Genomic DNA, 205249 nt, shown 5'->3' on the forward strand with positions numbered 1-205249 from the left:
CCCCCCCCCCCCAAACCCAGTTGAACGAAAATTCCCAAAAATCTGATAACTCATAAACTGGGATATGTAATAGTGAACACTCATGCTATTGACACAGGAAGGAAGAAAATTAAAACAGTTTTAACAATTAAACTTTGTTTTTAATTATTTACAATAGAACTGTTAGTTACAACATAACTTTTCTTGCTTTCATATCCGCAAAGTTTTGGATCACGTGGTCGAAATCAAGAGTTTTTGCAAGTTTCGACTCTATGCTTAACAGTCCCAAATCAGATAATCGTTGTTGACCCATAGTAGATCTTAAACAATTCTTAATTCGGCTCAAAACACTAAATGATCTCTCGGCCTGAGCAACGGATACTGGTAGGCAACAGAATATGCGAAGAGCAATGCACACATTGGGGAAAAGATTTGTCACATTAAGGGACACGAGCTTGTTCAAAAGTTTTGCTGGTTTCAGCGACGTATCTGAGATGTTTGATTTACTAACAGTTTTCAAGTAAATCATTTCATCAACTAGATCCCTGCTTACATCTGAATTGTACTCTTCGGCGAATCTTACACAACTTTCTGAGATCGTATTCTCGTCCATTTCGTTATACTTTCGTTATAAAAATGAAAATTTCATTTCGATTTCTCTCAGTGCTGTGAACCTCGTTTTCAGGTTGGCCACCAAAACATCAATTATTGTGTAAAAAACTTCTGTTTTGAAGCGTTCTTCCGGGGATAAATTTAACATTACATCTTCTGTAGCTGTTTCATCGTGAAAAGTCTTCCTTTTTCTCGCACGGGAAGTGGAGAGTTCCGGTTCGATACCATAAGCATTTGCAACATGTTTGCATTCAGACAAAATCTTGTCCCAGTTATTTCTTGCATATTGCCTTTTCCAAATGCATAATATTCCTTATAATAATTTCATAATTAAAACCGCAAGCAAATTCAATCTCTTGTAAAATATTTTAATAAAAGGAATTTTTTTAAATTTGCTAACGGCCGGGCCCGGGCCCCCTTGGGCCCCGGACCCCGGGGATTTTGCCCCCCCTGCCCCCCCCTCTGGTCGGGCCTGTTACTGGACTGGGACCCGCGGGGAGGAAGACGGAGACAAAGACCTGCTGTGAGATGGAAAACTCACATAGGAAATGCTATGAAGACGAAAACGGCAAACTTATAATGGGAAAAAGCCAAGAAGAAGAAAGTAATTCAGATTAATACTTTGTTCTTGGAAAAATAATCATTTTTAGTGAAATTATAATTATTCGTAACAAACAAACAATAATATTGGGTTATATTCGCGGTCAGACGGACAGACAGTCTAGGTCAAATTTCTCACCTTTAGTAGGTACCATCCTTGGATTATAAGCTTTCATTTCACACCTCATTTGTCATTCTACCTGGTATAATGACGGAGGATTTGAGTTCACGGACAGAGAGACAGACGGACGAACGGACGGACAGACGGACGTGGATAATTCAACGTTTTCACATTTTTTCAAAATTGGTGCAAACAATATTAATTCGTACTCGATTTTATTCGTAAGTGTATCTTTTCTTTTAATTTTTGGAGAAAACCTAATCCTTTTATTTATTATTTTTTATATTATTTAATTATAGAAGAATATATTGATTTATAGCATGTATCAATATCATCATTCGATGTATCATATGATACTTATATCGATGTATAATTATTTTTTTGCCGTCCCTGTTGTGACCCCATTCCCCATGTGCCATTTGGGAATTCCCCGCTTGTAAAAGTCCTTACATGTTTGCTAAATTACTACGTTAAAATAAAAATGTATACCATTTTTATTCAGTTGCAATGTTTTTTTATAAATATACGAAACACATGTTTTTTTTTGTTTTAAACGTTTTTTTCTTGTTTTAAACATGTTTTATTTTGTTTTTAAATTTTATGTTTTAAACAAATAAAACATGTTTAAAACACGTGTTTTTTTATTTTAAACGTTTTTTTTTGTTTTAAACATGCGTTTTTTTATTTTAAATTTTATGTTTTAAACAAATAAACTGTAGAAAAAGCACTGTTTAAATCATATTTTCTTAAACATAATATTAATAACTTTGATTTTAACTTTTCTTTAACCTAATAGATAAGAAAACCAATTGCAATTAGGAGCTATTGCCTGGGGAACTCCAGACTATTTACTATTTATAAATTATCATTGCAAGTTTGCTATTGTAATAACGCCTACTGTAGGTAACTTATTTTGTAGTGTTGAGTGTTTTTTTAAACATGCAAATGGCAAATTTTTGTACATGATACGAAGGAGCTTCAAGGAGCGTATGGAAATGGCTTTGACCCCGGTTAATTTTTTGGCAAATTTGCTTGATAAGCGCTTTAGTGGAAATACACCTAATATCCATCTATTATAAATTATCATCCAGGAGCATTGCCAATTATTATTAATTACCAGATCGTGTACCGTTTAAACCATATACCTACGTTTTCTAAACATTTAATTTAGAATGTTATACCAAAGACATGGTGGCGTTCTATGAAAAATATAAATACTACAGCATTGGAACTTGCTCAACAGCTCCACACAGCTTATAATGCATTGTCAGCCAACATTGAAAGACTCTTCTCCTCAACATACGGTTTACCATTCCAAACTACGTAATCGACTAGGCAATGTCAAAGCTAGTAAGTTAGTTTTAATTTTTAAAGAGCTTAATTGCATCAGTGATGACGTGATATCAGATTGATCATTTTAGATTACAAGATTACTATGAGACTGGACAGTTTTGAGAAATTTATTAACTCTTGTATGCAAAATGGTTTAAGTTTTTCAATCTTTGTTAAGTTTCGGTTATTAATAAATAAATAATATGTTAAATAGTATGTTAAAAAGTTTGAATAATGTATTTGAGAATTTTTTTCATATTTATTTATTATTTTAACCCGGGAGCAGTCACGCCGTTAGAAAAATCTCACATTTTATTCTTTTCCGTGATAAATCAATGAAAAATTTTGCAACATAAATTTCCACTTGTAAGTGTCTCGAAAAAGATTGTAGTAAGGCGTGGGATTTTTTTTTTAATTTTTTTTAATTTTTTTTCTGGAATTTATGGGTTTGGTGAGAACCAATTAGCTTTAAAATTGTTAGAAATAGACATTTTTAACATAACAAGTAAATAAAAATAATATAAAATAGAAATTTGTTTTAAATTCGTATTTAAATTCATATTGTTAGATTTTTTCTCTACGCGCGAATACTTACACGACAGAAGTGAGCGCGACTGCTCCCGGGTTAATAAAGAAAATGAAAAATAAACGCTTGTTTAATTTAAACGTGTTTCTAACTGTTTTAAAGAAAAACTGTTTTAAACATATACACATGTTTAAAACATGTTTAAAACATGTTTAAAACATGTTGAAAACCTTTGTTTAAAACAAAATGTTTAAAACGAAACAACTCTGGATTAGAGAGCGCAACCAGCACTCTTATCGACGATTTCACCTCTTGTTAGAGGCTCTTCAGAGAATGCATAGGTTGCTTTCTCTAATCCAGTAAATTTTTCGACATATATTAGTTCCACACTGCAACTGACGTGAATGGATTAGGTGACTAGCGTCATCTGGCAATTGAAGAGAGAATTCAATTGCCAGATGACGCTAGTCACCTAATCCATTCACGTCAGTTGCAGTGTGGGACTAGTATATGTCGAAAAATTTACTGGATTAGAGAAAGCAACCTATGCATTCTCTGAAGAGCCTCTAACAAGAGGCGAAATCGTCGATAAGAGTGCTGGTTGCGATCTCTAATCTAAGTAAAAATTAAGACATTTTTGGCTTCGCATTGCAACTGAATAAAAATGGTATACATTTTTATTTTATAGTAGTATTACTCCGTGGAGTAACTAGGTGCATTTTCCGTTGGAACTTTACCAAGCTGCAGACGGGGGTTGTGAATTGTTGTTGTTGTTTGTTTGGGTTTATATGACTGCGGACACTAAATCCATTCGCCAATTTTACTATTTTTTATTTTATTAGTCATTTTTTCGTATCTTATCCTAAAACTAATACTAATATAATAAACAATTCTACTAATAAATAATTATTTTTGTATTTTTTTTTAATAATTTTTTATATATATATATATATATATATTTTTATTAATTTTTTTCCAAATGATGTTCTCAGAGTTCCACAGCAAAAACTGCAACATTCTTCTTTAGCCCTCTACTTCATTCGAAAGCTATTTTACTATGGACTGTCCAAGTTCGTCATTCATTTTTATCTACATATTTTTTTTTATATTTTTTTAATTATTATATTTTTTTTCTATTTTTTTTTATATATCTTTTTTTATATTTTTTCTTTCTTTTTTTTTTATTATTTTTTTATTTTTTTTTATTTTTATTTTATTATTTTTTTTTATATTTCTTTTCTTTTTTTTTTCTTTTCTTTTCTTTTCTTTTTCTTTTAACATATAACAATTTACAAGAAATACTTACTCTATATTTTACAATTACAATTTAAGCTTAATATCTAAAATATGTTTATACAATAGTCGGTATACCAACTCATTATTTTCTAATGTTAATAAATAATTTAAATTAATGGGATGGTGGACATCAGTCAAAGAATACAGTGAATTTAAAAACATATTAACTTTATTAGAGATAAGAGAACAGGTCAAAATTTTGTGTTGTAGATTGCCAACTGTCCACAAATACATTGTGGACTATCAGCTATATTAATTTTAAATAAATATGATGGAGTAAGACAGTGGTCAAATCTCATTCTGCATATGGTTCTTATCATATCTTTTGTCGACTCCATTTTAGAAAACCAAGGTTTATCCGTTATATAGTTTCTGATTGATCTGTAGTGGTTTCCTGTATTTACGTTTTCATCAATATACCTTTCTTTCCATTCTTTCTTAATCTCTTTGAATAAATTTGATTCAATATCTTTTGGCGTACAAAGATAATGGGTTAATACTCCTTGTGTCACCGCGTTTTTAGCAAATTCATCTACCATTTCATTTCCAGTTATTCCACAGTGGCTTTTAACCCATGCCAACTTAACAGACTTTCCTTGTTGCTGAAGTTCTTTAATTTTATTTATGATATATAATTCAATGTAGTTCACTTTTGATTTAGGATTTATAGCACTAGTTTTACTTAGAGAACTTTTACTGTCACTATAAATTGTGAATTGCATAGTGTAGAATTCCTTCCCTTTTGTCTTCGCTGCAGCATCCATTTGGCTTGCAAATTGTAGAAGCCTTGGAGGTGTCACTAGTCCTGTCGCCAGGGGGGTACAACGGCCTCCTGTATTCAGATGGACTTACCCAAGTTTTTTTATGTATTTTGACCCGTAGAACACGAATTTTTTGGGTAACAGTTGATCCGGATGTCGATAAGATTGTTATAAACAAAGAAGTTGAGGAATTACATAACAGCGATTTCTCGCAAAACAAAACATGTTTTTGTATTTTTTGGGCCATTCTTACCAAAAAGTGTTCCTACAAATTTTTTCGTAGGATGCATAGGTTTCGAGATAAACGCGGTGGAACTTTCAAAAAATCGAAAAATTGCAATTTTTGTACCCGAATAACTTTTGATTAAAAAATAAAATAGCAATTCTGCTTACCGCATTTGAAAGTTCAAGTCAAAGTATATCGGTTTTAGTTATTTGCATTGCTAAAAAGTTATTATTTTATTGTTAAACAAAAGTATAAACACCTAGTGCTGGAGTGATGTTTTCAATGATTTCTCATTTAAAATCGAACGAGTAAGTAGAGTAGGTACAAGTGCAAGCGAGGCTATTTCTACGTAGCATGCATGTAAACGCATGTATTAGGCACGGGAAACACTATGTGTTTATAGCTTTTTTTAGCAATAAACACATAAATTTTTAGCAATGTATATATTCGAAACCGATAGAATTTGACTTGAACTTTCAAATGCGGTAAGCAGAATTGCTATTTTATTTTTTAATCAAAAGTTATTCGGGTTCAAAAATTGCAATTTTTCGATTTTTTGAAAGTTCAACCGCGTTTATCTCGACAACTATGCATCCTACGAAAAAACTTGTAGGAACATTTTTTGGTTAGAATGACCCAAAAAATACAAAAACATGTTTTGTTTTGCGAGAAATCGCTGTTATGTAATTCCTCAACTTCTTTGTTTATAACAATCTTATCGACATCCGGATCAACTGTTACCCAAAAAATTCGTGTTCTACGGGCCAAAATACATAATAAAAACTTGGGTAAGTCCATCTGAATACAGGAGGCCGTTGTACCCCCCCTGGCGACAGGACTACACCAGGGAAATATACCAATAAGTTTTCAATTTAAAAATCTTTTAGTAGTATTTTTAATATTTTTCAATATTATTAATGTTGCTATTAGGATTGAAAAACTTAATCTTACTACGTGAGTCTTTATTATATCAGGGTAAATTAGTTTGGCCTAGGCCAAACTAGTTTGGCCTGAATTGTGTGTATTTATATCAGGATAAACTAGTTTGGCCTAGGCCAAACTAGTTTGTCCTGAAATCGGGTTTGGCCGGTAACATGATATATTATGTTTTAGAGTTTTAGTGTAGGTAAAGTGTTTTAGTCTAAGCAAATTATTTATAATTTTAAACTTGTGCATTTGTATGTCAATGACTAAGGTAAATTATATACGCAAAATTATCATTTTATTTTTATTTTCTCTAAACATACTGTGTATAAACCGTTTTTTTTATATTTCTAGCGTCATAACTGAGTCTACAAAAAATGCAACTTGTTAAAATATACAGCACCAGGTAGTAAATGATCTACTTATATTATAGAAATTAGCATAGTTTACACGTAATTTGTGTGTAAATAGATTATTAATAACTATCCATCCTCGTTGGAGTCGGGGGTCAGGCCAACAAACAACGCTACACACGTCCCGACGCGATAGATCTTGGACCCGAAAGTCCAAAGGACCGTCTCCAAGGTCCCGCCAGTTGGAATGTCACGACCACCTAACTAAATCGGTCACTGTGTTATTGTACAACAAGCCTACACACACTCCAACCGTCAGACCCAACGTTGTCAGATCCGACAGTCGGGTGGTCAGGTCGGGACGTGTGTAGGCCTTTTAAGATATCCATAAAGAACTTCCGTTGGAATAAATTTTAAGACGTAGAAATGGAACTTACTAAACATTATTAGAAACATTATACAGGATCACATAAAAGTTACTGCTTTCTGAATTAGGTAGGTAAATAGTTTTTTCCACCTACCTCTACCGAAAGTATACTTTTCCGGACCTGATTGTTGCAAAGTTGTACTTTTCCTCCCTAGGGAGGAAAATATTTTTCTTTCCTAGGGAGGAAAAGTAAAAGTGACGTCATGGTATTTCATTCATGAAATATAACTTATTGACGCCCTGTACAATATCTATTTTCTATTACGTAAGTATCTATATACATTTTAACATTTATTTATAAAACACCCTGTATTTTGCAGAATGGTAAAAAACAGTAAATTGTTATTTTGATTTAAAAATGTTTACATTAATATTTTGACATATTTGACAGTTGACAGTTATATTGTACCTACTTGTTAGTTTTAGTTTTAATAATTTTGTTGGTTAGTTACATAAATAAATTATTTCTGTAAAAATGAAAAAATGACTTGTTATTTGAGGAAGGTGGAAAAATCATATGTATAACATGGGAGTAAAGTGCCTTTTCCTCCCTTGAATGTTTGAATGAAGTAAACTTCATTCTCGGGAGGAAAAGTAGCACTTTCCTCCCTTGTTATACAAACATCTATTTCCAAGCGGATGCGAAGAGACTTTCTTGACTAAAAGAACAATTATGATTTACCCGCAAGTAATATTTTAAATACGAAATAGCTATTTGTATAACAAGGGAGGAAAGTGCTACTTTTCCTCCCGAGAATGAAGTTTACTGCCCGACGCGTAGCGGAGGGCAGTAATCATTCAAGGGAGGAAAAGGCACTTTACTCCCATGTTATACATATGGTTTTTCCACCTTCCCCAAGTAACAAGTCATTTTTTCATTTTTACTTAATTTATTTATGTAACTAACCAACAAAATTTATTAGAACTAAAACTAACAAGTAGGTACAATATAACTGTCAACTGTCAAATATAAGTCAAATTATTAAAGTAAACATTTTTAAATCAAAATAACAATTTACTGTTTTTTACCATTCTGCAAAATACAGGGTGTTTTATAAATAAACTTTAAAATGTATAGATACTTACGTAATAGAAAATAGATATTGTACAGGGCGTCAATAAGTTATATTTCATGAATGAAATACCATGACGTCACTTTTACTTTTCCTCCCTAGGGAGGAAAAATATTTTCCTCCCTAGGGAGGAAAAGTACAACTTTGCTCCCTACAATCAGGTCCGGAAAAGTATACTTTCGGTAGAGGTAGGTGAAAAAAATATATATTGTCCTTTTCATGAGCATTTTTCAGTGCGTAACAAATGATTGGAAAAAGGGTAAGTCCGTGATAATACACATTAATGACATTTATTCTAACATGACATTTTAGTTAAATCTGACAGTTGTCACATTTTATTTTCAATTTGGAATAAAAACAAATCAAATGTGTTTCTTGCATTTATAAAATGGTATTTTCTTTGATTTGTATAAGTAGTCTTATAAATTATACAGATTATATTTGTAATATTATTATCTAATTAAAAAAATATTTTTTTATTATGGCGCCATCTATCGACAACTAGAATAACTAGAATAAATGTTGTAAATGTCTGTAATCACGGACGTGCCTTTTTTTGTCACATACCATTTAATGCGTTAGAAAGAAATCGAAAAACTGTGACGCACTGAAAGATGATCATGAGAAAAGAATAGGTTAATGCCGATTCGATATGCGGTCTACCATCCAATATGCGGTCTACCGCAGAGTAGCTAATTCGTTATGAGGTCTATCACAGAGTAGTTATTTCGATATGCGGCCACCACTAAATAATGTTAATGCATTCAGTAAATTTTGCATCTCCTCGTATATTATACAGTATGGTGCAAATGAAAGGAATAAATTAGTTATTTCGTAAACCGATTACATTAGGGAAAATCACGAAACAGGTCGATTTTTGTTTTTAAATTATGATATTTTGGCATACATATCATACTAGTGCCGTCATCCATCTGGGCGTGATGACGTAATCGATGATTTGTTTAAATGAGAATGGGGGTCGAGTAATAGCTCATTTGAAAGGAATTCTCTATTTAGTAATATAAACATTTACACAATTATTTGTACAGGGAGTCCAAAAAATTTTTTTTTTAATTATATTATTTGACAAAAAAAAAGAAGAATGTATGTAGTTTATTTAATTCAAAATACATTTTACTGTTGCCCAGAAACAGAAAAAAATGTTTATTTCAAAAATAAACATTGCTTTTCGATTAAATTCAATGTTCAAGCCAGCTCCCGCCAGCCAGCTGCCTCTTAGGAAGTTTGAACATTTAATTTAAGCGAAAAGCAATGTTTATTTGTGATATAAACATTTTTTTTTACTGATTTCTAACAGCAATAAAATGTATTTTGAATTAAATAAATTATATAAATTCTTCTTTTTTTGTCAAATAATTTAAATTAAAAAAATTTTTGGGCACCCTGTATAAACAATTATGTAAATGTTTATATTAATAAATAGAGAATTGAATGATCTTTCAAATGAGCAAGCACACGATAACTATTCTCATTTAAAAAAATCATCGATTACTTCCTCACGCCCATATGGATGACGTCACTAGTATGACATTGATGTTTGTGAAATGGTTGCGTGAAAAACTTCTTCCCGGATTAAGTGAGCCCAGCGTAATTATTTTAGACAATGCGCCTTATCACTCAGAAATACTAAACAAAAGTCCAACAAAACCAAAAATCTTTGTGGTGGATCAGGTTATTGAAAGTTGCGGACATCAAGTTTTACGTCTTCCACCATACCACTGCCAGTTTAATCCCATCGAATATATATGGGGAACAGCAAAACAATATTACGACAACCATATTGGGCCTAATGGTTATACTGACGAAGCGGTTTGGGAAACTTGGCGAGAAGCACTTTCAATTACAACTCCAGAAGTATGGAGGAACTGTATATCCAAGTGCGAAAAATTAATTGAGGATTGGTGGATTCGTGAAAATAAAATTAACGAAATAAGCCCAATCATAATAATAATTAAACTATAAAATATACATAAATAACATAGAAAAAATGCGATCTGATAAAAGAATAAAACAAGCTAAAATTAATTTACAATGTCATATAGATGCTTTTTACACGCGTCAATTGCCTTTAATTTAAAAACTTCCAACTTATTGAAGACTGCATTGCGGCCGCTTTAATATATCACTTAAATTGATTGTGACTTTATATAAAACCATTTTAGAGATTAAATTAAAACATCAGCAATACAGCAACGTTTAGCCTTCTACCTTTTATAAGTTATAATTTCTTTTATTTTTATTATATTGATATTCATGTGACAATTATTAATATTAGGTATATTGATTTTTTGCTACGGGTAATGAACTGTTATAAAGAATCATGAAATTATATCGTTTAGGCTTCTGAGGCTATACAAACACCTAAAATTTAAAACTATTTGATTTCTGTAAGAACCTCCTCAAATAAAAAATGACTGCGCCCATGTGTAAATAATAGTCAAACTACAGCGGACCAGTCAATTCGTTCATTTCTTTCTTAATCCGTGACCGGTATAAGCCTACCGAATAGACAGTATGTACATTTTGAACACCTTTAACAATTAAAATCGTTATTTACATGCACTGCATGCAGTGGCGTAACTAGTCTGACCTGCGCCCCAATGCAAGTATTCCTCGTGCGCCCCTATTCCCAGACTTATTCTCCACCCCCCTCCCCAACCTCCAACACTATCAATACTTTATCCATTTGCGGATAAAGTATTCTGGGAAAGTTTTATTTTGTTATATAAGTTGATGCCATGCTTGTGGAATGTAAATAGTAAAGAATATTCTAACAGGCAACTGCGAAACAACGAAGATGAATAATTAGTGGAAAAGTGCCAAAAATTTTTATTTTTTGCTTTTTATTATTCATAGAACAGTGGAAAACAGTTAAATACACAACGCGGGAACCAGTACAACTGTGAGATTTGTCCGTGAATGTGTAGTAACAACGGATCTGTCCGTCGGACATATCCGCCGGACAAATACGCATGTGAATAGGGCCCTTTAGCTACGTAGGACGGATACAGACGTAGGACGGATAGAATTTTTAAAATGATCTTAAATTGACTCCCAGTGAAAAACTCCTGACATCGTGAGCTCCAAAAACTCTTCTGAAGATCAGTTAAGTAGAAAGAGTTATAAACGAAAGGGTTTTGCAACGTTTGAATAAAAAGTTGTGAAGTAGTGAACACGGTTAAAAGGCTAAAATTGGAATACTTTGATCGTATAATGCGTCACCCAGAAAACTATGACATACTTCACCTTGTCATTCAAGGTAAAATAATGGGAAAAGGAAGTGTGGGCCACCGTACAGCCAATTGTTTGGGAAAACTAGCACTGAACTATTTCGTGCGGCTGTAAATAAGACAATGATTGTTAATATGCTACGCAACATGAGAGCCAACGATCGACATGCGGTCTCGGCATCTTAAGAAGAAAAACTCCTATTGTGTTAAACCTACTTAGAGATACTTAGTAATATAACAAATGCTATATATTAAGTACATACCATTTAAGGAATACATCGATGATACTATAATTTTAACATGTCATTATAAAACAAATTAATTCTATCACAATGTGAGAAAGTTGAAAAGTAAATTAAGCTCTTCCAGCATTTTTCATCACTAAGAAAGATTATACAAAGAAATATAACAGTAATTTTAAAGTTAATTATTAAAAAGTTACTATTCAAAAATTAATTGAAAGTAAAATTAAGGGGCTATCCTAGTGTAAAAGTACGAAATTCACATACTTTTTTTTAATTTCTAAAATAAAAAGAACTGTACCAATTGTTTTGAAAATTTGCATGAGCATTGCACCGTGAAAATAAAAACATAGCTCCACTGCTGCAGTGATTGGGACTAATAGAGACCCTGAAACATGAAATTTCAAAGTTATTATTGAAATATAAGTTATTTTCTATACCATAAACTAGGGGTATTTGATCGGATAAAAAATGTCAATTTAGCGGTTTCTCAAACTGCAAATGTTTTAGCTAACTTTAAAAAATTTTCAACACTTCGTCATTTTCCCAAATTTTAATATTTTTCAAAAATCATAGTTGATGGTAAAGGAAATCTGTTGTGACTGAACGGAAGTGAGTGAACGGAATCAAATACCACGAATATTTTTTTACATTTTTTATTTTCGGGAAGCTACAGGTATTTTTCCAGAATATCAGTTTTTTGCGTCCCCCTAAGGCCTGCGCCCCAATGCACCGCATTGGTTGCATTGGCGTTACTTACGCCACTGACTGCATGTCTTACATAGATGAGGGGGTGGGGATGTCTTATTGAAATTTAGTACATATAGGTTTTACCAACCTATAATGATGTTCCCGTGAGAGTATAACTTTGTTGATTTTGGAGGTTTTTCAGTATTATTGCCGGAAAAGATTACAGGCATCTTCTACCACTATCTTGCCCAGCGAAATTTTACCAATACAAGACTGTATTGTATCTATGAACCAACTTTCCCGTACTATTTATGCATTTATTCAGATTCAGACTTTACCTCGTTAGAAGACGTATGTTGGGTTGCATACTTAACAGTGCTCGATATTAAGCTCTATAGTCCATTCACTAATGGAACGCTCATGGTAAAATATTGCAAAACCTCCAAATTTTTAACAACCCCTTTTATTATGGAACTTGGCACACACATAGCGGTAGGGGAGCAAAGTATGCTAAATTTGCAGTCACTCGAGCGTTATGGGTACCTATTGGGGTTGTGATTATTAGGTCCTAAAACCAAAAAAAGTTAAGTAAAATTTTTCATATTAGTGGGGACTTTCCATTTTTTAATTTAATTTTCCATTTCCAACAATCGTTTTTTCCGATTATATTGTCATCTATCCATAATTCGAAAAAATGTCTCGAATATAAGTTGCTTATTTTTACGTAAAGAATCCAAATATGTAATAAAAATTTGGGGGTCCCATTTAAGATTTTAAAGTCCCCATTAAGATTTTAAAGGTGGGAGTCCCCACCCCACCTTCGTGGGAGGGTCGTGTTTGGTACCATTAGATAGATTTTTCAAAAACATTTTGAAAGTGTATTTTGCAGTTTTTCGATCTAATGTCCATTTTGCGAAATATCGCGGGGTTTGTATTTAAAATTTTAAATTTACCTCCACTCCTCTCCGTAGGGTGTCATGATTAGTACCATTCGATAGATTTTTGAAAAATATTAAAGAGTATTGTTTTAGTTTTTCGATCTGTTGTTCATTTCGCGAAATATTCGCTTTTTTTGTGAAACTTTTTGACTTTACCTTATCTTAATCTGACAATTTCGAGTTTTTCTAAGGATAGATTTTTTCGGACCCCCTTAACGAACTCCCCTGTGTTAAGAGCCAATATATGGTAGAGGTACATCTGCAGGGTACCAGGTATCTCCCCATATGATAATCTGACGCGCTCGAGTAACTGCCAAAATCCCCGCTTGGGCTCCCCTACTGTAATAATAATACTCAGGTATTTATTAAATATTATATAAGATTTACAATCTCCACGTTACATGTTTATATTCTAACGTTCTAACCTATATCTAACTTCATTGTGCCAAGTCACGCCTCTACTTCTTTATCATGGCCTATTACTACATCTCCCCTTTTCTTTTTTTTTTTACAAAACAGTTAATTTTAATCGAACAAAACTATGCTAATACAAAATACAATCAGAGTAAACTATACTAATATAAAATATAATCAGAATTCTTAGCAGGCTGTGTGATAGTACGTGATGGTCTCAAGCTCATGTCAGTATCACACTCTACTGAACTGCTAGAACTCTGAGCCTTACTACAACTAATTAGGTGTATCATAATTATTGTCATCACTTAAATTCTGAGTTTGCCTAATATCATGATCAAATTTTGACTTACGTAAGTGATAGAGTGATAGCTGTTTCTTCATAAGATGTTTTTACCATTATCAATTAAATAAGACCTTGGAGCCTCATGTTTATTGACAATAACAGCCGGACTCCATTGATTATTATTGTCCTTGTATACCACATTTTCACCTTGCTTATATTCGGGCCTATTTCTTGTCTGCCTATCATAATATTCCTTATAAGTATTATTTCTTTCTTCTAATTTTGACTTAACTTCTTTGATATTATCATGTTGCTTTTCAACAAATGGTAATTTAGTTTTAAGTTTTCTGCCAAATAAAAGTTCAGCTGGTGACCTCTTGAGATCAGTAATAGGAGTATTACGATAGTGTATGGTGTCTCTTTTAGCTTATATAAATAAATACAATTACATGTTATGTCTGCTTCAATGTTTTACATTGGTTGTATTTTACTTCTTGTTTTGGCTAATAGTCTAAGAGCTAGTGAACCCGCCGACTAACGGTCGTCCTGTAAGGCTAGAAATTTGTCTAGTGATAATTCATAGCACACCAAGGCTAAAAACCATCACCTGGCGGGCTTCAGCCGTGCACGTGTATCTACCAGGTGAATCGAAAAGTGCAAATTTAGGGGGTAAAATAAACTTTCTCCTGTAAAGTTTAAATTTAAGTATGTGTTTGAGTAAGTCATTTAGAAGAAATGTGTACAATGACAGGCGATTCTGAAGAGCATAAGACCTTGCCAGGCGAGGGGACAGATTAGAGGTTTCTCCTAAAATTATCTTTTTTGCATCGAACAAAGATTTTTTAGGTTTTTTGAATCATTCCAAACAGAAAAGGTCTTTAGTGACTTTTCTCTTAGGTTGATAGTTTTTGTTATATAAGCGATTAAAAATTTTGAAAATTGCGAAATCGGCCATTTTCAGTGGCGTACGGTGACATTTTCGGAAGAGGAAGCGATTCAATAAGGGTTTAACAAATATTTTCTTACGAGGGTCGAGATCAAAATATATACCTACTTAATAGGTGTATACCTAATGTATTACCTGTTAACTTATATCGACTAAAAACAAGAACTACAAAAAATTAGGTATAGTGTTTAACCCAGTCTGAGAGACATGCACACGCCTTGAGAATGAGATTCGGGTGATACAAATTCATTGAGGCAAGGAGGATTTACTCTTATAAGCGGGCGTCACTCCATCCTGCCCCAATGCTTCATACTATCCACTTCCCCTCCGATAGCACTCTGATGCGCTATATGGGCTCTCTATCAGCAAAGTGCTTATTATGTGGGAGTCCTGGATACAAGGACTCACAAACGAAATTCTACCCCGATCAATGCAGGTTAGTGACTCTGGTGACTTAGTATATCGTATATCTAGTGAGTTATCATCGATCTGTACTGCTTGCTCAGGGTCGAGTCCCTGCTCCAGGCTTGGTTTCTTTAAACTTAAAAAGAAGAGTTCTATTCAAAATTGTTTTTATATTCCGATTTCGAATCACCTTCCATAACACATAACTTTCAACAATATAACACTTATTTACTTATACTTGAGTCCTATTCTCTTATCAACCAATGCAAATTTTTTGTCGATAACATCGTCGTAAAATTTTGGATTTTCTGATAATTGTTTAATAAATGCACTCTTTTTCAATGGATAATAGGGCTAACTTGGAAAGTCTGTCTTCACTTGTAAAATTTATTGTAAAACTTTTGATGCGTTGTAATACTGAAAAACTTCGTTCAACTGATGCACTTGTAGCTGGGATAGTTAGTACCTACTACTTAACTCACACAACTTGCCCACTTCACACAGAGACTGATTTAAACCAGTAGTATTCAAAAAATTCAACCGATTCCTAAGTATTTCTTTATCACTAATTTCAGGTGTTTTATAAATGGCATTTAACTGAGAATGCAAAGCTAGATTATCAAAAAAAATCATAATTTAATCGTACTGAATTAAATAGGTACATACCTCTGTGGGAGAATTTAATGAATTATAATTAGACATATTAAAATTACATAATTCTACATATTTTATTTTATTTCTTTAAAATTTTCAAAGTGATAATTCATTTGTTGTAGAATATTATCAAAAATTTCGATGTATAATCGTCCTTCGCCGACAATATCAATCATCATTATTTTTCTTTTAGGTTCGAAGCCCATATTTTCAGCTTTATCCCAAATATTTTTAAACAGCTCATTTTTTTAATCATCATAAGTCATCAAATTGTCATACAAAATGCAATGTCACTTGACTTTGTCTGTAAAATGTCGTAGGTACTATAAAATATCAGTAAAAGGAAAAATCTCAAAATGTCAAATAAAATATTAGTAAAAATATTAAGCAAAAAATTGAAATCGAGCCATTTGTACCTAAATACCTACCCCTTATAGCAGCAGTAACAGACTCCGCATCTCGTTTTCGAATCGGAAGCGGTCGGACGAGCGCTTCCAGGTGTATCAAAATTCGCGTGAAAGGAACATGACTAGCGAGTGAGGTTATTAAACCCTGACCAATTTTTGAACGGGACAAATGCATGACAAGCAGCGATTTTGAGATGCGCTTCCGTCAGGACCGGACTGAATCGTTGAATTGTGTGCTTATTTGAGACCGTTCGTATGCGATCAAATTTTAATAATGTTTCAATGCCTATTAGTTACATAATAGATTACTTAGATTAGGGAAACATTGTTGATAATTAAATACTAATTAATAATATATGTATTTTCTTATATGGAAGTATAGGGAAGCGGTGCTTTCCCCGCTTCCATGGACCGCACGCCTCTGGCCATTTTTATCTCTAAATCGGACATTTAACTAAAAATTTCAATGTTGCCAAGGTAGGTAGATATTCTTTAAACATTGATTGATGAAATCCCGAAGAGGTTTTTGCAATACAATATCGAAAACCCCTTTGTTTTTTAATTGCTAATCAAGCAGGCACGACACTGTAGTATAAATGAGGACGTTTGAGTTTGCATAAATTCGTTATCTCGAGAATGGGCAAATTTGAAGAGAAATCCTCAGACAGGTCGATCTTTATTTTTAAATTAGGACTTTTTGGCATATATATATATATATATATATATATATATATATATATATATATATATATATATATATATATAATAGTGACGTCATCCATCTAGGCGTGATGACGTAATCGATGATTTTTTTAAATGAGAGTAGGGGTTGTGTTATTGCTCATTTGAAAGGTTATTTAATTCTCTATTCAGTAATATAAACCTTAACATAATTATTTATACAGGGTGTACAAACAATTTTTTTCTTCGTTTTGTCTAAATTAATTAAAAAAAAAATTTTTTTTGTACCCCCTGTATAAATAATTATGTTAATGTCTATATTACTGAATAGAAAATTAAATAACCTTTCAAATGAGCTATCACACAATCCCTACTCTCATCACGTCATGGATGACGTCACTAGTATTATATATATGCCAAAAAGTCCTAATTTAAGAATAAAAATCGACCTGTCTGAGGATTTCTCTTTAAATTTACCCTTTCTCGAGATAATGAATTTATGCAAACTCAAACGTCCTCTCTTATACTACAGTGTCGCGCCCGCTTGATTAGCAATTAAAAAACAAAGGGATTTTCGATATTGTATTGCAAAAAACTCTTCGGGATTTCATCAATCAATATTTTTAAAGAATATCTACCTACCTTGGCAACATTGAAATTTTTAGTTAAATGTCCGATTTAGGGTTAAAAATGGCCGATTTCGCAATTTTCAAAATTTTTATTCGCTTGTATAACAAAAACTGTTAACTTAAGAGAAAAATCACCAAAGACCTTTTCTGTTTGGAATGATTCAAAAAACCCAAAAAAACTTTGTTCGATGCAAAAAAATAATAATTTTAGGAAAAACCCATAATCTTTCCCCTCGCCTGGCAAGGTCTTATGCTCTTCAGAATCGCGTCATTGTACACATTTCTTCTAAATGACTTACTCAAACACATACTTAAATTTAAACTTTACAGGAGAAAGTTTATTTTACCCCCTAAATTTGCACTTTTCGATTCACCTGGTAGATACACGTGCACGGCTGATGCCTGCCAGGTCATGGTTTTTAGCCTTGGTGTGCTATGAATTATCACTAGATAAATTTCTAGAATTACAGGACGACCGTTAGTCGGAGGGTTCACTAGCTCTTAGACTATAAACAATATTTAGTGTGTGACTTAATATTATACAGATAAATAATTAATATTTAAAAATGTATAAACATTCTCAATTTCTTTGCAACACGAAAATGCAGCAGCTGCATAATACGATAATACTATGGTCAAATCTGAGAGTGCAGGAAGAGTTTATACCGGTTTCGGGGGTTGTTTCCCCACATCAGTAGTCCCATATCCTCCTCTGTCAGATTTTTCCACATACCACACTTTGGGCCTTTCCGAATTGCAAAGAAAGAAATGTCACGGATGAACTAGGGCCATCTACCGAAAAACAAAGTAAGTTATCAATCGAAGTAGCACAGAAAACGACAATAAATATCGTCTCCATACCATCAGATTGACAACAGGTGGAATACTTTCTTTGGTTACACCTCCTGAGATTTTCAAAATTTATAAATCATACAGGATGACGAGGAAATTAAGATGAGAGAATTTTAAATAATTCACAACTCATCTGCTCAGCGTGGTAAAAGCTCCAACAAGAAAGATTCCCTAAATACTCAAACAAAAGAGTAAATGAATTAAAAATGTATAATTATTCTCAATTTCTTTGCAACACGGAAATGCAGCAGCTGCATAATACTATGGTCAAATCTGAGAGTGCAGGAAGAGTCTACACCGGTTTCGGGGGTTGTTTCCCCCTCATCAGTAGTCCCATAACCTCCTCTCTCAGATTCTTCCACATACCACACTTTGGGCCTTTCCGAATTGCAAAGAAAGAAATGTCACGGCCATCTACTGAAAAACAAAGTAAGTTATCAATCGAAGTAGCACAAAAAACTACAATAAATATCGTCTCCATACCACCAGATTGACAACAGGTGGAATATTTTCTTTGGTTACACCTCCTCAGATTTTCAAAATTTATAAATCATACAGGATGCCGAGGAAATTAAGATGAGAGAATTTTAAATAATTCACAACTCATCTGCTCAGCGTGGTAAAAGCTCCAACAAGAAAGATTCCTTAATACTCAAACAAGAGAGTAAATGAATTAAAAATGTATAAACATTCTCAATTTCTTTGCAACACGAAAATGCAGCAACTGCATAATACTATGGTCAAACTTGTATTGATAACTTACTTTGTTTTTCGGTAGATGGCCCTAGTTCATCCGTGACGTTTCTTTCTTTGCAATTCGGAAAGCCCCAAAGTGTGGTATGTGGAAGAATCTGAGAGAGGAGGATATGGGACTACTGATGAGGAGGAAACAACCCCCGAAACCGGTATAGACTCTTCCTGCACTCTCATATTTGATTATAGTATTATGCAGCTGCTGCATTTTCGTGTTGCAAAGAAATTGAGCATGTTTATATATTTTTAATTAACTTACTCTTTTGTTTGAGTATTAAGGAATCCTTTTTGTTGAAGCTTTTGCCACGCTGAGCAGATGAGTTGTGAATTATTTTAAAATTCTCTCATCTTAATTTCCTCGACATACTGTATGATTTATAAATTTTGAAAATCTCAGGAGGTGTAACCAAAGAAACTATTCCACCTGTTATGTTGTCAATCTGGTGGTATGGGAACGATATTTATTGTCGTTTTCTGTGCTACTTCCATTGATAACTTACTTTGTTTTAATTAATATTTAATTTACAAAAAGAAAAAAATAAATAAAGATGTGTAGGTTAAATAAAGCCATGTTTGTACTAAATACTATTGATTATTATTTGTTGAAATGCCAAGAAATGTTTTTGGATGGTAGTCTTTTTTACGACACCTACCGTTCTTATACCAAAAAATTAATAGTTTTTATGTGGGGCCGTGTATTTGATTTTTTTGTATTTCCTTTTGTCAAAATAAGTACAGTCGGAAAAATGAAAGAATACCCATGAACGATCACATCATCACATATTTTGTATTTGCTGTGTTTTTTTCATAAATAACAAACGAGAGAGATAGATTATTAATAATCTGAATAATATGTGATTGATATGATCGTTCATGGGTATTCTTTCATTTTTCCGACTGTATATGTACTTATATCCTTATAAAAAATTTTTTATTAAAATAAGTTTACTCTTTCTACATAACGGTTTTGTTTTAGGTAATTGCTGATATACAAAGTGCTATTAACAAAAAGAAAGAAAAAATAAGGAAGTTGGATTTGCCTCTCCATCCTTTTATTATTGTATAGAAGCCAGTGGTTTAAGAGTGGAGAAATTCTCTGCTTGGATCTTCCACAAATAATACACAATAAATAACTTTTTATTAAGTTCACGTTAAATCAATTATTTATCAAATACATTATATATCAATAATATTTAATCAATAACTCAACAACTCAACATATTCCCGATGCAATGTCAAATATTTAAAATTGTCACTGATTGTCAGTGTCTGACTGTGGTTATTGTTCTCTGGTCTGACTGACAATATAATATGCTGACAATATTCGGCTGAGTGCGTTGTAAGACAAAGATAGATTTGGAAAATATTACCACGGCATTATGTTTATTTTTTTCGAATCCTGAAAAAACCAATAAATATTTTTGAAAAATTTAAACGCAGAATGAAAGACTAAATTATTACCGAGGGCCGAAAGTCCCTTAGAATAAATAAAAAGTTTATTTTGAATGATATATTTGAAATTAAAAATCACACTAAATTTTCTCTTAGTTTTTCACCCCTGTAACTTATTAAAATAAACATTATAGAAGTTCTCAGGGACTTTCGGCCCTCGCTAATAACGTGATCTTTCATTCTGCGTTTACATTTTTCAAAAATACTTATTAGTTTTCTCAGGATTCGAAAAAAATGAATCCCCATTTGAATAGCATTGCAGCCGAAAATACGTACCGATCCTCTTCGTATGTAATATCACTTTATTTTTAAGAAATGTAACTTAATTATTCTAAGTATACAATTATATCTGCGAAATATATTTCTTAACATTAAATACATTAATTAATAATGGTAAGATAACAATATTCCTTACTGAGAAATATTGTTGCTCAGAAAGAAGAGTTTTGTAATGCCAAGAAAATATATTCTTATGACAAGTATAATTTCTTGCAGTTTGCAGTTTGCAAGAAAGTGATAGTTCAATCATGTTTAAGATATATTTCTTTGGGTATATTAAAATTTATTTGAAATATTTTAGAAAATTATATCTTACATACAAAGCTATATTTCTTAGGCAATATGCCAAGTCGATCTTTCTTAAATATTAATAAAGTTTCTTTATGTCAAGAATTTTTTTCTCTCGGTGTAACTACTATCACATCTTCAAGAAGTTGTTTCTTGCCAGTTTTATTCTACATTTAACCTCTTGTCCTTGGTCTAAGGTTTCATGTATCCAACATCCTAGGTACTTAAATTTTTCACTGATTCAATGAGATTGTTGTTGACTAGTTATTAAGGCCATATAGTCATCCTTCTCGCACTACTTTGGTTAACAGAATTTGTAGTTCTTCTTCACTGCCAGCAATCAGTACTGTATCATCGTGTAACGACGAAATTTACCATGTAGGAATAATGGAAAGTAGAATTTGACAAGATGTTGATATGTCATAAGGGGATGTAACGTGTTACATAATTTGAAGAACAAGTCCTCGGTTGCTCAGAATCGGAAGAGATATGGGGTAGTTCTTAACGGGATGTTATTAATACTCTCTTATTAGCTTAGAAATATAAAAAATAGAAAAATCAAATAAGAATATCAAATAAAAGGAAATAAAATATTAGGCGCCACTGGTTTCTTACCTGGTTTACATAAGGACTTACCTTATGTGTCTCTACTCAGAAAATTCTTTGTTGTACTCAAGGAACAAGAGAGAAGGAAAAGGCAATAATAAAATAATAATGCGATGAACCAAACAATATTTATTAAAACAAAATTAAAAAGATCTGTGATCTCTCGCGATTTTACATAAACATATCATGTTTAGCAAAAAGAAAATGAAAAGTTTACATAAAAAAAATACCTTGTACATCATAGTCCTGTATCTTCTTGGTTGGTTTAAGTCCAAGGCACAGTTCATTTCACTAAATGTCAATTTACAAATGAATAGATACATTAAAAGTACATCAGGTTACCCCCATAGTTTCTAGAGAAATTCAGCATTAAATGTATTTCTTAAAACAAATCGGCACTGCTCGAACAAAAATATTGAAGAACTCATTAGTCCTTCCGAATATTAAACGGGATTAAAAAAATATATAAAAGCAACTCCATGCTTTAACTGCATTGTCAGAAACTGCTAACAAAAATATTCTAATTCCTGCCTGCATCCGAAAAGATTATATACCGGCATTGGTATAAGATATCGCGTTCGCCTAAAAACAGCGAAGAACGCGGTGGTCTGACGAGTTGCTTAGACCATAATGGAACCAGGACTGCTTTATCCATTAGGCAATATAGGCAGTTGCCTAGGGCATCACAATATGAGAGGGCGGCAAAAATACTGTACAAAAAATATTTTATATAAAAATTATGGATCTGGGTTCTGTCATTAAAGAGTATGAAGCTCTTTCAAATTACTTTACCGCAAGGGAGCCAAAACATTGTGCCCAAATAAAACATATAAAGAAATAAGAAAGAGAAAGAGGAAAAATTCAATTTGACGAGGGGGCCGATGATGATCTAAACTTTTCAGCTAGTGATTAAAATGAAAATCCACACATTATATATTATAATCGACACTCTGATAAGAGACCTGAATAGACTTTTGGAATCTTATCGACTTATTTATCAACGTTTTCGTGTTATTAACAGATTTGCCAAAATTAAGCAATGAATTATTAAAGAAGCTGAAAATCTTTTACAAAATAAAGACGACCAAGATACATAATTCATGCATGAATGCATCCACTTAAAAGATCATTTGGATACCAGAATAAAATCACCAATTGATATAGTTTAATATTTAAAGAGGAGTTAGTGCAGTCACTAAAGGTGGGTATGAGCTATTACATCCGATTTCGTTGAATGTCCATCGATTTGCATGAAAATTGGTGAGTGGTTAGAGGATATCTCAAGGAACAAAGGTGACATGGTGTCAACTTGCGCTTTTACCCTGGGCTGGATGCCGCCTCTTCTGGGAGTGAAAATTATTTTATTAAAAATATCACCAGAATTCGATAGAAGGGCAAATTCTAAACAAAATTTGTTACATAAAGTTAATAAAATAAATCAAATCTTGTTCAGTTATGTCTTTAACCGATTTTTCATAAATAACTCAAAAACTACAAGATTTTACAAAAAGGTTATTATTACCAAAATTAAAGCTAATAAAAAATGAAATAAAGTCCTTACTGAAAAAACCTTTTAATGTTAACTAAAAGTGAGTTATAGGTAATTGAATGTATATTTTTTTTGGTGAGTACCCAAATCTAAGTATTCAAGCTTTTTTTTATTAATGACTTTGGCAGAGCCAATTAGCCAGACTATTTGTGTTTTTTTGTATGGTATTACAATAACAATTTTAAGTTAATATCTAAGCCTACTTATTATCTAAATTTACAGTGTTATAATATATTAATGGATACATTTTTCAATTTTGTGTGATATTTTTACAATTTTATAATTTTATTATCTAAGCCTATTTAAAATTTAAATTTACAGGACGTTACATATTCGTAAAGACATTGTAACGTCTGCTTATTTTTTGGAAAAAGAATTTCGTTTAAATTGACAGGTAAAGGACAATTGAGATCAATTAACTTTTCATACATTACTTTAATATTTTGTCTGTAGAGTCCACACTCCAATATGAGGTGCTGTAGATCTCCCATTCCACCACAGGCGCAATATGGGTTATCACTGATACCTATGCTGTGTTTGTATGCTGGGGTTAGTGCGTGATTTGACCTCATTCTGTTTATTGTTTTTATAAATAGCCTATTTGATTCTTGTTTAAACCATCTCTCATTGGGAATTAGTGGCAGGCAATTTCTAAAATTTATTCCCGTTGTACTTTGGTTATATACACGTTGCCAATTTTGTTTGCAATGGTTTTTACTGATATTATCTATATCGGTTATTGGTAGAAGTATGTTGCTTATGTTTCGTTTGGTTAAAGCTGCAGATTTAGCTAATTTGTCGACTTCTTCATTTCCTAATATTCCAGAATGTCCTTTCACCCAACAAATAATAATTGAACTGCCCGAGGAAGTAATATCATAATATAGACTCTTAATGTCTATCTCAATGTGGTTTAGATTTTTTGTCGATTGTATTCAAGCTTAAATAACGGGAAAATGATGGGAATATGGGAACATAACCGTATTAAACATTTGTCAAAGTACTTAGAAATATCTATAATCAAATGAACCCCCGAACAAGTTCATAGCATTAAAATTTATGCACCAAATATTTTTCAAATTTTTTCTTGTTAAAATTTTTCCAAAAAAGTTATTGTTTTTTTTAAATAACTCCGTCAATTTTTACGATATTAGATTTGCCTAAACACCATTTGAAAGTTAATTTTATTGGCTATTAAACCACGTTGAATTTAATCTTTTAAACCACTTAATTTTTTTAATAAAAGGTTAAATGACCTCGGTTTCATGGTTCTCGCAGCAAAATTTAAGCTTTAAACGTTTCTATATCGGTTTTTTTACCCTATAGAAATAGTAAAAAGTTAAAATATTTTATACAGAGAAAACTAAAATTTGGTTATACATATATCACTTTTTACGTATATTGAGTATTTTTGGAGTTATTATCAAAAGAAAATGAAAATTACGACAATTTTAAAAATTTGGTTTTTTTAAATTAGGTATATCTTTTTTTTAATATGCATTCTAAACCGGTCAAAATTGTTAAAATCATTACTTATGCTAATATAAAGAAATTCTTCTAAAGATTACTATAAATTTTAATTTTTGTGGAAATGGCGTATGTGCTCATTTGATAGGTAGGGGAGAATGGGGGAATGGGAACCACTTAAGTATATTCTTTAATAAAAAATAAATTTTAGGGTATATAAAAAATCGGTCCAGGCTAAGAGCTACTTTAAAATGTTAATTATCCTTCGCTATTATTATTGCGTAAATTTATTTAGTTATGTTAAAGTTATTATGAAATTACTAAATATAGTGAATGGCTCCAATTGCCCCAATAGGTCGGGTAATAAGAACCACAATTTATTTTAAGTTTTATCTGTATTAAATTTTTAATTTTCATAACAAAAATAGTAATACATTGTTTTTAACTCATTTTGTTTAAACAAAAGTCACAGAGATAATCTTTAGCTGTGTCAACCCCCGAACAATCTGCATGTACCCATCGACCACAAGCTGTACAGCGATACCACAGTTCTGCCACTTTTCCCAGAATCATAGCAGATCAAACATAAATCTGTTTCATCTTCATTATCCGAGTTATCATCACAAAGGTCTTTATCACTGACATTTTCTTCATCCGATGAGTCCCATCTGATGAGTCTTCATAATGGTTCCCATTACCCGTTTTGTTTAGAAAATTTTAACCTATGAAAAAAATTACCAAAACCAGGTGATTAAAAAAACAAATCACATGCAATTATTCTTTAGGTAGTTAAGTTTAGTTTGCATAAAATAGTTTTTAAGAAAAACATGTTGGGACTAACTTACCGTGAATTTTGTAAACCACGTGTATTATAACAATTACTGCAAAAAGTCTACTATGCTCACACAACATTCAAACAACACTGAATAAATATCTGCAACGATGTCGCTGCATCTCTCATTGTCGGTAACGTGTCGCCAGTGTCAGCAAGTATTTAAAAGCGCGTAATTTAAATAAAACTGGGTGGCTCTCATTACCCGATGGCTCCCATTCCCCCATTCTCCCCTACTCCGAAATACTTTGACAAGTGTTTAGTAGGTATATTTTATAAAATGCATCTTTTTCCGTTATTTAAGCTAGAATATGCACTTAGATTTGAGTACTCGTCGAAAAAAATATACATCCAATTACCCATAACTCACATTGAATTAACATTAGTTTAGTTATTTAAGTGAGAGGAGTGTATTCACCTTTTTATTATCTTCAACTTTAATAGTAATAACTTTTTTGTAAAAGCTTATAGTTATTGAGTTCTACGTGAAAAACAGCTTTAAAACATGCATTTTTTTACGAAAAAATAAAATCTTTGATCTTTAATAACTCAAAAAGTATTGATTTATATTAATAACTTTATACAACAAATTTTGCTTAGAATTTGTTTCTCTATCGATTGATGGTATTATTTAAAAAATAATAATTTTCATCCCCGAGAAGGGGTGGCATTCACCACCACGATAAAAGCGCAAGTTGGCATCATGCCACCTTTGTTCCTTGAGGTATCCTCTAACTACTCACCAATTTTCATAAAAATTGATGGAGGTTCAACAATACCGGAGGTGAAAACCTTCAGTGACTGCACTAAGTGGATTGAAAGATATGAATTTTCCCTAATTCTGACATTGCTTTGCACATTTACTTGTGCATCTCAGTTGCCAACGTGTCCGCTGAAAGGTCATTTTCGAAAATGTCAAGAATTAAAAATAATTTCCCGTCAAGTATGACGCAAGAATGTGTTAACAGTTTGTCGATTCTGTCAAGAAAAAAAATTTTTTTTGAAAAGTCTTTTTTGAAAATAAATCTCTGATGTGATTGAACTGGTATGACCATTTTTTCTGTTATAGATATGTAAACATCGTATTTTAAATCCATTTTAAGTGTTTTTGCAAATTTCTGCAATTTTTTCTCGCAAAAATGGTACATGTTTGAAGGGCGGCTACTAGAGAATTGCCTAGGGCGTCAATTGACCTAAACGCGGCCCTGAATGGAACAAACACTTTATGATATCTCCAACACAAAGACTTCTGTAATAAAATTGCACAATAACTTCACCTTAGACAAACTAAACTGGAACTTCAACCTTTCAGGTACTGCAACCCTGCAGACCTGCCGAGGCTAACTCAACTTCAACTCTTGGCGGCTCAAACTAGACTGACTTTCTCGATCTCCTCAAACTCAATCCTTAAAAATTCAACGCCCTTCCAAAAAATCATTCGATCTTCCCATCAATAATCTCAACGACCAATATTACAGACTTAAGACACTTCCCTAATTAGAATCTTGACAAATAAGAAGTCACTTAGACATATTTTTAGCCACACCCTCTAAACTCGCAAATCCTCTTTTCTACGCCATCGATATTTCCCAGTCAATCAAAGATTTACCAACTCATGGGTTTAGCGTCACCTTGGACAGAACTTTTCCCATGATAATAGCTGAATCGGCTCAAATAACATCTGGCCTCGCTGAACACTCTCAGAGCTCTTATCGTTATAAGATGAACATTTCCCACAGTCTCAAAGTCGGTAGCGGCAGTAATCTGAGCTTAATGAGTACCACTTATCAACAAAAATTCAGACTCTCGTCTCGAAAAATCATTAAATCTCTTTGAATTAAAACTGCTATTCTCAGTATAGTAAACAACTCGAGGTACTTATCTACGCCAAATCCCTGAGAAAAGTTAGATAAACAACACAATATCCGATGATCGATCCAATATTATGAGAAACGAAAAAGAATCACAGATGATCCAATTCCACGCAATACCCGGTACAATTTCTGAAACGGATTTGTGCATATAGGGTGGAACAAAAATTATATTAGGGTTTCGAAAACGTTAGTGGCTTTCGTACCCGTTACAATCGGCTTACCCGATGTTGTTCACGATTTTTCCATTGACTTTTATTCCTTCTTGGGCTTCATCTAGTTGAATAATAATGGTGATAGTATACAACCTTGTCTAACTTCTCTTTGGATGTTTATGGTTTCAGTATCACCCATTTCGGTTCTAACAGAGGCGTTTTGGTTCCAGTAGAGTTCAGTACCGGCGTGTTAAACGAAGATTTTGGGTGCGGCCTTCATTAGCAACTCGAGCAAAATATAGTGGTACAGCTCTTTTAGGTGATATGGAAAGAGATTACACAACCTATCGACAGGAGATATTAAATGTGATGGTAGTTTTAAAAACTTCTTAAGAATGAAAAGTTCTGGTTTTGAATTTCTCATAAATAAAATCGGCCATAAAATAGGCAGGAAGATTAGCAGTTACGATAAGATTCTTAGCAAGTGGAGATTCCTACCAAAGTAGCTGCTCGCGTACTCCGACGGTTGCTGCACGTGTACTATGCCAGAGAAATGTTCCAATAACATGTTTTTCAGTGTAGATCAGTGGCGGTGCGGTTTTACAACAATGTTTTATAACTTCCTTTGATGTTTACCGATATCTGTTGGATAACACAAAACATGCTATATAACCAGAAAAATGTTAAAATCACACTGTGTTTTAAAACTTTTTTATTTAAAATTCTGTAACAAGTTATAAAACTTTGTTATTTCACATGTTTTGTTACATAGTCTGGACCCGGCTTAAGATGGATATCTGCTAGGTTAGGTAGTATATAAAATGACGTCATACGTAGGAGATGCCGTCATAGCAGCAGCAGCTTGTGTAATTTTGTGCAGGTGACACCGGAGTGTTAAACGAAGATTTTGAGTGCGGCCTGCATTAGCAACTCGCGAAATATCCAACAGAGAATTCAAATTAACAACCATACCTTTGAGCAAGTCAAGGAATTCACATATCTTGGATCGCTAGTAAACTCAATAAACACGACAAGCGACGGGATAAAAAGACGCATAGCAATAGCAAACAGAACTGTTCACGGTCTCCAGAAACATTTTTTTTTTTTTAAATAAAAATATAAAACGTGCAGTAAAGTTCAATATACAGTGCTAGTCAAAAGTCCGTACCCCCCCTCGTATCTTTTGAACGGTTATACCTATAATAGTGAAATTTGGAGGGAGGAAATAAACGGACGTAAGCTTCTTAACTAGTCATGACAGGTGACGTAATAGTGACAGATGACGTTACAGAGCCACTGTGACCGATAATTTTAAATGGGACCTTATGACAAGTGATACCTTGTTTGAAAGGTATTGAAAATGCCTATTCATTCATACTAATTTCGTTTGAGTTTAAGCTAATTTTAATGAATAAATTAAATAAATATAAACTTGTAGTTTCGCATTTAATTAATTAAAATTCAAAATTCCGCCTATATTACTTGTCAAAAAGGTTCACGTTGACGTAAAAACTACTAGAGAATTAAAAAACGTCAACTTTTTTGACAAAAAAAAACCATAGGCGGACATTTGAATTTTTATTAATTAAATGCGAAACTACAATATTATATTTATTTACTTTATTCACCAAAATCAAAATCAACTTAAACCAAAAAAAATAGTATGACTGAATAAGTATTTTAAATACCTTTCAAACGAGGTATCACTTGCCATAAGGTCCCATTTAAAATTATCGGTCACAGTGGCTCTGTAACGTCATCTGTCACTATTACGTCACCTGTCATAACTAGTTAAGAAGCTTAAGTCCGTTTATTTCCTCCCTCCAAATTTCACTATTATGGGTATAACCGTTCAAAAGATACGAGGGGGGGGGTACGGACTTTTGACTAGCACTGTATACCTACAAGACCTTAATAAGACCGGTTTTGATATATGGGGATGGGGCTGAAACGTGGACTTTATCTCAAAATGATGAAAGACTTGTTGGTTTTTTTGAGAGAAAAATTCTTAGAAAGATTTTTGGGGCCATAAATGAAAATGGGCTATGGCGTCAAAGATACAACTTTGAACTGTATCAGTTATACACCGATCCAGATATTGTGGAATTCGTTAAAGTGCAGAGACTTAGATTGCTAGGATACCAGAGTACGAATACACCAAGAAATTAACATTTTCAAAACCAGAGGGCACAAGAAACAGAGGACGACCACAAAGAAGATGGATTGATGATGTGGAACAAGACCTAAAGATTCTAGGGGTCAGAAGATGGAAGGAAGTTGCGATGAATCGACAGGAGTGTCGACTTCTTTGCGAGCAGGCCAAGATCCACAACAAATAATTGTCGAGTCACTTATGATGATGATGTTTTATCTTCAATAATAATTAATAATTTAATAACATGACGTATTAATGATATTGTTCATCGTTCTGTATCCACTGTAGTCTTTAGCGTTTGTATTTCAGCTATCATGAATTTTCAAATGTAGTGTAAAACAAAGTGATAATGAGTTCGTGTTGACGTCTCCACTTTATAACAATATATTATAGCAAATGGGCAATATCCGTAATTGAACATGAAAACACTTCGAAAAAAGCTGTAGGGTCCGTTAACTTCTAAGTTTCCATAATTTATCTGACTTTTTATCTTTATCTGGAGGTCTGATGCGCCGTTGTAAGCGAAATGAAGAACAACATGGCACGCCCCCTTTTGCGCGATCGATCTCACGATCCTACAAATATGGACAGTCACCACGATCATGTCTGTCTCGTGAAATTTTAACCCTTGCGGTGTTGTTTCTATGCCATCCCATCCCTTCATTATGTTTTCCTTTTTATTTAAAGAAGAATCCACCGCTGAGTGGATTCCGACTTTGGAGTTTTAAAATGGTGAGTAGAATTTGTAATGCACGTAGATTGAAAAAAAAGTAATTACTTCTTGACATACATTTCAAGGGTTAAACATATACGGCGTGTTTTTATGGGTACTTTCAACCCTCACTAGTGAATATGAAGTAGAATTTTGGGATTTCAAATGCAATTAATTCATATACTTTAAACTTTATGCGTTATAATTTGTAGGCCAAATATTAGTGTAGGTAAATTATATTTTTATTGCTGGGAATGTATGTAACATTTAAGGTTGTGAATTATTAATAATCGTGGTTTTGAAAATGAGAAAATTTTCCTGACTAGATAGATTCTTCTTATTTAAACCATACTAAAAGCAACTATACCATCAAAATCGTTGAATAACGGCGTAATAAGTTGCTTTATCATTTTGTTGTTTATGTCAAAATAATTATTATTTCCTTCAGGTAATTATTTAATTTTCTCTCGGAATCTGGTTTTGTACATAATAATATGTACGAATACAATAAAAGTAATAGGTATTGTATGTACCTAAGTAACGCATAAGCACCAGGTATTTGCAAGAAATAATCTATTGGCTCCAATTAGGTAAGTGCCTAAGTTCTAACTCATTTTTCTAGTTAGGTTTGCATCAGGGAGAAAAATATACAGGGTGTTTCTAAATAAGTATGACAAACTTTTAGGTGTCCAATTCTACATGAAAAAATAATGACTGTTTGCTCGATAAACATATGTCCGCAAATGCTTCGTTTCCGAGATACGGGGTGTTGAAATTTTTCTTTCAAAATGCCCATTTATTTATTGCTCTAAGACCGGTTGAGGTATAAAAAAGAACTTTGGTGGGGTTTAAGACGTAGTTATTGCAACAAATAAGAATCTTGTATTCGCGTAATGGTCTGAATTTTTTTTTAAAGACAAAAATAGTACGCCATTGAGATATTTTAAATTAAAAATTATTTATGAATTCCTGGTTTAATTTATGATAAAATAGCTCTGTTGTCTTAGTTCACGGGCGTCATTTGATAGGGGGCAGGGGGCATTTGCCCCCCCTGACCCTGAAAATTACTGAGATTTACAAAAAATAGATCAATTTTGTATTATGTTTGCACATAAATGTATAGTATATATAATGCTTGCCCCCCCTATCAAAATTCCAAATGACGCTCCTGTCTTAGTTTCATATGGTGCACCGTTTTTATGTAAAAAATAAAACATTTTAACGCTTACAAAGTATTTGAAATAAGTTTCTATGCATATGGAAACTACCTCGAATACTTTGTAAGCGTTAAGATGTATTATTTTTTTGTATAACAAAGGCGCCTCATATCAAAAAAAGGCAAGATGTATTTTGTCACAAATTTTACGAGGAATTCATCAATTATTTTTAATTTGACATATGTGGCGTATTATTTTTTTCTTAAAAAAATTCAGACCATTACCCGTACGCGCGCCAATGATAAATCTAAAATTCTTGTGTCACCAGTGAAGGAGGTCATTTTGAACATTTGTTGTAGCTTTGCGCCTAATTGAAATTTTATTAGGGTTATTTTCTGTTATTGTTCTCGTTTAGTATTAATTTTATTATTGTATTAGATAGTTCTTGATAATGCATTAATGAAATGAAAAATATGCGCTAAGATTTTTTATTTATTGCATAAAAACAGTGCATCATATGAAAATAAGACAAGAGAGGTTTTTTATCATAAAATAACCGTGTAATTGAAAAATAATTTTTAATTTGAAATATCTCAGTGGCGTACTATTTTTTTCTTAAAAAAAATCAGACCATTACCCGTATGCGCGTCAATGATGAATACCAAATTCTTATTTGTATGTCAAAAAATACGCAATAACTACCTCTTAAACCCTACCAAATCTCATTTTCATAGCTTAATTGGTGTTAGATTAATAAATAAATTGGCACTTGGAAAAAAAATTTCAACACCCCGTATCTCGGAAACGAAGCATTTGCGGACATATGTTTATTTATAGAGCAAACAGTCATTATTTGTTTATGTAGAATTAATCCTTAAAGTTTGTCATACTTATTTAGAAACACCCTGTATATTATAGGTATATCTGTAAGTTCACGTATTTGTGGCTCCATCTGTCATAGTTCTCCAATTATCCCTCACCAGGCTGCTATCTTGCATAGAGAGATCCACTTATTTTTTCCTTCATGTTTATGGAGCTGTTCTCCTTTTCTTTCTTTATTTTTAAATATATAATATTTGGTATTTTGCCATCGCTAATCTCCCATCCTCATTTTATTTATTTATGCGCACAACAAGGCGTTAAGACCTTTAAGGCATTAACCGTAAAGGCATTAACATCTGAAATTTCTATACCTTATTTCCTCCTCTCGAAGGTTGGTGATCCAAATGGCAATTGTAGCTTTGAAAACTGCTACACGAAAGATTTATGCGGATGAGCGGTCAACCAGCTCGTCAGATCTTTCAGCCAGGTCATTTTCGTCTTTAAGGGAATTCCAATTGTCAGAATTTCGATAATATTTTTATGGTTAACGCAGTCACATGCTCTTCGATAATCAATAAAACATGAATTTTAGTAATTATTTTTTTTTGCGAAGTTAGTGACATTTTGACAGACTAGACCTAGCTGGAAATTACTATACAACCAATCCATGTACTCATAGAAAATATTAAGAGTAAACAAACAACGAAACAACAATATAGTCCAGGGTAATAAGGTTTTTCCATGACACTTCAACAGCCAGGGTACTGAAGCGTTTTTTCGACAGGTAATACCTATAAGAACAAATTGTAACTATTTCCTGCGTAGGATCTGGCGGCGATTTTTATTTATAAACAATTTAGTGTCAAAAAACGGTGGTTTTTCCTTTTTTTGCAAATTAATGGAAACCAGTAAGACTTATGGTTTTCTTAGTAGAAACATCTTCGAGAGAATGGAAAAAGCTTTAAAATGGCTTATTACAAAGTTTAATACACTCATTTATTGTTAATATAATTGCGAAAAATGGTCGAAATTTCAAAAAAAATTAATTTTACAATAACTATTATAAAAATAAGTATAGAGCTTTGAAATTTTTGTCAAATGAGGGTTCTTTGGTGCCTAATATTTGACAAAATTTTCAAAGCGATTCATTCAATTGTTTAAATTTTATTCAAACTGTTAATCTCAGAGAGCTTTTTTTTTGCAATAACGTAAGTCAGAAAAAAATAATGGTAGAACCATTCTAAAGGTGTCAAATGAAAGAGCATGAGCTAAACTTTCAAATTGGTTTAAATAAAGTGAATAAAAAATGCATTTATTAGTAATAAATAATTATGCAAAAGTATGTTAAATTTTTCCTTATACACTTTTTATTTTTTATATAATAAATTATATATATTTATTACAATTTTTCATCAATTATCATATAAATAACATTACTTGGTAGGTATGTACCTAAAAAACGGTAAAAAATAGATTTTTTTGACAAAAGTTATTTAAAAAGTTTGAGGGATTCAAAAAAAGAAAAATTGACGATACTTTTGCGTAAATATTTATTACTAATAAATGCATTTTTATTCACTTTTTTTAAACTAATTTAAAAGTTTAGGTCATGCTCTTTCATTTGACACCTTTAGAATGGTTCTAACATTATGTTTTTCTGACTTATTGCAAGAAAAGCTCTCTGGGATAAACAATTTGAATAAAATTTAAACAATTGAATGAATCGCTTTGAAATTTTTGTCATATGTTAAGCACCAAAGAACCCTAATTTGTCAAAAATATCAAAGCTCTATACTTATTTTTACAATAGTTATTGTGAAATTTTTTTTGAAATTTTGACCTTTTTTCACAATTATATTAACAATAAATGAGTGTATTAAACTTTGTAATACGCCATTTTAAATCTTTTTCCATTCTCTCGAAGATATCTGTACTAAGAAAACCATAATTCTTAGATACTGTTTTCCATTAATTTGAAAAAAAAAATGGAAAAATGCCGTTTTTTGACACTATTTTGTTTATAAATAAAAATGGCCGACAGATCCTACGCAGGAAATAGTTACAATTTACAGGTATTACCTGTCGAAAAAATGCGTCAGTACCCTGGTTGCTAAAGTGTCACGAACAGGGTATATTTTTGTCTTATTACCCTGGCCTAATAATACTAATATCTAATACTCTAAACAGCGCCAGCGCCAATAAAAAAATTATTTACTGGTACTTATACAGTACGTAAATCGTATAGCTGGACATAGGGAATATACATTGAGATAATAGGGATTTTCATCGATTGTCATTTGTTTCGAGCCTCTGCCATTTGTATAGTCTGCGTATAATACCGGGTGTCCACTTATATTTTCCCCCATTTTAACTGCCTATAACTTCTAAACGGCTCAAGATAGAAATATGCGGTTTTCGCTGAAATGTTTTATTTTAGTAAAAGTTTTGTCTGAATGTACTGAATTTTTTGTATCGCTTTTAAATACGAAAATGAAAATGGCGGATTTTTGAAAAAAACGTTGTTGACTTTTTTTTTTAATGGAACACCAAGTATATTTTTTTGTAAATTGAAAGAAAATTCATTCATCTATCCAGCGATGTAAAGTTTTTCAAAATCGGTTGTCAAATCACTGAGTAATTAATTTTTAAAATGAGAGGTGCAACGTGGATATCACATACCTAAATAACATAATAAGCAAATTGATATTATGTTATGTGAATTCCACATTGCATCTCTCATTTTAAAAATTAATTGCTCAGTCATTTGACAACCGATTTTAAAAATAATTATATCGCTGGATAGGTAAATGACCGTTTTTTCAAGTTTTTAGGTAAATGACCATTTTTTATATCGCTTTTAAATAAAAAATGGCGGATTTAAAAAAAACGTTGTTGACTTTTTTTATTAAAACACTCAGTATATTTTTTCGTAACTTGAAAAAAAACGGTCATTTACCTATCCAGCGATATAAATTTTTTTAAAATCGGTTGTCAAATGACTGAGCAATTAATTTTTAAAATGAGAGATGCAATGTGGAAATCACATAACATAATATAAATTTGCTTCGTTATGATATTTAGGTATGTGATATCCACGTTGCACCTCTCATTTTAAAAATTAATTATTCAGTGATTTGACAACCGATTTTGAAAAACTTTATATCGCTGAATAGGTGAATGACGTTTCTTTCAATTTACAAAAAAATATACTGGGTGTTCCATTAAAAAAAAGTCAACAACGTTTTTTTCAAAAATCCGCCATTTTTATTTTCGTATTTGAAAGCGATATAAAAAATTCAATCCTTTCAGACAAAACTTTTACTAAAATAAAACATTTCAGCGAAAACCGTATATTTCTATCTTAAGCCGTTTAGAAGTTATAGGCAGTTAAAATGGGGGAAAATATAAGTGGACAACCGGTATTAATATACACGGATTATATGATATTTGACAGAAGCTCGAAACAAATGAATGTGAATGAAAAGCCCTACTGTGGCAACTATGCTAGTTGAAGCTTCTGTTCGAGTAGGTACAAGTTTTGGTGCAATGTAGTCCAGAGAAATAAGGTTTTTCTCGTGACACATCCCCCTCCAGGCCGAAACCAAATTTTTTGAGTAGTATGGACATCTATATTATTAACCTATATGTTTCCTGCAGCCGATTTTGATGATATACATAGTTATAAACAAATGAAGATCGAAAAATGGTAAATTATCGCTTTTTTCGTCTATTAATAAAAAGTTAAGAAATTTAAACAAATTTGAGAGTAAGAAACTCATAAATCGTATAAAAAACTTCAATATGGCATTCGCTGAATATGTCCAACCTTATTGGTTGCTTAAAAAATTGCAAAATAAATCATAAATATTGAGTTTTTATAAATATTCGTAACTTAGGTAAAAATTAACCTATAATCTTCTTATTAAACGGAATGCCGAGACTTCTTGTATTTAAATTATATTTTAAATTTCAAAGCAATTGGTCAAATAATTTAAAAGTTATTTAATTTATTTTTCCCAAATTAATTTTTTTTGCAACACTATAAGTCAGAAAATTATGAGGTTACAATAATACTTCGGACAGTTTATGAAAGAAGAACATTTATACTATTACCTTAATTAAAAATAAATAACAAAAAATAATTTTAAACAGTGTAAAATTATTTTGCAAAAACATGTCCATTTTTTGCTTACTTATAAACAATTAGAATAACTTTTTAACCGTTACCCGTAGAAAAATTATTTTTTCATATTTAGAAAGACTGAATTTTTATACACATTTAGAAAGAAAAACAACTGTTCTAGGACATTTAGGGACAAAGTTAGCCCCCCCATTTTTTTTAATTCACATGTTTTTGCAAAATTATTTTGCAATATCTATAATTATTTTTTGTCATTTTTTTTAAATTAAATTAATACTGTAAATTTTCTTCTTTCATAAACTATCCAAAATATTACTGTAACTTCATCATTTTCTGACTTACAGTGTTGCAAAAAAAATTAATTTTGGATAAACAAATTAAATAACTTTTAAAATAAGAAGGTTCTAAGTTAATTTTTACATAAGTTATGAATATTTATAAAAACTCAAAATTTATGATTTATTTGCCAATTTTCTAAGTAACCAATAAGGATAGACATACTCAGCGAACGCCATATTGAAGTTTTTTATACGGTTTATGAGTTTATTACTCTCAAATTTGTTTAAAATGCCCAATTTTTTAGTAAGAGACGAGAAAAGCGAAAATTTACCGTTTTTTGATCTTCATTTGTTTATAACTATGTATATCATCAAAAGCGGCTGCAGGAAACATATAGGTTATTATTATAGATGACCATGTTACTCGAAAAATTTGGTTTCAGCCTGGAGGGGGATGTGTCACCAACACGATATTTTTTTTCCTTATTTCTCTGAACTAATGGAGCTGTAGGACGAATATAATCAGTCAGTTTGGAAGACACGCTGCACTGTCCATAAATAAATCAAAAACAAAGGTTATAATTCACGAGTTAATAGTTTTACTTTAATTTTTAAAATTATTTACAAACTAATTTCAAAATTAAACAGACACAGTTTTCCCATTCCCTCAGGCCAAAAATATTTAGTTACTACATTGTCATGTTTTGACGTTTATTTGTATTTGTATCATCCGAAATGAATTGTCAATTTTGAGGTTAATGCCCCTTAATGCTAACAACTAACAACCATATTGTCACCGAGAGAGCGCAGTTGCCATAATTGTCTTAATGTATACTCCCCATGTCCAGCCGAACAATTTACGTACTGTATGTTAAATTATAACAACTGAAATTATATACAGTGATGAATGCGCTAATAACCGGCAAAATAGCGCAAAAGATGGAAAACATAATACATTGCGAAACAAAAAGGGATGAAATTAGTGGAGATGGAAATGATCGTAGTCCATTCTTTCACGGTTTTTGCTCTAAATTTTAAAGAACCGCTTGGATTGACATGAAATTTGGCATACGTATAGCTTACATGTCAAAGAAAAAAAGTGATATTGTGCCGATGTGTGCTTTTGTCCTGGGGGTGACTTTCACCCCCTCTTTGGGGTGAAAAAATATATGTCCAAAATAAGTCCGGAAATGGGTAAACTGACTAATTTTAAGTAACTTTTGTTCTATAGAGCTTTTTCGCCAAGTCAACCCTTTTCGAGTTATTTGCGAGTGAATATGTTCATTTTTCAACAAAATAACCACATTTTTAGACGGTTTTTCGCAAATATCTCAAAAAGTAAGTATTTTGTCAAAAAAAACGTTCTTAGCAAAAATATAGTTTATAAAAAAGTAAAAGAAAAAACGGTGTACGCGTTAGGTCTCTGGATCTCGTAGAACCAGAGTTATAGCCAATGAAAAATAGATTCATATTCACCAAATTTCAAATAGAATATTTCGACGTGAAATATCCAAAAAATTAAGCACTTTTTGGGAAAAACCTATTATAACTTTTTCAAAGTTTTTTAAAAAGCTTTATTTCTCTTTTTACAAAAAGTTTCTAGCATTAAATTTAAGCAAGTTACCCTCAAAATAAAGTTGGTCCCTTTTGTTTTTGCAAAAAAAAAATCGGGAAGATCACCCCCTAATTAGCAACTTAAATGGAATTAATCGTTACCGCTCCACAAATTATTTTACTTATGTTGTGTTTATATGATCTGTAAGTTTTATCGATTCAAAGTGCTTATTTTTGAAAAAATTTGGTTTCAAAGTAAAATTTTTAAAAATTTAAATTTTGAAAAATATGCCTTTTTTCAAAATAACTTAAAAATTGTTAGAGATACCAAAAATCTCGAAAAACAAAAAAGTCAGATTTGCTTTTCTGAATATCATGTATATTTTGTTTTTCTGTTAGACAAAAATTGATTAAGATTTGGTGTTTCTAAATTTGCATACATTCGTGATCAGCGACTCGTTCAACACCTTTTAACTACAGCCCTTTCAATAATAAGGACTTTGAACCGATGAAACTTACAGATCATGTAAAAAATATATACACGAGTCAAGAAACGTGAAGTCGTAACGATTAAGTTTATTTAAGATACTAATTAGTGGGTGATTTTCTCGATTTTTTTACCAAAAGCAAAAGGGACTAACTTTATTTTGAGCGTAACTTGTTTAATTTTGATGCTAGAAATTTTTTTATAAAACAAAAATGAAGCTTTTTTTAAACACTTTAAATAAGTTGTATTGAGTTTTCCCCGAAATGTGCTTCATTTTTGGTTATTTCACGTTAAAGTATTCCATTTGGAATTTGACGAATATGAACCTATTTTTCATTAGCTATAACTCTGCTTCTACTAGGTGTAGAGACGTGATATATACGCCATTTTTTAAAAAATTTTACAGGCTATATTTTTGCTGAGAATATTTTTTCGACAAAATACTTACTATTTGAGTTATTTGCGAAAAACCGTCTAAAAGCGTGGTTATTTTGTTGAAAAAATGAACATATTCACTGGCAAATAACTCGAAAAGTAGTGAATTAATGAAAAAACTCTATAGAATAAAAGTTACTTAAAATTAGCCAGTTTATCCATTTCCTGACTTTCTTTAGACGAATATTTTTTCACCCCCAAGAGGAGGTGAAAACCACCCCCAGGGCAAAAGCACATATTGGCACAATATAACTTTTTTTTTACTTGTTAGCTATGTGTATGCCAAATTTCATGTCAATCCAAGCGGTTCTTTAAAATTTAGAGATTTTGCAATATTTTACCGTTAAAGAACGGACTATCGTTATAAACGTATAAATTAACATTACATTACATAGTTTTCCATCTTTAGACGTATCAGAGGAGTATGACAACTGTCACTGTGACAGTAGAATTTTACAAAATAATCCTGTCACAGACGTCTAAAGGTGGGAAATAATGTAATGTAACGTTAATTTATACGTTTATAACGATCATTTCCACCTCCACTAGTTTTATCTCTTTTTGTTTCGCATGTATTATGTTTTCCATCTTTTGCGCTATTTTGCCGGATATTAGCGCGCTCATCACTGTATTTTGAAAATACGGAAAATTTTATGAGTTTAATATACACTCCCACACTATTTTCAATCATTCTTCTTTTTTTTAATGAAAGCGAAAGCTTATTTGAGCTGTTAGTAACGTGAGGTAGGAATTTTTGTGTTGTAATGTTTCATACTCCGAATCTGCCAAAATGTGTCTGAGTTGAGCGAAAGAAGTTTAAACAAGTGTAGCTTTTACTTTCGTTGTCTGCAATTAATTTAAGTACATACTTCGATATTGATATTGTCTGAACCGGTGGCTTTTCCGTTTATCTGAGCTTTTACTGCACGAATAACTTCTCTGGTTATTTCTGGACCTCTTTTATTTATTCGATAATCTGTGGTTGGTGGAGAACACGGTCTATCGTGGTCTAAAAGTGTGTAATTGACAGTAAATGTATTCTTTCCATCTCTCCCATTTGTATTTGTCTTTTGTACCTATAATTATTTCGTTATTATTATTTCTTAATATTGTTTCTTGTCTCTTTCCTTGTCTACCTGGCATTTCTTTCACTTTTTTATGGACATTAGATGTCGCATCTTTCCTGAGGTTGTTCGATTTCTAGGAATTCTGTTGACATCCAGTTTTATTTTACTTATCTGCACCTTTTTGTAATGATTATATTGATTCGTTTGTATTCTATTGGGTTTGTTTTATGTTTTCGTCTTACGTCCACGAGGTCCATGATCTCTTGCGTTATCCATTCTTTCTTTCTGTTGTTTTTCGTGATCCCGATGTCTTCTTCTTCTATTTTTTTTTTCGTTTTGTCATTTCTTGCATGGTCCAGTAAAGTTAAATTGCAACACATCTCCAGTACACCATTATTATGGCTGAGACAGGTTTTTGTGACATATTCGTATCTACAACCCACGTTTCCGACCCATAGGTACGTCACTACTGGCTGAATCAAAGCCTGATAAAATATATTTTTTTATTATTTACAAGTATTTTATAATCTGTTGAATGTCAACAATAAACAAAAGTAATGACAAATGTTGAATGGGTTGAATGAAAGTAATGACAATGACTAAGGACAAAAAAGATTTTACCCACTGGTAAAATCAAAGTACAATGTTTATAAAGTTGTATAGGAAATAATTACATGTTATAATTATTAACTAATTAGTTCACAAGTTTATTCTAAATGGCAAGTTCAGTGGTCTGAACCTCTTTAACCTACGCTGTTCTTAGGAATTGTCTAGGAGGTTAAGTGCAAACTGGTTTTCATGATCCTCGAACTTGGCAATGTATGCAGCGCTACATCTTTTGATGACTTCCTGTACCATATCCATTTTAAGGTCTCGATGAATAATTCTGTTGTTGATTTACCAAGGTGCATGAGTGATGGTTGGGAGGATTTTTGATTGGAAGCGATGGATGATTTGGAGTGACAGGTTCTCCATAGTTCCAACCCATATGTCCAGATTGGCGTAAGTATTGCCTTATAGAGAAGCAATTTGTTATCCAGAGATAGTCTTGATGATAGGCCCATTAACCAACAGGTACATAGTTCTGAATTGGAGACCTAGTTGCTTTCTCTTGGTCCAGATATGTTTCCTCCATGTATGACTTCTGTCCAAATGAATACCAAGATATTTTACCTCGTTGGCTGATGATAATTGATGATTATTTAAAGTTACAGGAGGACAGGTTCATCTTCGTGTTGTAAATGTGACATGAATAGATTTTCCTTCGTTGACTTTAATTTTCCATTCCAAAAACCAATCTTGAATTCTGGTTGAAGGAGATGCGAGGCATAAATAGGGTCAGTATGTGAGGCTAGGATTGCAGTATCGTCGGAAAACGTTCCTAGCATCATTTCTTGTGTAGGTGGTCTGTCCTCTAGTGGTTCCTGAAGAGTTGAAGGTATATCTGCGGTAAACAAGAGATACCGGGCAGGTCCCAGTACGCTATCCTGTGGTAGGCCAGCTTTGATAGAACAGAGTTGAAAAAGATATACTTATTTCTTGAAGATTGAATGTAGTTCTATTTGTTCTTTCAAAGTTGTTCTAAAAAAATAGGGACTGACATTATGTTCATTATAAGTCACTTAATTTTTGAGCTGGATACTTTTTTTTATTTCTGGTGATATATATTTTCAAATACTTTAAATTAGTTTGAACAAGTTATCCTCGAAAAATGCATAGTTTTCCCATCTTTTGACTTTGAAACTACAATATTTAGCATTTGACGAAGCAGAGTTAACATAATATGTTAATTATATTATAATAAAGTATAGCTCGATTACTGTTGATCATAAAGAAACATAAAACGGTTTTGTTTATTTTTTTAAAAGGTACATTTTTGTTAAGTAGAGTTGTTTTGATTAAACGAAAACTTTTTCAGTTATTAGCAGAAAACTTATTAAAAACTTTGATTTTTTCGATATAAAACTAACACTTTCGATAGCGAATAAATCGAAAACTATTCATTTTATAAAAAAAAAATGTATAGAACGTTTTTTGCTTAAAATGAATGTTTGTACCAACTTTTTCGGTCAAAATATAATAAAAAGTTTCCACCCCCACATGGGGTGGCAACCATCCCCATGGTAAAAGCGCCTTTCGGCATTATATAGATTTTGATCCTTGGACTATCCACTAATTATTCTCAAATTTTCAAGCAAATCGATCCATTCTGCAAAAATTGCGAGGTTTTGTCCTATTTTAAGCTTTATTACTTGGACTATTATGTATTATTTTATACACTGGTTATACCTGCTTCTTTCACAGCTTTTTTTCTTTATAATTTCTGGAAAGGGACCAACTCAAATGCTTTACGAAGATCTACAAAAGTCGCATGTAGCTCCATTCCTCTTGCCCATCCCTCGTCCCGTCCCATTATAAAAAATTACACAAATCAGCTCATATGATTTTACGCTTGCATGTTTAATTAATTCGGTAGGTAAATCACCTGGTCCTGAAGCTTTACTATTTTTTATTTAAATTTTGTCTATTTTTTACTGCTATTAAGAAACATGATACATTATTATTATTAATATACGAAAGAATTAGTGTTGACGTACTATCTAAGGATGATAACTGAAACATTGGACTGACTAGTTACTCAGTTTAGTCAAACCTGAAATCAATGACAAGATTAACTAGAACAAGATAAAAAGAAGTGGCAAAATGATTTCAGTGGTGTGATAAAATAATCTCATCCTTCTGTGTATTAACTTCTTCATTATCTTCAGAGTTTGACTTTAAATGTTGATGCTAAATAGAATTAAAAACACATTTGAAACACTATTTGTATTATAAATTTAACTTTATTTATAACAGTAATTATCTTATGCGCCAATTTTGTTTTAACATAATGGTTAGAACATCTGAGCAACTTTCATTGGTTTATATCTTGATTATGTCTACAAAGAATCTTTTCATTAGCTATATTGTTGATAACTTAAAGAATATTCCTTAAAATACGTAATAATTAAGTTTTTTATATAACCCCCCGAATAAAAATCTACAATTCGGGGGGCTGCTGTAGTTTTCCGAATTGTCTTCATATTCTTCAGCCGCTTGTCTCTCTAGATCTTGAAAAACATTCTCATCGGAGTTGTTATACTGCTCCAGAGCTTGTCTTTCTAGTTCATCAGATTGACTTTTAGATACGGGCACACTACAGTCTGGAAGAGAGTCGTCTAAAACTAAATTTATTATTTTTGATACCAATTCGTCTGTGTCTTTGTACACTTCACCAAGTGAACAATCCGAATCGGTCGCCGTTGGCATAGAATATATTTTGTTCAGTCTTTTGTCTTCTCTAGTAAAACTGCATTTTAACAAAGCTATTTTATTTTTTCGTAAATAGTACTTTCTCTTCGATCTGGATTTGTATATCCCACTTTTTGTTTTTTGAATACTTGTTGTATACTTACAAGAAAAATACTGAGACTGAGCATGCGAACAATTCGAATTAAGGATATTTCTATCCATACTTACAGGAACTGATCTATGAAGATATATAGGGTTGTAAACGGGTTGCACATAAGTTTGTTGTAAAGTATTGTGGACAAACATATAAAAAGGGGGAAACTGGTAACTGTTAGGATTATAGTTCGGCCGATAACGAATTGGTTGGGAAAATGTACAAAATGTATGTTGTGGTACAGCATTCACTTGGGAAACATTTTCGTTTTGAAAACTGGAAACACCATCTATGCTAGTAGATGACCCAGCTAGTGCACTACAACTAGGGAAAAATTTAGAAATATTATTGTTTTTAAATGTATCTTCAGAATGTACTTTTCTTTTGCAAAAGTTAATAGTACTTCCTAATTTTTCCATTGTATTTTCACTAGAATCAGAGAAACTTCTTCCTAATAGTGGTAACGGATTTTGTTGAGTTGAAGGAATTTTATTTGAAGAAAATCCTTGCAAAACAGCTGAATACAATCTTCTATTTTGCATTGAGTCCACATCGGCTTCAAAGACTGTATCACCTCCAACTTCTTCTTTAAGGGAATTTAAATGTATATTACTTTCTCCATTAACGTCATGTTTTAGCCATCCATAATAATCTTCTTTTAATTCACTATCGATATCGTCACATTCAGAAACGTAAAATCGACCTGCTGGTGATTTATAAACCAAGACAGATCTTTGATCACAAAACGACCGGAGACTCCTAAACATAATCATTTTCGAATTCAAAGATTCAACATCCCACAATTTTTTTGTACTATCTTTAGTTATTTGAAGTTTAAGAAAATATTCTGCTAAAGAATTACATTTCATAAAGGGTAATTCAAAAGTAGTTAAATATTTAAGCCTATTCGTCTTTTGGATTTCACTATCTTTTGGATCTGGAGTTTTGTAAAAATCAGTGTAATACTTAAAATACTCATCTACTTCTTTTAACATCCATGGCTCCTTTGACACTTCACTGCTAAAATCATATTCATAACTTGTTTTCTTAAAATCATCTAATCTATATGACAATTCTCTAGAATCATGGTATTCGTAGTCTGAATACTTGGCTAATTTACTGTTAGGAATACATTCTTTTACTGTCCTAGGCCTTAATCCTACATAATTTGGTTCTGTTAGAGCTGTTTCTCTTAACAGAAGATTCATGCTGGCTTCTTGATAACAACTAAGTCCATTACTCCAAGTATTGTCGGCGCAGTAAACAACATTTTCATGAGCTATTTTGAGGAGCTCCCGTACACTCATTAAAAATAGAAATTTTTAAATACGAACCGTGTCAGGTTGAACTGTCAAAATATTGTTGACATTATGTTTTCAAAGGTTGTGACAATTAGCTACCTTGGAAGAAGACCGTCAAATTAGGAAGGTAATCTTTCAACAATGTTTTCTTAACCCTACTTTATTTGAAAACTGTCTAAAGAAAAATTTCAATAACAACACATGGTTTGTATACAATATGGTGATGTAGGAAAATATCCAGTAACAATCATTGACTCTAGATTATGGTTAAAATTCGGGACACGATACATTAAAATTTCCTTCCTAAGTCACTTCAAATATACCAGTTGAGCCCGTGCATGTTTGCTGCACAAAAATGCACAGGTAGCAGGTTTGCTGAGTAGAAAGTTTTCGTATTTTCGATTCAATTTTAAATAAACCATTGGAGAGTTGAATATCAATCACAACACCTCCCAATTGAAAGCGTTTTAAAATATCAGCATTGAAAACGGATGTTGTTTACTATAACTTGATCCCAAACTCCATGTAAGTTTTGATATTCCTTTGTAGAACAACAGTTTGCTTTTCAGATTCAATCTAAATTTTGGTCTAACCAGCAAGTAAAGTTGTCTGAGTTTATGATACAGTTGCTTTCACTAAGAGAATAAGTGTTTTCTCTATGTGAGAAGTCAGCAGAAATATAATCTCATGTATTTTTCTTCATTTTACTTTCGCATCAGAAGCACGTAACTTTATCCACCCAGAACCAACTAGACAAGATGAATCCTACATGAAAAAGGCAAAAGAAACACAGTAGAATATACTGAAATCAATAAAACAATTAGAAAAAACATGAAAGAAACCCAGAGAAAAAAAGTAAGTATTAGTAAGAGAAATAAAGTAAAATTTATTATAGTTGCATGTTTGGCCAAAGATGTTTCTCAGTTTTAAATCCATCAGTGAACCATATAAGTCCCCATTAATATTTGGGACTTTTGTTCTCTAGATGGTATAATTGTGTTAATCTTCTTAGTGAAAATTAGTTCTGGTGTCATCATATCTGAGTTCGTCATAAAGATAGATTCTTCAAATAATAGTCCCAATTTGTGTGGGGTATTCAATACATAATTTGTCGTCCAAGCATAAAGGCTGCCGCCGAAATATATAATTCCAGCGGAGGGAGACCTGCGATCAGGGCCTCCGCTACCATATGTGCAAAGTGTGTAATGCACACGGGCGCCATCCTTTAGGGGCGCCAAAACCCGGGGTCAAAAATTGCAAAAAAACAAACAAAAAAAAAACAAAATTATGCAGTTACTGACGATTCCCATTTGCGAGAACATGTCAGAAGTCAGGCATTTTAATTTATTTTGTTATGATTTTATTCTGTTTGTTTCATATTGATATTTTAGTCTACAAAAATAATAGTCCATTTACTCACGGTTTTTGCTGTTAATTTTAAAGAACCGCTTATATTGACATGAAATTTGTCATACACATAGCTAACAAGAAAATAAGTGATATTGTGCCGATGTGTGCTTTTGCCCTGGTGGTAAAAGGGGTATTCTCAGGCGAATACGCCCGAGAATTCCTGGGAGTATTCTTGGCGGTGAAAAAATGTACGTTCAAAATAAGTCCGGAATTGGATAAACTGACTGATTCTAAGCAACTTTTGTTCTATAGAGATTTAGTCAATATTTTCGAGATATTTGCGAGTAAATAATATGTTACTTTTTCAACAAAAAACCCCGTTTTTAGATGTTTTCTCGCAAATAACTCAAAAACTAATTATTTTATCGAAAAAAATACTCTTAGCCAAATATAGCTTTCAAAAAAGTGAAAAGAATAATTTATATAAATATGAAGTCTGCAAACCCAGAGGAAGCAGAGTTGTAGCTAATAAAACGTAGGTTCTTATTCGTCAAATTCTAAATCGAATATTTCAACGTGAAATAACCAAAGAATTAGGTATTTTTCGGGGAAAACTCATTACAACTTCTTTAAAGTATTTAAAGTTTCTAGCAACAAGGACACGCAGCAAGCATCCTTTTTTTTGAAAAAAAAAAAATCGTAAAAATCACACTTTAATTAGCATTCTAAATGAAATTAATCGTTACCGCTTTACCATTTACTTTCTATTTATTGTTTATATGATCTGTAAGTTTCATCAGATTAAAGTGCTCATTTTTGAAAAAAATTGGTTTTAAAGTGATTTTTTTTAATCTTGAAAAAATTCCTTTTTTACAAATAACTTAAAAATTAATACCAAAAATCTCAAGCAGTAAAAAATTTAAGTTTTGTGTGTCAATGTTTTGGATTTTTTTGTTTTCCCGTAAGACAAAAATTGGTGAAGATATATGAATTTGCATACATTCGTAATTAGTGACTCGTTCAAGCCATTTTAACTACAGCATTTTCAAAAATAAGCACTTTCAATCGATGAAACTTCAGATCATATTATAAATAATACATATTGCAAGTAAAGTATCTTGTAGTGAAGCGGTAATGACTAATTTCATTTGGGATGCTAATTAGGTGGTGATTTTCACGATTTTTTTACCAAAAAGAGTGCCAACGTTATTCTGAGCGTAATTTACTTAATTTTGATAACTAAAAAAAAATAAAAATATAGGTTCTTTTAACACATTGCTTGCGGATGTCTGATCCTAAGACTTACACTCTGAACGGACAAAAAACACATATTAAAAATGTGTATAATCAATGGCATACATGCGCGCGCCGTCCGCCCAGTGGTGAAGGCATCATGTGGCTACATGTCATAAGGAACGTGAAACACTTTAAAAAAGTTATAATGAGTTTTCCCTCATAAGTGCTTGATTTTTTGATTATTTCACGTTGAAATATTCGATTTGGAATTTGAAGTATAAGAACTTCCTTTTCATTAGCTACAACTCTGCTTATACTGGGTCTGCAGTCTTCATATATAGACTTACTCCATTTTTTCACTTATTTATAAGCTATATTTTTTTCGATAAAATACTTTTTTATTTATTTGCGAAAATCCGTCTAAAAACGTGTTTTTTTTGTTGAAAAATGAACATTTTTACTCACAAATAACTTGAAAAGTATTGACTTAGTGAAAAACCTTATAGAACAAAAGCTGTTTAGTCATTTTATCCAATTCCGGACTTTTGTGAAAGGATGTTTTTCACCCCCGAGAAGGGGTGAAACTCACATTCAGGGCAAAAGCACACATCGGCACAATATCACTTTATTCTTTGACATGGTAGCTATGTGTATGCCAAACGTTATGTCAATCCAACCGGTTCTTTAAAATTCGGAGGTTTTACAATATTTTACCTTGAGGAATGGACTATAAATATGACTTCTAAAGTTTAGTTTTTTGGTTTGTTTCAAGCACCTACCTACATTAAAAAAAATAAAAAAAACATGATCCAAAATGCCTTAAGGGGCGCCAAAATCCCTTTTTGCACACAGGCGCCAGTAACCCTTACGGGGGCCCTGCCTGCGATAGCCTTTCCTGTACTATCCAAGGCTCGTGTTATATTCAAAATCGCTTGTCTTTGTAGGGTGATAAAAGAAGTCACACAAGAATGCAAAGCCGTCTTTCTCCACTAAAGGTGACTAAAGTACTGAACCATAAGTAACTGTCGGTTGTATCACTGATGTGTATATCCAATCCACTAGATTACCTTTGGTTTCAATCCCCAGATTTCACCTACAAGCCGTCTGCAGTTTCAGAAGAGGTTATCCCTACTGGTTATATTGATAATAATATGGATGGTTCAATCGAGTTTGGAATCCAGGGTTGCCCCGAGATACTTAATACCATTGGTCCTTTCCAGTATATCCCCGAATAATTTCAACTCACTCAGTCCAGTATGTTTCCTCGTATTTGTAAAGACCACCAATTTAGTTTTGAAACTGTTCACGGAGATATTCGCTTTCAGACAACAGTTCTCTATATAATGAAGTGCATATCGCATCTAATCCGCTACAGTGCTGGGAAATTTTCCCCTAGTCACTATTACAATATCGTCTGAAAAACCCTGGACCCAGATTCCTTGAAGGCACCCCTTAGTTGCCCTCAGATTTATGACACTTTCTTACTTATCTGTGCATATTATTCTGCTCTGAAGCATCTGAATAATCCACTTACATGTTGTGTTGTTGATTTCTTTTCTCGCTCCACAAATATAAAGTAAATAGCTTAATGGAGAGCTCAAAAGCTTGGGAAGCATGGAAAAACTAGGAACTTTAGACATAATATCCATGAAAGGGTAAAATAGCACCGTAATACAGCGGTATGAAATTCTAAGATTGATAATCAGGGAAAGATAAGAGGAGGGGTATATGAAGGAGAAGAGTGTCATGGTTGAAACATTTAAGCGACTGGTTTCTTCTTCTTTACGTGCCATCTCCGTGACGAAGGTTGGCAATCATCATTGCTATTCTCACTTTCGACACTACAGCCCGAAAGAGTTCAGTTGAGCGGCATCCAAACCATTCTCTGAGATTTCTCAGCCAGGACATTTTTCTCCTTCCTTGAATCTTTCCCTGCATAATTAATTTTAGGAGTTCATATCTGTCACCACGTGTTATATGACCCAAGTATTGAAGTTTTCTTATTTTGATGGAATCCAGTATCTCCCTGCTGTTCTGTATTCTCCTTAGTACTTCCTCATTGGTTATTCTGTCTGTCCAGGAGATTCTCAGCATTCTTTGACTGGTTTAAATGCAGTTAATTCAATAGAATTTTTTAGAGCAGCGTTAAATAGAGTAAAGATAGTGATGATGATATCCAACCTCCCACTGGGAGACTAGTCCTGTCGCCAGGGGGTACAACGGCCTCCTTTATTCAGATGGACTTACTTAAGTTTTTTAATGTATTTTGACCCGTAGAACACGAATTTTTTGGTTAACTGTTGATCCGGATGTCGATAAGATTGTTATAAACAAAGAACTTGAGGAATTACATAACAGCGATTTTTCGCAAAACAAAACGATATTTTGTATTTTTTGGGTCATTCTAAGCAAAAAATGTTCTTACATGTTTTTTCGTAGGATGCACAGTTTTCGAGATAAACGCGGTTGAACTTCCAAAAAATTGAAAAATTGCAATGTGTGAACCCGAATAACTATTGATTAAAAAATAAAATAGCAATTCTGCTTACCGCATTTGAAAGTTTAAGCCAAATCATACCGATTTGAATTATTTGCATTGCTAAAAATAAATGTTTTTATTGTTAAACAAAGCTATAAACACATATAATAGTGTTTGAATAATGTTTCCAATGCTTTTCTCATTTAAAATCGAACGAGTAGGCGCGCCTACAAACAGGCAATTTCTACGTAGCATGCGTTAAAACGCCTTAAAACACTATTTGTTTATAGCTGTGTTTGACAACAAAAAAAAAATAATTTTTAGCCGATCTAATTTGGCTTGAACTTTCAAATGCGGTAAGCAGAAGTTCAACCGCGTTTATCTCGAAAAACTATGTATCCTACGAAAAAACTTCTAAGAACATTTTTTGCTTAGAATAACCCAAAAATACAAACTAGACGGCACTTAAAGAAGAAAACTTTTTCTATTTATTTATTTTTTTAAATGTTAGTAAAGTGTTTTGATGTTTTTTGTCCTTTGTCAATATATTGTTAAATTTTGCTCCAAGCAAAAACAGAATACCGTCCGCATAATTGACTATAATATTTTAAAAATACGGAATTATACACTAAAGCCACTAAATACAACAAAGAAACTGCTAACAAAATATACCGATGATATACAATAGAGAAGTCAATATAGAACGAAAACATGCATTGTTTCGGAAAAATTCAAACAAGCTTATATTTTTCTAAAACTTTTTTGTTACTTTATTGTACATGTTAAAGTAAAAAGTTCTACCGTTGTTCTACTTACAGATTTTGCCGCTAATTGTTTATTTAAAAGTGTTTAAACAATAATAATTGTTTTGTATAAATAATTTTAAAAATATCGTTGAATTCATCATTTTACTTTTATCAAATATGTTTTTATTTTATTTTTGATATTGAATTTTTGATGTTAAATCCGAATATGGCATTACAATTTGAAAATTCTTATACAGAAGCTTTTATAGGTACAGTATGTCTGCGTAGCTACTAGGAAAAATATAGAAAAATTTTTTTATTATCAATTCTACGAAAAAAAGTTTTTCTTCATAAAATGCTTTTCATAGTCTAAAATCTAAAACTCAGTCACCAGATATCAAATTTAATACGAGGTATGTCAAAAATATGAATTTCGTTAAAGAGTAAAGTACCTTTATATTCCAGAATATCAAAAATTGTTATTATGAAAAGTTGTTTGGCATTAAAAACTATGTTTTCATGTACAATTACATCCTTCTAATTGAAAAAATTTTTTTCTTAATAACAATTTTCGATATTGTGAAATATAAAGGTACTTTACTCTTGAGTGAAATTTATATTTTTTGACATACCTCTTATACAATTAATAAAATTTGATATCTGATGGTTGAATCCTAAATTCTATACGATTCAGAGTATTTTATAAAACAACTTTTTTCGTAAAACTGATAATAAAAAAGTTATCAATAGGTTCCAAGTTATGCAGACATACTGTATAAGAGCTCAAAAAATGTTTTGTTGAACATTTATTATTGTTGAAGCTTCTTATTAAATGTATTTTCGGTAAGTTTTACAGAAAACAGTTTTGATCACTTTGTATAAACATTTTTTTAGCTGGTAATTTTCGGTTTTTGTATTACATTGTTACATCTTTCTTAATTTTCTCAAAAAGAAATTGTTAATTTCATTTCTAAAGTAAAATAATTACGTGCATTTCAAAGATTACATCCTAAGCTTTAAAAAAACACCTCTATACTCTATACAATTGTAGCAAATCTGTCTAAACTTGGGTAATACCGTCTTAAATTGATAGTACCTAATTCTGTAAAACTACCTACGAAGTTTTTAAAGATTACATTTTTTGAGACGTCGTGTCATTGTAATTAAACTTTTGAAATTTTTTTTAATGAAACACCGTCTAGCAAGATATCTGAAAGGTAATTTGTGTAAATTTAAGAGTTTTATAGGTAAAATTGTATTAGTTACCCATTTTTAAATCATTTTTAAACAAAATTCATGTAAGTCCAGTCTCACTTTCCGCCCACACCGTACTTTAGCCAATAAGTTTTATTTCTTTTATTATAACCATAAGATAGTTTAATTGTTCTTCTTTCATGTCCCATTTGTAAAATTTTATTTGATCCATTAGTTAAAGAATTATATTTAAAAAATATTTACAGTGCGCCAATGTGTGTGAGAAGGCTGAATTTAGCGTTACACTTAAATAAAAAAATGATAGAAGCTATAGATTTAATTTTAGAAAAATCTTTATACATATGTATAAGGTTTTTTGGAAAAATTTTTCTGAATTTTTCAATGATCAAGTCAGTTTTTTCTAAGATTTATATTTTCGGAGTTATTTAAAAAAAACAACTAATTTCGCAGTTCATTTATTTAACACTTAGAGTGCCATGGTGGATATTACGTAACCATGATTTTCAAGAAAAAAGTATCCCCAGTAGCCGTGCACATGCGTTATGCACCAGCTTAAAATTTATGTTTAGCCATGGTGGGTAACGGAAATGCACCAAACCACTGACTAATACATATGAAGAGATTTATAAAGCATATTATACAAAAAAGGTAATAAAGTTGGTTTCTGTGTTGCACGCAATGATAAGTCCCTACAAATGGCCAAACTTCTTTTCAGCAAAACAAATAAATATTTATATTTTTTATTAAGAAAGGAAAATTATGTGTAAATAAGAACCTAAAACTAGTTTTTAGAAACAAAATTATGTTTTAGAAAAAAACAGTCAAAGCAAAAATATGCCTCGCAGGACTGGCACCGATATTTAGTGTTTTACTTTGTTTTATTCTTCGCATGTTTGTTGAATTCTATTACTGTTTTGGGTTTTTCAAATCGTCTTCTTCGTCTTTGGATTGTAATCATATCCGGAATGTATTTAGTATTTATCAGTAGGACATCTCTCTAATCCTTCCACTTCTCGACAAATATTCCTGTATTGTTCTCTTGCATTATTAGTTGGCCTATCTGTAACTTGGTTGTTATAACTATATCAGGATTGTTTTTTCTGTTTTTGAGTAATGTACCCAAGAGAAATGTTTGTTTTTCTAGAAGAGCATGAGCAAGCTCAACACTTGAGTAATAATTGTCCATACAAATTGTTCGTCCAGCATTCAGCAAATCTGCACTTAGTTCTAGGACTGTTTGTGAAGGTACTGTAAAATCATGATCCCCATCATCTTTGCCACAGTATATTTTAGTGATATATAGGTAGCCACCATCGAGACATACTTTGAACAATTTGACTTGTGGTTGTGACACTTGTTTTTTATGTGTTGTTTGAATTTCAAGAGCCCCTTGAATGACACCAAAGTTTCACCTATGTAGATGAATTCTCCAGGGACAACTTGAACTTGAAACGATTGGTTGAGTTTTTCTAATAGCTCACTTACCTCACTCACTACTTTTAAAAGCAAACCGATTGGTTTCATTTACAAAAAAAAAATAACTAGCTTGTCCCAAATTAAAAGTTTATAGAAATAATACGGCGACTTGTCATAGTTGTCATACAAGAATATTGCCAAACATATTTTTTTCAACAAAGGTTGCCTATGGTAGGGAGGAAAGTATGCTAAATGTGCAGTCACTCGAGCGTTATGGGGACCTATTGGGTTGTGAAGACTAGGTCCTAAAACCAAAAAAAGTTAAGTAAAGTTTTCCATTTTAGTGGGGACTTTCCATTTTTAATTTAATTTTCCATTTCCAACAATCGTTTTTTTTAGATTATAGCGTCATCTATCCATAATTCGAAAAAAAGTCTCGAATAAAAGTTACTTATTTTTACGTAAGGAATCCAAATCTGTAATAAAAAATGGGGGCTGCCATATAAGATTTTAGAGTAACCCTACATCCCACGTCTGTGGGGGTCGTAGTCTGGGCTGATTATCGGAGAATAGGCCATTTTTGGGAAAAGTTATTTACCAGCAATTTTATTGCTGGAATCGAATTATAAGATCCTATATATTAATAATATAGGTATGCAAAGTCCTCAGATAGTGTGCTACTTTTTTTATAAACAAAATGGCGCCCGAAAATCGTGTTTTTTTCAATTATTGCTCTAGAACTTCGAAGATTTTAACTTTACAACAAAAACACTCAAATAAAAATTCACCGTGATTAAATTCTGCATAGAGACGTGTTTTTCCCAATCTGCTCCGACGAAAATTTTCTTCGGAAAATGCGGGTTTTCCCAACAAAATCTTTAATTTTCAAATAAAGTTTTAGATAAGTAATTATTTACCAATAATTAAATAATTTGGTGACTTAAAAGCTTTCTTGGTTTAGATTATAATTCCAGAAGCTGGTGAAAATTAAACGAATATTTTAGCAACAATTCAATTGTTAATTAATAATTTACGGTCGCAATAATAACCAAAATAATTATGATGCACTGATCAAACTTTGAAATCTTATAAACATGAGATGCCTATTTAACATTTTGTCAACAAAATATAAATTTTTTATTTTTTTGCATAATCTTTAAATGTTAAAAAAAATAGTTATAAACAAATTAACGTTTCTCAGAAAGTTTTTATTATATTATAATTTTAAAAAATAGCTAAAATGCGCATTTCAAATATCTTGAAAATGAATGCTTTAAAACGTTTTTGCAACCATTTGCAAAAAAGTTATGAAACAGCAAAATAAACATACTATTACTACGGTGTTATTAATTTTTTTTAATTCTTTCAAAGCGTAGAAGTGAGTTTAAAGTACAAGCTAATTATTTATAAAACAATATCGATTATCAGCTTAATGGTTTTATTTTAATTAAAGATTATAAATATATTTTTTTGTAATTTACACGCGCGAAAGTAGAATAATACAGTACCGTAGCTACCCGCCCACATACACAACTCGCGCGAGTTTAAGCGTGTCAGTCGCTTCGAGTGAACATTTTATCTCCGGCTCTGTATCAAGCCTACTTTCGCGCTAAAAATTACAAGAAAAAGTATTTTTAATCTTTGATTAAAATATAACCATTCCACTAATTTTTGACATTCTTTGTGAGTAATTAGATTGTACCATAGACTCACTTTTAAGCTTTGAAACAATTAAAACAAATTATAAACAATGGAGCTATCGTATATTTATTTTGCTGTTTCCTAACTTTTTTGCAAATGGTTGGAAAATTTTTTTAAAGCATTCATTTTCAAGACCTATGAAATACGCATTTTAAGTATTTTTTAAAATTAGAATATAATAAACAATTTCTAAGAAATGTTAATTTGTTTATAACAATTTTTTTTAAACATTTAAAGATTATGCAAAAAAATGAAAAATTTATATTTTGTCGACAAAATATTAAATAGGCATCACACCTTTATAATATTTCTAAGTTTGATCAATGTCTCATGATTATTTTGGTTGTTATTGCGACTGTAAATTGTTAATTAACAATTGAATTGTTGCTAAAATATTCGTTTCATTTTAACCGGCTTCTGAATTTATAATCTATACCAAGAAAGCTTTTATTTCACCAAGCTATATAATTATTGATAAATAATTACTGGCCCAAAAAATTTATTTGAATATTCCAGATTTTGTTGGGAAAACCCACGTTTTCCGAGGAAAATTTTCGTCGGAGCAAATCGGGAAAAACATGCCTCTATGTAGAATTAAATTGGGGTGAATTTTTATTTGAGTATTTTTGGTATAAAGTTAAAATCTTCGGAGTTATAGAGCAATAATTGAAAAAAATACGATTTGTCGGCGCCATTTTGTTTATAAAAAAAGTAGCACACTATCTGTGGACTTTGCATACCTATATTAATAATATATAAGATCGTATAATTCGATTAAAGCAATGAAATTGCTGGTAAATAACCTTTCTTTGTACTTTACTAATTAGACCAACGTATTATAACTATTTTTTTTTTCAAAATTTAAAGATTATGCAAAAAAAAAGAAAAATTTATATTTTGTCGATAAAATATTAAACAAGCATCTCATCTTTATAATCTTTATAAGTTTGATCAATGTATCATGATTATTTTGGTTATTATTGCGATCGTAAATTGTTAATTAACAATTGAATTGTTGCTAAAATATTCGTTTAATTTTCACCGGCTTCTGGAATTACAATCTATACCAAGAAATCTTTAATGTCACTAAGTTATTTAATTATTGATTAATAATTACTTACCTAAAACTTTATTTGAAAATTATAGTTTTTGTTAGGAAAACCCGCATTTCCGAGGAAAATTTTCGTCGGAGCAAATCGTGAAAAACATATCTCTATGCAGAATTTAATTGCGGTGAATTTTTATTTGGGTGTTTTTGTTGTAAAGTTAAAATGTTCGGAGTTATAGAGCAATAATTGAAAAAAATACGATTTGTCGGCGCCATTTTGTTTATAAAAAAAGTAGCACACTATCTGCGGACTTTGCATACCTATATTATTAATATATAGGATCTTATAATTCGATTCCAGCAATAAAATTGCTGGTAAATAACTTTTCCATGAATTTTGCTAATTAGCCCAGAGTATCGTGTTTGGTGCCATTCGGTAGATTTTTCAAAAATATTGAATAAGTGTATTTTTCAGTTTTTCGATCTGATGTTCATTTCGTGAAATATCGCGGGATTCGTATTTAAAATTTTAAATTTACCCCCCACCCCTCACCGTGGGAAGTCGTGTTTGGTATAATTCGATAGATTTTAGAAAAATATTGAGCACGTATTTTTTAGTTTTTTGATCATTCTTCGCTTTTTTTCTTGTGAAATTTTGGGTCTCACCCATTTCCTTACGCCCCGCAGACAGATTTTTTAAATATGCACGGTTTTGCATGTACTTAACTTTTGAGTTTTTCTAAGGATAGATTTTTTTTCGCCCCCCCTCCTTAACGAACTACCCTGCATTAAGAACCAATATATGGTAGAGGTACATTTTCAAGGTACAAAGTTTCTCCCCATGTAATAATCTGACGCGCTCGAGTAACTGCAAAAATCCCCGCTTGGGCTCCCCTACCACTATATGTGTTCATAGACATTATAAAAACCAACATTTAGGAATAAAAAAATGTGGCCCCTGGGGCTTGATGTTTGTTTGTACATGGTGGCACTCTATGTGTTAATAAAATATAAAGCACCCACTTCTAGAGTAGAACTTTTTGATCTGATGTTTATTAATCAAGTTTATTTCTTAATCAAATTACAAAAAGTCCTATCTTGTTTGATTTTTTCGGAAGTCAAAATCTCTATTGACTCCCCTAATTACGCCAGGGAAATAAGGCAAAATATACGATGTTCGGGACACTTGAACAGCCAGGTTGCAAATGGGTTTTTTGGGTACTATATACCTAATACATTATAAATACAAAAATGCCCGTCACAGTTTGGACGATAAATTTAGTTATTAACAAATAGGGGTCAAAAATGTGAGATTTTTCGTTTAAATCGCTACAGGTAAAAATAGGGTATTTAAATATCTTATTTATAATATTTTTCTTTTATTAGATGAGCCAAGGTTTAAAATAGCACTTTTTGATTTTTGGTTCGATCATTTGTTGCTTCGGATATTGCAAAATAAAACTAAAATTTCGAAAATAAAAAATTTGCTATAACTTTTGCGAAAATGAATTTAAGACTTTCATATTGCATGAAAAGTTGAGGAGTCAAACAGTCCACATAATGCATAAAAATTTTTAAGACGATTCGTCAGTTAGTTTAAATTTTATTCAATTTGTTTATCCCAAAGAGCTTTTTTCGCAATGTTATTGTTCAGAAAATAATAATGATATGGCAATTATGTGAAAACAACATGAACGAAGAATAGTCATATTTTCAACGCTTTTAAAAAATCATTAAAAAGTCATTTTTATCACTCCGAAAACATTTTACTAAAATAGAGTCATTTTTGGCTTATAAACAATTTGAATAAATTTGTTAATATTAACTCCAGGCTAAAACTACAATGGGATTTAAAAGACTGGTATTTTTATACGAATTTTCAAAGAAAAACTTTTCGCCTAGGTTAATTACGGTCAGTTAGCCACTGTTTTTATTTATTTGACGGCTACTTTGTTTATAACAACTAAGCAACCTAACTACAGCCATTTTGAACTTGAAGGTATATAGTTTATGTGCAAATGTTTGAGTAAACTTTGAACCTCAACAGAATGGTTAATAAAGTTTTAAAAATGGCGTCCTAACGGAATGGATTCGTGGTCGGTGGAGGGGAATGGTTAAAATCCGTGCACTCAAAAATGAAACTGATTACTGATTCTTCAAACATATGCTGCGATTAATATCTCCGGAGCTTGTTGATAGATTTTGATCATAATTTTTTAAATTTGTATATACTCGTAATCTTATAGAGTACGTTATGTACACACATCCCCACCTAACATTACAAAATGTTAGGGGGAACTCCGCTTATCACTCAGGAATATGAAAAATAGATTACGACCGATTCTAAGACCTACCGAATATATGTACATATATAATTTCATAAAAATCAGTCAAGCGGTCTCGGAGGAGTATGGAAACTAGCACTGTGACAGGAGAATTTTATATAAGTAAGTATATAGCAGATGGCTATTATCAAATAGGGGTTGGTGATAGAAGAGTAAAAATTAAGGGTTGGATATATTTTTTAATTCTACATCACAAGCGCGGCTCCTCCTTAGGGTCAATTGGTCAATGACCCCCCTAAAATAATCTCATAAAAATACCAATTTTATTAAAAATATCTTTTATCTAAAACTTCACTCTGAAATATAAAATTCTCTCTCAGCAGTCTGCATTGGCAAAACAAATATAATAGATATAATAACGTCGCGCCTCGCGCTATACACAAGCCCGTGGCTGGGCCGTATTTTAAATTGTCTATATACAGTTCTTATGGCTTATGGACAAATGCATGTAAAATAGAAAAGAGACGGCAGATAGCAATTTCGTGGGCGAGAGTGGGAGTGACCTTTCCGTCGTATACCTCTAGTAGAGTCGACGGCCTCACGTTTAGTTAGTTACCGTCTGCTGACCGCACTTCACGGCAGGTCTATATCGATCGCGGCGTATTTGCGTAATTTATTTTGTTTTGTTGGATTTTTTTGTGATTGTAACAAAAACAAGATAAGTGTTGTTGACGAAATAATTGCCTTAAAATCTGCTGGAACACTAAATTATGAACGGCGGCTTGAGAAAAAAGAAAGTGGTCGACCAAAACCAAACATGAATTTAAAACAAACAACAAAGGATAGGGGTAAGGACATTCAAAGATATTTTAAAGAATCAATGTACAATTTGTGTGATTGGATTTGTGGCTGCAGTGTGAGAAATGCATTTTTTTGCTATCCGTGTTTACTGTTTTCGAATGACGCTGTATGGGCGAAAAATGGAGTAACTGACATTAAGCATTTAAAAGTGAAAATTACAAAACATGCCTCTTCAACTACTCATATAAATTCATCAATGAGTTACGCAAGTTTAGGACGTGTTAACATAAGACAGCAACTTGATAGTGTATATCGTAAATCTGTGCATGACTTTAATGAATTGGTATCTAAAAATAGGTATATTTTAAACAAACTAATCGACTGTGTAAAATTTTGTGGAGTTTTCGAAATTGCATTGCGCGGTCATGACGAAAGTGACAGCTCCAATAATCGTGGAATTTTTCTGGGCCTTATCGATTTTGTTTCTGAACTGGATTTAATGTTTAAAGAACACATTGAAAAAAGTACAGTATTTAAAGGAACATCGAAAACAATTCAGAACGATATTTTAGAATCAATGTTAGCCATTGTGCATACTCATATCATGAAGGAGATTGGCCAGACAAATTTTGTGGCCATTCAAGTAGATGAGACCACAGACAGCTCCAATAAAACGCAGATGATTATCATATTGCGATATGTATTAACTGGTATTGTACATGAAAGATTTTGGAAATTTGTTAACCCCCTAGGTACTACAGCACAACATTTAACTAATGTAATATTGGAAGAACTTCAATTATTAAAAATTAATGAAGCACCTGAAAAATTGATTGCCCAAAGTTACGATGGTGCATCAGTCATGAGCGGTAAACTGGGAGGAGTACAAACAAAAATTAAAGAAATATACCCAAATGCACACTTCATTCACTGCTATGCCCATCAATTTAATCTTATCCTCCAAAAAGCGGCGAGTCAACACAAACCGATAAAAATATTTTTTGCAAATTTACACGGATTTTCGTCCTTTTTCGGCCGATCTCCAAAACGTACGATGGTTCTGGATAGAGTGGTTAAAGTAAGGCTACCTAAAGCTGCGCCTACTCGATGGGCTTTCAATACAAAATGTGTTGAAATTGTATACACTTATAAAGATGATTTAAAATCTTGCTTAGAGGAAATTATTGATGAGGAGCAAGATGGTAACAATATAAATCAAGCAACTGGTTTAAAAAGACATTTGGAAGATGAGCATTTTTTATTTTGGTTAAATTTTTTCCATAAAATAATGCCCCATGTTGATATATTGTTTAAACAATTGCAAATGCGAGACATTGATGTTATATCTGTCAAAAATTGTATCCTGTCTTTTAACAACAATATCCAAATAATTAGAAATACTATTTTGGAATCAGAAGTACCAAGCACATCAACAGCAAAAAAAAGAAAAACTACTGCAGAGGATCCAAAGCGACGAACTGCACTTGAAATTTGTGATATTATTATATCTGAAATAAATCACAGGTTTAGTTTCAATGATCATCTCATGATTTCACAGTTATTCTACATAGAGAAATTTGAAGCATACACTACCAACTTTCCGCAAAATATTTTAAAAATGGTGACGGCTAATTATCCCACAGTGAATATTTCCAAACTAAAATCGGAACTTGAAGTCTTATATTGTCGTGAGGATTTTCGCAATAGTGCTGGTGCAGTAGCCATACTTCAGCTTTTTATTAACATGAATTTGTCTGAAACATTTTCTGAAGCAGTGAAGTTATTAAATATTTTGTGCACACTCCCTATGACAACCGTGGAAAGTGAGAGATGTTTTTCTACTTTAAAAAGAGTAAAAACATTCCTGCGTAATACGATGGGACAACCTAGACTTAGTGCCTTGTCTATGCTGAGCATCGAGAAAACGCTTGTCAAGAGCATTCCAAATTTCAATGAGAAGGTCATAGACTATTTTGCAGAACTAAAGGATAGAAGAATTGACTTAAAATATTTAAAGTAAGTTTCGTTTTAATAAATTTACAATTTATTATACTATAAATATTCCTATCTATATATCAGTCAATAACCTGTTCATACCATTTTTCCTATATTTTTTAAAAGATTTACTCTAAAAAAAGACAAATTTAATTTTCGGAAAACTAGGGTAAATAGTATTGAGTTTTATCTAAGTCTGTATTTTTTATCTAAAATATAAATGCTAAAAGATCTTTTAAATACTTTAAAAAATCAACAGTTTGAAGTTTTCAAACCAAAATGACCCCCCTGAAGATTGACCCACGAGCCGCCGCTGCTACATCATATAAAATAAAGGTAGATAATTTTGTCCAAAAAAATAAAAAAAATGTCAGGGGGGCAACCCGCCTTATAACTTATGGGTATAAAAAATAGATTAAAACCTATTCTCCGTCCCATAGGATATACATGTAAAATTTCATAAAAATCGGCCAAGCCGTTTCGGAGTAGTATGATAACGTACCTAACACTGTTACAGGAGAATTTGATGTGTATATAGAAGTAACTGTGAATTAAATAATAAAAGTGGCTAACTTTGACCCTAATTAACCTAGGCAAAAAGTTTTTTCTGAAAATTCGTGTAAAAATACCAGCTTTTAAAATCCTAAATTAGATTTACTCTATAGTCAATATTAATAAAGCTATTCAAATTGTTTATAAGCCAAAAATGACTCTATTTTACTAAACTGTTTTCGGAGTGATAAAAACGACTTTTTGATGATTTTTTTCAATTCTTTGAAAACACGACTATTTTTCTTGCACGTGGTTTCCACAGAATTGCTATATCATTATTATTTTCTGAACAATAACATTGCGAAGAAAAGCTATTTGCGGTAAACAATTTGAATAAAATTTAAACTAATTGACGAATCGTCTTAAAAATTTTTTGTGCATTATAAGGAATATTTGACTCAACTTTTCATGCAAAATGAAAGTCTTAAAGCCATTTTCGCAAAAGTTAGAGCACATTTTTTATTTTTGAAATATTAGTCTTATTTTGCAATTTCCGAAGCAAAAAATTATCGGACCAAAATTCAAAAAGTGCCATTTTAAACCTGGGCTCATCTACTAAAAGAACAATATTATAAGTGAGATATTTAATTACCCTCTTTTTACCTGTAGCGATTTAAAAGAACAAACTGTCATGTTTGACCCTTATTTGTTAATAACTAAGTTTCTCGTCCGATCTGTGACGGGCATTTTTGTATTTATAATGTATTAGGTATATAGTACCCAAAAAATCCATTTGCAACCTGACTGCTCAAGTGTCTCGACAAAAACCTTATTTCTCTGGACTAAATATCTATAAAAGTGATTCATTTTAATACATTTTACGTCTGTAATCTCGATCAATCCGCAATATAGTGTTATTACTATGCTTGCACATTCGCAGGTTTATGGGTTTATCTTTGTCGACTACCCAATTCCATGCAATTAGGTAATGAAATATTGATAGTGTTGAGTGCATTCAAATTTTGCTGGTGTAATACACATAAAACCCGAATCCGCTAGAATGTTTATTTTGTGTATTAAAAGCATATGGAAAATATCCAATAATTCCGTTTGTAATCAGATGTAGTGCGAACTAAATTGAAACAAAAATGAAAAATTCAAAATTAAATCATAGTGTAGGACACAGAGGTTGAACCTCGCAAAATAGACATAAATCCGGTTTTATTATTTTTTTTCTGGTATATCAAGGGATGCTTATTATGAGACTAACTTTTTCTTAAAAAAATTCTCCAAGAACTCCCATTTTCATCCCTTTTAAGGGGGTAATTTGGGGTTTTTGCGAAGCGTAGCACTTCCTGTACATTTTGCAAAAAATTTTCTTAATAGAAATATGAAGAGGACTGTATTTCCTACAATTTATTTCCCGGCAGCATATCTCTATCATCCACCATTTAGCGGGGGTGGCGGCCTAAAGGCGACAAGTTTTTAAAAAAGATGTTTTAAAAAAAATTTCCCTTTTTTTATTTTTATAATGGCTTTGGCTTAGCCAATTAGCCAGACTATTTGTTTTTTGTATGGTAATACAATAACAATTAATTTAATTATCTAAGCCTACTTATAATCTAAATTTACTGTGTGTTATATTCATGGTTACATTTTTCAATTTTGTGTAATATATTTACAATTTTTAATCTTATTACATAAGTCTATTTAAAATTTAAATTTACAGGACTTTACATATTTGTAAAGACATTTTAACGTCTGCTTATTGTTTGAAAAAATAATTTCATTTAAATTAATAGGTAAAAGACAATTTAGATCAACTAACTTTTCATATTTTCAACTAACTTTTTCACATTATTTTAATATTTTGTCTGTACTGTCCACACTCCAATATGAGGTGCTGTAGGTCTCCAACTCTACCACAGGCGCAATATGGGTTATCACTGATACATTTCATATGATGCTGTATTTGTATGCTGGGGTTAGTGCGTGATTTGATCTTATTCTATTTAGTCCAGAAAGCCACTGCGCATCCGTAGGAAAAACATTCCGATTCGGATTTTTTGCACAATCTTACTCAAAAAGGACCCCTTTTAACAAATTTGCATGTTGCCAGGACCAAAAGTGGGTCAAAAATTTTTTAAACGTTTTTTTTTTTGTTTTTTCCTAAAATTATTTTTTTTAGATTTTTTGGATCATTCCAAACAGAAAAGGTCTTTAGTGACATTTCTCTAAACTCTAAAGTTAATAGTTTTTGACATATAAGCGATTAAAAATTGAAAAATCGCGAAATCGGCCATTTTTAACCCTCAAAAACTATGTGAAAAACTGAAAATTTGAATATTGCCAAGGTAGGTAGATATTCTGTAAACATCGATTGATGAAATTCCGAAGAGTTTTGCAATACAATATTCAAAACTCCTTTGTTTTTTAATTGCTAATCAAGCGTGCGCGACACTATTTTCCACCGACAGTATGGTGCAAATGAAAGGAATAAATTCGTTATTTCGTAAACCGGCGACTTTAAGGAAAAATCCCGAAACAGGTCGATTTTTATTTTTAAGTTATATTCTGGCATATATGGTATACTAGTGACGTCATCCATCTGGGCGTGATAACGTAATCGATGATTTTTTTTAAATGAGAATTGGAGTCGTGTGCTAGGTCATTTGAAAGGTTCTTCAATTCTCTATTCAGTTATATAAACATTTATCTAATTATTTATACAGGGTGTCCTTCTACTTCTTTTTTTGTCAAATTTGTTAAAAAGGGTCCTTTTTGAGTAAGATTGTGCAAAAAATCCGAATCGGAATATTTTTCCTAGCGGATGCGCAGTGGCTTTCTGGACTAATTTAATGTTTTTATAAATAACCTGTTGGACTCATGTTTAAACCATCTCTCATTAATTATGTAGTGGTTGGCAATTTCTTAAATTTATTTCCGTTGTACTTTGGTTGTACGAACGTTGCCAATTTTTTTTGCAATTATTTTTACTGATATTATCTTTATCGGTTACTGGTAGAAGTATGTTGTTTATGTTTCGTTTGGTTAAAGCTACAGATTTAGCTAATTTGTCGACTTCTTCATTTCCTAATATTCCAGAATGTCCTCTAACCCAACAAATAATAATTGAACTGCCCGAGGAAGTAATATCATAATATAGACTCTTAATTTCTATCTCAATGTGGTTTAGGTTTTTTGTCGATTGGATAGAAGTGAGTTTGTCCACAATGCTTCTACAGTCGGTGAAAATGATAAAACTGTCCATACCAACAGAGGCTATATTATATTTTAACGCACGTAATAAAGCTGAGAATTCGGCAGTATATATTGAAGCTTCATTAGGCAATCGCAATCGGTATGATTCTTTGTATTCAGAATTTCAGTGATATATTGCACATCCGGTTTTATTTTGAATTTTGGAGCCGTCAGTAAAAATACATTGAAACATAGGCCACCTGTCTTTAATTATTTTGTTGATGATAATACTGCCTGGAAGGTTTGAATCCATGTAATATGTTTGTATTACCTTGGAAAAGAGAGTTTCATGAGGTTTAGTGTAAATTGGAGGTATTTTATTTTTGTACATTTTGTCTTCATACATTGTCAATTTCCTGTAGCTTTCAACGTATATGAGGGTTTTTTTTAGTACACCAATATTTGTGGCTTAAATCTAATATATTCAAGTTACGAATAGTTCTTAAGTAAATAACGTTTTTTGAGATAGCCCTAGCTACAAACTTACCTGTACAAAACTGTCTACGGAGAGTAAGTGGTGGTTCCTTAGCTTCAATTTCAATAATAGTGATAGGAGTAGATTTTAAGTAACCAAGACAGAGTCTCAAACATTGATTCCTTTGGATTTCAAATTTATTAAAATATCCTGTTGACGCAGACCCATATAAATGACAACTACTATAGTCGAAAGTTGCTCGAATCATTGACTGTAATGGGAATCAAGAAGAAACCCTGTGACAATTAATCACAAATAAGTGACTGATTTTTTGGTATAGGTTTCAGTTAAGGGCAATTGTCCATTTTTTAATTACAGAGTGTTACATTTTAAAAAATCCCTTTTTATACCATCTGATCCTCTTATGCTGCAGTAAAAAAAAACTTTCCGCAATTTACCCATGTACTGGTGTTATTTACAAATTTGTATAATGCACCCCCATTTTTCCCCGGGCCCGGAACCACCCCAAAAAAGGAGCATTAATAAAGAAAGTGATTTTCTTGGAATCTTTCACACACCATGCCCTTTATTAAAACGCTTCATATACCATTTTGTGCACGTTCCTATTACCCATGTATAGTCTGTTCGCTAAACTCAGACGCAACTGGCTAGATATTTTAGTCGGTAATTTTTTTGTTTTTTGTCAATTTTGCAAAAATTGGCAAAATTACTGACTATTTAGTAATTAATAACTATTTAGTAATTAATTTTTGTCAATTTTACTAAAATTGGCAAAATTACCGACTAAAATATCTGGCCAGTTGCGTCTGAGTTTAGCGAACAGACTATATGAACACCAAAAGCGATTTCTTGGTACAACTCCTGTAGCCAAAAAAATAAAATAAAACTAGGGGTTAAAAAAAATGTTTTTGCTTTTTGACCCATACGGGCATATGCTCCATCAATAGGGTGTTTCATAAATATTATGTACATGTTTATTGCAACATCCCTGCGGAAACTACCCCTATCCCTGAAAATAAGTTTGACAAGCATGTTTTTACGATTTTCTCATTACCTATGCATTTTTAAGGCATTTTTTTCGTATAAGCAACCGTTACGGCACAGTGGCGCCGTAAACCTCAGAAATGATTTGGCGGGCTCCAGTTTTTGTTTTTTTTTTCGTCACCTGTTTATTTTATTGATAAAGTACTTATGGCAAATAAAATAACACAATCTCAGCTACAAATTATGACCCATGCATATTTTACTTTCTTTGCACTCTAAAGCCACAGTGGTGGCCCAAAATCAATTTTTGCATATTTTCTTTATTAATTCTATTTTTTTTGGGTGGTTCCGGGGAAAATATGGGGGTGCATTATACAAATTTGTAAATAACACTTGTACATGGGTAATCGCTGAGTTTTTTAAGGTTGCATAAGCGGTTGAGATGGTATAAAAGGGGTTTTTTAAATGTAACATCCTGTATTTAAAATATGGACAATTGCCCTTAAGAGCACACAGTAGCGCGTCATCAATATAACTTCGGGAGATAGAATTATAAAGAGCAACCTAAAATTATAAAATCTAATAGACCTGGATGCCGCGTACCAAAAAAATGTTGATTAATAGCAAGCTGAAAATTTGTTAATAGCTTAACGGTGTCTAGTCGGACAAACTTTGATGTATGGGAACACTGGAACAGGGGAAGTTTTAATTGTGGAACAGGTTAAAAATTTGAAACGTCAGACTACGAAAACGTTCAATGTATTTTGTCGGACAGAACTTATAATTGATTTGTTACCATTTCATTAAACTCTCATGCAAAAATCAGACTTGTGTTTATCACCAACTGAGTATTTTAATGAGTGGAACACGAGGAACATGTCAAATGACAGGAATCATGTTGGTTAGTAATAGAAGTCTGATTTTTGCATGAGAGTTTAATGAAAGGGTAACAAATCAATTGGATGTTCTGTCTGACAAAATACATGGGACATTTTCGTAATCTGACGTTCCAAATTTTTAAAGTGTTTCACAATTAAAACTTCCCCTGTTCCAGTGTTCCCGTACATCAAAGTTTGTAAGACTAGATACCGTTTATCTATTAACAAATTTTTAGCTTGCTATTAATAAACTTTTTTTTGTACGCGGATCCAGGCCTATAATGTAGTTTCTGGCTGTTATTAAAAATATAATTCAAATGATGAATAGGTTGCACGTGTGAGTCCAAGGTTAAAGAAATGAATAAAATATTTACTCACAATCAATTTATTGTAATAATTTGGCCGACCGGTTTCGAACAGTAATATTTGCTGATCATCATCAGATCTCTGGAAAGGTTTCTTAAATGCTAAAATTACAAATTGCATCTATTAGTATGCATGCAATATTATGTGTGCATAGTTTGAAAGAGTATATTTTATAATTGTGCTTACATGCCGATACAAGGAATGTAGTTACATAGGTGCATACTAAAACGCTCAATTATGCTTAGACAACTGTCTAAACTCATTGTTAAATTTTGAATCTCACGTATTGGCAAATAACCAACAAGGTTCAGAGTAAAATAATAAATGTTGAAACGAATAATTTTACCTCTAGTATGGCATCAAGTTATATCTCATTATTGCTTTCGTAATGTCCATGTTGAATATGTGGCAAAGGTTCACTACGAGACATATGACTCAAAACACAGTCAACGTAAGTTTATAAATATCTCTGACTGCAGATAACATGTTAAACAAAATATGTGAGTAAACTGGAGGCATTTAAGATTTGTAAATATAGAAGAACAGAAGAACTGGTAGTTATGAATACAATGGGTGCGTTCGGACGACCACAGCGGCTGGACAGCTGAGCCAGCAGTAGCTGTCAGACGTCACCGCTGGAAGTCAGCCGCTGAGAGATTTACTAAGCTTTCCCTATCACGGCTGGATACAACCACTCAGCCGATTTCTCCTGACAGTCAGCCACTGTGGTCGTCCGAACGCACCCAATGTTTAAATTACCAAATCGCCGGCTCTACACGTGGAATGCTCCTGGAGACAACAAAGATAGAATTATAAGAAATCAGATAGATTACTTCTTGATAAGGAACAGGTACAAGAACTCTATTACAGTAGTGATGACTTACCCTGGAGCAGATGTAAACTCGAACCACAGCCCAGTAGTAGCAAATATGAATGTAAGATTGAGAAAACTATTAATGAAAAGATCTAGACCACAAATATACATTGATAAACTAAGAGAACCAAATACATACCAAGAAACTCGAAATAAAATAAATCAGAGTATCCAAGAAATAAAACAACAAAATATAGAAGAATAGAAGAACTGGAACACTACAGATATTGAAACAAAATGGAAGAATATAAAGAACACAATAGAGACTGTGGGACGGAAAACATTAACATTTACAAAAGCTGCCAAACAAGAATGGATGACACAAGAAATTCTCGAAAAGATGGACGAAAAAAGAATACACAAAAACAAAGATAAAATTAAATATCAAGAAATTAATAAACAAATAAAACAGAAAATAAAACAAGCTAAGGAAACATGGATGTCCATTAAATGTCAAGAAATTGAGGAATGTGAGGCAAGGTATGACACTTTCAACACCCATAAGAAGGTTAAAGAAATGATTTCAGGAAATCGTAACAAACCAATCGGGATATTAACAAATGTAGATGGTACCACTATAGCTGAAACGCAAGACAAATTACGTAGATGGAAAGAATACCATCTACGATGGTAGATCCATCTAAGATGGATAGAATGACCAAAAAATAGAACAATTAGAAGTTGACGGAGAAACCACGGGACCAGAAATAATGAAAGAGGAAGTTATTTATGCCATAAAACACACAAAAGGTAAAAAAGCTCTAGGACCCGATGAAATACCAATTGAACTATTGAAGGTAATTGATGAAGATAATATTGATGTCTTGGTAGACCTTTTTAACTCCATATACAAGACGGGACACATACCCAAAGAATGGCTTCTCTCAACTTTTGTAATTTGTAACGATTCAAAAAATCACAAATGCTAAATATTGCAATGACTATCGGACAATTGCATTAATGAGCCACACATTGAAAACCTAAAATCATACATAACAGAATCCACGTGAAATTAGAATAAGAAATACGTGATTCACCGATGGGTTTTAGAAAGGGTCTAGGAACTAGAGAAGCATTATTCGGAGTCAATGTTCTGACACAACGATGTCTGGATATGAATCAGGACATATATGCTTGCTTCATAGATTTTAAAAAAGCTTTTGACAGAGTTCAACATGAAAAGCTTTTAAGTATTCTTAAGACCAAAAACATAGATAGTAAAGATTTACAAATTATATCGAATCTGTATCAAAATCAGAAAGCAAGAGTAAGAGTCGAAGGAGAACTGACAGAGGAAGTAAGTATACTTAGAGGAGTTCGACAAGGGTGCATACTTTCACCACTCTTATTCAATGTCTACAGTGAAGTGATATTTCAAGAACCTTTATTGGATATTGTGGAAGGTATTTTGGTCAACGTAAATAGCATTAATAATATTAGATATGCGGACGATACGGTCATATTTGCAAGTGACATGAAAGATTTACAGTACATAATACAACATGTATACAATGCATGTGAAAGGTACGGACTGCAAATGAATATTAAGAAAACGAAATCAATGATATTCTCAAAAAAACCACAAAATGTAGATAACCTGATCATCAATAATACAAGGATGGAAAGAGTAACAACATATAAATATTTAGGAACGTGACTAACCGAAGATGGAGATCAAACAAAAGAAATCAGATCTAGAATAGAAATGACAAGAAACACGTTCATAAAATTGAAGAACTTACTTTGCAACCGTAACCTTAATCTAGAGATCCGCACAAGAATGCTACGTTGTTACGTTTTTTCTACTTTACTATACGGCATGGAAGCGTGGACAATAAAACAGTCTGAAATCAAAAAATTAAACTCCTTTGAGATGTGGTGCTACAGGAGAATCCACAGAATATCGTGGACTGAAAAAGTAACTAATATAGAGGTGCTAAAATTAGAAAGATTCAATATCTGGGTCATATAATGAGGGGCGAGAAGTACGTTTTACTTAGGTTAATTATGCAAGGGAAGATACAAGGGAAGAGAAACCCAGGACGACGCAAAATATCCTGGCTAAGAAATTTGAGAGAGTGGTTCGGTTGCAGCTCATTAGAATTATTCAGAAGTGCGGCCAATAAAATTAAAATAGCGATGATGATTTCCAACCTCCGATAGGGGAAGGAACCTGAAGAAGAAGAAATATAGAAGAATCGTCAAAATAACGAGTGAGGTGGATGGATGGAACAAGGAAGTATTCCAAACGGTCAAGGATAAAAAGAAGAATATACATATCTGGGATATTTTACACGCGAACATACCAATTGTTACAGTTACCAAAACGGTTACAGTTACAAAATACCAATTGTTACAGTTGACTAGGCAAGGAAAGTCTGTATAGTGTGAAAGTTTTTTTTTTGGTTAAGTAACCTTATCAAATAGTTAGCTTGTAGTCGTATACCTATATAACTGTTTCGAGCAGCAACCTCTAGAAATAAAATTTTCATGATGATAGCCAACCTTCGTAGTGAAGATGGCACTTGAGAAAGAGAAGAAGAAGGAGATAGGACCGTTAATGCAACTCTATTCTCATACATTATGCAATAACACAGGCCAATAAAAAAAAATTTATAAAACTTTTCTTACAAATTTATGTGAACCCTATTTGTTTTTTGGCGCTAAAAAAGAATATGAAATTAGATTTTACGTATCACCCATAGTTTTCCCACAATATGACACTGTTTTATTATACATTATAATGACAAAATTACCGAAATACAATAAAATGATACATTATTAGAATAAAAACTTTTATCTAATGCTTATTTTGTAATAGTATAGGTATGTGCAATCAATTCAGGAGTCAATGCTTTTGTATTTTCTTTCTCTTTTTTATCTAAAACTTCTGAAGTAGCTTTTTCTTCATCACATTGGTGTTCCAACGTCCCTGGTATCATTTCTCCATCACCTTATATCAGTGGTTTCCAACCTTTTTGTACCTGCGCCCCCCTTTAAAAAAATAAAATTCTTGCGCCCCCTTAATTTTTTAACAATCTAATTTTACAAATTCTCAACTCAATCTTGAAAATTTGCTATAACTAGATAAGTATATTATCATTTCCTGCTCTTCTGTCGTAAGGCCAAAATCATCATGTTTTTCAATCACAAACGGGTTTCTAATCCATTCATATTTGGACATGTCAAGATCTTTAAAGTAAAACGAGAATTATTGCTTCTATAGACTGGTCAAATGATTATTAATAAGAACTTTACTTTCTTCTATTTCATCAGCAATACAGGTAATTTTAAAAGTGGGAAACATGTCAAAATTCTTCAAACTTATTATCTACAGTTCAAATTTTTTCATAAATGCAGTAATCTTGTTTTTCTAAATACGCAAGTTTTACAAGGAATTTCGTGCCATAAAACAAGTTTGCTTATTCTCTATTATTATCAGTAAGAAATATGGCGATCGCTTCTTTTAGCTCAAATACCCTTTAAAGTACTTTGACACGAGAAAGCCAACGTGCCTCACAATAATATAGAAGTGATCTATATTCTGAACCCATGGCATCACACAATTTTGCGAAAAACCTTCCTCCCAATGGGCTGATTCTAATAAAATTGACAGCTCTTATAATAACTTCCAATACTGTTAGTAGATCTTCATCCATATCTCTTAAATGCGTCAAAACTGCACGAGAAGCCACCTTTCGAACTCGTGCCTGTAGGCTGGCGTTTTTTCCTGCCATAGATGAAGCTCCACCTATGCATAGTCCCACAGTTCTCCCACAGAATGTCATTTTCATTAAAAAAATTATCAATGATATTAAAAGCTTCATTTGCTGTAGTATTGCCTTCAATAAGTTTACAGAATAACGTGTCTTCTCTAACATCAGTTTCCACAACATATCTTACATATGTTTTCAAGTGTGCATACTTAGCCTCATCTACTTTCAACGCGAAAGAAGATAGTTTTACTTGTTCTATTAATTGATCGCAGAGATCTTCAGATACTCGTCTTCCCATCGTAATACCTGCAAGTGGAATGATGTTAAGTTGATCAGCATATGATTCACTGAGCATCATAGCTATTATGCTAATAGATGCAGATAGCCTTAGATAGCAGCTAGATTCATTTTTTGACACCTATTCGACTTCTTTGGTTTGTATTCGAAAATGATATTTTGGAAACAGCTGCATGCCCCCCTTGCAACACTCTCGCGCCCCTTAGAGGGGCGCGCCCCAGAGGTTGGAAACCACTGCCTTATATCCTAGTGGAATCGTTCGCCTTGTTCTTCACTGACATTACCCAGATTTTCAGGGAAAAAGTCAAGGTGGTTATTTGGTTATGCAAAAGGTGGATTTTGAGGCTCATTTGACATCCCAAATTTTAAATCTTATCTAATATCTTAAAAAACTTATCTAATAAATGAGCTAATATAAGGTAGTATTTAGGATCTTTCACATTACCTAAAAATTTGGTTACAACTTTTTTGAATGCAATACAAGCTTCTTTTTCCTTAGTAGTCATCTTGGTTTCAGAGGTAATTATGCAATTTTAAATGTAAAATTGTGAAAGAATGGTGGGTGATACGATACAGCATTTTTAATATGTTTTTCGGACTCAGTACACTAAATAGACGAAGCAACGAAGCATTAAACCTAGGAATTTTGTGCAGTAAGATGAATCGTCATGCAACTTTTTGCATTAGATTAGAGAGAGTGTCAGGCAACTTTGTGAACTAAATTCATCTAGGGCAAAAATTTTTGTGCATAAGAAAATGCATTTTAAAAGTGCATCCCGAAGAGATGAAAATGAAAAATTTAGAACTCGGAAAATATTGATGGAAATGAGTTGAATTTTTATAATCTGGGGTTTTGGGGATCGCTGAGCATGAATTTCATATCGGCGATGGTCTCCAAGGTACCCGCTGCCCACGGTGGAACTCGTCGCCTAGAGTTTTATGTTATAATCATTAAAAATCAGTCAATATCCCTTACTCGGGGGGTTTTTGGGGTCGCCGGCCACGAATTTATTGTTGGCGATGGTCTCCAAGATACCTGGTGCCCAGGGTGGAACTCGTCGCCTGGAGTTTTATGTTATAATCATTCAAAATCAGTCAATAACCATTACTATGAGGGTTTTGGGGGTCGCTGATCAAGAATTTCATGTGGTCGATGGTCTCCAAGGTACCTGGTGCCAGGGTGGAGCTCGTCGTCTGGAGTATTATGTTATAATTATTCCAAATCATTTAAAACCATTAAGCGGAGGGTTTTGGGGGTCGCTGAGCACGGATTTCATGACGGCGATAGTCTCCTGGGTACCAGGTCCCCAGAATGGAACTCGTCGCCTGGAGTTTTATGTTATAATAATTCAAAATCAGTCAATAACCATTACTCTGAGGATTTTGGGGTCGCTGAACAAGAATTTCATGTGTTCGATGGTCTCCAAGGTACCTGGTTCCCTGGGTGGAACTCGTCGTCTGGAGTTTTATGTTATAATTGTTACAAATCATTTAAACCATTACTCGGGGAGTTTTGGGGGTTACTGAGAATGAATTTTATGACGGTGATGGTCTCCAAGATACCTGGTGCCCAGGGTGTAAATCGTCGCTTTGAGTTTTACGATATAATCATACAAACTCAGTTAATAACCATTACTATGAAGGGTTTAGGGGTCGCTGAGCACCAATTTCATATTGGCGATGGTCTTCAAGGTACCTGGAGCCCAGGGTGGATCTCGTCGTCTGGAGTTTTATGTTATAATTATTACAAATCATTTAAAACCATTACTCGGGGAGTTTTGGGGGTCGCTGAGCACCAATTTCATATTGGCGATGGTCTTCAAGGTACCTGGAGCCCAGGGTGGAACTTGTCGTCTTGAGTTTTATGTTATAATCATTCAAAATCAGTCAATAACTATTACTCAGAAGGTTTTAGGGGTCGCTGAGCACGAATTTCATGTCGGCGATGGTCCCCAAAGTACATGGTGCCCAGGATGGAACTCGTCTGGAGTTTTATGTTATAATAATTCAAAATCAGTTAATATTTATTACTCGGGGGGTTTTGGGGGTTGCTAAACACGAATTTCATGAAGGTGATGGTCTCCGAGGAACATAGTGCCCTGGAGACCATCGCCGTCATGAAATTCGTGCTCAGCGAACCCCAAAACCCCCCGAGGAATGGTTTTAAATGTTGTAATAATTATAACATAAAACTCCAGACAACGAGTTCCACCCTGGGCACCAGATACCTTAAAGACCATTGACCACATGAAATTCTTGTTCAGCGACCCCAAAATCCTCAGAGTAATGGTTATTGACTTATTTTGAATGATTATAAAATAAAACTCCAGGCGACGAGTTCCACTCTGGGCACCAGGTGAACAAGAGACAATCGCCGTCATGAAACTCGTGCTCAGCGACCCCCAAAACTCCCCGCGTTGTGGTTTTAAATGATTTGGAATAATTATAACATAATATCCAGACGACGAGCTCCACCCTGGGCACCACGTACCTTGGAGACCATCGACCACATGAAATTCTTGTTCAGCGACCCCCAAAACTCTCAGAGTAATGGTTATTGACTGATTTTGAATGATTATAACATAAGACTCCAGGCGACGAGTTCCATCCTGTGCACCAGTTATCTTGGAGACCATCGCCAACATTAAATTCGTGGCCTGCGACCCCAAAAACCCCCCGAGTAATGGAGATTGTCTGAGTTTTAATGATTATAATATAAAACTCTAGGCGACGAGTTCCACCGTGGGCACCAGGTAACTTGGAGATCATCGTCGATATGAAATTCGTGCTCAGCGATCCCCAAAACCCCCGAGCATAAAAATTCAACTCATTTCCGTCAATATTTCCCGAGTTCTGAATTTTTCATTTTTACCTCTTCGGGATGCACTTTTAAAATGCATTTTCTTATGCACAAAAATTTTTGCCCTAGATGAATTTAGTTCACAAAGTTGCCTGACATTCTCTCTAATCGAATGCAAAAAGTTGCATGACGATTCATCTTACTGCACAAAATTCCTAGGTTTTGGGCTTTTTAGTGCTTCGTTGCTTCGTCTAAAAATACATAAGATAGAGGTAATCTTATCAAAAAAGTTTTTTCATCGTTGGCCTGTGTAATATAAAAATAGACACTATTGTAACATATTCGTACGGTTCGTTAAATTAACACTACAGCCCATTCTTTATCAAAAATTTTTTTCTAAAAAACGAAAATTTTAAAATAAAACCAGACAATTCATCGCACAGAATAAAATCACTCCCAATTCTATTATAGTAGAGGTAATAAAGCTTTTAGTTCGTTTGCAGATTTCGGATAATTTCGAAATTTAAAATTGGAACGTGCATCCATCTGAATAAAAATCTAGTTAAAAAATTGTTCACAAAACAAAACCTTATTAATGTTTTATTTCAAATAGAGTTTATACTTCCAATATTTTGTGACTGTTTCTGGTAAATAACCGTATGCTGTTTGGGAAAATTGAGTTTTTATTTAAAATTTACCATTTGGAGCAGAATGGAGCTCTTATAGGCCTTTTCATCGCCATTTTTTTTTCAGTCGTTTTTTTCGTATCTACTGTTCTAAACAAACATGTTAGGTTATAGTCGAGGCGGTATGGTCGCCCCCGTTAGGTAAATTATTCCGATTCGTTTTTTTTTCACAAACTTACTCAAAAAAAGGTCCTTATAGCAAGATCACAAGGTGCCAGGTGGTAGCACCGTCGGAAAATTGTTTAAACATTTTTTTTAACAAATTCAAAAAATAAATTTTTTCACTCCGGACAATTTTTTAGATTCTTTGGGTTATTCTGAGCAAAAAGGTCTCTGGTGATTTTTCTCTAAAATTAATTGATGTCGAGTTATATGTGATTTAAAATTTGTTGATTGGATAATTAGTCCATTAAAATGTTACATTTTTTAGGCCGTACCGTGCATTTCTTAGAGGAGTCAATTTTATTTCTTTAATGTATAGGGGGGATCAGTAGAAGCTTAAGTTCAAGTTTTTGGGGTCGCCATCCTTGTCCCCCGGTCGCCATCTTGGAAATGGGGTGCAAAGGGGTTTCGCGCTATATCTCGTAAACTACCAACCCTACGGAAAATCTAATTAAACATAAAATGTAACAAATTAAATTTTCCACAATTTTATTTCTATTATTTTTTATCGTCAAGTGACCAACAAAAAAGATATAACCAAAAATATGTAAATTTTTTTTAACAAGTTTCCTTTTGGATGTTATAACTTTTTTTCAGTTCATTTTAAAATAAAATAACATTTTAGCAATTTTGTAGAGGGTTTTTCAGCGAACAATTTCCACTATAAAGTTGTTTAATTCTATTTATTTATATAGATTTTACAGCGCTCCAAACTTGACCAGATTCTCGAATGCTCATAGGGATACAATAAAAACAAAAGTTAGGCTTACTTTTCTATCTATATATTTTTTATTCTTACAATTTATTATGATTTTAACATTCCTATGCTATTATTAATCTGTTTTTGACCTTTCTTCCCACTATAAAACTTATAACTCTAAGCATATATAGAAAAGGCCCAAGAAGTTGTTTGATGACAAATTCGTCGCTTCAGAAGAAGAATGACGCAACTGCAAAATGCAAAATTCTTAAGCAGAGCAAAAAAACGATTTTTGATATCAAAATCATAAAGTATGATAAAAATTAGCCATTCACCACACCGTGGTCAGGATCTCGAGATATAAGCGTTTTTTGGGGTGTGCCGCTTGTATATGAAGTAACATAACTTTTTTCCTATTATATATTTTGACTTAAAATTTTCCAAAAAACTTCTTCATGAACTATATTTTATTATTGTGTTGGTTAAAATTATAAAATAAAAAGTTTGTCACTCAACTTTTTTAAGTCAACATGAAACTAACGAAATATGATGACAAAATGTTAATAAATTAACAACTCCTTTTTTAATGTGTTTAAACATCTTGGACAAATTTCATTGTTATCTACATACTTCAAAGATGACACAGTAAAATTTTTAAAAGGAAATATTTACAGCGACCAAAGATACAGCGAGGTAAATTTGAAAAATCATCAAAATTGATTTTTGGCATTTTTTTATAAAATTTATTTTTTTAACATGTTCCACCAACTCCAGATAAAAATAAACTTTATATTCGGATTCAGCGACCTCGAAAACATAAAAATAGACCAAAATTGATCATTCACCTTAAATTTGATTTTCGTGGTTGGCATAACGGTTAATGCCGCTCGTCTAATATACAGGGTGTAACGAAAATACAGGTCATAAATTAAATCACATATTCTGAGACCAAAAATAGTTCGAATGAACCTAATTTACCTTAGTACAAATATGCACATAATAGCTATTTGTATAACAAGGGAGGAAAGTGTAACTTTTCCTCCCGAGAATGAAGTTTACTGCCCGACGCGTAGCGGAGGGCAGTAATCATTCAAGGGAGGAAAAGGCACTTTACTCCCATGTTATACATATGGTTTTTCCACCTTCCTCAAATAACAAGTTATTTTTTCATTTTTACTTAATTTATTTATGTAACTAACCAACAAAATTTATTAGAACTACAAAAACAAGTAGGTACAATATAACTGTCAACTGTCAAATATAAGTCAAATTATTAATGTAAACATTGTTAAATCAAAATAACAATTTACTGTTTTTTACCATTCTGCAAAATACAGGATGTCTCATAAATAAACGTTAAAATGTGTAGATACTTCGTAATAGAATATAGATATTATACAGGGCGTCAATAAGTTATATTTCATGAATGAAATACCATGACGTCACTTTTACTTTTCCTCCCTAGGGAGGAAAAATATTTTCCTCCCTAGGGAGGAAAAGTACAACTTTGCTCCCTACATTCAGGTCCGGAAAAGTATACTTTCGGTAGAGGTAGGTGGAAAAAAAAGTTACAGCCCTTTGAAGTTACAAAATGAAAATCGATTTTTTCGAATATATCGAAAACTATTAGAGTTTTTTTATTGAAAATGGACATGTGGCATTCTTATGGCAGCAACATCTTAAAAAAGAATTATAGTGAAATTTGTGCACCCCATAAAAATTTTATGGGGGTTTTGTTCCCTTAAACCCCCCAAACTTTTGTGTACGTTCCAATTAAATTATTTTTGTGGTACCATTAGTTTAATTCAATATTTCTAAAACTTTTTTGCCTCTTAGTATTTTTTCGATAAGGCAGTTTTTATCGAGTTGCGGCTTTTTTTTTAATATGTTAACATAAAAATTGTATGGGGGTTTTGTTCCTTTAAACCCCCCAAATGTTTGTGTATGTTCCAATTAAACTTTTACTGGGGTACCATTACTTAAAAACAGTATTTTTAAAACTTTTTTGCCTCTTTGTATTTTTTCTAGAAGGCACTTTTTATCGAGATGTGACTTCTTTTTTAAAATGGTTGAAAATATACCTAAAAATGTAATTCATAAATAAATTTTCAAATTATTACCAAGTCTCCATAATTGTACTTAGCCATATACAAATATGTGGTGGATTTGACAAATTATCAAAATATCTCGATAAAAACTGACTTTTCGAAAAAGTACTAGGAGGCAAAAAAGTTTTTAAAATATTGTGTTTAACTAATGGTACTACAATGATAATTAAATTGGAACGTACACAAAAGTTTGGGGGGGTTTAAAGAACAAAACCCCCATAAAATTTTTATGGGGTGTCCAAATTTCACTATAATTTTTTCTTAAGATACTACTACCATAAGAATGTCACATGTCTATTTTCAATAAAAGATCTCTAATAGTTTTCGATATATTGGAAAAAATCGATTTTCATTTTGTAACTTTAAAGGGCTGTAACTTTTTTTATGAGCACATTTGTACTAAGGTAAGTTAGGTTCAATCGAACTATTTTTGGTCCCAGAATATGTGATTAAATTTATGACCTGTATTTTTGTTACACCCTGTATAGACAGATAGAAAAGCATTATTTTTCTACGAGAATTCGAGAATCTGGTCAAGTTTGTATCGCTGTAAAACCTAGATAATAAATAAAATTAAACAACTTTATAGTGAAAATTGTTTATTGAAAAATCCTCTACAAAATCGCTATGATGTTATTTTATTGTGAAATGAACGTAAAAAAAGTTATAACCTCCAAAAAGAAATTTCTTAAAAAAATTTCTTTTATTTTGTTTATAACTTTTTGTTGGTCACTTGACGATAAAAAGTAATAGATATAAAATTGTAGAAACTTTAATTTGCTTCATTTTATGTGAAATTAAATTTTTTGTAGGGTAGCTAGTTTACGAGATACAGCGCGAAAGCCCTTTGCACCCATTTTTCCAAGATGGCGGCCGGGGGACAAGGGCCTCAACCCCAAAAACTTGAACTTAAGCTTCTACTGAACCCCCCTACACATTAAAAAAATAAAATTGACTCCTCTAAGAAATGCACACTAAGTGTAACATTTCAATGGACTAAATTAAAAATAACAGCTTTGTAATAAAATAATGCCAAAAATTTCTTCTGGATCTTGTAGAGGGGGATTTAAACTTTGATTTGGTAACTTCTGACTTTCATAATAATAATTTTTAATGTCCTGTTCTAGTTGCCAGATATAAAATTTGATAATATTACACCACATCTAAAATTACAAATTATGCCAATAATCACAGACCCTACTACCGCAAAAATTAAGAAATTAATAAGTGTAAAAAGTATGATGCACTGTTTAGGGACTGGCAACAAGGAAACTGATTCATTTTCCAAAAATTATATTCTTTTTGAGATTCAATTTTAAAAATGAAAAGGACTCCGCAGAAACCTTATGCAGAATGGCTCTCTGTCAAATTAACTGAAACTTTGGGTTCTGGTAGTCCTTGATGTGTAGAACAAAAGACTTAATGGGCGCGTAGCTAAAAAAATTATGGTTTTAAGAAATAAGCCTCTGAAGTTATAGGTACAGTGAGGACGTTTGAGTTGGAATAAATTCATTTTCTCGAGAACGGGCAACTCTGGTGATAAATTACGAATCAGATCGATTTTTATTTTTAAATTATAATTTTTTGGCATATACCATTAATTTCATTAATAATATTGTCCATATAGTAACTGGAGAAACTTTGGCACAAAATACGAATATTTAACCTAAAACACTTAAATAAAATGTGGTTCCTTACGGAGTTACAGGGTGTTTTATCTAAAAATTTAAAAACTATTTTTGCTCAGCATTCTATAACTATTCGACGTATCCTTTTCATACTTAGCAGGAAGTATTGGTACTGTACCAACTACTAAATTATGTTAAACAAACGTTTCTGGCTATTACCAGAAGCGTACGACGGGGGAAAGTGAATGGTTGACCCTTTCCATATTCTACGCCACTGGCGAAATTGCTATTTTAGTTTCTCCAATACTTTGTATGAAAATAATATACTCTTCATTCGTAACTATAAAGTCATTAGTTTTCGAGATCTTTGAAGTTAAAGCTGCCCCCCCCCCCCCACTTGCAAAAATCAAAAACCAAATAGCCCTGATTTATGAGCTATTTATGAGCTCTCATATTCCGCAAACTAAAAATTTTGAGCTCGTTCCACTGAGCAGGAATTTGATACTTTAGTGGGGGGGGCTGAGTCTCCCCATCCACTACTTAAAAATAGGAATATTGAATCGGTTTTTGCGGCAGAATTACGAGCTATTTATGAGCTCTTGAAATTATATAGTTTCGATTTTTGAGCGCATCCCCTTCACCCCCAAACAACCCTTTAATTGATTTAACTTAAGAGAAAAATGCTGAGAAAACTTAAAATATATCGTATTGCGGATATAATTCCTATAGCTTATATACTCTAAGAATAAACTATTAAATCACGTGCATTTCGATTATTGAGCTACAACCCCTTCGCAAGAAAACCACCCTATCTTCCCGGCTTAAGAGAAAGTTGTACTTAAAATGCATTAAACTAATTATTTGGCGACAACATATCATTGAATAATTTATAAGCTTCCAAATTACGCGCATTTAGATCAGTAAATTGCAATTTATTTTGTATAGTGCAGTCACTGAAAGTAAAAATCAACGATTACCTTCAATTTCGGTGAACCTTTATCGATTTTCACGAAAATTGGTCAGTGGTTAGAGGATACGTCAAGAAACAAAGGTGACATAATACTACCTTGCGCCTTTACCCTGAGGGTGCATACCGCCCCTTCTCGGGGGTGAAAATTATTTTATAAAAAATAACTGCACAAATCAATAAAAGAACAAATTAAAAGTAAAATTTATTATATAAAGTTAATAAAATAAGTCAATACTTTTTAAGTTATTAAAGATTAAAGATTTTAATTATTCGTGAAAAAAATGCATGTTATGAAGCGATTTTTCCTAAATCACTGACAAACTGTAAATTTTTACAAAAAAGTTAATAGTAGTTTAATTCGTATAGCTTATATTCTAAGAATAAACTCTTAAATTACGTGCCTTTCGATTATAGAGCTACAACCCCTTCGCAAGAAAACTATCCCATATTCCCGGCTTAAGAGAGAGTTTTACTTAAAATAATTTAAATTAATTATTTGGCGAATACATATCGTTTAATAATTTATGAGCTTGCAAAATATACGCATCTCAATTATTGAATTGCCATTTTCTTTCTATAGTGCAGTCACTGAAGGTAAAAATCAACTATGACCTTCGATTTCGGTAAATCTCCATTAATTTTCACGAATTAACAATAACAATTTGAGGTTTTAACCTGGGGTATATGTCACCCCTTCTCGGGGGTGAAAATTACTTTATTAAAAATAACCCCACAAATCGAGAGAGGGATAAATTGTAAGCAAAATTTGTTATATAATGTGATTAAAATAAATCAATACTTTTTGAGTTATTAAAGATCAAATATTTTAATTTTTGTGAAAGAAAATGCATGCTTTAAAGCGATTTTTCATAAATAACTCAAAAACTGTAAGTTTTTACAAAAAAGTGTTTATCACTAAAATTAAAGCTAATAAAAAATATAATAAATTGCTTACTTGAAAACCCTTTAATGTTAATTTAAAGTTAGTTATTGGTAATTAAATGTATATTTTTTTCTGTGACTCTTCAAATCTAAGGATTCAAGCTTAAATAACGGGAAAGAGATGCATTTTATAACACTTAGGTACTAAATACTTGTCAAAGTACTTAGAAATACCTATCAAAAATGAGCTCTAGAAAAAGTTAATAGCATCAAAATCCGCTCACCAATTTTCGTGAAAATGAATGGAGATTTACCGAAATCGAAGGTCATAGTTGATTTTTACCTTCAGTGACTGCACTATAGAAAGAAAATGGCAATTCAATAATTGAGATGCGTATATTTAGCGAGCTCATAAATTATTAAACGATATATAGTCGCCTAATAATTAATTTAAATTATTTTAAGTACAACTCTCTCTTAAGCCGGGAATATGGGATGGTTTTCTTGCGAAGGGGTTGTAGCTCAATAATCGAAAGGCGCGTGATTTAAGAGTTTATTCTTAGAATATAAGCTATACGAATAAAACTACTATTAACTTTTTTGTAAAAACTTACAGTTTTTCAGTGATTTACGAAAAACCGCTTCAAAGCATGCATTTTTTTCACGAATAATTAAAATTTTTGATCTTTAATAACTTAAAAAGTATTGACTTATTTTAATAACTTTATATAATAAATTTTGCTTATAATTTGTTCTTTTATAGATTTGTGCAGTTATTTTTTATAAAATAATTTTCACCCCCGAGAAGGGGCGGTATCCACCCTCAGGGTAAAGGCGCAAGGTGGTACCATGTCACCTTTGTTTCTTGAGGTATCCTCTAACCACTGACCAATTTTCGTAAAAATCGATGAAGGTTCACCGAAATTGAAGGTAATCGTTGATTTTTACTTTCAGTGACTGCACTATACAAAATAAATTGCAATTTACTGATTTAAATGCGCGTAATTTGGAACCTTATTAATTATTAAATGATATGTAGTCGCCAAATAATTAATTTAATGCATTTCAAGTACAACTTTCTCTCAAGCCGGGAAGATAGGGTGGTTTTCTTGCGAAGGGGTTGTAGCTCAATAATCGAAATGCACGTGATTTAATAGTTTATTCTTAGAGTATATACGCTATAGGAATTATATCCGCAATACGATATATTTTAAGTTTTCTCAGCATTTTTCTCGTAAGTTAAATCAATTAAAGGGTTGTTTTAGGGTGAAGGGGATGAGCTCAAAAATCGAAACTATATAATTTCAAGAGCTCATAAATAGCTCGTAATTCTGCCGCAAAAACCGATTCAATATTCCTATTTTTAAGTAGTGGATGGGGAGACTCAGCCCCCCCCCCCCCCCCCCCACTAAAGTATCAAATTCCTGCTCAGTGGAACGAGCTCAAAATTTTTAGTTTGCGGAATATGAGAGCTCATACATAGCTCATACATAGCTCATAAATCAGAGCTATTTGTTTTTTGATTTTTTTAAGTGGGGGGGGGCAGCTCAACACGGGTGAAGTTAAAAATGAAACGACACGGTTATTTTGATTAATGTGTTGTGTCGCTTCATTTTTAATTTCAAATATCTCGAAAACTAATCATTTTATCGTTACGAATGAAAAGTATATTATTTACATAAAAAGTATGCAAAATCAAAAAATTACACTAAAATAGCAATTTCGTCAGTGGCGTAGAATTTGGGAAGGGTCAACCAGCCACTATCCCCTGTCGTACGCCTCTGGTAGTAGCTAGAAACGTTTATTTATCTTAATGTAGTAGGGTGTACAATACCTACAGTTTCAGCCAAGTATGATAAGGATACGCCAAATAGTTTTAAAGTACTGGTTACAAATAATTTTTAAATTTTAATCATAAAAATAAATCATATCATAAATTAATCAAAATATTTGTGCCGTTTCATATTTAACTTCAAATATCTCGAAAACTAATGACTTTATCGTTACCGATGAAGAGTGTATTATTTACGTAGAAACTATTGGAGAATCTAAAAATTGCACTAAAATAGTAATTCCTCCAGTGACGTAGAATTTGAGAAGCGTCAACCAGTCACCATCCCCTGTCGTACGCCTCTGGTAGTAACTAGAAACGTTTGTTTATCATAATTTAGTAGGATGTCTAGGAGTCGCACTTTCTGCCAAGTATGAAAAGAATATGTCGAATAGTTTTAAAATGCTGAGCAAAAATAGTTTTTAAATTTTTAGATAAAAGACCCTGTAACTCAGTAAGGAACCACATTTTATTTAAGTGTTTTAGGTTAAATCTTCGTATTTTGTGATAAGGTTTTTCCAGTTACTATATGGACAATTATTAATTCAACACCCTGTATATCATCCTAGTGACGTCATCCATCTGGGCGTGATGACGCAATCGATGATTTTTTAAATAAGAATAGGGGTCGTGTGATAGCTCATTTGAAAGGTTATACAATTCTCTATTCAGTAATATAAACATTAACACAATTATTTATACAGGGTGCCCGAAATTTATTTTGAATTAAATTAATTGAGACAAACAGAAGAATGTACATAATTTCTTTAATTCGAAATACATTCTACTGCTGTCAGAAAACAGAAAAAAATGTTAATTTGAAAAATAAACATTGCTTTTCGCTTAAATTAAATGTTCAAACTGCTAATAGGCAGGTGGGTGACAGCTTTAATATTGAATTTAAGAGAAAAACAATATTTATTTATCAAATAAACAATTTTTCCTGTTTTTGGACAACAGTAAAATGTATTTCGCATTAAATAAATTATATAAATTCTTCTTTTTGTCTCAATTAATTTAATTAAAAAAAATTTTTGGGCACCCTGTATAAATAATTACGTTAATGTATATATTAGTGAAGAGAGAATTGAATAACCTTTCAAATGAGCTATCACACGACCCCTATTCTCATTTAAAAAAATAACGCCCAGATGGTTGACCAAATTTAGTTTGAGCGCTACATACTTAATTTTGATGCTAGAAAATTTCATAAAAAAAACAAAAATAAAGCTTTTTTAAACACTTTAAGAAAGTTGCGATGAGTTTTTCCCTAAAAGTGCTTCATTTTTTGGTTATTTTAAGTTGAAATATTCGATTTGAAATTTGACGAATAAGAACCTACTTTTTATTACCTACAACTCTGCTCCTACTGGGTCTACAGACTTCGTATACAGTAAAAGCCACCGTACTAGACACATGGGTAGGTACCTAATTGCTATGCTTATGGGCTAATCCGGTCCGTTCTCAGATGTGACTTTCATCCCTGTGATGTTACTGTCAAGAAACTATTCAAAATAATTGTTTTTCCATACAAAAAATGCATTAGTTAATATTATTATTATGTACTCTGTTTTAAAATAACTTTATTCAAACACCAAGAATATTACAATACTTTAAAACTTTTACATCTTTAACACAATGACAACTATAAACGTCAAAATTAAATTAGCTGTATTTAATACAAGTGATCTATTATTTGTCAACTTTCTTTGTTAATATTCGGTTTCTATCGCCCCATCGATTGTCATTTGTTTCGAGCTTCTGTCAAATGTCGTATAATCCGTGTATAATATTAATATACACGGATTATACAACATTATGACAGAAGCTCGAAACAAATGACTGTGAATGAAAAGCCCTATACGCTGTGAGCTTCGCTGGTGTCGCTCCTAGCGGTTACTAATTCAACTTTGACTGGTAATTTTTAAATTTATTATTTAATTGTTATCGCTTAATATTTACAACGCAAAAAAGTAATTAAATTGTAATCGATTTTTTTAAGATTTTTCTAATCATTTTGACGTTCTATTGATAAAATATCAATTTCTTACTTCGGATACTTTGACAATAATCGTGTAGATGGCGCTAAGATTATAATAGATTATTTATAATTAGATATTACGGAATATTAAAAAAACTTAAATTCAGTATTTAAAACGTAAGTATATTTAAGGTAAAAATATATACCACAGCTTTGACCAACTAATATTGTTTATAATTAAGGTTTTTAATTTTAATTTTAAATTAATCACTTTGACATTTATGTCAAATTTCCGGTAAACGTTTACAAACTTGTCACTACTGGTGTTCGCGAATTTGTAAATATCCCCTCTACGTACGAGCTCACAGCATATACGGATGGAATAGGCATGAAGAAAGTTAATGCCGCCAAGTTTCTATACATTTTCTGACGTTCTAAACGTCACTAGACATAAGAATAAACATTGCAACAAGTGAAGAGTCCAGGACTGTAATAGCTCAATATTCCTATCTGTCTAGTATGGTGACGCCTACTGTATACACCATTTTTTCTTTTTTATAAGCTATATTTCTACTAAAAAAATTTTTTTCGATAAAATACTTACTTTTTGAGTTATTTGAGAAAATCAGTTTAAAAACGTGTTTTTTTTGTAGAAAAATAACCATATTCACCCGCAAATAACTCAAAAAGTATTGACTTATAGAAAAAAACACTATAGAACTAAAGTTGCTTAGTATTAGTCAGTTAATTCAATTTCGGACTTATCTTAAACGTATGTTTTTTCACCCCAGAGAAGTGAAACTCACCCCCAGGGCAAAAGTACCCATCGGCACAATATCACTTTTTTTCTTTGACATGTTAGCTATGTGTACGTCAAATTTCATGTCAATCCAAGCAGTTTTTTAAAAATTACAGCAAAAGTTCAGAGTAAATGGACTATAAATTAGCTTGAGATTTTATAAATATGTATATGATATATATTTTATGATATATGCTGATTTATATTTAATGTTTATTAAAAACTTTGATATACAATGTGTGTTTTTATTGGGCGAGCGGGCCCGCATCCCAACTGGAACCAGGGCCCGCTGATCTATCAATACGTCACTGGTCCCGTGGCCCAAAATTGATATTGTCATCAAAATTCAGCTTGTTCGTATGATTTTTAGAGGTCAAATCTCTCACGATTAGACTAATAATACTCTGGTAAATGTATTATATTTTTGAAAAATTTTGGAATATGTTTATCGTAGAACAAATCTAACATTTGTTTTTAATAGACATTTTAATTCTCTACAAATAATTTTTTAATCCACATTCCACGAATATATGACCCTCTTGGATTATCGCGACAACGAATATTTTACTGTGCAAAATATGAAGAACGAAAGTAAATTGCAAATTATATTGTTGTTTATTGGAGTAATTATTAGAGCAAAATACTTTCGCATGGCCCCCGCTACCATATGTGCAAAGTGTGCAATGCACACGGGCGCCATCTTTTAGGGGCGCCAAAACCAAAGGTCCAAAATTGAAAAAAAAATGTAAAAAAAAACAAAAATTAATTTTAAAACAAAAGTTGAGAAATTAAATACGATGAGGTATAAGTACACAAGAAACATATTTAAATTAAGTGACAGTGATCTTTTAAAACGTTGTTTTGTTCTTGAAGAACGACTAACAGATCAGGATAATAATAAGGATATAATATATACTTCAATGATTTGTTTAAAAAGCGTTAAAGATATTTTTATTACCTGATGCTACTGACCCCTTAAGTATTTTAAAATATATATTTGAAAACAATTTAATCTTCACCCTTGCAAACGTAAGCATTTCACTAAGAATTCTTTTGACATTGCCTGTATCTGTAGCTTTTGGCGAGCAGTCTTTTACAAAGTTAAAAATCATTTAAGGACAATGCTTCAAGAAAGATTGCCTGGGCAATATGAGCAATTGAAGAAAAAATTTTTGATGGTAAAAATTTTAGCGATGTAATTAATGAATTTGCAACAGCAAAGTCTCGGAAAATATCGCTCCTATAATAGCTATTTTTTATTTATCTATTGTACCTACAGCCCAGTAAATGAACGCGAAATACGGCTATACCGTGTAATTTTTCAGAGATTTTCACCACCGAATTTCATGAAAATTTGGATTTACGTTCTACTTACCCTCCACTTCAAAGTTGGACGTTTGTTGCTTTGCTTGGGGAGTGAAGAAAATATAGATTTAAAATAAGTCCAGGAATTTATAAACTGACTAATTGTAAGTAACTTTTTTTCAATAGAGTTTTGTAACTAAATCAATATTTATTGAGTTATTTGCGAGTAAAAATGTTTCTTTTTCAACAAAAAAAAACATGTTTTTAGGCGGATAAACTCAAAAACTAAGTATTTTATCGAAAAAAATATTGTTATCAAAAATGTAGCTTATAAAAAAACGAAGAAATGGTATATTCATATTGTTCTGAAAGTCTATAGACCTAGTAAAAGCAAAATTGGGGCTCATGAAAATAAGTTCTTATTCGTCAAAATCCAAATCGAATATTTCAACGTAAATTAACCAAAAATGTTGTACTTTCCGGATAAAACTCATTAAAACTTATTATGACTTCTCAAGTTCAGTTTTTTGCTTTATTTCAAGCACCTACCTACCTACCTACCTACCTACCTACCTACCTACCTACTTTCAAAAAAATAAATAAATAAACATGAACCAAAATGCCTTAAGGGGCGCCAAAATCCTTTTTTGCACACAGGCGTTAGTAACCCTTACCGGGGTGTTGTACTTTCGTACTTCTTATGTTGCACACTAAAATATTCGTTGTCGCGATAATTCAAAACAGTCGTATATTCGTGGAATACACCATATGCCTTTTGATGTAAAATAATTAGGGAAGCAGGAATTCAACAATTTAGAATTTCCCGCATTGAGTTCCCTATGGCCCGTTTGACGATTCACTACACCGTGAAATATCGTACGAAATTCATATTTCAAGGTTTAAAAATTTAAAATCGTTAAATTATGTATCTAAGAAATCGATAAATTTTATAGGAGAAAATATTAGCAATTCTTGGAAATGTTCCGGGTGGGTTATATTTAGCCTAGCCATAAAGGCAGTAAAAATGACAATGTAAATACAGGGCCGTACCGTGCTATGATGCGGTGAGACAGTCGCATCAGGCGGCGTCACAAGTGGGGAGGCATAATCAGTAAAATCAAAATACAAATTGAACCATTCAGTAATTAAAAATATATGTATATAGGATCAAGTGTCAACCGAAAGTATAAATACTATATAAGTACATACAACGCTTATCTTTTTCTATAAGTTCTTTGTTATTTCAACATTGAGGTATACGATTTATAAATTTATGTTTTTACAGCAATGTTTTGTCTAAGCGAAAAAATAAAAAGTTACAGACAATTACTGCAAATGCAATTGCAGACAACTTTATATAATTTGATAAAATATCTTGATATAAGTTGATTACGAAAAGTCTGTGGATGAGCTCTTAACAGTGGAAGATAAATTTAAAATAAATTTTTTACCTATATTTTAGACGAACTAAAAAATTTAGAACTCATTTCAATATAGTCCTCACTAGCTGCTACTTTAGACTATAAAGAAAAAAAAAAAAAGTAGACTAGGTACACCCATCTGATTGACGAGTTTGCCAAAATTAAAATCAGAAGGGTAAAATTGTAATTTTTGTAAATGTTGATTAGAGGATGGGTACGTATTTTCGGCTGCAATGCTATTCAAATGGGGATTCATTTTTTTCGAATCCTGAGAAAACTAATAAATATTTTTGAAAAATTTAAACGCAGAATGAAAGATTACGTTATTAAAAAAAATGCCAAGTTTCTTGTAAAAGGTATATATTAAAATACCCTAAATAAGGGTCAAAATACAAAACGTTTTCGGATTAAGGAATCCATCATCAGTGTTTAAAAGCCCTAAAATTAAGTATAACCTAATTAAATGAGATAAAAGTTAAAATTGACAGAGGTTTTCAAGAACAAGAGGTCATACTTACAAAATTTGCATGCCTGAGCCACCAAAATGTATTGGGTAAAAACCCTTTAAATGTAAATAATAAAAATGTTTTACATATTTATATAAAATTCATCGGATGTAATAGATAAACCTGGATGTTACCCAGGGCAACACAGGACTCTCCCCACGTGGTTGGAACTTTTTTTTTGGTGAAAACCTCACATATTGGATTTCAATGGCCAACTGACAAGTGAATTAAAGAGCAACCCGAAATGACACCAAGAACTGTCAATGTAACCTAGTTGTAATATTACTTCAGCCACAACGTTAAAGATTAATTTAAATGTTTTAAGATAAAAAACAGTATCAAATTTACAAATAGTAAAAATAAAAGATGTTCACAAAATATGAAAGATTTTTTCCCTAGAAATAATGCATTAATTAAGTATTCAAAATAGGGAAATGAAATGTTTACGTTACAGGAAGTTATGCAGTCAACAATACCAATAGGTGTTGTATTAGTGGTATAAAATTGTCAATACGATTAGACAAATAATGGTAAAGGCCTTATACTAGGAACACAAAATAGTATGTAATGTGTACATATGTGTACGATTTTAAGAGTATTGATGAAATGATAATTGTTTAATGACTGATAACTTTCTTGGTAGTCGACCCAACATAAATTGTATAAAGATAGAAAAAGTGATATGATAATTGTAAAAATACTGTTTTGTTTTTATCTGATATTTATCTGAAAATGAGACTAAAGTAACTTGATGAAACTGAGTCCTCCAGAGACCTGACATCAAATTGGTTAAAAATGAAATGGTTGTAAAATATGGGGGGGAGTAGGACGGTATGAGAAGTCTGACAAAGTATGTTGTGATATTGGACCATGGAAGATGTGTAGTGTGTTGTTATGAAATAAGAGTTATCTAATCTATAAGCTATGAGATGAGGCTAAGAAAAAAGGTGGCTGGAATGAGACTCAATTCTGATGGATGTGGTTGTATATGTGATGTAGGAGCTGAATTTTGGAAAATTAAAGCTAATGTAAAATAATGAGGATGTAAGAGGATGAGGTACAAATGAATATTAAAGAGTTAAAGTAAGATGTTGCTTATCGACAATTGGGAGTGAAATAGATGTATGTGGTAGTCATGAATGGTGTAGCAGAGAAGAGGAAATTGTATCTGATGTGGTTTATGAAAAAAGTTGACGGTGTAAGGGTTGAAAATCTCGGTTAAATGACACATGGCGATTGACACAATTAGGACTTCTTTGCTTCTCTTTAACTATTTCTAAGTCTTCATACAGGTCCAATTTTAGGAAGTTTTTTTGTGAAATATTATGTAATAACGAGACATCTTCTGGGATATTAAGGGTATGTTTGTTTTTTACAAGATGTTGAGAGAAGGTAGAAGTGTTTTCTCTTTTGGTGTGCTCTAAGGAGCGTGAAGATAAGGATCTACAGGTCCTACCTATATATGTAGCGTCACAATCAGAACATTGTAATCTATACACACCACTACGATCCATGTAGTTGATAGGGTCTTTGGAATTGGTAAGACACTGTCCCAGATTGTTGGGCACTTTGAAAGAAATATGAGTATTATCAACTGCTCTTTTAAGAATATATCTAATATATACCAGAAAGACGTTCATGAAGATATGGTAAGGAAGCATATGAGGGTTTTAAGGTCAAGTCTCTAGGGAAAGCAGTCTCTCTCAAGACTCTAAGGTGTCTCTTTTGAATAAGTTTGTAGACAATATTAGGATCGTAACCGTTGTTGAACGCTATTTGACGAAGAATATTGAGTTCTTTATCATAGTTTGATGGTGATAAAGGAATAGTTTCAAGTCTATGGATGTAACTATGGAAAGCTGCATATTTATGTGACATAGGGTGGTTAGAAGATAAAGGTATGCCATGATCAGTCTGTGTTGGTTTCCTATAGATACTGAAATCGAAATGGTCATCTAATCTGGTAATAGTGAGATCAAGAAAGTTAATTGATTGGGAAGATTCTAGTTCCATAGTGAACTTGATGTTAGGATGGATTAGATTGACTTTAGAAAGCAATAGGTCAGCTGAATTAGAATTACTGGAAATGAAAAGCAAAATATCATCTACATATCTAAACCAATGGAGTATTTCCGGATTTTTCATGATAAGAGTGGATTCTAAATGATCCATGAAAATATCAGCTAGGAGAGGGGATAAACAACTACCCATGGCTAGGCCATCAGGTTGTCTATAAAATTTATTATTAAATACAAAGAAGTCTTGAGCTAGACAAAATTGTAGTAATTGGATGATGGAATTAGTAGTAGACGTAGTAATAGAGTTGGCTCTTAAAAGAGAATGTACCAGATTAATAGTTTCAAGTTTAGGGACAGAAGTAAAAAGGTTGCTAACATCAAGTGAAAGCATAGTAATGTTGGGACGAAGGTTTATTTGTTGGAGATTGTTGACTAGTTGAATGGTGTTTTTGACTGAGAAGCGAGGGGTGAAATTCGTCAAGTTGTTACATCCATAGACTTGAAACTATTCCTTTATCACCATCAAACTATGATAAAGAACTCAATATTCTTCGTCAAATAGCGTTCAACAACGGTTACGATCCTAATATTGTCTACAAACTTATTCAAAAGAGACACCTTAGAGTCTTGAGAGAGACTGCTTTCCCTAGAGACTTGACCTTAAAACCCTCATATGCTTCCTTACCATATCTTCATGAACGTCTTTCTGGTATATATTAGATATATTCTTAAAAGAGCAGTTGATAATACTCATATTTCTTTCAAAGTGCCCAACAATCTGGGACAGTGTCTTACCAATTCCAAAGACCCTATCAACTACATGGATCGTAGTGGTGTGTATAGATTACAATGTTCTGATTGTGACGCTACATATATAGGTAGGACCTGTAGATCCTTATCTTCACGCTCCTTAGAGCACACCAAAAGAGAAAACACTTCTACCTTCTCTCAACATCTTGTAAAAAACAAACATACCCTTAATATCCCAGAAGATGTCTCGTTATTACATAATATTTCACAAAAAAACTTCCTAAAATTGGACCTGTATGAAGACTTAGAAATAGTTAAAGAGAAGCAAAGAAGTCCTAATTGTGTCAATCGCCATGTGTCATTTAACCGAGATTTTCAACCCTTACACCGTCAACTTTTTTCATAAACCACATCAGATACAATTTCCTCTTCTCTGCTACACCATTCATGACTACCACATACATCTATTTCACTCCCAATTGTCGATGAGCAACATCTTACTTTAACTCTTTAATATTCATTTGTACCTCATCCTCTTACATCCTCATTATTTTACATTAGCTTTAATTTTCCAAAATTCAGCTCCTACATCACATATACAACCACATCCATCAGAATTGAGTCTCATTCCAGCCACCTTTTTTCTTAGCCTCATCTCATAGCTTATAGATTAGATAACTCTTATTTCATAACAACACACTACACATCTTCCATGGTCCAATATCACAACATACTTTGTCAGACTTCTCATACCGTCCTACTCCCCCCCATATTTTACAACCATTTCATTTTTAACCAATTTGATGTCAGGTCTCTGGAGGACTCAGTTTCATCAAGTTACTTTAGTCTCATTTTCAGATAAATATCAGATAAAAACAAAACAGTATTTTTACAATTATCATATCACTTTTTCTATCTTTATACAATTTATGTTGGGTCGACTACCAAGAAAGTTATCAGTCATTAAACAATTATCATTTCATCAATACTCTTAAAATCGTACACATATGTACACATTACATACTATTTTGTGTTCCTAGTATAAGGCCTTTACCATTATTTGTCTAATCGTATTGACAATTTTATACCACTAATACAACACCTATTGGTATTGTTGACTGCATAACTTCCTGTAACGTAAACATTTCATTTCCCTATTTTGAATACTTAATTAATGCATTATTTCTAGGGAAAAAATCTTTCATATTTTGTGAACATCTTTTATTTTTACTATTTGTAAATTTGATACTGTTTTTTTATCTTAAAACATTTAAATTAATCTTTAACGTTGTGGCTGAAGTAATATTACAACTAGGTTACATTGACAGTTCTTGGTGTCATTTCGGGTTGCTCTTTAATTCACTTGTCAGTTGGCCATTGAAATCCAATATGTGAGGTTTTCACCAAAAAAAAGTTCCAACCACGTGGGGAGAGTCCTGTGTTGCCCTGGGTAACATCCAGGTTTATCTATTACATCCGATGAATTTTATATAAATATGTAAAACATTTTTATTATTTACATTTAAAGGGTTTTTACCCAATACATTTTGGTGGCTCAGGCATGCAAATTTTGTAAGTATGACCTCTTGTTCTTGAAAACCTCTGTCAATTTTAACTTTTATCTCATTTAATTAGGTTATACTTAATTTTAGGGCTTTTAAACACTGATGATGGATTCCTTAATCCGAAAACGTTTTGTATTTTGACCCTTATTTAGGGTATTTTAATATATACCTTTTACAAGAAACTTGGCATTTTTGTGATTTATGGTATACAGCCAGCTACAGGAAGTTTATTTTCCTCGTGGATTTTATTACGTTATTAGTGAGGGCCGAAAGTCCCTGAGAACTTCTATAATATTTATTTTAATAAGTTACAGAAGTGAAAAACTAAGAGAAAATTTAATGTGATTTTTAATTTCAAATATCTCATTCAAAATAAACTTTTTATTTATTCTAAGGGACACTCGGCCCTCGGTAATAATTTAGTCTTTCATTCTGTCTTTAAATTTTTTAAAAGTATTTATTAGTTTTTTCAGGATTCAAAAAAAATGGACACCATGTCCGTGGTAATATTTTCCAAATCTATCTTTGTCTTACAACGCACTCAGTCGAATAGAATATTTGTCAGCATATTGTCAGTCAGACATTGGCAATCAGTGACAATTCTTAATGTTTGACATGGCATCGGGAATATTTTGAGTTGTTGATTAAATAATATTGATATATAGTGTATTTGATAAATAATTGATTTAAGACGTGAACTTAATAAAAAGTTATTTATGGTGTATTATTTGTGGAAGATCCAAGCAGAGAATACATCAGGAAAAAGTTGTTTTAAACATTATTCTATCCTCACAGTTCAAATTTCATGACAAAATTCGCACTTTTAGTTTTTTCAGTATTTGTAGTCAGGATCCTCAAACCTAAAATTGGCTGTCCCGAGATGCATCTCGGGACAACTGAGATGAATTTTAGGGTCCTGGTATGTTGGGTTAGAATAAGATTTGGAAGTACTTTTTCCGATAGGCATCTCGAACGCGAAGGAAAATATAGAAAATTTTCCTTGTTAGTGGATTCGCAGTAGGCCACAATTAAAATTTAAATTTGACCTGAGTATCTTAAAAAATGTGAACCTTCAACTTGTATGACTGTGCAAAACTTCAAATCTGTTTTATTTTGATAGCCGAAATATAGAGCTGTCTTCATCTTAAATGCGACACACTGTATTTAAACAATGTTTAATTGTTTTATTTTGATAGCCGAAATATAGAGATGTCTTCATCTTAAATGCGACACACTGTATTTAAACAATGTTTAATTGTTTAAATATGAATATAATCCTATTAAATAATTAATTAATTTTAAAAAGTTCTTATTATTAATATTAAATCATATTTAGGGGCCCGAAAATTGTGTAGTGCCTCGGGCCTGATTTGAAGTAAAATAGGCTCTGTCCGCTAGGAGCGTTAACTATGACACAGAAGCGAATCCGACTGTCGTTTCCATTGATTTTGTTGGGACCGAAAAATTTGACCTTGTGCTCCACTTATAGAATAGAACTTGAAGTTCTAAGGAATAGACCATTCCAAATGATGTAATATTTTTGCCAAGTAGTTATTAATTAAATATGAAATATAAAATTTAACTAGAAAAATAAATAAAATATAAAATAAAACGTATATAAATATAAAATTTAACGATAAACAACTGTCACTGTCAGTCGCAAAAGTGAGGTTGCACCACTTACGTGACGCATGAGCACGAAATTTATGTTACCGTTTTCGGCCTGAGTTTCGCTTCTGATGATTATAGGTCACGTGGTACACTGTGACGTCGAGTGGGACGATCTTATGTGTATAGTTTATGTGTGATTTACAAAAACAAGAGATTATTTAAAATTTTACTATTAATTTTGTGCTAATGTATCGATACATTAATAGAATAAAAAAATATGAAAAAAAATTTTAAGAAACGCTTTTCTTTAGTTACGAGTGACTAAAATTAAAAATATAAAAAAAAATCAACTAAAAAGCAAAAATAAAAAGATTGAAAAAATCTAACACATTCGTGGAAGAAAAGCGTGGCGCGACTTCATCGAATAAACGGTTTTCGCTCCACGCTTTTCTTTAACGAATGTGTTAGATTTTTTCAATTTTTTTATTTTTTGCTTTTTAGTTGATTTTTTTATATTTTTAATTTTAGTTACTGGTAACTAAAGAAAAGCGTTTCTTAAAATTTTTTTTTCATATTTTTTTATTTTTTACTTTATAATCTTACACTTTTCAAACATTAAAATATATCGTCATGTTTCTTAAAATATGTATAAAACATATGATGTACTAACATGAAAAGTAGTCGGAATCCGCAAAAAATTTGAAACTTTATTGTTTATTTATGAAGCATAACGTAAACAATTAACGTAAAAAGTGAAATTATGTATAGTTCATATCATTAGCTACAATCCGTAAAAGTTTTAAGTTTTTACATTGTAAAAAACAAGAGAATGTAAGCATTTTCCATTAAAATCGTTCTTTTTTTATTTAAATAATAATTAATAAAAATAAAAAAAAAAAAAAATTTATTGATTATTCGTGTATTGTTCCCGCGAATGCATATGTCTGCAAATTTTCATTCATTTGCATTGGAGAAAAGGCACTCAAATTAACGTCTAAAGATTTGACGCAAACTATTGAACTAAATAAAAGCGTTTAATAAAAATAGAAATTTTCTATAAATACTTTATGTGGTAGAAAATGTCTGATATAATACATAAAAATAGTTTAAATAGAAAAATACGAAGAGATTTTAAAGCCGACAGCCGAAGTGTGACGTCACGACTGTCATATTGTTATTTGTAAACAAAGGTTGAAAAGATAAGATTTGCCCAATCGCAAGCCTTTTTAATTCCTATAAAGTTGAAATTTTGCTTCCTCTGCTACTTTTTCTGCTTAAGTATAGCGTTGTTTAAAATAAAACCACCATAATTCGGTCTTAAATTTCTATGAAATATAGTTTTTTAGTGATATTCACGAAGCAAAGGTTATGAACTTTTGTGAACCATTGTTGTAAACACACTAGTGAAGGGGGGATATGTAATATGTAGATTCTTTTTGTTTCCAAAGGATCTGGTCGAAAAGAAGAAACTTTTCATTACTAAGGTAAGAAAATATAATGAAGAAAGAGAACTGAATTTATCGCCCGTGGGGGACGGCTTACAAATTATGCCACCATGAGAAGCACTGTCGACATGTCATATCCCCTCCATGTCAACCTTCCCAGCGAAAAAGCCTAACTTCCAGTTTGTGAGGTCGCTACCCTTGTCCCCGGACGTCATTTTGGAAAAGGGGTGCCAAAGGGTTTTCACGCTGTATCTCGTCAACTAGCAGCACTACAGACCATTTTATTTGTAGCAGACATGATTTGTAGCAAATTAAATTGTCTACAACTTGATTCCTATTACTTTTTATATATCCGAAAATCTTTGAATAAATTTTCCTTTTGGTCTTATAACTTTTTCTCTGGTCATTTTACAATAAAAGAACACTCAAGCAATATTATAGAGGGTATTTTAACGAATAATTTTCACTACAAATTTGTTTACTTTCATTAGTTTATCTGGGTTATACAGCGCTTCGAAGTTGACCAGGTTCTTGAATAATCGGAAGAATACGATAAAAACGAACCATTAGTTAGTTTTCTAGTAGGTATATATTTTTTTATTCATATAATGTATCATTTTCTAAATAATGTTATTACATATTAATGTATTATCGACCCTTTTCTCCACCGCCAATGAGAGGCGTTTTTTACGTGGTATCCCCAGTAGACCTAATTCACCTAATTCACGGACAATTTCCAGGCGAGATAATATTGATTATTTTTTAATATTTTAATTTGCAATCGTGTAGTAAGATTCTTCATCACGTGTTCATTCTGTCCAATCAGATTATTATTATACCGGGAATAATCTACCTACATTTGAGATTCGCAGCTGACATATTCCTCATAGCCGATCGTATGGATGATGCAATAATAATGTTGAACAAATTATATTACGCTTCCTTAGAGGTCGCACTAAATATTAACATCAACAAGACGCAAATAATGACTAATCTGGTGCTAAATCGTAATATTGCTGTTGATGGAATGGATATTGAGCAGACTGTATCTTATAAGTACTTGGGACATGAAATTCGGTTGGGAAGAGATAACCAGACGTGCGAGCTCCCACGTCGCATAGGATTAGCCTGGGCAGCGTTTGGTAAACTGAACTATGTATTTAAATCGGACTTACTCATATGCCTCAAAAGAAAAATCTTTGTCTAGTGTGTGTTGCCCGTACTCACTTATGGAACCGAAACATTAACACTCACAAAAAAGGTAGTGAACAAGATTCGCGTAACTCAGAGGGCTATGGAGCGCCAGATGTTGGGTGTCTCCCTGAGAGACCGAATCCCAAACGAAGAAATACGCCGCGCCGTAGAACAAAAACAACAGACACTGTCGAAAAAATCGCGTCGCTAAAGTGGAATTGGGCAGGACACGTCGCCAGATTGTCAGATAACCGATGGATAAAACGTATTGTCGAGTGGAGGCCACTAGAAGAAGCACTACGGGGCAGAGGATGCCCACCAACCAGATGGGCCGACGATCTGAAGCATGTTATCGGTAACTGGATACAAGCCGCACAAAACAGATACAGATGGAAAGAGCTGAGGGAGACCAATGTCCAGCAGTGGACGCGTACCGGTTGATGATGATGAATCTACCTACATTATTATACTTTGAATAAAGTTTTAAGTATTTTGTCTCTGTTCTATCACATTTAAGAAAATGAACCATAACAAACTTTTAGCATCTTTTAGTTCTGCATTTAATGTCAAATTGTCACGAGGACAATACAAATCGGCCATTTTAAGCGCTCGAGTATGCTTCGGTAAAAATATTTCATGAAGAAAACTATATTTTTAAATAATTTTAATCAATATTTTATTAATATCTTCGTCTGAATATTTGCTAAACTGTGCTGTTTGTTCACCTTGAAGTGGAAAAATGTTTGTCACATTTTCACACCTTATCTGCAGCAACGCGGAAAAGCTGCACAGATGTTGTGTTGAACCAGGTTCTGAGGTTCTTTAACCAGGATGTTCTTCTTCTTCCTGGACCTCGCTTTCCAAATATTTTTCCTTACAGGATGGCTTGTAGGAGGGCATATCTGGTTTCATTTCGCATAATGTGTCCAAAGTATTCCAACTTTCGAGATTTGATGGTGGTCATTACCTCTCGGTTCTTCCCCATTCTTCTAAGGACCTCCTCATTTGTGACCCGATCAGTCCATGGGATTTTAAGAATTCTCCGAAATAGTCACATCTCAAGAGCTTCCAAATTTCGGCACATATCCTCGTTCAAGGTCCATGATTCGACACCATAAAAAAGGACAGAGAAGATGTAACATCTCAACATTCTTACTTTTATACCAAGAGAAAGGTTGTGGCTCTTGAAAAACGCGCCCATATGGTTGAAGATTGATCTAGATCAGTGTTTCCCGAACTTATCTAAAGCGCGACCCTTTTTTGTTAAAAAAATTGTTCACGACCCCCTACTCATCACCCAAACCAAAATAGCGACAAAAATAGCGTGCCTAATTTACAACTGATGGTTTCTCAAATTTTATTTTACTTTACTGTTTAAATTCAAACTAAATACATTTTAAAAATTAAACAATTATTTTAATAATTGCGATCTGTCCCACTAGTACACTAGTAGTACTTCTGCCAGACTAGCATTTACAATAAAAATAAATAATAAAAAGTCGACTGCACATTGTACACCGCGACATCCTTGTGTCTACATCGCAATACTTTTCCATGATATTCGCGAAGGCTCTACTCCTTATTTCGCTACTAGATGGCACTCTGGAACGTTCTCGTAGCCTCGTTTTGGCTTTATATAAGCGGCGATGTGCAATGAGACCTCAGTTCGAAACAGCACGTTGTGGCGAATGCAGCGGTATTAAGTAATGAGTAAATATTTTGCGACTTACGTATTCCCGTTTACGTATTTACGTCTACGATAAATTACAAATTATGGATAAGTTTTTAAAAAAGAAGTGCAGAACCATCTACGTCTGAAAGTGGCAGTAATAAAAAGAAAAACAGACTTTACAGTGATGAATATCTTAAATATGGTTTTACCATTATTTCCAATAAACCACAATGTGTTATTTGTGGAGAAGTATTGTCAAACGAAAGCATGAAGCCATCAAAGTTACTTCGACATTTAAATAGCAAACATCCAGATAAAGAAGACAAACCCGTAGAATTCTTTGAAAGAAAGCTGAACGTCCTTCACAAACAGCAAGATACTTTTCAATTGGCAACCACTACTAACGAAAAAGCATTATTAGCAAGTTATAAAGTTGCTTATCGCGTTGCCAAAACTAGTAATCCGCACACAATTGCTGAAAATCTGATTTTGCCAGCAGCTGTTGAAATGTTACATATAATGATTGGTGAAAAAGAGTCTGCAAAGTTAAAAACAATACCTCTGTCAAATAATACTATCCAAAGGAGAATTAGTGATATAGCAGAAGATATTCAAGCGCAAGTTGTGGAAAATATTAATAAGTGCACGTACTTCTCTCTTCAAATGGACGAATCCACGGATATATCTAACTGTGCCCAATTTATTACATTTGTAAGATATGATACAAATAATGGCATTCAAGAAGATATTTTATTTTGTTCCCCATTGGAGACCAATACCACTGGAAAATGTTTATTCGACAGTTTTGTGAAACGCACAAGTAAATATGTTATTGACTGGGGAAAATGTATTGCTATAGGCACAGATGGCGCTAAAGCTATACAGGACATCAATCTGGTCTTGTCGTCAGATTACAAGAAATAATGCCTAATGCCACATGGAGACATTGTTTTTTACATCGAGAAGCTCTGGCGTCAAAAGCTTTACCTCCTGAAATGGACTGTGTTATGAAATCCATCATTAAAGTTGTAAATTCCATTAAAGGAAAAGCTTTACAGACCCGTATTTTTCGAAAAATCTGCGAAGACATGGGTGCTATATTTCAAAATTTTCTTTATCACCGAAGTAAGGTGGCTTTCAAGGGGCAACGTCTTAAAAAGAGTATTTGACTTAAGAGCAGAGCTTTTAATGTATTTGAAAGATGAGAAGTCCCCATATGAAAATCAATTTTCCGATCCTATTTGGCTTTTGAAACTAGGTTTCCTTGCTGATATATTCGAACAATTAATATAATTAACGCGACATTAATATAATTACAGCCACAGATAAAATTAAGGGGTTTATAAGAAAAATCGATTTATGGTCAACTTCACTTGGCAAAAAGCAGCTCGATTCATTCCAGTGCGTTCAGGAAATTATAGAAAATGTATGTTACAGTGCTACAAATTTTGAACAAGTTTATGCAGGCATGCAAGTTACTTTGCTTAATTTAAAACAACAGCTCTGTGATTATTTCCCCGAAGAAATTCAAAACAGTTACGACAGTTGCAGATGGATACTGAATCCGTTTTTAGTCGATTCCTTTCAACATGCTGAAATACCAATAAACATGAAAGAACAACTTATTGAAATATCAAGTGATGGAATGTTGAAGCTCCAATTTTTTTCCCAGAACCCGGACGAATTTTGGACCAAAAAGATGCAGGAATACCCTCAGTTGGCGAATGAAGCTGTAAAATGTTTGGTTCCATTTGTAACATCATATTTATGTGAGTTAAGTTTCTCGTCTATGACTGTCATTAAAACAAAAGTGAGAAATCGTCTCGTACTTGAAAACGATATAATTGTGTGTGTCTCAAATACACAGCCTAGATTTGAAAGACTAGTTTCAAAAAATCAGGCGCATGGGTCTCATTAACATTGTAATATTTGACTTTATTTTTTTCTTTTACTTTTAAGGACTTTTAATATTTAGTTTTATGTTTCGTTTGATAATTAATTGTTCATTTTTATTTACGGCTTTATTAAAATAAAAATACATGATTTAACAAAGTAGTGTTTTTGACTTATTTTGGAAATTTCCGGCGACCCCCTAGTACCTCATTGCGACCCCCCAGGAAGGTCGCGACCCACACTTTGGGAAACACTGATCTAGATTTTCCGATGCGCGCTCTTATCTCTTGGTTGTTGGTCCATTCTTCATTTATTATGGTGCCGAGGTAGTTGTAGTGCCTCACTCTTTCTACAGGGCTTTTGGTTGACATAGAGTTGACCTTCTGTTATCTTTTTCTTGCTGACGATCATAAGCTTTGTTTTCTTTACGTTTACATTGAGTCCATATTGTTGACTATAATACGTTATTTTGTTCATGAGGACTTGTAGGCCTTCTAGGTTGTCCGCAAATACTATGGTGTCACCTGCATACCTGATCTTATTTAGCCGGTACCCGTTTAGTAGAATACCTTTTTCAGTTTCGTGCAAAGCTTCGATAAATATTTTTTCAGAGTAAAGATTGAAAATTAAAAGGGACAAAATACTGCCCTGCCTCACTCCACGCATGATTTTCACATATTCGGTATGTTCACCATCAACTCTGAGGTTTGCAGTCTGATTCCAGTAAAGGTTTCTAATTATTTTCAGATCTTGGTTATTAATTCCTGCTTCTTTTAGTATTTGTATCATCTTGGCGTGTTGTACTCGATCAAACGCCTTCTCGTAATCAACCAGAGATGCGTATACGTCGTAATTGACGTCTCTGCATCTCTGGAATAAGACTTGTATTGAAAACAAAGCCTCTCTCGTACCAACAGCATTTATGAACCCGATCTGGTTGGGCGAAATTTGATTTTCACATAGCTTGGAAATTCTCGTATGGATTACCTTTAGGAACAATTTTAGGAGATGACTCATCAGGCTTATCGTGCGGTATTCGTCGCATTTTTTGGCTCCTGCCATGTAATTGCATATTTGATCTTAGTTTTTAATTCCAAACAACTTTTTATCATAAGAATTTTCGATATTGAGAGAAATAAAGGTACTTTACCCTTGACCGAAATTCATATTTTTTGACATACCTCGTATAATATTCAGAAAATTTGATATCTGATGATTGAATCTTAGGTTTTGGGGCATGCAGAACTTTTTATAAAGAATAACTTTTTTTCGTAAAATTAATAATAAAAAAGTTTCCCATATGTTTCCAACTCAAGTAGACACGCTGTATAAAATTGCTCTGATGTCATTTTATTGTAAAATGACCAAAAAAAAAGTTATATGGCCCAAAAGAAAATTTCTTCAAAAATTTTAACTTATTTTTGTTTAAAAAATTTTATTTTCCATTTTAAGATAAAATGTATTTGACCTACGCATAAAGTTGTCAACAATTTAATTTGCTACAAATAATATCTTATACAATTTCTTATACCTAGGCTTTCATCTTTGCACCCCTTTTTCCAAGATGGCGACCGGGGACAAGGGTTGTGGCCCCACAAACTTAAACTTACGCTTATACTAACCCTTTCCTACACATCAAAAAAATAAAATTACGTCCTCTGAAAAATGCAAACTTAAGTTTACACTAATTTTTCAAAACCAATAACCAAATAAATAACAACATTTACCGGATAAAAACAGTGAATATCGCTAACTTCATGTGTTCTTAAAACTTTTAAATCACGATAAAAATAAAATTTAAATTCTGGTTAGAAATAAACACGAACCTTCCACAGTATCAATTTAGCTTTAGCAGTTATAAACGCTTTTGGGTTTTCCATAGGATCCACTAAATAATGGAAAACTTTAAACGAAAGCGCATACGATAAAGTAAATTTAAATATTTTATACGAGCAGATCATAAACATTATACTTCAAACAGAATTTTCTAGACGAATTATAAAACTATACACTACACTATCACTATACCATGACAGAATAATCCCATTAAAAATACATAATAAACAGTGGCGGCTGGTAAGGTAGGACTACGAGGCGCCGCTAGAAAAATGATATACAAACAGTTAATTGTATTTCATATTCTCATATTTCATATACCTACATATACCCTATTTTCTGTTGAAACTTCCACTTTCACTTTTCTGTTGAAACTTTCTTCCATTAAAATATATCGACCTAAATAAAGTAAATCTTAAAATTTTACATTGTCACAACGCACGATAAGGCATGCGGTTACAATGAAAACAACACGCAGTAGCTATAATCTTTTCGAAGCGCATCGCTCTACTGAAACGAAGCGAAGGCTGAAATATTATGAGAGTTAAGAAAGCAGCCAAGAGATAAAACTTGCCATTTGAAAAAAAAACACAGTCTCTATTTCTTGCACTAGTAATAGACGATATGACAGATCTTTCTACACAAACTCAGCGATATTCCATCGCTATTTTTTGGCGCGAAAATACATTTTGGGTGGTTTCAAACTTCAAAAGTCAAGAAAAATCAAGATGATGCTGGGATATCGATCTGAATTTTGGAACAAATTAATCCTATTGTAAAAGACTCACCCAAGATACTAATTGCACAGGCTTACGACGGTGTTTATGTAATACATGGACAGTTAATCCGAGAAATTTAGAAAAATCCACATTTAGACCAGGGCGGATCTGTAAAAATATTAGTACATTTGGACGCTGAGAGGTGACTCAAATTTTTTTGCAGAAATTGCTTGAAAATAACTCAAATAATAATATTTGAAAAACAAAAATGAATAACCATTTTCAATTTCGTTGCAAAACGAAAATACAGCCGAACCATATTCCAGTCCAATCAGAGAGTGCTGCAAGCACCTCTACCGGTTTCGAAACTTATTAGTCTCTCATCAGGAGGCACATATGCTGCTCTCCCTGATCCAACCAAAACAAACCCCAGCGTGCAGTCCCGAATTGCAACGAACGAAATGGCATAGATGCCCTAGCGGCAACTGCTAGCAAAAGACTAAGTTTTCACTCTAATGGCATATAACATATCCCACCAGAATGAAAACAATGGGAACCTTCTCTGGTTACACCTCCGAGGCTTCTACAATTTGCAAGCCATACGGATGCTGAGACTAAGGAAGATGAGGGAATTCTACAATTTACAATTCACGTCACATCTGCTCAGCGCGGTAAAGTTCCAACGAGACTGGTTCCCTTCATACTCCACACAGAGTAAATGTAAATCAAAAATGAATAACCATTTTCAATTTCGTTGCAAAACGAATATAATATTTGAGTTATCCTCCCTCTCAAAAAGGTCCGGAACATTGTTTAAATAATCAAAATGTCAAAAAATGAAGGAAAAATTCGATTTTTCTCTTCGTTTTTTTGATTATAACTTTAAAAGTATTCATTTCCGAGAAAAGTTGTATTGACATAAAAGTTGGATAATTAAAATTCCTACAATATAGAATTGGTTAAAAATTTAAAAAATAGTCACCCTTGTTGCAAAATAGCAATAATTGCGAAAAAACCATACAAAAACAAGTATTCGCATTTTACGTTTTTCAACCATTTATGCTACACCTAGGCCCTTCATATTGCACCCAGAAAAACTTTATGATACAATAAAACAATACTGTAAATTTCATTAAGATCGGTTCAATATATTTTGCAAAATAAATTTTGCAATCCAGCTTTCGCAAAAAAAATTCATTTTTTCAAAATGTTACAGGACTGATAATAATAAAGCGGATAGCAAGTTGAAATTTTTTTGCGTATAGAAGTGTACTGTACCTTTCATTTTCAATTTGCAAAATTAAAATCAATTAACTACCACGGCGTCAGGAATTTTTTTAAATAGACATTAATTATTGGTGCTACGCGCAGGACAGCGGATAGTTTGCTCTGATTGGGCATTCCAATGACCCTTGATAATGATTGATACATTTTAATTTTTATTACATTTCGATATAAGTAAATAAATTTGTTCATTGCAAAATAAAAACACATACTCTATCCTTTGAAATAACACTTTTTTTAGCAAAAATTTTCTTTGTTCATATATTTTAACTTAGAGAATAAACGTTTATTATTTTTGCAATTGTTTAACATATGCAATTGTTTAAACAATATTTCACAAACAATAATAAAATTAATTTGATTTTTGTGGAATTAAAATGTTAAAATACAACAAAATATAGAGTAAGAAAATAATATATTAGATAAAGATTGGAAGAAAGTTTGTTGGAAATCAACTTGTGTGAATCGAACAACTGTTCAACTTGCTATCTGCTTTATTTTCAGTCCTGCTACATTAAAAAAAATGAATTTTTTTTTTGCGAAAGCTGGATTGAAAAATATATTTTGCAAAATCTATTAAACCGATCTTAATGAAATTATTTACAGTGTTGTTTTACTATATCATAAATAGTGGAGTCACTGAAGGTTTTCACCTCCGATTTCGTTGAACCTTAATTGATTTTCATGAAAATTGGTGAGTAGTTAGAAGATACTTCAAGGAACAAAGGTGACATGATTCCAACTTGCGCTTTTACCCTGGGGGTGGATGCCACCCCTTCTCGTTGGTAAAGTTTTTTTGTTAAAAATAATACCAGAAATCGATAGAGGGGCAAATTCTAAGCAAAATTTGTTATATAATGTTACTAACATAAATCAATACTTTTTGAGTTATTAAATATCAAAGATTTTATTTTTTCTTAAAAAAAATGCATGTTTTAAAGCTGTTTTTCACGTATTACTCAAAAACTATAACCTTTTGTAAAAAAGCTATTATTACCAAAATTAAAGATAATAAAAAATTTTATATACTCCCCACTTAAAGAACTATTCTAATGTTATTTGAAAGTGAGTTATGGGTAATTGAATGTGTATTCTTTTCGACGAGTACTCAAATCTAAGTATTCAAGCTTACATAACGGGAAAACGATGTATTTTATATAATATACTTGTTAAACACTTGTCAAAGTACTTCGGAATACCTAGCAAATGAGCTCCAGTAGAAGTTAATAGCATCAAAATTAAGCAAGTTGAAAATAAGGGAATCAAGCATGATGAAAATAAGAGAATCCTTTAGATTTTTTTAGGAAAAAGTGAAAAATAAAAACATAGTTAATGATTTCAACAATTTTGACCGGTTTAGAATGCATATCTTTGAAAAAATAGATATAATTTAAAAAAATTAGAATTTTTAAAATTATCGTACTTTTCATTTACTTTTGATAATAACTCCAAAAATACTCAATATACGTAAAAAATCATATATAACTAAATTTTAGTTTTTTCTGTTCCAAACACATTATGCATTTTATTATTTCTTTGGGGTAAAAAATAACCAAGATAGAAACGTTTAATATTTCAATTTTGCTGCGAGAACCATGTAACCGGTGACATTTAACCTTTTATTTTTAAAAAAGTAAGAAGTTTAAAAGACTAATTTTGAAGTTTTTAATAGCTCTTGGAATCAACTTTTAATTAGTTTTTAGGTAAACTTTATATCTCAAAAATTAACGGAGTTATTTACAAAGAAACAATAAAAATTTTTGGAAAATTTTTTAAAAGATTCATTTTGAAACATTTTTGGTGCATAAATTTTAATGCTATCAACTTGTTCGAGGGCTTATTTGATAGATATTTCTATATACTTTGACAAATGTTTAATAAGTTTATGTTATAAAATGCACCATTTTTCCGGTATTTAAGCTTGAATACTTTAGATTTGGATACTCGACGAAAGAAATATACATTCAATTACTTATAACTCACTTTTAGTTAACATTGAAAGGTTTTTATAGTAAGGAGTTTATTTTATTTTTTATTAGCCTCAATTTTGATAATAATAACTTTTTTGCAAAAACATAGTTTTTGAGTTATTTATGAAAAATCGGTTAAAAAGATACATTTTTCTCACGAAAAAATAAAATCTTTGATCTTTATTAACTCAAAAAGTTTTGATTTATTTTAATAAATTTATATTACAAATTTTGCTTATAATTTGTCCCTCTATCGAATTGTGGGGATATTTTTAATAAAATAATTTTCACCCCCGAGGAGGGGTGGCATCCAACCCCAGGGTAAAAGCACAAGTTGGCACCATGTCACCTTTGTTCCTTGAGATATCCTCTAACCATTCACCAATTTTCATGCAAATCGATGGAGGTTCAACGAAATCGGAGGTAATAGCTCATATCCAACTTCAGTGACTGCACTAAAAGTTTTTCTGGGTAAAATATGAAGGTCCTAAGTATAGCATAAATTGTTGAAAAACGTTAAATGCAAATACTTGTTTTTGTATGGTTTTTTTCGCAATTATTGCTATTTTGCAACAAGGGTGACTATTTTTTAAATTATTAACCAATTCTCTGGGAAATTTATTTACGCAACTTTTATGTTAGTACAACTTTTCTCAGAAATGAATAGTTTTAAAGTTATAATCAAAAAACCAATAAAAAAAATCGAATTTTTCCTTCATATTTCGACATTTTGATTATTTAAACAATGTCCCGGACCATTTTGAGTGGGAAGATAACTCAAATATTATTATTTGAGTTATTTTCAACTATTTCTGCAAAAAAATTTGAGTCACCTCTCAACGTCCATCTCAAAACAGATGCGCCCTGGACTAATTATCTATATTTTTACGCACACAAATTAACAAAATGCTGCAAAATGGAATACAATAAGCAGCATATCCGCATTTTTTTCTAATGCTCCGATCAGAAAGCAGCGTTACACCGAATAATGAACAAACGAATTGAAAAACCATCATAAACGCGATGGAATGTTTACTCTACAGCGATATAAACTGTATTTGAAAATCGAGACAGTATCCTGGATTGAATTGAACCAGCATCCTAATTTTGAAAATATTGAGTCCGGAAATCCTAAAACATATAACACGGATATCACAGTTCACCGGTTTCATCAAATGGTTTAATGAATCCTACTTCCAAGGGTGGATCCAGGAGGGGGCCATGGCCCCCTCCGAGGATTTAAAAAAATATAAATTTAAATATTTGCAGTTCAGATGTTTTTAATTTAAAACACATATATGTACAATACAGGGGATAAATATGTTTTCTGGACTAGAATTGAACAAAGGCAGTAACTGAAGCTTCAAGAATGACATAGGATGTTTTATAAATCAAAATATTGATAATTTTACAAAGTGCCAATTGTTAGAATGACTTTGACAGCCATCAAAATCGTATCAATTTCCATATTCACACAAACTTAGACCATAAAAACTGATAGACACGCCTTGTACCGAACCGTTGAAGCAAACACCTTCCGCGAAAGTGACGTCACAATACGGCAAGAACTCGTAGTTTGGATTCTTAGCAAAGCGTTAATAAAATTACTCAATTTTAGATTAATTTTAATATAACTTCAATATTTTGTAAAAAATATGGAATATAAATAATTTAGCAAAGTAATTAATAAATATTTTTGACTTAAAGTAATTTTGTAAAAATAAATGTTTTATTTAAAAGTAGGTACATATTATATCGTTGATAGATATATCTCTTCTTGTTTGATAATCAAAAATAAATTTGAAGGAGAGTAATTTTCTTTTGGGTGGAAGTTTCAGGTTAGGTGAAAAAATATGTAGGAAATCTATTAATTTATTGACCACAAAACAAAATAGCTTTAACAAATTATCTTAATTAGATTAAACAAATGGTTTGTTTCAAAATCATGATCAAACATATGTTCTTTGTATGTACATATCTTCTCATTAATTTAGAATCGTTTAATTTTTTTGAATTGTACATAAATCTAATTTCGCTTTCAGCAATTTTGCAAATATGAATGACGTCTTTAGAAGGTTGAATTAAAATCTTTTTTGATATGCTATAATTTTTGTGTCTTATGAATGGAGATTGTAAATTATCACATTTAATTGCAGACAAACATAAGTCACAATTGGATGTTTTCTTAACTTTCTTAACTACAAACCCATTGATATAGTCAACAACATCACAAACATAAGATGACAATGTTTTTGAAAAACTTAAATTATTTACAGTATAATCATGGTTACCTACTAGTTATTGTTTCCCTATTATTTTCATCAGTTATAAAGTTGTCAATGAGTTGATGATCATCTGTTTTCATTTTCACAGTATTTGTTGTGCTCATTGCTAAAATTATGGAAGGTGTCTGTTCTATACAATTAACCTGGGTAGATCCTGTAACACTTGTGTGCATTAAGAGTCTTTTATATGCAGCTTTAAATTGTTTTGCCATTGGGTTGTTATTGTAACCTCCATGACTCCTAATAGAACTAAAGAAAACTTCTAAGTGATCTTGAGAAAGTTTATAGACCGAAAGAACGTCAGACCTCCATCCATATCCTCCAAGTAATTTTTCCAAATTCCCATTAGTGACTTTAAACTAATGATCATACCAATAAAACCCGTTTTTCTTTGGCTTGGATATTATAGTGGTTCACCATTATTGGAACATTTAAGTGATCTAAGATATTTTATAGATTCTTCAATTTTTTGAAAAATCGCTTGTTTATTGTGCTGCTATAAACTGGATTTTAGGTGTTTTGCCAATAAATTTCGACTATTTAAAATATCAAAAATATCATTAATTTGTTCAATGAAATTTTTGAGTAGCTTCGCTATGTACAAATTCTTTTGAGCTTTTATTTCTCAAATAATGTATTGCCTTAGCAACTTTTTGGCTAAACGTTTGGGCAGCTAATTTCACCTTCATTTTTTCCTTATATGTACCAATTTAAATGCCTTCGGGTTATCCTAGTTGCAAGATGAAGGCCTTCCTTTTCTTGAATGTCTACTAATTCTTCCAAATATTTCCATTTAATCGCTTTATTATTCCCGTCAAAAAAAAATTTGTAATATAATACACGTTTATTAAAATCAATAGTTATTACAATAATTTACAATTTCAGTTTACTTACAATGAAATAAACGTAAAAAAAGTCTTAAAAGCATGAACATGCTTGTTGTCCTAAATAACCTAAAATATTGCGAATAAGTTTTAACATAACATGTGCAGGGTCAAATATTACATATTTTGATTTATTACTGGATGTAGAAAAAATACTTTATTTTTATTCACAACGCCTATAAATACTTATAATCTCTAACGTTTTCTGCCGTAAACTGACGTCACACACAGCTGTGTGAATTCTTTTTATGTTGGCTTCACTCTTCGAGGCGAGAGAATAGCATTACGGCGTGTATCAGTTTTTATGGTCTAAGCGCACAAAGAATAAAAAAGAAATGAAGCGTTACTTGGATCACTAGCACTTAGAACAAAGGAGTTGGTTGGTATTTCCGCACAGTCAAACGGAATTGTTTTACAAGTATTGCGTTTTATTTTTCTAATGAAAAATATGGTCACAATAAAGGGATGACAGCCCTTGTCACGAGACCTTTAACATCTTTCGCCAAACTCATGAGCGAAGACGGAGCCATACAAACCCATGAAGAAACATCATACCACAAGAAGTGCGTTCAGGTTGAGCTGGATTTTCTACAAAGTTATAGCAACCCTCAAAATTCAGTCATTAACCAGATAGACTCTCAAAGGTCTAAACAGATACAAAAAAATAAAGAAAGACTACGACCAATAGTAGGGTCTCTAGCTTTCTTAGGTTGACAAAATATTCCTCTAAGACACCATCGTGGTGATGGCCTTCTGCTTCTGGACAAAGATGCTGGACCTAGCAATGGGGGGAATTGTTAAGGTTTAAAATCGCATCACGAGATAAGACTGTCAAATAGCACCTATCCACAGCATCTTCCTGAGCAACATACATTAGTCGCACTAGTCAAAATCAATAATTAATAACATGTTATGAATAATAAATAATTGAACAAAGTGGAAACTATTATGTACTGTGTCATATTTGACAAAAAGACCGCCGCGCCGTCTCCCACGCGAAACAGCTTTCTCTAAAGAGATACATACACAATAACAACATTCGTGAAAACTTTTGTCAAATTCATTGACGCTTATGAGAACCTAAAAATAATTAGTAAAAATCAAGAAGGACGGAAAGAACAAGGCCTGACAGGAGAAGCATTGGGAAAAATGGTATTAAACTTGTTGAAAGAACTGCACTTGGATCCGAAGAAATGTGTAGGAATCTACTTCTCACACACGGTAGAAGTGTGTGAAAAGTGTCTTAAACTTAAAACTCACCATTGTAACCCTAATTTTTAAAAGTTACCCCCAGTACCTCCGGCACCCCTCCCCAAAAAAAGTTCATGACCCCTCCCGAAAATCGGTCCTGGATCCGCCCTTGCCTACTTCCAATACTGGTTTACATACATTTCTTTTACAAATTAATGCCACATGTTGATACATTATCAACTGCAACAAAATAAAACGGGCTCTGTGAAATTTTGTGACAGTTTTGAAAAAATAATTAATAATATCAGAAACACGTCTGTAACGGAAAATATGCAAGAATCGGGGGCATCGAAAAGACGGGTACGAAATGAGGAAAATTTGAATTTATCTTCGAGAGAAACTTATGCCAATATTATATTTCAAGTTAAGGATCGATTTGCTTTTAAATATCATCTATTTGGGGCAAAGTTGTTTCAAAGAGAGACTTGTGAATAGAATTATAGAAAGGAATTACCTAATACATTGATATCTTCTGCAAGACATTTCCAATGGTTAAAAAATTGAACTTTTTAACCCTTGTCCTCAAATTTGAATTAACAATATTTTATTCGTGACTGGAAATATCACAACAAAAGGAAAATGTAATTGGTTATTGACGTACTTAATACGTAATGACGTAAATTTAATAGTTAACGGGGGTGTCGCCCGATAACCGTAGTCAAGCAATGGTTAGCGCGGCTATATTTTGGATGGGTGACCGCTTAGGAACATCTTGTTGTTGCCTAGCCTTACCGTTTTTTATTTTTGGTATTGTTTTAATAAAATGTTTTGGAAAGTAGTAAGTATTAAAATTAGTTTAATATTTAAATAAAATACAAATAAACTTTTTAAAATAGGTAGGTATATTTATTTTGTTGAAATCATATAATAGAAGTATGACTTCTGACGTGCGTACAATGTATACACACATTCTTTTTTTTTTAATTCAATTTAGAAATTTTTATGCCGTACAGTTAACAAAAAAATAGTTTTTTTATTTTCTTTAAGACCAATAGTAACCGAGCTATACTTTATTATACGTTAGCTCTTCTTCGTCAGATACTAAATATTGTAGTTTCAAACTAAAAGGCCGGGAAAACTGTGCATTTTTCGAGGATAACTTGTTTAAACTAATTTAAAGTATTTAAAAATATCTATCTACAGAAATAAAAAAGTCTCTAGCTCAAAAATGAAGTGACTTATTATGAAAAGAATGTCAGTCTCTATTTTTTTTTTCAGCGAAAAAGTGATTGGAAACTTCCCCCTACTTACCACCCTAATTAAAATTAGTCATTGACCTTATTTAGTCTTCTATATTTATGTATTATTAATAGGTTCTAGAGGATTGAGGGCGATCCAAGAAAAAATCAGAATAAGGGCTAAAGAAGCCAAAGCACAAGGAAAAAACGTCAAAGTAGGCTTTCAAAGAATCAAAATAAACGACGATGTATGGATATGGAATAAACACGTAGAGCAACTAGAAAAAATGGAACAGCAAAGAGGAAACCAAAAAAACTAAATGACGGAAAGGAAACGGTAGCAACAACGGCAATGAACAAGGAGACGATTCGGATTAAAGACAAGAAAATGAAAACTAACTTGGGAACATGGAACGTAAGAGGTACTTATGAAACAGGAAAACTTAAAGAACTAATCAGAGAGATAAAAAAATATAAAATAGACATATTAGCTTTACAAGAAACAAAACAGTTACACACAGAAATAGTAGAAATAGATAATATAGTATTTTTTAAAAGTGGGGGGATAACAGAATGTTAGGAACAAGCTTTATCATACAGAAAAAATGGAAAACCAGAGTGATGAATTTCAAGCCGATATCAGATAGAATGTGCACAATCAGGTTAAAAGGTAACCAACGCAACATAAGCATAATAAATGTACATGCACCAACAGAAGACGCCACAGAAGAAGATAAAGATGCATACTATGAACAACTAAAGAGAGAATATGACAAATTACCAGGATTTGATATCAAAATAGTAATGGGAGACTGCAATTCTAAAATGGGAAAAGAGGATATATATGAAAATGTAACAGGAAAATACAGTAAACACGATATATCAAATGATAACGGTCAAAGAATTATAGGTTTTGCATCGGAAAGACAAATGGTTATAAAAAGCACACAACAACGCAGGAAAGATATATATAAAGGAACATGGATTTCCCCGGATAAAAAGACAATAAATCAAATAGACCACATATTAATAGAGAGGAAGCACGCCCAAAATATAATAAATATAAAAAGCATGAGAGGAGCGGAATGTGACTTGGATCACTTTTTGGTAAGAGCAGGTTATAAAATGAATGCAAATATAAAGAAAGACAATCAAACGGACATAGAAATGAAAAAAAACAATTCAACACAGCATTACTAAAAGATAGTACGACGCAGAAGAAGTACGAAGAACGAATATCGGAATATCCAACAGACTAAACGAAGAACCAGAAACACAATACCCGGAAGAAAAGTGGGAAAGCATAAAAGAAGTAGTTTTAAACGCCAGTAAAGAAACATTAATTAAAGTTAATAGAAAATAAAAAGCAAAAGAATGGTATGATGAGGAATGTCAAAAAATAGCAGAGGAAATTAGAAAAATAAGAATAAAAATCCTAACACATAATAGTGATATTAGCACACAACAATATAGAGAATTGAGGAGAATGATGAACATGCAGAAATAAAAAAAGAAAATACAACGAAGAAAAACTCAAAGTGATAGAGGAGAAATTCCAAAAAAAGGAAATAAGATCCTTTTACCAGGAAGCAAGAAAAATGGAAAGAGGATATAAAAAACCTAACCCATATATGAAAAATGAATTAATAAATGAACCAGGGGAAATAATGAGAAATTGGCAAAATTACTTTACACATCTTCTAAACAAACACGAAGAAGAAGGGGGAACAATCCAGGAAATTGAAGATGACCATATAGTAATAGAAACACCTACGAGGGAAGAAATAGAAAATGAAATAAGGGGACTAAAAAACAATAAAAGCCCAGGAATATCAGAAGTATCGGCGGAAATGATAAAGGCAGGAGGAAAAAGACTACACAAAGAAATACATAACCTGATAAAAAGCGTATGGGAAACAGAAAGAATGCCAGGAGAGTGGGCCATAGCAAGAATATGCCCCATACATACATAAAAAAGGTGATACAATGAGATGTGAAAATTATAGAGGTATCGCGCTGCTAGAAGTCATTTACAAAATCTTGACAAACATCATAAGAAAAAAACTAAATCAATACACGGAAAAGATATTGGGCGAATATCAGGAAGGACTCAGAGGCAATAGGTCGACGACAGACCAAATATTTGCATTAAAAGAAATTCAGACTACGTGCTAAGAACATAAAATAGCAGTATATGTTCTGTTCGTTGACGTTAAACAGGATTACGATACGGTAAAGCAGCAACAAATGTACGAATTAATGAAAGAGATGGGCATACCATGTAAAATCGTCAGGATGGTAAAAATGACTATGGATAACACCACAAACGAAATAGCGTGGAAGGGGCATAAATCAAATAATTTTGAAACAAAGGAAGGTTTAAGACAAGGAGACCCACTATCAACGACTCATTTTAATGTAATACTGGAAGGAATAATTAGAAAAAGTAAAATAAACACACAGGAAACGATTTTTAAAAATGGCCATCAATGTATAGCATTCGCAGACGATCTAACACTATTAACGACAAGTAAGACAGAGCTAAAAAAATTAATGAGAAATATAATGAAAGAAGCAAAAAAGTTTGGTCTCCTCATAAATATGGAAAAGACAAAATACATGATAATGGGAGAAACAGATAAAGAAAAAGAAGTCAATTTCACATTGGAGATAGAAGGAGAAAATTCATGCTCGTTTAAAAGAGTTTCAGAATTTACTTATCTGGGTGTAAAAATAGATGAAAATGGACATGGGGAAGGCGAGATAAAAGCAAGAATAGCAAAAGGCAACAAAAAGTATGGGGCACTGCGATCATTAATGAAATCAAAATATGTCTCAAGAAAAACAAAAATAAGAATTTACAAAACCGTTATCAGACCTACAGCTACATATGCATGTGAAACATGGGTGCTTAAAAAATCAGAAATAGACCTTTTAGAAAGATGGGAACGAAAAATACAAAGAGCAATATATGGAGGCGTGAAAATAGATGGTCAATGGAGAAGAAGAAATAATAAGGAACATGAAGAACTCTATAACGAACCAAAAATAACGACGGCAACCAAAGCACAGAGAATCCGATATTTAGGACACATTGAGAGAATGGGAAGGGAAAGAATGCCAAAAATGGTACTATCACGTAAGCTAATCCAAAAAAGAAGAATAGGTAGACCAAGAAGGAGATGGAAAGAGAGCGTATATGAAGACTTACAAAAGAGTAATATTGTGAACTGGAAAGAAAAAGCTGTGGATAAAAAAAATGGAAGGAAGTGGTCAAGAAATGTATGGAAAGACTAGAGGGAATATTAAGTGTTTTATATAAATGAATGTAATATTGTTTATAGTATAGTAGTATAGGATATAGTGTTATAAATATATAATGTAATAGTAATTGTAAGAAAAAAATTAAATATTTCAGCCCTAGGTCTTCAAGACCTGTTGAGCTTAATAAATAATAAATAAGAGGTTTGAGCGGCTTAGAATAATTAGTTTAAAAAAAATGGAGTTAAAAGCGAATAACGAATTTTTGTAGTTTGGTAAAAAATGCCTTTTTCTTCAGAATAGAAAGATTAGCATCAGAGATACGAAAAAATATGTAAATCTAAAATTGTATCTTATTTAATTCCCAAGAACGGGGTTAGCAAAATTTTTTTATGGCAAAAACTGAGTGATCTATTGACAATTAAAACTTGTAATAACATGCAAAAACCACCTTTACCAACCCTTTTACAGTCACCTCTTTTTGCGACTGACGATTTTAAAAAGATCTCTATATTAATATAGCCTTATAGATCTTGTAGAGACCTACAAAATTATTTTTTACCAAACTTTCTAGAATAAAAAATAAAAAAGTTACGGTTAAGAAATCAATATATTTTTTTGAAAGAAAAAATGGAAAAATCCAATTGGAAGCTTAATAATGTAAGTTAGCGGTGTTTTTAGTCATTGGCCTTTTTCGTACTTCTTTATTTATGTATTAGTAATAGATTCCAGTTTTACTGGCTTGGAGTGATTGGTTTTAAAAAAACTGGAGTTAAAAGCGAATAATGAATTTTTGTAGTTTGGTAAAAAATCCATTTTCTTCAGAATAGAAAGATTAGCATCAGAGATACGAAAAAATGTTTAAATATGAAATTGTAGGTTATTTAAATCCCAAGAACTTGGTTTGAAAAAAATTTTTCTACTGCAAAAATTGAGTGAATTGTAAATGAGTATAATATTGAAAAACATTGATTTTTTCGACATAAAACTAACCCTTCGATAGCGAGTAAATCGAAAAATGTTAATTTTATAGAAAAAATGTATAGAACATTTTTTGCTTAAAATTAATGTTTTTATCAACTTTTGCGGTCAAAATATAATAAAAAATTTCCACCCCATGATGGGGTGGCAACCACCCCCACGGTAAAAGCGCCTTTCGGCATCATATAGATTTTGATCCTTGGACTATCCACTACTTATTCTCAAATTTTCAAGCAAATCGATCCATTATGTAAATATTGCGAGCTGAAAAGCTTCGGATCCTGGACTAGTAGTGTCGAGTGTCTAGCGATATTTCAAAACAGACAAATTCGTGAAATACAAAAATAAGAAAAATTACGGGCATACATTATTTATGAATTATGAATCAAACTGTAAACAAAATAATATATCTTTTTTTAGAAATAAAAGGCAAATATCGAGCACTTTAATTTATTTATTCAATCTTGCTCAAGTACTTTCGCTCCCAGAGCATCTTCAGGGGCACCTGTTATAAGCCAAAAAAAAAACGCCATTGTAGAGATATAAAAAATGACCGGTGTATAATAAAAAATTATAAAAGCATTGTAGATCTACTTCGTCAAAAGATGAAGAAGACGATATCCAAGAATACCCTCGCCCAAAATATTTTAATCTGTTTGTCCTTTGTCCAATGTGTGTTATTTGTTTTAATTTTAATTAAATGTCTTCTTCACATTCTTGGATATCTTCTCCATCTTTTGACGAAGTAAGTCTACAATGCTTTTATAATTTTTTACTATACACCGGCCATTTTTTCTATCTCTACAATGGCGTTTTTATTTCAGATGCCCCTGAAGATAGGTATTCTGAGAGCGAAAGTTCTTGGGCAAGATTGAATAAATAAATTACAGTGCTCGATATCTGCCTTTTATTTTAGTCCAGAGAAATAAGGTTTTTGTCGGGACACTTGAGCAGCCATGTTGCAAATGGGTTTTTTGGGTACTATATAGCTAATACATTATAAATACAAAAATGCCCGTCACAGTTCGGACGAGAACTTTAGTTATTAACAAATAAGGGTTAAAAATGGCAGTTTTTTTGTTTAAATCGCTACAGGTAAAAATAGGGTAATTAAATATCTTATTTAGAGCATTCATCTTTTAGTAGATGAGCAAAGATTCAAAATGGCAGTTTTTGAATTATGGTCCGATCATTTGTTGCTTCGCTAATTGCAAAATAAGACTAAAATTTCGAAAATAAAAAATATGCTATAACTTTTGCGAAAATGAACTTAAGACTTTAATATCGCACGAAAAGTTGATACAACCAGTACATATCATGCACAAAAAATTTCAAGACGATTCGTCAATTAGTTTAAATTTTATTAAATTTGTTTATCCCAAAGAGCTATTTTTTGCTATATTATTGTTCAGAAAATAATAATGATAAAGAAATTCTGTGGAAACTACATGAAAGAAGAACACTTATATTTTTAAACAATTTAAAAAAATCAATCAAAAGTCATTTTTATCATTCCGAAAACGTTTTAATAAAGTACAGTCATTTTTGGCTTAAAAACAATTTGAATAGATTTGTTAATATTGACTGAAGAGTAAATCTACTTTGGGATTTCAAAAGATGGTATTTTACAGGAATTTTCAAAAAAAAACTTTTCGCCTAGGTTAAATGCGGTCAAAGTTAGCCACTTTTATTATTTAATTCACAATTACTTCTATATACATAAAATTCTCCTGTAACAGTGTTAGTTAACATATTCATCCGAAACGGCTAGACCGATTTTTATAAAATTTTACACGTATATCCTGTAAGACTGAGGATAGGTTTTAATCTATTTTTTATACCCATAAATTATAAGGGGGGTTGCCCCCTGACATGTTTTTTTATTTTTTTGGACAAAATTGTCTACCTTAATTTTATATGGCGTAGAATTAAAGAATACATACAACCCTTAATTTTCACTCTTCCATCACTAACTATCTTCTATCACAAAAACTGTCATTTTTAACCTTTGCTCATCTACTAAAAGAAGGATACTATAAATAAGATATTTATTGTAATTACCGTATTTTTACCTGAGGCGATTTAAACGAAAAACTGCCATTTTTGACACTTATTTGTTAATTACTAAAATTCTCATCCGAACTGTGACGGGCATTTTCGTATTTATAATGCGTTAGGTATATAGTACCCAAAAAACCTATTTGCAACCTGGCTGCTCAAGTGTCCCGAACATGATATATTTTTGCCTTATTTCCCTGGCGTTTTCTAAAATTCATATATTCGAGCATTCAACCATATCTTATTTTAAATAATAATTTTATAAGAGTACAGAAATGAATATTAGTCCATTGAAATGTTACATTTAGGGTTGCGTTTCTCAGATGACGCAATTTTATTTTTTAATGTGTGGGGGTGGGCAATAGAAGCTTAAGTTCAAGTTTGTGGGGTCGCCACCCTTTCCCCTGGCCGCCACCTTGGAAAAAGGGGTGCAAAGGGTTTTCGCGCTGGGTCTCGTATACTAGCAACCCTACAGAAGATTTAACCAAGCATAAAGCAAATTAAATTTTCTACAATTTTATTTCTATTACTTTTTATTGTCAAGTGGCCAACAAAAAAGTTATAACCAAAAATAAGTGAAAATTTTGTAACAAGTTTCCTTTTTGAAGTTATAACTTTTTTTTTCAGTTCATTTTACAATAAAATGACATCACAGCAATTTTGTAGAGATTTTTTCAATTAACAATTTCCGCTATAAAGTTGTTTAATTTTATTTATTTATCAAGGTTTTATAGCGCTCCAAACTTGACCAGATTCTCGAATGCTCATAGGGATACAATAAAAACAAAACGTTAGGCTTACTTTTCTATCTATATATTTTTTTTATTCATACAATTTATTATGATCTTAACATTCCTATGCTATTATTAAAATATTAGTTACTTAACCATTCCATATTATTCAGTACTCTTACATAAAAGTAGTATTTTTATCTATATTTGGGTATTATGTAGCAGCTAACTTATTTAACTTATTAAACTAGGTACTTATTCTTTCTTAAGGTAGATTATTTGCAATTTATTTAAATTTTGCAATATTGTTTTTATTTTACTTATCTTTTTTTTTAATTTATACTGACAATTTATGTAGATAATTTTAGTAAATTGTATTTGTTATTGTTTTGTTTTTTGACTTTTTGAAAGCTTTTTTTAACAATTGTACAATTTTCAACGACAATAAAGCATATTTGTATATCTATTCTATTCTATTTTTGACCCTTTTCTCCACCACCTATGAGGTAGAGTCTGGAGGCGTGTTTTTTATGCGTGTATTTTATTAATAATATTATTTATTATTATACATATTGAAAAATGTCTATCATATTTATTATTTTTTTCATTCTCTTCGATGGTCCAGGCTGCGAGTCAAGATCTGAATCAGTATCCGAGGTGAATCTTTGTGTTATAATGGGAGTTAGCGTTGGCGTCAGCGTCGGTAATTCGTCTTCCAATTTATTTTCTTCAATTAATGTTAATATGCCCCCGATATTGCTGCAGATTTCACCACTACAATGGAGACACACTGCTGAACATTTGAGGCCTGCTTTTCGGCAACCTCACGCACTTCCACAGTTTCCTTTGCATCTGCAAAATATTAATTTCATAAGCTCAGGGGGTGCTGGAGGCTTGGAAGTTTGGATTGGTATCCAAAATTTTCCATGCTTTTTCCAGCCCCAATGTTCTGGATCACAATATTTACCGAGCCATGACTGAATCTGGTGATACACTCGGAGACTGTGGACCCGGGCTCCATCTTGTGTTGGAGGAAGTGAGGAGAGATTAAATGCATTTTTTGTCACTGTTCTAGAGAATCGTTTGTATCTCAGGGTGTCCAGAGAATCGTCTTTATTTCCGCCATATAAAGAGACGAAAAAACGTTCGCCAACAACACTGCGCAAAGATGACTCGACTTTCTCACTGACACATACCTAATGTTGTTCCACTAGCTAACTCAGGATGATTCTACAAAATTTTTATGAATTTTACTTTGCCCATGATATACGATATGCGCTGTTGACGTTGTGTCGCATTCTGAGAAGGCATGGAGAAACAGTTAATTCTCTGCAATTACTTCGTCATATAATCTATAACCTGAAGGACAGTACAATTGTTTGGACGTACTCCCTTTTACTTTTATTTATTTATTTATTTATTTAACGGGACGAACCCTTTTTCCTTACAAAAATTACAATATATACATATAATTAACAAATAAACTGTAGTCATACATTACATATTTCAAAAGTAGGTATTATTAACATCAATGTCTCAATTTCTTTAAAGTATTATTGAATGCGGATACAGATGGATTAAATAAACTTACTTACTTACTTAGTCCTAAGCCTTTCTGCCTTTAGGTGTAAGGCTGGTGAAGTTGAGTTTGGCATTTTAGTCTCCATGCTTTCCGATCTTGCGTTAGGTTTCTTGCACTTTCCAATGTCAATCCCTTCTTCTTGACTTCTTTCCTGATTTCATCTACCCACATAACTCTTGGTCTTCCTCTTTTGTTTTTCCCCTGCACTCTCATTTCGATCACTCGTTTTGTTAGCCTCTCGTTCGACATTCTACACACGTGCCCGAGCCATCTAAGTTGTCCCTCTACTATTTTTTCATTGATTGGTTCTAGTTTTAGGTTTTGTCTAATTGTTTCGTTTCGTATTTTGTCTGTCCTCTTTCTGTTTGCTATTTTCCTCAGGAACCTCATTTCCATAGCATTGACTCTGGTTTTTTGTCTCCCCGTCAGTGTCCATGTCTCGCTGCTATACATGATTGTTGGTCTAACTACTGATTTAACGACTGCCGATTTTACTTTCTCCGGTATCTCTTTTTCCCCAAAAATATTGTTTTCATAGTGGTAAATAAGCTTCCTGTTCGTCCCATTCTCTCGTTTATTTCCATGTCTTGTTTACCATTTGATTCGATTATTACTCTTAGGTATTTAAAATATTCCACTTGCTCTAGTTGTTTCCCGTCTAATTATATTGCGTGTGTCTTCCTCATATTTGAAATGATCATTGTTTTTGTTTTCTCTGTATTAATTTTCATATTTATGTTTGATAGTTCTTCTAGGATTTCAAGATTGTTCTGTAAGTCTTCTCTGTTTTCTGCTATCAATACCATGTCGTCTGCAAATAGTAGCTCCGATAGTTGAGTCCGTTTCATTTGGCAGTATCCTAATGTTAGTTTTCTCATTCTTCTCTTGGCATTATTTATCGCTTCATCCAGTACCACTGAGAATAGCAGTGGACGACTCAGCACGCATCCCTGTTTGACGCCTTGACTTGTAGTAAATTCTCTGGATTCCTTGTTATTGGTTCTTACTGTATTTGTATTACTTTTGTACATATCCTATATTACTTCTATTATGTGTCTGTCGACTCCCCTTTCTTTTAGTGTTTTCCATACGTCCTTTCTTCGGATTCTGTCAGTTGTTTCTATTTGAGTTTTTATTCTTGTCTCTATTATTCTTGCGAATACCTTCCCAGGGATACTTAATATGGTGATACCTCTGTAATTATTACAGTTTCTCTTGTCTCCCTTTTTGTGTATTGGTAATATGTCTTTCTTCCAGTCCTTTAGTAATTCTGCTCTATTTATGATATCATTCATTAGTTCTTTTATGCTATCCATTCCCTCTGTCCCCATGAATTTTATCATTTCCGGGGTGATATGATCCTTGCCTGGTGCTTTGGTCAATTTTACTCTTTCTTTTGCTTTCTCTAATTCCTCTCTTGTTATTGATTCCACTTGTTCTTCATTCCTTTCTTGTATCTCCCCTATGTTGTCCGTGTCTGCATGAGTTAGCTCTTTGAAATGTTCTCTCTATCTTTCCATTATTTGTTTTTCTTCTGTTATTACGTTCCCATTCTTGTCTTTTATATTCGGCATCGTGTGCTCTTTCTTTTGTCTGAGTTGTTTTAATGCGCCGTAGAAAAGTTTTTGGTTTTCCCTATAACTGTTTGTCATTTTTTGTCTAAATCCCTCCCATGACTTTTCCCTTCATGTTTTCAACGCTATTTTCCTCTTTCCTTTTTTCTTTATATGCATCGTAATCTTCCGGGTGTTTTGTGCTTAGGTATCTCTTCCATTTGTCTTTTTTGTTCTTTATTTTCTCTCGTATTTCTTCCGTCCACCATTCCGTTCTCCTCATGTTAGTATTTGCTATTTTTGCTTTCCCGCAAGTTTCTTCAGCTGCTTTGATTATACTGGTTTTTAGATATTCCCATTTTTCTTCTATATTTGTATTTTTTGCCCTACCTATGGTCCCATTTCCACTCCTTGCCATTAATCTCCAGTTTCATATATCCTATCTTCGTAGTATTAAATTTGTCTTTTTCTTCTTTTGCCATTTTCCTAATTTTTGCTTGTATTTCCCTTTCCTTTCTTCGACAAAGATGTCGATGTCTTCTAGCCTCTAAAAGGAAACTTTTTACAAAATTTTCACTTATTTTTGTTTATAACTTTTTTTTGGTCACTTGTCGATAAAAAGTAATAGAGATAAAATTGTAGAAAATGTAATTTGCTACATTTTATATTTGATTAAATTTTCTGTAGAGTTGCTAGTGTACGAGATACAGCGCGAAATCCCGTTGCAACCTTTTTTCCAAGATGGCGGCAGGGGGACAAGTGTGGCGACACCACAAATTTGAACTTAGGCTTCTAGTGACCCCCCTACACATTAAAAAATAAAATTGCGTCCTCTGAAAAACGCAAGATAAGGCCTAAAAAATGTAACATTTCAGTGGACTATATTTTCTAACTGAAATTCTTTATTGCGTAAAAAACCTCGTGTAAAGAAATAATGATTTCCAGAGATTACCTTAGCGGAAACGTTAAGATTGCTGTACGATCGGCGGAAAAATATTTTTTCGTCTTGTTTCTTCCTAACATTCTTTATCACATTTACACAAGATAAAACAGCAATAACTTATTTACGATATTGTTTCAGATATACGTTGCTAAGAAAAATTCAAGTAAAACATGGACAAAAAGAAGCGGCAATCCCTTAGTATCGATCGAGCAGCTTTTATTTTACTTAGGATTAAAAAGGTTTTCAAGAAAAAGAAGGAGAAATTAAACGAAAGGTGAGTGATGTTGCTAATTTAATGGATTTTTCTCTTTTCCCGTTACTAGTCCAGTAGCTATTAGACTCGGCTAATTAATTTCACACGGAATCAGAACCGGAGAATAAAAAGATTTTGATTAGGCTAATTGGATATTGTTTGCAAGTGAAATAATGGCGGGAAATGGATATTTTTAGAATTGATATGTTCTAAATCAATAATTCTTAAATTGTAAACCTCACCCCGCTGAAAAGGAGTGGTCATACACATTACTAAATATTATTTGCTTTCAAGAAGACTGTTTGCTGGTGATATATAAGATTAATATCTGTCGTTGTCCTTCATTCTCATATATGAGATTAATATCTGTATTTTTCCTTCATCCTCACTAAAGCTTTTTAGAAATATGATTTAGAAAGTTTTTTCTTCTTCTTATTGCACCGTCTCTTTTCCAGGGTTGGCAATCTAAATGGCAATTGTAGCTTTGAAAACTGCTGCACGAAACTACTGAGCTTTTACCCTGTACTTGACCTTCCAATATTGTTTGAAGATATTCATATCTCTTACCGCTCAACACGTGACCCAAATATTGTGTTACCTTTCTTTGATTATTTATAACAATTATTCCTTTTAACAACTTGTCGAAACCGAAAGACTCCATTTTCAAACAAATAAATGTTTAAAAATAATAAAATCTTTGGATTTCTTAGTTCGGAAACAGATTCTCTCTTATACCTATTCCCCATCCTTCTAAAATTTGCAAGGAATAAAGGGTGATGAATGCAGAGACGTGGGGGTCTATATAGTTGCACTCCACAACACATCTTTTCATCGAGGCAAAGATCAACGAAACTGTCTCCTTGTACTCAATACGTGAGTAAGAACGTAGGTAGATAAAGGCATTGTTTTTAATTTCAATTCAGAGATCATTACCCTCTTTCTATGGCCATTTCGAACCCCTTAGTTCTCATCAGGAAAGCTACCGTAATGATGCTCTGAATTATTCCTTTTCTTTACTCATGCGCCGAAATACCTCAGTATTACTAACTTTTTGTACCCATGGAATTCTCAGCATCTGTATCAAAGTATCAAAGGTATCTATTCTTTTTCTCTTTCAGAGAAAAAGCTAACTTTCTCAGTCATACAGCAAGACAAAAAAAGTAACATCTGATCATTCGGATTCTAAGATCCATACTTAGATCTGATTTTGTAATAGTATATTACTTTATGAGGCGGAGAAGCATGACTTTTCTTGACGCGCTCGATATTACGCGCCGATCGAAGTGTGGCGCGTAATAGAGGGCAAGTCAAGAAAAGTCGCTTCTTTGCCGAATAAAGTATACTATTTTTTCTTCAAACGTAGCAATTTTCAACCATAAATAGTACAATTCATACGCTATTTTTACTCGAAATTAACTGTGACAACTATCAAAGTCGTCTAGATGTTAGAAATTAAAATAATTAAGTCATGATTCGCCAACATCGGGAATGATTGCTGAAAGTTGTGCTCGACCATCAGTATCATCAACAATTACCAATGCGTATCAAGAGTCGGGAACATTTTTGCACGGTTTCAATTTTGAAAATGCCTCATTAACTAATTGTACTTTTAATATTACTATAAATAAAAATGATGTTTAATTGTTGTTAATGACATTTGTATTGTTGCTTTGTGACATGTTTCATATTGTTGCCATGACAACATTTTTCCCTCCGCCGTAAAGAAATGGGAAAAAAACTGCTGCCGGCGGAGACATCAAACTTTGACAGGATCAAGTTAGATAAGTAATGTCATCATTATTTGACGTTTGAAGAAAAAAAATGTTTTTCTTCAAACGTCAAATAATGATGACATTACTTATCTAACTTGATCCTGTCAAAGTTTGATGTCTCCGCCGGCAGCAGTTTTTTTTCCCATTTCTTTACGGCGGAGGGAAAAATGTTGTCATGGCAACAATATGAAACATGTCACAAAGCAACAATACAAATGTCATTAACAACAATTAAACATTATTTTTATTTATAGTAATATTAAAAGTACAATTAGTTAATGAGGCATTTTCAAAATTGAAACCGTGCAAAAATGTTCCCGACTCTTGATACGCATTGGTAATTTTTGATGATACTGATGGTCGAGCACAACTTTCAGCAATCATTCCCGATGTTGGCGAATCATGACTTAATTATTTTAATTTCTAACATCTAGACGACTTTGATAATTGTCACAGTTAATTTCGAGTAAAAATAGCGTATGAATTGTACTATTTATGGTTGAAAATTGCTACGTTTGAAGAAAAAATAGTATACTATTTCGTGTTCATGAGTGTTTCCTCGCTTGTTCGATTCTCGATAGGATTTCTTTTTTTTTTTTTGTTACACTGGCTATTGATATTTGCTCCCAAATATATTATGAAAGTTGCCTGCTGTTATTTGTCCATTGGCATACAAATGTACATTTTATTGGTGTCTGAAAATACTAAAATTTTAGTTTTGGAAACATTTGGATGTAAACCGAACATTTCTGTATGACGAACTACCGCATTTATTATATTTTGTAGCTCTTGCGCGTTACTTGCTATTAGGACGGTATTATCAGCGTACCTGACGTTGTCTATGCTGGTTCCGTTAATCTTGATTTCACGTTGGACCTCGTCCAATGCTTCTCTGAATATAGACTCCGAATACAGATTAAATAATAGCAGTAATAAGACTCTACCCTGTCGGATTCGTATATCTTCGGATGTTGTGGACTCTATTTCTATTGTTCCCGTTTGGTGCCAATATAATTTTGGATATAATTCGCAAGTTTTGGTCGTCAATTCCAGTTATTGTCAGAATTTCGATCATCTTTTAATGGTTAACATAGTCACATAATGGTAACAAGTAGTTTAATGGTTAACATAACTCACACACCTCACACCTTATAACTTCATGTATGGATGATTCTGAGAAAAGTTTTAAGGACATGAGACATCAATCTTAATATTCTATAATTGGATTGTGAGGCATTGTGAGGAATTGGATTTTTGATGTTACGAATGTTGATTTTAGCCAGTCTGGTGGTATTTTACCTGTGTCATATATCTTATTGAACAGTGCTGTTATCAAGTATAGGCTTTTAGGTACTTTAACTATTTCGTTGCATGATGCAATTAATGCTTCGACGTTGATATTTTCTGGACCGGTGACTTTTCCAATTTTCTGCATAAGCAGACTAAAGAAAAAAAATGTTTTTCCATGATTTTATTTTCTTTTTAATTCAAAATATTTAGAGAGATTATTTTTATTTCTTAATATTTTATTGAATTGTGATATCAAGAGAAATGTTAGACGATGGCGAACACCCACAAAAATATGACCATGACCATTAACGCGTTCGCGTTGGCAACCCTACTTTGATACCAAAGGAGATGAATCTCTCTTTTCGCGTGTTTCTAACGCTCAGAATTTGATACCATGTATTTAAAAAACTCACCCATACTGTATGGGCCATACATACAAAATGTTCTCTTAACATTGTCTTTTATCTGTTTGTAGACAAATCTGTAAAAAATATAAAAAAGTATTTTTATATATAAAATAGCTACAAACAGTACCTACATTTCAGTGCTTATATGACGATACTATGTCGAACGGATCAAAGGGCAGCTTCCGTCAGCTTTGAAGGGACCAGGCGGACAGGCAGAAAATGTCCACCTCTTCTGCGTTCAAAAACATTACCAGCTATCTTTACACCGACAGGAAATATACTTGCAGAGCAATTGAGCAATCAAGTTAGGGGTAAGTTATAACTAATTAAGCTTTATAATTTAAAATTATTTTAATTAGGTTCCCAAATCTGAATAATAAACAATTATTTGTATTATCCAAATATTTTTTATTACTATTAATTCAATAAATAAACTGGTGAAATTGCAAATGGTGAAACTTATAACATTCGGCGTCCATAAAATCATAAAGGTTTGTTCGAAAAGTTCTTCTACGTTCCGAAGCATTTGCTGAGTAATTTGTAAATCCTCTAAAGATACGGGTGATGTTCTATAGATTTTACTTTTTAGATGTCTCCACAAAAAAGTCCAAGAGGGACAAAATCTGGTGACAGAGGAGCCTTTTCTCCCAATCTAATGCCGTTAAAAAATTTTGGTCTAAATACTGGCGAACAAGTAGGTAAAGGGTAAAGCATAATGCGAAGGAGCACCGTCCTGTTGAAAAATCAAATGATCATCATCATATTGTTGATCATTTTCAATAATATCGGTCAAGGCAGAATCAATTACGTCGTCCATTAATTATAAATACGTTTCACCCGTCAAATTGCCAGGTAAAAAAAATGGTCTTACCAGTCGATCACCAAAAGTACGTTCTTACGATGTCAGTTGGACCAGTATAAAAACAAAATTCGACACCGATTGTCGGCACCGTTTGTAAAACATAGGCGGCGCAATAGAAATTAATGAGTAAACTTTTATTTTTAAATTATGGTTCAATATTTGTTAAACAGTAATAATGTTGTTAATTGTTCACATTTCTTTATGAAATTGACACCAAAGGTAATTAAAAATACATAATACAAATGAAATTTAACGTGCTTATTAATTTGAGAACTAAAGAAATAAGACTACACTTTGAATATACACATAAAATACATGAAAACGAACAATTCCTCTTCCAGTCGAATTGTCTAATTCATGACTAATGAAGAGATCACTTTTACTACTGTATAGTATTTTTACTACAAAAGCGATATTACGTAGGTCAAAATTTTTGACGTAAGAGAACTGTCAAAACATTAGAATGTGACTCTTCATTATATCCATGTTTATAATAAACATGGCAATAATGAAAATTCACATTCTAATGTTTTGACAGTTCTCTTACGTCAAAAACTTTGACCTACGTAATATCGCTTTTGTAGTAAAAATACTATACATAGGACATATTTTTGACAAGTTGAAATATATCACTATCCGTGTGTTCAGAACTTGATTCGACACTTGTCGTGTTTATAACTACCACACCAATATTGGAAAAGAAGTGAAAGGCGCAATTTACACAACAGTTATCAGACCAATAATGACATAAATACGCGGCAGAAACACGACTTGATACAGAAAGGACAGAAAGAATGCTAGAAACAGCAGAGATGAAAATACTTTGAAAAATCGATGGGATATGGGAAGAGGTAGAAGTGCAGATATACGACAGATATGCAAGGTGGACAACATCAATAACTGGGTAAAAAGCAGAAGAGTATAATGGGACAACTACATGAGCCAAATGACAAAAAACAAAGTAGTAAGGACGGCGAGAGACGGTTCCCCAATAGGAAGACGATCAGTTAGGTCTGTGTCCCGCGTATGAAAAAAAAAGTTGATTAATAGTAAGCTGAAAATTTGTTAATAGCTTAAACGGTGTCTAGTCGGATAAACTGTGATATATGAGAACACTGTAACAGGGGCAGTTTTAATTGTGGTTAAAAATTTGGAACGGTCAGACTTAAACTCTCCGAACAGAGATTAAACTCTCATGCAAAAATCAGACTGCTATTTATCAGCTGTCATAATTCCTGTCATTTGACATATTCTACATGTTCCACTCATTAAAACGCCCATTTGGTGATAAATAGTAGGCTGATTTTTGCATGAGAGTTTAATCTCTGTTCGGAGAGTTTAGTCTGTTCTGTCGGACAAAATACATGTGCCGTTTTCGTGGTCTGGCCATTCCAAATTTTTAACCTGTTCCACAATTAAAACTTCCCCTATTCCAGTGTTCCCATATATCAAAGTTTCTCCAACTACACACCCTTAAGCTATTAAAAAATTTTCAGCTTGCTATTAATCAACTTTTTTTTCATACGCGGGATCCAAAACTAAGTGGGAAGACCACGAAAACGATGGAATGACAACTTACTGGAGCCACATTGAAAAACAGACAGTCATGTCTACACAAGAAGAAGAAGAAGGAAAAGAAGAAGAAGACATTAATATTGGTGACAAAGCAAGTTAATATTTTTATTTTACTTGAACATGAGCTACACAATTTTTCCAAATGTCACTTTTGACTTGTTATTGTATTAAAACAGAAAATAGTGAAGAATTACCAAGAATGATGGAAGCACTAGATAGTGAATCGACAAAGATGGGACTGAACATCGCTTACAGTAAAACAAAAGCCATGACCAATCAACAAGGAGAACCAATAATTACAGTGGCACAAACAAGAATAAAGCAAGTAAAAGAGATATTCTAGGACAAATCACTAAATTAAATAAAAAAAATCAGACCGAAGAAATAAAAAAAAATAATAAGATTGGCCTGGGCATCACTCGGAAAACTGTTTTTTATTCTAAAGAAAAAAAATACCCCCAATACCTAAAATCAAGAGTCTTCAATCAATGTACACTCCCTCTCCTCATATATGGCTCTTAGACATGGACACATACAAAGGAAAATATGGAAAAAATAAAAATATGAAACATGAAAAATTCCATTAATTACATTATCCAATCAGCGGACTGAGCAAATTGACGTCATTAAATCTCGCATAATATATGGGACATCCTGTATAAACAATACAGTTTCAGTATAATACAATACAATAAAATTTAAAATTGATCATTAAAAGTATATAATACTTACAAATGCAATTTAATGTGCTTATTCATTTTTAAGTACTAAAGAAATGAGACAAAAAATGTATTATAAAAATAAAATAATTGTAAGTTATGACGACGACACTGTTTATTTAGTGTTTATATTGCTTGCCGCCTTTGAAACATGAGAAGGTATTTTGACCAGATAACGATATGATTTGAGCCTAAGCACTTCCGAACAATTTGACCAATTACTCTTCAGTATTGCCCAATAAGATACGTTAGAAAGTAGTAAGCCACACCCGCGTCCATGTGGACTAATACAAGGAGTGATCAATTTTGAAGCAAGCAAATGTTTATATGGTTTATCTTTATTTCTATGCTCTTCGTAGAATTATTGACCGGACCCCAAAAATGCTTCTGGTCCAACTGACATCGTAAGAACAGTACCAGCCCATACATTACATTGTTACGATTGCTATGTATGCACCACGTGGAAAAGACTGTCATTTTAATCAGACCAATAACGACAATTGTGACGATTTACAGCTGAATTTATGAAAAAAGTCCATTCATTGGAGAAAAAATATTAAAGCTAAACTGGATGGATCAGTGCTCGCTCACTGATTATTTAAAAAAAACTGTAAGCGACTGCGAGTATGATTATCCTCGTTAAGTTTTTGCATTAAGTATATTTGATATGGAAGAAATTTGTTCTTCTTCAAAATGGCTTGGGCGCTGGTTGGTTTCATTCCAGATACAACCACTACTTGTCTCGTACTTAAGATGGAACCTAGGTGAAACTGTGATAATATTGCAACTTCACTAACTACAGGTCCTTCAGTTTCTCGTTTTTTATTACCTACATTCCCAGCTTACTGTTTTTTTTATTCCAAAACATACTTCCTACATAAAAAAATATAACGAAACGATATCTACTATCTACCCTTTCCGGAATAGAATTCACTACATTTTCAAAGACTACAAATTAATGCTTACAACCGATTTTCAATACTACTAGAGAATATCTAATTTCACGTCCTTTGTGTTTTTATCATATCATTTACTCAGTGTGACAGATATGAGAAAAAAACAAAAGCTATGGGAAGAAAAAAGTTAAAATCTAAACCAGTCGCGTACTAAATCAACTAATTAAGCAGGTAATTATATATTAAAGTTTAAAAGTATTTTTAAATAAATAAAATAAAGTCTATCTATGTAAGGATTTTTACAGCTGTCGCCACCTTCCTTCTTTCAACCAACGTCTTCAGTCGTTTCTGTTCTGCCATTCTCCGTCTCTAAGGTCTCGTCTTTCCATGGCCTCGTCCACTTCATCCTTCCATGATCTTCGGGATCTGCCTCTTCTTCTCTTTCCTATTGGGCTCCAATCTGAAATCTTGGATATCCACCTTGTAGGATCTGCTCTTCTCACATGTCCATACCAAATTAAACGTTTTTCTTCGATGTATCTGAGGATGTCTTGTTCTAGTGACATTCTTCGTTTTATCTCTTAATTTCTAATGCGATCTATTCGTGTTACTCTGCAGCCTCTTCTGATGAAGTTTCGTTTGTTTATTACCCAATTCTCTGCTCCATTATATTAAGTACCAAGGTCTTATAATATATTCTCTTCTTCGTATTTATGGTAATCTGTCTATCCCACAATACTCCGTTCATTTGTTTAATACAGGTTCTTGTCTATGCTAATCTGCTGGTTACCTCTTGCTCGGTGGTTCCATTCTTTGAGAGTATGAATACTAAGTATTTGAATTTTTCAGTGCCGTTAATTTCTCTATGTGCCAGAGTTAGGATCGAAGGTTCCACATCCGCAGAAGTAGAAATTAGGAGGGGAGTTAGACAGAGATGTGTTCTGTCGCCTCTGCTGTTTAATCTTTACTCCGAGTTTCTATTTAAAGAGGCACTGGAGAACTCCAAGGATGGAGATGAGTCAAGGTGAATGGCGTAAATATCAACAGCATCAGATACGCCGATGATACGGTGTTGATTGCGGATTCCGACTTGGGTCTACAACGTCTCATCGACAAGATCAACTCGACCTGTGAGCAATTTGGTATGAAAATATATCCAGCCTAAATCCTAATCTAGAAATAAGATCGAAACAGGCCAGAAAATCTTTCGAAAAAATCAAAAAACTTCTTTGTGATTCTCGAATAAAACTCGAAACTCGACTGCGTTTATCCAAATGCTACGTCTGGTAGACTCTTCTCTATGCAGTTGAGACATGGACCCTTAAAACATCAACCGTAAATAAGTTGGAGGCCTTTGAAATGTGGATCTACCGGAGAATCCTCAAAATTTCATGGACATTGCATACCTCAAACGAAGAAGTGCTGCATAGAATAGGCAAGGCAAGAGAACTTTTCAACACAGTGAAAGTTAGAAAAACATCATACCTAGGCCACATACTGAGAAATAATAAGTACCAATATGCTCAACTTATAGTGAAAGGAAAGATCGAGGGAAGGAGGGGACTAGGAAGGAAAAGACTATCGTGGCTCAGAAACATCCGACAATGGACAGGGCTAAATTTGGAACAGCTAATAAGAAGAGCTGAAGAAAGAGAAGAGTTTGCAATTGTAGTAGCCAACCTCTATTGAGGAGACAGCACTTTAAGAAGAAGAAGAATTTCCCTATCATCGCCCATTTCCAAGTTTCTCACTGGTTCTTGTTCTGTTGTTAAGTATTCGGTCTTTTCTAGATTTATTTCCAGTCCATTTTTTGTGTATTCCTCTTCTAATTTTCGGAGCATATAAGACAGATCTTCTTCATCTTGAGCCGTTACCACTTGGTCATCTGCAAAACTTAATGTGTACAAGAAGTTGTCCCGGATTGGAATTCCCATCCCTTCACATTTCCTTTTCCATGGTTTTAATATTTGTTATAGGAATATCTTGAACAGTGTCGGAATGTAGAGCATCCCTGCAATAAGCCTTTTATGGTCTTAAATTCGTTGCCGTAGTATTTATTGCCGGTTTTAACTCTTCTTCTTCTTCAAGTGCCATCTTCGTTCCGAAGGTTGGCGATCATCAGGGCTATACGTATTTTCGAAACTGCTGACCGAAACAATTCGTTGTTGCTACAGCTATACCATTCCCGTAGATTCTTTAGCCAGGAGTTTCGTCTTCTTCCTATGGATCTTTTTCCTGCTATCTTCCCCTGCATAATTATTCGAAGCAGTTCATATCTATCGCCTCTTGTAATGTGTCCCAAGTATTGCAGTTTTCGTTTTTTGATCGTAAATATGACTTCCTTTTCTTTATTCATTCTTCTCAAGACCTCGACGTTTGTGACTCTCTCCGTCCATGATATTCTCAGGATTCTGCGATACATCCACAGTTCAAATGCCTCCAATTTTTTGATATCAATCTTTTTGATATCAATCTTTTTTTTAACTCTTGCCCTGTTGTTATTGTAAAGGTGTTTTACGGCCTCTATTAACCTCTGAGTTATTCCGATTTCCTTCATGGTGTTCCATAGTTGTTGTCTGGGAACCGTGTCATACGCATTTTTTAAATCGATGAATGCCATGTGTACTGGCCTATTTTTGCCATTTTTCTCAATTAATTGTTGGAGTGTATATGTTACAGTTCAAGTTGATTCTCAGTTAGAGTTGACTTTTCCTAGTTCGAGTCAACTCCAACTGAAAGGAGCAGTAAAACTTGATTTGAAAAATTTAAATCAACTTTTACTAGTTGAAGTTGACTCTTCCTAACTCTTGTTAGTAAAAGTAGATTATACAATTTATACGAGTATAATCTCACGTGCATTTTTGATGAGTGTGCGTCTCTTTCTTTTGACCGTTTCAACTACTTATTAGTCCAGCTGTAACGTCGCCCCCGTTAGGTAAATTATTCTGATTCGATTTTTTTGCACAAACTTACTCAAACAAATACATCCTTATAAAAAATACACAGTGCCAGGCGGTACCGCGGTCGAAAAATTGTTTAACCAATTTTTGTTAACCAAATTCACAAAAATAATTCTTATCTACTCTACCTCATATTATGTATAAATTTTTATTGTGTGAAAAATGTAAATATAGATAGCAATACATGAAGGGTTTAAAGTGTGCCTGAAGTAATAATGTATTTTAAATGGGATTTACTTTTTCGCACTGTTTTTTAGCACACTTTCATATAATCAAATATCCTTAACTTTCGCCTTGTCATGGTGATGACATGTGAGCAATAAATTACAAAAAAAGTTTTGACAGTTTTGTGGTTTGACAGAAGTTTGAATTTTTAAATGTCAAAGTTCTAAAAAATTGTAAAATAGGAATGTATTCCAGTGACGAAGAATTGCAATTTTCTTATTTGTTTTTTGGTAGATAAAATATTGTATGAAATTGTGGTGAAGTACTTTTTGCGCACTTAGGCGATGTATAGCACTCGGCCCGCTCGTGCTCTAAACATCGCGTGCGTGCGCAAAAAGCATACTTCACGAACTGTTTTATAAATAACTAAGTATTTCACTCCGGACAATTTTTTTTAGATTATTTTGGTCATTCGGAGCAAAAAAGGTCTCCTGTGATTTTTCTCTAAAATTGCTAGTTTTCGAGTTATGCGCGATTTAAAATTTGAAAAATGCGAAATGACCATTTTTAAGGCTTAATAACTCGATTAAAAACTATTATTATGAAAGTGAGAAAGTGACTAAATCAAAGTTTAAAGCCTCCCCTACAAGATCCTGAAGAAATTTTTGTCATTATTTTATTACTAAGCTGTTATTTTTAATTATCAACAATGAGCGCTAAAAGCGTATTGAGGCGGCCGTCAATGTGAGTGCGAGTAAGATCCTCCATTCCGACAGTCCAATGGTGTATCTCAGTCTCACTCACATTGACAGCCGCCGCAATACGCTCCTAGCGCTCATTGTTAATAATTAAAAATAACAGCTTTGTTTTTTATTTTTTTACTGAGTTATTAGGCCTTGAAAATGGTCATTTTTGCATTTTTCAAATTTTAAATCGCGTATAACTCGAGAACAATAAATTTTACAGAAAAATCACAAAAGACCTCTTTTGCTCCGAATGACCCAAATTAATGATGTAAAAAAATGTCCGAAGTGAATTTTTTTGTGAATTTATTTAAAAAAAATTGTTTAAAAAATTTTTGGATTACGGTACCACCTGACACCCTGTGGATTCGTCATAAGGACCTCTTTTTGAGTAAGTTTGTGCAAAAAAATCGAACTGGAATAATTTACCTAACGGGGGCAACGATACAGTCTGGACTATAAATATCACGATTTGAACATAATATACAGTAACATTTAATTTCTAGAATCGGTTATTTGTGTGAATTAACTTTTACTAAATGGCATTGGGAAGAGTAGACTTTAACTAGTTGGAGAAATGTTGAATAAAAATCTTCATTTTATATTTATAATCAACTTTTACTAAAACCAACCGTTTGAGTCGACTCGAACTAGGAAAAGTCAACTCCAACTGGATAATCAACTTGAACTGTAACATATAGGTACAGTATGTCCCTGTAAGTTGTATCCATATGGAAAACTTTTTTAATATTAATTTTACGAAAAAAAGTTATTCTTCATAAAAAGCTCTGCATGGTCGAAAACCTAAGATTTAACCATCAAATATAAAAATTTTTTAATATTATACGAGGTATGTCAAAAAGTTTGAATTTCACTCAAGAGTAAAGTAGCTTTATTTTTCACAATATTGAAAATTGCTATTATGAAAAGTTGTCTGGAATTAAAAACTGTATTGTAATATGCAATTACATCCTTCTAATTAAAAAAAAATTTTTTTTTTGAACAATTCTGGATAACTTTATTTTCATTTATTTCAATTCAGATAACTCTTTTATTATTAATTTTACGAAAAAAAGTGATTCTTAATAAAAAGTTATACATGGTCTAAAACCTAAAATACAACCATCGCATGTCACACTTTATCAATTTTATACGAGGTATGTCAAAAAATATGAATTTCGCTCAAGAGTAAAATAAGTTTATTTTTTACAATATCGAAAATTGTTATTATGAAAAGTTATTTAGAATTAAAAACTATGTTTCAGTATGTAATTACATCCTTCTAATTGGAATATTCTGAACTATAAAGGTACTTTACTTTTGATCTAAATTTATCTTTTTTGACATACCTCGTATAAAATTGATAAAATTTGATATAAGATGGTTGTATTTTAGGTTTTAGACCATCCAGAACCTTTTATTAAGGATCACTTTTTTTCGTAAAACTAATAATAAAAGAGTTATCAGAATTGAAATAACTGAAAATAATGTTAGTTACCCATAATTTTCCAAAAAATTTTTTTCAATTAGAAGGATGTAATTGCATATTAGAATATAGTTTTAATTCCAAACAACTTTTGATAATAGCAAATTTCAATATTGTGAAAAATAAAGCTACTTTACTCTTGAGTGAAATTCAAACTTTTTTACATACCTCGTATAATATTCAAAAAAATTGATATTTGATGGTTAACTCTTAGGTTTTGGACCATGCAGAGCTTTTTATGAAGAATAACTTTTTTTCGTAAAATTAATAATAAAAAAGTTTTCCATATGGATACAACTTACAGGGACATACTGTATGTGTGGTCTATGCAAGATCTTCCTGACGTGAACCCCGCCTGATCTCCGATTTTATTTGAAATAGATTTTTCCAGTTTTTCTTTTAGTATTTTTCCATATATCCTACCCATACATGCTATGGGTAGGCACTAATGGCAGATAGCGAAGAGATCCAGAGAGTCGACAGATTCACTTACCTCGGAATTACCCTCAACTCACAATGGGACCACACTCAAGAGATTAGATCCAGAATTGAAACGGCACGGTCTACATTTATCAAGCTGAGATCCTTGCTGCGCTGCAGTGATCTCAGTTTGGGAACCAAGATGCGGATAGTGAGGTGCTACGTTCTTCCAGTGCTACTGTATGGAGTTGAAGCCTGGACACTGACGCAAGCCACTGAAAAGCGGATTGAAGCCTTCGAGATGTGGATCTACAGGAGGATACTAAAAATATCTTATGTGGACAATGTCACCAACATTAAGGTCCTACAGCGCATGACAAAAGAAAGAGAAGTGCTTAATTTAGTAAAACAACGTAAGCTTGCCACGTGATGCGAAACGAAGAAAAATATCGAGTTCTTCAACTCGTCATGCAGGGCAAAGTATTTGGCAGGAGATGGCCGGGACGCCGTCGTATCTCGTGGTTGAAAAACCTCCGACAATGGTTTGGGATAACCTCCGCGGAGCTGTTTCGCAGAGCAGTCAACAAAACAATGATAGCCTTAATGATCGCCAACATCCGGACCGGATAAGGCACTGAAGAAGAAGAAGAAGAAGAAGATACATGCTATCACACTGATGCCTCTGTAGTTCTCGCATTTCTTCGTATCTACCTTCTTTTGTATCGAGGTTATAATTATGTGCTTTGGACCATTCATCTGGTATTTCGTTCAGGTGTATAGCGTTACTTAACATTTCGTGTATAATTCTGTGTAGTTTGTCGTACTGGGTCGAATTTAAAAATTTAAAGACTAATAAGATAAAAAAGATCAAGGCAGGTTTTGTTTATATTTGATTCAGAGTTGGACCACCATCTCCATATAGCTATTTCAGCATCCTTATGCCTCATCGGTGAAGCTCAGAAGTCTCAAAGACTAATGTTTGGGGAATTGCCAAGGCTTTCAAGCGATATCTTATTTGACCCCCATTGCCAATAAAACTGTTGGAATGATTCTTATCCTGGCTTAGGGGTGAGAATAAAATAATCGAAAATGCCGGAAAAATGTGTCTACCCTTAATCAAAAATTGATCATCGCTGGGTTTTCAAAAAAGTTGTAGTTCCTGATCATATCTCGTTTTCGCCTGGCCATCCTGTATGTATATATCCAAATAATCGAAGAAATTGGAAGGCAGGGCTGTCCATAAATGACAATATGTGGAAATAATAATTTACAAAATAATAACCAAATATTGTTTATTATTATGTGGTAAAAGATGGGTAAAACTATTTATAATATTAATACGTACCACAGCTTATTTCTCATAGAGTAAATAATAAAAACAATAAATTTAATAAAACAAATACTTATAGTAAATAATAAAAACAAATATGTCAACACCGCAACTGTGAAATAAGTCAAGTATATTCAAATGGGAAATAAGCCACAATTTTACCTAAAAATGATTTTATTAACGTTTCGACGCCCAAGTCGGGTGTCGTTGTCAAAATACAAAATAATACACCCGACTTGGGCGTCGAAACGTTAATAAAATCATTTTTAGGTAAAATTGTGGCTTATTTCCCATTTGAATATACTTGATTATAAAAATGCCACAAGAAAATAGCTTCAGAACAACATTGTGAAATAAGGGTTACCAATGTATGCCAAAATGTCACCTTCGTTCGAACGCAGTTAAAGTGTGATCCAAACAAGTGTGTTTTATAAAAACTCTTTATATTCCACTTATACAAATTAAATGAAACAAGTTATGGTGTATTTCTTTAAATGTAAGAAATCTTCAAATATTATTTTTTCGCGTATATAATAAAATATGTCTAGTTGCTGTAATTCCAGTGAACTTAGCTAAACGATTCTAAAAAGAACAGACCTATGACTTATATTTTGTATTGGTATCGTGTGACGTCACAACGTGCCCGTATGACGTGAAACGGGATTTATACTGTACGAGCCATACCTATCTATCAAAATTATTTCAACCTTTTTTCATGTAAATACTTGTCAATTGTCAAACATTTGACTTAAAAATTATGTAGGTTATGTTCCAATTGTTATTGTTTTCTTAAATAATGTATTGTTCATTTATTTAGAAAAATGTTAGATGTAAACCCGTCGCCAAAAATAAAGCAATAATGCATACAGAATATTTATACTTAACAATGCCTTCACTAAAATTGGGGTAAGTTCGTTACATGTTCCCATCTAGTTATAGATAAATCTTAAATAAACAAGAAGCAAAACACTATCTTTAATTTTTTGATTCTGCACACATTTAAAAAGGAAAACCGTTATTCTATGGCTTTAAGTTTATTTCTTGTTTACTTTTTATGAATTTGAAACTACCACAAAGGTGCAAATAAGCTATATTTGACCAAAACTTAATTTTCAAAGACACAGTATAAATCAAATATTTGATTATTTTGCTACTTACATTTATTAGCAATGTACATATTAACAAACTTAAAAATAAATAAAAATTGTGGTTTTTCTGCCACATTAATCAGATAACAACTACTGATATACATAATGTATGAAAGAATTTGTCATGTACAGAATGTAAAATTTAGAATAAGAACAATATGGTTCTTGTACATGTTTGTGAATATATTTGTATCTTCAATTATTGTATAAATTGTATTTTAATTGTCTGTGATATATCTCTATAAAACGCGACAGTTCTTATCTTGTAATGCATACTTCCTTTAATAATGTGTAATATGTTATAATGAATAAGCTAAAAAAGAAGTTGTTTCATTTTTCCAATGCAGATAAACTGGATGCAGAACCTGAGTATATTAATAATTCTGATATAAAAAAGTGGCCCACATTTCAGTCAGTAAGTTAACCAATCCCAATTTTTAATTAAATAAAAGTATATTAGAAGGACAACTATATTGATACTTATTAGATTTATGTTTGGAAAATTAAAAAGCCAATGGACAACATGTATCCAGTAATTAGACAAGAATTTGCAGTAATTTTGCTTTCGGAGAGAGTGTAGAGTTATGCTTAGTGTGACCAACTAGCCCGAAAAATCCGGGACATGGCCCGAATTACAAAGTCATGTCCTGGCGTCCCGGACAAGGCTTCCGGGCCATCCGAATTTTCATTTTGGTAAAATTCTATTTTGAAATATTGAATACGTTATTCTTTTAAGAATTCACATCAAATTGATTTGGTGGGACAAAAGAAGTCGACAATTTATAGAGTGTAAGACTAACATACCACATCCAAAACTCATGCATTTTGTACCGTGGTATTGTAGTTCTACAAAAACTAAAACGTTGAATTTTTTTTGTTTCTCTATTTTAATTGTCTTCTGAAAAAAAATGGCCCGGTTTTTATTGAAATGTCCCGGATTTTAGGTATTTTTTTCAGCCTTGTCCCAGATTCGACTCAATTGGAGTTGGTCACACTAGTTATGCTTGAATATTTAATTATGACTCAAATATCCAGTCTAAAGCTAATGCTCTAATGTCTAATGCTGAAGAAGCATTTTGTTACAAAACTCTCAGATAGGCTAAAAATTTAACGTTTATAGCCAGTTCAGTGTAAAAGTGAAAATTATTGTTCAGTGTATGCTGGATCAATGCATTTGCAAACCAACGAAAGAATGAAGCATATAGCTTTGACGAAGACAGGCTTTCCTTAATCTGTCATCTCATCCATAATTGAATTATTTAAGTTTGTGCTGGGTGTCCTCTTTTTCTTTCTCCTTGGGTATTCCACTTCTTACAATACATGAGCTAATTTTATGAAGTGTGTGGCCAATCTAAACCTACTTCTGTTCGGTAGGGTGTAACTGATCTTTGTTTTTGATGGTGTTAGGTCAAAAAATAGGAACAATTATTCATAGGTTCAACCAAGACCTGCAGTTTGCCTATAAGGGTTTTTTGTCACTTTCCGGTTTTTATATCGGTAGGGTAGAATAGACATGTAATTTGACTGGAATACTTAAGTCTTCGTCTGGACTAGACCTCCAAACGGGACTGAGCATGTTGAATACTTGTTGAGATTTTCATATTCTCATTTCAATGTCATCTTCGGTGTATCCGCGTTTTGTTATGACTCTTCAGTACTGATGTTACAGTGACTGGTCTAAAGACTTCTTGATTGGCTTGAAATTAACTTTGTTTATATTTTCAGTTTGATAATGTGAGAATTTTATTTATTCCAGCCTTACGTTTGATACTTAATTTGACCAAGTCTAAATGACTAGGACTAAAGAGGTACAAGATGATTGATATTCAATATCTCATTTGTATATTGTTTTCTTTTTGGTGTTATACCATATTCTAGTTCACTCTTCATTTTAGTATATTTTTCATAAATTAATCATAAGATTTTTCGTCACTCCACTAGTACATTATTTTGAGATCAATAACTAGACTTTTATATTTTTTTACTTACTATGTTTTTATAATTGCAATTATATTTTTTGTTTATATTTTCTATATTTTTGTTTGATTTTTCGATAAGTATATTATTTTATTTATATTTTTTTTATTATTATTAATTTCCTTTTTTAGCTAGATAGTTTAATGGGTAATTTTGAAATGGAGGTAGCTAATATAGCCCCAGAGAGAGTTCTACCTCTCGTTGGGTATAAAATTAAAAAGAAAAAGTCCAAACTATTGCGAAAAACTCAAGGTGTGTCAAAAATTACTTCACAGTTTCCTGGTAAGATTTATTTAGGAGATACAAATATTTTGATATCATTGTATAAATATTCTTAATGATGTTTTTAACTATTTTTCTTTATATATGGTATATGGTATGGTACACTTGATATTTACTCTTAACAATAAATGACTGATTTTTTTGTTCATTAAATTTTTAGTTATTTAGAGATGTGAAGAAGTTAATAAGTATCAAGAAAACCTCTTGACATGTCGCAAATACATTCGTGGTACTATTTCTTTACATATATACGTCATCACTTAAAGCACCAATAACTCAGGATATAATTTGACCATTTTCAATAACAAACGATTGACTAATAAAGAAACATCTTTTTAAATTCTTTTTATATTATGTCCTGTCTATTCTTAATCTATTTGCAAATATCGGCAAAGCTATGTCCCTTGATAGAGGGTAAATAAGTTAAATACTTTTACAATAACGTTGCATTAGCTGTATAGAAATATGTTATTTTTTTTAATGAAAAATAGGTGTAAGCTATGAGAACTGCAATGTATCAGATATAAATTTAAATATTTGTATTATTTTATGAAATTTCATTGTAAAAACAACCTTATCAAAGGTAAAGAGGAAAAACCTAATGCAATTTTCAGCCCAGAATTTACAATGGTCATCACTAACCAAGGTAGAGAGATAAACTTTTATTGTTAAAACACTTATGAAAGAATTAAGAGATGATCTACTCCCGAAACTCCGAAACATAATAAAAACACCAATGAATTAAGAGGCATCATTTTGACTCCAACAATTATATACTAAATGAACTTATTGTTTTAAACATTAGTTGATAAATTTATGTACTTTTAGCTCTCTACAATGCTGCTCAACAAGGTCAATTGGAAAAGCCAAGAGTATCATTAGATAATAATGTAAATAGGTAAGTAATTCAAAAGCGTGGAACTATATCACTTTTGAAGCAAAATTTAATAAAAAATTTTGGCTTGGTAAAAGGTATATTGGTTTAAAAAGCCCCTATAGGGCTACAAACATAGAAACAAAACGTTTTCGCTCTGTAACAAGAGCATCATCAGTGTTACAAGAACATGGTGAGCCAACCAAAAAATACAAAGGTCAAAGCCTTTCAAAAACAGACTAAAAGTCTTATATAGTAGCTAACATGGCAAAATCCAAAGGATGGATAAAATTCCTATGGCTACGGCCCTAGGGCAGCATATGACTCCCACTTGTGGTAAGTGGGTCAAAAGGTAACTTTAGGTCATTATGTTACAACAGGTGATAGGCAACAACAGGTGACAGGTTGCCTGTCAGCTGTTGTAACATAATGACCTAACACGGTTCTTAGACATTACTACGGTTGCCTAGATCCACTAACCAATGAACATTGAGGGTGCGATTACGTCACGAGAGTGTACTGTCATTTGAATCGTAATATGATTTTTTTCGAATCCTGAGAAAACCATGTATTTTAGAAAAATTTAAACGCAGGATGAAAGATTACATTATTACCGAGGGCGGAAAGCCCCTTAGAATAAACAAGCAGTTTTTATTGAATGAAATATTTGAAATTAAATATCACACTTCTCTTTTATTTTCAGCCCTGTAACTTATTAAAATAAACATTATAGAAGTTTTCACGGACTTTCGGCCCTCGGCAATAATGTAGTCTTTCATTCTGAGTTTAAATTTTTCAAAAATATTTATTAGTTTTCTCAGGATTCGAAAAAAATTAATACAATTAAAACACATTGAGAATTTTGACATGCGTCAAAATTTTGCATTAACTCAATGTAAAATTCTAAACTGTTGAATTCCAGCTTCCCTAATTATTTTACATCAAAAGACATTAGAAACTATTTGTAGAGGATTGAAATCTGTATTGAAAACAACTGTTAAAATTGGTCTACGTAATTAAACATATTCCAAAATTTTGTAAAAATGTAATATATTTTAGTTTTCAGCCCAAACTTAGGCCACACACAATGCAATAATGTTCACATTTTTGAACTGTCAATATTTTTATTTTATCATCTATTGTTTAAAAACAATACAGTTGATAAGATACCCTCAGTTGCGGAGAAAGTATTAATAATAAAGATTTTTTATTCAGTCAATGGTGTGAGCACTGTCAGTTAAATAGTAACGTGTGGCCTAACTTTTACACGCATACCTATTGTAGCAAATGTATCATATTTTTCAAAATTTTGGAATGCATTTAAATCGTAGAACAATTTTAACTTTTGATTTTATAATACAGATTTTAATTCTCTACGAGTATTCTCTCATGACTTTTGATGTAAAATATTTAGGGAAGCAGGAATTAACAATTTAGAATTTTACATTGAGTTTCCTATGGTCCTTTTTACGATTCACCACCCGGTATAAGATAAAATGTTTACTATTTGTCTTATTATTTCATAATAACACAAATAATACACATATATACACAATAACACACATTCAATGATCGAAAATCATTTAAAAATATGGGAATGTGTACTCTTGTAACGTAAAGTCAAAAATATAAGTCTCCCCACCACCGTTGGTCAAGGCAACCGTAATAAAGTCTAATAACCGTGGTGACCTAAAGTTACCTTTTGACCCACTTACCACGTGTGGGAGTCATATGTTGCCCTAGGGCCGTAGCCATAGAAATTTTATCCATCCTTTGGATTTTGCCATGTTAGCAACTATATAAGACTTTTAGTCTGTTTTTAAAAGGCTTTGACCTTTGTATTAACTATTTTTGTAGAGAAAACTTCTTTAGGGACGTTGTGCACTTTTTGGCTGGGAAAAAGTAATAAATTAGCGACCGTCATCGCTTTGACGAAATAAATATTTGAAGTGAAACTTCTTTAGGGACGTTGTGCACTTTTTCGATGGAAAAAGTATTAAATTAGCGACCGTCATCGCCTCGATGAACTAAATTTTTGAAGTGAAAACTTCTTCAGGGACGTTGTGCACTTTTTGGATGGGGAAAAATTATTAAATTAGCGACTGTCATCGCTTCGACGAAATAAATTTTTGAAGTGAAAATTTCTTTAGGGACATTGTGCACATTTTCATGGGGGAAAAGTGTTACATTAGGGACCGTCATCGCTTCGACGAAATAAATTTTTGAAGTGAAAACTTCTTTAGGGACGTTGTACACTTTGTGGATGGGAAAAAGTATTAAACTAGCGACCGCCATCGCGACTGTCATCGCTTCGAAGAAATAAATATTTGAAGTGAAAACTTCTTGAGGGGCTCTGTGCACTTTTTGGATGGGGAAAAATATTAAATTAGCTACCTTCATCGCTTCGACGAAATAAATTTTTGAAGTGAAAATTTCTTTAGGGACGTTGTGTACTTTTTGGATGGGGGAAAAGTATTGAATTAGGGAGCGTCATCGCGACCGTCATCGCTTCAACGAAATAAATTTTTGAAGTGAAAACTTCTTTAGGAACGTTGTGCACTTTTTGGATGGGAAAAAGTATTAAATTAGCGACTGTCATCGCGACCATCATCGCTTCGACGAAATAAATTTTGAATTGAAAATTTCTTTAGTAGTCCAGAAAGCCACTGCGCATCCGCTAGTAAAAATATTCTAATTCGGATTTTTTGCACAATCTTACTCAAAAAGGACTCCTTTTAACAAATTTGCATGTTGCCAGGACCAAAAGGTGGTCAAAAATTTTTTAAACGTTTTTTTTTTGTTTTTTTCTTAAAATTATTTTTTTTACATGGGAAAAAGTTTTTTTAGGTTTTTTGGATCGTTCCAAACAGAAAAGATCTTTAGTGACTTTTCTCTAAAAATGATAGTTTTTGACATATAAGCGATTAAAAATTGAAAAATTGCGAAATCGGCCATTTTTAACCCTCAAAAACTATGTGAAAAACTGAAAATTTGAATGTTGCCAAGGTAGGCAGATATTCTCTAAACATCGATTGATGAAATCACGAAGAGTTTTTTGCAATACAATATTCAAAACTCCTTTGTTTTTTAATTGCTAATCAAGCGTGCGCGACACTATTTTCCACCGACAGTATGGTGCAAATGAAAGGAATAAATTCGTTATTTTATAAACCGGGGACTTAAACGAAAAATCCCGAAACAGGTCGATTTTTATTTTTAAGTTATGATATTGTGGCATATATGGTATACTAGTGACGTCATCCATCTGGACGTGATGACGTAATCAATGATTTTTTTAAATGAGAATAGGGGTCATGTGCTAGCTCATTTGAAAGGTTCTTCAATTCTCTATTCAGTAATAGAAACAATTACATAATTATTTATACAGGGTGTCCAAAAAAATTTTATTAAATTAAATTATTTGACAAAAAAAGAAGTAGAAGGACACCTGTATAAATAATTATGTAAATGTTTACATTACTGAATATAGAATTGAGGAACCTTTCAAATGAGCTACCACACGACCCCTATTTTCATTTAAAAAAATCCTCGATTACGTCATCACGCCCAGACGGATGACGTCACTAGTATACCATATATGCCACAATATCATAACCTAAAAATAAAAATCGACCTGTTTCGGTATTTTTCCGTAAAGTCGCCGGTTTACGAAGAAACGAATTTATTCCTTTCATTTGCACCATACTGTCGGTGGAAAATAGTGTCGCGCACGCTTGATTAACAATTAAAAAACAAAGGAGGTTTGAATATTGTATTGCAAAAAACTCTTCGGGATTTCATCAATCGATGTTTAAAGAATACCTACCTACCTTGGCAACATTCAAATTTTCAGTTTTTCACATAGTTTTTGAGGGTTAAAAATGGCCGATTTCGCAATTTTTCAATTTTTAATCGCTTATATGTCAAAAACTATCATTTTTAGAGAAAAGTCACTAAAGACCTTTTCTGTTTGGAATGATCCAAAAAACCTAAAAAAACTTTTTTCCATGCAAAAAAAATAATTTTAGGAAAAAAACAAAAAAAAAACGTTTAAAAAGTTTTTGACCACTTTTTGGTCCTGGCAACATGCAAATTTGTTAAAAGGAGTCCTTTTTGAGTAAGATTGTGCAAAAAATCCGGATTAGAATATTTTTCCTAGCGGATGCGCAGTGGCTTTCTGGACTATAGGGACTTGTGCACTTCTTGGGTGGAGAAAAAGTAATGAAATTGCGACCGTCATCACTTCGCTGAAATAAATTTTGTACGTATATAAATTATGTGTATGTATACATAAATAGCATAGGGCATACGTATCGCGTATATGATATAGGTATAGCACTTCTTTTTTTATCGGGAGAAAGCATCATAATTTATATACTATAAGAAGTTTTCACTTCTGTCGGCACTCCCACGAGTGCCTTCAATTTTTTTTTGTTACATAATTTTTCATCAAGTAACGGCCAATTCCATAAATATTTTTTTATAGATTTAATGCTCAGTTGGATCAGCTAGATCAATTAATGGAAGAAGTGAGACAGTACAGGCCCGGAAACGAAATTTTGGAATCTCATGGACCTCTTCGGAAAATACAGAAGCGGAAAACTACCATAAAACAATTGTTTTCAGCTGCTAGCAAGTTTCAGAGAAATTTGCACAGGTTTGTTATATGAAGTTTTTAGCAATTTTAATTCTTTTATACCTAGCAAATCGTTGTCAGTAAATCATTGTAGTGTCATATTTGTAAGAAACAAGTTCATCTTGCAGCATGATTTTGGCTTTTCAAAACGGTTAAATAGGAGGAGAAATAACACAAATCCTTGTTGTATGTCTCTTTTGATTAAGAATACTTCTGATCTATAATCTCCAATTCTAACTATTACTTTTGGTGCTACTGATAGGAAATTATTAGATTTGACCTGTAAATGTTTATCTTATAAACGTGTCCCGTGCATAGAATATTGGAACGTGTCTCGAGCATAGAATATAAATGTTGTTCTGAAGCTATTTTCTTGTGGCATTTTTACAAATTTATAATGGGAAATAAGCCACAATATTATTAAAAAATGATTTTTATTAACGTTTCGACGCATCATTTTTTAATAATATTGTGGCTTATTTCCCATTATAAATAGTTAAAATTAGAATATAAATGTCTTATGATAGAATAATTAGATGTTTGATAGAATTGGATGACTATAGAAAATAACGACAGAGGGCTCCAACTAATTTTTAACGAAAACAAGTAAAAACGATAAAGGTAGTTAAGAAATTAATGAATTATTAAAGGAATTAGAATAAAATATTTACTTGAAAATAAAATAACAAAGATGTGACATTTATAGCGTTACAAGAAGTATTTTAATCCCATATAAAATCATGCCACAAGAAAAACAGTTTCAAATCCATATTTCACTGTTAGTATTTAGTTTAGATATTGTGCGTCAATCTAAGAATCTCAAATCTTTTAATATAATAAATGAATAAAATGATTGCCTTTACATATTATATCGGTTTATATCGGATAAAACCACAATTTGATTTTAATCAAATTTACACAAAATTACACAAAAAAGATAATTAGTTTACAAAATAAGGTTGTTTTAACCTATTGATGTTTATTGGCGCTTTGTTATATCAATTTGACAGGTGCCTTAGTTGGCCTCGATCTTGTAGACAACTAACCTATAATAAATAGATTAAGGCCACCTGTCAAATTGGTATAACACACCTCCAATAAATATCAACGGGTTAAAATAACATCCTTACTTTTTAAAATAAGAAGAGAGAAAATCGAAAATAAACATAATAAAAATCGACTAGGTAAGGTATGGGCCGCTCTGTGCATCGAGGTGTAACGTCGATATCTATAGGTTTGTTCCAACACAACGAAGAACCGTCACGTAACGATCACGTTACTATAAAATAATACGTTCCATGCGTTCTGTGTCTGGATTTCGTGCGTTCCATGGGCTATTTTGTTTACTGCGCAGGACGGTAATCGTTACATGGACGGTTTCTCGTTGTGTTGGAACAAACCTAAGGACATCATTGATCAATATTCACTTTGAGTGGTCTAGCCATCATTGCCTGTCACATGCGGGGGATCGCTTGGTTAAAAGAGATAGATAGACCACCGATCAACTGCCCACGCGTTACGCTATTTTGCTCAGTATGCATTGTCTATCCTTATTATGTCTATGACTAAAACCAATATTTTACAGATGTTACTTGTCATTTATGATTTCTGTTACTTTAAAAAATAAACAAATCAAAATCTCATATTTTAGGGGAATATATTTGGCCTGTATCCTCTACCACGAAGACAGAATACTCCTCACCAACGAAGATTTCCTACCTGTGATAGAAATAGACGAAATATTCCCTAGTTGCATTCACACAGATCTCTACTGGCTGATGAAGGTCGCCTGTATATGGAACGAAACTAAGGTGTTGCGATTCGAAATGGAAAAACATATCTCATCGCGTATACATTTTCGGAAGAAAATACTCTCTGCTGCCATTCAGATGCAGTCTTTACTATGTTTGCAAGACTTAGGACAGATATATCACAAACCTTTAAAAGACTCGCGTGGTACTATGGTTTTAAGCGTCGTTAACTATGTTAAATCTCCTAGGAATGTATCTCTTCTGAATTCAAGGTGAGTAGTAATAAAGTAGTAATGTAGATCTTTAATAATCTAATAATCAGCTACATGGCTTTACAATGCGCTTTAATTCTCTTAAATCCTTTTCCACTTTAGCGAGCCATCATCTCGTTGGACATCAAATTCTATTTGTTTGTAGTAGACTCTCTCTATAACGAGAACTGAAATGGCGGACTAACTACCTCGTTATAATCGGATCTCGTTATATCAGACAACAATAACATTGTGTATGCATATGAATATATAGTTTTCTAAAACATTAACTTCCTTTAGTGAAGCCATTCGGAGCAATATAAGATGCTAGATATTGTTTTCTCAACAATAAGGCTTCGCCATCATAAATTATAAATTTTCTTACAATATTTTATCGGTCGATAGAGAAACAGAACAGGAAGAAGTTTTATAGGCGGTGGATTTTCTTACAGTACTATCCTCGATAACCACACAGATGTTGGGGATTTCTGTATACACGCAGTTGGGGTATTTATTTATAGCCATTACAGCGCTAAAAGCAGGTAAAGATACATATTCTACGATTTCATTTTTCCTCGTTATAACCAAATATGCCTCGTTATAGGGGTGTTACAGTTCAATAGGAATTTCACGGGACATCTAGTGTACCTCGTTATAAGCGAAACCTCGTAATAACCGTGTTCGTTATAGAGAGAGTCCACTGTACCATCTGTCTGTAAAGGAACATCCATGAACTACGTCGTAAAAAAATAGCGTCGTTTACAGTCGAGGGTCTCCCTCACGTCGACGTCGCAATTGCAACTCATGACCCCCCTTTTAAGTGATTCTTTAAAAAATTTAATATTATTTATTAATATTAATATTATTTTGTTTCATTTATTCTCAATTTCATATTCATCATCATCAAGGCCTTTCATTCCGGATGGAATGTTTGTCGCATTGTCGCTCTTACTTATAGACCAATGCATTTAGCAGAACATAAATCGATTTTTAAATACAGCACCTAGAGACTTACAACTTTTTGCATTGTGAAAAATGGGTGGAAATGCATAGTTGCATTTTAAAGTAGATAAAATGCTTCCAAAAGTTCATAATAATGTCAAAATAATTGTATAAAGGGCCAGATTTTGTTACTCGGGGGTTTTTGGGATCGCTGAAGAGGAATACGCCATCAGAATCGACCACCGGAGCACCTGGTGCTCCTCGTGTAATCTTTTTGCATTAATTTAGTGCCGAAATCCCTCGAAACTCCAAAAGATGACGTGACCCTAGACACCAGGTGCTCCGGGTGTCGGTTCTGATGGCGTATTCGTTTTCAACAACTCCAAAAACCGCCCGAGTAATCTACTTGCATCAATTTAATGCCTAAAACCCTCGAAACTCCAGAAGATGACTAGCAGTGAGCCTGGGCACTAGGTGCTCCAGGGGTCGGATCTGATGGAGTATTCGTGTTCAGCGACTTCAAAAACCTCCAAGTAATCTGTTTACATCAATTTAGTGCTGGTAACCATAGAACCTCCAGATCACATGCCTTAGTACTTACTCTGGGCACCAGGTGCTCCGGATGTCGGTTCTAATAGCGTAGTCGTGTTAACAAATTCCCCACAGGTAGGGATGGCGGTTATACCGGTTTTTTTACTTATGTTTTAACCTGGCGGTTGTAACCGATCAAAAAACCGGTTATTACAAAAACCGGTTTTCGGTTTTTTGAATCATCCAATACCCAATAGGTTACAACGTTACATTTTCATTGCATTTTAGTTTTCGATGCTCCAGTCGAATCGATATCAATATTATTCACATCGATACTACCGATATCGATACCAAGATAATTAATCGTTATACTGGGTTGGGCTAAAGAATGGAACCAAGCAAATATCTTTGAAACGAAAAGAACAATCTTTTTGAAACTTTGCATGCAAGTACAGTGACGCAAAACGCATCTGTTGCTATACTTTTTGTTACTAGTTCACTTCCGGTTTCACCGGAAATACCCTTAACTTATTTATTTTAAATGGGACACCCTGTATATTTTTGCAGATTTTGAAAGAACTTATTATTTTTAATTCATACATACCAAATTTAGAAGAAAAAAATAGTTAAAAAGTGTCTGTAGATAATTTTTTGTATTAAAAATAAACGAGTACTATTGTCCATACTATAGACTAAAACTATTGTTGTATTTATTTGAATTTAGCATAGTAGGTAACTGTTACTGAACTAATTGACAGAAATAAGTTCTATTCAAAATGGTTCATTTAAGTGAAAGAGATCGCATTGAAATATTATATTGGTCATGGTGATCGTGTTAGAACTCATGACGAGGTGTGTAATATTTTTAATGAATTGAACGAAGTTATTAAACAAATATTGCAATTGATTTAGAGGAATCACCTCAAACTATCATTTTCAACATTTTAAATGATTTTTTTTTATTTTTATTATCGTTGGTCTAACGTAAATAAATTAACCTATTTTTTAACTGTAAAGAGATTTATTTCTTGTTTTAATAGTTTTTTCTTCCAAACTTGGTATTTATGAATTACAAATAAAAAGTTCTTTCAAAATCTGCAAAAATATACAGGGTGTCCCATTTAAAGTAAATAAGTTAAGGGTATTTCCGGTGAAACCGGAAGTGAACTAGTAACAAAAAGTATAGCAACAGATGCGTTTTGCGTCACTGCAAAGTTTCAAAATTTGCTGCAAAGTTTCAAAAATATTGGTCTTTTCGTTTCAAAGATATTTGCTTGGTTCCATTCTTTAGCCCAACTCTGTATAAACGGCGTCAACGTGAATTGGGTATTGCGTAGTGGGACCGGGAAAGGTGGAACTGGAAGTTCGAACTAGCCAATTGGAATCGACAATAGAAATCAATCATTAGTGTTGTCAAATCGGTTTCCGATTTGATTATTTTTTTAGGGCGAAAAATTTCCTTATTTTTTCTAGTGATCGGGTTCTCGAATACTAAAAAGCGAGTAGTGTTCGATTCCTGAGATGTCTCGAGACTTAAACCTCTAGCTGGCGAAGCCTCTAGTTTATAATATAAGGTTTAGCTAACAAAAACAAAAACCGTAAACTAAAAGTGAGGGATGTCTCAACCCAAGTAGTCAAGCTTAAATGGAAGTTTGCAGGACATACTCTAACGCAGAAGGATGAAAGATGGACTAAGATGATTATACATTGGAGACAAAGGAACCACAAAGGAAAAAGGGGAAGGCCACAAATGCGATGGTCATATGACCTGAAGAAACACGCTGGATCAAAATGGATGCAAAATGTCTAAGATAGAGAGGCATGGAAGAAGGAAGTGCAGGGCTATATCCACGGTTGGATCTTTAGGGCTGATTAGATAGATAGCTAAGATATTCGGTCTCGGTACTGGGATGTCAGCAGCTATTTTTAAAATCGGATGTCGATTTTGTGAGAGTCATTACCGAATATAAACAAATCAAGAATATCGATTAATTTAAAACAAACAATATTTTTTCTTCGAGTTTATTATTTTTTTCAGAGGTATAATAACTTATCCAGTTTTTCACCGGTTATTACTTTAAAAAGAAAAAACCGGTTATTACTTTAAAAAGAAAAAACCGGTTATAACCGGGACAAAAAAACAACCGGTAAAACCGGTTATTCGAAGTAAAAAACCGGCTTTAGGTTATAACCGGTCGGTTTTCCCATCCCTACCACAGGGTAACAAAATCTGGCCCTTAATACAATTATTTTGACATTATTATGAACTTTTGGATTTATCTACTTTATTTTATCTACTTTAAAATGCAACTATGCATTTCTACCCATCTTTATATAGTATGCAATGCAAGTCTTTAGGTTTTGTATTTAAAAATTGATTTATTCAGGTGTTTTTAGTGCTAAATGCCCTTCTTGTGTCAAAGTTTGTTGTATTCCGAATATCTAAATTTGTGTCTGATTACAACTCTATATTATGATATCTCCAGTGTATTCTGTTGCCTGCTAGTATGCACTCCATTACTTCTCTGTTCTCTTATTTTTGCCATTCACGATTACTCCCAATTATGAAATTGTTGAACTCTTTCAAAAGTGTAGTTTTCTATCTTGATTTCTCTCGTCTTATTATCTCATTTATTCACCGTGTGCAAGTACTCGGAAGGGATACGAGAAACGATCGTGCGCGAATAGCGGAGAAATCTTGCAACTTATTCTTGCAAATAATTCATTGTCAATTGAAATTGTCAAATTGTCGTATATTTCATATCTACTGTCAATGAAGAAGAAAAATTATATGTTGCTCCACAATATTGATATGATATGCAATTATTATATAAAAGTAAATTTAATTAATTGTATTTTGCTTGTAGTAGTGCATTTTAATAATTAATTTTATTTACTACGTACAATTGTTTACCTTTTATTAATAACATAACCTTACTATTACTTTTTCTTCTTATAATTTTTTTGGGCTATGGCCTTGACAATTGTCCAGTAACCAGGACCAATATGATTGGCCAATATAATTAAAAGTGCGAAAAATGTTGCCGAGCTATGAAACCAGGTGTCGCTTTTCCGAGCTTGCACGGTCCCAATATTAGTATATTATGTTTTCCTAACGACGTCTCGGATGTGCACTCATACCCCCCCCTCCCTCTCTGCTATCGTATACCATCGTAATAAGCAAACTCCCCTCTTCCTCTTTTTTACGGCGTAGTTGCTGGATGTTCCCTAACCACATTTAAATATGGTGGATAACAGAACACCAGGGGCGTCGAAGCACATTATGGATTAAGAATATCAGAAACTAACCGGGGATAACAACCGTCCATTTATTCACAGCAGTTTGTAATAAAGTTGTGTATGTCAACGTGAGTACTAACTCCTAGAGAGTAATAAGCAGTACCTAAATATTTCTTTATAATAATAATTTTTTAATAATTACATTAAATCGTCGCAAATAACATTTTCCATAAATGAAGGAAACAGCAGAGTAAAGCAAAATCATCTCAAATTATTTAAAAAATCCAAAGTTTAGGCACTAAGAAAGCACTAATATTCGAGAAGAATAAAAATAGGAGCAAGCGTATAGTATACCCAATACTTTTATATTAAGATAACATCGAACCTCACAGCAACAGTAAGTTCTGTCGAAACTGTCTTACTGCTCTAAAGAAGTCACTTATTTGTGAGTCATACTGTGTCAAGGCTGTAATATCCCAGCGTTTTCCAGCTGTATCACCTAAGCAACACTTTTCCCCTGCACCCTACATTCCCTGGTACGATGGTGTTACACCTCCTGAGTTACACCAGTATCACCGTATGATAAGCCAGTTTGAAAGAGATTATCTGGTTATTTACTGATTGGACACCGATATATATATATTGTCTATATATATATATTGTATATATATATATATATATATATATATATATATATATATATATTGTCCTATAGATATATCTGTCCTGTCGTCCGATATATCTATAGGACGATTATATTAGCCAGTGTAATGCGCCTGGTGGAGATGACTTGTAAGACAAACAAATAGAAGAAGTAGAAGAGTTCTGCTATCTGGGTAGCCTAGTAAATGCAATAGTTGGCACGGAAAAAGACATACCAAGGAGAATAGGCTTAGCACAAAACGCCTTCCAACACATTACGCAAGGTATGGGTCTCGACAAGTATTTGTAAGATAACGAAACTGCGCCTTTTCTAGACAAATGTGAAATCAGCCTTATGGTAGGAGAGCAAAGTATGCTAAATGTGCAATCACTCGAGCGCTTTGGGGACCTATTGGGTAGTGAAGAGTAGGTCCTAAAACCAAAAAAAGTTAAGTAAAGTTTTCCAATTTAGTGGGGACTTTCCATTTTTAATTTAATTTTCCATTTCCAACAATCGTCTTTAGATTATAGCGCCATCTATCCATAATTCGAAAAAATGTCTCGAATAAAAGTTATCTACTTATTTTTACGTAAGGAATCCAAATCTGCAATAAAAAATGGGGGCTCCCATTAAGATTTTAAAGTAACTCCCCACCCCACCTCCTTGGTGGGTCATGTTTGGTGCCATTCGACAGATTTTTCAAAAATATTGAATAAGTGTATGTTTCAGTTTTTCGATCTGATGTTCATTTCGCGAAATATCGCGGGATTCGTATTTAAAATATTAAATTTACTCCCCACCCCTCTCCGTGGGAAGTCATGTTTGGTATCATTCGATAGATTTTTGAAAAATATTGAGTACGTATTTTTTAGTTTTTCGATCTGTCATTCATTTCGCGAAATATTCGCTTTTTTCTTGTGAAACTTTGGGACTCACCCATTTTCTTACGCCCCGCTCAAATCGTGAGATTTTTGAAATATACACTGTTTTGCATGTACTTAACTTTTGAGTTTTTCTAAGGATAGATTTTTTTTTTCGTCCCCCCCCCCCCTAACGAACTCCTCTGCATTAAGAGCCAATATATGGTAGAGGTACATTTTCAGGGTACAAGATTTCTTCCCATGTAATATTCTGACGCGCTCGAGTAACTGCAAAAATCCCCGCTTGGGCTCCCCTACCATTAGTATATGGAGCTGAAACATGGAAATATAACAAAAAAACTTTTTAAAAAATGCAATCCTTTGTGAACAGATGTCTACGAATAATATTGAAAGTATTTTGCTCAAATAAAATCATAAACGAAGAACTGTGTGAAGCGGAAATGGAGGTGGATAGGTCACACGTTACGGAAACCCCTGTCAAATATAGCTAGACAAGCTTTACACTACAGTCTACCAGGTAAAATAAAACAACGAAGATCACTAACCACATGGAAGAGAACGATATAAAAAGAACCTAGACAAGTTAATTTAACATGGAACGAAGCAAAAAATATTGCAAGGAACAGAAGAGAGTGGAGAAAATTAATCAATAAAATCGGACAGGATTCAAGCAATGATGTGCCCTTTGCTCCACTATGGAGCTATATGATTTATATAATGCGTCTGGTGTCAGTCTGGCGGTTTTAATGTAGAGCTCCTACTCATTTCAGAGTTTCCCTCCCGCACAGTCTCATACTGTCGCGGACACATAAGAATAATAAAAACAGTATTAGATAAGGGTATGAAAATGGTTGTCAAGGGCGAGGAACTGTCTTAATTTTAATGATTGCCGAATAATCTTGTCACACGAATTATAAATTACGGTTTTTATACGATGTATTTCATTACTCAAACTAACGATCTTCGATTATATTATCGATACACTAATGTTACACCAATCTAGTTGGTTGAGTGTGTTTCCGTAGAAGTTTGAAAAGTATACGATTGAAAGTAAGAAACTATCAGTATCAATCAAATAAACTAAACAAATACCGTATAACTTAATAAACTACTACGTCTACTTTATTACATCTTATTTGTATCTCTTCAATTCGTGAGTTACTTCGTTTAAGTTTGAGTTTCAATGCATGTTGTAAATATATAAAGTGACATTAAACTGGGACGTTCTATGCCAATGGTTTTTCCATGGCAATTTTGTTAGGTAATTTTAGGTATTGTGTGGCACATAAGTATTCTTATTTGTTAAATGGGTATATTTTCACGATACTTTAAAATCTTGTTTGGAATATTGGGCAGATCTGAATACCCTCCCGTTATTCAGTTTATTACACAAGTGTATTTCGTAATTATGCATAGATGTATTTACCTAAGGAATGGAGAGTTCTTTCGTTTCTTATTAATATACGTAGACATAGACAAATTTATTTTATAGTTTTTTTTTTCATTTCAGGTGGTTGCCAATGAGCAAAGTTTTTAAGAAAATAGTATTAAGCGATGACCACAGTTTGTCGGAAATGCTCATGGCCAGTATAAAACAGCAAATTCATTACCATCAAGTTTCTAGTTTAAAACTCAATAGAGGTTTATATTTGGCATATCTCAAAATGCAGAGTTCTGTCGATACCATCGAAGTTATTGTGAGTTCCAAGTCACCAAACATATTACCTCATTGCAAGATAAGGGATAACCCACGGGTTACCACGTAAGTATTACATTTTTAGATTTAAGTTGAGTTAAAATGTACTAACATTATTGATAAAGTAATAGTTGGTCAGCCCGATAGGTAAATTTGTTTGATTCTAATTGAGGCAATCACCAAATGTCACCACCATTTCTGTCAGGTCACAACGTCACGCGTAACTAAGATACATCCAAAATGCATAGACACCAAGTTGGAACGATCCTATTCATAACACCAGAACTCGCATACATATTAAGAAAACTAAATATATGGAAGAATACATTTATTTTTCTTAATAGTGTCTTGGTCTAAGCTTGACTTAATAGTGTCTTAACCCCTTCGTGCCGGATCGTCATTCAGCAAGTCGGCTTCTATATACGGATTCGCGCGCTTACCGGGCGGCTTCGCGCGGTCGGTTAAAATACAGTATCACACTACAACTAATTAAAGTTAATAGAATAATAACACTAATTTTAGAAATAAAACTATTTTTATTAATTTTATTATTCTACATAGTATGTAAATTGAATTACATTTTATCCATAAAACACCATTTTAAACAAAAATTATTAAAAAAGATAAATAAGATAATTCGGATGGAATTCCTCAGATTATTTTGTGCTTGATATCGCCCCAATCTCCTAATCTGGGAAATTCCATCCGAATTATCTGCAAGGGATAGTAAGGTAAGTTGTAAACAGCAACACAGTAACTTCACCTCCCACACAATCCCATCAGTCAAACATCCAAATAACCTTATCACTTTATCACCAATCAAATTAACTCAATCTAATCTCCTTCTGGTCATCACCCACTTTTGGGCGTGGTTTCCCCACTTTTAGATTTGAATAAGGTAATTCGGACGGAACAAAAACACCTGAAATATTAAGATGGTGGCCCGCCGTATATGGCGAACGAAGACTCATGATGCACCCATGTGCATCACCGTACTGAACGGACAGTCAAGCATGATGCACACGGGTGCATCACCGTACCGAAGGGGTTAATAGTGTCTAAAACAGTTTTAGTAAAACTTTGTGTCTATGCATTTTGGATGTGACGTTACGCGTGACGTTGCGACCCTGACAGAAATGGTGGTATAGTCGGTTCGCTAAACTCAGACACAACTGGCTAGTGATTTTAGTAGGTAATTTTTTTGTTTTTTGCCAATTTTGCCAAAATTTTAATGTACATTAAATATTAAATTAAGTGGGGGATTTACCTTATCAAGAGCAAGACCTGCGGGGATTCGGTAAAGGCGGAGGTAGATATTTGGCTACTGATGGGCGGAGCGTAAATACTATAAATTACGTTTCATACAATAAAATAATCTCCCTTATCTCTAAGTATAATAAATACGAGGGGATTTGAAATCTTTGAAATAAGTTTAAAGACTTATTTTGCACAGTCTGCAATAATAAGGAAATAAGGATTACCTTGTCATGTACTTTATCCCTGAAAAATTCAGCTTGTTACAAATAAGTGGGAGGTAAATCGTTTTCTAGAGCGAATATTGTAATACCTACACTCTACTAATTCCTTTTGTGAGTTTGTTACATATATGAATGGTATGTATTTAGATATCAGTAAATAATTGTGAAAATAAGATAAATTTTTGTTTGAACATTTTTATTTAATGTCAACGCTGTCATAACTTATCGAATAGTGAATATCTGTCATACTGATCACAAGTTAAAAAAGGGCTTAAACTATCGATTTTCGGTAATATCGTAAAAATAAAAAAAAAACTTACACTCGCTATAAAAAAATCTTACACTCGCTATAAAAAAATTTGAAAAAGATATGAAAAATCAATTGCATCAAGAAATATTTTAAACACAAACTCTTAAATGATTTTATATTGAGATATTGTTTCGGATTATTGCCTTTTATAAAAAATCTTACAGGAAAAATATACACAGTAACCTATCTATGACAAAATTTAAAATCTCTGTCATCTTAACAGTCAGAGATAAAAGTTGAATTATTTTGAAAATTACAGGATGTACCAATATGTAATGGCAAAATAAAGTTATTTTTTTTAATTATTAGGAACTATCAATAAGACAGAATTTAGAAAATCACACTCTTTTAAAGTTTTGTGTTTTTATGTCCTAAAAATTCAAAATTAGAAAAAACGACTTAAGTCGACTTTACACTACATGATTTATCATGTGATTTATCATATGATTTTTCCCATGACGAGCCGCATGACAATGCTTATGACAAAACGAGCCGTATAAACAATGCAAAATCATATGACAAATCACACAGTGTAAACATGTAAATTTCACTCCATGACCAAATCATATGACAAATCACATGATAAATCATGTAATGTAAAGTCGACTTTACATGTCCCTTTTGACCATCTTGGGTATAAAAATAAAAAATCATTCAGTAAAAATAACACTTTATTTAATATTATCTTTATCTCTAATTGCCATTCCCCTGTTAACCCTGCTGTCAATAATTTCAGGCAAAACATACTCCAAATAAAATATTTTTATTTTTTCTTCCATTTTTTGGGTCCAGAATTCCTGGTTTCTTGGAATCTTTTGTATTTTTATTCCTTTTGGAATCCAAACGCAAAGGTAGCAAAAATCCATTTTTGTAACATGCAATTGACCTTGAATTTGATAATACCAATTGTGGTTTTCATTAATTGATTTGTCTTTTCTCCAAAATGTAATTTTTCTTGTATCTATTCCCTCATCTATTGTAAACATTCTACATGAATAGGGACACTTTATCTCTACAATGGAGTTTTCATTTTCTATAATTCCATCAGGAGAGGCAGCTACATAATTAAGTTCAGAATCAATAAAAAGACCACATTGTACAATTTTTTTGTTTAAGTATTTTTGCAAATCATTTCTAGCAATCTTTTCATTGTCAACCCCATATTGTGTAGCATTAGAAAAAAATTGTTCAGGATGAACAACTGACTTGATGAGATTTTTTAATGAAGATTTCTCCCTTTTTTTACAAATCTCGCCGAAATTTGAAGCAGTAATGCATTTTTTTCTTTCGTTATGCCATAAATTGGAATCGGCTTGATTTCTGGTGTGTTTTTCAATAAGATGCTTTTCTTTCAGAGAAATGCATAAGCTATTCAAAAAATCTTTTTTTGCCAGTTGATAAGTTAAGTCATCCATATCTGGTTTAATGCAATTTTCTCCGTAAAAACGGTCGTTTTTTTTTGTTTTGTGGTCGCGTCTTTAATTTTATTTTTTGTCTATAGATAGATTTCTGTGCAAGTCTTCTTTGTTTCATAGATTCGAATGTTTGAAGGAATTGATTACTGCACTCTCCGTACTTATTTTTTATGGTGGTCAATTCCTTTCGACTATTTAGGGCCACAACAGATGCATAACATCGCGTCTGGTATGATCTTCTCATTATGTAATTAATTCTTTTCCCACCAGTATGTTTAGCAATTATATTGTTAAATTGCTCTGCACAATTATTGTCAACATCATAAATTAAGCTTTTGGCATGATTTGCAATATATCTGACAGGTACCATTAGCTTGTCAAATAAAGCTAAAAATAAGGAAAAATTATACTAATAAATTTTGTACAAAAAAAAATTATATCTAAACAGTTTTTACTGCAGCTGTTTTATCAAGCAGCATTTTAATAATAATAATACTTACCGAGTTAATTTCATATCAGAAATAGTCGTACTAACTTCATTTGTATTTGTACAAAAGTATTCTGCACAATTTTTATGGTTTCCTAGTATATGATGTGGACTATTTAAAATGTCTTGCCTTAAATATTCAATTTTTTTGCCCAAAATATGTGGCTCATTTTTTCTATACTTACAGCTTCTGTTATAGCATATCTAAATCTCAACATGTTTTTCTAAAACATCAAATGGTAAAAAATTATTCACATACTCAATATTTTCTACAAATTTTATTAGATGCATTAGTGTGAACATATCCTTTTTACACCGCCTTAGTTGAAACTAGTATTTTTAGGAACAAAAAAGACACTTATTCATTTTGAGATTATAAAACTCATTTTACTTTCTAAATTGAATTCAGTGTTTGTAATTATTATTTATGTATTGACATAAGGTCATTGAGGCTCGAAAATCGTATTTTGTCGGATCGGGTCCAAGAAACTGATTATAAGACAGGCAAGTGACTTGTTAAAGTACGAGTAGATCTTATATGCAATAAAGGAGCCGAGTTGAGAACATCTAAACGAGTACCTACTTTAATTATCACTTCATGGACGTGTAACGTAGGTAATTGATTTATTTATAATTTCATACTGTACAAGTTGATAGAACACAAACACATCTGATTTTGAAAAACAAAGTAAGAAGGTACGTAAACGTAACCGAAATAACTGAATAAATAAAGAAAATATTTGTGATATAACTTATAATTGAACAGAATGTCTGTGAATTCTAAATGTAGGTTGTTTAAAAGAAAGGTCGTTATAAGTCAAAAGCTGACTAAAAGGTTAAGTATCCTAAATCTTACATGTCACAAGACCGACAAATGCTTATTTTCTGTAATCAAAAATGTCCTGAAAGCCCTTTACAAAAAAAAATAAAACTTGAAAGTTAAGAAAAAAACAATCTTACCTTCACTTCTTTTCGGAGTTGCAAAGGCCCAGAATCCTTTTGTTGAGTCAGGTCTCTTATTTTTCTGAGATAATTTCTCAGCAAGTGATTTCGGCACTCCACCTTCTGAACAGAAATATCAAAATTTTTATATGGGTTCTTTTGCAATATAGCATCATAGCAGCTGCTATCTCCATCGGCAACCATTTTATTAAAAATTAATCCATACATTTCAATACTCTTGGTAAATCCTTCAGCAATAATGTTAGCTTCCGTAGCACTTGAGGAACCGTTCCAATTTTTGTAACAATTATGTTGTGGTGTATCAGTGGAATATTTTTTGCAGATGATGCAAAATTTATTTCTCACTGTTAAAACTAGTACTTTTTTGTTTTGAAACCCACAATTGCAGCAGCCCCACTAAATGACTTATAGTTCATTCTGTATGACCTTTTAGCCCAAACACCATCACAAACTACTGTAACTAAAGGGATACCGTCTTTACTTAGTTCGCCGCATTCTATTGCTAATCTTTTTTCTTCGTTGGCAGCTTTTGCCATTTCTTCTAGGGCTGCTTCTTCCCAAAGGTCCGATAAGTTATCCTGTATCTTGTTATATGTTTTAGAGGATAATGTTGGTATATTTAAAGAAGAATTGAATTCATGTAAATGTGCATATCCTGACCCAACGTTAGTAATGCCAAGGATAGCACTTTTATTGATTTCTTCGAAATCTTCAACTGTTGTCACAGTCTCAGTAGAAAGACACATATTACATTTAAATGTTATTTTAGATGCTAATCCAAATCTTGTTTCTTTTGTTACTTTTAAATTTTGAAGAGAACATCCAAAGTGAAGCGCATGGTTTGATATTAAAATCAGGGAATCTAAAAAATATTGAATATCAACTATTCTGTGTCCTTCGAGGTTTATTTTTGAGTCAGAGTCTACTTTTTCATTTTTCTTCACATTTTTAGAAGCTGTAAGTTAACTAAGTTCGGAATTAAAAGTATCACTAGCGTCCATATTTTCACTAACATTAGAAACTACTACTTGTTTGAGTTGTTTGTTTACATAATTTGAAATCTCACAAAGGTCTGTTCCATTATTTGAATTGTCACAAAGGTCTGTTCCACTATTTGAATTCTCAAAAAGGTTTGCTCCGCTATTTGAATTTTCTTCATGTCGGAGTTGAGAATTATCAAAATCAACTTTATTTTCACTCAGAGATTGTACACCACGTAAAACTGCTTCTACCATATAATTGTCTACTGAACTGTTATAAATATTGTCTACATTATCTACATCAATAAAATTATTGCTTTCTTCGGTATAATTCTCAATAGCAGGAGTAGAACCTGCCATATTATTATGTTGCAAATTCAAATCGTCCTCAACTTCTAGAAGTTGTAATTGTCCAGATGTTGAAGCTCTATCCTGAAATAACCGTATTTTGTATCAATAATTTCTCCATTTTACTTTGATAGAATTCATTTTCATAGACAATAAGATTTTTACAATCGCATAAATTTTATACAGGGCGTTTCATTGTGTCCATTTTGTTTTATATGGTACTTTGTAAAGACCTGACTAACTCTGCAAAGCTAAACCTGGGTATAATTTCTATTTTTAAAACTACAAGAAAAACTTAAATGAATGTATTGTTCCTACCAATTACTTTTTGTCTAATAAAAAAACTTTGGGTTTCCTTTAAATTTTGCAATAAATAAGCAATTCAACTGTGATTATTAATAATTACTTATATTAATTAAAATAGTCCCTTCGAAAACCAATAAAATCTGAAATATCTCACTAGATATCCATTGTCACCACTGTTATATGCAGTGTGACCTGAAAGTGTGGAATAACTTCATTATTTCATAAACTGAAAATATTTTCAAAAAACCTGAAACAGGTTGATTTCAATTCTTAAAATTACGTTTCCTGGTACAGTTGCGAAGAAGATTACTTTATCTCGTTTGAAGGGTATTTCAATCATCTACTAAATTGCTATAGGTATATAATGTTTCCCGAAAATATTTATAGTTTAGAAAATAATGAATTTATTTCACACTTTTGGGACACACTGTATACATATAGTTACGTTGCTAATAGCTCTAAAGTTAGTCAACTCTTTATGAAACAACCTGAGTAATATATGAATTTATTCGCTACTTTCTTTTTTCTTACTTACTTTCAATATCTTCTGACGCTTGCGATTTAGGGATCGCGTTGATACTCTTTTAGACGACATCCATAATCGTTTTTTGGCACTTTTTCGAAGAGGCATCGTAAAAATATCAAAATAACACTCGAAAACACAAAAATACAAAGATAAGTCCGAAAAATACACAAAATACACGACACTACTGCTCAAATACAGGAAAGATAATGATATAATTACCTTCGGTAATTGCTGCTGATTGTTTATATTATTTGCAGATGTTTTTATGAGGCTTGTCCCAACTAGCGGTCAAACCAGTCAGAAACTATCAGCGAATAGTCGACCAATACGAGTAGAGGGGATAGCACTTATGACTGCATTATGTTCTCGCACTGGCCAACTGTTTGCTCACGATTTCTGACTAGTTTGACTGTTGGTTGGAACAGACCTATTGTAATACCAAAAATACCACTGTCAGACACTAAACCTAATAGATGCAAATATTTTTTTCTACAGGGAAAAATAATAGTTACTTACAAAATTCAAAGTGTGATTCCTCATTTGAAGCTATTTTTATTGCCAATTTAATGCAATAAAAAAATAATCTTGAAATCAACACCAGAAAAACAACAATTTTAGTTTTTAGTTAATTTGATTTATTAAAATGTGATTCCTAATAATTATTTTATTTTTTGCATTGAATTACTAATTCTTTTTTATATATTAGAATATTTGCTAATATTTTAACTTAAAAACTAATGTCAGATTTTAATAACTAAATAAGATACAAATATACGTATCGATACAAATATTTTATATAAAGACAACACAAAAATTACTTATGAAGGTACCAAAGATATATAGAAATAAAGGCAAAAATTAAAAAGTATTTTTCATCGTTCCCCGGTAAAATGCAAACATCTGTGAATGAGTTTATTATCTTTAAAAAATATTAGTTCCTTTACTTTCCAATCGGCGGAGCCACTTTATAGAAGCAAAATATTGGATTGCAAAGAGTTCGTAGTCCCCCATTTTTAAAGCTTATTGTTGATTTTAGGCTCACGAAAAAATTATGTAATGTAGGTAAAAGTCCAATCTGTGTTCCTGTGGAGAGAGTTAGTTTTTAAAATTTTTATTTAGGTTTCCTTAAAAAAAATTGAGAAAAATGGGTAATAAACCGACATTTTACCAATTTTTTTAGAAAAAACTAAATAAAATTTTTAAAAAATCTCTCCATAGGAACACACATTGGGCTTTTACCTACATTACATATTTTTTTCGTCATCCTAAAGTTAAAAATAAGTTTTAAAAGTGGGGGACTACGAAAGCGTTTCAAATACTGATATTTACAAGGTAAATCCCCCTCTTAATGTACAATGTTTTTTTAAAATGCACTTAAAAAGTGGATAAAAACTAAATTTAGTGGTATACTTTGAATATTCGGTAAAATGTTTTTTCTGGTAAAATTTTGAATTTTAATTCTGAAACTATGTGAATTTCCAGATCCCGAAGTAGAAAAAAATTTAAATATGACTTACAACTTTTTCACCACACTGTATATTTATTTTATATTTGGTACGCGAATATTCTTTGAGGTGTCAAATCAATTAATTTATTTATAATTATAAAAAATCTATTCCCGGATTAAAAAATATTAGAAAAATACTCCGACCCAAAAACAACACCATGTACATTAATTTTTTTTAAAATGGACCCTGCACTAAAAAAGAGGATAAAAAAACTGAATTTAGTGGTATACTTCTAATTTTCGGCAAAATGAATTTGAATTCTGAAATTATGTGAAGGAACGATTTCCTAAGTGGAAATCTAAACGTCAAACAGTAGTTAAGTAAGAAATGTAATTTTCATTACACCCATAATTGTGGCTCAATCCTATATATACATAATACGATAATCAATTCGAACACGCTCTAAATAATAAATGATTTCTGTTTTAGAGAAGAATGGGGATATCTTAAGCAATTGAATCGTCCAGAAGTGGTAAACAATACCACAGAAGTTCAAAGGAATTTTCTAGATTTAGTAACCAGTGCATCGAAACGTCTGTTCAATTACATGGACGTCAACAGTGACGATATTATTAGTCATAGAATATTCGAATCGAATATTATTGAACTAAACGATGAAGTTAGTTTTATAGTTATATGCCCGTCTGCGGAGTTATCGTGCGCGGTACCAGGACAGAGGGAGCTGCTGTTGCAGAGAGGTGATCTGCTTAGTTTGCCAATTAAGGTAAGCTTTTTATTTTAAAAATCAATGGGAAAATCCCAGTAGCTGGCTGTATACTGCTATAGCTGGGAAATAAAAACTTCGTTTGTATAATGGTATAAAGAAGTTTTATTAAAAAACATTAAAAGTCATCCAATAGGATTTGCAAAACGTTTTCAATCTGGATCAGATCATCCTCAGTGCCTAGAACGAAGTATTTCCACGTTAGAATGAATGCAAAAGGTTAAAATTGTGACTAGTTAAAGAAAAATGTGGTAATACTTACTTTCTGCCTAGTACATGAAACTAGCAACTTTTTGAAATTGGTTACATCGAGAATTATGGTTTACATAATAATTGTATGATATTTATAGCGACTTCAAGTCGATGTTAGAAGATTAAATGTGTTAGGAGTGCTCAAAGGGCAACATGGTTCCCTGCTCGATAAGAACTTGTGATTCTTACCAGTTCAATGGACACAGACCAACAAAAGTGAAGGAGATGACAATATAATTATCAGACTGATGTGACATGACAAGACACATAAGTAGTCAATTTTTGGTTATGAATTTCAAATTATTAGTGTTGTTTAAAATTTGGATTATATATTAGTAACTGTATAAAAGTGAAATTTAAATTATAATAAATTAGATTTTATTGTAAAAGTCTAAAAGGCAACTCTCTACTCTCTATTACAGAAAGAACTGTTGTTAGTGTTAGGTTGATAAAAATAATAGTCATAGTAAAGTCAGTGACGTCATTGGTGAGTGACAATTTTGAGAAAGAAGACGAAAATTTGATTTAGTTTGAAATAAAAGAGAAGAAAATTAATTCTATGTGCACAACTTATATAGATACCAAGATAAGATGTATATTAATGTTGTAAAAATGACAAGAGTAATGTTGGTTGCCTATTATTGTGGTTGTAATGGTTAAATGGTTGAACCATTACAACCACAATAATAGGCAACCAACATTACTCTTGTCATTTTTACAACATTAATATACATCTTATTTTGGTACCTATATAAGTTGTGCACATAGAATTAATTTTCTTCTCTTTTATTTCAAACTAAATCAAATTTTCGTCTTTCTCAAAATTGTCACTGACTTTTCTATGACTATTATTTTTATCAGCCTAACACTAACAACAGTTCTTTCTGTAACAGAGAGTAGAGAGTTGCCTTTTAGACTTTTACAATAAAATCTAATTTATTATAATTTAAATTTCACTTTTATACAGTTACTAATATATAATCCAAATTTTAAACAACACTAATACCCCAGTTAATAGGGAAAAAAACATGAAAAAATGTTAAGCAGGGTTTTGAAGGTGCTAAACGGTAGATAAGAGATAAATGATGATAATTCCGTGAAGACGTACAGCTAATTTTTCTTCTTCTTTTTTTTAAACAGGTACAAAGGATGACAAACTCAGTTTTTTGACTATAAAACGTTTCTTGTAAATTTTAGAGAAAAATGTTTTAAATAAGTGTTGTAGATCTTAAAAAGTTCTTGAATTTGATAGTACTCATATTAATATACATAAACAATTGACCTAGATAATTGCAAACAACTCTCATTTTTGCACTAATTTTTAAATATTAATAACTTTACTTTTTACATAATGATATATAATTTAACTACTTTAGATTATGCCATTTAATGGTTTCTTTAAGTGCACTAAATTTCAACCAGATTGACCAAATAGTTTATAAGTTATTCAATTTGTTTATCCCAGAGAGCAATTGTTTATACAACTGTTCTTGCCCTAACAGTGAATCTAGAGATATTTAGCAAATCGCAATCAATTATTCGAGAGTCTACTTTTAAGATGCATTAAGAAAAAATTAACATTTTATTAAAATTGTTATTAAAAAACTCGTTTGAAAAAGACCCTACTTTCTAGGTTATAAACAATTTGAATAACTTTGACAGTTTTTATGTCACACGCTTGCATGTAGGCTCACTGAAAAGCTGGTGAAAAAATACATATTAAAAAAGAAAAAATAATTTTATATGACAAATAGGAATCAAGTTAGTATTTTTTTTATAAATCAAATTTTGCGTTGTTTATAAACATCTATATTTTACGATCCAGTTTATAGATTGCATATACAGTGAAATAATAAAAACTTATGACCTGTTAAACTGATGGTACTCGTGAAACATCTCCAACGAAAGTGAAGGTGGAAATTGTTCAAGCTTCGCTTCCTTTTTTGGGAAAAAACTGCAATATATTATCACCTTCCATAGCATGCACAACCTTCTTTTTTAACTGGAGTAGCTCAAGAAAATACTAAAAATTGTGTAAATTTCACCTTGCACAATTGGAAAATCCCGTGAAAATCAATTAATTGAATTTTATTATAAAAGTTATTGAACTCTACAAGTATTCCTTAAAAATTATTTAAATTATTAATTAAAGTATATTTTTTATATAAATATAAAATAATTATAAATTAGTACAATACATTATTTATTTTTTTTTATTTGAAATAATTAAAAAGTATTTAAAAGTCCTTAATAGTTTTTAAAAAACTAATTTTTGTTTTATTTTGTTTTTGAATTGTTATGAAATGTTATTTAATTTAATGAAGCTATTAATATTTGTTTAGATAGGCATGTAATAAGTATAAATATGTAATATGTTTGCACTATTATTTAATGATGTATGTTAAGTTCAATAATTAGAATAAAATTCATATATTTGTTTTGATAGTAATATATATATTTTAATAAATTCATATAATTAATTATAAAAATAAAAAAGTAAAACGTTGTTTATGAATTTTAATTTGATTATTCTAGTGAACGTCTATAACTTCTAAATCGCTTCTCGGCAAGATACAGTTTATCCTCTACAAAGTCTGACTCGACATCGTCAAGAACCACTGCAGCGCGATTACAACATTTTTTCTCCTCTTCTTCCACTGCACAGTTTGTAAAAAGATCCGTACAGTTTATACCATATTTTTTACAGCCACATCTTGTACTTTTGCAACCCGTTGAACATTTACATGTAATTTGTTTTAATATCTCTTTAGGTATCAAACAATCTAAGGTGTAAATAGGTTCAAAACCCGTATCAGTTTTTTTCCATCCATACTGGGTAGCATCCAGTTTTTTACCTAACCAGTGTTAAACGCGAAGTACATGCTGATAACCTGCACCTTCTGTTGGGGGCAAATTTTCCAATTTAAAAGATTTTTTCCCTGTATTTCTTATAAATTGTAAAAAACGTAACTAATTTAATGCCAATATGTTATTATTTTTTTTATATGTAACATCAATTGCAGCAGAATACAAAGCAACAATGATATCACATCCGTTTTTCATGATGTCCTCCTTGTTAGCATTCTCGTCATAAAAAATATTTATCAGATCTACAATTTCTGACGATGCAGTTAATAATTTGAATTTTCCTTGATTAAAAAAGAGGAAGTTGTATCACACTCAGTAAAAATATATAAGAACCCAACGTATTTTCTTAGATGAGAATGTTTAAAACTATTACAACTATAATAGATAGATTTTCCTTTTGTGCCTTTTTTTTCAAAATATATGTTATTGTCCGGAGCAGAGAGTTGCGTCAATATTATGAGTATATCAGTATCATTACCAATTATTACAATGGTCTTGTTAGTTTCATATGTATGTTCGTGAAGAGCTGTCTGCATTATTAATACGTCTGCATCTTCATCTGCTACTTTAGTTCGGTACCCAGATTTGTTGAGCTCTGCACATAAAAGTTGAATCAATTGCTTTTTATTTTTACTAACTGCTAAAAATATTTTTTGTTTTATGGATAAGATCGTGTTTTCAACCAATTTATTTTCTGGGCCTGAGCTAATTATTATTGTATATTTATATAAATAATATTCTTTAATTAGTAAAATATAAGTAATTCTTACGAGAAATTATTGTAAAATTAAAGCAAGTAATAGCAATTAAACTGCAAATTTTTTCAACATGTTTCAAATTGGGATTCCATTCTAAAAAATAAAACGAAGCTATTCTCACCTTCACATTTGTTGGCGGTGTTTCACGAGTACCATCAGTTTAATGAGTCATGACTTTTTATTTTTTTTACTGCATATGCAATCTATAAACTGGATCGTAAAATATAGACTTTCTTAAACAACTTATTCAATTTTCAGCTCTTAATGTTTATAAAAAATGGAAATATGATTTATTGAAAAAAAAATTCTAACTTGATTTCTATTAGTCATATAAAATCCACTTTATTATTTTAATGTGTATATTTTCACCAGCTTTTCAGTGAGCCTACATACGAGCGTGTAATGTAAAAACTGTCAAAGTTATTCTAATTGTTTATAACCTAAAAAGTAGAGTATTTTTCAGGCGGTTTTTTTAACAACAATTTTGATAAAATCTTAAAACATTTTCAATACATCTTAAAACTAAAGTCTCAAATAATCGATTGCGATTTGTAAAATATCTCTAGAGTCACTGTTAGGGCAAGAACAGTTGTTTAAACAATTGCTGTCTGGGATAAACAAATTGAATAACTTATAAACTATTTGATCGATCTGGTTGAAATTTAGCTCACTAAAATAACCCATTAATTGGCATAATTTAAAGTAGTTAAATTAAATATCGTTGTGCAAAAAATACAGTTATTAATATTTAAAAATTAGTGCAAAAATGAGAGTTTTTTACAATTATCTCGGTCAATTGTTTATATATTGCAATATGTGTCACACCAAATTGAAGAACTTTTTAAGGTCTACAATATTTATTTGAAACATTTTTCTCTAAAATGGATAAGAAACGTTTTATAGTAAAAAAACTTAGTTTTTCATTTTTTATAACTGTTTTAAAAAAAGAAGAAGAAAAATTAGCTGTACGTCTTCACGGAATTATCATCATTTATACCTCATCTATCGCTTAAAACCTTCAAAACCCTGTTTAACATTTTTACGTGAAATCGATGATTTTTTTCCCTATTAACTGGTGTATAATAATTTGAAATTCATAACCAAAAATTGACTACCTGTCTTGTCATGTCACCTCAGTCTGATAATTAGATTGTCATCTCCTTCACTTTTGTTGGTCTGTGTCCATTGAACTGGCAAGAACCACAAGTTCTTATCGAGCAGGAAACCATGTTGCCCTTTGAGCACTCCTAACACGTTTAATCTTCTAACATCGACTTGGAGTCGCTATAAATATCATAAAATTATTATGTAAACCATAATTCTCGATGTAACCAATTTCAAAAAGTTGCTAGTTTCATGTACTAGGCAGATCGTAAGTATTACCACATTTTTCTTTAACTAGTCACAATTTTAACCTTTTGCATTCATTCTAACGTGGAAATACTTCGTTCTAGGCACTGAGGATGATCTGATCCAGATTGAAAACGTTTTGCAAATCCTTTTGGATGACTTTTAATGTTTTTTAATAAAACTTTTTTACACCATTATACAAACGAAGTTTTTACTTCTGTATGACTTTTTATTTTCATTTTAAATCGTTTATATTATACCACTTGTGAATGTTATAGTTAGACACTAGTTTATTTTCATAATCCACAAGACAATTATAGTTTTAATATGAATCTGGGTACACACATACACATTCCACTTAATAATTCTCTGACATTTCGAAACAATTCGAAATTCTTTTTGTAAATTGTTTGTAAAATGATATTTTGTCATGCGCCTCAGTTTACGCTACATACACTTTATTTAAGCCAAATATCTTTCTTGCAGTGTACTTTTGAGGTATAAAATAACCAGTATCTGTCGCTGGGGGTGAGATTTGAGTAATACGCAGGGTGCAGAAGCAATTAATGCACTTTTGTCAATACTTGTGCCACGATGCATCAATGTCGGATTTACACTCAGTCCAGTTGGACAGGAAATTGGGAAGGGAAGTGAGCAGCATGAGTATGTACATAGGTCACTCGCGCTGCCACTGTTTATGCCGCTGCCATTGCACGGAGCTCCCTCAATTATCGGTTTTTGGGAGCGGAAGTCAAGGACAGGCAACGCGACTGCGTGTTCATATTCAACCACTCTCGCTCACTTGTCGCCGGCGTTTGAGTGCGAAAGGACGTGTTGTAAAGCATCTTCAGCCAGCAACTCCTTAAAAAATTTCATACTAATTTTGAAACACAGAAATTATTTTAACATGGGCAGACTACTTCCGATCTCTATTTGCTAAAGGCGACGATAATGAACCACCAACACGCTAACACCTGAAGTTGCAACAAACGAAGAAATAAACATCGAGGAGGGAGAGGTAAAGGAAGCATCAAGAAAATTAAAAAATAGAAAATCTCCAGGAGAGGACAGAATATCGAACGAACTCCTAAAGTACGGAGGACAAGATCTAACTAAACAACTATTAAGAGGAAACAGTAGCGATCAACAGGTAGCGAAAACGCGTTCCAAGATTGCAGCTGTAATTTTGAATATTTTTTCGAGATATTTGGCACACGTATTCGTAATATAATAAAGAATGGCAGTACAGAGCCCAATTTGAAAAATATGTTAGTATGTGCCCCATACAGGGTGAGTCATGAGAAACTGTACATACTCCTACCTCGTATGGAGGCCCCTATGGGGAATAACAAATGACCCAATTTGAAAAATATATTAATATGTGGAAATTACTCTGTAATTAAATACAATATTAAAAAAAACGAGCCTGTACCGCCATTAAGAAGAACAAAAAAATACACTTTCTTCAAATAAACTTTTTTATCCGATGCCTAGATTTTGTGTCATTTTGGAACTACTAATGAAATAAAAAATTTTAGTAGTTCCAAAATGACACAAAATCTAGGCATTGGATAAAAAAGTTTATTTGAAGAAAGTGTATTTTTTTGTTCTTCTTAATGGCGGTACAGGCTCGTTTTTTTAATATTATATTTAATTACAGAGTAATTTCCACATATTAATATATTTTTCAAACTGGGCTCTGTACCGCCATTCTTTATTATATTACGAATACGTGTGCCAAATATCTCGAAAAAATATTCAAAATTACAGCCGCAATCTTGGAACGCGTTTTTGCTACCTGTTGATCGCTACTGTATCACCTTAAAAGGAAAGAGCTAGACGTATCTGCAACCTGCTGAAATAAACATCTATTAATTTCAGTTCCCATAGTTATTCCGTTAATTCTTGGTCTTCAAAGCACACTTTTGAGTAGGAGATTTGAGGAAGCTAGGACAAATAATCCCCGGACAAATAATCCCGGACAAAAAATCCCCACAAATTATCCCTGGACAAAAAATCCCAGGACAAAAATCCCCGGACAAATAATCCCCGGACAAATAATCCCCGGACAAAAAATCCCCACAAAAAATCCCGGACAAATAATCCCCACAAATTTTTTTGGACAACATATCGCCACAAAAAATCCCGGACAAAAAATCACCAAGAAATATTTGCTGTCGAATAGTTCTCTAAAAGTTTTCCTGAAATTTTAACAAATGTCGAATTCCAATTCCATGCTGAAAACTTTAAATTATGCATGACAAAAAAGTGTGAGTTTTTTCAAAAATCGTGGAAAGTATGGGGAATGAGCTAAGACCCCGTTTTCATGACAGGCGCTTAACGCGCGATTACAACTACATACATTTTACTTGAGACCGTTCACATGCCAACGCGCGTCTTAATGACCTAAACGCGCGTTAGCATGTGAACGGTCTTCAGTAAAATGTATGTAGTTGTAATCGCGCGATATCAAAACGCGCGTTACGCGCCTGTCATGAAAACGGTGTCTTAGCTCATTCCCCATAGGTTCCACGATTTTTGAAAAAACTCACACTCTTTTGTCATGTAAAATTTGAAGTTTTCAGCATGGAATTGGAATTCGAAATTTGTTAAAATTTCGGGAAAACTTTTAGAGAACTATTCGGCAGCAAATATTTCTTGGGATTTTTTGTCCACGATTTTTTGTGGGGATATTTTGTCCAAAAAAATTTGTAGGGATTATTTGTGCGGGATTTTTTGTGGGGATTCTTTGTCCGGGGATTTTTTGTCCAGGAATAATTTGTGGGGATTGTTTGTCCGGGATTATTTGTCCGGACCCCGATTTGAGACACTTTTTGTCCCAATAACTACTCCATTGACACTGACAAATGTTTATTTAGTCAACAATGTTCAACTCAATTCAGTGTTAAATAAACTATTTTTTAATATCTTCAACTCCTATGTTATCATCTAGTTCTTGATGTGCCTATCCGTGACGAATGTTGGCGATCATCATGGCAATTTGTCTTGTCGAAGGCAGAACAGTTCTTGTCTAGAACAGGCAACAAATGCCTAGTCTCTGGAATGAACAACAAGAATATTATTTAAACTGTTTTATTAGGAAATATGTCAATATTTGTCTTTTATACATTGGTATATTTTTATTTAAATTTAAAAGTTCCATAATTTAAAGGTATAATACGTTTAACTGTTTAGCTGAGCTGCTTCGGCTTACAAAGCCATCTTCAGAGCTCTACAATAAAATAACTTAATATAAGTAACTAATTTTAAATGTTACAACATTTAACTTACGTCAAAATCCATAAAATACCACGAATAAAGAAAGATCCCATTTTTATTGAAAATTTTTTTAATTGAATTTTTTTTAAGGTTATACTGCTTTACGATCGAGAGTGAAATTTTATAATGCCGGGCGCATGCGCACACAGACAATATGTATTTCGTTGCTAATCTTTCAAGATATGTATGTATCAGCTCTGTCAGCGCAAATAAGTCATATTATATCATATAAAAGGATATATTAGTGTTCTTAGTAAATGTATTATTTATTATAATTTTTGTGTCTTTGGATTTGTCTCCCTCGGGAATAAGATATTTTTTAATAATAGTAAGTATATTTAAAGTATTTTTGTATACCACTTGGTCTATTAAATTTGTCAGTATATATGAGAAATCTTGTAACCTGTCAAAGCAAAAGGGATATAGCTCAGTGGTAGAGCGTGTGACCGGAGATCAAGAGGTCCCGGGTTCAAATCCCGGACGATTCATATTCTTTTTTTTATTTTTGGTACCGTTTTAATAAATAAATTTTAAAAGTGGTAGGTAAAGAAAGTTAGTTTAATATTTAAATAAAATACAAATAACCTGTTAAGTATATTAATTTCGTTGAAATCATAATAATAGGAGTATAACTTCTTACGTGCGTACAAAGTACACACACATTCTTTTTTTTAATAAACATCTAACAAACGGCTCATTAGGACTTCATAAGAAACACATTAAAAAGTTAAATCATGGTACAGTTACAAGCACCCTTACATCTGGGGTCGAGGCAGCAGACAGAATGGCAAACCTGATGTGGGCTTTTTAAATATCTCTTCTAAAATTTAGTTACATAAATCTTGGTTTGAATAGTATTTAAACTATTACATATATAGAAGTAGCAGAAACATGTTGTCAAATGCTTTAGCATGTCTATTTTCCAGGTATTTGAAATGATTCATTTGAACACCTACAAACCGCACATCACCAAGAAGTACGCGAAGTTAAGCTGTAGCTTGGAGCTTGATATAGCATCGGCCGATCACCTGCATAGAGAAGCTTTTTCCAACACTGAAATTGCCAGCGCCAAAGCGAAACTTTTAAAACTTCAGGAGTTGCAAGATAAGATGAACAATATATGGAACAGTGTCAGGTGGTTAATGAACGTTATTACATTTGCTAGAGATCGAGTTTCACTGGGTATATCTATAAGGTAAATTTAAGTTATAAAACTAATACAGGGTGAGTCATGAGGAACTGTACATACTCCTACCTCGTATAGAGGCTCCTATGGGGAATAACAAATGATCATTAAAAAGTGTCTGCTCCCCTTGTTTAATAATATACAGGGCGAGTTTCGCATTTTGACTGAAATTTATATTCGTCATAATTTTTGAACGGTCAGATCGATGTGTCTCTTATTTTTGTCAATCGTTACACTATTACCACCTAATCAACTGATTTATTCAAACTAGAAAAAAATCAGGTCCGGCTTTAAAAAATTAGTTCGTTTGGGTCTTAGAAAAAATTTCACACTGTATACGCTTTTTGAAAACTCTAATATGAATTTTCAAATTAGGTAAATTGGCAATTAAAGCGGCATATTTATTTTTTCCCCACACGATTACTTAATGTTTTATAAAAAAATCAAATTTGACTATGAATTAAAAGTTTGGTAAAGTAAACCATAGATTTAAAAAAATTAACTTTTATTACAAAAATTAAATTTTTTTAACAAATATTTGATTTATGTTACCACCCAATCAACTGATTTATTCAAACTAGAAGAAAATCAGGTCCGGCATTAAAAATTAGTTCGTTTGGTTCTTAGAAAAAATTTCACCCTGTATACGCTTTTTAAAAACTCTAATATGAATTTTACAAATTCGACAAATAGGAAATTAAAATGGCATATTTATTTTTTTCCTCACAAGATTACTTAATTTTTTATAAAAAAAATCAAATTTGACTATGAATAATAATTAAAAGTTGGGTAAAGTGAACCATAGATTTAAAAAAAATTTACTTTTATTACACAAATTAATTTTTTTAAACAAATATTTAATTACAAGAAAAGAAGTATCCATTAATTATTAAATATCCAGTAAATATTTAATTTATGTTATTGTCCTTTTCATGATCATTTTTCAGTGCGTCACAAATGATAGGAAAAAGGGTAAGTCCGTGATAATACACATTTATGACATTTATTCTAACATGACATTTTAGTTAAATCTGACAGTTGTCACATTTTATTTTTAATTGAGAATAAAAACAAATCAAATGTGTTTCTTGCATTTATAAAATGGTATTTCCTTTGATTTGTATAGTCTTATAAATTATACAGATTATATTTGTAATATTATTATCTAATTAAAAAAAATTATTTTTTTTAATTATGGCGCCATCTATCGACAACTAGAATAATCACAGAACTAGAAGTAATCACCGACGTGCCTTTTTTTCTGTCACATACAATTTAATGCGTTAGAAAGGAATCGAAAAACTGTGACGCACTGAAAGATGATCATGAGAAAAAGAATACCAGCCAATCAACTGATTTATTCAAACTAGAAAAAAATCAGGCCCGGATTTAAAAAATTATTTCGTTTTGGTCTTAGAAAAAATTTCACCCTGTATACGCTTTTTGAAAACTCTAATATGAATTTTACAACTTAGACAAATAGGCAATTAAAATTACATATTTATTTTTTCCCCACACGATTACTTAATTTTTTATTAAAAAATCAAATTTGTCAAAATCGGAATTTTAACCTAAAAATGAAAAAAAAGATGAAATCACGGTTTAACTCGCTACAACGTTCCATTAAAAAAAATTTCTGAAATTTTTACAACACATAGCTCTTACCATTGTGAAGACTATGACAATTTTTGTAGACTTTCAGTCTTCTTCTCGTAAAAGTTACGAATTTTTAAAAATAAAAGGTGCAGCTTCGTGAATTGCAAAGTTAAATCGCAAAAATTAAGTGAAAAAATTTAAAATTTATCTATTTGATCACATCTATGTTAAACTATGGAGTCCAAAGAGAAGTGATGGGGAGTTTTAGATCTAGACGTGTTATAGAAAAAAAAATGGTGAAACTTTTAATTTTAAGAAAAACGTTATTTAATTTTTTTTATTTTTATTGTAAAATTGCGATTTTGACAAATTTGATTTTTTAATAAAAAATTAAGTAATCGTGTGGGGAAAAAATAAATATTCCATTTTAATTGCTTATTTGTCTAATTTGTAAAATTCATATTAGAGTTTTCAAAAAGCGTATACAAGGTGAAATTTTTTCTAAGACCCAAACGAACTAATTCTTTAAAGCCGGACCTGATTTTTTCTAGTTTGAATAAATTAGTTGATTCGGTGGTAACATAAATCAAATATTTCTTTAAAAAAATTAATTTTTGTAATAAAAGTTAATTTTTTTTAAATCTATGGTTCACTTTACCAAATTTTTAATTCACAGTCAAATTTGATTTTTTTATAAAAAATTAAGTAATCGTGTGGGGAAAAAAATAAATATGTCGTTTTAATTGCCTATTTGTCTAATTTGTAAAATTAATATTAGAGTTTTCAAAAAGCTTATACAGGGTGAAATTTTTTCTAAGACTCAAACGAACTAATGTTTTAAAGCCGGACCTGATTTTTTTCTAGTTTGAATAAATCAGTTGATTAGGTGGTAATAGTGTAACGATTGACCAAAATAAGAGACACATCGATCTGACCGTTCAAAAATTACGACGAATATAAATTTCTGTCAAAATGCGAAACTCGCCCTGTATATTATTAAACAATGGGAGCAGACACTTTTTAATGGTCATTTGTTATTCCCCATAGGGGCCTCTATACGAGGTAGGAGTATGTACAGTTCCTCATGACTCACCCTGTATAACTCTTATAATATTCCTTTTTGTATCGTAGATGTCTTATGCAAACGGAATCTACCGATTTCGGAACACCGGGTCTACTACAGATCCCTCCAGAAGAGAAATTGTTAAAGCATACACTAGGTCGAGGATCTTGGCCAGGTCCTGGTCATGTGATGTCTTCAGCGAACCTTATAACAGAGTTCAGTAAAAGTGAACAGAACCTCAACATTAACGAATACACCAATAATTATAGTAATAATAGCTTAAAAGAACCGCAAAGAAAAGACAGCATTACACCGGCTAAAAGCGAAAACATGCTGTGCAGGTTAGCCACCCCGAGTCAACAACGAGAAAGAGCAAACACCATATGTAACATGTCGTCCAATATAGAAGTACCCCTTCTATCAGTAAAACAGTCCAACAGTCTAGCCAGTATAAACACCATTAACGTAACAGATACCTCAAATAGTATTCAGAGCGTCAGCTCTGATAGCGACTGTAGCCTACAGCCCTTTATGGGATCGTTTAACAAAAGACGAAAATCCAAAATGGTGACTTCCAAAAGTATGATAAATGTCAAACAAAGCCTAAAACTCGAAAAAGTAAAATCTCCCAACAGAGCTTTATTGCACCCAGATCTCAATTCCAGTTTGTCGAAAAGTCTGACCAATTTTAACGCTTATATAGATGTAGAGGATGGTACAAAAGATACAGGGTTATATCAAAGTGATTCTAAGAATGAGAATGGAATTCTGCAAGTGTATGCTGCCTATGAAACTGGTTTGGCATCTGGTATGTATTTCAAATATTTCTTACCCTTCGTTATCGGCATTGTTGCTACATGTATCTTCTTAAACTTCAATTTTTAACATTTTGTAACCTGATTTAAGATTTTTGGCAGTTATGAATAGCATCTAACATTACTAAAATATGGGTTCTTCATATGGTACTTCCATTTCAAAACTCAATAACTCGAGAATCTTAATAACTTGTGAATCCTTATGAGAAACAATATTTTGTTCACATTACAAAAGAACCAGACAATTCAATAAATATTGCGATGAAATTCTCGGGGTTTCTGTAAAATAAAAAACCTAGCTTACCTAACCTAACTAATTGAGAAAAAAGTGATTAGTTGAGAAAGTTATAGCTACAGCAGATGCATTTTTCCTAACTATTTCCAGTTTAGAGGTTATATAATATCACCATTTGAGCATTGTTTTAGAGCTAATAACTTTTAACCTAAGTGTTTCACATACTCTAGAGTCTAGATTATATTTCTGCATTTGCAAATTTAACCGAATAGTAAATTTGCATTCTATTATACAGGGTGTTTGATTAAGAATTGTCCATATAGTAACTGGAGAAATCATAGCACAAAATACGAAGATTTAACATAAAACACTTAAATAAAATGTGGCTCCTTACTGAGTTATTTACAGGGTGTTTTATTTAAAAATTGAAAAACTATTTGTACCCAGTACTTTAAAACTATTTAACATAACCTTGTCATACTTGGCAGGAAGTGTAGGTACTGTACACCCTACTAAATTATGTTAAATAAACGTTTCTGGCTACTTTCAGAGGCGTGCGACGAGGGAAAGTGAATGGTTAGCCCTTCCCAAATTCTACGCCACTGGCGGAGTTGCTATTTTAGCGTTTAGTGTTATTTTAGTGTTTAGTGTTATTAGGTATTGATTATGTCGGTGTTTTTGGGTCATAAGATTGCATTTTGCATCATGAATTTTGGGTCATTACGCAAATAAATTTTTAATCACTAATAACAAAAAACATAATTTATTGAATTGTTCTTAAAACGAATAGATGCATTTAACATTTAAAAACAGATTGGGGTTCTAAGAAACCGTATGTTAATCAATAACATTATATTTTTGAAGTTATACTTCTTTAGGCGCGATCGGGAGTGAATTTTTATTATGGCACGCGCATGCGCACACAGACAGTATAGAGTTCGTTGCTAAATCTTTCAAGTTATGTATGTATCAGTGCAAAAAGCTGTGAAAAGAATATATTGGTGTTTTTAGTAAATATTTTTATTATAATTTTTGTGTCTTTGGATTTGTCTTCCTCGGGAGTAAGGTAATAAATATTATTAAAACATTTTTATATTTATACTTCACTATTTGTTACCGTGATTTATTATTATGTCCGAGAAACCATGTAAGTAGAGAGATTGTGGGTCATTGGAAGAGCATTCGACTACAGATCGAGAGGTCCCGGTTTCTAATCCGGACGATTCCTATTCTTTTTTTTTTTTAATTTTTGGTATTGTTTTAATAAAAAATTTTGGAAAGTGGTAAGTACTAAAATTAGTTTAATATTTAAATAAAATAAAAATAAACTGTTTAAGGTATATTTATTTCGTTGAAATTATATAATAGAAGTATAACTTCTTACGTTGGTAGAAAGTACACACAAATTCTTTTTTGTTATTAGCGATTAAAAATGCATTTGCGTAATCAATTGCAATCTATATTCTGATCCAAAAACACCAACACAATTAATACCTACATTAGTCAAATAACTGTCGCTTCATTTTTAACTTCAAATATCTCGAAAGATAATGACTTATCGTTACCAATGAACAGTATATTATTTCGGAGAAAGTATTGGAGAATCGAAAATTTGCACTAACATTATTATTTCGCCAGTGGCGTAGAACTAGGAAAGGGTCATCTATTCACTTTTCCCCGTCGTACGCCTCTGGTAGTAGCCAGAAACGTTTATTTTACATAATTTAGTAGGGAGTACAGTACCTACACTTCCTGCCAAGTATGACAAGGATATGCTAAATGGTTTTAAAGTAATTCAGTAAGGAACCGCATTATATTTAAGTGTTTTAGGTTAAATCTTAGTATTTTGTGCTAAGGTTTGTCCAGTGACTATATGGACAATTCTTAATGAAACACCCTGTATATAGAAATATTCATGAGAAAAATTGAGGCATTATTGGCGTGGTAGTCATGTTGAGGTTGTAAGTAACGTTTATATTATTAACCAACGCCTATCCTGTATTGAACAATCAACTATATTTCCAAGGTGAACCTTATCGCACGTCTTAGGCAAGTCTACAAAGTAAAGCATGCAGGTATTTTGTAAATGATTTTTTTTTATTTGTTGTTGACTGTAAATGTAATTTATCTGTTCCATTCGAGATATTTGATCTATCTCGTCTAAATTCTAGGTATTTTCGTCTAGTTATACTCCCAGTTTTTTTTTTTATTATCAGTGTATTTACTCACGGTTTTTGCTCAGAAGTTTAAAGAACCGCTTGGATTGACATGATATTTGGCACGCACATGGCTAACATTTCAAAGAAAAAAAGTGATATTGTGTCAATGTGTGCTTTTGCCCTGGGGGTGAGTACCGCCCCATCTCGGTTCTGAAAAAACATACTTACGTTCAAAATAAGTCCGGAAGTAGATAAGCTGACTAATTCTAAACAACTTTTGTTCTATAGAGTTTTTTCACTAAGTCAATACTTTTCGAGTTATTTGAGAGTGTATATTATGTTCATTATTCAACAAAAAAAACACGTTTTCAGACTTTTCAGGTTTTTCGCAAATAGCTCAAAAAGTAAGTATTTTATAAAAAAATTGCCTTAGCCAAAAAATATAGCTTATAAAAAATTGAAAAAAAAAAATGGTGTATATATGAAGTCTGTAGACCCAGTAGAAGCAGAGTTTTGGCTAATGAAGAGTAGGTTCTTATTCGTCAAACTTCAAATCGAATATGTATTTCCACGTGAAATAACTAAAACATTAAACACTTTTCGGGGAAAACCCATCATAACTTTTTTAAAGTATGTATTTAAAAAAACGCTTTATTTTTGTTTTTTTTTTAAGTTTCCAACATCAAAAGTATGCAAAAGGTACGCTCAAAATAAAGTTTGTTCCTTTTTTTTGCTAAAAAAATCGTGAAAATCACTTCCCTAATTAGCATCTCAAATCAAATTAATCGTTACCGCTTCATAAGGTATTTACTTAGGTATTGTTTATATAATCTGTAAGTTTCATCGGTTCAAAATGCTTATTTTTAAGCATTTTGATAAAATTTTGTTTTAAAGTTAAAAATTTTTTTTGTTAATTTTTAAAGAAAGTCTTTCTTTTCAACATAACGGAGAAATTATTAGTGATACCAAAATTTTCAATGAGCAAAAAATGTAGCTTTGCTTCTCTGAATATTTTGGATTTTTTGTTTTACTGTAAAATAAGAATGGGTTAAGATATGGCTGTTCAAAATTTACATACACTCGTGATTAGTGACTCGTTCAAGCCCTTTTAACTACAGTCCTTTCAAAAATAATCACTTTGAATCGAGGATACTTACAGATCAGATAAACAATACATAAGTAAAGTAACTTGTGAAGCGGTAACATTTAGGATGCTAATTAGGGGGTGATTTTCACGATTTTTTTCGGAAAAAAAGGAATCAACTTTATTTTGAGCGTAACTTGCTTACTTTTGATGCTAGAAACGAAAAACACAAATAAAGCTTTTTTAAACACTTAAAAAAGTTGTGATGAATTTCCCTGAAAAATGCTTCATTTTTTAGTTACATATTGATATTTTAGTTGAAATATTCGATTTGGAATTTGATGAATAAAACCTACTTTTCATTAGCTACAACTCTCGTTTTACTGCGTCTACAGACTTCATAGATACACCATTTTTTCACTTTTTTAAACTATATTTTTGCTATTTTTTTCGATAAAATACTTACTTTTTGAGTTATATGCGGAAAACCGTCTAAAAACGTGTTTTTTGTTGAAAAATGAACATATTCACTCGCAAATAACATGAAAAATATTGACTTAGTGAAAAAACTCTATAGAACAAAATCTGCTTAGAATTAGTCAGTTTATCCACTTCCGGACTTATTTTGAACATATGTTTTTTCACCCCCGAGAAGGGGTGATACCCCCAGGACAAAAGCACCCGTCGGCAAACATCACTTTTTTTCTTTGACATGTTAGCTATGTGTGCCTTTCATGTCAAACCAAACGGTTCTTTATAATAAGTCGGATAGTCTAGGCGTCAAATAGAGGTCACCGTGTCCTTTTCAATTCTGATGGACAAACTCAACGGTTTCTTTTAGATTTTTGGGAGCTGATTACGAATTTCGAGGGTGGATTTCGATCCAAGTGGTCAAAAAATTGTTATAAACAATTTAATTGTTTATAAATTGTTTATAAGGTTCTGGCACATAAACTAGAAGAGATAAAAAAGAATATTTCAAATAAAATTTGTTCGTTGATAAAAAATGAAGAAAAAAACGTTTACTAAACTTAAATCCAACAATTAGAACTCAAGGTATTGTAAAATTAGTGCACAATGCAAATTGCAAATTGTAAAATAAATATTTTTTGAAGTTTTATCGATCGTAACTCATCTTCTACGCATGCAAATGAGCCTTAGAAGGTGTCATTTTAACGTTTCATTAATAGGCTTTCAAAAAGAGTTTGTTAAATTACATGATCTTCATTTGTTTTAAAGTTATATCGATTTGAAGTAATAATTTTCTTAAAAAAATTGTACATTCATTTGTTTATAAGGGTTTTAAACAAATTTAAGCTATGAACATTTATAGTTTAATTGACAATAATGATAGAAAAACTCAAAGGGAACATTTTGAGCCTACGAAAATGTTTGTAAGTTTATTTTTGGCCAAGATATCGATATTTTAATAGTGCGCTCTGAGGCGCAAGATCGGCTCACCGCGTAAAGGTTCACGTGCTAACTTCTAGATGCAAATTATAATTTCTATGTATATATACGTTATCTTCATGTTTCATTTTTGAAGAACCTAATAAAATGTTATCATATAATTCTTATAATTAAATCATCATACTGTACCTCATATCACCTGTCATTCTATTTACTTTTTCTTTTATTTTTTGTACTCAATGAGAAAAAAAAAACATTAAAAACTAATATTTCAGAAATAGAACCAAAAGTAAGTTGATATTATTTATTAATACTATTTTTACAAACTTTTTGTTTCATGCATCTGAATCGAGATATACAGGATATCTCAGCTTTTTGACATCTGCATAAGTTCTTAGAGCAATTTTTACAGTTACATGGTGGTACTAATGTTCTTGTAGGCAGTAAAACTAAAACTTTCTGGGGCTTCAGAGTCTAATTAATTATCTATATGATATAGATATAATCTATATCATAGATATCCAGTGGATAGTGGATAGTATCCATATAAAGTGGATCTAGTTCTTTTGCAGCATCATCAAGGCACGTTAATTCTGTGTATGCCGCCACAACATAAATGCTCGTTTTATATGCAGTGATGATGCTGCAAAATAACTCTATCCATTTTGATATGAATATCACATATTGGCTCATTTGCATGCGTAGAAGCCGAGTTACGAACGATAAAGCGTCGAAAAATACTTGACTGTGAGCCGATATTGCGCCTCATAGTGCGCCATTAAAATATCGATATCTTGACCAAAAATAAACTCACGAACATTTTCTTAAGCTCAAATTATTTTTTTGAGTTCTTCTATCATTATTGTTAATTAAAGTATAAATTTTTACAGCTCTTTACTTGAAACCCTTGTAAACAAATTAATGTACAATTTTTTAAAGAAAATTATAATTTCAAACGAGTAAAACTTACAAACAAATGAAGATAAACTAATTTAATAAACTTTGTTTGGAAGCCTACCAATGGAGGCTTTATTTGTCTCACTATAATGGAGCTTTAAAGTGAGACCTTCTAAGGCTCATTTGCTTGCGTGCAAGGCGAGTTACGATCGATAAAGCTTCAAAAAATACTTATTTTGCAATTTGTATTGTGCACTAATTTTACAATATCTTGAGTTATAATTGTTGGATTTAAGTTTAGTAGACGTTTTTTTCTTCATTTTTTATTAACGAACAAATTTTATTTGAAACATTCTTTTTTATCTCTTTTAGTTTATGAGCCAGAGCCTTATAAACAATTAAATTGTTTATAACAATTTTTTGACCACTTGGATCGAAATCCACCCTCGAAATTCGTAATCAGCAGCCAAAATCCATAAGAAACCGTTGAGTTTGTCCATCAGAATTGAAAAGGACACGGTGACCCCTCTGGCGCCTAGACTAGGAGGTTTTGCAATATTTTACCGTGAGTGAATGGATTGATCTTTAACATATTCAGATTTGGAGTCGTTTCGAAATCGTAAAAATGACAGCTTCGTGTTGCCAGTGTTACAGTTTTCTCTTCTTTCTTGTATTCTTTCTACAAGTTCTGTCTTGTGTTTTAATCGCATGGCTATAAATAATTATTTTGACATACTACAAGTTTTTGGTTTTCTGTCCAATTATTTTCTTCGGATACCTATTAGTCTGCGTTTTCTGTAGGCGGGTTAATAATTTTTGAACTCATCAAATAAATTTCATGGTTTATTATAAATTTTCAGGAACTAGTCTAAAACTACATGTAACGCCACAAACGACTGCACGTGAAGTGGTCGATCTAGTTGTAAAACAACTCAACATGGCCGTCATCCTCAAGGGCAAAGATGGTCCAGTGTATGACGTCGACAAGCTGAACAATTTTTGCCTTGTGGCGGTGATAGGTGCGAGGGAGCGTTGCCTTAGGGATGATTTCAAGCCTTTACATCTTCAAAACCCTTGGAGGCAGGGAAGGTTGTACGTTAGACAGAAACAAGATGTTCTAGCCGCTCTTGAGCATAGTAGTAAACACACTTTGATTATTTGAAAGTTTGTTATTTAAACAAATATGTTAAAAGTTGACAGATTATTAAGGTGGCATTTTTTAATGTTTTAAAAATTCAATTCTAATACATAGTCCAAGAGGCAGCGCTGAAAAATCTCTTTGAATTTACTAAAGCTACATTTTTCACTGTAATTTACTGTGATTGTGTGGAAAAACATACTGCGGTCGGTCAAGCGAAACGTAGAACAGGGGTTACTGAGAGGGTATCAAAGTTGCTTTCCTACGAAGGTAATTAAATCCATTTACTAAGGCTGAAAATCAGTACACACATTCTAAATTAAATATAAATACAAGTTATTATAGTCGGTCAGCTGTATGACGGGACAGAGCCGGTCGGTCGGCCCCAATGAATGTACAGGGTTATTCACTATATTTTGACGCCCTTGTAAACTGCTTTATTTACAGAATTAGAAAAAAAAATGTAAAATACAAAAGATATTCGATTTTTAAATTAAGATTTTTGACATATATATCGTACTAGTGACGTCATCCATTTGGGCGTGATGACGTAATCGACTATTTTTTTTAAATGGGAATAGGGGTCGAGTGCTAACTCATTTGAAAGGTTATTCAATTCCCTATTCAGTAATATAAACATTAACTTGATTAATTATACAGGGTGTCCAAAAAAAAATTAAATTAATTGTTATTAATAATTCAAAAAAAATTTTGGACACCCTGTATAAATAATGATCTTAATGTTTATAGTACTGTATAGAGAATTGAATAACCTTTCAAATGAACTAGCACACGACCCCTATTCTCATTTAACAAAAATAGTCGATTACGTCATCACGCCCAGATAGATGACGTCTCTAGTACGATATATATGTCAAAAATCATAATTAAAAAATCGAATAACTTTTGTATTTTACATTTTGTTTTAATTCTGTAAATAAAGCAGTTTACAAGGGGATCAAAATATAGTGAATAACCCTGTACATTCATTGGGGCCGACCGACCGGCTCTGTCCCGTCATACAGCTGACCGACTATAATTAATTTTATTTATATTCAATTTAGAATGTGTGTACTGATTTTCAGCATTAGTAAATGGATTTGATTACCTTCGTAGGAAAGCAACTTTGATACCCTCTCAGTAACCCTGTTCTACGTTTCGCTTGAATGACCGCAGTATGTTTCTCTACAGAGTCACAGTAATCAACTGTGAAACATTTAGCTTTAGTAAATTCAAAGAGATTTTTCAGCGCTGCCTCTCCATCTATAAGATTAGTTGATTATCTGCACAGTTGAAAAAAAGTTTAAATTAAATCATTGATTTTAAGTGTGAATTTTGTTTGTTGTCTAATATCTGACTTCTAAAAAGACATGAGAATTAATAAACTTATCCATAATAACAAAATTAAGAATGTATCATCTTCTTTAGCCTGTTTAGTAAGGCCTTCTCATCAGTTCTCCACTCTTTTCTGTTTTGTACTATTTGATGCCAGATGCCAGATAGGAATATAAAAATAGAAATGAGAGAGAGAGAGAGAGAGAGAGAGAGAGAGAGAGAGAAACGTCTAGTATCATGTAATGTAAACTATTCAGTATGATACTGGAACATCCACTGAAAAAACTAGACTGGAAAAGAAATAGAATAAAGATAGACGGCGAAAATTTAAACAATTTAGGTTTCACCGATGAATATATACATAAGAGCCGAAGAGCTAGGGATGCCAAGAGAGATGATTCAACAACTCATGAAAATAACAGAAAACGTTGGTTTAAATATAAACGTGCAAAAGGGCATGATAAATTTAGTATGTAACCAACTCATCAACGGAAAAAATGGAATTGGTGTTTGTATATGAACTAAGAGAGCCAGAATCTTTAACAAAGTTAAACAGAAAAGATGTGGGAGGTTTGTGTCCAGTAGTGGACCATAGAAGCTGAATGATGAAGCGGCATTCTAAAGAAAATAATCAGTCATGTTAGTATTTGTGCATTATAAAGCAAATAGACTGGCAGGGTGCTTTAATAACATATGGCGAAACCGACATATTAACACTCGAGATGAAGTCAAGAATTTATAAAGCCAGTGTAAAACCAATAATGACATAGGTATGCATTAGAAACAAGACCCGATACAGCCACAACACAAATATTATTAGAAACGACAGAAATGAGAGTACTGAGAAGAATTACAGGAAATACGCTGAGAGATCGAAAGGGGAGTGAAGACAGAAGAAAATGTAACGTACAGTGTATAAACGAATGGACACTAAAGAGAAAAAAAGAATGGAACAACCACATAACCAGAATGGGGAGACACGTGTGGTCAAAATAGCACGAGATAAATCACCAATCGGTAGAAGTATCGGCCGACCGTACAAAAGGAGTGGCAACCTTCTATAGAGGTTTCAATCCGCCAATGAACGGAAGAGAAGAAGTATTTGTGATAGCTCCAGGTGAGATGTTTTTACCTCTAATCCAACTGTATTTCAAGTTGTATTTTATCGAGATCGTTACTTATTAATGTGATGTCGAAAGTAAAGAGAATTCGGTTTGTTGCCTGAATTGTCAGATAAAATAAAAGAACTGCAAGTCATTTTATTTTTATTCTTCACAATGCTTTTAGTGGCAAGAATAGGTTGAATTAAGTTTGCTGCAGATATCGTTCATTATTAGCAATAAAACGTCAGTGAAGTCTTAGCTTTGTAATGTAAGACCAGTGGTCTGGTACATACCTCTTACGCCATCTTTCAGAATTTGTAAAGCTAATTACCTATAGCATTTTCTTTTCAATTATTTTTTTGCTACTAGGTCATTTTTGACATCCAGTATTTAATAGACGCTCTAGAAGCTTTTGAGATGTGGCTTTTCAGGAGAATTTTGAAAATACCTTGGACCGATCATATTATGAATGAATTGGTGTTACACAGAATGGGAAGAGAGACGCAGAGAACTTTTGACCTTCATTCAAATGCTGGTCTTCTCCTCTTTCTTCTATTCCATGGAATATAGTTTAAGACCTGTTTTGGCCATTGTTCATCATTCATTCGCATTTCATGCCCGTACCATAACGGCTGTTTAAATTATATTATATCTACGGTATCGTAAATCCTTCCTGTTCTTCTTCTTATTTCTTAATTTGGGATGTGATCAAGACTGAATATCCGACACGCTCTTCTTAGATAGTTTATTTCTACTACTTCCAGTTTTTTCTTCTTTTCATCGTCATTTGTCAACATTCAGACCCGTACGCAAAATTGGTTCTACAACCGACTTGTAGATTGTCATTTTGGTTTGTAAACTAATTTTAGGAGACCAAAGTAACGAGTTTAGTGTTTGTACCACATTTCGGCCATGTATTTTCCACTGGATGTCCCATTTCGATGTTCCTTCCTTCGCTATGACTGTCCGTAGGTGTTTAAATTTTTAGCATTTTTTTATATCTGTGGCGACACGCTTCAATTACTATTTTGCTAATTTTAACTTTTAATAACTTTTTCAAAATGAAATAATACGTCCCATTTTAAAATTCACAAACCATATGCATAAAGGGCCTGTTAAATTTTAAGAAACGAAATATATCAGTATACAGATAAAATGCCTTCTCACCTTTTAAAACACCAGATTTTGATGGCCTGTTCAGTTTATGTATGGGAAACGCAAATTCCATAATAGATTACGGGACGATAACGGGCCAGCCTCCTTATGTCAATAAATCATTCTTCAACTTCTTTAAAAACCACAGAAATGTAAAACTAATGTTTTTAGTTCATCCACAGGCAGTCTGACACAAACCCTCGTCCCGCAAAGAATAACAAACCCTCTTACGAGATATAAGCACGCCTTTTTAACCAAAAATAAATAAATATATTATTGTTCGTTGTCTTACACTTATTTTAATTTCATTTAATTGTTTCCGTAAACCACCAACGGAACATATCCCTAATCGAGAGTTGTGAGTCTCTTTCTTGGTCCTGTATTCTAAGATATTCTGTTTTGTTTATATTGATTGAGAGTCCCCAATTTTCGTATACTTCGGTTAACTTTCGAATCATATAATCCATGTCTTCCTCATCATTTGCCATAATCACTTGATCGTGTGCAAAGAAAAGATTTATTATTTACTTGTTTTCAAGTTCTATTCCCATTCCTATGCATTTTCTCCTCCATTTGTTTAATGCGTTGTGAATATAGATTTTGAATAGAGTTGGGGACAAAGAATATCCTTGTCTTAAGCCTTTTGTGACATGAAATGCGTCTGAAATTTTATTTTCTATTTTAACGGCACTTCTTTGCATTTATGTACATGTTGGCTATAGCGTTGATGTATGTATCACTTAGGCCTGCCTTCGTCAATATTTCAGACGATATTTTTAAGGCTACTGTATCATAGGCCTTCTCTAAGTCAACGAACACTAAATAAGTCGGTAAATGTTTCTGGCTGTTATTTTCTCTATAATTTGTTGAAGTACAAGTATAATATTATCAACACAAGATCTGCCAGCACGGAATCCACTTTGATCTTCTATTTCCTCATATTGGTTTTCGATTCGTTCTTTTATCAATCGACCGTACAACCTTCCCAGTGAGCTAATAACGCTTATACCTCTGCAATTTTTACATTTCTTCTTGTCTCCTTTTTTGTGGATAGGGCTTATGCATGCCAAACTCCAATCTTCTGGAATATTTTCTTGTTTGGTTAGACATTTATTAAATATCTCTATATATAAAATAAATATAGAAATAAAGATAAACTATTCTTCATAAATGTGATTAATGTTTATAATCCACTAATTAAAATGAATAATAAGACCCCTTTTTATGATAAATGGTCATGTACTACTCGTAAAGAAAGAGGCTCGTAAGGTACGTCATAAAGCCCTAAGTAGCTAACGATGCAATATAAACTAATAATTCTAAAATACACTTTAATAATCTGAAACTTTCTAACGCGTTTTCGTAATTACTGTTTAAATTTTAATGTCAGCGAGTTAAGTGGCGAGATGTAGTAGCATAATAAGCCACACCTGGCTTATTAAGGACAATAAAGAGAAATAGTAGAAGAGCTTGAGGTCTTCAACATTGTCAAATCCCGCAAAATATGCAAATATGATCCCGTACGATATACAGTTCGTAATCTAAAAGTATGTTTTTTATTTTATTTATTTGTTATTTGTAAAAATTAATGCACTTTCACAACGATAAAACTACAGAGTGGTCTAAAAAATAATTAAGTTTTGATCAAAGTACTTTCTATTAAAATACATAGGTAGTCTGAAAAGTACTTGGCCTGATAGTGAAAACGGTAAGTTATGCTTTCACATAAGTTTATTTTTCAACATGATCTTTTCTCATATCAAGATATTTCATCGAGAAGTGTTCCAAATCTGAGGAATAGAATAGATTAGATGTTCCAGATCTAATAGTGTAGATTCCTTAATTTTTCCATTGCTAATAAAACACTTTTGTGGGTCACATAAAAATTGTAGTGAATCAAATGAAGTAAAGAAACACAGACTTACTTACAATCATTCAATTTACTTCGACTTACGCTCGGTTTCATAATCAGTTAAAGTGGACTTTAAGTTTTAAGTTGGTACCTTTACCAATGCAATTCATATGAGTAAATGTCAACGTTAAAGTGAACTTTAGTTAATGTTCACTTTAAGTTGATTATGAAACCGGGCGTTACTCACAATCATTTTGTCGAAGTAAAGTAAATGATTGTGAGTAAGTCTGTGTTTGTTTACTTCATTTTAAATGAACTCACATATGCAACCCATTCAACATTTGTAGTGAATTAATGTTTCATGCATTTCAAATTATCAACGCAAAGAATCGCGCCAAATACTTTTCGGAAAATGTCTCACGAATGTGTATGTAATCCGACGGAATGGAACGTTTCATCGCCGCCGGTTCATCGCTGCCTTTTCGATGCCGCCGATTCATCGCCAGTTAGTCAGTTGATTTTGTATTATGTGAGATGACACGACACGACGTTAAATTCAGTTCAAACTTATGACAATTAAAAAGATAAAAAATATTATTATATTATTTACTGTTCTTGTTCTACTTCCCTAAATTTTATACTAAATAGGTAGTACTAAATTTCTAGTGTTAAATGGCCTTTGTAGAAATTTAATACATGTTTAAATTTGTGTAGTGTTAGGTTAAGTTATATTAGGCCATTTTCTAGAATTCCTAATTAATACAAAAAATAAATGTAACTGTCGAAAATTGGTCGGAAATTCGGAAATAAATCACTTAGCGGTTAACTGACTGGCGATGAATCGGCCGGCGATGAATCGGCCGGCGATGAATAGACCGGCGATAAATAGACCGGCGATAAATAGACCGGCGATGAATTGGCGGCATCGAAAGAGCTGCGATGAACTGACAACGATGAAGCGTCCTAGACCCGTAATCCGAAGTGAGCATACGTCTATCTTGCACAAAGTTTTGTCATGTCCAATTAATGGTGCAAGATATGATCAACACGTTCGTTATAGTAGGTATATCGTTTTTAAAGCATTAACAATATTACGTATTTTTAAACGCCGATAGTCCACAATCCAAAAAACAAGTTAAAGTAGGAAGAAACGGAACAACTGAAACAAGGCATCGATGACAGTCTATTAAGATTTTTAAAACAGCACAAGGAAGAAGACTGGTTGGTGGTTGACAGATATGTTTTAAAGATAATGAATCAAAGAAGAAAGTTCAAGAATAACAGCAATATTCTATGTCCACAGGTACAAAGTATAATAAAAAGAATAATAAGAAGGGCAAAATAATCGTATTATGTATTCAAATATGATCTCCCGTTTTATGCCGCTTACGCGGCTTTGGGATTATAGCAGATTAGTCCGCTATCTCTAGAGCCTACAGTATACAAGGAAGGTAACAGGGCCAGCGCTATGCTTCAACCGCCTGTTAGTCCAGGGCGCATCTGTTTTGAGATGGACGTTGAGAGGTGACTCAAATTTTTTTGCAGAAATTGCTTGAAAATAACTCAAATAATAATATTGTGAGTTATCCTCCCACTCAAAATGGTCCGGAACATTGTTTAAATAATCAAAATGTCAAAATATGAAGGAAAAATTCGATTTTTTTATTGGTTTTTTGATTATAATTTTAAAACTATTTATTTCTCAGAAAAGTTGTACTGACATAAAAGTTGCGTAATTAAATTTCTTACAATATAGAATTAGTTAAAAATTTAAATAATAGTCACCCTTGTTGCAAAATAGCAATAATTGCGAAAAAAACCATACAAAAACAAGTATGTATTCGCATTTTACGTTTTTCAACCATTTATGCTACACTTAGAACCTTCATATTTTACCCAGAAAAACTTAATGATATAGTGAAACAACACTGTAAATTTCCTTAAGATCGGTTTAATAGATTTTGCAAAATAAATTTTTCAATCCAGCATTCGCAAAAAAAAATTCATTTTTTTTAATGTTGCAGGACTGAAAATAAAGCAGATAGCAAGTTGAATTTTTTTTTGCTTATAGAAGTGTACTGTATCTTTCAGTTCCAATAAGCAAAATTAAAATCGATTAATTACCACGGCGCGCCAGGAATTTTTTTAAATAAACATTAATTTTTGGTGCTACGCGCAGGACAGCGGTGTTTGATTCACACAAGTTGATTTCCACCAAAATTTCTTCGAATCTTTATCTAATATATTATTTTCTTACTAAATCTTTCTTATAAAATCAAACTAATTTTATTATTGTTTGTGAAATATTGTTTAAACAAAGTTAAAATATATGAACAAATAAGTTTTTGCTAAAAAAAGTGTTATTTCAAAGGATAGAGTATGTGTTTTTATTTTGCAATAAACATATTTATTTATATCGAAATATGACTATCCGCTGTCCTGCGTGTAGCACCAATAATTAATGTTTATTTAAAAAAATTCCTGACGCCGTGATGGTTAATTGATTTTAGTTTTGCAAATTGCAAATGAAAGGTACAGTACACTTCTATAAGCAAAAAAAAATTCAACTTGCTATCTGCTTTATTTTCAGTCCTGTAACATTTTGAAAAAATGAATTTTTTTTGCGAAAGCTGGATTGCAAAATTTATTTTGCAAAATGTATTAAACCGATCTTAATGAAATTTACATTATTGTTTTACTGTATCATAAAGTTTTTCTGGGTGAAATATGAAAGTCCTAAGTGTAGCATAAATGGTTGACAAACGTAAAATGCGAATACTTGTTTTTGTATGGTTTTTTCGCAATTATTGCTATTTTGCAATAAGGGTGACTATTTTTTTAAATTTTTAATCAATTCTATATTGTAGGAAATTTAATTACGCAACTTTTACGTCAGTACAACTTTTCTCTAAAATGAATACTTTTAAAGTTATAATCAAAAAACGAAGAAAAAAATCGAATTTTTCCTTCATTTTTTGACATTTTGATTATTTAAACAATGTTCCGGACCTTTTTGAGAGGGAGGATAACTCAAATATTATTATTTGAGTTATTTTCAAGCAATTTCTGCAAAAAAATTTGAGTCACCTCTCAACGTCCAAATGTACTAATATTTTTACAGATGCGCCCTGGTCTATATTATTACCCCTGGTTTTACCCAAGGTACCTACTCATTGTATTCAGGCTGAGTCGACCTGGGGCCTTGAGATATTTTAAAAATGTCTAGATGTTCTTGCCGGCACTGGAATTCGATCCCCGGCCTACCTGAGTGGAAGTCAGACATTCTACCGCCTGAGCTATTCCTGTCCATTATTCAAATAAACCTAAGGAAATACATAATGTGCAAAACAAATAAATATGATATATTTAAAAAATTCACAACTAACTTGCATAGGAATACGGAATAACTAAAACATAGTGCTAGACAGAGAGGGAAACAATATTGTGGAAACAGAATAAAAATTACGGCTATGTAAAGAATTCATAGAGGAATTACTTCGAGATCAAAGGTAAGGATATTCCTCTATGAACAGTTTAAGCGAAGGCGTACAAGTCGAGATTACTATAGTAACAGATGTTATTCATGCAATGAGATCTGAAAACAAATAAATATCAACGTAAGAGGCCAGCAGTTCGAAAGAGTAAAGAAATAATGTACCTGGAAACACTGACAACAGAAAATATCGACTACATGGTCTAAATAAAAGTTAAAATTGAAGAATCACATTCCAATTTTATAAAAATGAGAAAGGTTCTCTTTAGCAGAAATTTGACAGTACCTAAGCGTAAAAATACTCCTACAGTCGTATTCGCTGTGTGCAAGTACATGGAGGGGATACGAGAAACGATCGTGCGCGTATAGCGGACTAATCTTGCAACTTTCTTAACATATATTTCTTAAATAATTCATATTGTTAATTGAAATTGTCAAATTGACGTATATTTCGTACCTACTGTTAGTACTGTCATTGAAGAAAATGGGATTTCGCAAATGATATGTTATAAATTGTAAAAATTATATGTCCCTACACAATATTGATATGATATGCAATTATTAAAGTGAATTTAATTAATGGTATTTTGCTTGTAGAACAATGTTTACCTTTAATACCATAACTTCAATTTTACTTTTTCTTTTTTGGGCTATGGCCCTGACAATTATCCAGTAACCAGGACTAATATAATTGGCTAATATAATTAAAAGTGCTAAAAATGTTGCCGAGCTATCAAACAAGATGTCGCTTTTCTGAACTTGCGCGGTCCCAATACTATGGAGTTGAAGTGTTAAGAAGAAATGAAAAGAAGTTGAAAGGTCGATAAGAGAAAGAAAAAATCTTGGCTGAAAAACTTAAGAGAATGGTATGGTTGCAGCTCTAAACAACACTTTAAAGCTCTGCCTTCGAAAGTTACGAAGTGGAGATTACACTTTAAGGATAAGAAGTTCTAAAGCATAGAGTGCACTCTGTCGATGATAGATCATTTTTGACACTTTCATGAGCACATTTTAATTCGGCTTTCCATTTATTCACGGGGTACAATTATAACCTTCTTGTAGTAAAAATGTTATCATTGATCGATACTAGATTTTTTCATCACCAGTTGTACCAATAGGGCTTTTCATCGCTTGTAATTTGTTTCGGGCACTTGTCATGTATCACATGAACGTATTATATGACACATGACAAGTGCCCGAAACAAAGGGGAAGCAACGAAAAGCCCTATCTGTTACGACCTTTGGGCGAGGCTGTGAACTGATCAGACCGCTTTAGTATTACCTACTGAGGTTTTATTCGCTATGTGCACGAACCCACGTACCCGATTGTAGGGTGAGTTAAGCACCAGTAGTGGATATAACGAAAAGTTTGACTGCGGGACAATTTATTAATACATTATAATATTAATAAAAATATGGGTAATATTGTTTGTTTCATTCCATTTTGCCCAAATATGGGTAGAAATAGTAAAGGCACATTTTTAATAACTTTATTTATTCAATATATTGACAAAATCACTTAACCGTTATAAGTTATATTTTCAGATATTTAAATTATTTTTTATTAATCTTTTGACTTATGGCACATAAATTGGGTGAAAAATATAATTACATTTATTAAAAGTACTATACCTATCTTCAAACGTGCTTAAATTTATTATACACTAGGCACCACATTTTGTATCACATGTCTAGTTACGTTTGAACGTGCTTAAAATTATTATACATTATCTCATTTTTTATGACATGTCTAAGTACATTTAATTAAAGAATCCTATAAGTTTGAACGTTTAAAAAAACAGACTTAATTTTTCCACCTTTTAATATTGTTTTACCTTGTGGGATCGGACTCACCTAAGGACTTCAGACGTTCGAATACAATTAGCGTCTCTTTGTAAAGAAAATGAAGTCGACTTTACTAAGTAACAAGACATGTACTCAACACATACATTACACTATAATCTTTAACATTTTACACACTTCAAAAGTACGCTTCTCCCTGTCTTTCAACACTATGATCTGATGGCGAACTCAACTGTAGTACCATGCCAATGGCCATTAGTTGTCGAGGCATTAAGCTAAATAAAAATATTGTTTTAATAATGTAATATTACATGTGGTTCAAAATATTTTGACCAGTAAATTGACATGTCCCCATTTGCTTTTTATTCAAAGCAGGAAGATAGTGTTCAAAATAAAATTCTTCACTTTTTAATATCACATGTATAATAAAATCCTTATTTCACAAAACAGTATACATACATAGTTGAAACTACCAATTAGCATTGGCGAATAAATAAATAAATCACAAACACTCAGTTCACTAACGTACATTTGCACTTGGCACTGTGTATTGTGTATAATATAAGCGACTTGTATCTTTTAACGTTTGAATATTGAATCTTGAATATTGTATCCTTTAAATATATTTTAAAATTTCAATAGTGGTAAAACCACTATTGAAATACATATTTGAAAATTTTAATTAGTCGGAACTTGAAATATATTGCCATTTAAATTCTCTATAGACTGTCCTGCAGTTCAACTTCGCAGACTGATCACAAGATGCCTCTGCCATCGTACGCATAGCGAATATTTCAAATTATCCCTTAGTTTGAATGTTGTTTAATATAGGTTGTGATTAACTAAAGAATACTCCATTGGAACTCAATTTCAGAGCAATAAACAATTTGTCTTCCTATTATGGATCGTATTATTTTTCGTAAGGGCCTGTGAAACTAAATATCATTGATCCTCCATATTTAATAATAAAACGAATTAACAACTAAAGGGAAGTAGTGACTACTTAGTTTTTGATTAGATATAAGACACTGAAGGAAGCGCTAAAAATCGGCAACATTGCTGTATACTATAATAATTGTATTTTAATTGTTAGATGTTTAAAATTTATCTACTCGTCCCGATAGTTTGTTACAGTATGTTATTAAAATTGCTTTATCCATTTTATCTGGTCTCGATTATTAGTGTTTATTGCATAGTGTATAAATTATTCTATGTAATAACTGAATACATAGTTAGTGAAAAAAATCTATTAATTAAATTAATGAATAATTTAAGCGATTATGCAAGTAACGATTGTCCAAGAATATATTCAAGAACTAAACCAAATATGTGAAATTTGCTGGTGAAATCGATACTCCACGCCGTTGGCAACTAATGCTAATGTTTACGTCTCCTGTAGAGGCGCAGTGTTGCCGTTTATAGGGTATATATCTAATTTAAATCTAAACAGTCTGTATAAACAAATAAAAATCTGAAAAGTGCGTTAATTTTTACTATACTCGTATAATTATTAAACTCTTAATTGGCCAAAATCGTTTCTTCCTCCCTTAAAATTATAATATGAACATATACAGTGATGAGCGCGCTAATATCCGGCAAAATAGCGCAAAAGATGGAAAACATAATACATTGCGAAACACAAAGAGATGAAACTAGTCTAGGTGGAAATGATCGTTAAAAACATATAAATTAACATTACATTACATAGTTTCCCACCTTTAGACCTCTGTGACATTAGTATTTTATAAAATTTTACTGTCACAGTGACAGTTGTCATACTCCTCTGATACGTCTAAAGGTGGGAAATTATGTAATGTAATGTTAATTTATACGTTTATAACGATCATTTCCATCTCCACTAGTTTCATCTCTTTTTGTTCGCAATGTATTACGTTTTCCGTCTTTTGCGCTATTTTGCCGGTTATTAGCACGCTCATCACTGTATTTTCGAAAAACAATCTTCGTCCACACCAAGTACAAAACGCTAGTTAATATGGATTGAGTATTGTAGTTATAGTTTTTATACGTTTTCCACCAAGCAAACTTGATGATGTAAGGAGGATAGAAACGCAGGCTAATGGAAATTGTACTTAATTGTTAAGGGTTGATGGTGCCTACAGGTAGACGAAACAGTATTTAGACGTAAATATTGTTTTTATTGTGTTCATTTTAAATATATTTTAAAATATGTAAGCCATATATTTCTAGGTCTTTCTAAGAGCATTTATACATTTCTTGGTACTTTTCATATAAATATATATTTTTATTTCTATTATTTTATTACTATATTACTTTTTTATTACTGCCAAATCATCAATACACGCATGCATCTTAAGAAACTATAAAACTAATTGTCCACTTGAGATAAAATCTCGACAAAAAATCTCGAGATTAGCCTCAAGGTGTTGTCTATTTGAGATCAGTTGCGGTCTCGAGATCGGTATGGGAGACTCGTTAGTGACTTTAGTCTCGAGACCAAGACAATTCCATGTCGACTAGAGAGACAAAACAGTCTACTGTGTGACTTCTTAGCGCGTATACATATATATTCATTTTTCAACAGGGATTAACATCAGGTACTAACTTTTATAATTGATTACGTATAAGATTGTGCAAAAACGAAAAAAAATGAAAAAAATAAGAACTGTTGGATGAGAAAATGGTCGGATCATCGAATTGACTTAAGAACCGGTTGAGCTCTCGTAAATGAGTTGCGGTTTAAGGATGAACAGCAATTCAAAAGTTTTATTCGAGTGTTTGCTGTCTACTTCGGACTGCTTTTAGATTTAGTAAAACACCTGATTTACGAGAATATAAATTTAAATTGTGTAACTTTATTTGCACAATTGTTAAATTTTCATGCAAACTCATCATATAAACTCTTTTTTTTTTTCTCGCAATTTCTGTATAACTTGTAGTTGACATTTCATAAGAATTCTTTTTATTCGTAAAGAGAAATTAATTGCAAAATTTCATCATTGGTTCAATGCCGCGCACTCGTTTTTTAGCAAGTCAATATTTACTTTTTATTAAACACCAACCTGAGACTAGTCCCAGCTCTTCTGGCAGGGACACAAGACTGGAGACTTAATCTTGAGTACAGATATAAGCATGTCCACTTGTCACAAGCGCAGTCTCGGCGACGAGTCACAACTTCTATCGGAGAGTTCTCTCAGACCCATATACATTTTTGAGTGCAGTCGCGATACTATTTTGTCTCAAATGGACACTTAGTTTTTAAAATCAAGGATACGCTCTAGGTACATTTAAAATTATGAATGTTGTTCTTCCTAAATCACTCTTCCGTGTTTAAGTGTTTAGATACTTCTAATTCATCATATCTCATTATAATATATGAAACCAGTTTCAGAATATCCTTATTACCTTGTAATTAAAACTGAGGGTTTATTAAATATTTTCAAACATTTCCTAATAGTAAATAAATTCAATTAGAATTTAGAATATTTTAAATTTGTATAATATATAATAATAATATAATATCTAATAAAATTAAATTAAATAAAACGAGTAGACGAACTAATATGAACTATTTGTACTAAGCGCTCCATTTTTTGCTTTAAATCTGAATACTATAGTTATAGTTTGCAGCTTAAAGTCATGTATAATTTTTTCGGAATTAATTTCATTTCATTGGTAATGTATTTACAAACTGAAATTAACGTTCGAAACCCAACATAACCTAAAAATATAACTTGCACAGCCTACTTTATTCAGCTACTGTAGAAAATCAATAATAATTATCCTAAAATCAGGAGCGTCATTTGAAATTTTGATTGGGGTGGGGGCAAGCATTATACAGGGTGATCAACTTCTGTGACAAAGTCCAATATATCTGTTATTATACAATATATGAAAAAAAGTTGTTAATAAAAGTTATAGTTACCTTTAATGTACACATTTTAAAATTAGTCAGAAATATACAGGGTCATCCATAACACGGTGCCAAACCAAAGTTAGGTTTTTTTTAAATAGAATACCCTATATTTTATTCAAAATCTGGTTTTTCTACATTTTTCTGATTAAAAAAATATGCCACTTGTCTAGGGTTATACCTAGCGTTTGAAAGTTATGAGCACTTTTATTAAAAAATCATACTGATTTTATCGCCCTGTATGTTTCTAACGGTGTAATATAAACTAGTGTTGTGACTACTTTTGACTGTCAATATTAAAGTAGTTTTGCAACAATGTATATTTTTTTTAAATTTACACAAATTGTATACAGGGTAAGTCAAAATGTAAATTAAAGATTTTCTTCATTTTTTTAAATGGAACACCCTGCATTTTATATTATCACCAAAAAGCTCTATCAATATACTTACATATCTTTTAAATATTCCCTATACCTAAACTTATTAGTTTTCGAGATATTTTAGTTTTATTGTTGATAACAACATTTATTACTTAGTCATTAATAACAATACTTTAATTTATCAAGAAAACTAAATTAAATAAAAAAATATTCAACGTACTTCTTATATTTCTTATAAAAGTTGTTCAAAGTGACCTCCCATAACGTCTACATAGCCTGGGGACAAGTTTCGAAAGACCTACTGACGTTTGTAAGCATTTGTTATGTGACACTTTGAAAGGCCTCTTTAATCCTTATTTTCACATCGTCAGCTGTTGTTGGAGATGTCCTATACACTACGTCTTTAATATAACACCAGAAAAAGAAGTCAACTTTGTTCAATTCTGGTGATCTAGGTGGCCAATGAACTGGCCCATCTCTTCCTATCCATCTTTCAGGAAATAATTCATCGAGTTCACCGTTGACAAGTGCGTTGTAGTGAGCAGGGGCTGCAGGGTATTAAAGACGTAGTGTATAGGATACCTCCAACAACAGTTGACGATATAAAAATAAGGATTAAAAACGCCTTTCAAAGTGTCACATAACAAAAATGCTTACAAACGCGAGTAGGTCTTTCGAAACTCGTCTACAGGCTGTGTAGACGTTATGGGAGGTCACTTTGAACAGCTTTTATAAGAAATATAAGAAGTACGTTGAACATATTTCTATTTAATTTAGTTTTCTTGATAAATTAAAGTATTGTTATTAATGACTAAATACATAATACATGTTGTTATCAACAATTAAACTAAAATATCTCGAAAACTAATAACTTTAGGTATAGGGAATATTTAAAAGATATGCAAGTATACTGATAGAACTTTTCGATGGTAATATAAAATACAGGGTGTTCCATTTAAAAATGTGAAGAAAATCTTGTATTTACATTTTGACTTACCCTGTATACAATTTGTGTAGTTATAAAAAAACTGAATATTTTTGCAAAACTACTTTAATAATGACAGTCAAAAGCAGTAAAAACATTAGGTTATATTACACCGTTAGAAACATACCGGGCGATCAAATCAGTATGATTTTTTAATAAAAGTGCTCATAACTTTCAAACGCTTCGGTATAACCTTAGACAAGTGTTATATCTTTTTAATCAGAAAAATATAGAGAAACCAAATTTTGAATAAAATTTAGGGTGTTCTATTTAAAAAAACATAACTTTGGTTTGGCAGCGTGTTATGGAGGACCCTGTATATTTCTCACTAATTTTAAAATGTGTACGTTGAAGGTGTCTATAACTTTTATTAACAATTTGTTTTCATATATTGTATAATAACAGATATATTGGACTTTGTCACATAAATTGATCACCCTGTATATACAATACATTATATATATGATGTAATGATGAAAATTGATGTAGTTTTTGTAAATTTCAGTCATTTTCAGGGTCAGAGGGGGGGCAAATCAAATGACGCCCCTGCCTAAAATGTAAAACATTTTATTGTTTACCGTAATATGTTCATAATGTACCTATTATTACAAAAAAAGTATTCCATTGATAGCATAATCAGTCATCAACCCTTAAGAAAATTATTATGTATCGTGTATTAAATAATTGTTTGTAACAGTATTTATTTTAAAAAATTTTATAGTATTTACATTCCACACAACCGTGATATTTTTATACTTTTTATATTTACTTATATTTTACACCTAAACCATTTTGATTGTATATTTATTAAGCAATGTATAAGTACATTTATAATACAGATAATTACTATTTTTGTATAAGTAAATCCACATTGAGAATTGATTACGTAACATATCATTGACAGATGAGCTGTTGAATTGTCTTGAGTCAGAATAT

General features: G+C 32.2%; 2 protein-coding genes across 3 annotated transcripts; one reads left to right on the forward strand and one right to left on the reverse strand.

The window, feature by feature from the left end:
* Window positions 1–30623: 30623 nt before the first annotated feature.
* On the forward strand, window positions 30624–188617 carry LOC114330037 (uncharacterized). 2 transcript variants are annotated; one of them, XM_028279334.2, is made up of 11 exons: window positions 30624–30764; window positions 125589–125724; window positions 129311–129483; window positions 144564–144633; window positions 149096–149266; window positions 150897–151268; window positions 158995–159246; window positions 167931–168225; window positions 177659–177927; window positions 180646–181385; window positions 188038–188617. In XM_028279334.2, exons 2-11 carry the CDS (start codon window positions 125621–125623, stop codon window positions 188337–188339), a joined length of 2748 nt encoding a protein of 915 aa, XP_028135135.1. In that variant the 5' UTR covers window positions 30624–30764; window positions 125589–125620; the 3' UTR covers window positions 188340–188617. The 2 variants fall into 2 exon arrangements, with proteins under 2 accessions (XP_028135135.1, XP_028135136.1); XM_028279335.2 differs by lacking the exons at window positions 30624–30764; window positions 125589–125724; window positions 129311–129483 and adding exons at window positions 141112–141234; window positions 143585–143735 and having other exon boundaries at window positions 188038–188613.
* LOC114330038 (uncharacterized) lies at window positions 43556–45493 on the reverse strand. The gene has a single exon (XM_028279337.2). The coding sequence runs from the start codon at window positions 45435–45437 to the stop codon at window positions 43677–43679; it is 1761 nt and encodes a 586-aa protein (XP_028135138.1). The 5' UTR covers window positions 45438–45493; the 3' UTR covers window positions 43556–43676.
* Window positions 188618–205249: the final 16632 nt, after the last annotated feature.

This window comes from Diabrotica virgifera, chromosome 1, assembly GCF_917563875.1.
Source record: "Diabrotica virgifera virgifera chromosome 1, PGI_DIABVI_V3a".
In the NCBI taxonomy this organism is placed as follows: Eukaryota; Metazoa; Arthropoda; class Insecta; order Coleoptera; family Chrysomelidae; genus Diabrotica; species Diabrotica virgifera.

Coding starts and splice junctions, on each gene's coding strand:
- LOC114330038 (XM_028279337.2), bottom strand. CDS start 45,437: ATGAGTGTACGGGAGCTCCTCAAAATAGCTCATGAAAATGTTGTTTAC.
- LOC114330037 (XM_028279334.2), top strand. CDS start 125,621: ATGGACAAAAAGAAGCGGCAATCCCTTAGTATCGATCGAGCAGCTTTT. Junction 144,634..149,095: donor TTAGATAATAATGTAAATAG/GTAAGTAATTCA, acceptor ATTTTTTTATAG/ATTTAATGCTCAGTTGGATC. Junction 181,386..188,037: donor TGAAACTGGTTTGGCATCTG/GTATGTATTTCA, acceptor ATAAATTTTCAG/GAACTAGTCTAAAACTACAT.